This window comes from Phytophthora ramorum (assembly GCF_020800215.1).
Source record: "Phytophthora ramorum isolate Pr-102 chromosome Unknown Phyram_PR-102_s0010, whole genome shotgun sequence".
Lineage (NCBI taxonomy): Eukaryota > Oomycota > Peronosporomycetes > Peronosporales > Peronosporaceae > Phytophthora > Phytophthora ramorum.
Genome location: NW_027150656.1, coordinates 100344 through 330312, shown reverse-complemented (window position 1 = coordinate 330312; position 229969 = coordinate 100344). Strand labels below are relative to the sequence as shown.

Here is a 229969-nt window from a genome sequence, read left to right as displayed (position 1 = left end):
CGCAAAAGCGTACCGTTGAATTACGATCGCTTGATGGTCAACATCCATTCGAGTTCGAGCGGAAACCTCCGTACACTTCGTGAATTCTGCGAAACGCTTGAGGCTGGGGCCTATATCGTGAGTGTTGCTGATGATGGACTTGGACATTGCTTCGTTGTGACCACACATGGGCCTGGTAAGCGACTGGTTGTGCTTGATGACTTGGTTGTGCTTGATGACTACGACACCTGTCACGATTCACCGATGCTTGTTCTCCCTCTCAGTTACCAGCAATGGATTGGACACGTGAAGTGGATGTCTCTCGTCGAACTTCAGCTTGGGTACAAGTGTCGTCATGGGAGACCCAAGACGAAAGCTCAACGCAAGCGGGAGAAACGTCTGAGAGAGCAGCAACAGTAGCAGCAGGGGATGTAGTTCGGGAATACATGTAGGCTTTGACCCCCCCCCCCCCCCCGTCTCTTCGTGACTGTTCAACGTCTGCTTCGCTTATTCTTCCAGGTTGCTTCAAAATCTGCAATGAGATCCGGCATTTGTGAAAGATTCTCCACTGGTTCCCATGTTGGCTTCTCTTCACCCATCCACTCCACAAGGAATTGTGTACGTTGTTTCCGGTGACGCTTTCCTCGAAGACGCTTGGCTATCTGGCCGACACTGCCGTCTGCCAGAATCACATTACCTGGTCGGGATAGTCGAGTCGAATCCTTGTACGGCTTCAATGATCCAGCATTGAAAACAGAGTGGAGCTTGTTTCTGGTCTGGATGTTGAGCTCGTAAGCGTGGTTGTATACCTTCCGCTTGATCGTGTTCGGGCCAATCCACTTCGGTCCAAACTTCGTGAAATTCGGTAGGCCTGAGTGCTTTGCGTCGATGTGCTTCGTGCTAAGTACACTCGGTACCCAATATCGAAAACTTGTTCCTTACGGTCCCAATTGTAAACATCGCGCATTCCCTTTTGGGCTTTGGCTAGTGCATCACTACAGCGTAGTAGAATAGCTGCTTGACGTTCATGGAAGTCAGCGCCCTGGCGACTCTTGGGTATACGTGCAAGGGTTTCCGCCGTTAGTTGAATCGGGTTCAATTGGATATAACCCAGATCCGCTTCGAACGGCGCAAGTTTCGTGCTGAAGATTACCGTCGAGTTAATGGTAAACTCGGTGTTGGCCAAGTGAACGTCCCAATCATCCTCCAGTGGGCCAACAAAGCAGCGGAGGTACTCCTCCAGCGTACGCTTCATTCGGTCTGTTTGGCCATCACGTTGTGCTCGGTGTGCCACGGTCATGCTCGGTTTCGTCCCGATAGACTTGAAGACGTGTTGCCAGAAGTTGGACACAAACTTCCTATCGCGATCGGACACAATGTTGGATGGCATGCCGTGTAGCTTCCAGACGTCGTTGATGAAGAGTCGGACAACACCTTCAGCTGTCACCGTCTTAGTCGTGGGTACGAAGTGACAACGGTTGGTCAACCGATCGACGACGACCCAGATGGAGTCGACGTCGCGCTTCGTTCGTGGTAGGTCCGTGATAAAATCCATAGAGATGGATCGCCACCTCTCGTCCGGGATGATCAGCGGCTCGAGCAGTTCTGGAGGCTTCGTCAATCGTGGCTTGTTCCGCACACGGCTCGCAATCCGTGATGGATCGCTTGATGGACTTGAGCATTTTGGACCAGTGCCAACGGCGTGCCAGTGTCAAGTACGTTCGTTCGGCGCCAGGATGTCCGCCGTAGTTGGTGTCATGGCACTCGCTAATGATCGTCTGCCACAACTTTAAATCGTTGGGCACGACAATGCGAGGTACGCTACCAGCAGGTGTCTGGTATCACAGCAACCACTTCACCTCGTTATAGCACCGTGGTGCTGGGTATAGCGGGGCTACACAGTTGGTTCACCTCCTACCTTAGTGCAACACGCACTAATGGATACATTCAGGTTGACCGCACCACAAGGTGGTCTATATTCATAGCAAAGACATATGACTGGTAGAAACCAACATCTTTCTACCAATGAGAGTCATTCATTAGATAGGGATTCTGCCAGCCATCCAATGGCAGAACCTCTCATTAGAAATATCAGTTTTAGGAGGAAACCCCGTTTACAATCAATACAGTTCTCATTTGGCACCAAAGCTATCGTTCGGTTCATTTATCAAAGTTTAAGTATACTTGTGGATACAAGTTTACTGAACTTAAGTTAAATACTCCTACGCTTCCTCCTACACGTGCGCACACGTGTAAGCAAAAGTAGTGGGTTTAAGGAGACCCATTACACTGAGATACACACTTGGGTATTACACCAGCTGTACGTCGCTCGATCGCCGTAAAGGTTGCTTGGATCTCATGGTCCTGCTTGTACGCATTCATGATGCTGTTGATTACAGACAACGACTAATAAAGCCGGCAACGCAAAACTCGGCATGCAACAGTGGCACGTCTTCATCTTCTATACTATTGTTTTTTATTATTTTAGCCAATAGATTCCAGGAATTTTCTTTTTAAATACCAATCACAAAACTTCCGCTAATGAGTGGCTCAGACAAAACGATCGTAAAGCTGCATTAAAACACTGCATTTCAAAACATGCCTCGACGCAAGCAAAATAGCTACACAGTGAAGGAGAAACAGGGCTGCGTCCTGCTTGCACGGGATGTAGGGGTTGAGGAGGCGGCACGCGTCCTCGGGTATCCCCGAGGCTCCGTTTTCACCTGGAACAAGCAAGCCGAGAGCCTTCTGGACTTCCGTGGCCCGAAGACCTCGAAGACTCTCAAGGGCCAGGGACGCAAGGAGATATTTCCTAGCGTCTCTGCCGTTGTCACCTTCATGAAGGACGTAAGGCGCGACGAAAAGGTAATATTTATTAGTTTTATTCTGGCAATTCTTCCACTTTAACGTTTGTGTTTATATTTGGGTTTACAATATTGTTCTATAGGTTCTATCAACAAATGCTATTATAGACCGGATGTGCGCGGAGGACCCCGAATGGGTTACGGAGTACATTGCTAGCAGGAAATGTGGTGTCCTTGCCCTAGAGCGCCTCTGCCAGCGCCTCGCAAATCGGTAAGTCATTTGGTTTTATTATTATCCATAAAGAATTGATTTTTAGAGTTGTTTATATAATTTTTAGACACGGGTTTTCATCACAGAAGCCCCAAAGCGCCAAGAAATCGCTGGAGGAGCTCCAGATGGTTCGGGCCGAGTTTGCCCTTTCGTTTTGGTCACGGGACACTGAGTATCAGAGTGGTGGTACACTCAATGTTGATGAGACCGGCATCAACTTTGATATGCCACCACTCCGCGCCTGGGCTTTAAAGGGCCGTAAAGACCCCGCCCACATCATCGGCCTCAAGAAGCACACGGGAAGGATGACTGCCGTACTCACGACTCGCGCAGACGGTAAGTTTTGTTTTTTAAACTGCTGATATGTTTTATTTTGTTTCGTAATATTCGTTTTTATTAATTTAACTTGTTGATTGTAGGTGCAAAACTTCCTATTCTCTTCATTGTGCGCGGTAAACCCGGGGGTCGTATTGAGAAGAAGGAGATCCCTGTAATGGGTCTGCTTAGACCCACTACTTAAGCTTACACGTGTGCGCACGTGTATGAGGAAGCGTAGGAGTAATTTACTTAAGTTTAGTATACTTGTATCCGCAAGTATACTGAAACCTAGATAAAGGAACCGAACGATAGCTTTGGTGCCAAATGAGAACTGTATTGATTGTAAACGGGGTTTCCTCCTAAAACTGATATTTCTAATGAGAGGTTCTGCCATTGGATGGCTGGCAGAATCCCTATCTAATGAATGACTCTCATTGGTAGAAAGATGTTGGTTTCTACCAGTCATATGTCTTTGCTATGAATATAGACCACCTTGTGGTGCGGTCAACCTGAATGTATCCATTAGTGCGTGTTGCACTAAGGTAGGAGGTGAACCGAATGTGTAGCCCCGCTACACCATCCCCCCGTTAGGATTTGACGTGCCGGTCTCGACACGTCAATCCGTATTTTCTTCGGGAGAACACGTGCTCATTCCCAATGAGCACGCCGACGACGTCTTCGTCCAAGACGCCGGCCGCTTCGGCAACAGCAAGTGCTGTCGTCGCCTCCAAGGCGACGACGGCCGCTGCCTCAGCCACGACCGCTACTGGTATCGCCTCGACGGCGATGCCGACAAGCGCGGCAACAGAGAGTCGCCTCTCTGTTGCTGGATACCACTCGAGATGGCATGAGAAACATGCCATCCGAAACAAGACAGGCAAGATCATTGCTGTCGAAACCGGAGTGGGCATCTACTCTCCGGGTGGAGAGGGAGTTCCCCTCGACTACGGAAGCGAAGTCGAGGAGGGGGAACTCGAAGGAGACAAGGACACCTTGTCTCCGGGACACACTGACCCCAATGTGGGTCTACGTCGTCCACGCGAGGACGACTCGAACGCTTCGAGCTCGATGCGTTCGCGCAGCGGCAGTGGAACACCGCTCGCTGCCGCTGGAGTCTTGACGACTCCGCGGGATGGAGATGACTCCGCTCCATCCGCTGTTGTTGCGGCCTCGCACACTGAGCCAGTGCGCGAGCCGTGGATGCCGTCTCAGTCTGAGATCGGCAGCCGATTCGGTGCGACCGCGCCACCGAATCTATACGCGCTGTATTCGTGCAACGCCATCGTTGACGATGACGTCGCGAAGCGAGTACACTTTGATCCGTTAACGAATCAAAGGCGCGACTACTACATCGGGCTCTTCCATGAGCTCCGATGGTTTGCGAGCAAGAAGACTTCTCGCAGAAGCAAAGTGCCCGAGTGGCAGGCACTTTGTCAAAGTTGGAGTGCCTTTGTTGAAAACTTCAACAAGAACCCCGCTGGCTATCGCGACCGGATTAGCCAGGCGCGGGAGCGCTACGAGAAGTTCTCGAAGCGTGGTAAACTTGAACGACTGCACCATGGTGCAGTCGGTATTGGACTTCCTTGCGCAGTGCCTTATGACACTGCTTGTGAGTACTGCTACCCTGGAGCAGTACGCATCACCGAGCGGGACGTCAACGGGTACACGTCCATGTGTGTACCTGACGACCTCAAGACCCTGCGTGCCAGTTTTCAGGCGCAGGCGTCTTCTAGTGCTGCGGATATTCGCAGCACTTATCCGAGTGCTGTAGGCGACTACAGCGCTCGCCCAAGTTTTACGCCCTTCGGCGGAGGTGGCGGTGGCGGCCTTCGTACGCCGTCACCATTTCCGGAATGTCCTCCATCAGGACATTCCGTGATTCCCACGTATCCTGTTGGGGAGGAAATCCTCTCCAACGAATACGAAAATGAACCGGACCTCGGGTCTGGTTCCGATGACCAACAATTCGCTGGACGATCCAGCGAGTTGCCCCGCGTGCGTCTCGCAACGGGGGTGGGGGGGGGGGGGGGCGGGAAGACGCCCCGGGTTTGGTCAACCAAACCTTGAGTCTCGTTTGGAGGCCGTTGAGCGTCTCCAAGCGTCGCAGTTCGCTGCTCTGCGTCAGGAGCTGAGCTTGTTAAAGGCTCAGCTCGCGGAGGTTGCGCAGACGACCTCGAACGTAAAGGTCGAGGTCGGGACGAGGCTCTCTGGCGCCTTGAAGCGCGTCGCCGCGCTCGAGAGCGCTTTGGCGAGTCACCAGACGTAGGTGACTCGTGCTGCACGTACGGCTTCAGTCGCCCAACGTAAAACGTTGGGTGCAAGCGTATGCTGGACGGTATGTCCAGTGTGTACGCGTTGCCATGCTTCGCCAACACGGTGAATGGCCCAATGAAGCGCGGAGCAAGCTTGCTTGCTCCGAAATCGGAAACTGCATGTTTAGCTAGGTTCTGCGTAGCTAACAGAACTAATGAACCAATTTTAAATTCATTTGTGTTTCCTCTGCCGGTGTTATCGGCATTCAGCTTCTGTCGATCGACAGAAGCTGCTATTGCATCTTGGACAAACCGAATTACGGCTTGTCGACGCTGGACAAAGTCCATTGCATCCGAGGTGAACCCCTGGTTCAGTTCGTGCTCCTTGTTCGCAGCAGGCCCGGCCTGCGCGTGATGTTCGTTGTCGTTTAAAGTGTCTACGCCCGTCGTAGACACTGTCTTGTCGTCGCCATGACTGCGCGCAGTACGTGCGCGAGTCGTCACAGCTGATACATTGCTTGTATCAGCGTGCTTATCCGGTTGTTTTGAAGTAGCCGGATATCCTCCCCCACTTAAGGAAGGAGCTACCGCACCGAGTACGCTCGGTACGCGTGGGTGCCTCATGGCATTCACGTAGAACGGTGTGTGTCCTGTCGAGACATGCACCGAGTTGTTGATGGCGAACTCCGCCATCGGCAAGCAGTCGCTCCATTGATGGAACGAGTGCGCGTAGCTCTTCATGGTGTCAACCAGCACGCGGTTGACACGCTCTGTTTGTCCGTCGGTCTGCGGGTGATCCGCAGTCGACATGGACAACTGCGTCCCAAGAAGTGTAAACACTTCTTGCCAGAATCGCGCTGTAAAGCGCGGATCCCGATCCGACACGATGTCGAGTGGCATACCATGGTGTCTAAACACCATGTCGACAAACAGACATGCCGTCTGTTTGGCTGTCACCTCGGCTGGTACTGCAGCAAGATGCACCATCTTGCTGAAGCGGTCAACAAAGACCACAATACCAGTCCTCCGCTTGTTGTCTTGCGGAAGACCAAAAACAAAGTCCATTGAAATGGACTGCCAGCACTCCGACGGAGTCGGTAGTGATTGAAGCGGAGCCTGCGAGTTGGGCGCAGGCTTCACACGCTGGCATACCTCGCAAGCACGAACGTACTTGCGTACCCACTTGTACTGGTGACTCCAATAGAAGTCACGCGTGAGAAGTAAATATGTCTTCTCACGGCCAGGATGTCCCGATGTCGGGGCATCGTGGTACTCATACGTGATCTTGAGCTTCAGCTCATGATCATCCGGCACGACAATGCGATCTGCGTTGTCGTTGACTGCGCTGTAAAGCAACAGACCATTGTGTACACGATAACGGTGTACACGGGCACGAAGGTGTTTGGCCAGCTTCTGACGAGACTTGTCAGAAGGTGTGGAGAAGTACTCCAACAATTGCTTCGCATCCGCATCATGTGCGTATGCGGCCTTCACTTCGTCCAGCAAGGACGACGAGGGTGTAGTCGTCCTGACGACGCCAACTGCGTTGGCGTCGGCCTCTTGCACCGCATAATCTGGTCGACGCGAAAGCGCGTCGGCCACGACATTCAACCTTCCAGGTTTGTACTCAACCTGGAAGTTGTATTCAGCAAAGAATGACAGCCACCGTGCCATTCTTTGTGATATGTGCGGCGACTTGATCGCCGTACGCAACGATGCGTGGTCGGTGTAGACCACGAATGGTCTACTCCCAAGTAGATACACTCGAAACTTTGCGAGTGCATACTTCATGGCAAGGAGTTCCTTGTCATGTACCGGGTAATTGCGCTCAGCTGGCTTCAGCTGACGCGATTGGTAGTAAACCACACGATCACGACCTTCGTGATCGAGTTGCATCAGTGCGCATCCGATCGCGAAATCGGATGCATCGCACACAACGTGGAATGGGCGATCTTGGTCGGCCACCGCCAAGATCGGCGCCTCAGTCAAGCCCTGCTTGACTGCTTCGAAGGCCTGCTGACAATCAGCAGTCCATTCCCATGCAGCCTCTTTCTTTAAGAGCTGCGACAGCGGGCGAATCTTGCCCGCGTAGTTGCTCACGTACTTGCACAAGTACGTGGCGAGTCCAAGGAACTGCCGCAGTTCCTTTACGTTTGAAGGCGTAGGCCATTCATTGATCACTCTGACCTTTCCTGGGTCAGGGCGTACGCCGTTCTTCCCCACGAGACACCCAAGTACGGGTATCTCGGTCGCCCCGAAGATACACTTCTTCAGGTTCGCGTAGAGCTTGTGCTTTCGCATGAGCTCAAGCAACTTTCGGAGATGCTCTGTATGCATCTCCACATCCGATCTCCCATTCACAGCCCGGCTGTGAATGAACACGTCGTCGAAATAGCTCGGTGCGAAGTCGCGCACCGAGCGCAACAAGTGCGTGACGCACCTGTTGAACGTCGCTGGGGCGTTCTTCAGCCCCTGCGGCATCACGAGCCACTCCCAGAGCATGCCGCTCGGAGTGCTTACCGCCGTGAGAGGGATATCACTCTCACGCATGAGGATCTGATAGAACCCGTCTCTCAGATCCAGAGTACTGAAGATAGTACTCGAGGTCATCGAATCGATGATCACATCTTTTCGAGGTATCGGCGTCTGCGCCGGTACCGTCGCATCGTTCAGCTTGTTGTACGCATGAACGATGCGCCACCCGCCCTGTGGTTTCTTCACACAGAACGTAGGCGCGCTGTGCGGGGACTTTGATTCCCGCACTTGTCCTGCATTGCGACGACTTTCAAAGAAGTCGTCGATTGCCTTGACTTGCTCACGCGGCAGTGGCCACTGTCGCGTGACGCAGTACTTCGTTCCCGGCACGAGATCAATCTCGTGCTGAACACCCTTATCCTGCGGTAACTCCGCAGGAATGTCGTCCGGGAGTACATCCTTGTACTCACGCAAGACCTTGTAAAAGGGGCTCGCCTTGAGCGAGTCCCAGCCTTGCTCGTCGAAGCGTTCCTTCTTCGACTTCGCGCTGAGGGCGTCCGAGCCCTCAGAGATGAGCTGCTTTAGCTCTTCTGTTTCAGACGTCACCCTCTCGACATCCGAGAGGATGCAGATCTGCTCGATGCGTCCATCGTGCAGGTCGCGAGCGAAACGCTTCCAGCTTGTGACTGGGAGCGACATCAACTCCGACGCTAACGTCGGAGGATTATCCAGCCTCATCTTCTTGTATTGGAGACCAATACTCGTACGCGTCAAGACACTCAATGTCTCGACGGTCGTCTCCAACTCCTGTGTCTGCCCGGCAGACACTACTTGTAGCGTCTCGGTCCCTGACCGAGACTTGCGCAGCTTTGATCGCTTGCGCCGTTCACTTCTCGTGCGGAGCCCGGCTCCGCGAGTTTCCTCTTGTCCAGGCCCGGCCGTGGACAGTTGTTCCTTGTATTCGCCGGCGGGTTCTACCCGCGGGCGCACGCGTTCAAGCCCGGCTTGATCGCGCACCGCTTCGTCGAGCCGCCCGGCTGCACGCGAGCTCGCAAGCATTTCCGGTGCGGGACGTTTGCAACCGTCCGCACTGCTTGCAGCGTCGGCTCTGGGAGCCGACGCGTCTTCTTTACCTCTACGCCTAACGGCGGAGTGTCTTTCGACAAATTGTGTGTCGACATTATCTATCGACACGACCGCGTCGCCCCGGACGCTTCGAGACCCTCTCGAATCCGATTGAATCAGGCCCTGCTGATTCGTTTCACATCTTCTTCCAACGACTCTCGCAGTCGTTGGCGTTCGCTTGGAGTGATCGGAGACAGCCGCATTCCGCGCTGTCTCTAGTGGAGGGCCGCATGCACCACGCGATGCATGTGCTGCGCCGACAGGGCCATCGCTCTCTGTCGCGCTGCTGCTGCTCCCGAAGCGCACGATCGTGCGCTTCGTCCAGTCGATTACCGGATCATGCCGCGCAAGCCACGGCATGCCCAACACCATATCGAACTTATCGTCCAGTTCCAGGACGATAAGCTCGTCGACGAACTCCTTCTCTTGATAAGAGAAGCGTACGCGTACGATACGCTTCTCGGTTCTAACAACGACACCCGTTGCTAGCCTCACTTCCAATAGACTTCGAGGTGTTTTCAGCTCCTCGAAGTCAAGCCTTGGAAGGCTCTGCAGTCGAACAAAGTTGTTCGACGCACCACAGTCCACTAGAGCACGAAGAGACTTCTCTCTCTTCGAGCTTACCTTCAGGATGACAAGGTTCGGCTTGTCATCTTGCTTCTTGCAGTGAGATTGACTCTCACTGGGGGCAGCGATCTTCATTGCAGCGTGTCCGATGTCGACACGCTCGATCGCATCACCAGCAGGGCGCCCCGCGCCTGCTGGTCCCTTTAGTTTTTTGATTGCCCGTGACGATACCCAGTATCGCCACGACGGCTCCTCGCCGCGTGCACAGGTGCTGTGCACTCGCGGGCATAGTGACCGATGTTTCCGCAGCGGAAACAACGCACATTCGTTGATACACGACGCTGCTGGGAACCAGCAGCGGTCGCACTCGAGAGGTCCATTGGTTCGGGACCTCCCGACGGCCTTGCCACCGGTCGTGGCATTAGCCGTGGGGCGTTCACATGCAGTTTAGCCTGCCGCAGGCTAAACTCTTCTTGCATTGCAAGTGCAATTGCAGCCTCGAGAGTATTTGGATACTCTCGGAAGAGATAGGTCTTCACAGGCCCATCTCTAAGGCCCTTCATGAACGTGACGACCTTTGTCGCCTCGTCAATCGGGTTGGTCACGATGTTCGAGACCAAGTACCGTGCCCTTTGGGCGTAAGCATGCACGTCATGTTTGCCCTGTTGCAGATCGAGGAACTCCGCCCTCGATCGGAACTCGTTTTGCGGGGGCTCAAACGCTAGTTTGAGCTCCTCCTTGAACTCTTCGTACGTGCTAAAGCACGTAGGATCTGTGAGTCGGCGTCCGTACGCCCAATTCCTCGCTCGTCCGCCAAGACATGACATGGCGAACGCAACCTTCGACAACGGGTCGACGATACGTCGAGCCGTAATGGCAGTGTCGACCTCGACAAGCCAACGGAGGAGAGGCTCCCCCTCTCTTCCAACGTAGCTGCTTACGTGGAGTTTCAATGACTCCACGTGCAGTGTGGCCGATGGCGACACCGAAGTTCGAGCAGCGGTTTCACGCTGTTCCTTCACGATGAAACCCAGAGCAACACCGTGTTGCTCCGTCGGTGATAGCGTTCGCAACATCGTTGCTACCGCCGCTTCCCCAATGACTGTTGACAGTCGTTGGAGGGTCTCCCACTTTGGTTCCGACAGGTGGGGGTAGTCTGCACGCGCAACATGCGTTGCAGATGTGTTTGGGCTACCCACGGACATGTTACTGTCCGAGGGCAGGTTCTCAGCCCCGCGTTCGTATTCCATACGAACGTGTTAGTCGGTCGATGGACGGACTACAAAGTGCTACCAGGTGTAATGGGTCTGCTTAGACCCACTACTTAAGCTTACACGTGTGCGCACGTGTATGAGGAAGCGTAGGAGTAATTTACTTAAGTTCAGTATACTTGTATCCACAAGTATACTTAAACCTAGATAAATGAACCAAACGAAAGCTTTGGTGGTAAATGAGAACTGTATTGATTGTAAATGGGGTTTCCTCCTAAAACTGATATTTCTAATGAGAGGTTCTGCCATTGGATGGCTGGCAGAACCCCTATCTATTGAATGACTCTCATTGGTAGAAAGGTGTTACTTTCTACCAGTCATACGCCTTTTGCTATGAATGTGGACCACCCTGTGGTGGTCACCTGAATGTATGCCTTAGTGCATGTTGCACTAAGGTAGGAGGTGAACCGAATGTGTAGCCCCGCTACAATCCCAAAGTACCCAGATGACCACTTCTACATCGTGCAGGAGAACGCATGGATGGATGATTTAGGCTGGAAATTTTATGTAGAAAAGCTTTTAAAATATGAAATTACAGAGCCTTCCGTCCTCCTCCTGGACAACTTTGAGTCCCACGTTTCGAAGGAGGGACAGCGACTTGTCGCTGAGGTTGCTAACGCTACAACGGTCCCATTACCGCCCAACAGTACGTCGGTATGCCAACCACTTGATGTTGGCGTAATGGGACCGCTGAAGGCGGCCATTCGTGGTGGCTTCCGAGGCATCAATAAAGGCAAGCCGGAAGAGAGGCGTATGCGTGTGATAAAGGCAACAATTGCTGCCTGGGAGAAGTTAGATAAGGAGGTGGTAAAACGTAGCTTCGAGAAGGCTATTCCTCGCCACCCAGAGATAATGATCTAACAAGTCAGCCTTTTCTTTGAATTCTTGGACTTTTTATTGTATTTTTTTTTCACAAGCATGTACTGTTTTATCCAATCAAAACACTTAATTTTTTGTGCCGAGTTTTTCAGTCGGATGCAGTATTTGTACGATAGTATGGCGGATGGCGTTCAGCAGCGCCGGCTTTTTTAGTCGTTGTCTGTAACTCAGAGTTGGTAGTCATCTCACTGATCGCTAAGTTAAGTGATGCCTCATCAAAGCTTGTCACGCTCAAGTCATGTAAAATCTTCGTTTCGGGTTCTACGACTCAGAGTGTCCACGATATCGTTCTTCGCACCAGGCATATATGATAAAGCCAGCTGGTACTCCGCAAGGATGTCGTACCAGCGAGCTAGCCGTCGGTTGGCCATCTGCTGCGTGAACAGGCTTTCAAGGCTTTTATGATCGGTCTCGAGAATCGGAGGTATGCCCAAGCAGTAGATTCTGGATGCGGCTAGAGTGTGAACGATCACAAGGTGTTCCTGCTGCTGGGTTGGGTAGTTCAGCTCCGCTGGCTTCATTTTCCTGTTGGTGTACGCAATGGGTCGCTCAACACCATCGATAACTTGGAACAGGACTCCCCCTACGGCAAACTTGCTAGCGCCCGTACCCAGATACATGGGTAAGCTGAGGTTCGGCAGGTGTAGTACTGGTGGTTTGCACAGCCGTCTCTTCAGTTCCTTGAAGTTCTTAAACTGATAATTATTGAGGTAGATCTTGGCGTTGCGCTTGGTTCTCTTCTTGAGAAGATTGAACACGCTTGCGGTTAATTCTCCATAATTTGGGCAGAAACGCTGGACGGAACCAGTCAGACCAAGGAAGCTGTGAAGTTCCTCTAGAGTTCTCGGGACCGGACAGTCCTTGATAGTCTGAACTGCCCGGATGCATTCGCACACTAGTTCGTCCGACGAAATCTCCGAGACATGGAATCTCGTTCGCACAGAAGACACACGTGGAGAGTTTCACATATAGTTTGTTATCACGCAAGATGTGCAACGTCTTCCGTAGTGTTTCCAAGTGATTTTCAATCTTGTACGGCTTCGTAAAAATGTAGATGTCTTCGTAGAAGGACTTCGTGTCCCCAAGATCGCGGAACAATTTCGACGTCAACCGATGCATCGTAGCTGGTGCGTTGCAAACTCCCATCGGTAGCACAAGATATTCCCACAGTTCGTTTGGTGGTAAACTTGATGTCTTCTTCACGCAGACGAACATGGTAGTACACTGACATCATATCCATTGTGGAAAATGTGGTGAAGTGGATGTTGGAAATTTCGTGATGGACCAACGATGGGCTAGGATCGGACGGGACCGGACGTACGATCGGAGGTTGATGAAGGCAGACTTTGGAGGGATTAAATTGGACCTGAGGGGTAGGGGTATGGAGACCCAATGGGTACAATGGCGCCATCAGTCATCGGTATGCGGTATGGTGCGATCATTTCGATATGCGATCGGGGCCACCACTGCGATCGCGATCCCGATCACAAATGGCGATCGTGACGTACCACTTTGGTGACACACCCGCAATCATTCCGGAGTAAAAGATCTGTGGAAGGTACCTCGGGAGATGGGTGAAAGAATCCAGTAAAGGGGGAGGATAGGAAGCTGAGGTCATTGCTTGTTTTGGTTTGCCTTCGCTTAATAAGAGAAGAAGAAGCTTTCCCTTGCAACACAAGTGGCGTTCGTTTATTCCAGGCTGGGAAGTATATTGGCCCTCCTGACGACTTCGGACTCACCTCGTCGCGCAAGGTAATCACCCGGGAGCCCCTGGATCGCTTGGCCAGGTGCGCAACCACTTAACCCCCCCCCCCCCCCCCCCCCCAGAAGACCCCGCCATAGGAGGCGGCAAGCACGTAAAGGAACACACCCAAGGACACCCCCCACGCCGATCAAGCCCCACCAGGCCCCGATCGGCAGACCACCGACGTCCGCGTGAAGAATACCCGCGTAGACGTCACCCTCCAGTTCCCCGGAAGGAGCCGTCCAGCTCCCCACCCCATCCTGGTAACCACCGACGCCTTCAGTGAACACTGGAAGAGCGTAACCCGCCCCGCCGTCGGGTACACAAGGTGAATACAAGGTTCCGATCGCGCCAGATCAACGGAGTACCCCCTCCGATAGTCGGCAGTCCGGGCGTACCGCTGGTAAGCCGGAGATCACGACAGCAATTTTCGTGATCCCGCTTCGCCACAATGGTGCGCGTGCCCGGATCTTCTGGTGATTCACAGGGATTTCACCGTGAGTCCACAGAAGAAGACGTCAAAATCAAGATGGAACCAGGGAACGAGTCGTCGACGGAAGAAGGATCGCCGCCGACGGCGCTGAAAGCGCCAGGATCCACTGATCGTGAGAGTGCCGGGAGGAGCTCTGACGATGTGAAAGAGGATGGTTCAGCGATGGACCTAGAAGAAAAGCCTCAAACCCCTCCCCAGGTCCCCTCGGGGACCCCCGCGGATCGCGATACGAATCGTGATCCGCCGGACGAAGGTCCGACGGTGAAAACCGAAGGACCTTCATCCAAAACCACTCCTCCAGTTCCGCACGCAACCTCGAAGAAGAAGAAGTCGAAGCCCTCACGCAAGAAGCTGAAGGCACCGGAGTCTGAAGCCGAAGACCAGGAGGATTGCAACACGTGGACGGACGAGCAACTGGAGTCTGCCTTCTTCTACAAGGACCTTTACAAGCTCCTGCACGAAGACCCTGTAATGAAGATCGTGCGCCCGAAGCCAATTGGGGAACTGCAAGGTCCAGTGAAGGCACCGAAGGAAGTAACCAGCCAACTCGAGGCGGTGAAACTGCTGATGCGCATGCTGAAAGAAGCGGGAATCGTGCTCGGCTCCTTCGACGCGAACGAGCTATTCGACTTGGAATTGCCAATCATCAGGGAATCAACGCTGAGCCTGTTCGCGAAGCTGACGCCCCTTGTCGGTAGTGTCGTCCCGGTTCAACGTGAAAGACCAACACCGACTCGCAGCCAAACCGGATCGTCGCAATATGCCTCAGCCACATCCGAAGCGGGATCGGACAGCTCGATCGAGCTGCAGCGGATGACACTTGGGCCGGCCGGAGCAGCCATGCTACAGTCGCGAAAGGAGAGATCGGAAACCAAGCCGACAGTGATCGCGACGAGCGATCCAGCCCAAGCTCCCCCTGAACGCATGCAATCGTTCTTCAATGCAGCAATGGAGCGTTTCCTGAAGGAACAGCAAGCGGTCTCGACCACGCCAGTCGTCAACCAAACCAAGCCACCTGGAGCTCAAGACGTTGACATGGAGTCCGTGGAGTCGAATCGCCGGGACCATTCGCACCCGAGCGAATACGATCCGGATGACCTGGGTGTCGACGCTACCCCTCGTGCCGCAGTCGCATCTGCTGGGACTACAGGCGGCGGAACACTCTCAGCCACAAGGATCCGAGTCTCCGCGATCTCAGAACTGAAGGAATTTTCGGGGAAGGACAACGACGAAGATCGTGCCAGAAGCTGGTTCGGCAAACTGAAGTCTGCCTTTGTCCGCGATCAAGCTCCTGACGGCGAGAAGTGTCTGGTGTTTGGAGATCTGCTCACTGGACCCGCACGTAACTGGTACCGACAGCTGAGTCGAACGACGCGCGGCAACTGGAAGAGCTTGTCTAAGAACTTCCAGACTCAATACTGCGGACGTGGCGTGTCTGTCGCGAGACAATACTACCATGCGCGAAAGCGATCGGATGAATCGCCGCTGGAATATCTGCACCGTCTGAATGTCGCTGGTTTGCGAGCTCAGCTCTCGATCAAGGATGAATCGATTGAGGTCCGCCGTGAACATGTCGATCACTTCATCGAAACACTCGACGATCGCGATCTAGCCAGCCAACTGGCACTGCTAAGAATTCCGAACGCAGACACTCTCGAAGAGACACTGCGATCCCGACAACGTGCGAAGGCGAGACAAGGAAAGACGGTGTATGGGTCCATCAAACCCAAGCAGAAATCACCCACGGGAATCACCCCATCCGCGAATGCCCGCGCAGTCCGCGCAATCCGCGCAGCAGTCAACTCGAGCGACTCCGAATTGGAAACCAGCGGATCGGAGGGTGAGGGAGACCTACGCAAGGTGTACTTCGCGGCAACGCCCGATCAGCCGACCAGATCGCATTCGGATCAGGAGCAACGCCGTCCTAGTCGAGACTCCAACGACCGTCGCCTCGATCGTCCAGCCGGATCTCTCGAGGGAGAAGCCCCGCGGAAGCCATGTTCCCACTGTGGATCGTCGAAGCACACCGATCTTGGTTGCTGGAAGCGTCTGACGTGCGAGAAATGTGGCAAGAAGGGCCACCCGACCGATCGCTGCCTCTTCGTCTGCAAGGCCTGCGGCGAGATTCACGGAGCCGGAGAGTGCCCGATGGAAGAGTTCTACAACTTGATCCGTCAATGGTACAACCCCACCAAGCACGGTGGAATGCTCCCGCAAGCGGCAGAAAAGATGTTAAACCAGAACGCTCGCCGGGTTTGAATCCGGTACGAGACGAGCGTTCTCAGTTCTGCATCTATGCATATGTCGAAAAACAGTCGAAGTCAGAGGTGAGTAAGCTGATTCGGCCGACGGACAATACATGTGACCTTCCTGACAAACGTACCATGGCGATCTCCAGCCTCCACCAAGTCGACGAGTATTCGCGATCAGAAGTGACGATGGCTCTGGATCTCCTGCACGGAGAGTCGCGAGGATATTGGAAGTACCATGTGCCAGACAAGAAATTCCGGCAGGCGAAAGCCATGGGGAAGATCAACAACGAAAGAGCCACATTGCTGTTTGACAGCGGCGCCGAGGTGTCCATTCTGGATGCCGCCTTTGCTCGTAAGGTTGGGTGCTACATAGACAACAGTCAAGAGTTGGAATGTGAAGGAGTTGGTAAGAATCCCTATATGGCGGATGGGCGTACCAGAATCAAGATCACGCTCGCTGGATCACTGGTGTACTACTTCGACGCGTGGGTTGGTCCGCCCACAGGCGGCCAAGACCTGATCCTGGGGATGGACTTCATGGTGCCAGCTGGCATTCGCCTCGATCTGGCTGATGGATCAATAAATCTTCCAGACGAAGTGCGTATTCAGCTAGCCGGCCGACGTCAACTCTACGGAGAGAAGGTCACGCAGGTCAAGCTCGGAGAACATTGCCAGTTGGAAGTCGGAGAGTCGATCGAGATTCGGAAGGGTTTCATCTTGTCGAGCCACCGGAAACTGTGGGTTACTCGAGGAGATAAATGGGTACCGAGTCTGGTGACAGGGTTGGGGAAAACTCGCTATCTGAAGATCACGAATATCAGCGATCAGAAGTTAGTATTGCAAGACAACACCCATGTCGGCATGTGGCTTGAAGGAGGACGCGTACCTCGCACTCCCGGTTTCGTGTTACTTGGATCGCGCAGGTATGCCGAGTGGCAGAATCTAGCTTTCCAGTCTACTACAGACCATGTGGAGGTAGAAGAGCATGAACTCGCTCCTACCGGACCCATGGTAGATCGACCTCAGTACGACACACCGATGAAAATCCTGCGTCGTGACCGCGGAACCTCGAGATCGGTCGTCGCACAACTAACCGTGCCTCGACCCGCCGAGATGAAACCAGAAGCTGAGGGGTCTCCAAGGGATCAGGAAGGTGGCACCGGCGATCAGGACGCGAGAGAATCTCCGCCAATGGAGCACGCCACACGAAACAAGATGACTGCGAACCAGAGGGAGTCTGTGCCCCGGGCCGAAACGCCTCTGATCGTTAATCCGGAACCGCTGGATGACGAAGAAGTATGTTACCACGAAGGTGGCGACCTGTTCGCGGAAGATGTGGAGAGACAGATGGCAATCTTGCCGGAAGTAGTGACCACCACCGATGAAGTCACGATCGAGGATATCCAGGTGGGCGATCCTGAGTCAAACACCCCGGAAGAAATCGATCGCCTGCGACAGATAATTTGGAGGCGGAAACATCTCCTGATCGGGAAGGGGAACGCGTTACCACCAGCTGCCGTTGGCGCAGTCTGCGACATCGATGTGGGAGGAGCAGCTCCTGTTGCACAACGTGTCTGAAAAGTCGCTCCACCGTTCCGTGAGAAGCTGTCGGATCTGATCAAAAGCCTGTTATCGGCGAAGATGATCACGCCGTCGACTTCACCGTGGGCCTCTCCGATCGTAATCATCATCAAGAAGAACGGCGTTGACATCCGGCTCTGTATCGACTACAGGCTGGTGAATAGTTTGACGAGACTGATGGTGTACCCCATGCCGCTGATTAGCGATCTCTTGGAAGACTTGGACAAAGTGCTCTGGTATTGCTCACTCGATATGGCAAGTGGCTTCTGGGTAGTCTCCATGACAGAACGCGCACGGAAGATCTCTGCGTTCATCACACCGTTCGGGTTGTTCGAGTGGACGCGTATGCCTTTCGGGTTAAAGAATGCGCCACAGATCTACCAGCGATTGATTGATAACGCGCTGTATGGACACTTCCGAATCCGCGCCGGTCACGATCCGTCGAAACCGATCGACGTGTTCGATTCAGGCGAGCCAGAACCAGAGCCGAGACCGTCAGTGTTGGGAAGGCGATCGTACATCGATGATATTCTGGTGACTGCGATCACTTGGGACATGCTGTGTGAGAAGGTTGAAGCACTGCTCGATGCTTGCGAACGATGGAATTTGTCCATCAGTGTGGTCAAAAGTTTCTGGGGCCGACGAAAAGTAGACTACTTGGGACACCGAGTGTCCGTCGACGGTTTGGAAGCCCATCCGAAAGATCTTGAAGTGTTAGGCAACCTTCCCTTCCCGCAGACTCTGCGATCGATGCAGTCCTTCCTTGGAAGTTTGAACTACTACAGTCGTTTCATCGAAGACTTCGCGGTCTACGCCGCTGTCCTGTACGAGCTGCGCGAAGCGGATTTCCACGAGATAGTTCAGCAGAACAGGTCCATCCCCGGCGAACAAGTAGCTGGGGGCGTTGTCACGCGAGCAGAAGATGCTGACCGTTGGGCCCGAGCGAAAATCGCATTCACGATGCTGAAGGCCAAGATCGTGTCCACCCCGGTACTGAAACATTTCGATCCAGATCGCACCCCGGTGATCGTAGTCTATGCGAGCCAGTGGGCGATCTCCGCGGCACTCGTACAAGAGCATGATGGCGTGTACTGGCCAGTAACCTTCACCAGTCGTACTCTGAAGCCCAACGAGATCAACTACGGGATGGTCGACAAGGAAGCCTTGGCACTCCTGCGGATGCTAGACGTGAATTACACACTGTTGGCGACGAGGTCGATCTTGGTGCTGTCCAGACATTCGACGCTGGCGTGGCTGGTCAACTCGGCTGGTTTCCAGGGGAGACTGGATAATTGGGCAGCTTTGTTGTCAGAATGGACGTTAGAGATCAGGAAGTGCACGAAAGGGGAGGATGAGATTCTGGGAGCGATCGCAGCAAGCATCACACCTCGCGCAGAAATAGACGAGGCGTTGATCGCGATTGCCCCAGTGAAGCAGCCCCGGCTGACGATCACCATGCCACCCCCTACGGTCGAAGCGGATGAAACCTTGCTGGTCGCGAGTTTCGACGGATCAGCGCGTGTCAAACGCGGTGGTGGCGCTTATAGCGCGATCGTGTGGAAGCTGCCGGGATGGACGATCGTCACGGCCGCATCGGAGTACATGCCTGATCTGACGGTGAACGAAGCTGAATATCGCGGACTGTTGTTGTGCTTCGATCTCCTGTCCACTATGGACAGGGGGCGGGTCGTGATCTGCGGAGACTCCAATTTAGTGATCCGGCAAATGCGTGGTGAGATCGCATGCAAGGCCCCTGGCCTGTTGTTATTGCGCGAGAAAGCGATGGATCGACTCCGATCGTGGCCAAGACACGAGTTCTTACATATGAAACGAGATTGGAACCAGAGTGCGGACAAGTTAGCTAGCGAAGCTCTTCAACGAGGCGAAGGAACCGTAGTTACCTCGGAAGCTGATCGACAGGACTTGATCACACTCAATCGGCTGGACGAGCTCCTGAAGCCGAAGGATAATAACGCTGTAGCTCGTGTATCAGCGGTAACGCGATCGGCACGACGGTCGAGACGAGTGCCGAGAGTTCTGCAAGAAGCGATCGTGCAACGCATCAGAAGTGAACGGATCACGCAAGCCCAAGACAAAGAGCAGTGGATCGCGAATATGAAATCGTACCTGCGGGGCGAGGTGACCGACCTGTCGTCGAATGATGCTAAGTCCTGCGCCAAGACCGCTTGCGATTACGAGCTGGACGAGAGCGGACTCCTGCTATACTGCCCGACAAAACCGCAATCGGACGAAGACCGAGACTCCCTCGCGCGGCTGGTCATCCCGGAGACGCTACAACAAGACGTCCTGCATCATTACCACGCTAGCCTGGAAGGCGGGCACCAAGGGATCGGGAGGACTTACCAGCGTGTCAAGGCGCACTTCCACTGGAGAGGGCTGTTCAGGAGTGTTCAGCGGTTCGTGGGAGAATGTGTGGATTGTGAAACTGGGAAAGTGCGCCCCCTCATTCAGGGAGAATCGCCAGGGAATGTACAAACTACGTACCCATTCCAAATGATCGCCATGGACCACATTCCGTCTCTACCGAAGTCGTACAAAGGAAACACAGAGCTGTTAATCTGGGTTGACCTTTTCACCGGATACGTGATCGCGAAGGCTAGCGCCTCTCGCACTGCCCAAACGATTGCCGAGAATTACGAAGAATGCGTCTTTCGACGTTTCGGCGCCAGTGAGGTCATCCGCCATGATCGAGAGCCCGGTTTTATGTCAGATTTCTTCCGTGCTTTTAGCCGGATAGTGGGTCAGAAACAGAGAGCTACGATGGCGTACCGGCCGCAAGCCAACGGAACTGCCGAACGAATGGTGCAGACTCTGACGCGATCGCTGAAGATGTACGTGTCAGACGTGAACCAGAGAGACTGGGACGAGTACGCGGAGCGACTCACGTTCGCTCTAAACACGGCCCAGGATCGAGTTCGTGGCGACACGCCTTTCTACCTGGCCCATGGGTGGGACCCGCGATCGACACTGGAGGCAGCGCTACCGTTAGGCAGCACGCGCAGACGCGATCAGGAGCCCCGTCGATGGAGGTACCACGTACAAGAACACTACCAGCGAGCGCGGGAACAGGTTCGTGAGCGACTGCGCGAGGCGATCAGAGGCAGAGCCAACCGACACAACGAAGATCTGCGACCCCACGACATCGCGGTGGGCGCTCAGGTATGGCTACACCTCGATCGAGTCAAGGAGGGGTATGCACGGAAGCTCGCACACCTGTGGCATGGACCTTTTCGTGTCGCCGAGATGATCGACGATCACGCCGCACGTCTTGAGATCGCGGGTTCGGAGTATAGGATCTTCCCGATCGTGCATGTGTCCAAATTGAAGTTGGTCCGGAGGTTTCCCGATCGTCCTGACGCGCCGTTGCTTGTGGCCGAGAGCGATCGCCTGGATTTCGATGAGGCCCTCCTGCCGGAGGACAGCTGGGAGACCCCACTCGACGAAGGCGAGTTTGAAGTGGAGAAGATCGCGGGTGTAAGAACCGGCCGCCGGACGCGCTACGGACGAGTCCACCGAGATTTTCTGGTGTTCTGGAAGGGTTACGACGATCCAACTTGGGTCGATGAGGCGGACCTTAATTGCGGCGCTATGTTGCGCGACTTTGAACGAGGACTGGCCAGCCGGAACAGATTTGAGGTGATGCAGTCCCATGAAGGGGAAGCGGAAGACCCCCTGCAGTAACAGGCACTGTAGGGGAGGAGGAGAATGAAGGATGTGCGGGATGGCCGCACATCGGAGGAAGGGGTAATTTGTGATTTGTGAGTTTGCGATCGGGGAAGGAAGAGGCCGATCGGGGTCGGGTGACCCAATAAAGAGGGAAAGAGAGGAGAAAGAATGTATTGCAGAAGCTTATCAAGACCTTGGAGAGGGTTACTTCACTCAGAATCGACGATGGACCGAAACTTACCGTCTAGGCGTGCGATGCGGGACCCGGGATGGTCGCTCAGTTGTGTGCGATATTGGTTGCGCCACGGGTCGGCAGAATCGGCGGTAGGGAGAGCGTTGATTAAGTCAGGAGGCGCCCGCGTGGCTCCAAAACCGGGGTACCAAAAGCACCGTTCGTTTTGGCGCGGAAAATGAAGGAAGAAGGGATCCAGAAGCAGGTCGAGATCGCAGTGTCCAGCGATCATCCCAGCCAGTAGATGCTTGAGGATGGTCTGCCACCGGGGACCAGCGCGAGATCGACGCTGTTTGCACCCGAGCCAAAACTTAGCCAGAAAAGGGTTGGCCAACTTCATGGCCTTGGTGATCGGTAGCTTGTGGGTAGACTCCCAGAATGCTTGACGAAACTCCTCTTCAAATGCCGCGTACAACTGTACGAACTCCGCGAACCATCCTGTCGCATCAAACGATCGCGGCGGAACTTCCCGACCCAACACAATCCATGGTCGCAGTTTATACAACGCCAAGATATTAGCCTGGGTGATCAAGTCGGGATTCCAGGTGCCAGCAGAAGGAGTGCGGGTCCGACGCGGGAATAGCCAAGATGGCGGACGACTCCACTGACGAAATAACGTAGCGACCGTCAAATGGCGGACGCTGAGTTGACGAACCGGAGAAAGAGGCCAAGGGTCTACGTCCGTACCCACGAACCTTACAGGACTCCGGTACCCTGGGATCCAACGGTCCCGAGAGATGGTGGTGGGATCGAGCTGATCGAGCTCGGCATCGGACAAGACAGAGTTCGCTGAATCACTGCTGTCGGAATCGCCCGAGTGGTGGTCGCCGGCGGAGCTGCCTCCGGACGAGTCACCGCCATCACCACCGCCATCACCGCCGCCGTCACCGCCGCCGTCATCGTCGCCGTCATCGTCGTTGTCGCCCTCGTGGTCGCTGTCTTTGTTATCGCCGTCGTTACTGTCATCATTGCGGTAGCCGTCGTTATCGTCGTCATCGCCGTCGTTATCGTCATCATTGCGGTCGCCGTCGCCATCGTCGTTATCGCGGTCATCGTCACCGGCGTTACCGCCATCGTCGTTATTGCCGTCGTCGCTGGCTTGGCCATCCGATCCACGATCGCTAGAAGAGTCGACGTTGATCGGCTTGCTGGGGGTACCTGCTGCGCGACGCTTCGATCGGGACAAATGCGATCGTCTACCAGAAGAACGCGATCGAGCGAGACCGGCGTTCAGAGCGTCATCATCGTCGCTGTCGCCGGATGAAGGAGATCGGCGACGTCGAGACTTGTGAGGCCGCTTGCGACGAGACGACGGACTTGATGGAGAGCGACGGGAAGGAGAGCGGCTGGCGAGACGTTTCCGTGATGGAATCTTTTTCAGCAGGGAGGGATCGCTGGCTGGAGTGGGAACAGGAGTCGCCGGAGGAACGATCGAGCCAGGTTGAAGTATGCTGGTGATGTCCGAAAGGCGCCGCAAAGCACCGTCTCGCTCTGTGATCAGCTGATCACGCACGCTCTCCAGATCTTGTTGGGATTGACGGGCGGTCGCGAGGTCAGCACGCAACACGGCATTAGTGCTGCTCAGCTGGTGGTTGGCGGCTACCGAAGACTGGAGGCTGCTTGCTCGCTGCTCCAGCCGAGCTATGGATAGGCGGGCGGATGTGACTTGGTTACCTGCAAGAAAGAGAAACGGGATTAGATCAACGGACGCTGAAGGATCGACACGATTACGTACGTGCTTGTGAAAGCTCGTTCCGAGCGCGATCACGTTCTTGGGTCACCCGTTGTAGTTTCGCCGCTTGATCGCTTAGATCTTGGTCGGACTTGTCCAGTAGGTCCTGCAGCCGTTGTCGTTCCTGAAGACTCTGGTCGAGGGCACGCCGGGAACCGTGTCGGGTTTGCGCCAACTGGTCGCGCAATTCGGACGCACGACGCTCGAGTAGCGCCACCTGTTGCCGGAGGATCTGCGCCGATCCCTCGAGAGCCTTCTGGGAGGTCTCGAGATCGCGAATTGAGTCGCGGGCCTGATCCAGATCGCGGTTCGCTAGACCTTGGGCTGCGATCGCCACGTTCAGCTGGGATTGGAGTTGAAGGGTGGTCGGGTTGACCCCAGACGGAGACAGAGCTGTGCCACCAGAAGACGTGCTGGCAACTGCCAATGCGGCCGTTAGACGCCGCTCCAAATCATCGATTTCCCTTTGGAAGTCAGCGACGGCTTCCGCGTGTACGTGATCTTGGAGGCGCATACGATCACGGAGGTTGGTGAGCTCGGTTGCATTGTCGAGTCTCCGGGCCAGAGCTTCTCGGGTTTCCGCTAAGTCCAGGATAGACTGCGCGAGACGATGGGACAGCTGATCGTACTTCTGTTGGACGAAGCAGACGAATGGGGACGCCGACTGAGCTGCTGAACGAATTGTGTGCTCCAGGTCTGCCACACGTTGTCGCAAGGCGAAGTAGGACTGCAACAAGTCGTTGTAGCTGCGCTGGAGTGCCTGAAACTCACTCTCGCGATCCAGAGCGGCTTCAACTGCAGCCAACGATCTCCGGATGGTGATCTGGTCTAAGGGCGGCAACGAGGAACCAGCTTGAGGCAACGACTCGGTTGAGAGATCGCCAGGTTGACCCTCAATTCGGCGTACATGTTCGGAGAAAGCTGCAGGGGTTGTGACGGTGGCATCGGAAGCCACAGGAACAGCGGCGGACGGATTCGAGGTCGTAGCCCTCTGCTGCGACGAAGGAGACCGGGAGGAAGCTGACGTGGGCGAGTGCGAAGAAGGATCGCTCAGGGAATGCCCCTGACCCGGCGAAGAGTTGTCTGACATGGTGCTGTGGAGGTGTGGTGGCGAGGAGCGATAAGAAGAAGTGACGAGTGTGCACGCCAAGACTGTTATGCAGCCCCGGCATGTACAGGGGGCGATTGTGGAGAAGTGGATGTTGGAAATTTCGTGATGGACCAACGATGGGCTAGGATCGGACGGGACCGGACGTACGATCGGAGGTTGATGAAGGCAGACTTTGGAGGGATTAAATTGGACCTGAGGGGTAGGGGTATGGAGACCCAATGGGTACAATGGCGCCATCAGTCATCGGTATGCGGTATGGTGCGATCATTTCGATATGCGATCGGGGCCACCACTGCGATCGCGATCCCGATCACAAATGGCGATCGTGACGTACCACTTTGGTGGCACACCCGCAATCATTCCGGAGTAAAAGATCTGTGGAAGGTACCTCGGGAGATGGGTGAAAGAATCCAGTAAAGGGGGAGGATAGGAAGCTGAGGTCATTGCTTGTTTTGGTTTGCCTTCGCTTAATAAGAGAAGAAGAAGCTTTCCCTTGCAACACAAGTGGCGTTCGTTTATTCCAGGCTGGGAAGTATATTGGCCCTCCTGACGACTTCGGACTCACCTCGTCGCGCAAGGTAATCACCCGGGAGCCCCTGGATCGCTTGGCCAGGTGCGCAACCACTTAACCCCCCCCCCCAGAAGACCCCGCCATAGGAGGCGGCAAGCACGTAAAGGAACACACCCAAGGACACCCCCCACGCCGATCAAGCCCCACCAGGCCCCGATCGGCAGACCACCGACGTCCGCGTGAAGAATACCCGCGTAGACGTCACCCTCCAGTTCCCCGGAAGGAGCCGTCCAGCTCCCCACCCCATCCTGGTAACCACCGACGCCTTCAGTGAACACCGGAAGAGCGCAACCCGCCCCGCCGTCGGGTACACAAGGTGAATACAAGGTTCCGATCGCGCCAGATCAACGGAGTACCCCCTCCGATAGTCGGCAGTCCGGGCGTACCGCTGGTAAGCCGGAGATCACGACAGCAATTTTCGTGATCCCGCTTCGCCACAAAAACCAGTACGCTCCCGCCATTGAGTCTAAGATGTCTTCCTTCTGTGTCATTGGAACGCTCTGCCGAATCGTGTTGGTGTTCAGGTATCGAAATCGTGTACGATTCGCCAGCCAACTGGTTTCCTGACGCAGAATGTTGGAGCAGCATGTGGGCTGATCTCGGTCAGACGATCTACTTCTTCACCATATCTTCGACCCAAAGTACGATTTCGCGTTGCTGTTCCGGTGACTGTTGCCACTGGTGTCGGTACATCGTGAGGCTCGGATCCTTCACATCAATTCGATGCTCTATCTCGCGCTTCTCGGGTAACCCTTCGGGTAGCTCAGGACGGAACACAGTATCCTTGTAACTCTTGAGTAATTCGAATGCTGGGTTGGTCTGGAAGCTGTCCCAGTCGGTTTCCAGATACTGTTGTGCCTTCGCACTTCCGACAATATCGGGTTTATCTCGCCGTTGCTTGATCATCTCGTTCGACAGAACCAGCACGTAGTCTGGCTCGTCAATCGTTTTGGTCTTCAATCTCAGGAACTCCACAGCATCTTTCGCGTGATGTACTTCGTCTGCACACCCATTTCATCGACAACCCCCATCTTGAACATCTTCTCCACGACGCTGTCTTTGCCCCGGTCACTAGTATCTCATACTTCTCTAGTGCCTACGATTAAAGATGACCTCTTACCATCTCCATCTACCGCTGATTCACAAACCAACGACTCTTTCGGTTGTCCGTAGACAACGCGTAGCTTTCCTCTGCTCTCCAGTTCGAATTGGATTAACCGCAGACCTCACATCCGTTTCCAGCGCGGCGCCTCCACAGGAATCAGGTCTTTCGACGATAGGCCTTTCGCCCCGACATATCTCGGAAGCTCGGAGGCAATCACCGGTCCGCCTTCCTCGATTGATCCACAGGTCTCATCTGCTCGTTTCCAGCGCAAAGTCCTTGTTCGCATTCCTTCCACTAGTCGACCCCCCCAGCCAATATGCAGGTGCTTGTCTACCCACGGCCTGGACACGTAGATCGTGGTAGCGCCACAGTCCAGCAAAATTCGCGATATCATGCTCTTGTCCGCCACATCGATCTCTCCTTCGACGGTGGACAGCGTGCGTGGCTTGTAAACTAGAGGGTTTTCGCACAGATCATTGAGACTAATATTCTGAAACTTTAACGTTTTGGCTACACCATCGACCACGTCACGGTCCTCCTTCACTGACGCCGTTGTTCGTTTTCCTGCTTGGCATATTCTTTCTTCCACGAGAATCAATCGGCCTTGATGTGACCAGGCTTCTTGGAGAAGTAGCAGGTGCGTCCTTCGGCACGCTTTGTATTCGAGCTTGACTTGAAGCGACCTTTTCCACGGAAACATTTCCTTTTGACGAGTTCCCGTTTCCGTGGGTCGATTCCCATGAAAGATTCAGCTTGTCAGGACGAACTGGGTGTTCGCGTGCTTCCTCCACGAAGTGGGCCACTTCGTACTTGACGGCCAAATTCATGGCTTCGCTCAGCGTCTCTGGGTTCTCGAGTTTGACATAGCTCTGAGTCCGCGGCTTGAGACCGTTGCGTAGTTAAGCACTTGGTCGAGCATGATCATGCCTTCAACACGAAATATCAGTACTGAGTATTCGTTATTGTCCGTCTCGATGTCTGTCGTCGGCTTGAGACGCTGGTGCGTTTCGCGTAGGACGGCCTGGTAATTCAATGTTTCGAAGTGTTGGACTGAAAATCCCCCACGTGTGCTCCTCGACTCTCGTCGTCGAAGACCAATGCAGGAACCACCCCGAAGCCGGCTTCTCCATAGCCGACCTGGCGATCCCTGGTAGGAGCAGCCCTTGCGTCTTCAATCGGGATGCCGTTGATACGGCAGGCGTGTTTGCTCTGGAACAACCATTCGCACACGTCTTCTCCTCTCTTGCCGGTGAACTTAGATAGATTGATGGGCACACGCGTGCCTCCAGCCATGGCTTGATTCAGCCGATGTATATCGGCGCTTAGTTGGGCGTTCGTCGGCATGGTCTCCTTATGGGCAGGTTGCTGGGACCAACAAGTGCTATCAGTTTATCTTAAGCAAATAGTTTTGAGGGGGGAAGGCGTGCTAAAAGAGAAGTGCCACCCCCCGCAGTTCGGGCAGATGGAAGCTTAAAATACAGCGTCCACAGCTGCCGTACGTCTGACTACTTGTATTCACGTAAGTTCACTGTACCATACTAAACCTCAATGTCAGCACTACTGTTTCTAATTGGCCAACACAGACCGTCTGGCGGCGGACGGGCGGGGGGGGGGGGGGGGGGGCTGCCAGATTTTTAATTTGGTCGAGGGTCCGGCGCTGCGCAGTACTTGCATATTAATAAGTGCTGGCAGCACTTGGCTACGACACTTTCAAGAATACTGAGGAGGAGGAACACAACAACCACGAGATCGTTAAGACGCTGTAGCACTTGCATGAAAACGATGTGGTGTCGGTAGATGAGTTCGTTAATCCTCACGATGAAACACCATTGTGGAGGAGCCCCCGACGATAGCGTAAATGAACCAGAACATGTTGCGGATGGGAGTGAGGCTGGTTCAATTCCACTAGAAGAGAATGATGCGGAACGGGATACTGAGGAGGCCGTTACCATCAAGGAACATCTGATGTGGGTTGGTACTGTAAGCTGCTCGTTCGTGCGAATGCTACCGGGCGTCGATGATCGAGATGCAGCGTACATTCCGCTAATTGTTGAATAGTGTAATGGGGAGTTGGGATGAAAGTCGTCTCACACAACTCTACAGTTGGGGGAGCCCCTGGATGAGACGGTAGAGCCATCCCAGTTGCTAATAATACTCCCCCACAGTGCTGGTAGGACCTATGTGCTAGGAGAAGCGAGTTTTATTGAAAATACACTCGGTATAATCGTTCAGGGAGTGCCAACTCTCCCAGAGTGTCTTCTAGCGAGACCTTCTACAAATAGGAAGCACGACCACAAAGCAGCAGAAGTCTTAGCTAGACTTCGTTGGACGTCCTGTGCTATTGTGATTTTTCAATAGTTAAGCTCAACCGGACTGCTTGTCGATTTCGTATTCCTTCGACCGCTGAGCGGTGAGAGGGAATACTTACTTGAGTTTGTAAAATGACGATCGTTTTCATATTCTTGTTGAGCGAGTATTCCAGGCCTGAGGGTCACCACCGAGGGGTTTGACCATGCTGGGACGAAATGTTGTATAGTAAAATGCTGGATGAGACTGGCTTGCTATCGCTCGTATACCAAAAGTGCATTGACCTCGATCGAGTAGCTTCACCCACCGTCGATTCACTCCTGTTATGCTGAAAGCGCTTCTGCATCCAGCATTTACCTCAGTGGGGTGAGATGGTCTTGCTCCAGCCTAATGCGATGGGAGGAGCCTGGTGTGCCAAGATGGCACGTGAGGCTGAGTGCAGCGCACGCATGTGTTCCAAGCACCGCATGCCGAGAAGCAGAGCGCCGCCGCCACAGCTCTTGAAAGCGGCCGGTGTTTTGCCGAGCCAAGCGTTGAAGTTGCACGTCATTCAACTGTACTGGCTCGTCTTCCCATTCGTCGACTAACCGAAGCCAACATGTAAATGACCGGAAGTCAGCGTCTGCACCAAGCAGCAATAGCGCCACATGAAGCAACAATCACAGCGTCAGCATGTATCACAAAGGTAAACGCCGCCGCCGCGCAAAAGACGTTGGGCGCTCAATTTTGCTACTAGCTGCTCATACGAAACAGCAGCAGAGACTCAAATAGTACTAGAGGAGAGTTGCACTGTGGTCCACCAGCGGGGTATGGAGACACCCACACAGCACCGGTTCACAACGCCATGAAGAAGCGCGGCGTGCATCCTGCCTCCAAAGCGCCGAGCACGGCGGCGGCCTCGAGCATCTGGATGGCGTCCAACCTGCCACGAATGGCGCGGCATGTTGTCCTGTGTGGTTCAGAGCGAGACTGGCCACCTGGCAAGCGCCCAACGCGTGTCAATCTTCGCTGGTAATCGACCCAGCCACCACGACGCCAGCAGCAGCGATGAGGGCGAGCGCGCCATGTGGCAGCGCGACGAAAGTCTGACGGCAAGTTGACTCGACGACAGGGCGGCAGGCGTGCGGCAGTACAATACCGTGCACGAGACTCTCTTGGTTATTACCGCGGTGTCGTGTCACGCTGCCCGATCGCCGATCGGGGCGAGGATACCGCAAGCAGCAGCGCTAAAAGGTCCGCCTCCGTTTAGGTGGAGCGGTAGAGGTCGCCTGCAGTCTGGCTGCGGAGACCTATACCATTTCGCCCGGCGTTGCGCCGGGAAAGCCTGAGGAAGTCGCCTTTTGGCCAATTATAGCTCAGCGTCGCTTCGCGCTCTCGACGATACGACCGATAGTCCGAGACCGGCTCCTTTTCCTGCTGCTGCGATGCCGAACAAGTGGCGCGTGAGTAGCGCTCCCTCTTCATTCCCAAACGGAAGGCTAACCGACCGGAAACAACTAATTTCCTCGGTATCTGCGCGGCGGCAAGAGGCAGCAAGCGAGTGAACGAGCGAGGGATCCCCCAGCGACGACAGCGAACAGTGAACAGACGCGTGCGTGACGGACGGACGCGTACGAGGCGAAAAGCGATCGAAACAGGAAACTACAGGCAGCTCATGTGGACGAAACTCGCCGTGGCGAGCGCGCTGCTGCTGATACAGGGGACTGCGGCGCAGGGTACGTCCAGCTCGATGTAGAGAGGCGTAGATGGTTTTCTGACTTGCGCTGGGTGTTGTGCATTCGTGTAGACTGCGCGTACACTGTCAGTGTGCTGGATGTGGCGGGCGTGCAGTGCGTAACCTCGACGCCCTGCTCGGGGACGTACTACGCGTCGGGTCTGTCCCAGGGGGTGGGCGCCTGCCCCACCGGCACGGCCTGCGCGCTGCTGCCGCTGACGCCCATCATGGGCTGCGCCGCGTCTGGCCGCACGGACCTCACTTACGTGAACGCGGACGGCACGCTGACCAAGGATGGCAAGTCGGTGACGCTCTCGGGCGCGTCGTCTACGTCCTCGGACACGACCACGACGGCCCCTACCACGAGCAGCACGAGCTCTACGACCAGCTCAAGCACGAGTTCAACGACCAGCTCGTCGACCAGCTCATCGACGAGCAGTGGCAACGGAAGCAACGCGGGCTCCGGCTCCGGATCAGCCACCAGCAGCACCAATGGTAATGCCTTTTCTGCCACCAGTACCAATTCTGTAGATATTAATCCTGGCTCTGTCATTGTAGGGAGCTCAGACGCCAGCAGCAAAGCGACTGCCGACAACAGCACCAGCAACTCGGCGTCCATTTCCGCCTCGTCGGCGGCCTCCAACGCCAACAGCTCGACGTCCAACTCGTGGAATTCCGAGTCGGGATCCGGCAGCTACACCATCTCACCCGGCAGCAGCTCAGCAAATCAACAGGCTGAGTTCAACCCCGGGTCCATCCTGAGCGACGGCTCCAACTCATCCACGTCTTCGTCGGGCGACGGCCTCGGTCTTGGCTCTATCATCGCCATCGTCGTGGGCTGCTTAGCGGTTGTAGCTATCGCGGCCGGCGCGCGGCTGCTGAAGAAGGGCAAGGAGACCGATGGCGAGCTGGAGACGCCTGCGGGAGCGCTCGAGGACTATAACAACGGAGGTGGCGGCAGCGGTATGACTCCCAAGGAGAACGTGTTGCTGCTCTAAGTTATGGCCAGCGGCAGATGATGTTTTTGAGAGGAATACAGTGACTGTGCAAACTTTGTGAACACGAGAAAGCGCGTTCATTGCGTGAACCTGGTGAATACAAGTACATGGCGCGGTGCATTCAAGAAGGAAGCAGAGCGAGGGAAGTGGTGGCGTTGGGTGTTCGGTGTTGTCGTGGATAAATGCATGGAGCTGTGGGCGTTGGAAGGTGGGGAGAGTTGGTAGCACGTGTGAATAGTAGCTCTCTGCTCTCCCACTCAGATCTCTACGATCACTTATATACGTGCGTCGACGCGCAACGTCGTCTAGTTTACTGCGCAGCTCGGACCCAGCGAAAGGCTGTCCTTGCATCGTCTTTCATCTCTTCCGTTGCTAAATTTTGCTCATTTATCCCGAGCCTGTCCGTGACTTCTGTAGAAACTACGAGACAGACACATGAACAAAATACATGAACTCTTGCGTGTTGGACAGATGGATGGATGGATGCCTTGCGAGCCTCATCCGTCAGTTTGGTGCGCTGACGATGTCAGCGACCCCCACGCGAAACCGCGTGCGCTAGTGATGCCGCGTTCTTGTCGAAGGACCATTTGTTATTACTCTCAATGAAACCTCCGATGTTGCTACGTGCCGCTTAGGTGGCCTTGGTCTTGGTCGCCGCCTCGGACGCCGCCTTGGCCTCCTTGAGCGTGAAGAGCTTGGCGTCCGGGTCCACGACGCCGTAGTTGGCGTACAGTCGGCCGACGCGCCAGAAGGCCTTGAGGATCGGCTCGTCGCTCTTGCGCACGAGCTCGGGGAAGGCCTGGTGGAATGCCGCCGTAGCGCGGTTGAGCTTGTAGTGCGGGATGATGGGGAAGAGGTGGTGGATCTGGTGCGTGCCGATGTTGTGGCTCAGGTTGTCGATGAACGCGCCGTAGGACCGGTCCACGGACGACAGGTTGCCCTTGACGTAGGTCCAGTCGGAGTCTCCGTACCATGGGGTCTCCTCGTCATTGTGATGCAGGAAGGTGGTGATCACAAGCATGCTGCCGAACACGAAGACGGGGCCGTAGTAGTAGAGCGCCATGGTCTTGAGACCGAACTGGAAGCTCAGATACACGGACAGCGCCAACACGGCGAAGTGCGCGGAGAGCGAGATGACGACGGCGGCCACCTGGCGCACAAACAGCGGCTCGAATGGGTTGAAGTGGTTGACCTTGCGGGGCGGGAAGCCCTCGACCAGGTAGGCGAACCACGCGGCGCCGAGCGCCAGCACGAGGTTGCGCGACAGCGGGTGGTCGTCGGCCTTGCGCTGCGGGTAGAAGATCTCGTCGCGGTCAATGTTGCCCGTGTTCTTGTGGTGGTGGCGGTGCGTGAGCTTCCACGACTCGAAGGGCGTGAGGATGAGCGAGTGGATGAAGGTGCCCACCACGAAGTTGAGCAGGTGGTAACGCGAGAAGGCGCCGTGGCCGGCGTCATGGCCCACCGTGAAGAAGCCCCAGAACACGATGCCCTGCAGCAGCACGTAACCGCAGCAGAGCGCAGCGTCCAGCGCCCACAAGCTCTCGACCACGGGCAGCGCGCGCGCGTAGTTGAGGCCGAACGCCAGCGCCACGGCGATGGCCACGATGCGCACCGTGTAGTAGAGCGACAGCGGCACCGAGGCCTCAAAGCACTCGCTGGGCAGCGACCGCTTGATCTCCGTCAGGGTCGGGAACTGGTACGGCTGCTTAGTCGCCATGGCGGTGGAGACGTCGGTGTCTGATGCGCCGCACGTCCTGGAATGAGCTCTGCGGACGTGTGGCTGCGAAACCACCGTGGAGTCATAGATACCCTTCGCCATAGTTCGGGCAAGTCGAAGTTGGATGGTGAACAAGGCACCGCCGGGATTCACGATGACATCACGCGCGTACCGTCTAGGACGCACACGCCATTCAGCAAAGCCGTCCCGCACGCGTCCCGCATTATCGGCGCTGCTCAACGCAATGTGTATTTTATTGTTTTATCATGCAAGTAGTGTACCGACGTGCAGACTTTGGTGGGGTTGAAAACTTGGTTTTAGCGGAAGGGCAGCACCACCTCGTGCTGCAGGATGTCTTCGGCGAGAGGCCGCTGCAACGCGTCCGGGTGCAGCATGCTGGCGATCAGGTGCTGCAGCGAGTTGGAGTATTGTCTGCAGTGAACAAGTGAGCAAGCTTGTCAGCAAAAGAAACGAGGCCGCGGGGTGGCAACAGAGTATCACGTTCGTACCGGAACATCACGAGGTCTCCGTCGCGGATCTTCTGCCATTCTTCGCCGCCACTCGCCAGCGTCGTTCCAAGCGCGAGCTCATAGATTGTGGCCCCCAGCGCGAAGATGTCGCCGGCGCGCAAGTTATTCCGGTTGCCTTCTAGCAATTCGCTGCAACGAACAAGGAAGTGACACGTTAACTAAACAGCCCCTTGCCTCGGCAAGTAGCTAGGGTAGAAAGCACGTACCGACTAAGATACCGATTGTCGCCCTCTGTGATCTCCATGCTGCCGTCAAGGTGAGCGACGGTTCCCAGGTCACCCAACTGCACGCATCAAATGTGAGCTCCAAAACCTAGACATTTCGGCAGCATTCGAGAGCAGCTTACCTTGTAAACCTCTTCCGGGCCGACCAGCACATTTTGTAGCTTGACGTCCATATGGACCATTTTCTTGCTGTGCATGTCGTAAAGAGCCTACATAAATCAAAGACATTGTTAGTTCCGGTCAAGAACAGGAATCTAGAAGACAAAAAGATCTACCTGAGCAATATGGCACAGCAGCTTGCACAGCGTCTCTTCCGGGATCTTGTGCGGTGCGTACTTATTGGCAAAGCCAGCCAACGAGCACCCCTCCAGGTTTTCAAGCTGGATGTAGAGCAAATCGTCTTCTATCCAGGCGTCGAAATAGCGGACAACGTGGTTGCTGCTACTCAGCGCTGCCAGCGCCTGCACTTCTCGAAGAGCTCGCTCGCTGTGGTGCAAGCACAACAACAAACGTAAGTGCCTATTTACGCAAAGCACCAGCAAACAATGCACAGCTCTGCGTACGTGTCTGCCTTCCCGCGAAAATGGCGCTTGCTCTTTTTCACCGCGTACACCCAGCCATCAATCTTTTTCATGCACTTGTACACTTTCGAGAACGAGCCCGAGCCGATTAACTGCCAAGGAGAACACCACAATTCAGTACTGTGCACTGATGGCAAACGGCAATAGATAGACAGCATACCCCAAGCTCGGAGAAATCCGACAGATACTTGGAAACGGGCGATCCACTCTGTCCTCCCACCCACGCAGAAGGGAACGACCGTCGTTTGCGCCTGGAAATCTTTTTCTTCCCCGAGTCGGTCTCCGGCGCGAACGGGTTCACATAACTCTCGTCGGACAAGAACGACACCGCTCGCTCTCTGCAAAAAAACCAACAACCACATGAAAAAATAGAGCACACACTAGTGAGCAGCACGAAGACACGCTCTCACCACTACAATCACTCACCCGTTGGGTCGTGGTCTCTTGGCATTATTCACCACCACGTTCACCCTCTTCTTCAGCGGCGACCCCGTGTCCATTGATGATTGGCTCGAGAAAGACGGAGGCCCCTTCCTCGCGTGCCGAACGTCCATGTGGGTCATATCCTGCGTGAGGTTCTGTACTTGTTCCTCCTGTACCACATCCGCTCCGCTATTGAGTCTCGGTCTCTTCTTCAATGGGGAGGGAGTCGTCGGGTTGGACAGCGGGATGACGGGCTGGTCTCTGGGCGTAAGGAAGTCCATGTCGTCCTGGCTGAACTGGTGCATCTGGGGCGTGTAGCAGCCCTGGCTCGTGGGCGGCAAGCCGAAGCGCACGGGCGTGTGGGTGGGCTCCCAGTCGGGCTCGCTGCGCTGGCTAGAGAAGTCGCTCTTCTTAGGCCTGTCGCTGCTCTGGGAGGCCGCGAGTATGGGTTCCTCGCTGCTCTCGTCGTCCATGATGTCGTAGTCGATGCGTTTCTGCACGGGCTCGTCGTCGTGCTCGTCCATGGCGGCGCTGCTGAAGCTATTGCCCTTGGCGGAGGCTTCGAGAGACCGTCGCGCCTTGCGCAGTTTGCCTCCGCGCTGGCGACTGGACTGGGAGAAAAAGTCGTGGATCGAGCGCTGCTTTTTGGCTCCGCTGCTGCCGCTGGAAGGGCCCGAAGTCTGCGACGAGCCGCTGCCGCGCGCCTTACTTCGCAACGCATTTAGCAGCATAACGGCAGAGGTGGACAATTCAACAATGACCCGGATCGACGTTTCCCGCCTTTTCGTATGCTGTCTGAGAGGTGCTAGGTTATGATATAAGATAGGTAGTGGTGAAAGAGAAAAACTATGAGCTTCAACGTGGAATGGCTACACTTTCTTCTTGTTGAGCAAGTTGAGCCCTTGGAAGGTCTTCACCAAGCGACTTTGTTTCTTGGTGCGTTCCTGCTCTTCTAGTCGTTGCCGCTCGGCTTCGAGCTCCGCTGCTTCTTGAGCTGTTTGGGCGCGCTGGGCGGCTTCTTGCTCTTGCCGACCTCGCTCCTGCTGCTCGGCTTCCAATGTGCCCTCATCCAGAGCGACCTGAACGAGTTCCTAGAAAGGAGAGACTCGGTTAGTGCAGGGAGTTGCGTTGGGATTGTTGCAACACATACCTTGAGCCCCATGCGATCACCGACGAGCCGGAGTGGAAGCGCTTTCTGCTCACCGCTGGCAATCGCGCGCCGACTGTACTTGGCGGAAGCGTAGAATTCGCAGATCTCACAATCGTGAAAAACGCGACAGAGACGACAGGCGTCATCGAGTGTTTCTGCAGTACCACGACCAAACTTGCGGAACGATCGCTCGTACGCGTCATATTGGCGCAGAATGGAGGCGTGGTCGGCATCTGCTTGGATCGCACGGAGGTAGTAATCGTCAAGGACGCTGTATTTAGCGGCAGCAGTATCGAGAAATGTTATACACTGTTCAAGTCGTTTGGCAATGCTATGTTGACGTACCTTTGGGTAGGAATGGGAGGCATGACCACTAGCGTGGCGTCCGCGCTGCACTGGACCGTACCGACACGACCTACATACTTGAATGCCGAGTAGACGCCAAACACCTCGACCTCTGCGAAATGGAGGAAATTCCTGTTTTGTAGTTGAACTCGGACGAACTGACCCACAGTGTTAGCTGTAGGGAGCACCCACTCCGTCATTCGTTTGTTGGTTCGGAAGAGCTCGAACGCGCTCGACTGAACTTTAGCGGCCCGCAAGCTACATCGACGCAAGGATTACCAGAGATGGTTTCGTAAGCACTTTTGAACGTGGTAATGTGAAATTACTCTCGAGCTCACCCTTCTTTGCCTTCCACGTCTTTAAACGCAAATTCACTCACGAAGATCCAGCACGGGAAAAGACGACCGCTGTACTCACTCCTGCTTTTTGATGGGTTCAACGGCTCGTCCGTTCGATTCCACAACTGAAAGAGTACAGGTTAGTTTCGCGCAAGAAATGTATCCAATTGGCCTGCTGCATACCCGAATTTTTTCTATGACGGCAGGCTGGCCAAGATCCACCTCCCACCACGGCTTGTCTTCATGCTACAAAGCAATTATGCCCAAAACCAGTGAGTATGGTAATAGCGAGAGAGTAAAAACCCTCAGCCTTACATGAGTGTGGATGCAAGTCGTTAAAGCACCCCCAGTTTCCCCGTTGACAGCCAGGTGCGGTCCTTGTTCGTTGTAGACGGTAATCTGACGACATGGCTTGTGAAATGCAAGGTTGTAAGGTTCAACGTGCAGGCACTTGAGTAGCTCTGGTTTTTCCAGAAACGCGCGCTGTGCTCAAGACACACAAACCGATCGGGGTTAGTATGTTAACATCCTTACTACTATCAACAAATATATATACGTACGCTGGCATCGTGACCTGTACATCCATGATTATTGCGACCCCAGGTGTAAAGTTCTCCGTATGAGGATACAGCGGCTGTATGGCTTCCTCCACACGCCACCTGACGAATTCCAACCTCATCAAGCTCTGGGATACGCTCCCACGACAAAACGTACCGACTAAGTGCAGTAGCACCCCCACAGATATACACCTGACCACCACGTAGCTTCTTGCTTCCTCTATTGTATTCTGACGTGACCTCGGTGCAAATTGCGGAGTGTGCTGTTCCGCATGAGACCTGCCATACCGACACTTTCTTGTTCACAAGATCTCTTACCAGCGTTGGAACAACGATCGTATCGACCACGTGAGGCCCAAGCCCAAGGCGGCCACCATTTGCGGATCCCCACATGAACAATTCCCCTGCCGTTGAGACTGCTCCGCTGTGCGAGGCTCCGCAGGACACGGATCGTATTCTTCGTTTACCAGGGAATTTGACCAGCAGTGGCGTCAAAGAGTACTGCTTGTACTCGTCCTCAACAATTCCGACACCCAGTTTTCCATTGCATGCCGACCCCCAAGTGTATAGCGATCCGTCCGAGTCAATTGCTGCACTGTGCGAGAAGGAGCAAGATACCTGACGCAGGCTCACATCCTAAAAGCACGTGGAAGATGCATTAGTTTACAGATTGTCAGCGTACAGACATACGTTCGCACATTGAAAGCTTCGACGCGCTGGGGGTGGTTTGTGTCAAAACAGATAGCTCCTCGCTCGTTCGGCTGAAGACCCAGGCGTCCACTTGCACCAATTCCACATGTGTAAAGGGATCTAAAAACGCAGGTGAGTGTGGGTTGCCAATGCCAACAAATTCAAGAATCCGTCCGTACCCATCTTGCATAAGCAATGCCACGTGGGACCCCCCTGCAGAAATATTTGCTACGGCCTGCAAAAACAAATCAGCACCCGTCTTCACTTTTTATAGTATATACTTACCACAGCTCCTCTGGGTGAGTGAAGCGGTGGTCCTCTTCGGGTACCAACAAAATACAAAGATCAGATCGAGGCACTTGCACACTACCGGTACGTTATTTTCCTGTCTTACCTTGAAGTAACTCCGCTCATATCAATCCGGGAATTTTCACCTCGAGCTGTAAACTCAGGGATTGTATCTTCCAACTGAACAACCCTCCGAGCAGCCCTGGACTCGTATGCTCGATCCTACACCAAGGTTGTCCACAAGGACTTAGCCGAAGGGGCCTAGTAAAATGATCCGTCGCTTTACTCACCGCGCGGTCAACTTTTTCGATGATTTTGGCTTTTGCATCCTCTTCACGTTTGGCATGTCGGTTGTCGCGCGATATTTTGACATCTGCCCACTGCAAGGAAACAAGTTAAGTTTACTCCATCAGAAAACGCTCCATTGATGATTAAGATGAGGCATCACATACTCCTTGTAGTAGTTTCTCTTTTTCCTAGCACAGAAACACAAAAGGGCCATGAGTTATGACAGCTAAGCCAACTCTGGACAGGCAAAAATGTACCACTTGGAGGAAATTAATCTGTTTGTCTTGAGTGCGCTTTTTGTCTGCACTGTATTCCTGTTCATGCACATGTACGTTTTGTGATTGCGAGGGTTGTAGAGAATCACATTTTTATCTTTGTACCTTGATCATATTTTCCGATTCTTTGAATGCGGTGTGACCCTCTTCACCTTTTACCTCGACTTCAAGCTCGAAGCATTCCCCCAGCGTGAGTGACAAATCCATTTTGGTCAGATGATCGAGCTTAAGCCCACGCAGTTGGCCAGACGTAACCAGCTGCTCATATTCAATCTTGGGTAGGAGCACTTGCTCCATGAACAGCAGCCGCGTCGCATTACTGGGAGGTGGTTCCCAAACGTCGTAATACGTGACAACTCGTTTCAACCTTCAAAGAAGCAAGTTATCGAATTGAAATCACGCCAGTCCGTTTATATGGGTATCCACCTACCTTTCATAGTGTTGATTCTCTTCGTTTTGTCGAGCTTCATGCTCCAGCTGTTCTTCTTCTCTCGCTTCCACACCAGGATCATGTAGCCCTTCTAGCTGTAGTCAAAGGCATCAGACAAGTTTTGACTATTGCTGTATTGTTGAAGGCCATACCTGTGCGGGGGTACACATCTTCTGAAACGCTGACCGAGGGGTACTCTTCGACTGTACGCCATTATCCGATTGTTTCTCTTTTCTTTTCTTCGTGTTGGTACCTTCGAGATCATCATCTGAGTCGCTGTCAAATCCAGTTAGGCGCCGAGCTGATGCCTCCCACGTATTATTTCTCCCTCCCCAGCTATAAACACTTCCCGAACTTGTCACGGCAAAAGCGACACTATCGCTGATTGCACCATGCACGACACTTCTACCCCACAAAGGCCCCGTATTTGTCATCAAAGATGTTGATCGAAATCTTAAGCTCCGAACAAATTCCCGGTTTTCAAAGAAGAGCTTGGCAAGTTCTTCCTCGCCTTGATTGCTCTCGTCACGGGTGAACTCTTCAATTTCGGATGTTTCTGTAGGTGCGTTTGAGTCAACATGTTGATCTCCCTCGTTACGTTCATTCGGCACCTCTCTCTCACGAGACATTGCTCGGATATGCATTTTCGTCTGGGAAATTGTCTGTTTGTTCAATTTCGGTGGACTCTGGAACTTCCAGCGTTTATTTTCTAATCTTCGACGAACGTATTTGGATGCCGAAACACTGAGCTCGTTACCTGCTCGAGGCGGAAGAGCATTCTTTGGCTTTGGCAGGACTTCACTTATTTCCGGCATTGGGTCCACTGCTTTCTTTTGTTTGTTTACCTTTGCTGCTGCGCGTGACTTGTTTTCCTGGGCTTGATCAGTTGGATTTACCCGATAAGACCAAATCTCGCTCACAGCCTTAAACCCTGGGAACAGATCTTCGTCTCTAGTGACAGGATTTCCTGCAAACTGATCGTACTTCCCACTTCCCATAACGTACACCTGCCCCGCTGCATCAAGCGCGGCTGCTAGCTCGTCTTCAGCTCGAATAAGTGCTTTGCGACTCGACATTTCTCGAAACTCTTTGTCTCGCTGGCGGTCCAGAAATCTTTTCGCTGCCTCCAGCGCAACAGCCTCGCGAGCCTCCTCTTCGTCTAAAATCGTCTCTAGCATTTGCTGCATCTTCCATAGCCGTATATGCTTCGGTACTTCTATCCCACGGTTCGTAAGCTCTTCACGTACATCTACGAGACGAACCCACATCGAGCGAAACTCCTTGTAATCAATGTATCCGCTCTTGTCCTTGTCATATTTCTTGAAAATCTTCTCCTGCTTTTCATCGCTCACGTCCATGCCAAAGTACTCCAGCACATCCTATTTACACATCCCTCATCAGTCAAAACCACGAGTAGGGTTTCGCCCCACATCACTTTGACCAAGCTCGTACCGCAAACTCTAATGCATCAATCTGACCCGTCCCGTCCTCATCAAACAACTCGAAAGCGTCCCTAGGACCCAGCAAAGCCGACGGAGAGAACCCCAGGGTGTTACCTGACACAGGATCTACAGCAAACATGGCCATCTTGAACTCGGCGAGGTCAATTTCGCCTCCGCCGTCAGTATCACATCTACGAAAAATCCGCAGGGCTTTTGCCCCCGAGATGGAAATACCCAGATCCGGTAGCTACACAGCAGCAAGCACAAAAAAGTCAACAATAACACATTTTTCAATGGTACATTTTGAATCCTCCGTACCATTGCCAGAAACTCGGATGCAGATATGTTTCCCGACCCATCCGTGTCGTATTTCTTGAACAGCTCCTCTGGCGATAACTACGTGGCACGCGGCAGTTAGCACCTATTTCCCTCCTCTACCTGACTTGAATGAGTCACCCTCACCTTCGAGTTCAGCACTGCAACTTTCCTCTTCTCAGCCTCGGCTGCTTCCGCCTCGTTCAAACTCTCGTCCCCCCCGTCCTTCGCGTATCGCTCGATGGTCGCCTCGTCGTCGCTCTCGTCGCTGTCGGCTCCGAACAAGTCCAAGTCCCCATTCTTGCCCTTCGCAGACGAAGCTGCCGTAGAAGGAGACGGTGCAGCCAGAGATCCTCCTCCTCCTTCCGCTACGCGGCTGCTAGTGCGCTGCCGCTCCTTGCGTCCGAAGAGCCCCATAGCACGAGCCACGTTGAAGTGGCGATTCAAAACAGCCAATCATCGTTAAGTGATGTGGTTCACTTAACCTGGGTACACTTTTGAATCCATTCTGTACCCACTGTTGAAGACGAACATGCATCAGTCTCACTTCCGCATTTGCGATCGCGAGCACAAGTGGAGCAGGAGTGATGGTCTCGTCGGACTGGGAGGCGCAACTGACCAGAGAAGGCGCCTCGGGTAGTGCAGAGAGCCAACTGGTGTTCCAAGAGGAGTTCGCGCTGGCGGAGAGCGTGGCGGCCAAGGCGCAGCTGGTGCATCGGAGCTTTGTGCCTGGCTCGCCAGACTTTTTGTACTACGGGGCGCTATGTGAGCTGCTGGAGGTGCAGAGGCTAGTGGAGAAGGAGGAGCACGGGAAGGCCTGGCAGAGACTGACTGAGGTGAAGACCCAGCTAGGGATGGCAGAGAGACAGCTTCAGACCAAGAGCTGCAGTAAACGCGCACAGAGGATCCTTAGTCGCCAACTGCTGCTGGAGCTCGACCTGCAGACTAAGCTCAGCAAGCCGGAAGAGGAGATTGCGGTGAGTGGGGTGAAGTGGAGGATACATAAAGGGAAACTAATTTGGTTTTTGTGGTTGTGTAGGTGACAACACAGCGTATCTCGACGTCGCTGCAGGTGAGCTTCTCGGACCCGGAACCTGCTGGTATATCAACAGAGGCCAGGAAGGAGACGTATCCGACAGTGTTGAGGTGGGTGAGGTGCTATGTGGGGAGGTTCTGTGTGTGAATGCGGAGATCTCATCGTGTACTTGACTGCGATTTGTATATATATTATAGTAATGAGTTGCTGGACCTTGATGTATGGATTCAAACGAAGCTGGATTCCCTGTCGTTTCGCACTGCAAAAGATACGGCGTTAATGGAGATATTGCATGACCTCGATGTCTTCGGGCGCGAAAAGACTTTCCAAAAAATATGTGCTTGGGAAGGATCTGATTATGATCGCTGGGTGATGCTCGACGTGTTCTTGGACACCTACGCGTTTGAATACGCGGACATTCCGGGGTACGTTGCTTCTGTACAGGAAACCATACTCATGAGTTGACCATTTTCCTAGCAACTGACTTTTATTAAAACATTCCTTGATCTAGATATGTGGATGTGATCGTCAAGGATGTTGAGCGTAAGAAGGATACGTACAAGGGCTACAGCTTTAACTTCCGTTCAGCGCATCGCAACTTGTCCTTTTTGCAACTATTGGAATGTGCAAAGCGATCGCCAGAGATATTTCGTAGCAACAGCGAGTTTGCAGTTCGCGGGATGCAACTACTTCAGGCTGCTGCAGAGGTGGACAGTGCTCACAGCTTGGACCTCCGAAGTGAAGCTCGGAACGAGAAAGAGCTGCAGCATATCGAGACCTATCTAGAGTTTTTGCGTGATTTTACGCCGACTGCAGTATATGGACTTCGGATGAAAACTCTGTACCGGAAGCTGGAACTTTTGAATATGGCGAGCTGGGGAAGCTCTGGAGCCTTGGTGGGACTATTGAACGCATTGGTGGAGTACCTGAAGATCGCTGGTGGTCACATTGTAGGTCTTAATAACGTTAGCGGGTATGGTTTCGCGAGCGTTTCTCAGATGAGCCACGATGAGATCCTCCAAAAGAGTTTGAGAACACTATGGTCATCCCAATTGGATGATGAAGTCGTTCTCAATACGATACGTCCTCGCTTGAATAACGACTTCGTGGAAATTCAGTATGCGTTGGTCATGATCAAATTGGGGAAGGGCGAATTCTCCCATTGGACAGCAAAGCTCCCGGATGAGGGTCAAGCGCTATCGAGCCAAACGAGCTCGTCGGAGGTGATTTTCTGTGAGTCAAACCCAACTTATTTTTTACCCGAGGACCCACTGCGGGTTTACGTGCAGGCTCGCAATGTTAAGTCACTGACCGCCCATCTGTATGAGATCAAAACCATGGAGTACTATTCACGATTGCGCCGTGAAATCAAGGGTGATATATGTCTCGATGGATTGCTACCGACGGAAGAGCAGGTTATTGATTTAAGCCATCTCACTGCTTGGCAAGAAGTCCGTGTTCCAATCGAGTTTCTTGCTAAAAGAAATCCCCAGCGTGGTGTTTTTGTGGTAGAAGTGTTCGAAAAAGGGGTTACGTGCAGGGCTATCTTGCGTAAAGGTTTTCTCCGCCACGTGGAGCGAATCACGACGCAAGGGCACGAGTTCGCCGTGCTCGATGAACGTGGAAATCTTCTCCGTGATGCTCGTGCGCTTGTGATCAATGTGAAGTCTGGCAACAGTAGGTCCCAGGTCGGTCGCGAGTATGCAGCGGACGAGGAAGGGGGCATATCTATTCCATTTCGGCACAGCGACGTGCATTCGAGAGATAAGTTCGCCATCGTATTCTGCCACGGGTCATTTGGGAATTTCCATGGATCATTCAGCTATTTACCAGAATCATTTGCCGTGGACGTTGACATACACATCGATTCCGAGCAGTTGGTTCCTGGCTCTGTTGCCCAGCTTGCTACTCGCCCACGTCTGCTGGTTGCTGGTATTGCGACCGGCGAATCACTTGAGCTGCTTGTTGATGTGAAGTTGACGATTGAGTTCGATCTTGTCAACACGAGCAATGTTGGCTCCAGCTCTCACAAGGAAGTCCTGTCATTTTCGTCCATGCAGTCGATCGTGAATCACCCTCCTTGCTTTGAGATTCCGATGGATGCCAGAGGCTTCAATGTCATGGTTAGTGCTTGTGTTTCTCCACCCAACGTGACAGGCTCCGTTAAATCGACTGAACTGCCAAAAGTGAGCGACGCAAAACGATTTAACGTTCAGCGAGTGAACAACTTTGACAGCACATACACCGCTCATTTGGTTCGAAGGTCGCTTGAGTCGGGGAACCCGTACAGTTCAAGCGAGTTCCGGGTATTAGTGCTCGGTCATAATGGAGAACCGGTTCCGAGTGTGCGTGCGTTGTTCACTTGTAAGCACGTGCACTCCAAAAACGATATCAAGGTGACACTTCAATCAGATGCCACAGGTGAGATCAAACTGGGCCAACTTCAAGACGTTGAGCGCCTTACGGTTCAATTTGAAGCTGGTGGTAACCATACTGATTCATATAGTTGGGAGTTGCCCAACTTGCGTTCATATCGACCTCAAATTGTGAATTGCTCGGTGGATGAAATCGTGGAGATTCCTATCCCGTTCGCGTATTCAGGTAAAGTGGAGACTTGGGTCAAGGATAAACTGGTATCAGTGTGTGAAATCGTTGATACAGTACTACAAAATGCACTACATTGCTCGGAAGTGACGGTGGTAAAGAGTAATCTGAATTGCCCTGTCGGCATTGCTGTTCAAATAAGACGAGCTGGTACATACGTGGTCTACCTCCGGTCGTTGAATCTCAAGTATCCCATCACCGTGTGCGAGAAAAAATCCATGCATACATCGCTACCGCTTGGTTTGATCGTGCAGCCGACGCAAATCCTTCTCGCTACCCAAACTCTGCCTTTAGTGATTTGTTCTCAACAGCTAAAGGTGGAAGATAAACAGAAGACAGTACTGGAGATTCAATTGCGGAACGCTTCCAGAAATTCAACTCAAGTATTGGTGTTTCTGAAGCACTTTTTGGACACTCGAACCAGCAAAATAAGCGAGGTATTTGTTGGAGATGGTCTGAAGCCTGCTTCCAGTTCTGGAACCCGATCACCAAGACTGTCATTTCCCTCCACCCCACTCGAAAACGACTTTTTGAAAATGCGCAAGATCAGCGATGAATATGCTTACATACTTCAGCGACGCGCGCTGGTGTCCGCTAATCAAAACTCTCTGAGTTTTTTGGGGACCTCATCGATACCAAAACCATCGCTACTTCAAAATCCCCACGTTCAAAGTGAAACAGATATGGAGGTGGTAAATGTTGAGGCTGGTGAGAAAGTAACTGGATTCAAGTCTGTGGCCGCAAATGATATCCAATCGGGAGGAACTTCTCGGAAAAATATGTTGCAGAAGAAGATACATCGAGGATACGGAGGATCTACAGCAGGTCGTGGTGGTGGGATGGTACCAAGTATTTCGTTCCTTGGGCAGCAATCGCAACTCGTAGCTTCGTGTATTGTAGATGAGAATGATCTTGTCCGCATCGAGCTAAGCGGTCTCCCTTTCTTTTCCGACGGAATGAGATCTTTTGAAGTTTGCACGGTTGCATTTGACTGCTCAAGTGGATACATGTGCACGCAGGAGGTGCCAATGAGTCTTCCTGCTGTGGAAGATAAAGTGGTGATACCGAAGCGCGACATCCGTCTATCAGTTGAGGAGGCTCTTTCGCCATCCGACCATTTTCATCAGGTTGACAGCCACAAGTGCGTGCATAGTGGCGAAATGAAAAACCTACCGCGTTCATTTTCCAGCAAGTATGCGTTGTATGAAAGTCTTGAAAGCGCTATGAACTTGTGGCCAACGCTTGCCTCTGAGGGTAATGTCGAAGAGCTAGCGAGCAAACTGAAAGAATGGTGGGGTCTGAGCACCTTGGAGAAGGAACATTTCTACTATTCAAATGCGTGTGATGATCTTCACTTTTTCCTTTCGCGCAAAGACCCAGCCTTCTTCAAGCAGTATGCTGAGCCGTTAATCGCTGCGAAGATTTGCAAGTCCTTGGTGGACTATCACGTGCTTGATGATGAAGCTAGTTTGCGGAGCTTCTACCTTGGCCCTGCTGTATTTCAGCACTTAAATTGCATCGAGAAGTTACTGGTGGCGGAAAGGATGACGAATATGGAGGAGAAAACGCGCATCTGCCGTGCTGTCATCAGCGAGATCGAATCTATCTATCCCTCGGGCTGCTCGAGTGTACTGGCACGCGTGTTTAACACTGTGTTGTCCCTAGGTCAAGTTGAGCCGTCTGACGTCCCAGCTCCACCACCTTACGCAGCATTCGGTGCACGTCCAGCGATGTCTGGGTACCAAGGTGGAGTACAAATGCTTCAGCACGCCTACGCTCCTGCTAGTGAAGTCTGTTATAGCCCCACATCACCAATGGGTGCTCCATGTGGATCAGCAATCGATCTTTCTTCCAGTGCGCTACGTTTTGGGGAGGCTTGTGGTGCTACATGTATAGAAACTACCGAGATTGCTTCTTTCCTGGAATCTGATGATGACTTTGGTGTAAGAAGCCTGGGCAGCGAGAGTGACGAGAGCGAGAATACAGATGATGACGATGACGACCCTCAAGAAGAAAGCAAAAGGAAAAGGAAGCCTAAGCAAGAGGCTCAGTATATCCCACCTGGCAAGGTTCGCAAAGTGCAAGAAAAGCGCTATTTCTCTGGCCAACGTCCACCTCTGACAGGATGCAACATGTTCTGGAAAGAGTACGCAGAGCACATGTTGCGCCGCCTAGAAGATGGTGGTCGGAGACGCTTTGTGTCATCATATTTCCCGGAGGCACTAGCCTCCATCTCTGAAGGGCTATTCGCGCTAGCAGTGCTGGACCTCGACAAGGACGCAACACCCAGTCAAGTGCAACTGGCCTCCTCAATTTCGCCAGCTAGTGAAGCTGTCCTCTATCATCGCAGCATTGGCCCTGCTGAGAGCTCGCCCACAGCCAACACAATGTTGATTTTGAAGCAACGCATTCGAGACGAAAATGGGGACTGCAGCACAGAGCTACTGGTCAACAAGGTTTACACCACGAGCGTCACTTTGAGCAACATTGGCTCGGACCACCTTACCAATGTCAATTTATTGCTGCAAATACCTCAAGGTGCTCTTCCAATGGGGCCGAGTGGGTTTTACACGATAAACGAGATCGGAAGCGTGGCGCCTAACCATACAAATGAGTTCGTGTTTTCGTACTACTTCCCAGAAGAAGGGCTATTCTCACAATATCCTGCGCGTGCGTCAATTGAAGGTGTTGTGGTTGCTTGGGCAAAACTTGAAGAGAACACGACGACCTGCAAGGTGGCTCGCAGTGCGACGTGTGTGAATCTAGCTTCTTGGGCAGATGTCAGTGCTCGGGGCTCGCTGGAAGAGATCGTACAGTTCATGGAGTCTGCAAAACCTGGTGTGAAGACTGACTTCCAGAAGTTGTTCTGGCGGTGCCATGATGAGTTATTTTTCCGCCGGCTGGTGAATTATCTTAGAAATAAGATGCTCTTTGTGTCGGGGATTTGGAAATACGGGCTTCTTCATCGTGATCAACAAACAATGAAGGAGTTCTTCGCAAGCTCGAATGATTTGTCCCAGTCGGTGGGGAGTGGCTTCTGCTCCTCGTATGTGGACGAGACACGATTGTATCGTAGCGAGCGGTTTGGATCGATGTTTGATCAGTTCGATCACTGTGAGTTTGGACCTTTCCTTACAAGGCGCACGCATCCGGTAGCAGGCAGAGTGGATACACAAATTTCGTGGGGGTCTGGCGAGACAGGTCAAACGTCAGGCAAGCGTATACTGAATGCTGAAGCTCGAAAATACTATGGGGAACTTTGCCAGCGTCTTGGAACGCACACACGGATGAATGCGCAGCACTTGCTGGTGATGGCGTACTATATGATTCTGTTTGATCGTATCGAGGATGCAGTCAAGACTTTTGCTCGGTTGGAAAATCTTGACACGCCAAGGAAGTTGGAGCTTGAGAATACGGTTCAGTATGCATACCTCTCTGCTTTCCTCGACTTTTTCCGTAGCAACGGCGAGCATGGCCGAGCATTTGGCGTCGCTCGTCGTATTATTTCGCGTTATGCTGCGCATCCACAACCTCGCTGGCAACGTCGGTTCCACAAAATGGAGGAGTTTCTGGAAGAGTTTGACGCCTTCGAGGCACAAAGCTTAGGCCGCCTTGAGGACATGGAAGTGGTCGATACTCCTATGGAGACTGAACGAGAGAGCCCTTTCAATCAAGATACAGCCCATGGAAACCAAGTTAAGCTAGAAGCAAGTGTGGACAATGGCCTGGTTACACTGTTGTCACGGTCTCTAGGAGCGTGTGAGCTCGCGTTCTATCCGATTGATGTGGAGCTTATGTTTTCGACCGAGCCTTTCAACACATTTTCTGACTCCGCAGCATCTGCATCAAGTCTTCTCTTGGTCGAGCCTCGGCGACAATTGTCTGTCGATCTTGGTACTCTACCAAACGATGTAAACCTGTCAAAGACATCGGTGCCAATTCCTCAAGAGCTTCGTGCTACGCAAATGATGATTAGAATCCAAGAAGTTTCGTCGTCGCGCACTGTCAGTAGTGTGGCTCCGCCTATCGACATGATTCAGCCATACTTCAATTCGAGTTTAACTGTCGAGATCATGACTCAGTGTGGTGTACTCCAAGTTTTCCACGACGGATTGCCAGTTCGCTCCTGTTACGTGAAAGCGTACGCCAAGCTATCGTCTGGAAGCTCAACCCACCACACCAAGACTGAGTTTTTCAAGGACGGCTACACCGACTTGCTCGGCAAATTTGACTATGTGGGCATCAACGGAGACCTCATTTCGAATGTCGAGAAATTCTCTATCCTGATCTCTCACGACAAGTTTGGTGCGAGCGTGGAACAAGCTGACCCACCCGTGCTTGCAGCTACCGTTGGCGATTTCACCAGCCAGCCGGAGCGCAAGCTGCTTCTCTACTAGGGCGCTCGAACTGCTGAGCACGGTGAAGCAGAAAAAAAAGTACTTTGACGCAGGGAGTGCAGTTGAATCGATATTCATTTTCCTGTCTGACTTTGTTGATCACGTTTTCGCAGCCGACTAACATCTTCATAGCACAGACTCAAGCATATAGGGCTTCTCACCTCCAGACAGCAGAGGAGTCTCAATAGTAGCTACAGCCGCACGTCTTCCACTTCCTGCCGCACAGGAAACAAAACTCATGGCCGTTCAAGCACGCCATGCGGTTGCACCCCATCGACTTCTGCACCCCCACTCCACAACCAGGACACTGCACCCCCTGGTGTAGCTGCACCACACGCGTGTATTCACGATCCGACTGAAGGTCCAGCGCGCGCCAAGGTTTGTCCTGGAGAAAGCGTTCATAAGTTACGAATTCGGCAACATTCAACGCCTCGCGCACGTAGTCGGAGGGGAACTCTCTCTTGCAGCAGTGTGCCGGTACCATGGAGCGATCGCGGACACCCATACGACAACGAGTCGCAACACACTTGGTGCAGTACAGATGACCACACGACAAAATGCGACGGATACCCTCGTCTTCCAGGGGCAACAGACAGCATGCGCAGCTTGGAGGTGGTTTGGACTCGCCATCCACCAAGCCGGAGACGTCTACCACAGCCAACGTCTCGTCCGCACTGTCCGCTTCCTGATCAGCCTCCGCGGGATGGAGTAACTTGTGTTCCTCCTTGGCGTAGAAGCTAAGAGCAACCGCTTCATCAAGTACAAGTTGCTCTGCACGACGGATCTCTTCGCTGTACACCTCCAACGCGTACGCTTCCGCCAGTTGGGCTTCAACAGCAGCTTCCTCGCGACCGGCAACTTCATCGACAAAGTCATTTGTGTCGGAGTTTAGGTAGACCACGTGTTCGAAGTGACCATCAGCAGCAGGCTCTTCCAGCTCCCTCAACGTCGGAAGAACTTCCATGGCGTCACTTAAGAGCCCAAGTCGCTTATGCTCCAACAGGGAAATTGGAAAGTGACATCACCACCAACACGAGTTTCCACTACAACAACAATAAGAAGAACTTCTTCGCCAGTTAGAGTCACCCCTTCCCAGCCTGCCGTTGAGTCTTGACGATGGCGTGCAGACAGCAACATATCAATCAATTACATCAAGACGAGAGAGAACTGCTAGTTCTCGAAATGCATGATTAGTAGATTAGTTAGTTACCAATTCAACACTATCCAAATCTGCAGATTGCACGTGCACATTGACTGGAGTCAGTCTTACTGATAGATCTTTCCGCAAGTACACTGCACGTGCAGACAGTTCCAACAGAAAACGTGGCCGAGGGTGCACTGCATAGCATTGCACCCCGAGATCTTAACAACTCCGATCCCGCACACAGGACACTGCTTTCCCTTAACTTGACGCACCACCTTCGCGTAGTCCTGGTCGGACTGAAGCGTTGATGAACGTGGGTCACGCTCGGCAAGAAAGCGCTCGTATTGAGCGAACTGGACCTTGGCCAGTACCAGTTTGACGTAGTCCATAGGAAGCTCTTTCGAGCAGCAACGAATCGGAACTTGTTCACGATTCGCAAGACTCGTCTTCGCCATCTTCGTCAAGCAGGATCGGCAGTAGCCGTGGCCACACGGGCCCACCAGCCACTTGGCACGTGGTGACACAGTCGACAAGCAGGAACTACATTTACGCTCGCTCAGCTGCTTCTGGTTGTTTACCTTCTCCACCTTTTTGGTAGGCCGGAGCTGCTTCACGGATGAAGCACGCGCTTTCCCTTTTGCGGGCGCTGCGGCCAGCACGGTCTCGGGATCTGCCTTGCGCTTGGTTCCCCGTGTGTTTGCAGTGGTGGTGGTGGTCGTTGCGCCGGTGTATTTAAGCATGAGCTTGGCATATCTTGTGAGCTCGCCGCGTGGAATAACGCGATTCACCAGATGCAGTGGCAGCACTTGATCACAACAGCTAACTGGTGCCCCACTATTGGGAGCATTTAGATAGCTGCGGACGCCAGTTTCAACGCAATGGTGACAAAGCGCGTGACCACAGTGCGCTTTAATTTGTGAAGTGGACATCCCGATGCCACACATATGGCACGGTTGACTGGATAACGCCACCGATTGTTTTCCGGGCGCTGGAGGCACGGTGTTCCCACTCTGCTTCGAGTTCTGCACCTGAACACGTCGAACCTTAGAGCCGCGAGTGAAGTATCTGCGCTGAGGCGGTTGGGGTGGTGAGTTATCAGCTCGGTCATCAAGAAATGAAGATAGCGCAGCCGACGCTGTCGTGGTGACGTTGTCCTGCACCAACTTCGCCGGTTGTTTCATCTCGGTGTCATCACTCACGACAGGAAGGGCGGGAAGAGGTAGCGCAGGTGTACTCTTAACGTTCATTCGGGTAGCAGGCGGCTTACCACTCCCAGCTTCGTCGCGAGGTTGTTTCATCAGGAATGAGTAGTAAATATCTTCTTGGCACGCGAGTACCATACGAATGAAGTCGTGCGGAACCACTTTTTGGCAGCACCGCAAGGGCGCGATCCTGCGTGACAATGCCTCCCGAGCTTGCCGTCCCAGACATGCTCGGCATAAAACGTCTCCACACAACAGCGGGAATAGTTGCTGCGTCGACTCCACCCCCGACCACGAGAACTCTCCTGCACACCCAGAACATTGAGCAGAGGGCGCCATCTCAACGTGCTCTTCGGATCTTTTGCCAGAATGCAAAGTGTGAGTGCTTGATCAAACCGCGTAGGATCTGGGACGCGGCACTCGCTTTCTCTTTGGCCAAAAGCGTTGGATTCCATAGGACGGACCAAGTCGAGACGCATCAACGCCATACAGTCGTGCAATTACAGGAAATACAACGTTGAATGCAACAGCTCCTATTAACCGACACCAAGCCGAAGATCACTCGCCAAGAATTGCTCGCAGTTCATCCTCTGGGATCAGCGGGCAGTTGCAGGAGCCCCAGCGCTGCAGGCAGGTGTAGCAAAACTGATGCCCATTAGGGCATGACATGTGCACGCAACCGAAGGCACGCTGCACGCCGATACCACAACCCGGGCACTGCTTCGCTCCGAAGGCTTTGACGGTTGCCGAGTACTCGGCATCAGACACGAGGTCCGATATTTTCCAGTCTTTCTCCATCACGATCTTCTGGTACTTTGCGTAGTCCTCGGGCCCAGTCAACGCTTCACGCACGTAGTCATCAGGCAGTTCTTTCTTGCAGCACCGCAGTGGCGCCAGTGCGCGGTCACCCAGCGCTAGACGGCACATGCGCAGAAGACACGGCGGGCAATAGTAGTGGCCGCAAGGCGCAATTCTTAGCTCCTCCGTCGCTTTCCAAACACAACAGCTCACACAATTTGTACGTGTCGGGGTTTTCTCACGCTGCCTCATGTACAACGCGAATTCTGACCGGCTCAGCACAACCTCCACTTGATCCAGAGCTAATTCGTGTCTGCACTTCCAGCACGTTGCCGGAGTACCGTTCTTGAGAGCCTTCGAGCACGCCTTCGAAAGACACGTAAAGCAGACGCGATGAGGGCAACGGGAAAGCTTAACAACCCGGGTTGCCTTGTTGCTGCAGCACGAAACAGTCTTCTTCTTTGCCGACCGTCCACGTGCAGCGAACTTGACAGTTGATGGCATGCCCAAGCTGCTATTTGCGCAGGTCTCTCTCCTTCAAATATGCGCCCATGATCGCTACCAATCGCTTCTTCGCCTCGTCCCAGCGTTTGTCAATCGTGTTCAACGCACCGTCTCGCAGCAGAAGAAACGAGTGACCACCTTGGCTACTCGCGTCGTTCCATGGAGCAGCGCCAACGCCACCAACAGCGACCCAAACGCCGTTGTGTACACCGCAAACGGATGCTGCGCTGTCATTGCATCCAAATGAACCGGAACGCGGCTGTCTCCAATCAAGAAGCCAAGCACACCAAGCACCAGCACCACCGCCAGCATCTGGCCAGCGCCAATCAACAACTTGAAGCACCCAAAGTACACCCCTGCAAGCACCGTTCTGGGCGACGACGTGCCCAACGACCTCTCGAATCTTGGACACGGCTCAAAAGCCTGTCCTTGTCTCCCTGCAATTGGCGGAGGCACTCGTATCGGCAGCAGCGGGTGTAATTCAGTGCTAGAACTTGAGACCCCCCACTCGGCCAAGTCCATGTCAATGCAATCCGCTGCCGTTGCAGCCAGTGCATTGTAAATAAAAGCGTCTATGCAGCACAAGTAGAAGACCGTGTGCAGCAGCGCGTGAAAGACCGCGACGCCGCAGCCACAGAGGGGCATCGTCACGACCGCCAGCGCTGCCCCCACCCACACTAACAATGCAGCGACAATACTCAGCACTGCACTGCACCCGTTGAAGAGCAGCATCCTCGTCACCTGACTGGCCAAAGTGCAGGGCCGTACCAAGTTGCAGCCTCGCGGTTGGCGCAACACGCTCACGCGATGGCGTTCCGGCCGATAGGCGGGCGGCGACGAAGGCCACGCGAGGCGTTGGCGGGGCTGCGAAGCTGTATACAGTGGGGTGAAGTCTGCCACGGCCTGGTACATGTGCTGCGACGGCGGTAGCGTCTCCGTGGCGCGGTACGAAGCGACGAACGGACTGCGCGGCGGCGACGACAAGGGCATCATGGCCGGCCAGAAATCTTCGATTTGGTCCGATTTTTTGGTCCAATTTGGTCCAAATTTGAGCTGATGCGAATAGAGGGGATCCCCTCCTCTGTTGCATAGCAGACAATTCCGGCCACAAGTTGATAATCATCATGGGAGACTCGCAGAACTGGTCGTCGTTCGAGCCTGAGGCGCCCAAGCCTGCCAAGCAGCCACAGACGACGGAGAGCGACGACATCAAGAGTAGCAAGGGACTGGGCGCGCTGACAGAGCCCGTGGCGGTGCGCAACCTGCGCAATCGCCTCATCTTCGGCAGTTTGGTGGGTTTCGTCACAGGCGCCACCTTCGGAGGCAGTACGTACAGTTAACGTCGCTGCAATATGTTGCAATAGCTTCTGCATTGCTGACTTGTATGACTGGTAGTTGACGCGGCCAAGACGTACCACAAGACGCACGGGAAGCTGGCGCCTGCAGCTCTGAGCTCCGTCGCGCGTGGCGCTGCAGTGACGGGAGGAGCCTTTTCAGGGTGAGGAATTGCAGCGACGATGCGTGTGTTGAGCGCGTTGCTGACGGTGTTTTGTGTGGCTTTTGGTGCAGTTTCTTCTTCATGTACTGCGGGATCAAGACGGTGCTGGCGACCCAGCGAGAGGACGATCTCGTGGGTGCGGGCATTGCCACAGTGGCGGCGGGTCTGCCGTTCATCCGCTCGACGGTCATGAAGCAAAACTTGCCGTACGCACTCATGCTGGTGGCGCTCGACCACTTCCACGAGGAGCTCAGCGAATACCGTAAATAGAGGATCGATAGGGTCTTGCTTTTCCGTTGCGTTAATGGTGTTGTAGTGGATGAAGCAGGTTTGCAGTTGTGTGCAGCTCGATCATTGACGGTGGCTTACCAAAATGACGCAGGATTGTGTCCCATGATGAACTTAATTTGTGTTTCTGTGCATTACGCTTTGCGTGTGCAATATAGGTCTGGCTAGCGCCAAGTTTCTTCCTGACGCCATGGAGACGATTTAACTTCACGCCTACAGCCTGGCGCCGACCTCCTTGGACTGCGCAAAGAGCTGCTGCATCTCGACGAGGCTTTCCTCGAGCAGGTGGCCCATGCGGGCGCCCCAACTGCCGTGCTGGCGGCACGCGATGTTGAACTGGATCGACTCGTTCTTGACGCTGTAGGCGATACCAAGACCCTCGGGCACGACCTCACCCCAGCCCCAGCCGTCAAAGAGCTCGTTGGTCAGGTGACTCGTGGAAATGAGCCAACGACTGGCCCTAGCCATCACCGGGTCCTCGAAGAACGGCACGCGCTCGCCAGGCTGCACCAGCAGCTTCAAGCCGAGAATGTGGCGGTCCACACCACGACCAGCGCCAGCCTTGCGCATGTACGCAACGTGGGCATTGGCTGCAGCTAGCAGCAGCTTCCTCTTCTCTTCCACAGTGACGGCACCGGATACGTCTTCCATGGCGTCGGTAAACTTCGCGCTGGCCGTGGAGCAACTGCGCGTCGTCTCGGTGCGTCCGTGTAGGAAGATGCGAGTCTGCGATGCCTCATACGTGGCCACGTTCTTCTTGAACAGCTTCTTATAGGCAAGTTGGATCGCAAGCTGCACAAACGCGTCGGGGCTGCAGCGGAATCCCTTGATGGAGCGTGCGCCGTACCCGTAGAAGGCCTGCACGAACACCTCGTGGTCGATCACGGTCTGATCAAACGCCTTCTCGGCTTCAACAATGTTGCGAAGCGTCTGAGTCGTGAATCGGAACGTGAGTTGCTTCGGAGCAACGAGCGAGCGCTCAAGCTGTGCCGTCGTCTGACCACGCGGGCCCAGGTCGGTCTGGCTGTGGTGAAGACGCGACAGCAGCGAGTCCGTGTAGCGAGCCATGGGCATGCCGTCCAGCATCGAGTGTTCACCGAGCAGTCCGGCCTTGCCGTTCTCGAACACGACAATCTGCACGCATTTGTCGAAGAAGCGGTTGCGGCCGTTGCCATGCCACAATCCGCGTGCGACCTCGGTACGGGACACAGGCGCTTCATCATCCATATTAACCACTAGCAACGAGCTCTCAATGGCACGCAGCGATTCCTCGTTCTTCGGGGACGCCCGGATCAGCTCCTCACGAGCATCCGCCCAGGAGTCGCGATCTTGGGACGTGAGCGCCCCCACAGCTGACTCCTTGGCTCCCGCAGCTTCCAGGATCCTGGCCAGCTGGAAGCACAGCGCTTCAAAGCCCAGCGGCTCCTGAGTGCGCGGATCCAGCAGCTCCAGCTGGAAGAACTTGTTGTGCCGCATGACCACGGCGTGCTGGTGCATCTTGGGGTCGTAGATCCGGTACGAGTCCTGCTCGCGCCGCGGGATCCGACACGCGTTGAACATGTACTTGTAGGCTGTGGCACACACGGGCGTCTTGTTCTTGCCGAGTTGCTCGGGCTCGAGCGATCCGTCCGCCACCTGGCGCGCGAACAGCACCGAGCCCCTCAGCAGCGCGGCGGCCCGTCCAATGTTGGAGCGCTGGGCCGGGTGCACGCTGTCTGCGAAATGGAAGAAGTAGCTGACGTTGAACACCACGGGGTCGCGCACCTGCAGGTAGCCGAGCGTGTTCCACCACTCGGCCAGGAAGCTCGAGTCGCCGCGCTCCTTGGCTCTGGCCAGCAGGCGGTTCTGCAGCTCGTCACCCACGCCCCCGGGTTGCAGGAAGGTGGCGGCCAGTTCTTTGGCGCGTGCCAACTCGGTGGGCGTCACGAGCGGCCGCAGCGTCTCCAGGTACAGCGCCACCGTGTCACCCAGCGCGGGCACAGGCAGCCGCGGCAGCGCGCGCTGGAAGCGGTAGAGCGGACGCGCGGGGTCCTCCAGGTCCGCCTCGGCGCGGTAGTCGCCCCAGCACTCGCGGAAGCCCTGCGGGCCGAAGCTGCCGTGTGGAATGAGAGCCATGGCGGGGGAGATGGTCGTGTGTCTTTCGCGGTAGATCGGAGACTGAGGCTGAAAGGGCACAGGTTCAACGTCAACGTATGCAATATTTCCAAACGAAGCGCAATATTTCCAAATGAAGCGCAATATTGTGGGTTTGAAAAGCGAGCAGTGACGACAGCGACGGACCTTAGCTTAACTGGAAGATGAGCGGTTCCTCGCTGGTGCCTGTGGCCGTGACGGCGGCGGTGGGCGGCTTGGCGCTCTATGGGCTTCTGCGTATTGCTCGCGCCCGCATCTACGACGCGACGATCGTGAAATTGACCACTGGATGGTACGAGGAGGTGCTGGAGCGGCTCCCCGAGGGCAGCAAGTTCCTGGACGTGGGCATTGGCACGGGACTGGCGCTGATCAACAATGGGGCGCAACTGAAGCGCAAGAATATCACAGTAGACGGCGTGGACTATGACGAGGACTATGTGACGCGATGTCAGGCGCTGCTGGAGCAAAAGCAGCTGACGACGCACGTTCAGGCGCACCACGCGTCCATCTACGACTTCGCGGGCGGCCCCTACGACGCCGCGTACTTCAGTTCGTCGCTCATGCTCATGCCCGACGCGGTGAAGGCTCTACAGCACTGTGTGGCGATGCTAAAACCCGGAGAGGGCAAGATCTACGTGACCCAGACCATCCAGACGCGCCACTCGAAGCTCGTGGAGATCGGCAAACCGCTGCTCAAGTTCCTCACGACCATCGACTTTGGCAGCGTCACGTACGAGGAGGAGCTGCTGAGCACGTTCAAGAAGGCGGGACTCACGCTGCGGGAGCATGTGCCGATCTCTGGCTCGACGATGACGTCCACGCGGTCCTTCAGACTCTTCGTCCTGGAACCGTGAAGCGGGAGTGAGACCTGCTATATGGGAACCGCTATGACTTTCGAACAGCGTGGCCAATAGCCAAACAATGAAGCTTTGTACATCCTTGTGCAGTTCAATAACACGCTTCGGGCTTCTTTCTACTTTTGTGCGATCTTGAACCGACACCACTCACTGATTTACGGCGGGGGACTCAAAGGGGGGGAAATCGAGAGATCTTGGATAGGAATGACTCGCTCGAGATGGAGCAATGTGCTCCCTTTAGTGGCGACGGGTATTTGCCTCTTGCTTGCGCTAGGTTTCGGTCAAGGGGTGGAAGCGTCGGTTGCTAACTTGAAGAGGAACGCGGAGCCTCATGACCCGGTGGCCGCCACTCGAGGTCTCATTCACCGACGACTGGGAGACAAATACAATGACCAGGTTCGTCATCTCTACTCCCGGCCTTGTTGTAATTGTTAACCTTGTGTTGTACACCAGATCGCACTTCGTGTACTGCCATCAGATGCCGATCAGCTGGACGTGTTTGAACTTGGAAGTGACGGTGACAAGCTCGAACTCGCCGCGAACTCGGCCACCGCCATGGCGTACGGGCTGCAATGGTACTTCAAAACAGTACTACGCACTCAAACAGATTGGGACAACCACAAGCTGCAACTTCCAGACAAACTACCGAAAGTGGATGAACGAGTGCGCCAAAAGCGAAGCTCGAAATTCTCGTATTACCAGAACGTGGACACGGGTAGCTATTCACTGTGGGCCTGGAGGTGGCCGCAGTGGGAAAAGCATATTGACTGGATGGCGATGAACGGTGTGTGCTCATATCAATCTATTGAAGTTGTGTAATACTGATTGCATATTTACTATCCAGGTATTAATATGCCATTGGCATTCACTGGGCAGGAGAAGGTGTGGCAAAATACTTTTCACAAGTACTACAACGTGAGCTATGAGGGCCTCGGGAAGTTTTTCGCTGGCTCAGCCTTCTTGTCCTGGGGGCGAATGGGAAACCTGCGTGGAAGCTGGGTGAAAGGACCTCTACCCCAAGCCTTCATCGACAACCAACATGAGCTCCAGCTACGTATTCTGAAGCGTATGCGTGAGTTCGGCATGATTCCAGCTTTACCAGCGTTCGCTGGACACGTTCCCGAAGATTTGAAGCTCACATTGCCAAACGCGAACTTCACACGGTCGCCAAACTGGGGCAACTTCTCAGACGACCATTGCTGTGTCTACATGATTGAGCCAACCGATCCGTTGTATCGCGAGATTGGCAAGATCTTCCTCGAAGAACAGCGCAAGTTGTACAACTACACGTCATCACTGTACCAGTGTGATACCTACATGGAGATGGCGCCAGAGTTTTCTAATCTGGACGAACTGAAGGGTGCAGCTCGCGCTGTGATCGACGGCATGTCAGCGGCAGACCCCGATGCCGTTTGGCTAATGCAGGGCTGGCCATTTGTGGACGATCCAAATTATTGGACCAGGCCACGCGTGAAGGCGTATCTCGATGGTGTGCCTACAGAAAAGCTGATCATCCTCGACTTCTACAGTGAATCCGTGCCTATATGGAACAAGATGGACAACTACTTCGGCAAGAGCTGGATTTACTGCGTGCTGCACAACTTCGGCGGAAATACTGGAATGCGGGGAGATTTGCCGACGCTGGGCACGGCGCCTGTGCTAGCCAACCGTGCCAGCAATGGCACTTTGGTTGGTGTCGGCTTGACTATGGAGGGCATTTTCCAGAACTATGTGGTGTACGACCTTACGTTGCAAATGGCTTGGGTGGATAATCCTCTTGATATGCAGAATTGGGTGCCAAAATTTGCCGCGCAGCGGTACCATTCTCGAAATGAGCATGTCGAACGGGCTTGGAACTATCTCTCGCGGTCGGTTTACAATCGCACACTTGCATATGGCGGTGTGACCAAGAACGTGGTTTGCTTGATTCCACACTGGAGACTTTTGTACGACAGGTTTCAGCCTACCCTCATCAAGTACGACCCGAAAGATGTCGTGCTTGCCTGGAAGGAGCTTCTTCTCGTTGGAGAAGAGTTGCATGGTGTAGACACCTACCGACACGATCTAGTGGATGTCACGAAGCAATTCCTGAGCAACAAACTCTTGGAGCAGTATGTTCGCTTGAAGGATCTCTACAGCGCGAAAGTCGTGCCATCTCATGAAGTGTGTGGGTTAACCATGGCCATGCTCACTACAATCGAGCGCCTAGAGGAAATCCTCGCCACAAACGAAGACTTCCTGCTTGGAAATTGGATCGCTGATGCACTAGCACTTGCTGGCGACTTAAATGTTGGAGACGACAGGTTGACGAAAACCAAACTGCGAGAATACTACGAATATGAAGCTCGCAACCAGGTGACGCGCTGGGGCGATGACAACAACGAGGCTATTCACGACTATGCTGGCAAGGAATGGGCAGGTCTCGTGAAAGGATACTACTTGCCTCGCTGGACCATGTGGCTCAACGAGGTCTGCGAGGCGTATACTGAAAAACGTGACATGGCCGTGAAGGCGTTGAAGAAAAAGCGTATCGCATTCGAGTTGCAATGGCAGCTCAGCCACGAGGTGTATCCAACCACTACAGTCGGCGATCCGCTTGCAGTGTCCAAGCGCATATACAGCGAGTATATCGACAGCTATGCCGTGGTTCCTTGGGATTTCTTTGGGATCAACACAGCGACATCGTAGTGAGCTTACACGATAAGCTTGAAGGAGAGCAACGGTCTGTACGGCCAGCGAGCGTAACTTGCATGTTTAGCATTGTTTTGCATTTCATCGTACTCTTGAATACTGCTTGAACTCCATGGTACTTCGAAGTATTACTTAGCCTTGGCATTGTCATTAGTCTTGTTGATATACTGCTGAAAGATTACAGTAAAGCTCAGTAAGCGTTTGGTTCGTTAAGCTTGTTTTGGTACCCCCATTTAACCAACTGAAGGATAAACTGTAGTCGTTTCCTGCACCATAGTTTTGTCAGACTAATTCTGGTAACTTCAATATTCCTTGGTCAACACGCTTACCACTATGCTCGAGTGCGTTTTCCACTGTGAAAAAGATCCAGAAAACAAATTTGGCTGAACCATTCGCTAGCCCCGATCGAGCACAAATGAAAGCAGGCGTAGCATGAAGATTCCAAGTTTCCTTTGGATCGTTTATCGATTTATCATGAAATATAGTAATTCTAATACCGCGTAGGTGAGGACACCACCGACCTAGATGGCAAGACCTTCTTTATCAAGCTTCTTTAATACATTCGGTTGGGAAGATAAAAGTCGGCGACTTCGGTGTATTCCACGAGAATCACGGAATTCCGTCGTGAAAAGAACTTGAGCCGTTTTGTGGACGAAAACGCTTCGTTCTCTCGAAGTATAAAGATTCTACATGTAGATTCCTCGAGAGACTTTTTTTCGCGAGGATTAATCTTCCTGTGCACTGTGTATTTGACATGGGCACGAGCAACACTCGCTTGACGTGTTTTTTGCAGCTGTGTCGTCGACAGCGCCGGATGAGTTTAAGCTACCCTCGCTAACATCATTGTGTTTCGGAACGGCTAGTGCGGAGCTGTACCGAAGGCGAACGTCAAGGTTTGACTTCGTTTGGAAGTCTTCCTTGATGAGCTGTAGTAGTGCAACATCAATGATGCAAGCTGATCTTAACGGGCGGCTGGCCGGAATTCGGCGTCATAGTACAGCGATGCTCTTCATCAAGTGGCTGGTATCCAGCATCGACACCAACGCTTGAATTGAATCATCGCTATCCATGCCTTGAGGATTTTCGCACAAAATGCAATTTTCAGACTAACATTTCTTGGCAACAGCAATGGAACTCTTCATGGGCTAGAAAATGATGAGTTTCAGTTCGGTATGCGAGAGTTTGATGAACAATAACTCAAGTAGACCAAGAGAGCCCCCTCGTAGACGTGCTAACAATACCAATAATGTTCACTCTACCAGCAAGTAGACGTGCTTGCGTCACTCTGTTTTCATTTTTGGTAATGATTTCCCGCTTTTACAAATAAATTATTTCTAAGGAATGTATCGTCATTACGAAAATGTTCACAGTGGAGGTAAGAAAAGTCTGCTCCAAGAATGAGTCAAGCGTACAAATAAGGCGCTGCTAAATGCAGCTGTGTGCGTAGTACGAGCCTTGAGCGGAGACAATACAGCGATGCGCAGCCCTCCAAGTGGAACTGCGCGGACAGACCGCGGAAGCCATCAACTATGCAGCAATGCACAAAAATTCGAGTGTAGCCAAAAGTCGAAAATCAGGAGGGCGGGTGTCCCTCCAGCCTCTGCATAACGTCTCCATTCTCCATCGATCTCTCGAGACGCGCGAGGTGTCGAGGTGCTGTCTCTCGCATTCTTTTTTGAGTCGGGGACTAAAACTCTTGCGTCTCCACTTGCGCTGGCCTCTTTTCCTCACTGACCACCGGCTCCGTCCTCATAATTGGAAAACGATGGCGCCGTCCGAGTGGCTGGCGGCCTGGCGCGCCGTGCACTGGACGTGCCTCGGAGTCGCGGGCGCGAGCGCGCTCTTCCTGCTGCTGCACTCGGCCGCGTTCCACCGACTCAAGCGGCGCATGGCCGACTTGCTGCTGAGCGGCATCGCGCTGGCCGACGCGGGCTTCGTGGTCATGGAGGCGCTTAAGCAGCTGCTGCACGCGAGCTACTTGGCTCGCTACGGAGAGGGACACGACGGACAACGCGGCTACACCACAGGGGACTTTGTGCTCACGCTGCTGGGGCGCTTCAGCTTCTTCATGTCCTTGTACTGGATCGCCAACCTGTCGCTGCTCATGCGGCTGGGCAATATCGAGGCGCTGCACGTCAAACGCAGCCTGCTGCTGTCGTCGCTGGCCTCGCTGGTCTACGGCTGCATGCATGCTGTCCTGCCGACGTTGAGCGACGCACAGGCGGGGGCGTCGTATACAGCGACGGCTGTGCTACTGATGATGATGCAGGCTACGCCGCTGCTACTCATCATGACGAACCTCCGCGCCGTGAGACGGTCGAGACTCAACTCGTCCATGCAGGGGCGTAATGTTATCAGGAGGTTGACGGGGTACTGCGTGTGCGCGGCCGTGTTCACGCTGCCGTACGCGCTGGTGCTCATCGTGTCGCAAGATTTGGTCGGGATCGGCGCCGTCACGGAGACGTGCAACTACTTTGTGCCCATTGCCAACGCGCTGCTGTTCGGCACAAGTTTGAGCTGCTGTTGCTGTTGTGCTACAGCGACAGACACGGCGGCAGGACCGCCACAAGACGGGAAACGGTGTGACGATGATACCCCGTCGTCGTCGATAGATATTTCGGCTGGTGGGCTTACAGACGGCAGCGCTACTCCTGGGAGTACGGGTTGTTCAGGGGGTGGCGTGTTAGGCGTCCGAGACGGACTGCTGGCGGGGGGGCCTATTGCTGAAATGGTGACGGAAGGACCAGCGGTGAAGATCGGCGAGGGATCGAGCGCTGAGGTGTACAGAGCCCAGTGGCTGGGCATCACAGTCGCGCTCAAGTGCCTGCGCTTCCATGCTGGTGCTAGTTCCGAAGCAGATCTGTACATGACGCACCTGGCCGAGCTGCGTACCGAGTTCCTGGATGAAGCAGTGCTGGCCGCCCAGCTGCGTCACCCGAACATCACGCTGTTTATCAAAATGGGCACCTACAGGGGCAGCTTGTGCCTCGTCAAGTACGTGCTGGCTATGAAGTGTATAGGACTTGGACCGAGAGATCTGACGTTTGTTGTGCCTTTTGTTCGTGTTACCAGCGAGTATTGTGCGCGTGGATCCATGAGAGATGTGCTTCGTGCGAATCCGCTGATGGAGTGGAGCACTAAAGTTCGACTAGCTTTCGAGACCGCAAAAGGACTGGCCTTCATGCACAACCGTGAGCCCATCTACCTGCACCGCGACCTCAAGGCCTCCAACATCCTCGTCACCGCAGACTGGACGGCCAAAATCGCGGACTTCGGCATCGCTCGGGTTGCGACGGATTTTACTGTGAGGAAGCAGCACATCTCGCACAAGTTCTCCGCGCAGTCGCTTCAGTCGTTGCAGTCAATTGGTGAGAGCGATGTCATCGTGGACAACGCAGCATCGGAGCTGATGACGACTTTTGCGGGCACGTGGCGCTGGAACGCCCCTGAAATCATGATGAACCCCAACGAGTGCCGCTTCAACCGCGAAACAGACATGTACAGCTTTGGTGTGTCGCTGTGGGAGATTCTGACCAACGGAGCAGTGCCGTTCGGTAATGTGGACTTTGATCATCAGGTGCGGCAGCTCGTTGCAGTTGGCGAGCGCCCAACGCTTCCCCCTGCTTATATGCGGCGCGCGCCGCCCGAGTTCGTCGAGGTCATGTGTGCCTGCTGGCACCAGCGGCCAGAGAAGCGACCCAGCGCTCAAGATGTGATGCTGCGACTTGGATCCTTGTCGTACTCGCTGTCGAGCGGCTCGGAGTTTTACATGTCGTCGCAGGGAACAGCGCGCTACATCTTCAGCGACAACTACTACCAGGCCATGGACTCTGGCCAGAGTTGCCCAGGACTGTGGTGAGGACTTGGAACGGCATGGAGTGGCGTCTGTAATTTAAGAGAAGTCTGCACTAAGATTCGCAGAGCAGCAAATATACTGAGCAACGTAGATAAATTACGTATCAACACTGTCACAACCTTGGTGCAGTTTACCACGCACCACCATCGGCCTCCACCATCCCATGTGTCACTCCGGAATCATCCTTCTCACTGCTGCTGGTCGTGGCTGTTGCTTCCTCGGACGCTGCCAGGACTCGAGACCGGCAGAATCCGGTCGATCTCCTCGTCACTAATTCCCTGGTCCCTCAACTGGTTCCGAGACAGCGCAAGGACAACCTTGGCCTCGTACTCGTGCTTTTCCGCCAACAACTTCTCCTTCCTCGCCTGAGCCTCTAAAATCTCCAAGTTGAGTCGTTCTCGGCGCTGTTCCCGTTGGTCTCTCTTGATCTCCAGCTGCAGTCGTTTCTCCTCGATCTCCAGTCTCCGCTTGTTGAACGCAGAGGTCGTTGCCGCTTGCGCCGTGGTCGCAGGTCCTTCTACGATGGAATTGAGCCACAAATCGTCCTCGTTGAGTGCAGCGGCGGCACTGGTGGCCGTCGTGCTCCACCGCGGTCGATCGCGCGTCCTGGCGGGCGATTGGCGCTGTTTCTTGGCCGGTGGCGCGTTGCTTTCGGCCGAATTTGCGCCAGTCGTCGTTGCCGTCTCAGTGCACATGCTGTCGGCCTCTATGGCGTGATCAGCGAGCTCTGAGGGCGTCGGAATCGCGTCGGACAGCGAGCTGTGGCCCAAGTCGGTTGACGGCTGCTGTGCTTCGCCCAATGAAGAGCGCGCGGGACACACACGCAGATGCGACTGCAGGCGGTTGACGGCAGCCGACACTTGCTTTTGACAGGCCTTGCAGTCCACCCTGTCGACCTTGGCGCCGGCCACCCGGTATCTGTGCCCGAAGAGTTCCCATTCCTTATTGAGCGGCCTGACCATTTTCGAGGAAGTCGTTGGTTATTATTTGCATGAAATTAACCGGTCAATGAAAAGGAATTTGCTCGACGGTGATTGAACGAGAGAAGAATAAAAACCGGGGATTGGTGGAAAAGAGTAGCTTCAACCTGGGTGCGAATCACTTTCATCACCTTCTCAGCGATCCATCCTGCGTTGGATGTGCAACGTGCGGCAGCGACGGCTGCAGGAAGCGCAAACTTAAGTTGAGACTCTCAACCAGAGGCTCTGACTCAGTCTGGCTGACTGTCACTGTTGCACGCAGGTGATCTGGTATGAACAAGACAGTGAAGTGACTCTCTTCACATGCTCTCGGACCCGAGTCGGGCTGCTGCCATTCCTCCTTTTCCCACCAAACGCTCACAAGCTCCGGCCGCCGGTAAAGAAGAAAATGTCTCGCGTGGAGTGCAACCTCAAAGTCCTCCCTCACGTCTTCATGGTCGACAACAACAACGTCGTCTGCCAGGCGGCTCAAAGCCCCGACGACCACACGGTCATCATTCTCGTCACTCCGCAGGACGCGTGGGTCAAGAAAATGCTCATTAGCGCCACCAACGTGTTCGGGTACGAGCTCCAGTGCGGCGACAAGGCTGGCGAGCCCATGCAGGGGCTCAACGCCAACATGAAGTTCAGCAAAGTGGACCTCGGCAAGGGCTGCGGAGACGTCGCCATCCAGTTCCTCAAGCCAAAGTTCCTCGGTGTCTATACCGACTACGGGACGCTGACAATCCCCAACTCGCTGCGAGGCTATACGATCGCCTTCTTCTGGCCGAACGACGCCGATGGAGACCACTGGAACATCTTTCTCGAGAACTTAACCCAAACCCAGCGCGCTGTCGGTGGGATTGGCGGCGTCGCGACGGAGGTCGTCAAAATCGGCCAAGGCGCGGTCGACTTCAGAGCTCTGTTTGCCTAATTCCAGTGCAGCGAAAGAAGGATTCGGCCTGGTTGTGTCCTGTACAGACAGGGGTCGAACTTGCTCCTAAATGACCAAATGAAGGTTTCAAGATATGCTTGTCTTGGGTACTCGGATTCTCGTTGCACTTATTTCCAACCGGAGGTAACGTTAGTACGCTGATGACAGCATTGCCTCAATGTCGACCCCAACAGTGATGACAGCCATGGTAATGATGCTAAGCTAAGGTTAACGATGTTGAAGTCAGCCGGTTCGTTCTTGCCTATGGGTCTCTTGTTTTTTGTGTAGTTGGTGGCTTAGGTAGGTACGCCAATTTCAAAACTGCGCTGTTCGCCCGAGTCAAACCTTTGCCATTGAGCACAGGTGCACGATAAACGATGGAAGAGAGACACAGTTAATTCTGATGAAGGTGACAAAGTTCTCGAGCGAACAATGATGGCATTACTGGAGGCATTACTGGAGCTGCCCATGTAGATAGCTGGTGGTCGTATTCAAGTACCGGGCCATGCACGCGTTCACTGGTATGCTGCCGAACTTGGTCGTTGAAATTGCTTTCCTGAACGAGACGTTTTGATGCGACGGCGAGTTATCGTGCAAGTGTAGCACCAAAGTAATCGTACTGAGATCGAGTTCAAGGTTCAAAGCGAGTACGCTGCACTGAGGCGTAGACATCCCTGACCAGCATGTTCTTGAGAACTGGTTCTTGATGAGATGTCAGGTTAAGCAATGCAAATCGTCCTTATGTCCTTGAGCGCTAAAGATAACGGATCGAAACGACACTAACTTTTAGTGTCAGCGTTCGACTCGACGCTAGGTAGTGCGGGGCGGGGGGAAATGGAAAGCGGGCCACCGATGTTGGACGCGTTAGCCAAGTTGGAGCTCGCGATGCGCCCGCAATCGGTTCCGTCATGGCTCAGTAGCGATACCAACCACGCTCCCAAGGTCACCGCTCTCGGTCCAAGGACGTCCAGCGTCGAGTTGGTCGATAACGCAACGGTGCATGGAGCTGTGGAAGCTGCGATCGGTCGTAGCAATGACAGCCCCCACGGAATTTCTCTACACAAAGACAAAACTGGTCCCATGGCCCCCAGTTCTTCAGCCGTTCGACCTCGAGCTCCGATTGGGATGCACAAGGATGCGGTTAGTGCTGCAGACAAGGAATTTCTGTCGAAAGGGTCAGAACACCCGTCTCCGAAGAGATCGAGGCAGCGTGTGCGACAACAAGCAACCGAGTCAAAAAGCAGGTGGGTACTGATGTCTTGCAGTGCATTATACCTGGCGATTGGCACGAGCTCACTCGTGCGTTGTAGGCGGGTCAAGCAGTCGCTTGTAGAATCGCTGCGGTCGCTGGAGTTCTTTGACAAGACGAACCGAAGCCGCGAACTCACGACTAAAATCTCTGTCATGCGCACTCATGCAGACCCTGGAGGTTAGTATTAAATGTTCCCTGGGTGAAGGTGCTGTTGCTGATCTTTGGCTCTTGTGGTGCTCTCTACAGACAATGTGCATTTCGTCAATATCGACGATAGCTTGGAAGACAGTGAAGATGACAAAGCGCTAGCCGACAATGCAGAGTTCACTTTGTACGACAATGGTCGCCATACTAACCACGAGGCCGTGGAAAACCGAGCATCGAAGTATCTCGCAAAGCCACTGGGGTCGAAGCCGTCGCCAGACCCACCGCAAGTTTTCCAAATTCCCGAGCTGCCGCATGGACAAAACCTTGTCATCAACATCCTCTCAACATGGGGAGATCCGTTCTACGTAGGGCTTATGGGTATCGAGATATTTGACCACACAGGCCATGCCGTGTACCTCTCTGACGTCGACAAGCAGCTTTCAGCAGATCCACCTGACCTCAATATCCAAGATCACGATCGCCTCGACCCTCGGACGGTCGATAAGCTCGTGGACAAACACTATTTTACGTGCGATGAACTGCGTTCGTGGCTTGCGCCGTTCTCACGCGGCCAAAATCATTTTATTTACATGGACTTCGACTATCCGTTGTCCATTTCGATGCTGCGTATCTGGAATTACAACACAACTCGCATTCACTCGTACCGCGGTGCACGGTACGTGGAGATTTCGCTCGGCGGGAAGTTTATCTTCAAAGGAGAAATCTGCCGCGCTCCTGGAAGTGTCATCGAAGACATCGACGACTGTAACGAGTGCATCCTGTTTACCATGAACCAATCGATTTTACAGTTGATTGAAAAATACGAAAAGCGAAACGAGACACCCATTGATCGTGATTGTGCAGGAGAAGCAATACCATCAACAAATACAGGGCACCTGCCTTCCGTAGAGGGTCAAAGCAGTACCAGCGCCACAATTGGCGCCCCCATCGGCTCGGATCCACGTCTACTTGAGAGACCAAAGACAGGAAACAAGACATCTCGTACTGCTGCCAGAGGGAACATCATCTGCTCTCCTGACACGAGTGACGCAGCGTTCCCTATTAATCCTGTGTTCACTCCCGTTGCTCCGCTGCCTAAAGGGATGAGTTACCAAACGTCGGCGAAGGCAGCTCAAGCTTCTCGTCCCTGCACAGCTCCAGTCGTGGGAGGGCCGATGACAGAGCGTCCACTGAGCTGCAAAACGATAGAACTGATATTGGAGGCGAACTGGGGAGATCCGTATGAGATTGGGCTTGCAGGTCTACAATTCTTAGACGCCAACTACGTACCCTTGGCAATTTGCTTGGATAGCGTTATGGTCTCCGCTCCGGTCGCTGCTGACAAGATGCAAAAGCTCATCGTGACTCATGGCGCCCGCCACCTCTCCACTAATCCTGAAGACATGTGGAGTGCCCCGCTACAGGATGTCCTCACACTTCCCCCCGAGCGCCGTGCAGTCACCGTAGATTTTCCCGAGAAAGTAAGCATTCGAGCGCTGAAAGTTTGGAACTACAACACAACTTTGGAGGACTCCTTCAAAGGCACCAAGCAGATGTCAGTGCGAATAGATGGCGTCCATCATACACGTGTATCGCTGCGGAAGGCTCCAGGGAATCTCATGGACTTCGACTTTGGCCAGTTCCTGTATCTACGCAGCAGCTCATCGTTGCATGGTACAGCTGCGATCACTGCTACTTTTGAGGCATTTCCAACTAGCAAAGAAGGTGACCCGCTCGCCTCGACTGCAGAAGAAGTCGAAAGCACAAGGTCATCGTCACCTGCGGCGAGTATGGGAGCGCCACGTACCGACGCCTCGAGTGGATTCGCCGAGGGATCTGCGTTCTGCAACGCGACTTTCTCGCTGTCGCAGTCATCTCCATTGGTACGAAAGAAGATCGCCATGAAGCCCATTTCGGAGGTTTTCCAGCAGTACCAGACGCCACTGTTCCCGACCGGGTACATCATCAAGTTCGTGTTCACGTCCACCTGGGGCGACACGTTCTACCTGGGTCTCAACGGTGTCGAGCTCTACGACCGCAACAACCAGCTCATCCCTCTCTGCAGTGAGATCGTCGACGCCCAACCACGCGATATTAACATCCTGAAAGAACCAGGCGCAACACACGACGTTCGAACGCTGGACAAGCTCTACGACGGCGTCAACAACACGTACGATGACCGACACATGTGGCTAGCTCCGCACGCACCGTCGCACCCGAACAAACTCGTGGTTTTCTTCAATGAGCCGGTGGCCATCTCCAAGATCCGGCTATGGAACTACAGCAAGACACCTGCACGCGGCGTCCGCGAGTTCGAGGTGTTTCTAGACGACGTGCTGATCTACCACGGGATCCTGAAGCAGGCGCCGCCTCTGAATCTGCCGAGTCTTGACGGAACGTCCGACGAGTCTGCACTTGACGCGTACGGACACTCGTCTATGGAGAACCGCCGAATGCGCAAAAAGTGGCACGAACAAGCTGAAGTCGCTGCCAACGCGGTCAACATGACGCAGACGCTGCTGTTCACGGATGACCTGGAGGTGATCGAGGCCGAGGCCAACAACATTTTCATGCCCCAGGACGAGCTCGAAGACAGCGTCACGTTCTACGACAACAGTCAAGTGCTGTCCCTCTCCGACCTGCCCGGGCACGAGACCATCATGCGCCCTACAACCAGCGCAGGCTGGTAGAAGCGCTGCTGGCAGCAACATACTATAAACTTCAACCTACACCCTTTTAAATCGATATAGATACGTATTTCTAACTTGATATTTAATTCCCGGGGTTTTAGCCAATGAAGTGACGGAATCTGCTGCGCATCGTAGCATGCGACTGCCATGAGCAGCAGCGGTCTCCACGTGCGCACGGGCGAAAGCCCCGGCGCGGGCGGACGCAGCGCCGGGTCCACAATGCGAAGCAGCCAACAGTCACGCCCTAGCAGCAGCCGCAGCAGTATGGCGTCCAGTCGCGGGGGCAGGAAGCTCGAGGAGCAAGTGCGCCTCGTGGGCACGCACTACGTATGTCTTAAGCAAGTCCAGGACCGGTTATTGCGCGGTACCTCACAGTTGCTATGATATGTCTTATCCTGTGTATGACCGCATAGCAATTGGGGGCGGAGATCGGGCGCGGAGGCTTTGGTATCGTGTATGGGGCGCTGGATCTACGTAATGGACGCTCCGTCGCCATTAAACAAGTGTCGCTGCGGGATATCGACAAGGACGAGCTGCTGTCGATTGAGGTACAAGCTGAGGTGGTGTGTTAGCGCTGTGCTGTTGTGTGTGACGGCTCTATCCTGTATTATTCAACATACCAGACCGAGATCAGTCTGCTGCGCAAATTGAAGCACGAGAACATTGTCAAGTACCACGACACGATCAAGACGCAGGGGAACCTGTACATTGTGCTCGAGTACATGGAGAACGGCTCGCTCGCCCAGTTTATCAAAAAGTTCGGCTCACTATCGGAGACGCTCGTGGCCATGTATATCACGCAGGTGTTGAGGGGACTTGCGTACCTGCACGAGCAAGGTGTGCTGCATCGAGATGTGAAGGGGGCCAACATCCTCACGACCAAGGACGGACTGGTGAAGCTGGCCGACTTCGGCGTGGCGATCAAGCTGAACGAGACGCAGAAGGCAAATTCAGTTGTGGGGTCGCCCTACTGGAGTGCGTTGCTGCTAAATGGAACTTTGTGTAGCACCGTGCTAATAAAGTGTGCTGTTGTAGTGGCGCCGGAGGTGATTGAGATGGCTGGCTGGTCGTCTGCTTCGGATATCTGGAGCGTGGGCTGCACAATTATTGAGCTACTTACGATGAAGCCACCGTACTTCGACCTAGCGCCCATGGCTGCACTATTTCGAATCGTACAAGAAGACCACCCACCGCTTCCTCAGCGCATGTCACCGGTAGAGACACTTTGACTTATTATTGCAAACTGTGTGTTGCTGACTTGTTGTTTGTTGCTGCAGGCCTTGCACGATTTCATCATGAAGTGCTTCATGAAAGAGCCGCGACTGCGAGCATCTGCAGAGGAACTCCTCGCACATCCGTGGATCGCACAGATTCCGAAAAACAAGGTGGAGCAAAGTACGCAGCTCGTTGCAGAGAGCGTAACCTCTTCCAACGATCGTGACGCTGTGCTGAATACTATTAAACTATACGAGAAAAGCTCGTCTACAACGGACATCCCACCGCCAACTTCAGGCAAAAGCTACCGATCTCTCAGTGTCGCAAATGAGCAGTCCGACGAGGATGCCGAGGATTGGGACGATGAGTTCGGTGTGGATTCTAACCCCACGCCGTTCGTGCTTAGAGCTGACGAGAACAAGAACGATAGCATTTCAAAAGCATCGGTGGAAGCTGCGCCGAGCAAGTCAAAGTTCCAGTTATCAAAAGAAGATGCGAACGCACTATTTGACGACGATGTGTGGGATGACGAGGGGTCTGAAGCAAGAGTTTTATCGGAGGACTCAGCCATCCTGGATGCTAGTCACGGTGGTAGCGGTGTCAACATGAATCAGAGTAAGGGCGAAAAGTCATCGATGAACTCGTGGGATCGATCATCGCTTATTCCTGCTCAAAACCGCATCGCAAAGCTACAGCAGTTTGTCGAGGATCCGGAAGAAGACCTCACATTTGATGATATTGACGAGAAGCAACTTTTGCAAGCAGCTGCAAAGCAACAACGTGCTATGGAGTCAGATCCTATCGGTGCTACAGTAGTTCCAGCCAAGAAACGGCTCAGTGACTTCAAGGAGGACGCTGATATCGACGGTGACTTCGACTTTGAAGAGCAACCGGGGAGTTTGGTGTTACGTGTTGGTGGCAACCGTGATAGTAATGTGGGGTCATCTTCTGGGGGAAGTGCGCAGGAGAATCTCTTTGACGATGAGTTGGACTTCGATTATTCGACTGCTCGTGACACTAACCAAAAGGCAACAGCTCGAGTGGTAGAGCTACTTTCGTTACTGGATCCAAGCATGGAAGACCAGGTCATCCTTGATGCTTGCAATAATTTGGTACGTTACGTTGAAATAACCTGCACTACGCCCATCGTCGATGGAGGAGGGGGTTTGATACCGTGTGCTCACTATAATTGCGTGCCATTATACAGGAAGAAATATTTGATCAGAACGTAACTCTGAGGCGGGACTTGATGTCTCAGCCTGGTGTGGTGCCCAACATCATGGAGGCGCTGGAAATGAAGAAGATGGACGTGCTGCATGCCGTACTAAGGGTTATCAATATCGTAAGATCTGTTTGTTTGCTGTGCTGTGTTTGGAATAGTGCGACTTACTCTGAATGCTATTGCTTGCATCCGCAGATTGTCGAGGGTAACAAAAAGTTCCAGGAGAACTTGGCACTGGTTGGACTAGTGCCGGTGATTATCAAGCTCACGAAGCAGCACAACCCATACTACTTGCCGGGTGAAAGCGGCAGAGGATTCCGGATGGATAACCCAGAGGACAACGAGTTCTCAATCGCGGTGCGGATGGAAGCCGCTAAGTTTGTACGGCAGTGCTGCAAAACAAGCTCGCTCACTTTACAAATGTTCATCGCGTGTGGCGGATTACCCGTATTGGTGGACTTTTTGACCCTGGAAGATAAACCATCCAATCTTAATGACGACGTGGACACGCTTCGGGTCGCTCTGGATGGAATCTTCAGCGTGTTCAGCATCCAGACCATCCCGAAGAACGATATATGCCGTCTTTTTGTGAAGGCGGGTCTGTTGAAAAAGTTTGTCGTCGTCTTTTCGGAGATTGTTGCGTCAGTGTCAGCGAGCGATACGCGTTCCCCGAAATGCGATGAAAGTGTGCCGAAATTATTGAAAACAAACGTAGAACCGACCAAATCCAGGCGTGGATCAGTGGCACAGTGGACAATGAAGGAGCTTCACAAGACTTGTGATGTCTTCGTGCTATTTTCTCAAGGAGATGCTGTGGTGAAAGAGCATATGTGCGATGGTGCTGTATTGGAAGGCCTACTGGAAGCTATCCATCCTTTGCCGCTTTTTAACTCAGGCGAGGAACAAAACAAGGGGTCGCTGCCGTTGATACGGCATTCGGACGAATTTGTTTCCGCCATGCTGAAGGTTCTCAAGTGTATTCGTAATCTGAGCATGGAGCCCTTGACACTCGAGAAACTCGACCGAGCCGGAGCAATCCCGACACTTGTGCGTCTATTAAACGAACAAGAGACAGAAGGCCCCTCTATCTCAGACGCGAAGCGGAAAGAGGTCGAAAACATTGTGCTCCAATCGATGTATTATCTCTGTCGGATTAATCGCAACCGCCAGACTCATGCCGCACAGGCTGGTGTGATTCCATCGCTTATTAAGGTGGTCCGGAATTCCAGTCCGCTCAAGCAGTTTGCGCTTCCGATCCTGTGTGATCTGGCGCATGCCTCGCCTACAGCACGAGCTCACCTTTGGACGTACGACAGCGTGTCCCTTTTTCTGGAGTTGCTGGAGGATAAATACTGGCAAATTGATGCCATTAAGTCCATTAGCGTTTGGCTTGTGCACGACACGGTGAAGATGGAGAATGTCTTGCTCGTTCCAGAAAATCTGATGAAAATTACGGTGTACTTCCACAACGCTTTGGACACCGAGTTAGAGAACCTACTGGAGCCGCTGTTGGAGATTATGAGTCGCTCGGTGAGGCTTAACCAGGCACTCGGACGAAGCGGCATGTTTGTGACGGAGATCCTAAAGCGACTGCGTCTCATTCCGAAGGCGATTGTGCGCAAGAACTTGCTGAAGATGCTCAAGAGTCTTTTCGAGTCTCATACATCGCCCATCCAGTTCCTTGTGGAGTACAACCTCCGCCCAATCGTGTATGCGCTCGCACAAGACGAGAACAGCATGATTCTTGTCAAGGAAATTGCGTCGCAGCTCCTCCAAGCCATTCTGGTGGCTGCGGGGGTGTTTTAGATGGAGTGTACGTGTCAGTCCTAGTGAGGACATAACTGCACTGGACAAGGCTCACAAAAAAGTGGTCAACGCCAGCAACAAGCGCGCCGCTCGAGGGGTAAGCGGCGAGTGGAGCAGTATGCTTTATTTATTGGAAATGGACGTCACCTGTGCTTGTTTGTATGCTTGTCATTTGTGTGCGTGCTTCTGCTGTTGCAGCGACGACAGAAGAAGTTCCCTCTTGAATGCTTCTAGGTTGCGGTGGTTGGAGGCATTGAAGGTTGCCAGAGACGATGGTGGCATTTTCTGCGCACGAGACTTGGCGAGTTCTTGGTGGACTTCTTCCCGAACGACATGTTGGATCATGGCCTTTGTTGGTGGCAACTCACCTTGGCATGAAATGCACTTGGCTCCTACAAGCGGTGCCGATTTCTGAACTGCATCTTCGATGGTAGGGCTGGCTTCGCCCCTCAGCAGATTTGAGCTGGAATCCGTCCGCCCAGGTTGGCCTTGCAGTAGCGCCTTCAGTTGGCTTTTATCTAACTTGCGGCGCAATCTTCGGTGGATATCAACGAGATCGTGCTCATCGAGTGACGCGTTGGCAACATTCTGCACCTGACGTTCGAGTACCTCTTGGGTCCAAAGCAATTCGTCCTTGTCCAATTTTTTGCTGACGCGTGCGATAAGCTGGTTCATCTCCTCTCCTAGCAGTCCGTCGCGCTCCAGTGTCTCGCTCCGCGTGTTCTCAAGACTCGTTGTGAGCAACTCCCTCATCTCGTTGTTGGAGGTCATCAGCTCCTCAATGGACTTCTTGACGTCCTCCTCCTTAGCATATGCAAACGAGAGCTCCATGAAGGTATCGAGGCGTGAGTTCATCAGCTTGACCAGCGCAATGGTCGAGTCGAGGTGACCAAGCGCGAAACCGTGTTCCTCGATCTTGCTTTGAACGAGAGTCTGCGTGGAGCGGAGATCTTCCACCTGGTGACGCGAGTTCATCGCTTCTGAGTGCAGCAGAAGCAGAAAGAGAACGGACCGTACTTGAACCACTACGTCGTGCATGAAGAGGGTCAACTCCGGGATCTGGTTGCCTTCTCGGTGAGCTTCTCGTGTGATGAGAGCCCCTTCCAATTCTTTCAGCTTGGTGGTCGTCATGAACACAAGATGGTCGTCAAAGCTTGAATGTTGGTTAGAGGTTGCGGTGCCACCGCCATAGGCGTCATTGTTTCCGCCTGTGTCAAGAGCAAGTGAATGAGCAGCCGCTTTGGCCATAGCTGCTTGGCCCTTGAGCTTATCGAGTTGCTGCTGGAAGTCCAACGATGTCTCCACCAAGAAGTCTATCTCGGACGCAGCTTCTTGGGAGAGAAGCGTGTTGCAGTTTTCTATGAAGTGCGTGAAGATTCCTCGCAGTAGCTCAATGCCAACATCAAGCGCTGTTCGCGTAGAGCTCTTTGTGGACTGCTCAATTTTGCCAAGCTCAACCGACTGGAGCATCGCTCCGCTCATTCCGAGCAGCGTGTGGTAGATGCGGTTGCAAAACTCGGTGATGCGAAGAAGCACGTTTCCATCTGAAGTTCGTTGCGAGGTCTGGATCTGGTCCACTATTTTCTGAAGTGCCAGCGCAGCCTCGGTGGTTCGCTGCTCGGCTTCTTGTCGTAGCGTGTACAGCGAAAGTTCCAACTTCTCGTGGAGAGCAGGAATTTCTGCCTCGCTCACCTGCGTCAACAGTTTCTCCGAGGCCTCAAAGGCAGTAACTTGGTGATTGAACTTGGAGGATACTTCCTGTAGCTGCACTGATATGGCGCTCGTCACTGCGCTTGTCACGCTCGAAGTTACTGAGCTAGTGCGGCGAGCAGAAGTTCGCAGCCGCTGGATCTCCACATCAATCTCCTGTAACTTTTCCTCTACATCGACGATGGTGCGAGCCTGTGTCTTCTGCGTGCGCTCAAGCTTTTGGACTCTGTCCACAACAGGCTGGAGCTCCATGATACTCTCATCCAGAGCATTGATGGCCGAGCTGTTATCCTGAACGTGCCGCTCGAGGTACTCCAGCGATCCATCTAGGCGTGCGGTGTTTTCCTCTAGTCGCTTCACACGCGAACCCATGGACATTTGCTGTCGACGAAAGAGCGCTTTCTCAGCATTGATGCCGTTCAATTGTCGGAGCCGCTGCAAGCGTACAAGCTTGGCCAGTAAGATAAACCAAAGCTCTTTGACTCTCTCTTTGGTGACTGGTGGGCGTGGCTCAACAACGACGGGTGTTTCCGGTCTTGGAAGTGGCAATGAACGCGACACCAGCTCGTTCCCGGGGGAAAATTCACGTGATGTGACGTCTATATCCTTACGGTTGGTGGTTGAGCGACGCTGGCGCCGTGCTCGAACGACTGACGTAAGCACGTTTGGACGTGAGCCGGAAGATGACGAGGACCGGAATAGTGCCACCTGATCATCCCTTTCCTTTTGCTGCGTGGCCAACTGGGAACGATACTGCCGTGGTAACTCCTCTCGTGTGACTTCTTGCTCTTCTTCTTTGGCGGTACTTTCACTCGCCGCTACGTCTTCCTGCTTTTCTTCTTCTTTGCTGTCTTCAACGACTGCAACCGGTTCGGGGGTGATAGGAGTGCTGCTAGGAACTTGCTCAACGACAACAGTCTCCGTAGTGCGTTCACCCTCCGACTGCTGACGGGAAGACTCTGGTACTTGTTCTGGCAGAGCTGTATCTAGGACATCAATGGGTTGTTCAACAACCACTTCTGGGATTGGTGGATCGACCAAGTCACTTGATACCACTGGGGTGGCTGGTTCGGTAGCGTGGTGACGTCTTCGTAATGAACGCCTTACGAACTTGGACACCAAGACGGTGGCTTTCGCTCTAAGTGGAGGGCCTGAGGGTGATAGTGGATGTTGCGTAGCTGGAACGTCCGTCGCGCTGTCTTGCTCGGATACATCAGGGTGGGCAGGCACCACCTCGACATCTTGCTGCTGCGGTAATGGTTCTTCGGTCGGAGTTTCTCTCGCCTCAGCGGTGACATCGAGCTGGGAATTCTCTGACCGAAACACTGGGACGAAGTGGAGAGCTGCTTTTCTAGCAACAGGCTTGGCTATCTCCTCTTCATCTGCTGGCGCCTCTTCTTCCTCTGCAGATCCATCGCCCTCCTCGCTGGTTTCAGAGTCGACGTCGTCGCTACCCAGCGACTTGGCCAGCATTTCGATCCCAACGCGCATGTCCTCGATGCCTTGTTCTTGTCGGTCGGATCGACGCATCAGCTCCTTCACCTCCATCTTCATTCTCGACAAGTAATCAAAGCGCTTTTCGAGCTGCTCGAGCTGCGTCTGGACCGCTTCTTCCGTTTGTCTTGTTTTCTCCGCCAAACTGTCCGTCGCCTCGCTTCGCAGCTTCCCAATCTCAAGACTAACCTTCTGGTCCAGAGCTCGAAGCGTCTCCTCCAGCAAGGCCCTCGCTGGTCCGTCATCAACCACTTGCGAACTCTGTAGAGCCACGAGCGCCTGCTGCATCTGCTCGTTAACCTGCTGCTGCACATTCTGCTGCAGCTGCTCCATCTTGGTCGTCAGCGTGGTCAAAGCGTCCAGCACCGACGTGTCGGGCAGCGCCGGCTCCAACGAGGGTACCTCAACTACCACAGGAGTCGGCGCCGGAGCGTTCTGCAGCTCCCTGACGGCGAGTCGCATCGAGAGCTGCGTGGACTCGAGCTGCGCCATCCGCTGCGCCTGCCGCTCGTTCGCCGCTGCCAAATGCTGCAGTTGCGTGGTCAGTGTGGTGATCACAGACGTTAGCGCGCCTTCCTGTGCGGCCAGAACGTCGCCCATGCCAGGCATGAACTCATCCAGCAAGTCCATGGGCCTTCAAGATGCAAAAAAGGCATCTGAGCTTTTGGAGGAGCGGCCAATAGCGTAACGGTTTTCGCGCCACTTCAACATGCACGTGATTGGCTGATTCGGTCCTGTATACTATAGGTTTTCTGTGCAAAGAAAAAGGTCTACGATACAGGAAGTCATGGCGTCGTGGCAGCACTACCCGGGCTCGTGGACACCCGAAGAGGAGGCGGCTCGACTTGGAGGACGCACAGCGGCGAATGCACCGCCTATGCGCTTCGAAGACGCCGAAGAAACGAAGATGGACCCGTTTCCAGGTCGGAATGGACGTGCGCAACGTCCTCCCTCGTCTCAGTACTATGCTGTCAATACTATGGCGCCGCAGCCTCCAATTCAACAGGAAGAGACTCGTCGCCAGCAATTCCACGCCCAGCAGCTCCCAGAATACTCGCATCCACAAGGTTACGCAAGGTACCCAGTTGTCCAAGAACATTACGCTCCGATGTCTTATCGAGACCAGTGGACGTACCAAGCTCCAGCTCCCCGTCCGCAATCGACGTCAGTGCGGGGCCAGTGGGTGACGGTGGACGAGCAACAGACTCGTCGTGGGGGTTGGATGGAAGGCCCCGAAGCTCCAGGAGCATTGCAGATGCGACCTGTTGCATCGTCGACTCGACGCAGGACGTCAGGGTTTCTGACGACTACGCTGCTACTTTGTGCGTTCCATGTGGCCAACGTCTTCTTCGCCTTGGTGGCGTGCGGCGTGCTGTGTGCGGGCATCTGCTCGGCGGTTTCGATGATCCCCGTGTGCTGCATTGGACTGCTCATCTTCCAGGTGCTCGTGTACATTGGATTTGCGCTAGCACAATGGGATATCACGCTCGGGAACTACATCGCGCCGGCGCATCAGTGCGCGTACTCGAACTTGCTGCCACCCGGCAGGTTCGTGGGCAGGGAGGGGCTCTCGGTCTACCGTATTTCTCCAAATTTGGCGTTCTTTTCGCCGCTGTCGCTCATGGCGATGCTGTACTTCGTGCTGGTGAAGCCCGTGATCGGCGCTCTGAGCTTCCTGTCGGTGGTGCTGGTTGTTGCGCCGACGGTGTCGTTCATCACATCGCTGACGTCGCAATACCATGATAACTACGACTCCATCCAGATCTACGGCGTTGGCCCCACGTCACTGAGTCGCTATCCAGGGCTGTCGTTGGTGGGGGCCATTTGCGTGACGCTCGTGGGCGTGGCGCTAATGCAGCTCGTGGCCAAGATCTCGCTGGGGGCCACACGGTTTTTCTGCTGCGAGAAGCTCGCCGTGGCGACCAGGCATTTCCAATACCAACCACTTGCGAGCAATGGGTACGGAACAGCTTCAACGAGGAGCTAACCAGCCTGGTTGCCAGGGGAGTACCGTTACCGGTATCCTTTCGTGTGGCCAGAAAAAGGCAACATATTCACAATCATTCCACTCAAAATGTATGCTGCGCCACGAATGCCTCTATGGCACAACACTTTCCAACTTGCTCCAACCCACGCAGCGACAGCGATCAAGGTCTCCAAACATGGTCGAGTCGTCACGCTTCAGCACCCGCCTGTACCCCGACATCGAGGCTCCAGTCGACCCGAGATACGGCGCAGCGTACCCTGCAGCCAACTCTCCTCCGATGACAGCGGCCGAGTCGGAGCGCTGGCCGCTGACAGCTGCAGTGCCATCGTACACCCAGCAACAGCAAGAGCCGTACAACGCCTACTATGTGCCCCCGTCCTACGGAGCGCCGCCTGCTGAGAATCGCCACTGCCATCGCCACCACCAGAACGACCGCCACCACCGCAGCTACCACGTGCAAGCTGACTGCAACCACGAAGTCTTCGTCCTCTTGACCCTGAAACTCGGGCTTTTCCACTCGCTCAACGCGCTGCTGGGGCTTGTCGCTTTCGTTGCGGTCGTCACTGGTGTGCACGTCGCTGTCGGGCTGATCCCGCTGTGCTGCCTCGGCCTTCTGGTGTTCCGCGGCGTGGTGGCTTTGGTGCGATGGCTTGCAACGCTAGATGTCAAGCTGAGCAACTACGTCGCATCGCCTGGGGAAGAACGTATTCTCATTGCGGATGCGGACCAACCGCTGGGAGCCTTCGTGGGGCTGCGACTGTCTCCAGAGCTGTCGTACTTCTCGCCCGTGTCGCTGCTGGGCGCTCTGTATTTCTCGACGGTGAAGTTTGTACTGAGCATCGTCAGTTTGATCGTCGTTTCCCTGTTTGTTGCGTTGCCCATGGCGCTGCTCGCTTTCAGCAGCGACGACGACACCGAGTGGACTATCAAGGTGCACCACCACAAGCGAGTGGATATGCGTGAGCACCCGTTTGCCTTCTACGTTGTGTGGGGCTGCCTCTACATTCTCACCATCGTGGCCATGCACGTCGTAGCGTGGCTATCACGGGCTATGACCAAGTTCTTCTGCTGCGAGCGGGTGTCCGCGTCCGAGTACACAATCCCAATCGTCCACTACCCAGACGCCGCCACAATGTACGGCTCCAGCCGAAGCAACTTGTAACAGAACACGCAGTAAATTGACCATGCCTAGTAAATACATGTAGCAACACAATGAAAAAGAACGCAGTAATATCAAGTGCAGAAGGCAGTAGAACGTCGCGACAACCAATACATGCATTGTCTTGCATTGTCCCTATATCCTAAGCTGTAACGCAGTGACACCGCACGCTTAGGATATATCCCCATACGGTACTGGTGTACAGTGTCGAGGTGTCGCATTTCACAACTGGAGCGTCATGGTGGACGCGCAGGCCGTCGTGATACAGGCTCTTCGGGTGCTCGTGTTCCTGGTGCTCAACTATGTGCTCGCGTCCACGGGCTTCATGGTCATTGTGTTTGGCGTCGCATTCTCGCTCGGGTCGATCGCGCTCTGCTGCTTGGGCGTCGTGGTGTTCCACGGTCTCCTGTACCTGGCGCCGCTGCTCGCGCGGCTGGACGTGGCGCTGCACAACTTCGTGGAGCCCGTGGAAAACAAACTGTACGGCCAGATCCCGCGCTACGGGGAGAACGGGGAGTACATGGCTCGGCCGTCGCTGGCCGTGCTGCTGTACTTCAGCACGGCCAAGCTGGGCGTCGGCGTGCTCAGCGCCATGGTGGTGGTCATCCCGTTCTCCATGCCCATCCACGCGCTCACGTCGCCGCCGTTTCGAGCCGAGTACTTTGCCGACGGATGGTTCAACCTCTCGGCCTTCATTGTGGTCGCCACTGCGCTGCTGGTGAGCGGGCTCGTCGCCATGCCGCACGTGGCCAAACTCTCGTGCGTCACCACGCGTCTGCTGTGTCGTGAGGTCTTCTCCACCATCTACACGCGCGACTTCGTGCTGTCCATCTCGGAAGCGCCTCCAGCGTCCTACGGCACCAAGCAGCAAGTCTGAATGAACAAAGTGAACGACAATTAACTGAGACCTCAGCACTAGAAGACCAAAATTGTACTACAACCGTTGCCTGATAAATCAATTCCAGCTCTGGTGCCGCACCAGAATTTTTGCCTGCACCAGAAATTGGGTATGTCGGGACTTGATGGCTGGAGCCACATAAATACGTCCACCGAAATAAGTCACTCTTTCGGGAAGCTTCATCGCACTATAGTCACTCTTCGCAAACTGCACATATCATACTTTTTTCGCGCATCACCCTTGCACTTTTCAACTTGCACTTGCCAGCAGAGCTCCTCGCAAATGCCACGAGCCAAAGACGCCCACGTGACCTTCCAGTCGCCCTCCAAGAGCCCAGCGTCGCCCACCTACATGTTCCATTCCAAACCGCCGCCGCGTCACTGCTGCCCCGAGCCGCCCGCAGTCGACGCCGAGGGCCTCGTTCACGCGTTGCTGCGCGTCACGCTCAAGCTCGTGGTCTTCCACTGGAGCAACTCGATGCTGGGGGGCGCCGCCTTTGTGGTGGTGGGCTGCGGCGCGCTGCTGTCGTTCGTACTGACGCCACTCTGCGGTCTCGGCCTCGTGCTCTTCCGTCTCGTGCTGTGCCTCGTAGCGCTGTTGTCGGAGCTGGACGTGGTGCTCGCCAACTTCGTATCGCTGCCAGAGGAGCACATCTCCATTAAGAGGCTGAGCAGCGGAAGCCACGCCAGCCCGCGCGCGTGCGGTGAGACGAGCGTCGAGCGACTCGTGCCAGAACTCGACACGTTCTCGCCCCAGGCGCTGCGTGCTACGCTCTACTTTGTGTCGGTTAAGGCGCTGATTGGGACGCTCAGTAGCCTCGTGCTGTCCATTGCCTTCTCACTGCCGGTGGGTGCAATTTCTCGAGGCAGTTTAGGGGACAATTTCCATGGAGTTGTGGGCCTGCTCGTGTTCTTGCTCGCGACGACCTTGCTGCTGGGCATCGGCATCCCGCTCATGCAGTATGGCGCGAGACTGTCGCGAGCAGCGACGGTCTACTTTTGCTGCGAGAAGTGTGCGCCCGAGCACCATCACCACGGAGAACAGGGTCATTCGGCTACGTACGGCTCTACGGACATGTACGCAGCAGCGTGAGGCAGCAACAACACGAATGCGGCAGTGCTCAGGTCTCCAGAACTTTGACGTCTGTGTACTACATGTTTTGATGGCGATGTGGAATGGTTACCATGCGTGCCGATTAATGTAAGACCACGAAGTTCTCAAACATTTTCCGTGTTATTACCACTTCGATCGTGGCTTACGTTACACTGTACTATGCGCAGCAACTCGACCAACATACAACGAGCGGGTTGACGCCTCTCAACAAAAACGACTGGGGTGTCTGGGACCTTTCACAACTTACAGCACAAGACGACACAGCAGCACACTCCAGTCGAAGCTCTTCCCAAAACACCAATTGTTTATCATCACCTCTTCACTCGCCAGCTTACTGCTGGGCGCCGAAGTCCTGCGTCCAGTAGGTGTCATACTCGCTGCAGGCGCTGTTGGTGACCAGAGCAAATCCGACGTTCACCACGTCGTCCTTGAGGATGTTGGCGCGGTGGCCCGCAGAGTTCCACCAGGACGTCATGACGGCCGAGACGCTCGTTTGGCCGGCAGCCACGTTCTCCGCCGCCACGCTCCAGTCGTATCCCTGCGCCTCGATGCGGTCCCAGGGCTCCGAGCCGTCCGTGCCCTCGTGGGTCATGGTGCAGTGCGTGGCCTGGTCCTGCGAGTGGACATTGGCCGCGGCCACAAGTTGCACGTCGATGGTCAACGCGGACAGTCCGTTGTCCGCGCGGTACGAGTTGATGCGCGCCAGCATCTCCGCCGACTCGGCGCTTGTCAGCCCGTTGTCGTACGTCGTGGACCCGGACGTCTGGGAGGAAGTTGAGTCCGAGTTCTGATCGGTTTGCGATGCCTGGCTGGTCTGGTCGTTCTGAGCAACCTGGTCGCCCTTTTGGCCGGCGTTCTGTCCAGCGCTTTGGTCGGCCGAGTCGGAGAAGCGGTCGATGACGTATCCGCAGCCAGCGCCCCAGTAGGCCGAGGCGGTGGCCGTCTCGCCGCTCTTGAGCCAGCAGGTGCCGCCGTTGAAATAGGTCCACGTCCAGTGCGTGCACTTGGCGTCGTCCGCGCACAGGTCTCCGCAGACGTCCGGGATGCCCAGCACCGAAGACGTGTCGTCACCGTAGAAGTCGCAGTTATTCTGCCACATGACGCGGCCCTGGCTGCCGACTTGGAACGCGGAGGACGAGCCCAGCGCCATCGCAGCGACGGCGGCGGACAGTGTGAGCACTTGGGAGCGGCACATGCTTGCGGGATGTCTATAGAGCAGGGAGAGAGGATTGTTTGGTGCCCGATGAATTGAAAAGTGAGAGACCGAGCACCGGCGTCGGACTCAAGGTGAAAGGCAAAGGATAGACTGCAGGCAGAGCTTCCTCCGCGCTGGTGAACATCTGGCGGCCAGTTGACGAGTACACGCTGCCAATATCGTTGAGGCGCTGTCAACTTGGCGCTAATATCGTTGAGGCTGTCAAATTGGTGTTTTGCGGTGGACGTGCCGTAGTAGCGAGTACCAGCGAGCCTGAGAGCGTCGGTGGCCTGCTGGTGGCTGTGCGCTCCAGGACTCTACATGGCGTGTTCCAAACTTTGGAATACGCTGGCACTCTCATCGGGCTTGGTGGTGGAAAGGCGGAAGTCGGAGCGCATGCACAAACGTGAGCACGTCATGTTGCTAAGGCAGCGAAGCACGAAAGAATGGAGCTCGACTTGCGAGAGCTGAATGCGTTCACAGCGTTGGTTGTCGTGGATGGCACAGCGTGTTGCTTGGCGACCAAGTAGTGCAGAGTCCCTGTGCTGCCGGCTTCTACGACTCACCCACCGAACGATCCGGCTCACTCGGTCTCCGTTGCTGCTGAGCTTTTCCGCAGCACCACTATTATATCTATACAGCAGTGGCAAGGATAATGGAGACCAGCCGTTCCCGTCCCGGTACTTGCGTTGAAGCGGTTGTTGAAGCCACATGGCATCTTCATCGTCGCGATCTTTACCAGGTGGTGAGTCAACACACACTGGGATAGCGTGCATGCTAAAGGCGAGCGGCTCCAATAAGACTAACCCGCCAGCGGATCCAGTTGTTGCTGTTGTAAGTGGGCGTTGTGCTTCAGCTTGATGTGTAAAAGTTCTCCTCAACGGTCGTCAACTCTACAGGGGGTAAAAATCTCCAGGGCAAGGCTAGAAGAGCGATGGCACATACGGAGCTCTCTCAACCCTGGCGTTTGTGCGGCAAATTCTACCGATGGCCAGCTTCCAGCGAAAACGGATATGCTGTTGTGCGTTTGTAGTTTTGTTGAACACTTGACGTCGTTGACAATTACTACGGCATGTTATAATACTCACTGCTACACATATTACACGCTACGCTTACGCACTAGAGTACATCGAGATCGTTGACATGAATTGGCTTTCCACTGAGCCATTTACTGCTGCATATCGCTTCAGCCCTGGCGGCCGAAGTCCTGCGTCCAGTAGGTGTCGTAGCTGTCGCACCCGCCGTTGATCACCTTGGCAAAGCCAACGTTCGTCGCGTCCTTGGCGAGGATGTTGGCGCGGTGGCCGGGCGAGTTCCACCACGAGGTCATGACCTGCTCTACCGACGTCTGGCCGGCAGCCACGTTCTCGGCAGCCATTGCGAAGCTGTAGCCCTGTGCCTTGATGCGGTCACCAAGTCGGGAGCCGTCCGAGCCCGTGTGCGTCATCTCGCAGTGGCTCGCCTGGTCTTGGGAGTGCAGCGCGGCCGCCACTGTCAAGCGGTTGTCCATGGTGAGTGCGCCGAGGCCATTCTGGACCCGGTAGTTGTTGATCCGGCTTAGCATCTCACTCATTTCCGAGCTCGAGAGACCGCTGCTGGAGGCGACGATAGCTGAGGCTTGAATCCCCTGCGTTTGAACGCGCACGTTGCGAGACGTCACGTAGCCGCAGTTGGTGGCCCACTTCGACACCTTGGCGGAGCGGGCGCCCTTCTTAAGCCAGCAAGTTCCGCTGTTGTAGTTGGTCCACGACCAGTGAGTGCAAGTCGAGTCGTCCGCGCACACGTCACCACACATAGCTGGGATCCCGCGCAGTGAGCGGTAGTCGTTGCCGGTGAAGTCGCAGTTGTTCTCCCACATGACGCGGCCTCCGCTGCCGAGCTGGAAGCCGGTGGTGGTTGGTGCGAACGAACTGCAGGTTATGGCAGACGCAGCCAGCAGAGCGAGACCAGTGAAGCGCGGCATTGTTTTCCGAGGTGTTGTTGATCGGTCCAAATGGAAAATGAATTCCAGGGCCTCGAACTCGCGCACTCCTGGATTGCAGAGCAATGGGCCCTATGTGCACATCTATTCGAATGATTCAGTGAATACCAACAGATGAGTGTCCGCCTCCCGCCGCGATGGAAAAGGTTGGAGCAAACATCGGTTGTGGATCCTGATGTTCATCCTGATGTTGGGTCCATGCCACGTCGATCGTTAAGCAGGAATCGCCATCTCGGTGGCTAAAGTTAAAGGAGCTATGCAGGGATGGGGAATAAGGGCGACTCTGTTTGTCCGTACATTTTAGGTAGACGTTTTGATACCACATGCATGCATGGGGGCCCATACGAGCCCTGTCCATCTTTACGGGCGTGCAGGCAAGGCGTTTTCGCTGTGCAGACCCAATATCTACATGTACTGGACGAGTGCAGCAATGCGTTTGTTGTCCACTTTTCTGTTAGAAAGTCTAACTTGACGGCGTTGCCAACTTCAAGATCCCAAGATGTGTAGTACTGCCACTCGCATTACTCAGAGCAATAGTTGATAACGTTGCTCGAGCTGTATCTCGTAACGTTTCCACTTGATATCCTGGTCAACGTTCATGCGTGCGCTCAACATTTACAGCACCTGCTGCTATTTGCTCTATTCAACGAATAATTGGTGGCGGCTTGACGGCCTGCTGTGCATCGTAGAATCCTGAGGCTGTCGTGCTGTTCACGCTGGGGTGCAGTCGCTCGCATAAAATACTTCTTTACCAAAAGCCACTGGCTTTGCTGTACATCTGTGCTTCAACACATGCTCTCCGCTTTTGGCTCGCAACGAAGCAACGCAGATGGCACTCGCAATAGTCTACAACTATACATGTAATACACCACCATGACGACTATTCCTCATATGTCAATCGCACGCAAACCCGGATCTTCAAAGGTATGGGTACTCTACTGCAAGTTAAGCAAGTGGATTGGTTCATATTTAATATTGATCTTGATAGTAGTCTACATGGACTAAGTAGCTGCGTTCAATACAGAGGACGCCCGAAATCCTGCGTCCAATAGGTCCGGTAGTCGCTGCAGCCTCCGTTCGTGGCCAAGGCAAAGCCGACTTGAACCACATTCTTGTTGAGGATATTGGCACGGTGGCCGGGGGAGTTCAACCACGAGTTCATGACATCAGCCACAGTGGCTTGTCCGGCTGCAACGTTCTCCGCGGCTGTGCCATAGGTGTAGCCCTGCGCCTTGATCCGATCTCCGAAGTTAGGAATTGTCGTTCCTGTGTGCGTCATCACGCAGTGACTCGCTTGGTCTTGGGAGTGAAGCAACGCAGCCTTCACGAGCCGGTAGTCAATGGTGAGTGCGCCGAGGCCATTTTCCGCACGAACCGAGTTGATCCGGCCCAGCATGTCGGCCGTGTCAGCGATAGATAGACCGCTGGTGCTGGTAGAAGTCGCGGTGCGTGACACAACGTAGCCGCAGATAGCACCACTGCTCGTTGCCATGGTGAAGCGTGTGTTCGTTTTGAACCAGCAAGTACCGCCATTGTAGTTGTTCCAGCTCCAGTGAGTGCACGTCAAGTCGGCCGCGCAGAGGTCCCCGCAGATTTCGGAGGACCCTTTCAGTGCCCGGTAGTCGTTGCCAGGGAAGTCGCAATTGCTGTCCCACATGACGCGTCCGCTGCTGCCAGGCTGGAAGTCAGCAGCGACCGGCGCAAGAGAAATGGAAGCGATGAAAGATGCTGCGGCAATCGTGAAGCTGGTTAGCCGAAGCATTTTTACTTGAGAGGGGGAGTTGGCTGGAACGAGGAGAATGTAAAGTGATTTCTCTACTACAAGCAAGATCCGTGCTATGGCGGTCGTTGCCCCCTGATCACATGGATGGAGTGCAAATAGATGCTGCTAGATGGACATCCTCAAGCCATTGAAAAGGACGCGAAGAAGCTTCGATGGCGGATCCTGATGCCCTTTTCACTGCGAGTATTTGCATGGCGTTTTCTGGGGGCTGCGCACAACGCAGGGCTGGGGAATAAGACCCCGATAAATACTGTACATCGTTATTATAGAGTGAGGACGATATATAAATGCGTCGTCGCCTTGAGGCGTGGAAGTTCAACTTCAGCGGAACTGCACTCCGACAACAGGTACACGCAGCTTCAAGCATGGGACAACTGAACCAAAACAACTAACCCAAAATCTGTGAATGATCAGCACGAGAAAGACACGAGCGTCTCTCACGTAAAATCCAAAGTAGCCTCAAGATCCACATTGACAGGATGCAGGCTATTAACGCACGCCTGGATGTGCAGCGTGCGTCGATCTGTAGACGAAAAAGACAACAACTTTGTGTAGCCATTTCCTCCCCCGCTCCCATTGGTAGAAACTGCGTCACTGACGTGTCAGACGTAACGTCCCATCGAAATGCAAATGATACCCAGTTTACAAAGCGTCTGAGTATGGAGCAGGTCTACGCGGGCCAGAGCCTCTTCGTCACGGGCGGCACGGGCTTCCTGGCCAAGGTGTGTCTCTGCACTGCTTGTCCTTCGTCTTCTGCGGCTGCTAACCCCTTTCCCTCCCTCAGACGCTCATCGAGAAGCTGCTGCGATGCACTCCAGACGTCGAAAAGGTGCCATTTGCTCCACATTCCCTCTAAATCCGCTGTAAATTGGCTGAAAATTGCTGTCACTTTGGCAGATCTTCGTCCTAATTCGTCCTCGCAAGGGCGTGGCCCCTGCCGAGCGCCTACAGAAAGAGATCGTCGAGAGTCGCGTCTTCGATCGACTGCGGGCCGAGCGTCCACGGGATTTTGAGGCGTTTGCGGCCTCCAAGCTGCACGCAATCGCCGGAGACATCACGACGCCAGACTTGGGACTCAGTGCAGAAGACGCACAACTTTTGAGAGCCTGCGTGCAGATTTCTATCCATTCAGCGGCTACTGTGCAGTTCAATGAGCCGCTGGAGGTGGCGGTGGAAATGAACTGTCTGGGCACTCTGCACGTTGCAAGATTCGTGCAGAGCTGTCCGAGGAACCGCTGCCATTTGCATGTATCGACGGCTTATGTGAATAGCAACCGACGTGATACGAGGATCTCGGAGGAGCTGTATCCGCTGGACTTTGACGCACATGATGCACTGAAGGCTGTGACGACGGCGTCGCCGAGTGAATTGGAACGACTGAGGGTGAACCTCATGGGCACGTATCCTAACACGTATACGCTTACCAAGTCCATGACGGAGCACCTTTTGGTGAGAGAGGTCGCGCCGGACTTCCCGCTGGTTATTTACCGCCCGACGATCATTGGGGCGAGTTGGAAGGAACCCATGCCAGGCTGGACGGACCAGATCGCTGCAGCAGGTGCTATCTTTCTGGCTGCAGGGATGGGTGTTTTGACCATGCTGCCTGGTGATCCACGAAATGTTGCAGATATTGTCCCCGTGGATCTCGCTGTCAACAGCATCTTGCTGTCGATCTGCGCAAAGATTCACCAGCAAGAGAGGCTGAGCTTATCGCAGGAGCCACCTTGCCCACTGATCAAGGGAGTGTCGGTGAACAAGCCTATGGTGGTTCATTGTGGTACCTCAGATCCTCGACAGAACCCTTTGCGCTGGCGTGTGCCGTGCATGCTGGTGCCTGAATACTTCCGCAAGAACCCGCCAGTCCGTGGACTCTTCCCGTCCAAATTCTCTATGATTCCAACTCACCAGAGCTTCCAGATACAATGGTTCCTGACGTATGCGCTGCCGTCGTCCGTGTACTCGACAGTTGCCAACAAGAGCGGGCATCCTGGTCACATCAAGAATGCAGCCAGGCTGTGGCAGCTTACTTGGCGTGCACGCAATTTGGTAGAGCTGTTCAAGCCGTTCACGGAGAATCAATGGATTTTCGCCGCTGATGCTGCAGAGAAGACGCTGAAGCCTTGGGCAACGAAAGACTTTTGGATTGATTCGCATGAAATTGCGTGGGAGCGGTATGTGGTCAACTACTGTGTCGGGTTGAAAAAGTATATGCTGCACGAGGATGTAATTGACGTGGACATCGAGGGCGTCAACCAAACCAAGCTCGCGCTGAGCACGGGGCGCATTCTGGACTGGGACCCTGATCACCACGCTATCTCGTTTCCTGGACTACTGTCCGATGTGGCCTGGGCGTACACGTCCAGTCGCAAGCCTGGGTACACCAAATCCGGACTGCTGGGTCGCGTGATGGGGATTACTGGGTGGAAGGAAGGCATGAATCACGAGGCATCGCACGTCCCCAGGCCTCATGTTGAGTCGATCGGCGGCCTTCGGAACAGCGTTCTTGAATCGGAAGCTGTCCGCGCGGCCATCGAAGAACGCGCTGTGGCACAGGGAATGGATCTGGACGACGTGGAGCGTCAGGCCGCCAGCATGCTGAGCACCATGGCTGCGCAGATGGACTACAAGGCAGTGCGTAAAATCGGCTGGCTGCTGCGAAAGGTGTGCCGCAACATGTACGACCAAATTCACGTTGACGAGTCTGGTCTCACTCGTATTCGCGACTTGCTGGCTGATCGACGTGGGAGTGTCGTGCTTGTGCCCACGCACCGGTCTTATGTCGACTTCCTGCTGATGAGCTACGTGTTTTTCGCCTACAACATCCCCGTTCCTTACGTTGCAGCCGGCGAAGACTTCCTTAACATGGGCAGTCTCACCAAGCTTCTGCGTGAGTCGGGTGCGTACTTCATCCGCCGATCTTTCTCGGATGATCCGCTCTACTCTGCTGTCTTCCGCGCCTACACACAGTACTTGGTCTCCCAAGGCCACACGATCGAGTTCTTCATCGAAGGCTCTCGCAGTCGTAGCGGCAAGCAGCTGCACCCGAAATTCGGCATCCTCAACACAGTCGTCGACTGTTACCTCTCCGAGAAAGTCAAGAACGTAAGTACCTTCAGCTCCCAGCACAGGCTGCAATTCGATATCGGCGAGATGCATGACTGATTGTGGTATGGATTTGTCCTCCCAGCTCTACATTGTGCCCGTCACGATCGACTACGAGAAGCCGTTAGAAGTGCTGCTCCACCAGAACGAGCTCCTGGGCGAGGGCAAGATTCGTGAGGTAAGAGATCTCTGTGTCATCTTTCATTGCTGCGTACTCATAACGCGCTGGTGGTTATGGTTTCTAGTCGATCAGCGCTCTGGTGAAGGCCATGCCCGTTGTGCGCAAGAAATTCGGCTCCATCTCGGTCAAGTTCGGCGTGCCTCTGGATATAAAACAGCACGTAGACGCAACGCTTGCGCGCGCTGAAGAGCAGGAGGTGTTTGTTCCTACCTCGGCCATCGTCGAAGACCTCGGCTACGCTATTACCGACGCATTGATCACGAATGCTACATGTGCCATGTCACACGTGGTGGCTACCATCCTGTTGGTGTACCGTCAAGGAATCTCCAAGCAAGAACTTGTGCGCCAGGCAGACTGGTTACGGTTGGAGATTTTACGCCGTGGTGGCCAAGTCGTTGGCACTCAGGGTCGATCACCTACTGTCGTCGTGGACCGCGCACTCGAGCTGCTACACGAACTTGTTACCATGCGGCGCAAGGATCTTGTTGAGCCTGCCATTACCAGCGTAAGTTGTCGTTGACGTGACGTTCATGCTGCTAATCGAGTGTAATCTTACCTTCGTTGTGAATGCTGGGCTGCAGCGCGAGCAATACCCCAACATGATTGGCCTCGGCTACTACCGCAACAATCTGCTGCACTGGTTCAACCGTGAGGGCGTGCTGGCGTGTGCCTACCATGCGTTGGACGCTTTCAACTTGCCGGCTGGGGCCAGCAGCACACGCTCAACGTCAAGCAACTCGGAAGACGCAGGTGTCGACCGCCAGGAGCTGCTCGATGGCGCGCTGTTCCTGCACGAGATGCTTATGATGGAGTTTGTTCGCAAGGACGACTCTGAGGCCGACCGGGCTCATCTCGCGGAGGCCCTCGCGCAGCTCGAGACGCGTAACGTGCTCGTCCCCGTGTCCGCTTCATCGTCCTCAGCGCCGCGAGTGGAGGCGGCGGACGGCGCGATGCTGTCGCTGCTCAACACGCTTGTGTGGCCTTACATCGACAGCTACTGGGTCGCTGTCACGAGTCTATTCGCACTGCGCCCACACGGCGAAGTGACGACGGAGGACTTGCTCAAGCGCCTTCAGTGGCTCGCCGAGACCATGTACCACGAGAAGCTCATCAGCTTCTACGAGTCTTGCTCGCGCGAGACGCTGCAGAACGCTTTGGCTCTGCTGGAACGCTGGGGCGTCCTTTCCAGTCGTCGCCGCCCCAGCAAGCGCAGCACGAACAAGCCCGCTGTGCAGCTCCTGAGCCTCACCCCGCAGTTCGCAAAGGATGGCGAGCTCGAACAGCTCGCTCTGCGCGTCTCCAAGTTCCGCAAACTGCCTCCTGGAGTGCAACCTGCAACAGCCAGCGAGACTGAAGTGCTCGCTCGACTGCCTGCACTCTCTCGCATGTAGATAACAAACCACGTTAAGGCAAAAGTTAAAAAGACAAGCTGGCATTCCGATCATATCAAACTCACGAGGCCTGCAAATGGCAGCGTTGTGGAGCCGCACAGATACTATCGTGCTCCTCCGACGCACCCGCTGCTAACAGCGAGAAGCGAGCAAGCTGCTTACAGGTTGCCACGGATGCGCTCCTGCACGTCGCCGATGCTGTGGTGGGCAGCAGACCAGGCGCAGTGGAACAGACCCTCGCGGTCCGTGCGTTCGTAGGTGTGGCCGCCGAAGAAGTCGCGCTGAGCCTGGGTCAGGTTGGCCGGCAGACGCTCGCGACGGAACGTGTCGTAGTAGTTGAGCGAGCCCGAGAACGAGGGTGCGGGGATGCCGCTGGCCACAGCGAGCGACACGACGCGACGCCACGAGTACTGGCGAGCCTGCAGCTCGGCGGCGAAGTCCGGGTCCACGAGCAGCGAAATGAGGGACGCGTCCTTGGTGTAGGCCGACTTGATGCGGTCGAGGAACTTGGCGCGGATGATGCAGCCGCCCTTCCAGATGCGGGCGCACTCGCCCAGGTCGACGTTCCAGCCCATCTGCACACCCGCCTCACGGATGAGGTTCAGGCCCTGCGCGTACGAACAGATCTTGGACGCGTACAGCGCCTGGCGCACGTCGTCGATCAGCTGCTGCTTGTCGACGGCGGGGATCTCGGACGGGCCCGAGAGGATCTTGGACGCGAACACGCGCTCCTCCTTGCGCGCGCTCAGGTAGCGCGCGTCCAGCGACGCGGTAATGGTGGGGGCGGCGATGGATCGCTCGGCGGCCTCCTGCACGGTCCAGCGGCCCGTGCCCTTCATGCCGGTCTTGTCGAGGATCTTGTCCAGCACGTAGCCGTCGGCCTCCAGGTCGTCCTTCTTGGCGAAGATCTGGGCCGTGATCTCGATGAGGAACGACTCGAGCTCGCTCTTGTTCCACTCGTCGAAGACGCTCGCGAGCTCTTCGTTCGTGAGGCCGCCCGCGATCTTGAGGATATCGTAGGCCTCGGCGATCAGCTGCATGTCGCCGTACTCGATGCCGTTGTGCACCATCTTGACGTAGTTGCCCGAGCCGATGGGGCCCAGGTACGTCGTGCACGCGCCGTCGTCCACCTGGGCGGCGCACTTGGTGATGATGGGCTCGAGCGCGTCGTAGGCTTCCCTGGGGCCACCAGGCATGAGCGACGGCCCGTTGCGGGCGCCCTCCTCACCGCCAGACACGCCCATGCCCACGAAGTGGATGCCCTTGGGCTCCAGCTCGCTGGCGCGACGCACGCTGTTGGGGAACCACTCGTTGCCGCCGTCCACGATGATGTCGCCCGGCTCCATGAACTCGGACAGCGCGGCGATCGTCAGATCCACGGGCTTGCCGGCCACCACGAGGATGATGACCTTGCGGGGACGAGCCAGGGACGCCACAAAGTCCTTCATGTCCTTGTGGCCCACGAGCGGCAGGTTACCCTCGTCCTTGGCGCGCTGCACCGTGGCGTCCACCTTGTCGGGCGAGCGGTTGCACACCGACACCTTGAAGCCGTGCGACGCCATGTTGAGCGCGAAGTTCTGGCCCATGACGGCCAGGCCGTAGAGTCCGACGTCCGAGAGGTCAGCCATTGTACTGGAAGGAGGCGGGGGAGTGATGGTCTGGGAGCTGCTGAAGTGCCGAGCTCTGCTGCGCAAATTGCGGAATGACTTGCTCGGGGGGAAGATCCTCCTTGCCCCACGCTGAGCTGCCCGCATGCGTACAAGAAAACCGGTAAATGACGCGGTTCGAAACGATGACGTAGGCGCCCAAGAGACATGAAAGACTCAGCAAGGGACCTGCGTGAGGCGCTTGCAATGAGGACATGTTGCCCGCGGGAGCAAGCGCAAGGCATAGCCGTCGAGCATTGTTCAACCACAGCAACCGGCCGTCAACGCGCCGGGTGCGAGTCCGCCCAGTTGGCGAAATGATGAAGGGCGTCCACTGTCGAAGTACTGGGATGCAACGCAGCGGTTTCGGCTGTACAGTACAGTACGGTAATTCGGTATATATAGTGACACATTCCCTCGACACATTAGTGTCGAGAGGAATGCCAAAGGATTAAGCACTACATAACGTAGAGGTTGCTGCTGCTGCAGCTCCGTTGCCATGGTTGCCATCGCGGATTTTGAAGTTCGAGCTGAGTGAGGTGTATCTTTAACATGAGGCGTATTGGCTTTTCTCGTTGCATGCTTACTTCGCGACTCGAGAAACGGGCGGTGAAAAGCGTCGATACCTATCAGCGGAGCGTCGGCACGCCTGAGCAACAACGGCGGCAACTTAATCGTCACGAGCATCATGGCGCCAGGATTCGTGGAGCTGTTGTCGTCAATGCGGCTTCGTAATGCCGCCTGCGTGGCCGCAGATGATTTCGCGGGGTCCTCGTTTACGTCATGATCTACATGTAGCACACCAAGCACCAATATTACGGGGAAAGGCTACATCAAAGTGCTATGACGTAAAATAGGCTGAGTGGAAATAGTGAAGACCAAAAAAAAAGCGGAGCATGGTTTAACAAGATTATATGCTACAAACGAGTTTATGCCGGCTCGACAAGTGCCAATCCTCAATGCACCAGCACGACAGCTGCCAGTTCTCCTCACCTGCTTAAGCTGGTACTTGCCCTGCATACTCACCGCGAAGCAGCCAGTTGCGCAGAACTTGACTTTTGTATGGTTTTCATGGCCAGCATGGTATTTATATAGCGATTATCCCTTCTTGTGACAATACAGTCGACAATATCGACTGTCGCAGTTCACCTGCTTAAGCAGATTGGCCCCACAAACATCGGAAATGGTTGTGCGACAACGTAAGCTCTGGTAAACCAGCTTGGCGCGTCAACTTCCCCGCGGGATTCAAGCCAGCGACAGCGCTGATTCCCGGCTGCCTTTGGCTCGTGTCCGTCGTCGGCAACTTGCCCTCGACACGCGCTGAACTGCCAACAATGTAGGCAGTGCCTACTAGGCACCACTCTAAACTCTGTAGTTTACACGTACACTAAGCTTGCTTGGTTTGGGAGCGCTCAGACATCCAAGGAAAATTGGAGCCTCAAGCAGCAAGTCAGGTGGCAACCCGACCGCCATCAGCAAAACACTGCGAATGTTTAAGGGATATGTTTCTTCATCAACGCGCTCCACAGGTTTAATCACAATACAAATACACAGCCATCCGTACGAGACGGCAGCAAGAAGAAAAGTGAGCACTATCGTAGTAGCTCCTGCCAGCAAAAGTGCAGCCTTGTCTTCGCGTCCATCGGTTTTGGCAAGCCGGTTCTGGAATCTTCCACTGCAATTTGATTCGCCAAAACCCATTCTTTGAACGGGTTTTGACGAATGAGCCGCCGTTGCTGACGACTGGTGCGCAGTGCGTCTTGCACCGCCGCGCCTTCCTTCAAGCTTAGAACACGATTTAGAATTGCGAAGTCAAGTGGGCCCCTCTCGGGGGGCGGCTTGGGGAAATTCCCCGGACACCAGGGCAGAGAGTGCCAGCGTCCAAGCGCAGACTCCCTCAGCGATGAAGCTTGGCGGAGAGGGCCCGTCTCGGCGGGTCGGAGTCATCGGCGGATTCGCGAGGACTGATGGTCATACTAACAGTTATGCAATTGGCTCAGCGGCATATGGCGGACGTCGTGCCGTCGCCGCTTGGAGCTAACCCGACGGGGATTACTCATGTTGTGTTCTCCACGACACCCAACGACGAAGAAATTGCCACGGGAGGCGGTCAGGCTTGTGTTTGTCAACGCAGATGACCTTTGCATATCTGGATATTGTGTACTGTATATGCTGTATATCTGAGCGCGTTGATGAAGAAACATATCCCTTAAACATTCGCAGTGTTTTGCTGATAGCGGTCGGGTTGCCACCTGACTTGCTGCTTGAGGCTCCAATTTTCCTTGGATGTCTGAGCGCTCATAGTTTTTTATTGTATGTTTGTTTACTGTGGAGTACAAGGATTAAATTTGACATGCGCGTCGTTTGAAGTCTGTGCTGTAGTGGCCTCTCTAATGAAACGACAACCTAGTAATCCATTTCTAATGAGTACTCCCAGTTCACCATTGATGTAGTCATAGGTTCCTGTAGATTGAAAGAGGTAACCACTCCAACATGATCCTTTTGCAACCTATTTGTCCATCAAGTCTTCTTGCTTCTTCTTGAGTTCGTCTTCATTTGCTGTTTACCCGTGGATGCACATGATGCCCCGACTGAGCGCTCGAGTGCACCCCCAGAGCTCTCATAAGGTGCAGACACCGTCGTCGAACTTTGAAGAGAAAGTTGCAAGTTATACCTGCTTGCCGTCGCCGTCTGCACCTTTTGAAGATACTGTGCCACCATCGGCTCGTGGAGTGTGCGGGCTAGATCGTCGTCGCACTGAGTGGCTGTACAACTATCCGCGCCTCAGCTTCGTGGTCCTCTTTATTGTCTGCACGTACATTGGAGGCATCTACATCTCCACGGAAGTCACGTCGTGGGCACTGGATGCACTGGGTGTTCATAGCGAGCTTTCGGCCGCGAGGCAAGTGTATTTGGCAACGGCTCACGCGTTGAACTCCATGTCAGAGTGCGTGGACCGGAGCTCGCTGCAGTATCTTGCAGGTGCTAAGCTTCAGTTTGAGGCCGATAGCAAGCGCGTTCAAAAGATAATCGATGCCAACGACGAGGTTCTTGCCGCCCAGAGGAACGCTACGATGACGTGTGAGTTCCATCTTGATGCTTTTGCTCCTTTGGACGATCACTCACACGTTTCTTGTGCCAGGCTCGAGCACCTTCTTGAAGACTCTGCAGAAGCAGGTGAAGACAGCAGCATTGGGTGATGCAAACTCGACGTTGAGTTGTTTCTCCGACAACTTTTACGCGAATGTCCCCGACACGGGTACTCTTTCGTCCTCCCGGGCACTGGTGCTTGCTGTCCGTGCAATGCTGACGACTCAAGCTGTATCGGAAGCGCACGACAACGTGTCCGAACAGCAAAAACAATTTGAAACCCAGCTCTTTGGTATGTGGTCAGCCGTCGACACGGTCAAGACATCCATCGAGAAAACCCTTGGAGCCACAAACACGTTGGCTTCGAAACAGTTGAGCTCACTAGCGCCCATCTTGTCAGACAACGACGGCAGTGGTCACACGCAACAATCTGCTTCCCGCCTTGGACGGTTAAGCAAAGGAGTATCGTCTAAACTGTCGGGCCCACTGACCTCGACATCCAAGACTGGTCTGGAGACCATACGAAAGGCTGGTAGAACGCTTCACAAAGCCCTCCAAGTTCTTTCAGGCTTGCACGACGGGTTTTCGGATGTCATGGACACCGTAGACGAAACTTGGGAGTTGTTGGAGAAGCAGCTGAATGCCACCGTCCAGCAAGCCGCACAACTTCAAAAGGAGCTCGCTTACGCTGCAGAGTCAACAGCACAGCAGATCAACCGCACGAGTACCGCTATCGCAACGAGTTTCGAACAGGCTCAAGACGAAGTAACCGCATCCTTCAGCATCTTGCAACAACAGTGGCAGAATGCAGCCAAAAAGCTGGTGCTGGCAGGTTTCACGCCGTGGCAACGCCTTGGAGATCAGCTAGTAGCCGAGCTCACTGCTAATCAGCGTCAAAGTACCAGAACTGAGAACGCCATTCAGCGCAGATACATTTTGCCGGACAGAACGACAAACTCGACCTTGGGGCAAGAAAAAGAAAGACTGGCCATTGCTGCTCGTGACGGTCTTTCAGCAAACACAACGTCTTCATCTGACAGCGGCGACGAGTTCGACATTGACACGGCCGTGCTGCGCGCATCGCTGGTGGACGTCGGTGCTTTCATCACGCAATTGATCTTCTACGTCGATATTGGCCGCCTCACTATGATGGTTGCGGATCTCGCTGTCGGATTGATCACCGAGTCGTATTCGGACATGCCGATGCTCGACATACGGGGAATCACCACCGCCGACACAATTGGGAGTATCTGCGAGGTCTTCCTCTGCAAGCACAGCATATCGGCTGTCTGCTACACACTCGTGACAAAATCTTCGGAGCTGCTGCGCGTTCTGGTGACGTTCCTCTTACTATTTTTCGTGGCCTCAATCGTCACGGCAGGGTTGTTCGTGTGGAAACAAGATCACATCGCGCATTGCGGAAGTGCGGGTGTTTCGCGGTTGAATTCCTCCCAGACAGCATTTCAAAGTATCACTCGTGCATTCTTCGAGAACAGTGGCAATACCAGTAACAGAGTCGTCGATCCACTCGATGAGATCCAGAAGTACACCACCATTATCAACGACTCCATCCGAAATGACTACGCAGCACTGACGTTGGACTCTGCTGCCGTGTGGAAGAATCAGTCGACAGCATTCGAAGACTTCAGTGACTGCACGACAACTACAAGCAGCTTGGTTCGGGTGTTTCAAGACTGCACTGAGCGCGGTAGCAGCGGGGAATTGGGTCTTGCTAACGATGCTTCTCTTTCAAGTCAGTGCTTGACGAGTAGCCTACGCAGCCCCTCAGAGCTGGTGACCCCAGTGACTTCTGCAGAGCAAATGAGCAGCGATGCGCCGTTCCTCGTGCCATCCTCTGCCTTTGCATCGTGCTTTCCACAAGAAGAGTTGGCGCATTTGGGCCGGGAAGAAGCTGTTGGTAAGCTGCAGCACAGTCTGGCCTGTGCGACCGAAAAGGCCGTGTATCTCTCGTGTGCATCGTGGTGGCTACTGATTGTCGTTTTTGTCGCGAACCGCTTTACGGTGAGGATGGTCATCAAGGCCGCGGGTATCTACTGGTGGCGCTTCTTGAGTGCTGACCGACTGCAATTCGTGGCGTTCTGCAGAGAGGACGGAGATATCGTGGCGACCGACAAACTTCAAGGTGCTATCCAAGAACAATTGCGCGAAGCCAAATGGAGAATCGCGGGTCGTTTCCTTGGCATTGTATTCTCCATCACATGTGCTATTACCGTGATCCTCATCATTTTTCAAGGAATTCTGTAGAGAAACACCGGAAACTACGTGTAGCGTTCGTAACTCAATATATTTCCAACACCAGGTCAAACCAGGTCGCCGTGATCCCGCACGCTCATTACACTTGCTTCATTGCATTACGTGCTCTATCCGATCGATGATGCCCTTCCACTTTCTTACTCAATCGCGATCATCTCCGCCAAGTCTTGCAGCGCGTAGCCGAACGAATCGCCCTCCTCGTCCCAGCTATCAACGTCGGTACCGTCAGCCTCAACCAAGTCAGAGTCGTCCTCGACCACGGTAGCACCAACTTCCTCCTCTTCACCCTTGCCAAAGCACACGCGGAACGCACGCACCTCGATCGCCTGCAACGTCACAGACGTGCCTTTCACAGGCAAAGACCGAGGCGACCAGTCGTACGCTTCGTCCGTCGTCTTCCACTCCAGTCCGCCGATCTCCTCCACCGACAGCTCCTTCGTGCCAGTCAAAGTCAGCTCCGTCACCTCCGACACCACCGAGTTCTTCACCGAGAACAACGACGAGAAGTCCACCGTCGCCGGCTGCGACAGCGTCGAGTGCTCCTCCACTGCGTACAAGTGCGACAGACGCACCAGCAGACACTGCTTCGACAGCTCCTGCAGCGTCGTGAGACCCACGTTCGGAGGGAACTCACCCACTGCTAGCCACGGCACCTTCGCCTCCACTCCAGATGCCACGGGTTTGCGGAACACCGCCAGAGGACGGAAGAACTGCGACTCCATCTTCGACCGCAGACTGCGCATGCCGTCCTCCGCAGAGTCCACGTTGACGAAGAAGTTGCCGCGCACCGCCAGACCCTTCGTCACCAGCTTCTTGTTCGCCGAGTCGTACACGGCCTCCGTCTCGTTCAGGTGCTCGCCCACGCCCTTGTCGTCATCCGCCAGCAAACGTCGGTGCACCATCACCTCCACCTGACCGTCAACCAGACTCGCCGCACCCTGCGCACGGTCCGTCACCACGTTCAGCTGCCGCTTCGCGTCCTTAATGTACGCTCCCGTCGTGATGGGGAAGTAGTTGGCCGCCACCGTCTCCTGATTGTCGTGCAGCGTCAGGTTCCACGTGTCGCGGTGGTTGCGCACGCGCTTCATGAACTCCAGACCGTTCGAGTCCGTGTACAGCGTGCTGTCGGACGCGATGCTGTTGCCCGCGTCGAAGCGTACGATGACCTCCTTGCCCTTCTTATCGTCGATGGGAACCGGTCCAACGGTCCACTCGATCTCCAGGAACTCGTCATCGTCGTTCACACGGTACTCCAGTGTGACCCACTTGCCGATTTTGAACGCCACGCGTGGCACGCTACCCAGGCGGTTACTACCAGAAACACCACTCGTCTGCAGCTCCACCATCGTCACGTCCGGCACCGCAGACGCTGCCGTGCCGCTACCGCCAATCACGGGGTACGTCTGGTTCGAGTCGGGACGGAACACGTACGCGCCAGACTTGTGTCCGTCGCCTTGGAATGCCTGGTAGTACGCCACGTCCAGCGATAGCGGGATCTGGATGTTCTTCTTCTTGTTGGCCAACTTCGTGATGGACCCCGTCTTCTTGCTCACCTCGGCGCGCAGCAGGTGGTTCTCCAGCACAACAACGTCCTCATCGTCGCTGTACTTGTCGTCGTCGAGACTACCAGCACCCTCGTTTCCACGCTCATATTCGACACCTTCTCGAACGTTGCTGTCGTCGCTGGCATCCTTCTGCTTCACCAGGAATCGAGCCGTGCTCAACGGCTTCAGCTCCACACTGAATACGAACGAGTTCGGAGCCACAGACGTCTCCGGGTGCACTGGCACAGCCACGTACACGTTCTGCTCGCGGAGTCTCGCATCCCCCGACAAAAGCTGCGCCTCCGCCGACCTGTGCGTGATCGGAACTGACAGCGTTTGCACACTGGTACGCGCCAAGGCGTTGTGCACCAGCACCTCAAAGTCAGTGTTCTGCGTGGACACATCACAGACGCTCGTGTTGGCCAACAGACAGAAGTGGTATGGCTCCTTCTCGCCGATCACGAAGAGCACCTCGTTCAGTTCCTTCTCCGCCTGAATGATGCCGTCGTTCAGCCGCAGCGCGTAGTCGTCGGCAACGCTTTGTTTCTCCGTGCCGGAGAGACCATCGTGGTGCTGCACGAGACCAACAGCCCGTTGTAGTGCCACCAACTCGCTCGAGTGGTGGCTTTGGTACACGGCGTCCAATTGACGCACCTGCTGCAGGAGAGTGTTGGCAACGCGAGCGAACCGCTTCAAGGTTGGCCGACTCGTGAAGAATCCCGACCAGTAGTCATCTTGGTCGGACGCGTACGGCATGAAGTCGTCCGTCTTGACGCTCCAAGTTAAACCTTCTGCATGCTTCACGTCCGTGTAGTACGACAGGTTCGAGTAGAGCACGTTGACTCGCGCGTCCTGGTTGACGTAGTGGATGAGTTTGTCCATATTCTTGAACCAGTGTCTCGAGTTGTCATACTGGAAGTCACAGCCCATGGGGATGAAGACATGGTTGCCCTTGGACGCGCCACCACGCATCTTGGCGTTATTGACGAACTGCTCCACTTCATCGCAGACATCATAGTCGTGCAGGTCTGCATCATCTTGGATCTCATTGCCATTATTGCCGAAGTCGAATTTGCCAGGAGGGCAGTAGTGGTCAATGATCTCACCCGTGAACACCTGCGACTCCTTACCGCGAGACTTGCTCGGACGCCAAATGAACTCCAGATCCTTGTTCTTCTTCCTCAGACCGTAGTCCTGGTAGTCCATGCGCGCGAAGTACAGAGCATCAAAGCCCACGCCCTGCGACAACAACGAGCCCTGTGTGGCAGAGTGGCCGAACGGATCGATCTGCCACCCGATGCGCGGACTGATGCCGAACTCATCCATGAGCAGCTGGTGGCCGTACGCCGTCTGGTCCACCATGGCGATGTAGTGCGGCGTGGCCTCGTCGTGCATGCACCAGCCGCCGTTGACCGTGAGGTCCAGCCGTCCCTCCTTCACGAGCTGCTTGACGACGCCTTGCACCTCGGAGCCCTGCTCGTGCCACCAGCGCTGGAAGAAGGACTGCTCCACGAACATGAACTGGCGGTCTGGGTTGCGCACGAGTTCCTCCACGGCCGTGTCCAGGATGTACTGCACCTTCTCCATGTAGTACTGGTCCACCCCCATCAGCCAGCCCCTAACAGCAACAGAGTCAACATGTTAGTATAGATAATATAGTTTTGCAATATGCTGGTGTGGGCGTACGGGTCGTCGTGGGAGTGCGCGATGAGGTGCACATTGAGTTTGTTGGGGTCGATTTGGCTGGAGGTGTTGTACACGCCGTCGCTGGGTGGCGTCCACTTGCTCGGGTCGCAGGCTGCGTGGGCGGCGGAGGTGGCGAGCGCGGCCAACGTCACCAGAGTTCCTAGCACGCGCATGAGGGATCCTGTATCTTCGTGCGTCGATGCCAAAGTGTAAATGGGGAAATCAGATCTTGCGCTTCAACTCATGTTGGATACGATTCATTTTTTGAATTGGTTGTCGATTCATATGGATTATGTTTGAAGTCGTTGCACTTGATGTACTGTGCTTTTGATTAGCACTAACACTTACACTGAGAACACTTAGCCCATCGCAATCATCTCCGCCAAGTCTTGCAGCGCGTAGCCGAACGAATCGCCCTCCTCATCCCAGCTATCAACGTCGGTACCGTCAGCCTCAACCAAGTCAGAGTCGTCCTCGACCACGGTAGCACCAACTTCCTCCTCTTCACCCTTGCCAAAGCACACGCGGAACGCACGCACCTCGATCGCCTGCAACGTCACAGACGTGCCTTTCACAGGCAAAGACCGAGGCGACCAGCCGTACGCTTCGTCCGTCGTCTTCCACTCCAGTCCGCCGATCTCCTCACCCTCCACCGACAGCTCCTTCGTGCCAGTCAAAGTCAGCTCCGTCACCTCCGACACCACCGAGTTCTTCACCGAGAACAACGACGAGAAGTCCACCGTCGCCGGCTGCGACAGCGTCGAGTGCTCCTCCACTGCGTACAAGTGCGACAGACGCACCAGCAGACACTGCTTCGACAGCTCCTGCAGCGTCGTGAGACCCACGTTCGGAGGGAACTCACCCACTGCTAGCCACGGCACCTTCGCCTCCACTCCAGATGCCACGGGTTTGCGGAACACCGCCAGAGGACGGAAGAACTGCGACTCCATCTTTGACCGCAGACTGCGCATGCCGTCCTCCGCAGAGTCCACGTTGACGAAGAAGTTGCCGCGCACCGCCAGACCCTTCGTCACCAGCTTCTTGTTCGCCGAGTCGTACACGGCCTCCGTCTCGTTCAGGTGCTCGCCCACGCCCTTGTCGTCATCCGCCAGCAAACGTCGGTGCACCATCACCTCCACCTGACCGTCAACCAGACTCGCCGCACCCTGCGCACGGTCCGTCACCACGTTCAGCTGCCGCTTCGCGTCCTTAATGTACGCTCCCGTCGTGATGGGGAAGTAGTTGGCCGCCACCGTCTCCTGATTGTCGTGCAGCGTCAGGTTCCACGTGTCGCGGTGGTTGCGCACGCGCTTCATGAACTCCAGACCGTTCGAGTCCGTGTACAGCGTGCTGTCGGACGCGATGCTGTTGCCCGCGTCGAAGCGTACGATGACCTCCTTGCCCTTCTTATCGTCGATGGGAACCGGTCCAACGGTCCACTCGATCTCCAGGAACTCGTCATCGTCGTTCACACGGTACTCCAGTGTGACCCACTTGCCGATTTTGAACGCCACGCGTGGCACGCTACTCAGGCGGTTACTACCAGAAACACCACTCGTCTGCAGCTCCACCATCGTCACGTCCGGCACCGCAGACGCTGCCGTGCCGCTACCGCCAGTCACGGGGTACGTCTGGTTCGAGTCGGGACGGAACACGTACGCGCCAGACTTGTGTCCGTCGCCTTGGAATGCCTGGTAGTACGCCACGTCCAGCGATAGCGGGATCTGGATGTTCTTCTTCTTGTTGGCCAACTTCGTGATGGACCCCGTCTTCTTGCTCACCTCGGCGCGCAGCAGGTGGTTCTCCAGCACAACAACGTCCTCATCGTCGCTGTACTTGTCGTCGTCGAGACTACCAGCACCCTCGTTTCCACGCTCATATTCGACACCTCCTCGAACGTTGCTGTCGTCGCTGGCATCCTTCTGCTTCACCAGGAATCGAGCCGTGCTCAACGGCTTCAGCTCCACACTGAATACGAACGAGTTCGGAGCCACAGACGTCTCCGGGTGCACTGGCACAGCCACGTACACGTTCTGCTCGCGGAGTCTCGCATCCCCCGACAAAAGCTGCGCCTCCGCCGACCTGTGCGTGATCGGAACTGACAGCGTTTGCACACTGGTACGCGCCAAGGCGTTGTGCACCAGCACCTCAAAGTCAGTGTTCTGCGTGGACACATCACAGACGCTCGTGTTGGCCAACAGACAGAAGTGGTATGGCTCCTTCTCGCCGATCACGAAGAGCACCTCGTTCAGTTCCTTCTCCGCCTGAATGATGCCGTCGTTCAGCCGCAGCGCGTAGTCGTCGGCAACGCTTTGTTTCTCCGTGCCGGAGAGACCATCGTGGTGCTGCACGAGACCAACAGCCCGTTGTAGTGCCACCAACTCGCTCGAGTGGTGGCTTTGGTACACGGCGTCCAATTGACGCACCTGCTGCAGGAGAGTGTTGGCAACGCGAGCGAACCGCTTCAAGGTTGGCCGACTCGTGAAGAATCCCGACCAGTAGTCATCTTGGTCGGACGCGTACGGCATGAAGTCGTCCGTCTTGACGCTCCAAGTTAAACCTTCTGCATGCTTCACGTCCGTGTAGTACGACAGGTTCGAGTAGAGCACGTTGACTCGCGCGTCCTGGTTGACGTAGTGGATGAGTTTGTCCATATTCTTGAACCAGTGTCTCGAGTTGTCATACTGGAAGTCACAGCCCATGGGGATGAAGACATGGTTGCCCTTGGACGCGCCACCACGCATCTTGGCGTTATTGACGAACTGCTCCACTTCATCGCAGACATCATAGTCGTGCAGGTCTGCATCATCCTGAATCTCATTGCCATTATTGCCGTACTCGAATTTGCCAGGAGGGCAATACGTGTCGATGATCTCACCCGTGAACACCTGCGACTCCTTACCGCGAGACTTGCTCGGACGCCAAATGAACTCCAGATCCTTGTTCTTCTTCCTCAGACCGTAGTCCTGGTAGTCCATGCGCGCGAAGTACAGAGCATCAAAGCCCACGCCCTGCGACAACAACGAGCCTTGTGTGGCCGAGTGGCCGAACGGATCGATCTGCCACCCGATGCGCGGACTGATGCCGAACTCATCCATGAGCAGCTGGTGGCCGTACGCCGTCTGGTCCACCATGGCGATGTAGTGCGGCGTGGCCTCGTCGTGCATGCACCAGCCGCCGTTGACCGTGAGGTCCAGCCGTCCTTCCTTCACAAGCTGCTTGACGACACCTTGCACCTCGGAGCCCTGCTCGTGCCACCAGCGCTGGAAGAAGGACTGCTCCACGAACATGAACTGGCGGTCTGGGTTGCGCACGAGTTCCTCCACGGCCGTGTCCAGGATGTACTGCACCTTCTCCATGTAGTACTGGTCCACCCCCATCAGCCAGCCCCTAGCGGCAACAGAGTCAACATGTTAGTATAGATAATATAGTTTTGCAATATGCTGGTGTGGGCGTACGGGTCGTCGTGGGAGTGCGCGATGAGGTGCACATTGAGTTTGTTGGGGTCGATTTGGCTGGAAGTGTTGTACACGCCGTCGCTGGGTGGCGTCCACTTGCTCGGGTCGCAGGCTGCGTGGGCGGCAGACGCTAGCAGTGCCACCGCAGCCATAGCTTGCACGCGTGCCATCGTTCTCTTCCGCCTTCTTCGTTCGCGCAACTCGATGGGGAAAATTCTGATCAACGTTTTGCCAGAAAGATCGCGTAGGTGGCGATTCAAATTTGAATCGCAAACGTGCGTGGTTGAAGTGGTTCGACCAATGAGAGTGGTCCGACGGAGCAGCTCGATTAAGTGCGAATGGGCCGGTTCCTGTGCTCTGAGTCGCACCGTCGTCAGTGCACGGCCGGAGCCCCTCGCCAGCGTTGACTCCATGCAGGGCATTGCAGGCACGCGGGCTTTGCAGCGAGCTCACCACGCCGCCAGGGCCACAACTCGCCGCGTGCGATCGCAGGAAATATCCACCCGGGGGGGTTGGATCGTTTAGCTGGTCGAGGCGCCGGATTGATGGGGGGGGGGGGGTAAATATAGAAGGAAACGTCACTTGCCGCAGCAATGACCGGATGAATCAAGCAGCGGTGCTGGAAAAACGGCGTTGCCGGCAGCGCTCGGGGCCCGAGTCAGGCCGAGGACCAACAACAAGTGCATAGCTCTGGCGAGCTCAAGCAAATGGCGCGCAGAGCGCGGCGGACATCGCCAATTCGTCGAACCGCCTCCATCAACTTGCGCGAGACCCAACGCAGCTGGGCCTTGGCGCTCAGCTGGAAATGCTTCGCAGGCTGAAGTGTTGCCGCCACTATAATGGACTCGCCGTCAGCATGGGGCTTTCGCAGCAGCCAGCAGCTTGAGACGCACGCCAAGCGCCAAATGGCTCGGACTTTTCTACAGCCAAGTTGAAAAACGCCAACCATGAAGCCAGCGCTATGTCCACCTCATTCCCCTTTCCCTACTAAAAGTTTCCCCATCGGTTCGACTCGCTCACTTCGCGATTTTCCTCCGACGTCGGTAGCAGGTTGATCAGGACTCGAAATGCCGCTCCTCTTGCGGCCAACGGCGCCCAGCCCCTCCATCGACGAGCTCGCGTTCGCGGTGCCGCTCTCGTCGCAGCGCTCCGTGTCCTCGGCCGTGTCGGAACTGCCGCGCTGCGCCACGCACGGACGACTGTCGCTGCCCCGCCGCCGCCGCAGCACGGCCGGCACCGAGACCGAGTTCGCGGGCTGCACGGACGAAACGTGCACGGACCCGGAGCGCCACCGCCAGCAGAGTTTGCGCGTCCTCAAGCCCAAGGACGCGCCGGAAGTGGACGCGGACTTCCGCGACTCAAAGCGCTCGTCGCGCGAGACGCAACCCGACGACGACCACCTGTCCAGCGACGGCAGCTACCAGTCCGAGGCCGAGCGCGTGTCCAGCGTGCTCAGCTGCGGCTGCTCGTGCGCGGACGCCAACGAGCTGGCCATCACGTCCTCAGCCGTCGTGATTGAGGACCGCCAGCTCGCCGTCGTGGACAAAGAACTGCGCGACTTCCGAAAGACCTTCGTGCGCAAATTGTACTCGCGCTTCACCAAAATCTCCGGCCTCGCACGGAGGAAGTCTGCTACCAAACCCGTCTTCTGAGCTCGTGCGTCTGCAAGGACATTGGGAATCCTGTAGGTGCAACAAGTTAGGACACTCTGCCGTCGGGCAGGCGGAGTGGCCAGAAGATGATAGATTGTGCTTGGGCAGCACAGCCAACGTCGCTAATATTTATAAAGAGTTGTTGTGTCATCCGTACGCCATGCACCTTCAACAATCGTGCTCACAGGGAAACACTCTTCAAAGCAACGCGTGCAACACCAGCAGGTTGTGCGGAAGCAAACGGGCAAGTCCAGTTGTAGTCTATGAGTCATTATTTTCCAAAAGAGCAGTATCAACAGCTACCGTCAACGGCTTCTTCCACCGCTAAACTACAGCGGTAGCGAACGAACTTGCACTGAATCAGTCGAACGGCTTGCGGTTGGAACGGCGGACGTGCGCCTGGTACATCATGGAGAACACGAGCGCCAGGACGAACACGAGCGCCACCACGAACGCAACCATCTGCGACTGCATTATCTGCCGCAGGAACAAGAAGCACAAGGTGGAGCAACCCACAGCGTCAGCGCAATTGAGTCACGAACGGTAGGCCTAACGCTACAGACGGCGAACGTACCCGCTTCGCGCTGGCGTCGGCCACCTCGGACGGTTTCTTGTGCTGGCGCTTGAGCCGCTCGCTCATCTTGGTGTAGCGCTCGCCGCTGTAGATGGTGGGCCCCAGCGTCACGTCGAGGCCGCTCGCGCCCTGCTTCGAGGCGCCAGTGGCGCGGTTCCGCAACTCCATGGTCGAAGGCAAGGTGACGTCGCGTCCTACTCACGGAAGTGCGGGTCAAAACCCGTGAACCCGATGCTGGATTTCAGCGAATCCGCGAATTTACAGCTCTTTTCAGCGAACCACAGCAGCTGAAAAGCAGACCCGCGGGAATGGCGTGATAGGTCAGGCTCCCATTGGTTAATACTCGGTCTCGCCAAATGTCGCGAAGGGGTCACCTCGAGCATTGTGCAGCTTCCTCGCGGCAGTTCTTCACTAGCGACTGCGTCGGTGGCGACCCTCGTAGAGTCCGTCTCCTCCTCCCTCCCTCCCTCCCCGTATCTAAGCAAGCTACCATCATGAGCGAGTGGTGGGCGACCATCGGCCAGCCCTTCGCGGATGTGCGTGGCGTTTCTTTGCGTTCCCTGCGTATCAGAGCCAGACTGAACGTGATGCTGTTGTAGGCGCTGCTGAGTCTGGATACCGTCAAGATCAAGGCGGCGTTCGCGAATGCCCCGAGCTCTTACTACGAGTACATCCGCTCCATCTACGAGCGCAGCCCCGAGCACGTGATTATCGAGACGTTCCTGATTGTGTTCGTAATCTACATCACGTTCGTCAAGCGTGACAAGCCCAAGGGAACGGCCTCCAAGCTCTCGGAGCGCGAGATCGACGACTTGTGCGAGGAGTGGACCCCCGAGCCCATCATCCCGCCTGAAGCCGTCGTGGACGTCAACAAGTCCAAGCCCATTGGCATCGTGGAGGACACGCCCGGCACGCATCTCAAGCTGCAGGGCTATGCCAACCCGCTGCTGAACTTGGCCACGTTTGACTTCCTCGGATTGGGATCGCGACCCGAGCTCAAGGAGGTCGCCGTCAAGACGCTCACCAAGTACGGCTGCGGTTCCTGCGGACCCCGCGGCTTCTACGGAACCATCGACACGCACGAGATCCTGGAGAAGGACATTGCGCACATGATGGGCACGACAGACTCGATCACGTTCTCGGACACGGAGGCCACGTCGTCCTCGGTGCTGCCGGCGTTTGCTAAACGCGGTGACCTCATTGTTATGGACGAGGGCTGCAACGACTCGATCCTGGTAGGTGCCACCCTGGCGCGTTGCACGGTGCTCTACTACAAGCACAACGACGTGGAGGATCTGGAGCGCGTTCTGCAGCGCGTGCGCGACGAAGACAAGAGGAAGAACCGTGGCTCGGACTGCCAGCGCCGTTATGTTGTGACGGAGGCTCTTTTCCGCAACCACGGCGACATGATCGAACTGCCCAAGGTGGTGGAGCTGTGCAACAAGTTCTTCTTCCGTCTTTTCCTGGATGAGAGCTTTTCATTCGGTGTGCTGGGTAAGTCTGGCCGTGGACTCACGGAGCACTTCGGCATGGACGTCTCGGAAGTTGCTATTATTTGCAGCTCGCTTGCTGGATCTACCGCCAGCGTGGGTGGCTTCAGCACGGGTTCGCAGGAAGTCGTCGATTACCAACGTATTAACAGTGCTGGCTACGTGTTCTCGGCCTCGGCGCCGCCCTTCACGTCGGCTTGCTGCTCGGAGGCCATCCGCATTATGAAGGACGAGCCGCAGCTCTTCACCAAGCTCCGCGACAACGCCAAGCTCGCGCACGACGCTCTGTCCGCTGGCGTCAACGGCGTGTTCGCTATCTCCAAGGCTGAATGCTCGCCCATCTTACACCTGCGTCTGCTTCCCGAGGTCGTGGCCCGCGTCGGCAGCGACGAGAACCAGCGTGCTCTGCAGCGTAAGGTGTGCGACACCGTCATGCAGAAGTGTCTCGCCAAGGGCGTGGCGATCTGCTCGCCACGGTACAAGACTGACCAGACGCTGGAGCCGCTGCCTAGTCTGCGTGTGTCGGTGACTGCCATCCACTCGCCTAAGGATCTGGAAAAGGCCTGCAAGACCATCGCAACGGAGGCCATGGCTACGGCCAAACAGGTGCTCGCCACTTTCCCTGTGGACGATGCTCCTGCTAGCGGATTGCGACAGCGGAAGCATTAAATCGTTAGAGTTTCCAAACTCCGTCGAGAGAGAGGCCGCCACTTTTCCTAATGAACTGCTTGACGCTTACTCTGTATCAATGCGTTGCCAGTAGATAGTCTTCAACGGTAGTGATGCATTGGCTTTAGGCTGTCGATCGTCTACATAGCCTGCTTGTCCTCCTCCAGCATCTCCTTCTCGCGCCTCTGGCGGTAGATCTCGAACTGCTCTGCATTCGTGTACTGGTGCAGACAGGCGTTGAGTTCCCTGTTGTTCTCGCGGCACTTGAAGACGACCATGAGGCCGTTGGCCTTGGCGCACTCGGCGAACTTCTCGGAGACGTTGCGGCACTTGGCGATGGCGATGTCGCTCAGCTCTTGTCGCAGTTTCTGCAGACACGTCAAACCAAAACAGTTAGCCAATGGGGTAACGGCAGTCTCAAGCGGCGGGAGGACGCACGTGCTCGGCCTGGTTGCTCCACGACAGCCGCGACGAGCGGAACTTGTTCTTGGCTGTCTCCTTGTCCACGGGCTGCTCCATGATGTCCTCGGTCTCAATTAAGGGTATGCGGTGGGCATGACTCCGCGTTTCCAATCGCAATGTGGTGTGCACCACTTCAGTAATGCTATCATTTCGATACGGTGTATCAAAGCAACTTCAACTTGTCTTTTTGCTTCGGAGCAGACCTAGACACACAATGGATCACTCTACCGCCGTCTGAAAGGCGTCTCGCGCTAGTTTTGATGCCCAGGGCCATTGTACGGTGTTTAGAGCGGCAAACTCGTCGAAAATGCGCTTCGAAACGGCAAGCGTGTCGCCCGTCGGCATGGTTGGGTACGACTCGTGGCTGAGTTGCCATTTGAGCTCGAACGCGATGCGAGCTTTCTTCAAGACGTCCTCATTGATTTTTCGTCCTTGGGTGTATGATTGACATACCTCTCCTAGCCACATGCGCCAGCGAGGCAAGTAGTAGCTCTTTACGAGGCCAGCCCACTCCTTGCCTGCGTAATCATGAATGGATTCGGAGTTGTTGTCGCCCCAGCGTGTCACTTGATTCCGAGCTTCGTACTCGTAGTAATCCTGAAGATTGTCCACAGTGGCAATATCACCTTCGTCGACAAGGCCCCGTGCGTCGGCGATCCAGTTGCCGAGCAGGAAGTCATCGCTCGTCGCTAGAATCTCGTCCAGGCGCTCGATCGTGATAAGCATGCGATCCGTCCAAGCACACAATTGGTCTGCTGGCACTCCCTTTCCTGTGTACATATCCTTCAAATGGAGGTACTGCGCCATGAAATGGTCACTAAGGAACTGCCGCGTGACATCGACCAGGTCATGGCGATACGTGTCGACAGCATGCAGCTCTGTCCCCGCAAACAGTAGCTCCTTCCAAGCGCGAGCAATGTCCATAGGGTCGTAAGTGATCAAAGTCGGCATAAAGCCATCACGGACGAGTTTCCAGTGTGGTATCAAGCACACCAAGCTTTTAGTAACACCACCGTAACCCAGCGTACGATTGTATACCGACTGCAGCAAGAAGCCCCAAGCCCGTTCCGTGTGCGCGTCTTGTGAGTGATAACGTTGCACTGCAAAGCTTGGGACCCACTCGTCCATGTCTAGTGGAGCATCCACCCATGCCATCTGCAAGGTGAGATCGTACACCACATAGTTCTGGAAAATGCCTTCCATGGTCAGACCCACACCTGCCATCGTCCCATTGCTGGCCTGGTTGGCCAACACGGGTGCTGTGCCGAGCGTCGGTAAGTCTCCACGCATCCCAGTGTTGCCACCAAAGTTGTGCAGCACGCAATAGATCCAGCTCTTGCCAAAGTAGTTGTCCATCTTGTTCCACACTGGGCTTACCTCGCTGTAGAGATCCAGAATTATCATTTTGTCGTTGGGCACGCCGTCCAGGTATGTCTTCACACGTTCCTTGGTCCAATAGTCTGGACTGTTGACAAAGAGCCAACCTTGGATGAGCCAAACTGCATTAGGATCCGTAGCCGTCATGCTATCGATGACAGCGCGCGATGCAGCCTGCAGCCGCACCGGATCAGTAAATTCTGGGTCCATCTCGTTGTAGGTATCACACTGGTACAGCGAAGACGTGTAGTCGTAGAGAGCACGCTGCTCCTCAAGGAAAGTCTTGCCGATTTCATGGTAGAGCGGGTCTGCGGGGTCCAGCATGTATACACAGCAGAACTCATCTGAAAAGTCTCCCCAGTTAGGCGAGCGAGTGAACTTTGCTTTTGGAAACAGCGACTTCATCTCTTCTGGCACATGGCCAGCGAAGGCTGGCAAGGCAGGAATCATACCGAATTCCCTCATGCGCGTCAGGATCTTCAACTGCAACTTGAACTGGCCATCAATAAAGGCTTGCGGAAGTGGGCCCTCCACCCAACTGCCACGGAGGTTGCCCATGCGACCCCACGCCAGAAACGCTGATCCGGCGAAGAACTTGTTCAAACCAGCAGCGCTAACGTTATAGTGTTTCTGGAACGTGTTCTGCCACACCCTCTCTTGCCCAGTGAACGCAAGCGGCATATTGATACCTGAGCAGCAGTGGACACACGAGTGTCAGTACTAAGCCCTAAGTCTCATCTTGCATCTGAAATATATATAAAAGATACGCACCGTTGAGCGCCATCCAGTCAATATGGTTCTCCCACTTCTTCCACCCCCACGTCCACGAGGAGTAGCTCACCGTGCACACGTTCTGGTAGTACGAGAACTTGCTGCTACGTTTGTGCCGCACGCGCTGGTCCACCTTTGGTAGCACGTAGGGCAGCTGCAGCTTGTGGTCGTCCCAGTCTGTCTGCGTGTGCAGTGCCGTCTTCAAGTACCATTGCAGGCCGTACGCCATGGCGGTGGCCGAGTTGGCGGCGATCTCGAGTTTGTCGCCGTCGTTACCCAGCTCAAACACGTCCAGATTATCGGCCTCGGAAGGCAGCACTCGGAGCGTTATCTAGTATCAATGCATTGTTAGTTTCCCATTGCGATCTCCTACGTGTAAGTGATCGTAGACAGCAGAACCTGGTCGTTGAAGCGTGCACCCAGTCGGCGGTGGATGAGCCCGCGCGTCGTCGCCACGACGTCGTGCGCCCCCGCGCTCTTCTTCAGCTGGTCGATGGAGGCCGCCGCGAGCAGCGGCAGCAGCAGGAGCGTCACCAAGATTCGCTTCATCGAATCTGTTGTTTTGAGCTCTTCAACCACGTAATTAGTTGCGTAATTAAACGACGAATTAATAAAACTGAAGTAAATCGCTGCGTGTCATGACGTAACGAAGCAGCGCGAGGTAATGTCCTCGATTAATTGAAAAACACCATATTCTGCGTCGTACGCACTCAAATAATCACCTTTATCAACCAATAAGATAACATCTGAACGCTTATTGGTCGTAATGGCCGACTCATTGAGGGTTTTAACAAAGAATTGGGCAGCTCATTTAGCCTCAAACAAGGGTGCTGTCCTCGCTGACGTACACTTCCCCCACGCAGACAAGGCATAAACGCTGTCCGAGCGCGCAGAGCACAAGTAGGCAAGCAGAAGACACAGCAGAACGATGGCCTTGCGTAAACGCCGCTCGAGTCCTGAGGGGAGCCCCAAGCACGCGCAGAATGCGTCGCCACCCGCGGTCAAGCCCGCAGGAAGACTGACCAAGTTCATGACGCGCGTCGTTGTGGGCTTCGCCATGATCGGCGGCTTCATCGCCATCCTGTACGGCGGCCACATGTACGCGTGGGGGCTCGTGGTACTGCTGCAGACGCTGCTCTTCCGCGAGCTCGTGAACGTGCGCTACCGGGCGGCGGCCGAAAAGAATATCCCGTGGTTCCGCTCCGTGCAGGTGCGTGCAGCTGCAAATGGAGAGGGGGAGGAGGAGGGAAGGTATAGACTAATGCTGACTCTTGTGGTTGCAGTGGATGTGGTTCGTGGTGGCGCTGTTCTACAACTACGGCGACTCGTTCGGCGCCTTCATCGAGAGCAGCAAGATTCGCTTCGTGCCGCCTGCCATCGTGCACTACCTGCGGTACCACACGTGGGTGTCGTTCACCATGTACGCTATGCTCTTCGTCATGTCGGTGCTGAGTCTCAAGAAAGGTGCGTGACTGTAGATTTGATGTTGAGCTCGTTGTGCTGTCGTACGGTTGCTTCAACGACTGACGCTGTGCCGACGAACATTTTGGTGTCAACGATGTGGTTTTATTGACTGGGTAGGTTACTACAAGTACCAGATGGGTAAGTTGGCAGGAATCTCGTTTTGAGTTTGCAGACATTCTAACTTGTGAATTTCTCGCTTGCAGGGCAATACACGTGGACCATTGTCACGCTGGGTTTGATCGTCTTCCAGATGAAATACGTCCTCACGAATATCTTCAACGGTACGAATGTAACAAATATCCTGACCTTGTCACAAGTTGCTAACGGGATTCATATGCTTGTTCACCCCTCTAGGTCTCTTCTGGTTCTTGTTCCCCGTGTCGCTCGTGATCTGCAACGACTGCTTTGCGTTCTTCTGCGGCAAGCTTTTTGGTCGCAAGTTCATTAAGACGCCGTTCTTGCGATTGTCCCCGAACAAGACGTGGGAGGGCTTCATTGGTGCTTTCGTTTGCACCGTGATTTATGCCTTTTTTTCCAGTGCCTTCATCTCGCAGGTACGAAGCAAACACGGTACCGTTTCGCGTATTTTGTTTATTGATTGTGTTGTCTTTTGTTCGTTTTAGTTTTCTTGGTTGACCTGCCCCGTGGAGAGCTTCGAGGTGAGAGCACAGTGTTTAATGCTGCAAAGCACTGGTCTTCATGCAGCATACGTGCTTATGGTAACACTGATGTCTTTATTTTGCTACAGTTCAAGCTGATTCCCGACCCGCTCACGTGCACACCTCGTGACGTGTTCCTCCCTCATTCCTACGGCGTACCGGTCTACCTGGCGGGTCTAATTGGTCGAAGCCAGATCCAGCTTCTCCCGATTCAGGTTTGATGTTGTGGCTGGCTAGATCGATGTATGGCGATTGCTGACGAGCTGTCTGGTTGTGTTCGTGAATGCAGTTTCACTCTATCTGGTTCGCGATCTTCGCCTCCGTGGTGTCACCCTTCGGAGGTTTCTACGCTTCGGCAATCAAGCGTACGTACAACCTGAAGGACTTCGACTCGGTCATTCCTGGCCACGGTGGTGTCATGGACCGAATGGACTGTCAGCTGATCACAAACTGCTTCACGACGGTCTACTTCAATACCTTCATTCGGTATGTCGTTCCTCTAGTGTTCACACGGCCCGCTACATCGTGTTGCTAACAGTTGTTGTGCTTTGTGTGTTGCTCCCTCTATTGCAGTTCGTCGACACCGTCCGTGGCGCTGATTCTGAACCTCGTGGCGCAGTTGACACTCGACCAGAAACAGGAGGTGCTGCGAGCCATCCAAGAGATGCTCCAAGGCTGAGACCATCTCAGCATTAGCACAACCATCTGACTGCTTAGAAGGAGGACAGAAAGAGAAACCATTGCCAACGGTAACAGAGACCATTTGCCACTCCCGTTCATTTTTTCTGAAGTCGTGGAGAACAACCTAACAGCGTGATCTCATCACCCCCTGCAAACAGCGATGTGAAGTAGTGCATGAAGAAGGCAAGCACAAACTATTCGCCGGGTATCTTGGGTGAGTACGGTGGTCAGTCCTTTAGTATTGGGTATTGTATGGCATTTGTTGCACAAGTAGAAATCGCATTACCATAACCTGGAAATAACCCGCCAGTACAATAATTACTTTTAGCTCATTACCGTAATTCGCTAAATGTTAGAGGTGAGCGACAGGATCAAACGCAGGATGCTCTACGAAATTTTGCAGGACCAAATTTCGGGTGCAAGATGCCTGCATAAAATTCTTCCCAGCTGGTGACGGATCCTTAGCGTTGACTGCCCAGAACCATAACATTGCAGCACATGTTTGACCTAAAAACGATCTGGCAGAGATTGAAGAGCATACATCAAGTCGACAACCTGCTTCTAGCACATCGTAGAACGAATAGAATTTTTTTTTATCCTTTTCCTCGCGAACAATTCTTGAGTCTGCGTTGTCCTCTTCACCTCCCGTGTCTTCTCTGAACGTCGTCCTAATAAACGCACGACGTAAGTGATCCACTTCCGGGGGTAGGAAACCTTGGACCCGCCTCTCTGAGAGCAGTGATAGCCCAATTCCTTGTGATGCGGACTTCTATCGACTTCTATCACACATGGAAGTGTGAAATTGCGAATTTTTCCACCTTGAACAGAAAAATCGGTACTCCATTTCGCTATCCGAAAAGTTGTAGAGCAATCTCCCCAGCTTTAACAAATCCATCTTTTCCAGCTAGAAAATAGGCAGAAGTAGACGCCAACCAACTCTTGTGGCGACAAGTTTGCTTCCTATGACGTCAATCCTTTCGTGTGAACAGTTCACTTTTTCATCGCCAATCACGGGCTTCAATACATTCTTCGAGACAAACGTTTCATTTTGTTCGTACCATATAAAATAAACAATTTCCAATTTCCAAATGGTAGTAAACGCACCGGCAGACGAGCGCTTCTGCCTGCGCATACGGAACCTCCCGGCCGTGCTGTCCACCGAGGCGATCACGTCCTTAATCTCCCACTACGGGTCTACTCGCGTCCGCGTATTACAGCGCCGGGTACGTAATGACCAGCTCTGCATGAAGGGATACTTTCATGTATCAATGGCCAATGTTTTTCTGATATTTTGAGCAGAATGCAGCGTCGAGCGGCAAGGAACCTGGTGCAGCACCATCCAAGCAGCTGCAAAAGGCTGTTGCTATATTTGCAACGCGGGAAGCACAGCAGAACGCGCGGCGACGTCTGCATTCCCTGGTATTGGCTGGTCAGCACCTGCAGGTGGAAGTGGTTGGCGACGAAGCTGCAACCGCCTCGACAGAGACGCGACCGCAGCCTGTGCAGACTGGGGATGAGTTGCCGCTGAAAGGACAACCGCCACTGCCGAAGGGTTTGCCTCCACCGCTGCCACCGACACCGACTCCCATGCAGAATCTTCTCTACGCACCAGCACCATTGGCTCCGCATCTTGGGTAAGTTGATACACTATTGAGCTGAAAATTATCAGTACTCATGCTGGATGGGGTTTATTTCGATTGTAGTCTGCATTACGCACCGTCGCCACTGCTGGAGTACAAGTACCCCAAAGCAACTGAAGGAATCGTACGCAATATTGCAAATGGTTTGTGGTGCTGTGATGATGATTTGTTGGAGTCAAAGAGTTGGATGGATGTTCCTAACTCGAAAGATATGTTGTTGTGGTTGTTTTCAGCTCTTATTGCGTTGCCTCGATTTTATATTCAAGTGCTGCATCTTATGAACAAGATGAATTTACCGCCGCCGTTTGATGAAGATGCGATCCCAGGAAGATTTTCCACTCACCGAGATGTTACACCACACTACTGTGAAAGTGAGGGTATACGTAAGCGAACTCTAAAGCGCCGCAGAAGCAACGAAAGCTCGAATGAGCAAATTGTTGAAGAGGACGAAGAAGATGATAGCGAGGAAGGTGGGAATGATGCAGTAAAAAGCATGGATCACAACAACACCCTTGGCACTGAAGAAGTGCATTTACCGTCATCACGGCTACAAAGTGGGCGTGTCACGGAAGATTCAAAGTCTGTTCAAAAATCTTCTGAGGCCTCGATCCAACCTGAAGCTAATTCTTCACGGCCCGTGCTTCTCGGTATGCCCTTTTCGAAACAGAATAGAGGCCCAGAAACGAAGAAGAGTGCGGCGCTCAATGTGGCGTTTCAACTTGGAACTGATACTGGAAACACTCCGAGATCACGCCGATTGACGCGTCCGGGCGTGATTTCAGAGAACGAGGTGAAGCGGCAGCGACTCGCACAAGGGGGTACGTCGTGCTTCAGTGGGACTGCTCGTAAGTATTGGTCTCACACGCTGACACCGTTGCGTGCAAACAGATTTCCAGAAGGAACCTCTCATGGCAACGTACTCGCGTGGATCACCATCGGCCGTTGTTGTGGTGGAAAATATCGCCCAAACAGTGGATGAGAAAGACTTGCGCTACGTATTCGGCTACGTTCTGCCGCTGGAGGAGGCTTTAACGTAAGTGTTGCTGCTATTTCGTTGCGGACTCGGGTGCCAGGAACGCGTTCTTATGTTTACCATTCTGTGGTTAGCTCGCTGAAGATCAGGCTCAGGCCAGGAAAGGGTTCTGCAGTAATAACCTACCCTGATGAAGCGGTAGCAGTAGCAGCAGTTGATGAACTGCATGGTGTACAACTGGAAGGGAAAGCGTTGCTTGTGGTACGGTATCGATTTTCTACCCCATCGCATAATTTGCGATATTGATGCTCAATTCCGATCGCATAATTTGCTTTTTGTGAAATACAGAGTTTCCAGAGCACCTCTGGTGTGTCCGAAGTGATGCCGAGTGTACGGCATTGGACTATAGAGGAACTGGCAAGCAACCGCCTACACGAATCGCAACTTGCTCTGGAGAAGAGCACAAAGACGTACCAGCGAGGCGAGCCTTCCGACACGCTCTATGTAAAGAACCTTGCCAAGGCAGTGGAGCTGGCAGACCTCTGCGCTGTCTTTGGTGCAGTGCTGCCTCCCGAATCTGGACCTGAGTACGGCACAACAGCGCATTTCAGCCATATTTTGATCGTGCTGACACTAACCACCTTGCGGTATTCTTGAACGGTGCAGCACGCTGAATATTCGCCATTTCACAACTGGTCGAATGAAATGCCAGGCTTTTGTGAAATACTCAACGGTTGAACTCGCTTCCAGTGCGCTAAACCAAGTCCATGGTGTCGTTCTCAAAGATAAGCCGATGATCGTGGTACGTAAACACTTTTTTCCTCATGGTGTGTGTGTGTGCTCATTCGATTCACATCGCATTACTTTTTGCAGTGCTTTCGTAAACCCCAAACAAACTAAACACGAAGTTGCTATCGCAGTCCACACCTTCACGTCTAATGCCCCTCTCTTAAATAACGATAGGGAAGATTCTTCACAACTTCAGGGCAGCATTCAGGGAAGCTCACGCAGTTTCGCCTCGCTGATGCTGTTGATCACCCAAAGATAATTCACAATGATCGCTGCAGACACCGCTTTCACCTGCGACTTCGCTTTCAGATGCCTTGTTTGCTGGCGCAATGCGTTCGGATTGAGCTTGTCGGAGACAATGATGAGCTTCCGTGTACGGTTTTCGCGCTTGTGCATTTCGTCGGGAATGTCATCCATGAATGGAATCAACTTTCCACCCCCCATGCAGATCAACGAGTTTAGCTCCGTGACCGGTGGCATAGGTGGAAGAAACTCCCCGATCAAGTGGAAACAGAAATCTGCAAACAGCATCGTACCAACGTTCGAGCGATCGACCTGTGTTGGCGCGTACAAAAAACATTATAAGCACGAGTTAGTGTGCATGCAGTGCCGCGGCTGAGCAACAACGATTCAAGATGAGATCGTACGTTTAGAGAAGTCAGCTGGAGCAACTTGTCACGTGTTGCCCGTGACCGTTTGACTGCGTCATGGATCCTTCTTCCCTTCCAGTGACCATCGGCTTCATAATTTACTTCACTCACATAGCCGCCATGGTCTGCGCAAACTGGAAGGTAGACGCATAATAAAGAAGGTGACACCCCGCCCATAGTGACGCCGTCAGTATCGTAAATAATGACCTTATACAGAACCATGATTGCCGTACCTTGAAGCCACTCATCGCTCACGATCCACCGACCGGCAACCAATGCCTTCAGATACTTCAAGGACCGGATCTTGACCCATCTGCCGGGCTTCGGGTCACTGAACAATTTCCGCTTACCATCCTTACGCGCCTGGGGAGGAGACTTTGAATCCGATTCATCCATCGAACGCTCCTCATCCTTGACTTCTTCGGCGCTAACACATTTCACAATCAAATGTGTCACGTGGTTGGACCAGTACTGGACAACTTCAGCACCAAGCAGCTCGGCCCATTCGTCTATCTGTTGCATTCGGTTTTCCTTAAATCCTGAGCACAGGAACACCATGCCTGAATGCGTTGTCAACGCCTTCGTTTTAGGCTTGACCTTGTTTTCCGAATGGGGCGAGGGCCTTGTTTTCGGAGCTCCAGCATTCGGCGAAGCCATGATCTCAGATGGTCGTCGACGTTGGCGCTTTCTTGCAGAATGGCTTGGGGTCGAGTCCGAGGCTATATCCTCGGCAGGTCTGCGAATAAAAGCCCCGGGCACGCGTCTATCCATTCCAGTGCCAATCAGAAACTTAACGCCGTAAAAGCCGTCTCCGTGAACCGTGATGATACGCGCCGCGCCCCCACGTTTATTGATTCCACTCCACTGCCGCTCAATTACGTCCACCAAGGCGCCGACTTGGAAAGTTTCGATTTCAAGCGGAAGCTGCGTTTGGCCATCAAAAACCGAGGATGGGTTTGCCGCTAGTCCGTTGGTAGGAGCTATTTTTCCATTGGATTGATATGTTCGCTCAGATGCCCCCGTTTGCGCAGTGTCGTCGAATCCGTTTGTTTCAGATCGTCGCCTTTTGAGCGGTGTCAGCTGCTGCTTCGCTTCAATAGCCCCCATCTGTGGTTCTTTGGCGACTTCAACTGTAGCTGATTGTGAACGCAGCGTCGCCTGGTGTTGTGATTGCGCTTGTACCACATGAGTTTTCTCTTGGGCTGCATCTGTAGCTGACTTCCGCCGCCGTGGCTCCAGAGCTTGCTGCTCCGTTCGATTTTGCTGAAATCCATCAGAAATGTCAACTGTAGCTGACCGTCGACGTTCTCGCAATGTCAGTGTCCGTGGCTTCGGCTCTACAGCTTCCACCCGCGCTTCATCTGTGGCTGCATCGGTAGTAGACCGCCGCCGTCTTGTAGATACAGTTTGTTGCTGCAAGTCTTGCAGTTGTGTTTCGCCTGCGGCTTTATCTGAAACAAGTGGATTTCGGGAAGACCGCCGCCGGTGCGGTGAAGATGATGCTCGCTGCACCTCTTCTGGCTGCATTTCGGATTCAATTTCGTCTATAAGGATTGCATTTCTTGAAGACCGCCGCCGCCGTGGAGTTATAGCCTGTTGCATCGGTTCTTCTACCGGTGTTGATGCTTCATCCATGGCTTCATCTGTGATTATATCTGATTGCTGACGTCGCGGAGATAATGTGTGCTGCTGCTTGGCTTTTACCACTTCCAGTTGTGTTTCATCCACGTCTGCGTTCGGAGCCGTAATTTCCAAGGTACACTGTGGAGATAATGCCTTAGCCTCCAGTTGTGTTTCATCCGCTCCTGCTGCATCCGCACCCGACCACCGCTGCTCATCCACATTGTCAATCTGCGTCATTGTATCCTCACAATGAAGTCTCTCCGCACTAGAACCTGCAATCGCTTCTGCCACTTGCGTCTTCGCTGCTCTCGGCGCTGAAATCTCAAACAGCGCTGGGGACATGGGCGACGCCATCTCGGAGTACAAGTCCCGTCGACGCGGCGACGCTCTCCTCACTGGCGTCGTTTGCTTCTCCGTCTTCATCTTGACCAATTGAGGCCGAAGCGACGTGCTGCCGCCAGTGATCCAAGCGTCCATCAGCGTCTGCGTCTGCGATCCTGGGGAGTTTTTCGTCTGCGCTCTCCGTCGCGGAGGTGACCTCCTCTCGGGCGTAGTAGCAGCAACTTTAACAGGCTTGGCTGCTGCAATTTTAACGTCGCTCGGGGCTGTCGTCACCTGCTTCTCCGTCGTCTGCTTGGTCGTCTTCATCTCGATTGACTGCGGCTGCTTTTCCGCTGCAGCATCCTCGGGCGCAGCGCAGAGCATCTCCGTGGCGCATAGTAGCTCCTGCACTGTCGTATCGTAGCGCAGCCGTCGCTTCTTGGCCGGCGCCTTGCAGATGGGGCACAGCGTCTTGAGCTCCAACGCACGGTGGATGCACTCCTCGCAGAAGCAGTGGTTGCACGGCAGCGACACGGGGTTGTCGTACGCACACAGGCAGATAGCGCACTGCAGTTGCGCCGAGAAGGTCTCCACGGCGCGCTCCAGCCGCTTGAGCGTCCACGGCGGCATCTCCGCCAGGCGAAATTGGGTCGTGTGCTCAAACTTTGACGTTTTGGTCGGATCAATTTTCAGCATTTTTGGTCCGAAGTTTTGGTCCGAGGTTTTATTACAGTATCTCAAAGCAGGAAGCGATTGCAGCAACGAGGATGTCTCTGGATGAGTCGTCCATCCTGATGGACCGCGCGCTGGTGACCATGTGCCCGGACCTGCCCGAGTCGCTGGGGCTGTACAACACGGCCAAAGACCAGTTCTCGCTAGCAGCCATGCGCACCGTGCCGCTGCTGGAGCACGTGGAGCCGGACTCGCGCAAGCTGGCGCTACTCCGCGATTGGATGCGCGCGTACGAGCCGGCGGAGGACCAGCCGCTGACGGCGGAGATCAGCATGGACTCGCTACGAGTGACGGCCAAGCGCGAGCGCAAGGAGCGCGAGCGGCAGCTGCAGGAGGAGAAGCACGCGCAGCGCACAAGCGAGAGCATAGCCGAGAGCGACGACAAGAAGCGCAAGAAACGCCAGCGCAGGAAGGAGAAGCACGCAGCCAGGGACAAGGAGAGCGGTCGAGGCAAGGGCAAGGACAAGGCCAAACCCAAGAAGAAGAGCGCAGGTAAGGAGAAGAAGAACAGCAGGACCAGGGCAGCAGGCCGCAAACGTCATGTGAAGCTCGACAGCGACGACGACGTCCTGTCAATTGAGGAATCGAGCAGCTCCAGTGATGAATCGTCGTCTTCGTCCAGCGAGTCGGACGACAGCAGAGCGAAGAAGCGCAAGAAGTCGTCGGGGAACCTGCCGCCCAAGGAGGTCGTGCTGTCCTCGGACGAGGATGACGAAGAGCCCAATGACATGTTCGACACGGACGACCCGGACGTGTACGAGGTGGAGACTATCATCCGGAAGAAGACGGGCGAGAGCTACGGCGACCCGGACTTGTACGAAGTCAAGTGGGAAGGGTACGATGAGACCACGTGGGAGCCGGCCGCCAACATCTCGAAGGACATGATCGACGAGTTCGAGGGCCAGCCGGTGCGGGAAGACGTGTACACGGTGGAGGAAATTGTTGATCGCCGCAGCAAGCGCGAGCCCTCCACGAAGCTCAAGACGCACCAGTACAAGGTCAAGTGGGTTGGCTACGACGAGCTCACGTGGGAACCCGCCGACAACCTCCCGCACAACCTACGACGAAAGTTCGACCAGAAGTATGAGAGTCGGAAGCGCCGACGGTCGTGAGAAGTGGCCAGCCGTAAAGAACGAAGTCTGAGACCGAAGATGGTCAAATACCAAGTGCAAAGTGCAACGAGCCACTACACTTTTCTAGTATGATGGCTACATTATGTATTCCACGCTATGTATTCCCTCTACAAGAACAGATCAGCTCATATCCCTCTAGAAGAGTGTTGCTGTCAGGGGGACTTCCCTCAAAGAGAACTTGGCTCGCAAAGGTCAAAAAGCTGCGGCGATCGTTGCGCGAGGACGGCTCTATCTGCTCGGGCACGTTACGTACAGCGCATCAACACGGCGCATCAGGATCCCCACTCTTCCGCGCGTCTTCTGGTACCTTCCACGCGCCAATCTGCAACGTAGGTCATGAGCGGCGTGGAGAGTTTGCTACTCGAGAGCGATGATGAAGACCTGGGGGAGCTGGATCTGTCCGCCATCACGCTAGAGGAGATCCTACGTGAGGAGGAACAGGCCACGAAGGGCACGCAGGCCCAGGGCGGCGGCGCGCAAGACGGAGACGAGCTCTTCTTCTCGCCCGCGACCTTCACATTGAGCATCGAGCCAGGCCCGGGCATGGACGTGGTCCCCGCGCCCAAGGCGGCGCCTGTAGCCGCGTCCAAGACGGAGACGCACTTCCGCTCGTCGCTGGAGATCGCAGAGGCTCGGGAGAAGCAGCTGCTGAGCTGCGTGGGCGTGGAGCTCATCTCCCCGCTGCAGGTGAAGCGTCGACTGCGCGCCCACGCGCGGTCCAAAGCCCTCAAATCCCGACGAGAGGGACTCGTGGCCATGAAGAAGAACCAACGGAAGAAGCAAATCGCAGAGGGCGCGGGTGCCACTGCTGTGGCTGTGGCTACGGAGAAGAAGTCCACGGGCGTGGTCAAGGTGGAGCCTATGGAGGCTATTAGTCGCCAGCTAAGGAAGAACATTGAGTTCAAGGAGTACGGCCCCGGGTCCCCCACGGTGGTGGCGATCCACTCTAAGTTCATTGCAATTGGAACGTCCAAGGGGCTCGTGATCATCTTCGACCACTTCCAGAATATCCGACAGGTGCTGGGGAACACGAACGACGCAGACGGAGATGGACCCGTTACGGCTGTGGACGTGTCGCCAGGCAGTGACTATTTGGTGTGCGGCTACCAGAGCGGACGCATTGTGCTCTGGGATATGATTAAGGGTACGTCCCTCAAGGCCGTGTCGGATGCACACGAGAACCCTGTTGTGAGTCTGCGCTTCCTCAAGGACCAGAAGCCCGTGCTCGTCTCGGTGGACACCAATGGGCTTGTGAACAAGCTGAATTTCTCCAAAATGATGGGCATGGTGTACGTTGTGGATGTGGATCCGCTGTATGACGGCTCCGCGGGGAAGATCTTGTCCATTTCGGTGCTTCCACAGTCTGCGGGAAATGCCAAGATCTCATACCTCACGGATCAGTATTGTCTCGCTGCACTGAGCACCGAAACCGTTACGTTTATCATTGCCATCGAACCAGAGGTCCGTGTGATCTACCGCTGGGCGCGACCTGATGACATTGCGCCGGATGACCCGGTGCTCCCGTCGCTGGCCTTCGCGTGGATTTCATTTCCAGGAAGCTCACGTGCTCTAGCGCCAGTGCTTGCTCGTGGCTGGGGTAACCGCGTTCAGTTCTTGGAGGTGGTTTTCCCGGGTGGCAAGAACCACTCGCATGGGCGCCATGGCTTCCCTACTTTCGACGAGCACGACCAAATCGAGTCCTCGAGCGCTGTTATGGCTGTGCAGTGGCTAGGCGACCAAGTGGTGGTGTATCTCAACTCGCACGATGAAATCTGTGTGTACGATGTGATGTCTCGCCAGGAGCTGGAAATCGTGGACGTTTCGTCCCTGGAGTTGGTGTTTGCGTCTTATCGTGGCAAGAACGCTCGCAGTTTCTCAAACAGTTTCCGTGGTTGTTACAACATTTTGTACCTGCTGGGTCTTAAGGAATTGCAGACAGCTCGTGTGCTGCCGTGGACCCAGCGCATCGATTTGCTGGTGGATGATGGCGAGTGGCTGGAGGCTCTCGCACTTGCGCTGGATCACTACGAGGGACTTAAGATCGCTGCGGCGGACCGTGCGGCCAGAGATCGATTCCCGCCTGTGTTCTTCCGTGACAAGCAGAATGATCAGTGCCTTGTTGATATCTTACATATGTGCCAGACTAACCAGCGTACTGGCGAGAAAGAGGATGTGTTTCGGCATGAAGAGAGTGCGGACGAGGTGCGTTGGGTCTGTGGTGAGGTGCCATACCCGCCTGACATTGCCAAAAAGCTAGAGGAGACACTCCAAAAAGCACGTAGCGGTGAGGTGACGAAGAACTTCGTGCCTATTAGTGTGGCTGAGCGCGTAGCAGATCTGCTGATGGAATACGTCCGTCTTGCCATCGCTAACGCGCCGGGTTCTACAGCTGCCGCTGGAGGCGAGCTGAGCCTGAACAAGATCGGAATGAAGCTCGACTTGGCGAAGAGCCACTACCAGATGCTGGCTGGTGTTTGCATTGAGTACTGTGCTCTCATCGGTCGAACAGACCTTCTCTTTGGAGAGATCTACACGCGATTCAAGGATGCCAACAAGCTCAGTGTATTCGTGGAGTTGCTGGAACCATATATTCTATCCGAGAAGCTGCGTAACCTGTCGCCGGTGGCCATGGAAGAGTTCGTCAAGCACTTTAGTGATCAGGGCAAGCTTGCCCAAGTGGAGCAGTGTTTGCTCCACCTGAATGTGGCAGAGCTGGACCTGGATACCATCCTCAAGCTTTGTCACGACCACGAACTATACTCAGCTCTCATCTACATTTACAACGAAGGAATGGATGATTACACGACACCTATCGATGTGTTGCTGGAAGCCTGCTCCGACGCAAAGGCGTCGAAGTCAAAGCCTGCACCAGAGCCGGCTCCTCGAGCTACTCGTGCACCTTCTGGTAGCAAAGTGAGCAGTTTGGCATCTGCGTTCGGGGGTACTACCCGCACGGCTGGCTCAAAGGTCTCAATTGCGAAGCCTGCTGGGTTGTCAGCACGCGAAAAAGCTGAAGAGGAAGCGCTCAGTGGTCCTCGACGCCGACGGTTGTATGGGTACAAACTGCTGTTGTACATTTCGTACGCGTTGAGCGGTCGCTCGTTCCCGAAGCATGAACCGATCTCGGCCCAAAAGCTAGGAAAGGTGCGCTCGCAGATCTGCTACCATTTGTTCGAACAGGCAGTGGCGGGGTCATCAAACCCGCGACCATACCCGCGACTCGAGACGCTTATTGATCTTGACGCACGTGAGCTGTTCAACATCATGGGACGTATGTTTGACACACCCAGCGTTGAGTTTGAAGGCGAAAAGAAGGACGGTTCGGGCCGTCCAACGAGCCGATACGACTCGGCTCGCAATGCTGAAATGACCAAGTGCCCTAGCCGTCTGTCGATTGTGCTTTCGCTTGCCGAGGTAATCTTCGGCCCGAAGAGCCCCTTCAGCTCTGTGGAGCACGCACACTTCTTTATGTTTGAGGCTCGTCTTCTCAGTGGCGGCTCCATCGAACCACAGGAATACGCTGATGCACGTGCCGAGGCCATTGGTGACGCCGGCTCCGCTAACAGTGGCGAATCTATGATGGATTCGCTGATGAACTTCCTGGCGCTTGGTCCTGCGTCACTTCTTTCGAAGGGCTCATCTGCAGTCACGCCTGCTACCTCTCAGGAGGAGGGCTTCGACAAGGCTGGACGTGAAGCTATGCTTGTGCGACTACTGACAAAGCTGAGCAAAGCCACGTACAACCACGAGGCTTTGTTGGCGAGTGTCATCCGAGAGAAGATGAACCGCGCAGCTGTGTTGTTATACAAGGATAAGGGTGACTTTACTCAGGCGATTGCCTCGTATCTGGCTGATGAAGACCACGAGTACCAGGTGAATGCTTTCAGCTACATCCGCGTGGAGACCGACAAGGCAGTGGATGGTGAAGAGATGGAGATGCGCGACAGTAATGGAGCTGAGCCTACCCGTCGCCGCCGGAAGACCATTGAAGAGGCTGTGCTTGCCCATGCACCGGCTCTGATGAAGACGGACGGCTACGCGTTCGTGACGTTGATTCTGGGCCAGTTCCCGAACTTGAACAACAAGATAATCCAAAAATTCCTGTCAATGGGCAAGGAGGGTGCGGAGCTCGAGTTCCTTTACCTCAAGCAGGTGCTTATGGCCTCATCGACCACGAGCGGCGGCAGCCCAAGCGACGAGGCCGATGTCGTGAAAGACCTGCTGGATCGTTCGAAGTTGCGTATCGCCGACGACCCCGCTGTCCAGGAGCGTTTCGTTCGCCTTCTGTGCGAGTTCGAACCCGCCGGTGTGTTCCCGTACCTTGAATCCCACGACAGCTACAAGGTGGATGCGTGCCTGCGGCTCTGCAAGGAGTTCGCAATCACAGACGCTGAAGCCTATCTGCTCGAACGCACAGGCGATGTCACCGGTGCTCTTACGCTTATCCTGCAAAGTCTGGAGCAAAAGCTCAAGATTCTCAAGCCGGCACTACGTGGATACAACGTCTCCGCTGTGTCTTCGTCGTCGACAGGAGCTTCGGACATGCTAGTAAGCACTGGTGGTGGCACTGGTGGCGCTGGTGGATCTAGTGGGTTGACTTCGACGTCAAGACACCAATCGTCTGACCGCATCATTGACAGCGTTCAGGAGGGCAAGGACGCAACGAAGACGCTGGAAGTGGCCTTGACCATGTGTCAGCGTAACTCGCTGCGTAACCGAGATGAGCAAGCAGAAAAGCTTTGGTTCACGCTGCTGGACAAGCTGCTGCGTATCCAGAACTCTGTGAAGCGTAGCCTCAGCTCCAAGACCTCATCTCGCAACGTTCCTGTCACTCGGACTCACAGCAGTGGCGGTAACAGTGGACATGGTGCTATGACTGCCTTCCAGGTGGCGTTGAACGAAATGATTCGTTTCATTCTTGAACGCATGGCTTCCTCAGTGTCGCTGAAGTCGATCCTTTTCAAGATCACAAACGAGCATGGTCGTGGTGCTTTTGGTGACTTCCGGCCCACTATATTCGGTATGCTGGACACGTACATCTACGAGCAGAACATTTACCAGACAGCGAACGCGCTCATCAGTGTGGATCTGTTCGACCAGATTACGACGCTGAAGCGAGCCAAGTCTCGCTGCTACGCCCCACCGTCGAATGTGTGCGGCTACTGTCACGTCACGTTGTCCAAGCCTCCTTTTGGTATGGGTCAATCTGGCGCTCCTGGCACGGAGAAGTGGCATTTGCACACGTCCATGGTGCTCGTTACGTCGGGTCAAACCTTCCACGAGTCGTGTGGCAAGGCTTGGCAGCAGGGTGTGGATACCAAGACTCCGGCAGCGCGCGGAGCTCCTCAGAGCAAGCTCTCGCGCCACCACAGCTCGATCAGTAGCATGGCCAGCGATGGACTGGCCGGAGAAGATGAAGCAGGCAGCCGTCTCCAGCGTAAGCAGCCGAGCACAAGACGCTACTTGACACGACTAAAGACGCAGCGCCGCGCATCCCGACGACAGGTGTCGCCTCACGTTGTGCTCGAAAGCCTCATCCGCGAGGACAACGGGCGCAACAAGTACCTCAAGAGCTCGCGCGCAGTTTTCTCGCTGCGCCCGGACCCGGAGGTGGCTGCCAGCAAGGTGAAGAAGCGCCTGGGGACGCGCAAGCCTGGTTCGCTCCCCGTGGCGCCCATCCAGAAGGGCGGCATCTAAGGCAGCAAATTGTTGAAATGAGGGAGCTGGCGGAAATGTGTCCAAACATCGTTGTGCATGTTTTAGGGGGGTAAGCAAGAATCAAATGGACCCGCGGACTGCGGGTCAAGTGTGTTTAGACGTTGTGTGTTGGCAGGTGCTGTGGGGGGCCGCAGCTTGGATCTATTTTGCTTTGTGCGCTTGCAGCCTGGGGTCGGTTGCGCTGGAGAGCATGAGCGAAGGCAAACCTGCAGCCAAAGCGACAGGAAGCGCGATCTACAGCGTTGGTTCCTGGCGACTCGGCGATGATGGATCCATCCACCGGCGCGGTCGATTGAAGTACTCAACCGGTGACGTGTACGACGGCGAGTGGGTGGATGGCAAGCGACACGGCCAAGGTGTGCTCACCTTTGGTGCAGGTGGCAGCTACACAGGGGAGTTCGCAAACGGCCTGTTCGAAGGCTTTGGCGTGCTTCGTGTGCCCAAGACGCAGCACCCGTTGACCAAGCAGTGGCTGCGTGGAGAGAAGTACGAAGGCGAATTCTTGCGTGGACTCAAGCATGGCCGCGGCACGTGGCAGACTCGTAGCGGGGATCAGTACGATGGCGAGCTGAAGCAGGGGCTTTATGACGGCCGAGGTGTGTGCGTCTATGCAGCATCGGGGGATGTGTACGACGGGGAGTTCGTTCGCGGTCTGCGCCATGGGCGCGGTGAGCTGCGGTTTCGTAATGGCTCAACACACAGTGGTGACTTCCGTCTTGACTACTTTCATGGCTTTGGTCGGGTGTCGTACGGGCCTGGAGGCATTCATGGTTCCTACGTTGGAGAATTTGCCGATGGCAAGCGGCACGGGCGAGGAGTTCGCATATACGGCAACGACGAAGCCAATAGAACGAACAGGAGACGTTATGAGGGTGCGTGGGAGGATGACGAACCTCAGGGCACTGGTGTGCTTGAGCGTGATAGCTGCACTGCTGTGGGGATGTTTGAACGTGGTCTTCAGAAGGGTCCTGGAGCAATGCGGTTTGCAAATGGCGATACGTACGATGGGAACTTCGAGAAGGGAGATTTTCATGGAGAAGGACGCATTGTCTACCGTGATGGCGGCGCGTTCGAAGGCACATTCCTGCGCTCTAAACGCCATGGTAAAGGCACCAGAGTGTTTTCCAATGGAGATCGATACGTAGGCGACTGGGCTGACGACTTGATGCACGGCCGAGGAGTGCACACGAGCACAATCGATTTTACGCCTCGCGGTAAGACCAAGAAGGGTGGAGGAAGTGGCAAACTGGTTTACGATGGGGAGTACTTCAACGGACACCAGACTGGAGAGGCTACCATTGTCTACGTGTTCATACCGTATATGCCTGACACCGAAGAACGGCCTGAAACGGAGCTTGCATCCAAGACGCAGGAGGATTCAGCAAACCAGCCTCAGAAGCAGTGGCCGAACTGGGAATGGAACGGAGAGTTCGAGTTTCCGGAGGGCTCTGGTTGCTGGCATCGTGGGCGCGGGAAAACGACGTATCAAGGTGGTGTCCTGCGTGGTCGCTTCCATGGGCAGGGCGCACTGCGCTCGCCTGATGGGAAATTGTGGCGCGGTGAGTGGGCCCACGGGCAGCTTCAAGGGCGTGGCGAACGCGTTTACCTTCCTTTAGAGTTTGACACTCTGACGACAAAGAACACGCTGGAAAAGGACGTCCCGACCATCACGTTGGCGGATAGTCGGCTGGGGCTTTATGGCGTGGTGCATTACGTTGGTGAGTTCGTGAAGAACGTGCGGCATGGCGAAGGTGAACTGCTGTACACGAACGGATATCGACTTCGTGGTCGTTTTGCAAACGGCTTCGTCGAGGGCGTAGCGTGCTATGGCGTTGGCAGACTTGGAGGAGATGCTCGATGGAGATACGGTGAGTTTGTTCGCGGTGAGCGCAAGCGATGGCTCAGCGAGGAAGAGGAGGCAGTGATTCTGAAGCAGAAGCAAGACGAGCAAGCTGCTGAAACACGCAAGCAAAGCCTGCTACGAACGCTGATGCCGAGGTGACGTGCTCAAAGACCTGACAACTAAAACATCAACGCGAACATAGTTCTATTCTATCATTTGACAAGCTAGAGTTCTTCGTGGCGTTCAGGTTTACTACCTGCCTCTACCTTTGCGCCTTGCTGTTGCAGTTCCTTGGGGAATTGTTTCACTTGAGCGATTTCGCCCACCAATGTGTCTTCTTCCACTGCCTCGCAAGCAGCAGGCGTCTCGAAGCGAATCTCGTACTCGCACATTTCGCGCTCTTCGACGGAGACGACGCGGTTGGCAACACCGCACGAGAACTCGACGCGTGTCTGACGCTCCTTCCCATCGGCACACGGCTCGCCGTGGTTGTACTCTTGGACACGCGCGAAACGAGCCGAATCTTCATCGCTGGTCAGCCACTGATTCCAGATACCCAGACCAATGGGACGGGGAACATCTTCCTCTTCATTGTCATCCGCAGCGGTAGCCCCGACCTTGGTTTGGCGTTCTGCCTTGGTCCACTTCGGGTAGCCTGGCTCAGTTTGGGAGACATTCTGGAACGGACACAGCACCATGACGTATTCGCGCGGGATAACGTTGGGCGTCCCACCTTTCAGCTGCTTCTCGTCCACCGTGTGCGGGAAGCACTGACCCACAAGCTCGACGAACGCTGGTTTCCAGCTCGCGTCCGAAAAGGTGCTCCGATCAACTACGCGACTCTGAACATACGTGACATACTGCACTGTCCGCAGCACATTGTACGACTGCTCCAATTGTCCCTGCAGCTCCGGGTTGTGCTGCACTCGCTGCTGCAAGTCCTCAAATGCTCGTTGCCCTGCCTGGTACGCTTCTGCAAGTCGGTCAAAGTCGGCATTCAGCTGCTTCACCTTGTCCACTGCCTCCGTCAAGTAACCTTTACGAACTCTCATGCCTTTTTGCACCGCACCCAGCCTCATCTTGAGCGCCTTCAGTCTCTTTTGCCATTGGATCTCACACGTGTCAACACACACGCCCTCCCTCTCGTCGCTGCCGTCACAACAGTCACACACTCCATCGCCCACGAAAGCCAGCGACACCAACCTGTCGTCTGCTTTGCAGCCAAACTTGCGATCAATTGGCATCCTTCTGGAGCTCAACAGCACGCGGGAACAAGCCGAAGTGTTCGGCTCGTCGCTTCCGTCTTCGCAGTCGCAATAGTCGTCGTCCACGCGATCGACCGGCAAGGCATCGACGCAGAATCCGCTCTGCGCCTCTAGATATGCGGTATTTGCATTGGTGTGGTGCCCTGCGAGCCCCAGAATTGCGTCGTCGTCCATGAAATCCCAGTCGTCGTCTTCTTCGTCCTCATCCTCGTCGAAAGCTTCGCCGATCCCGAAGCGTTTGAAGTCACCGGAGCTGGCAGAAGCCGCGGCGACACTCGGCACTTGGATGGCCAGCACCAGCATGCACGCGATGGCCACAATCACGGCCAGGAAGAACGCCAGCAGCGAGCGGCGCACGGTACGCGGCGCCATACTCGGCGATTGGTGCAATGGCACGAGCAGCTACGAAGACATTGATTGGTGGAAAATCTGCTTTAGTTACCTTTGACATCAATGATGTCAACCTTCTTGTCTGAGTTTCACCGCTCATAAAAGCGTTGTGGTCGTGCTGGCGGTGGAGACTTGGTGGGGCATGGAGACAGGACGGATGTGTTTCACTGGACGAAGAGCGGCGATTAGACTGGGTCTCTCTTCTCCGTCGCTCAACTCGATCAACTCGTCTTCAGTAGTCGACTCTGAGGCTTCGCGGCTTCTTTTGCCGTTCTCATCCAGCAGGTTTCGTCCTCCAGTCTCCCACTTGTCCTCTTCTTCCGCCACGGACACCCAATCGTCTGCGAGGTTCTTTTGCTCTGCGTTATCGATACTTTCGGTCCCCAGCAACTGCTGCTCCCCATTCGGTAGGTCGATTCGAGACACCCCTGGTAAATGGCGACTCATGTCAACGAGGCGTGCGGCCCCCATTCGCAGCAGCTTCACCACCATCCGACCCACAAACACCATCAACGTGAAGAACTTAGCCATAACACCCATGGCAAACAGCGGACTGGGGAGACTTGGGACCAGGTGTCGTCAAGAAGAATCCCTCAACTTCAACGTCCAATCCCATAGTGACGTCAGTTTCTTGGGCCGAAAGGACACGGTGTCAGCACTTCATTAGTTGCTGGCACGAACATGACACGAAGCCGCTACAACAGGGGTGGGCAAGGCGCTGGACACTACTCTAGTAGCAGTGAAAGCAGCTTCGGCAGCGAAAGTGATGTCGAAAGTAGCTGTGCTAGTGACGCTTCAAGTGATGGTCTAGAGCTCGGACTGAGCGGGAAGGGCGAGGCGGAGCAGAAGTTCAAGCGGTTGCGCCGCATTTTCCTTAATCGCCCGACGAAGGTAAAGAAAAGGGAGAGCAACCAACAGCGACGGCGGAGTCCCAGCAGTAGAAGATCTGGACTGGAGCGAAGACCACTCAAGGTTTTGGCGACAGAACGATCACGGTCACAACGTCCAAGGGACAGCGTCTCAAGTAACAGCAGCAGCACAAGCGATGAAAGGACGTTGGAAAGACCATGCAAACCAGTGAACTCAGCGCGGCCACTCCAAGCGGCGATTGATCAACATATGCATTCGCTGTGGGAACAGATGAAGCGGCATTCTGCGCAGCGCGACTCCAGTACGTCACGTGGCTCCCCATCTTGTCAATGCTACATCAATTTCTAACACCAGTGCTTGTTAGCTGCTGGCCAGGTTCAGAGTATGCTCGAGCAGGCCGTGGATGAGGTTCAATTTCTAAAGAAGCAAGAAGAGCGCGCATTAGAAAGCCAAGTGAGGCTTATCCGAGAGGTGAGCGCGAGTACACTCAAATTGTAACCATGTATTTTCTCATCAGTCTTCGTGGTTTTGATACAGAGCTACGCTTTGCGACTGGAGGTCTTCCAGCAGCAGTACCTGAGCAAAGTAGCCGAAATTGAAGATGAAATGTACGCTTCAATCCAAAAGCGGCAAGAAGAATGCGATGCAACTGTCCTAGCTGCAGTCAAAAAGCTCCAAGATCAGACCCAACACGCGTTATTGAAGGATTTGGCTACGATGAATAGCGAACCGATGGAGGAACAGTTCGACTCAAGCTCATTCTCAACCGGCAGCAGTTCAGCGAGTCAGTCAAAAGTGCGTCGACACCAAAGCGGACCGCTTCGCCATGACCCACTCAGCTGCAATTCTTCTCACGTACCGCCAATGGTGAAGCACGTATCTCCAGTTTCGAAGCAGCGACAGAAATTGCAAGCACTCGAAGAGAAGCTTGCAGCATTTTCACCTGATTCGCTAATTCGTGTCAAGAACGAATTGGCCACATCAGTCCGTGCTGAGCGGACCGCAGCGAAGCCTAAACGAGAATCCGTACCGAGACGCAGGCACTCGCAACGCAAACACGAAGATCAAGACACATTTGCTGACGAATGGCAAGTCTCGCCGCTATCACCGCTTCGAAATGGACCATCATACTGGAAAAATGGCATTTCACTTGAAGCACGAGATGTACGAGAAGTAGACAATGCTGGCAACCCGGGCAAGCATGAGCAAGCAGCTTCTGCAACAGTGAAAAGACGAGCACCTGCATCTTTCTTAAGCCGGCGGTTCCTTAGACCGGAAGAGGAGGAAGAGCTGCGCCATCTCCGAACGAGCATTGGCCTCGCAAAAGACTGGATGGCGATCAATAGTCAGGCGTGAGCGAGCAGAGAGGCATTCACGCAGTCAATAAAGGAGACACGAGCACGGCAAGGTCAGACGCGAGCGCTAAATATTCTAATTACACGTTGATCATTGCCGAGATGCTGGCCAACGCGGCCTTGTGCTTTTCGCGCTCGAGCAGCATCACAACCGTGGTCTTGCTGCTCTTGTCCACACGCTCGCGCTCGGTCAACGGAGTGTCGAACGAGAAGCTGAGCTCCGCCTCCTGCTCGAGGAACTCGTCCTCAAAGTTGTGGAAGAACTTGGCTGTCTGCTCGTACGCCGTCTTGGTCTTCTTCCCCTTTTTGGCGCCACTTGCGCCGCCGCTCTTCTCCTCCGTGCAGGTGGCCAGAATCAAAAAGTAGTCCATCTTGAAGCTGTTGCGCAGCTCCTCCGTGTCTTCGTTCTCGATTGCCCACTCAATGTCTTCGTGCAGCGCCGAGTGTAGCGCTGGTACGAGCTGGTACGGCAGGTTCACCATGCGCTCATTGAGCACAAGTCCGACGTTCTTGGTGCTGAGGATCTGCTGCAGCTTGGACTGGTCAGCGCTCGGACACTTCTTGGCCACGTACTGCAAGATCTGCTGCACGCTGGTCTCGTTGGCGAAGCTCTTGAGGTTCATTGCCGTGATGAAGCCGTATACGTCGTCCTCCCCTTCCACGCAGACCATAGTACCGGCCGTGACTTGGCCCACGACGGCGTTGGCCAGGCCAGACACGTCGAAGGGTTGCGACGGCGGCAGGTAGGCCAGCAGGAACTGCTTGACACTGTGGAAATGAGCCTCGCGCGGGTCCGAGAAGAGAAAGTCAACGCTCACGTTGCCACCAGCAGCTGCAGCGGCCTCTCCGCCGTCCATGTCGTCGTCCGAGTCCTCGTCGTCATCGGCTCCAGCGGGCGCCGCAGCGAACGTGAGATCGTCCTCACTGTCGCTTTCGCTGTCCGAGTCGTCCTCCATCATCTCCACCTCATGGTCCTCTGCGCTAGGGGCCTTCGGGTCCAGCGGTGCCTTGCCGGCGTTGCGGGTGCGCTTATTCTGGGGCGGCATGAACGTAGCTACGAGCTTGATTAGCAATGGAGCTGCTGGTTGGCCAGCGTCGACTTTTTGAGCCAACAATTGAAACCGGTACAAAACCGGTTGTTCCGTTGTTGACAATGGACGGACCTTCCTTCATCCCGCCGCCATTCCCGTTCCCAGAGGCGTGGCCGCGAGTCTTCGCGGAGCAACAGCAGCGACAGGAGCAGCGGTGGCTCACTCCTACCGCACTTCCTCTAGTGCAATGGCCGGCAGCACAATATTATCCCTACCCTGCTGACCAACCGATTCCAGCTCAAGTGCCACCGACTGTGACGGTTGACGCGCAAGACGAAGACGGAGAGGACGACGGAGAGGACGAGTACGAATACGGATACGTCCTGAGCGACGAGTGGCGAGAGCGGTTCCAGTCGTCGGTTCAATTGCAGCAACCACAGCCAAAGCGCAGCAAGGGCAAAAAGAAGAAGAAAACACCGCTAAAGAAGACCAAATCGCAGCGGCAGACAGTCAATGCAGAAGCTGTTGCCGCTGCCAGTGCGAGCCGGTCCGGCCACTTGCAGCGCGAGATTCAAGCAGCAAAAACGCGCGAACTGGCCCGGAAGTGGAAGCGGCGAGGCGGCACCACCGCTGCAACTACTGACCCGCAGGCTGCAGCACTGGAGACGTCGCTGAACATGCTGTTCGACGAGTTCTGCGACGCGTTCCAGCCAGTCGTGTGGCCGCACGATCCGCTCCAACGATAAGAAGTGCACCACCTACCGGTAGCGTTGTCGGGCAGAAATTGTGACTACTTGCTAATTGCATCGGTAACCCATCATTCCTCCAGGGGCGTCCTATAGGTACGAAGCCTACAGAGTCCAAAAACGTATCGGATTTCCGACTTGTCGTACCCTCTGACATCCGTGAATAACATCGTTAAATGTGACCCTCTGCAAAGTGATCATCGGTAATTTGAGTGTGGATTCTCACTTTTTGTCGGGAAAAAGGGGGCAAAAAACATAAAGAAATTTGAGCTGTACATGCGCCACCCGGACATCTCGCAATGAACCTCGGGCAGATGAAGAACGACCCCTCCAACGGCTCGGCGCAGAGCATCCCGTCCCTTAAGCGCACGCTGAGCGGCGGCGCGGCCAGCAACGTGGGCGGCCACGGGCTGGGCAGCCACCTGGGCGTGGGCATGAACAACATGAACTCCATCCCGTCCGTGCTGCACGCGACGCCCAACACGAACCCGCCGCAGATGCTGCGTGCCGTGACATCCTCGGGTGTGTACAACCGCCCGTCGGCCAACCAGGCCTTCCCGGGCCGCAGCGGAGGCCTCTCGGCCGTGGGCGGCGGCTCCTCAGCCAGCACCAACGTCACCGCCACGACGGCCACGCGCAGCGTCTCCCAGTCCTCCACCATGCAGGACTGGAGGATGTACCTGACCATTGAGGAGCGCCAGGCTGTGCGCTCCAAGATCCGCGACGCTTACACCAGTCGCTGCTCCACCTACGAAGACCTGCTGCAAGTGGTGAGGCCCCGGCAGACAACTAGAGGGGTTGCAGTGCTGTGTTGATGTTCTAATGTGGTGTTTTTTTGTTGTTGCTATTGTTGCAGGCCTGCGCTATTGAAGAGGAGCTGCTACACATTTCGGCGCCGTCTCGTCTGGACTACTTCAAGAGCGGCTTCGAGTTCGAGAACCGCGTGAAACTCAAGAAGGACCAGTTGCAGGGCCAACTGGCGGCCTTGGACGCCAAGCGGCGGTCGCCCAGCGGGCAACAGCAGCAGGGAAGCTCAAGCAGTGGCAACAGTGGCAGCAAACAGGTAGGATCGGCCAAGAAGCAGAGGAATTAGGACGTCCTAGTGGCGCCTTGCACTATTCAGCGGCGCTTCTGCCCCTATCAAGAGGCTCAGCGGTGACGACCGGAGGCCCGGGCTACGTGTGGGAAGCGATAAGCTTTCGTGTATATCTTGAGCCCAGACGAGGAGCGACAGGGAACCAGACATTAGGAGAGCGCTCCTTGCTGAGCTCCTCATCAATCGAGTAATTTTCGGGATCAGCGGTAGAAGCTCCAGCAAACGAGTCAAGACACCGAAGTGATGTGCATCGTTTAGTGTATTTGGTTGCTCTTGCTGCGGTTGTGCAGGTCTACAGGTCTAGTATTTGCTCAAGAAGAAATGCTTCAACACCTCCAAGTGCAGTTGTAGCATGCTACTTTGCTGTAGCTCTGGGGCGAAGGCGTTGAAGTTAGCTGCTTCCAGCTCTTTCAGGTACAAAGAGGAGCTCACGAGCGGCAGGAACGCACGGCGTGACTCACGTGGTAGATCATTCCGGAGCGAGCGAGCTTGGTGGAGGTGCTCCATTGCACGACAGGCGACATCAAACACTACAGGCGCCACCTTCTCTCCGAGCTTGGGATCCTCCACCGCAGCGACCAGATCATCCACGGTGACGCCATGCTGTACAGGTACAACCAACACCACAAGCCAACGCTTAGCATAAGGATTCCGGGAACCAAATCCAAGCCGAGATCATCGATCCGTACCTTGTTCATGAGGTCCTCGGGCAAGTAAGACTGCTGTCGTGAGCTGTGAAACGCTGTTCCTCGAAGCAGCGTCGCCAACCCGATAGCCACACCGGCGTGTCCGGCTACGCGGTCTGCCGTGTCGTCGCGAACACCGAGACACTCCAGCGTGAGGTACAGCAGCGACGAGGCCGTCTGCTCCGCGTAGACCTCCAGCTCCCGCAGACTCAGCACGTCCTCCCGGTCCAGATCCTGGTCGCGCGCGTCCAGCAGCCGCTCGAACCACCTCCGTGTCAAGTCGTGTTCCTGAATGCCCTGGTCCAGTGCCCGCAGCAGCGCTGTCGACTGCTGCGGTCGCCCCGCACCCGCCGAGGCTGACACTTCATACAAATTGTAGATACGCTCCCGCCACCATTGCATGCGGATCTTGCCCGTGATTTGGTTGCTGTGCGCAGAGTCCTTGATGGTCGCGATCTCAGCGTTCAGCGCGCGCTGTACAACGCAATATCAGCCTTTGCTCCAGCAATCCACCCGCAACTAATCAAGACCAGGGACGTACGATGGCGAAGAAGGACGGGCGAGTCTTTACCGGTAGCAGCAGACCGCACAGATACCCGTCGTAGTCCAATTTCCTGATGGGCATTGCAATATTAGATATTTCACATATTTGCAGCCGTTGTAGCGCCTTTTAAAGCCATCATCTTACCGGACTGACTCACGAAGCTCCAGGCCTTCCTTGTTGTGTTGCCCACGCGCCGCACTGAACGCTCTGCGCTGCAGCAGCGTCGCCGGACGTCGTAAGGAGCTCGACATCATACTTCAGGAGACCGCAGCGTAACCGCCGCTCGTTTTTCGGCTACCACCACCGAAACGACCGGTTTCTACCGGTATATCGTAGCCATTTCTAAATGGAGGTACACCACACAATCGCATTGATGGCTACCTGTGTGTACACCACATAATACGCGGCCTGCCAGTCAATTATGGCCAATCGCGTCTGCTGGCCACCATTGGCCCGCTGCCTGTCATTCGGCGCGTATCGCTACCGAAGACACCGCCTCGCTCGCATTGCCCACCGGAAGGTGCTGACTTCCATCTACCAGAGCCATGAGCCAGCTGAAGAAGCGCGCGGCTGCCGAGTTTTCGGGTGACCTGAAGCGCCACACGGCGCACGGCCAGACCAATGGCGAGGAGGACCTGGTGTTCGAGGACCCGTTCGGAGACGACATGGAGGACGAGGAGATGGTCGAGAGCGACGAGGAGGTCGTGGACGGTGAGGCTGCCACCGACAAGGACGTAGATATGGACGGCGATGAGCAGGCTGATACGCAAGTGAAGAAGGTGTTCATGCCGGGCGTGGACAAGCTGGAGGACGACGAGGTGCTGGACTACGACAGCAGCGCCTACGACATGTACTACGCCATGACAGCCGAGTGGCCCTCGCTCAGCATCGACGTGGTGCGCGACAACCTCGGAGCTGTGCGTTCGCGTTTCCCGATGACTGTGTTCATGGTGGCGGGCACGCAAGCGACCAACCCGGACGACAACCAGATCACGGTTATGAAAATGTCGGAGCTGCACAAGACTAAGCACCACAATGATTCGGACTCAGAGGATGAAGAGTCGGAGGATGAGGATGAGACGGAGGGCGACCCGGTGCTCGAGTCGCGTTCCATCCCGCACCCGGGCGGTGTCAACCGCATTCGCTGCATGCCGCAGTCGTCTAACATCGTGGCCACCTGGTCCGACCGCAAGAAGGTGCATCTCTGGGACATTGCCAAGCAGCTCGAGTCGCTGGACGGCAAGGCCGGCGCCCCACTGCCGGCCAAGCAGGCCCCCGTGTACACGTTCTCGGGACACGCAGACGAAGGTTTTGCCATGGACTGGTCTCCGGTGCAAGCTGGCAGTCTTGTGACGGGCGATTGCAGCAAGTTTATCTACGTTTGGGCCAACTCGGAGGGCGCGTGGAGCGTGGACAAGGTGCCCTTCACGGGCCACAAGAGCTCAGTGGAGGACCTGCAGTGGAGCCCCACCGAGGCGTCCGTGTTCGCTTCGTGCTCGTCTGACCGCACTGTGCGCATTTGGGACACCCGGCGGAAGGCGGGCAGCATGCTGGACGTTGCTGCCCACGACGACGATGTGAACGTGATCTCGTGGAACCGCAACGTCGCCTACCTGCTGGCGTCCGGCTCGGACGATGGCTCGTTCAAGATTTGGGACCTGCGCAACTTTAAGGCGGACAACCCGGTGGCGCACTTCCGGTACCACACGGCGCCGGTCACGTCGATCGAGTGGCACCCGACCGACGAGTCTGTGCTTGCAGTGTCAGGCGCCGACAACCAGATCTCAGTCTGGGATATGTCCGTCGAAGAGGACGCCGAGGCCGCCGTGCCCGTCCAGGGAGAGAGCGGCGAGGCGAAGGTGGACCTGCCGCCGCAGCTGCTGTTCATCCACCAGGGCCAGACCGACATCAAGGAGCTGCACTTCCATCCGCAGTGCCCAGGTGTGCTCATGAGCACGGCTGGCGACGGCTTCAACGTCTTCAAGCCCGCTAATATTTCGTAATAAGACCTGCTATCGTTTGTGTCAAGCCCAATACAGTAGACTTTTCAAACGTCGAGTTGTAATTGTGTATTGTACACCACCCGTAGCTTTATTTCTTCGAAGGGCGGACCACAACGTTCCCAGGCGACTAACGAATCGGCCGCAACGCTAATCGTTCCGTACACGATACTCAGGCCACTCGTCTGCAGCATGACACCGCTCACAGTTTCCAGAGCGTCGTGCCTTCTCTTCCTGCTCTCTCTGGTCGCCGTCCAAGCAGAGCCTCTGGCCATGTACGGCTACGGGGGCTACGGTGGGGACCACATGCGCCACCAGGGTATGGAGTACTACGCCCCGGCAGACCGCGGCTGTGCCATGTGCCGCAACGGAGAGAACTGCTCCGTGGCTGTGCACAACCAATCGGCCGGCGTGTTCTGTGGCGACGTCTTGTCCACCTTTCAGCCGTGTTGCTGCGCCTTCCGCAACGAGTGCATGACCACCATCTTCTCGGACGAGTGCGAGTGCTTCGACGGCGCACGCGAGGAGCAGATCATGACCACGAGGTTCTACCTGTTCGTGGGTCTGTCCGTGATAGCGTGGGCTCTACTGGCCTACGACAAGATGTGCGCAGGGCCGTACAAGGTGATGAACAGCAATAGCAATCACCAGCTACTGGCCAGTTCGCCGTCTGCGGCCCGGGCGAGAGGAGAAGACAGTGTTGTGGACACGGTGGACAGTGACTCGGAGGATGAGGAAACAGCAAGGGGCCAGGATGCTGCTACTGGTTCAGCTACTGCTGCAGTCGCGACTGTGAGTGTTGAAGTTGCAGAGGATGAAGCTGACGTTGACGATGATACAGCCCCGTTGCGTCCAGAGTCATCTTCACCGAGTGTTGACGTTGAAGCTGTGATCGACGAGCCGCAGACCCACAGCGGAAGGCAAGAGCAAGATGGTTCTTCGATTCAAACCGTCTAGTTGGTATCTGTCTCGGATGTTGCTGGGGATTTTACTGGTGGGAAGGTGAGGGGGTTATTGTGAAATGTAGTTTGATATTATGGTACACACGATACTCTGAGGACGACGAGGACGGAGAACTTCACTCTAACGAGATTTCTTGAAGCTCTGCCAGAGATTCCGGCAGACTAGTACTAACTTCTTGCACAGCATCAACAGGAACAGTGACAACTACGACTTCCTCTGGCAACGGTTCCTTCTGTTCGTCGGCCACAGGAATATCTGCGACCTCGGCTTCTGGGACATTGGCGAAAGTGAACGCAGGCGACGAGGTTGGTGCTGGAGACTGCAACACCAGCAGCGGTAGATTGTCGTCAGCGTCTGTATCCACTTCAGAGTCTCGCCGCCGCTTGCCGAACCGTTGGCGGAACCGAAGCATCTTCATGTCGACGGCCTCGCCGTACGCCACCATTCGGTTCCGTCGGAAGTCGCTGAAACACTCCACCCAGTGGTCCACGTACGCGGCGAACACAAAGAGCGCAAGATACGCCGACAAATGGATCAGAATCTCTGTGGTCACGGACATTTGGCTGTCCTTCAGATGGGCCTCGGAAGCTGCGAAGCTGTCTTGCACCTGCTGGACTTCTGGTTCGTTCGCTGCTTCGGTGACTGAAAGCCTCTCGTGGCGTTGGGCTTCTAGTTGCGCGGACCACGCCCCGCCGCACTCGCATGTAAGCGACTTGCTGGTTACACGGCACTCGGTGTAGTACGGACAGCAGCACGGCTGCGTGTTAGCTTCAGCATGCAGATCTCCGCAAAATACTCCGGACGCTGAATCGTTCGTGGCCACGGAGCAGTTCCCGCTGTCCCGACACAGCGAGCAGCCCGCAGCGACGCTACCAACGCTGGAAGAAACCACGCGTACGGGGCTGAGTGGCACTGCGTTCTGTCCCTGTGCGGACACCTTCGCGGCGACGTGAGGTACACTACAGACTGCGCCGAGCAACAGCAACGCGACGGAGCGCCTCAGCAATGACTCCATGGCGAGGTGCAATTGTAGAATGCAACGTGGACACGGACACGCCGCAATTCGTCAGGAGCTCCTAGGATGGGGTCAAATATCAACGCTCGGCAAAGGCGCCGTGTGTACCGGCGTGCGTTTCCACGAGTGCCATCGTGCACGATTGCCAGGTGGGCAACCGCACTGCACGTCTACACATGGTGCCACTGTCCGCGATTTCACCCAATGCGCGTCGGGCAAATGTAGTCGGTGCAAATACTGAACATGGGTCAAGGTGACACTGTCAACCACCGAGACACTAATTTTGCTCCTGGCGATGATTGCCAAGGCTGACCTGCATATGGAGCTACAGTACATGTACAATTTTGATGGCCATACTAGTGCATACATTGTAAACTCACGCGAAGGAGTTATGGCGCTTTAATCCTTCAGTGATACACACTTTGCGATCACCGCAAAACTGTTAGCAACGCAGGCAACAAGGCCGCTGAAGTGAAACCCGATCGCGACGCAGCAGACGAAGATGTCAACTCTGCCATCATGGCTATCATGACAGTTCCAATGCCAGCACTCAATGTCAGACGACGGGCTCCTATCCGCCAGCAATGCCATCTTGTATACATGTATACACAATTATACATCGAATCAGTCGTGTATACACTCCATTCCCCATTCACCTTGACGATGGCGTCGACAGCTCGGCAGGTGACGCTGTTACTGCTCCTGACGGCGCAGGTGGGTGTACAACCCGTGCTCATGGGCTGGTACGCAAGCGAGGCGCGCGACGTGCGTCTGCGCGTGGGGGTTGTGGAGTTCCTTAAGCTGCTGCTGGCGCTGGTGCCGTTGAGCCTCACGCGTGGCGAGGGCGGGCTGCTGAACCAGCTCAAGACGTGGAAGCTGCGCGCCGCCATGGCCACGACGGTGCTCCCGGCGCTCATCTACGTGCTGCAGAACCTGCTGAACCATGCAGCGGTCGTGGCGCTGGACGGCGTCACGTTCAACGTGCTGAACCAGACCAAGATCATCTGGACGGCTCTGCTCGTGTACCTGCTGCTGGGCACGCGCCAGTCTCCGCTGCAGGTCGTGTCTCTGGGCCTTCTTTGTGTGGCTGCGGTGCTCATGACGTCGTCGTCGGACGCAGAGCCAACAAGTGCAGAGTCGACAGACGCCGTAGCCTTCACAGGCATGTACCAAGCACTACTGGGCGCGGTGCTCTCAGCGCTGGCTGGGAGTATCATCCAGAGAGCCTTGCAACGCGAAAACCGTAATCAGTATATGGTGACGGTGGAGCTCAGTGTGCTGGGCGAGATGACGCTCCTGGCTCTGGCAATTGTGCAGGGCGGACTGAAGGCTGCGACGGCGGACGCAGACTCGCAGGACAGCATGTGGGAGGGCTGGAGTTTGCTCACACTGGCGGCTCTGTTGTGTCAAGCACTGGGAGGAGTTCTGGTGGGTTTTGTGATCCGAGACTGCGGCAATGTGGAGAAGAGCTTCGCTGTCGTGGGAGGAATGGGCCTTACGGCTCTGTTGGAGACTCACTTCAACGGAAAACCCTTCGGTCACAACGCGCTGCTGGCTATGGCGCTCGTGGCTATTAGTACGGCGTTGTACACTCTCAACCCACCTGCAGTTGTGTCATCTGACGAGAAACCACTCGCATCGCTTATGCCAGCTGAAGTTGGCGTTGCTCCTGTGCCAGTGGTTGGGCCTTCATCGAACGTGCGGCATTCGAAGAAGAAGATGAGCGCTGACACGAGGGAGCTGGAGCCGTTCCTGGTGCCTCCAACGGTTGTCACAGTCAGTAGCAATAGTGTACACACAAGCAGCACTTCTCGACAGGACATGCGGCGGTCTGTAAGGCAGTTGCAGTCTGCAGAGATGCCAAGTACTCAACGGGTAGTGGAGGCGATCGTGTGAGCGACTACCACTTCGATGTACCAACAAAATTTACTCTAATTCTCAAATCGATGAGATCCCGTCGAGTTCTGCTCTGCGTTTGCGGTAATGTCTTAGCTGAGCTGAACGGCACGCTGCAGTGACTGCGCTAAAGCGGCACTAGAAAATTTGTCAAGCTCATCGGTCTTCCATAATGCCCCAACGTGGCCGTCTGGGCGCACGAGAGCAGCAGCCTTGGTCTCCGTAAAGCTAGTCCATGCCTTGTTGTTGGCCTTATCGCTGTCGTCTTTGACAACATTCCATGAGAGCACGGAGCTGAAGGTCGCCGATTTCTGGGCCTCAGCGATAGCAGCATCAACCATCGCAGAACCACCATCAGAACCCGATCGCAGCACAACCAGGGATACATGTCTCGACACTGTCGGTGAAGCAGACGTTGAACATGAACTGATCACACGCGCAGCATCGCGTCCGGTGACGACCAGAACGAACTGCACGCTGCCGGCATTCTCCATAGGCTTTTCACTTTGAACAGCAAGACGCATCATATCGTGAGTGGACACCTTCGCAGCACATGGACTCTCGCTAGTGCACCAAAAGTGCGGAAAGCGCTCGCCAACGCGGTAAGTCGGAGAAAAGATGATGCTGTCTCCATCTCCAACCTCGGTGCGGAATTCCACGGACTGGTCCAACGCTGGGTCTTGCATGAGCTTCTTGGCGCGAGACGCCCACGAAGGTGCGTCGTACGAAAAACCGATATCAAAGTGGTAGAACATCATGCCGAGCGTTTTACGGCGTGTCACGATATCTTGTACGTTGGCACGCATACGATTGCCCAAGGCGCTGCCTGCACCACCTGCATCCTCAGCCTCATCAAGCAGTCCAAGAGGCAATTTACCGACACGCATGATCCGCTGCGCAATTTCACGCTGCGCGCGCAGCGGGAGCAACTGCATCGGTGCCGAGTTGATCATTTTCGCGAGTGTCTGGGCGTTGTCGTGGGACACATTGAGCGCACGCGGAATTTTCATGGTTCGAGCAACATTGCTCAGACTGAACTGCGTGTTTGTCTTCGCAATAAGCTGGCGCTCACGGCCGTACGAACGCAACAATGCTTGAGTGTCGACGTCGTTGTCAGTAGCTTGGCTTTCAGCATCCATCTGAATCGCAAGTGCGAGCTTCCAGGCCAGGTTGTGCGTGTCCTGCAGTCCCGTATTCATGCCAAATCCTCCTGCCGGGGGAAACTGGTGCGCGGCATCGCCCACAAGGAACACTCGTTCCTTGCCGGAGTCATAGTGTTTGGCCACACGCGCCCCCATTTTCCATTGGCCAGCTGACAAGATATTGATGTCGTCGTCGTTGACTTTAACGTCGTTAGGCAGGATGTGGCGGACAATTTCCGTGCACTGGGCAACCGAGAAATCCCAGGGGATCGACTCTTGAGGAGGAAAGAAGGGAATCTGGAAGACCCATTCGCCCTTATTCAGGTCGTGAGCGATCAGAATGCCAACAACCTCCTTATTGAACTACGGACACGCAAATAGCAGCGTTGGGTTAGCTACAGTCATATGTGTCATGTCGGGGGAAGAAATTGCGCTTACCACGAAGTACAACATAGCAGGGTTCTCGCGCGCCGCCTCCGACAACGCCTTGCTGGTGAAGTGCACGTTCGCGATACTCTGCAGGTTACTCGTTCCAGCCATGTCAATACCGCAGAGACTGCGCACCAGACTGTGCGCACCATCGGCTCCAATAACGTAGTCATAGGACGCTTGCTCGACCGTGTTAGTATCCCTGATAAACACTCAAACGCAAACGGCGCAACCTGCCATCAGTCCATGCCCCGAGGCAAACTCCCACACTCAACCCCACTACAACTCACAAATGGCGCAGTGTGACTTCTGGCTGTTGCATTGCAGAACCTTCCGACTGCAACTTCAGGCCCTCCAGCTCAACTCCTCGCTCGACACGCAGGTCGTTTTCAGTCAGGAACTCGTCTAACAGCGACTCGAAACGATTCTGAGGGAAGTGCAGAAACTGCGTCGGCGACAACGCCGCCAATGACTTCCTAAGACTGTCACCATTAGCTGCCGCCTGCTCAATCGTATCACGCGGGATGCCTGCACAAACAGCGAACGTCAGTCTCACGTCGATGGCAGTTGCCAGTTGCAATCATTTCACCTACAAGGACCAAACTGGTCGATACGCGCGATCTCCCGAGCTTTGCCCACTCCCGTGCAGTAAACGTAGTCACGCCACTGCAACAAATGCATCCAAAACTGAGCCGTCACTCATTGACACATGCTCCACTTGCAGGTACTACTCACGAGCACGCTGGGCGCCGCCTGAGCGAGCAGCCGGTCGTGGAACTCCGGCATCGTAGCGTATAGCACCTCCATCGTGCGAAGGTTGATGAAATGCGCCTGCGGGTGCGACGTGGGGCTGCGCTGACGCTCCACCACGCGAGTAGGGACGTTATAGAGCTTCTCAAGCATGAAAGCGGTGGCCAGCCCCACGGGACCGCCGCCCACCACCAGAACGCGCGGCTTCTGTGCCTGCAACAATTGCGACGCCAGCGTCATGAATCAAGAAGCGCTGCAAGCCACGAGTAGCAGGGAATGCAGACAGCGCAATGCTACGGCGCGTTGATACGCGCCGTTCACATGGCACACTTGCCCTCTCGAATAGAGGTCCTTCGTGTGGACCACGTTGGATGAGACTCGTTAAAGTACGAAGATAGTTTTTTGCGGAGTGATTGTCACTTCAACGTCATGGACCTGTTCCCCGCTCTACCGCTGCCTTCTACGGGAGATGAAGCGAACAAGCGGTTGTTGCAGGTGATGAGAGCATTTGAGGACCACTTCGGACGGCTGCCGACGGGCGTTACGCGCGCTCCTGGACGCGTGAACCTCATCGGAGAGCACGTGGACTACGAAGGCTACGCGGTGCTTCCCATGGCCATTGAGCAGAGTGTCTACGTGGCTTTCGACGTCGTCCAAACGGAAGAAAGCAGTGCCAATAGTGCAGGGGTGAGGACGTTAAGTGTGGCAAACGCTAAGTCATCATACAAAAGCATTTCGTTTTCTATGGAGGAGAAAGAGCAGGAAAACATGCAGACACTGGAGAAAGAGGGAGCGGCCTGGGCCAAGTACGTGCTGTGTGGGGTGCTGGGGGTTCAAGATGAGCGCCCGGGGCTGTTTGGCGGGGAGCGGAGGGAGCTGCAGATGCTGGTGGACGGAGACATCCCTGTTGGTTGTGGTCTCTCAAGCTCTAGTGCGTTGGTTGTAGCATCCGCGTTGGCGACGAGCAGCGCGTTGCAGACAACAGGGATAACACCTTTCAGCAGAATGGAGATGGCAGAGCTCTGCCGACGAGCGGAACATCGTGTGGGCACTATGGGGGGCGGGATGGACCAAGCGGTGGCGTGCCTGGCGCAACGTGGTGTCGCCTTGCACCTCGATTTCTCGAGCGTTCCTGCAGCCAGCGATCTCGTGAGTGTACCAGATGATGCAGCTGGGGTGACCTTCGTTGTTGCGAACAGTCTAGTGGTGGCAGAAAAAGCAGTTGATGCAGCCACTCGCTTTAACAAGCGGGTCGTGGAATGCGCGCTTGCTGCAAAAATGATAGCAAAACGGGCTGGTATCGAGAAGTGGAAAAGCGTACGTCTTTGTGTATCCTGCGTAGATATTCGGGCGCTAATGATGTGGACGTTTGGTGAACAGATTAATCGCCTCGTTGATGTCCAGCTAGCATTGAACAATGCTCGCGGTGAAAGCATTAGCTATACTGAGTTGCAGGAGTTGGCTTCGACTGCTTGCTCTCTGAGAGAGTACAATGTTCATGAGCTCGAAGACGAATTCGGTGTACCAGTCATTGAACTTTTCAGCAGTTCTTCACTTGAGGCAGCTAGCAAGGTTTGGATGTGGATGTGCGTACTTCTTCTCTGATGGTATCACTCACTCTGTAACGTGACACAGGAAGTTCTCATCACAGCGACACCACTTAAACTGCAGCAGCGAGCTCTCCACGTCTGGAGTGAAGCCAAACGTGTGGAGGAGTTCCGAGAAATCTGTGTCTCACTCGCGAATAATGTGCAGCAGTCGTCAGATCAGTCGCCTTTCACGCAGAAGCAAGTTGTACAACTCGGAGAGGTCATGAATGCAAGTCACAACAGTTGCAAGACGTTGTACGAGTGCAGTTGCCCGGAGCTAGACGCTCTGGTTGATGCTGCTATATCTGCTGGTGCTTTGGGAGCACGTCTTACTGGTGCTGGATGGGGTGGTTGCATTGTGACGCTCGTCAAAAAGGATGAGGTATCCAACTTCATGAAAAGAATCCGCTCCAGTTACTACCATGATCGAGGAAGAGCAGCAACAAACACTTTGGACGCAATGTTTGAGTCCGCTCCGGCACCTGGAGCGGAGATTTTCTCGCCACAGCTATTGTAGTTTGTACTGTCAGTAATTGTTTGATTATTCTCACGGAGTTAGCAACGAGCGGAGTTTCTCTAAATACACATCCTTTGCCTGTACTTCGACCTCAATAAGCGCAAGCTATCACACAGAAATGTAAAAAAGTCGGTTAGTCAACGAAATAACAACTGTAATAATGTTGTACGGCCGCACCTCAGCCTTACGCTGGGCTTTCTCTGCTGGTGTCATTGAAAACTGAAGAAATGCGAAATCACGTTTCAGATTGGACAAGGTTTCCCGTCGCTGCGCTATCTCCTGCTCGTACTGCTCAATCTCTTTCCGCATCTGGAGCAGGTTAATACCCATTATTGTATCAGTTATTAGGGAAAACGTACGTGAGCAATAAACGCGTACCTCAACGTTGGCAGCAAAGCGATCGAGATCTAATATGACCCTGAAATACGTATCACTCCTCTGCAGTAGGGTAGCAACAATACAGTAAGGTCAAAACGAGAAGCAGACCGCAAGCAGCACAGAGCGACTCACATGTATCTTCTCAAAGGCCTTTTTGACAGCAGGTCGTGTCTGAACCCAGCATGAAGAAACAAGCGCGGCATTCTTGCACGGAATCACGCCAATCTCGACAACATCCTGCATTGCACAGTAACTGTGAGTACTGCCTACGAAAGATATCTTGTGTTTGGCCGAAGCGCACCTTTGGCCGAAGAAACAGTACTTGCTGATCAATCAGATTCAAGAATTTCTGCTCGCCTTCCTCGCGATGGTTAAATGGCAGCAGCGCCTCTACAGGGTCGACGCAGTTAAGTGGTGTCTTGTCTTTCTGGTTCAGTAGCTGTTGTGGCGATCCAATCAGAGCATTACCGCCTGTTACTGGGCTCACATCAGCCAGCGTTTCAAGGCATTTCCACGTTTCCAACGCGTTGAAAACTTGTGCAACATCGGTAGGATTCGATGCCCTACTGGAGACTTCCATCGATAAGTCTGGATGATTGCTTGCAGCGGATTTAGCAAGGGGCTGCAGACTTCCGTCTAAGTGCAATACTTCAAGCAGTCCAACCTCGGTATCTTGCACAAAGGTATTGCACACTTCTTGAATAACGGCGAATCGCTCTCCGTGAGACGCCACGTCATTCAGATTACTGTCCATTAGTCGGCGACAAATCTCGTCGATATCGCTCCACCAATTCCCCACAGTTTCCAAAATTACTCCAACTTCTGCTGCACGCTTGCTGTTTTGCGCGGGGTCTGCATCATCTTGGCTGTCCGAAAGCTTGCTGCGCGTTTGCTCTGGCTCAGATAACAGCTTCAGGCCGTGCAGCTCCTGGAAATCAACAACCGATCAAACAAGGAAAAATAATCATTGTCAACTTCAGCTTAGTCGAACAACCAGGGTCAACACATACCGATATCTCACGTAGTTTTTCCTCAGCCGAGGTCAAATCTACTAGTCCATTTGCAGGGCGCAGCATAATAGCAACAAAGTCCTGGGCGACGTCGGAATTCGTAGCATCGAGCCCACTCTGATGGCGTGCTTCTAGCCACTGCACTTTGGATGGTGTCACTGTTGAGGTGGTTAGCAGAACCACGTGAGCCAACCCCTCACTCGAGAGTTGATGCGTCCAATGGAGCCATCTCTCAGCGTCTTGATCGCCGAGTGTGTCAAAATCCCGATGCAAGAAGACGGGAAGCGTAGTTACTTGAGCTTGATGACTATCCAAACTTGTCGGTGCATCTGTTTGGCTCTCTTCATCAGTTCTCTCACTGTACTGCTCGTTGTACTGAAGGTCACGAAGCGCATCTAGCAATGCGTCCATCATCGATTCCTCTGCTGAAACTTTCAATCCGACGCGCGGGTCAAAATTCTCGGGTACTTCTCCATGCAGCGCCTTCTTCAGTTCCGAATACCACATTGCAATCGTATGTACTGCAATCTCCAGCGTCAAAGTTGGTGCAGTCAGTCGCTCCAAAGTTTCGTGTGTTGGTTCTTCGTAGGACCCAAGAACCTTTGCGCCGCCAAGAAGGCTGCTCACACAGACACCAACACCAATTCGTGAGTGACACAGTCCACCAATTCTGAACAGTGACTAGCCAAACCACGTACGTGTTCGTAACAAACGCCGGATTGTCACCGGCAGAAATTGACAGCAAATACGGGAATTTGGGCGGCGCACTGCCCAGCCAGGCGGATGCACCGGTCATTTTGGGCGGTTTAGCCGTCGATTCCGAGATGTTTGCCTCATTTTCGGAAGATCTACGCCACCTCAGGAGATGCTGCTTTGCGTACACGACCTTGTTGCTGTCGTCGTATTGTTGCGCTGCTTCACCGATTGCTAAAGCTGCTAGGGGCGTCAGCACCGCCACAGTCACGCCGATAGATCGAGCCTTGCGCAGCATTTTGCCGTGTCAATTTTGTATTAGATGTAGCAGGTGATGAAGGGCCTGTTGAGGGAGCGATATAAAAGGGTATATGTGATAGAAGGTTTTGGGATGGGTGGACCGCACTGCACCGCTTTGGATTGCATGCTGCTGACAGTTCAGTTCTCATTTTGCATTCGTTCGCAGCAATTGCTCTCTCAGCTGTTGTCAGTGCTTTAGAAGTAGTGTGCATTTATCATCGGAGTGGCGTGTGATGTCTTTCATGCTGGGGAGGTTTCGGCCTGCCCAGAGTGAATTCCTCGTTTCTGACGAATCCGCTGAACAAGCGGCCTCAATGAGACCAACCTAAGACTAAACGACTGATGCTCTCCATCAAATTCATTCTGTCGTGCAGTCAAATGCAATGCAGTCTCTCTAAGAAGTGCCTCCAGAAAGAAAGTTGTGGATGCTGGATAGAACAATCAGCTCGACCACGTCATGCTTAATTAAGCGAGCACCACGATAAGACCAAGTGGTTTGGAAGCTGAATACTTTAGCTTTGCTACGTACAGTACCTACTTGTACGAGGTCTTCTCCAACACCTCCGTAATGTCGAGTTGCTCTGCGCGATTTACTCGCTACCACTCTCGCTTGTGGCTAATAAATACCAGCGGATTCGCCCGCTTATCACTCGCAGCTTGCAGTTCTCCTAGTACTGGAAGTGGCGTATCTTGCCATTGGCGCCTAACGCGAACTCATCGCCATCTCCGCTTGGTCGGGGATCTTCACTTGGTCGAACTTCTTCACGCCTGCCATTTGTCTTGTTTGCCTGACGGAACGGCGGCAGCATCGAGGAACTGCTCTCTGAGGGGCTTCGGTCGTAGGTCGTGGACATGTCCGACGGACTGCCCTCATCCATCTCGAAGTCGTACTCGTCCAGCGACGAAAGTCGTCCTCCAACCAGGCCCCCACCACGGCGGCTGCCACTAGGCAAGCCTACGATCGGTAAATTCGACGAATCAACGTTTGCTGGGATCAACTCCACTGCGGCACTGCCTCGAGCGCTCAGCATGCTGATGGTGTCCGTGGTACCTGCATACGGGGATGCGAACTTGTAGAATTGCTCGTTGTCCTGGTGATCATGGTATTCCTCGCTCATCCCGCTGCTGGTGCTGCTACGAGCGGAGAACCGACCTCGGAAGAAGTTCGTAATGCGCTGACCCAGGATAGAGCTCGGCCGATGCTCCAGATCCGAAGTACCGTCACCATTTCGCAGCGAAGAGAAGATGCTGTTCGTGTACTCGGAACCTGACACTGACGCCATCGTGGTAAAATCGTTCGAGTTCTTCGACATGTTGTCCAGAATTGTTTCGAGTATTTCCGCAGCCAGAGGCGCTGACGGGCGGACTGAAGGGTTCTGCGCCCAGCACTCCTCGATAAGCTGAGCGAAGCGCAGAGGGCAACGTTGTCCAGGGTTAATCGGTGGTCGTTGCTCCACAAGCACCTTCTCGCGGACCTCGAAGTCAAACTTGGTGTCGCTAAAGGGGACCGCGCCATCCGAAGCAATTTCCCACAAAACCATACCAAACGAGTACATGTCCGTTCCACGACTGTATCGGCAGTTGTGCGGGTCCTGCAAAATCTCGGGGGCGTTCCATCGCCAGGTGCCAGCAAACGAAGTGAGTTCATCCGACACGCTAGGGTTTTGCTGCTCAGCCAAGCTGACAGTACGCTCGCTGTATCGCACACGGTTGACGAAATTCGATACCTTGGAAATACCGAAGTCTGCAAGTTTTGCTTGCCATGTTTCAGTGACTAAAATGTTGGAAGCCTTGAGATCGCGATGGATGTAAGTCGGGTTGCGCGCATGCAAGTAAGTTAGACCCTTCGAAATATGAAGCGCCAACGCCACTTTGCGCCGCCAACTCAGTGGGAAATGGCGCTTGAGCACGTCCTTGAGACTACCCCGTGAGCAGTACTCGGTCAAAATGCCCAGCTTACCCTCGAAGTATCCGGCACGCATGAACAGCGTGATGTTCGGATGCCGCAGTCGTGAGCAAAGTCTTGCCTCCTCGATGAAAGCTTCTTCTGAGTTCTGAATAATAGTGCGGTACAACTCCGCATCCGCGACATCGCCTGCGCCTCCGTTGGGAAGCTTGATGACCTTCATTGCCACTTCAATCCCCAGCCACTGAGCTTTGTATACACTGCCCGCTGCTCCTTCAGCGAGGAAGGCCAAATTTGTAAGTCCATTCAGCTCCTCTAGAGTCACCATCTCGTTGCCAACATACGTGCTCTTCATCGACTCTTTTCCAGTGTTGCTACTGGCTCCACTGCTTCCGAAAACGGTTCGGTACGACGAGGCTAAAACGTTGGCAACGCCGTTGTTGCTGCTGCCGGTCAGGAGACCCGTCCCCATTCGATCTCGCTGCCGTTCACCATGGCGTGAGCTGTTACTGCTTGACTGCAACATCGTCTGGTTGTTACGCAGATCGTTTTCGTCCTGGGGAAATCTCGCTTCTCCTAAATGCCTCCAGCCGAACACGATAGCGTTGAACAGCGGTACGCTGAACAGCAAACAATCTGCCACTTCGTATGTGGAGTAGCTCACCACATCATGACCTAGAACGTAGCACAGCATCATTGGAAACTGCAGCACCTGAACCACGAGGAAGTAGTGCATAAGCTTCTCATGAGCCAGTCGCAGCGCCAATTGAGCCTGAATCTCCCACGTTTTCGTAGACGCCAGCGCTGCATGGTCCGCGCTGTTTCCAAGTGACGGCTCTGTCATGGCTGTAGCATTGGGGGCCAGATCGCCCGCTCTGCTCAACCGACGTCGCTGGATCAACAGCACCGCGTTGGCGGCAACCACGCAGCCTGCCGACAGCGCGTACACTGCCACAAACAAGTAGCGCAGGCAGTTGGTGAGTACTATCGTGGACTTACTATCTGTGATGACCGCCTGAGTTCTCGCCGTTGATAGCAGTCCGCTTGCGAGTCCCACCGTCCAGATAATCAACCAACTTGCTCGCACTGGGAAGCGTCTCATGGGAGGACTGGTCCCTTGGTGTCCCCTTGCCCAGCGATGTGTGCGCAGGACGAAAATTGCAAGCACGACACCCCACAGCAGCGAGACCATGAAGCTCACGTGGAAGACGGAGGCGACGCTGGCGCCAATGACTGTGCGCACTTTGACGCCTGGCCCCATGACCATGTCCATGGACTGGCTCACGGCGCCCGTGACGGAGAACAACCAGTCGGTCATGACCACCGAATAGAAGAGCGCAGGTCCCGTCGCGTGGGGCGGCGGCAGCGGCGGCTTCCTGCTGCGACTGCGTCCCCGTCTCCTCCTGGAGCTATAGCCTGGGTCCGGTATCCTCCGGAAGAGAACCACCGCCACGACGGACGAGATCACGGCCGCGGTGGAGATGATGACGAGCCGCGCCGTCTCCAGCGCGTCCTCGGTCGCCGTCATTTACAGTCTGCGCGGGCACTGGTGTCTTCTCGTTAGCGCAGACTTGATATACAGGGACTCCGTGTTGCGCTGCGAATGAACCTGCCGCCGCCCAGTGCAGGAAGAAGCATCGCCAGCTGGTCCCATTGCTCCGCCTCTACTCTTTGACCGGGTCTCTTCCGCTAGGAGCATGCTGCAGTGTGGGATTACCTAACATACAGCATGTGCTGACTTCTTGACCCGCGTGACCCATCTCCCTTTTGGACCAATTGTGACTAAACGACACAAATTTTGTGTCGGAGTGTACTTCACGCCGTTTGATTAGATGCACTTCAACTCAGCATCTTGTATGGCTGGAGCTCGTCATTCTCCAAGTCGCTGAGCCAAGATCAAGACTATGGACGCCGTCGCGTGGGGCCCGTACATCGAGACGCTGCGCTCAGGCGCGCAGAGCGTGGACCAGGTGGTGGAGAAGCTCTGCCGGGACAACGGATTGAGCGCCGACGCCGCCTCCTCGTCACAGACGACGGCGCAAATTGTGACACTCGTGCTGCAGGCGCTGGCCCAACAGGCTGCCGGTCACTACGTAGCGCCGTCGCTGGAGCAGCAGCAGAGGGAAGACTCCGCTGTCGCCTTTGACCATCACCAGCAACGCTGCGCCGCCGTCACGCGTGTCGTGGAGGCGGCCGTGAGCCAGAAGCTGCTGCACGACGAGAGCCCGCTGACCAACCTCTTCAGCTGGGACGCCTTCCAGAAGCGCCTCGCCAACCTGCACGCCGCCTTCCCCGAGCCAGAGTTCAACCACGCGCTGGCAGTTAAAACGAATCCCACCCGCGGCTTGCTGCGAGGCGCTCGGGCCAAGGGGTTCGGCGCAGAGTGCGCGTCTATTGCGGAGGCCAAACACGCGCTATCGCTCGGGTTTGAACCGCGTAAAGTCGTATATGACTCGCCGTGCAAGACACTGGGCGAGCTGCGCGAGATGCTACTGGCTGGAGTGTACATTAACCTGGACAACGAGGAGGAGATCCGCAAGGTGAACGAGATCTTCGCGGAGTTGGGACTCTCGGAGGAAACGAAAAGGAAGCACGCGGCGCAGATCGGACTGCGGATTAACCCCGTGGTGGGCGGCGGAACAATTGACGCTACTAGCACGGCGACGGTCACGAGTAAGTTTGGCCTCCCACTCACGGCGGAGACGAAACCCCGACTTTTTGCGATCTTCAAGCAGAATTCGTGGCTGCAGGGCGTGCACGTGCACGTCGGTTCTCAGGGCTGTCCTCTTGACCTACTGGCGGCAGGAGCCAAGAAAGCAGTGGCGTTTGCACTTGAGGTTAACGCTCATGTTGGTAACAAGCAGGTTTCCGTGCTGGACATCGGTGGTGGCATGCCTACCGTGTACGACGGTGGAGAGCGTGAGGCATACGATTTCCAAGAATACGCTGATGCAGTGCGCGAACAAGTGCCCGAGCTCTTTACGAGTGGGTTCTCGTCCATTATCACAGAGTTCGGACGCAGTATTTTTGTGAAGCCTGGCATCACCGTGTCTAAGGTGGAAGCCGTGAAGGATTGGGCAGGCCAGCACATCGCGGTGATCCATGTCGGAGCAGACCAGTTTCCGCGTACAGCCTATTTGCCGGAGTTGTGGTCACACTGTATCTCCGTTCTCGATGGCCACGGCCGCCCGAAGACGCATCCTAGCGGCTCCTACGTCCGCCAGGACATCGCTGGTCCGCTCTGCTTTTCAGGCGACTTCCTCGCCAAGCAACTACTTCTGCCTCCAATTGAAGTCGGAGATTTTGTGGTGATCCATGATAGTGGCGGCTACACCATGTCGATGCACTCCAAGTATAACAGCCGCCAAGTTTCGTCGAACTTTGCGTATTCGAGCTCTGCCAGCGACGTGAATTTTTCTTTGCTGAAGGAACGTGAGACGACTGAGGAGACACTAGCTTGCTGGGGCCTCGACCGTGACGTGGAGCTGTAGCTTTACACAGGTTAGCTTTCCGTCCCAACATTGTGCTAGCTTTGACGAGTGCAAGGACGGGGTTTCTCTATTTTCCATGTCGATTTCATGCTTATTCGTCTCGGTAGATACACAGCGAAATGCGGCAATGAGTTGCATTTCAAGCCTTAAGGTTCCGCGGCGTATTCCATCAGAGTTGAGTGATTTAAAGGCACAACTAGTAGCCGCTCTCGAGCATGCTGCGAATATAGATCACCTGGCCGAACGCAATACCCACGAGCACGACGTTGGTGATCATAGACATCCACTTCACACGCGAGTTGGTGCTCTCGGCAGCTGCAAGTAACACAAAGCAGCACGAGTTCCCTCATCAGTGTTTCGCTACGAACAAGAAGCAACAGCAGCAACAGCAGTGCCCGTACCATCGCGACTCAGCCGTTCCCGGTGCTTGACAAAGGAAATGTCGCCACGCAAGGTGAACACTGACTCCTTGAAGAATGCCACCTCGTGCATCAGTTCCAGTCCAAGATCTAAATGATACAATCCACAAGTTTGTTAGTCCAAGCAATATCAATCCCCACCAGTCACAGCGATGGCAAACGAACCTTCCACGACGATCTGCGGGAAGTAGTCCTCCGCGACGTGGTGGATGCCGAAAACAACGGCATCGCTGTTCTCGTGAGCATGAATCGAGAAGGCGACCGTTTCCGTCTTGCCGTCGAGTTTGCGCTCGAAGATCTCCGTGATGTCGAAGCCAACGTGACTGCCAAGCTCCGTCACGGCATTATCAATCACGTGATCGCGGTAGCCGCCGGTCGCGTAGCCGTTCAGCGTCTCCCAAGTGACAGGATATTGCATGCGCTCGGGCAGCAGCGCCAGAGCGATGTCCACCTGCTGTCCGTCCGTAATGCTGTCCACCGTCAGCAGCAGCTTCACGCGCGTGTTGCCGCGGATAATGCTACGCGAGACACCGACCAGGTCGAATTCCAGGATGCCCATCTTTGTGGCCTGGCCGTTCGTCGTCGTCACCGCCATCTGAGTGTAGGCTGGTACCGTCGGGGCGTCCTTGCTCACCGTGGCAGCCACATTGGGCACGAGCGTTAAGCTGCGAGCGCCTGTCGAGATGAAGTCGAAGGAATAGAAGAGCGTCATGGTGGACGACGCGCCCTTGAGCTTGCGGAAGCACAAGTGGTAGAGTCCGCTTTCGCGCACCGTGGCCGTGCCAAAGTTGTTTTGCTCCGCCTTCCACGTGAGCACCTCTCGCTGGGATGGGTTCCTCACCTGCATTAACGCAACGAAGTGAGGACCAACAGGCCGCGGAACCGATGCAGTACCACGAAACGTACCACGACGTCGACGAGATCGTAGCTCTTGGGCTCCAGGACTCCGAAGCGGAGGAGCACCTTGTTGTCGGACGCGCGGGCGTTCACCTCCTCCATGAAGCATTCCTGCGCAACAGAGTTAGCGGTGGATTGAGGAGACCGTGGGGTTGGGTGGGGGGCCGAACCTCCGACCGAGACGTCAGCGTGAACTGGAAGCGGGACGCGTGTGAACTCGGCAGTAGGCACACGCACAACAGCAGTGCCAGTGAGAGGAAGCTGCGCATAGTCGAGTGTGTGGTGGCGATGTGGAGCAAGGAGACGTCGCTTTGGCACGATGGAGGAGGATATTGGCTCGCAAAAGTGTCCGATTGTTGCAGCAACATAAGTTGGTTGGAGCAACTTTATGTGGGCTCAAGTCAGCTTTCTCGATGCGCGATGCAGCATCGTCGATGCTTGCAGTGCGGTGAGGAGAGGAGTCCATTCGGTCTGGCCCGGACTAGGGGGGCTCGCTGCCAACGCTGGAGAGGATTTTCATCGTTTGTGGTTGTCTTCGCTCGCATTTGTAAGTTGAATGAGCTCGTCTACAAATTGCAAGCAGAGGACAGCATTTGTCCGGCGCATGACTACGATATTGTCACGAGGAGCTTACCGCCGATAGTATTGCTATTCGCTTATCAAAAACGACCACGAAAACGCGGTAAGCTGTCTAATGACTGGCACTTCGGGCTTTTTCATCCGTTGCAAGCGCATTGCTGATAGAGAGTCACGGCCGATTTGGTGAGCAGCTCTGCAGTCATTGGTATTGCCGTCTCCAGCTCCACACCTTCCAGCACTTCTTCCCCGTCTCAGGTTGCACTAACCTCGGCATCGTCGTGTTGCCAGGAGTTCGTCGTGTTTGCCAATATTCGCTTCTGAAACAGGGTGGAGAGGAACGGCTGCGCGAGGAGAGCGAGGCGTGCGTGGCGAAATGTGCTCAGAGCGATCTCGTGGTCAAGATTCAGTGGGCGATCACGCAGCGGCAGCACTTCAAGCGGTATCTGGGTGCAGGACTTTTGGATTCCGCCATGACTTATGCTATAAATACATGTATTATACTTCTTGCTACTGTGGCGGTGGAGCTGCACCGAGCTTGCTGGCGTTCAGCCATCGTGCAGCCAAGCACACCTGGTGACTTGCGCACGGCAACTTACCAGGCTGTGGCGCTGCGACCGGCTGCGATCCCAGCAGCATCGGTGAGGACGCACTCACTCGTAGGCACCGCTACGTGTCAATCCTTCTCGTCCTCGAGGTCCGATCGGGCGTGCGTGTCCTACGGGGTGTTGAAGCCCGCGCCGACTTGATTCGACGCCCAAAGCCAGAGATTTCAGACCTACCCCAGGAAATGCCTTAGGATAGGTCGGTTCACACGGCGTTTGTATAGGTGCGCGTCGACACTCGTGAGGCCCGATCGCAGGCTGAACTGTCTTTCTCGCCGTTGCGGCATTGTAGCCTACCGGCATACGTGTCGGCCCCAGTCTCTGCAAGGCAAAGTGTGCACACGCTTCCAGTATCCTCAAGCCCTGGCGGTTGTCGCTCACTTCCCATTTCGCCTTGCCATCGGTTGAGCACCTCGCCTATCAATAGTGAGGACAGAACCCCTTCCCAGTGGGAGATAACGACGTAAAACCCCCGCTACAACACACGATGGTCAAGTTCTTCAGTCCGCTGGCGCTGTCGCTCGCCGCCTCTGCCGCTGCGGCCGCCGCTTTCGCCACTCACTTGCGCTTCCGCCCGCAGCCGCCCAAGCAGACCCCGTCCGAGCCCGCCACGATGGCCCCGCGCACGGCCCACCAGCGCAACATCGACGAGATCAACCACCTCGCCGGCTACGATGTCATCATCGTGTGCACGTCCACGCCGCACCAGGCGCGCTACTGGCAGGACCGCCTCATGGCCACGCGCGGCTCCATCTCCCCCAAGGATGCCAAGGTCATCGCCGTGTACGAGGACTGGGACGGCGGCGCCGGCAACGGACTCGGCACGCTCTACGCCTACACTAAGGCGGTCGCTGCCGGCAAGGAGCTCTATGGCATCGACATCTCGTCGCTGCTCGCCTCGGGCAGCGTCAGCGTCGCACTGTACCACACAGCCGGCAAGGGCACGCGTCTCGCGCCGCTGCCTGGCAGTGAAAACAACAACAAGTCTGGCGTCAAGCTGCCGGCCATGGTGGAGGTGAATGACAAGTTCGTCCCCATGACCATCCTTGAGGCTGTGGTGAAGCAGACGGGCGTGTACGCTTCCAGCCGCCGTGGACGCCTCTCGGTCTTCTGGGGCGATCAGGTGTTCATCCCGTCGGCGGAGGTCAAGTACGTGGCCAAGCATCACATCGACATCCTAGCTGCGCTGGCCCCGATGCCCTCGGAGAAGGAGTGGAAGGAGAAGGGCCTTGAGAAGTACGGCCTGATTGTCGTCAACCAGCAGGACAATGCAGCGCAGGTGGACAAGGTCACTCACGAGACCGCGATCCGTCTGTTGTCCTCCTTCGGTGAGATGAAGTCGGTCGGCACGAGTCTCGGGTCGTTCAGCGTGGACGCCGACATGTTGCGTGCGCTCCTGAGCGAGTTCTCGAAGGAACTGGACGCCAAGTCCGGCAAGCTTGACAGCGACCCGCACTTCTGGATGCCGCTCACACTTGAGCTCGATGCGTACACGGAGGTGATGGCGCAGAAGGGAGTGGAGAAGGCAGAGTCCACCACGCACTACCAGCGTATGCAGAAGATGATGGCCAACTTCGAGGAGACCCGGACGAAGGAGCTTGGACTGTTTGGCTGTGTCGACGTCGGCAGCGATGTGTACTGGTGGGACTACGGCCAGCTGAAGCTGTACCTGAAGAACAACCGCCTGGTGACCAAGCCGGGTGTGGAGGCAGATTGCCTGCGCTCGTTCCTCGGCATCAGCAACAGCCTGCAGCACAGCAACGTCGGCGTGGACGCGACCATCGAGGATGCTACGGTCCTGAACAGCGAGATTGGTCACGGCGACATTAAGCGCAGCGTGTTGAGCGGCGTGTGCGCGAAGGAGGTGAACGCGCACGGTTCAATCCTCATCAACGTGACTGCGCGCTCCATCACAGCGCCCAACTGCGTGGTGTACAACGTCACCTCTGATGAGGCCGAGGGTCTGTGCCTTGAGGAGGGCAGTGTGGTCGTGGGCGTGCTGCTGCCCGATGGCAAGAAGGTCGTCATGCGCTCGAGCATGGATGTGTGCGGCGGCAAGGCATGGAAGACCGTGCTGGAAGAGAACCAGCACTCTTTCGAGAAGATCTATGAGCTGAACGCGGATGCGAACGTGTCAAAGCTGGAGCAGCTGATCCAGGCTGAGCACTTGAAGATGCGCGAGGTGGTCATGTCCTAAGCATGGCCTGAGCTAGTAGTAACGTAGATAATTCCCCCCCCACCCACCGCTCGCCGGTAGAAACTCCTAAATGCATTTGATTTCTTACCCTGAACGCACGCGAACCAAAGCTTCAAGCCGCAGCAGGGCTTCAATTGTGGTCAAGTTCCATGCCGTGTAGCCACCGTGACGCAGGCCTCGTGGCAGACCTTGTTGCTGCAGTTTGATTGCAAATGGCGCTGCACTTGCTCTTCGCTGGTCGTCGGAGATTTTCACAACCCCGCGATGCCACGTCAGAACGCTTTTATTCGGAGTGGACTCGGAGTTTTTGTACTCGTACTTAGTCCACCCTTTGAACCACACCAGCGTGACACAAGTGACATTCGTCATCCTGATAATCGCTAGTCGACCGCCACACGTTCCGGAGATGCCAGCGGACGCGAAGCTTCAGCTGCTCGTAGCGGCCCTGGGCGCGATCGCCCTGCAGCAATTCATCTCTCGCCGCCAGCGCCAAGCTGTGCAAATGGAGAAGGTGAAGCAGCAGCAGAAGCAGGTCCAGAGTGCCGCCGCGGCCGACGAAGACGAGGCGTTTGTAGTGGAGATCGAGTACTGCACCGGATGCCGCTGGATGCTGCGCGCCGCGTGGATGGCACAGGAGCTTCTCACCACATTCCAGCAGGATGAGAGCAGTCGCCTTCGATCCGTGACGCTCACGCCCAATTCGCGCCAGGGAGGTGTGTTCAATGTGTACCTACGCGAGGTTGGCCCCAACGCCGACCCCGAAGCCGAGCCAGACATGCTGTGGTCGCGTAAGATCGCTCGCCGCTTCCCGGAGTCCAAGGAGCTCAAGCAGCTCGTGCGCGACATTGTGTGTCCAGAGAGAGGCCTCGGCCACTCGGACAAGAAGTAATAAGGCAGGAAATAGGATGGAAAGGAATCTTCTATTCTCTACTGAGGCGCTCGGAATCCAGCCATGACGCTTGGAAGTGATGAACGGGTCGACCCTCCGGGAAACACTGCACTAGGCCTGTTTGAACGACACCATCGTCAGCCACGAGAGAGATTGCAGCAGCAAATGAATGAACCAAACTCACCGTGCAAAAAGACTTCGCATGCTCTTGCCGATAGACGCAACACCTGCCAGACTCTTTGGCATGTTGGAGAACGATGTTCGCCGGCCGTCAGGATGGGTCACGCACTTGATAGCAGATACTTGGAATTCTCGCCATGCCCACGGGTGCGCCTTCAGACAAGACCGTACAGCAAACATTAGCTTGGAGTTGCTAGCGTTCATGCTACCGAATGAAATGAAATCATACTCGGATCTGTTGACTCGTGAAACGCTGCTTGGCGTCCTTGTCGAGAATCTGCCAGCGTTAGAAGTGATGTGAGAAATGCATCGACGAAGCTTAAACAAGAGGAATTACAGTCTACGCACGTGTTTCAAGAGATCGATAAGCTCACTTTCCACCACACGATCGCCAACGCTGTCCGGGTACTCAATGGTGTCGTTCTATGCGAGGTTAGCCCAGCAATTAGTACTGTGCTGCATTGTAACAACGCTGGCAGTTTTACATACCTGAATCCTGCCGTACAACTCCGTCATCGTTTTAGCGACAAAGGGCGGATGTCCATAGATAAACATGTACAAGGTGACTCCGCAAGCCCAAATATCAACGGGCTTCCCTTGAAAATTTTCTCCTGTCAGCATCTCCGGCGCTAGAGAAAGATACATTTACTTAGCACTTCTGAAAACAGTATGCCAACACGGTCTACACACGTACCCATGAAGATAGCAGTTCCGGCAGTTTGCCTCATATCCTCATTGTCATTTGCCATTTCCTGGATACAACGTCAACGGTGAAAGTTAGGCAATATTCACGATGGCTTTCGCACTTCCGTATCATCTTACGTGAGAAACCCCGAAGTCGGCAATCTTGAGGATAACCTCATTTTCGTCGATAGTTTTCAGCAGCAAATTCCCCGGTTTTATATCGCGATGAATTATCTAGCGACAGCACATCCGTATTAGAAGTGCTGAACGAATGTCCACCCTTGAGGTTAACAAGCGTACCTTGTTCTCATGTAGGAAATCAATACCTTCAATCTAAAGAGGAAGGAAGCGATTAGAAGGCAAAGTTGTTGCGCTGTGTTGACGCAACACGGTCTTACCAGGTGTGTGAAATACGTCTTTGTAAGTTCCGCGTTTAGTGGAGTACACTCTCTGAGACACAAAGTGAAATGATGTCAGTGATGGTAGCAATTTACTGCAACGGTAGGGCGATAAATTCGTACATGTCATCATCCAGTACGGGTCCACCATCTACAAGCTCGCTGATCATGAAGAGCTCTTCGCTGTCTACAGTCAAATTTAAATGAGTTTCAAGTCTGCAAGTATCACTTTGGCGCGCGTGCGTACCGTCCGTATCGATGACTTCACGCAGCACTACGATATGCCGGTGTTTGAATCGCTTCCAGATATTGAGCTCTTTCTTGACGGATTGCAGTGCATTACCAAAACGCCCAACGCGAATTCGCTTGAGAGCCTTCTTATCTACACACTTTGCTGCGAAAATCTCTTTTGTGTCGTTGCATTCCACCTTGAAGACAATACCGTAAGCTCCTTTGCCTAGCTGGTCCATGAACGTGCTGTAAAAATGAAACCACGTCATATGTAGAAAAGTAAGCACAGCGCAATGCCCAGGAGAAGCAAGCAAAATCGCCCTCACGTACTACTGGTTCAGTTGCCGCCGACCGTCAGCATCTACGGTGCTAACCATTCTCTTGGTTTCTCGGAAGGACTGGCCTCGCTTCCGTAGTGGCACGATTGGTTTCATTCCTGTCAACTGTTTATCGCCTCCACTGCCTTGCATGCTCATCGAAGCTCGACTGAGAGCGACGATAGGCTTTACAACTACCAAAGCAGGAGGGTCCGGCGATGGACCTGGTTCGACTTTTTCTTCAGCAATCGGATCTGGATCGGGACTGAGAGCGACGATAGGCTTTACAACTACCAAAGCAGGAGGATCCGGCGATGGACCTGGCTCGACTTTTTCTTCAGCAATCGGATCTGGATCGGGACTGAGAGCGACGATAGGCTTTACAACTACCAAAGCAGGAGGATCCGGCGATGGACCTGGCTCGACTTTTTCTTCAGCAATCGGATCTGGATCGGGACTGAGAGCGACGATAGGCTTTACAACTACCAAAGCAGGAGGGTCCGGCGATAGACCTGGCTCGACTTTTTCTTCAGCAATCGGATCTGGATCGGGACTGAGAGCAATGATAGGCTTCATGACAACCGGGTCCGGCGATGGACTTGGCTCGACTTTTTCTTCAGCTACTGGGTCGGGATCGGGACTGAGAGCGAAGATAGGCTTTAGGATAACCAAACCATGAGGCTTCGGCGTTGGACCTGGTTCAACTTTTCCGTCAGCTACGGGGACGGGACCAGGAACAACAGCACTGATAGTTATTTCGTCGATAGCATTATTGGGTGGGGATACTGGAGCTTCAGCTGCAGCCTCGGACGATCCAGAAAGGCCTCCCACCTCAGTGACGCGTTGCAGCGGGTCTAGCCTGGCTGCAGGTCCATGCCTGTTGTTGGGCTCCAGGCCAGTCGACGACGCTTTTTCCATCGGGAATACGCTCACCAGCGGTGGCTGTATTTGATAAAGCTGGGCAGCTGGCACCAGAGCAGCTTTGCTAAATACAACCACTACACAAAAGTGTTTCGCGCAGACAAAGATAGCGGCATCATTCATGTATCACACAGGAATACTTACGTATATATATTTTTTGCTAGAAGTGGTGGACTTTTATACACATGGACGCCATACACCTCCGGCGCCCCCACCCCACAACAATCCGGGTTGACTGAAGTCTAGTAGTAATCATAATACAGGTCTTGGCAGTCGAGCAACGCTTTGACATTGTCACGAACGTGTACCAGCCACGAGATCTGTTCGTCGAGGTGGACCAGCATTTCCTCCAGCTGCGGGATCGGCACGGAGACACGAGCGTACTCCACAATCTCGACCTTTTGGCCACGGAAGGCGCTGCAAAATGACAATGCGTGATAGAGGGTTAGAAAACTAAAGTCAGCAATTACCACCAAACCATGGCACCATACCAGACGCAGCCGATGAACTCTTTCCGTGACGCACAGCCCTCCGGGATGTTTGTGATCGGCTTCTGCGTAGCCATCAAACTAAAGGCTTCAACCAGCTATTGAAAATATGAACAGCGCGCACATGTTAGTTCAACGTCTCCAGTACTATGGAGCTTGACGCATTCACACACCAGTTCGCCACGGTGAATCGAGAAATCCACAATAACTTCGGACGGCAGTGCCGGCTTGAAGCTCTGCACAAACCAATGACGCTGTTCGTCAGTATCTCTCACCCCCGACACCTTCTCTGCTGAAAACCAACGTACGTGGTCGACGTGAGAGCAGTAAGGGAACCGACGACGGCTGGGCAGCCGCAGGACGTTGGCGGCGTTGCGCAGCTCCTGACAGATGCGGCCCAGGCTCTGGAAAGTGCGCTGCACGATCTCCACGTACACCTCGACGTCATCATTGCTGGGCTCGTCGTGTATGAGCTCCTGCCGCTGGACGTGCATGAATTCCTTGAGCGCCGCGAGCCTCCCCACTTGGCTCTGCACGATGCCGTGGAACTCGAGGATCTGGTTCAGCACGCAGTACTGCTGCAGTCTGTGGGCGTCATGCAGACATGGACACCTGGTTATAATCTGCAGAGGAAGCTGCATCCAGTACTACTACTCGTACGTGCTAACGATGGGCGCATTGCGCTGGGCCTTGGTCAGCTTGAGCTCCACCTTGGTGAACACCACGAGGTGGCCCTGTCATTAGGCGACGCGTATGTAACACAGCACATGCCAATGCCGTCAGTATCCATCCTAAATCAGTATGCGTTCGAATCTGAACCTACTTCCACGCGGATGTCGGCCTTGATCGCGGGCGACGCCGCGCCACGGTCCGAGCGGATGCGTCCCCAGATGAAGTCGATGCGCTCCAACTCATGCGCCGCGTAGTCGATGGCCGAGTTCACGTCTTTGAGCAGGTAGTAGCGCGTCTCGCGCTTCTGCTCGGCAGGTGGCACGAACGTAAGCATGTGTACTGTACTAGGTTAGACGAAGTAGCCCTACCCACCCATGCGCTGAGCTCGTCGTCGGCTTCCTGGAGTGCCACGGGCGCCGCTGCGTGCTGCGTGAGGCTGCTGGACATGGCTGCGATCGGACTGCTCGTGCTCTGGAGTGGCGGATAGAAGGAAGAATGGCAGGCGTCTGCGCTCACTCGCGTGCGCCTCGTGTGGTGTCGTCCATGTTGAACCGCACGGAAAGGACACTCTGCGGACAGCCACGATTCAGATTTGAATTGTGCGTGTCTGCGACACGCTACCTTTTTGTTCACTACAGCGATATCCCTGTGATACACGATGGATTCACTTACATTTCCAAGTCCTCCCACTCTCTGAAAGCGAGTATTGCAGGACTGTCACCAGATAATCTCATGATTTGGCTCAGGCTTGCTGCAACGTTTCCTCGCCACAATTTTGATCGCCGTGGCCAATTTCTCCCGAGCGTGTCACAGCCAGCACCAGCTGGCGCGATCGAAAGCCTAACTTGAGGCCCTCGACTCGAGCGTAGCAAGTGATGGCTGTGCATGCGCATTGGTATCCGCCGAAAAGTTCTCGAGAAGTTCTCGGGCCAGTCGCACCTAAAGATACTTTTTAAGCCCTCTACGGTATTTATATCGCTTGAAATGGCTACAGTTCTTGCTTCAACATCCGAGCTACGAGCAGCATGGCGACCACGGAGGCGGTAGCGCTGGCCATGGCCATCGAGGAAGGCAAGACGCGCGACCTGTACAACGCGCTGCGGACGGGCGAGCTCGGCGTCAGGTGGGCAGCCGAAAACTGAAGCGTTTTAATCGATTGACGCGCGTGAGACGGTCCGTTCTGATTGTTTTGCTGTTGGTGCTGTTGCAGCCTCGAGGCGCTGATGCAGGCGCTGTACTTCCTGCAGCACGCCGAGTTCACGCTCTTCGATGTGAAGGACGCCTTCCGTTCCTCGATTGGTGAGAAGTGCAGACTTTCCACCATATTGCCGCCTTGTCATTAACAGCGCTGATCTGACGCTGCACAGGGGCGAGCCAACGCTTCCTGGCCTACCGCGAGTTCCAAATCGCGCTAGGAAAGATCGCCCGTGTCAAGTATTACGGCAATTGCGGCGGGGCTGACGAGTCGGTTGGGACTTCTTGGGATGGAGGAGCTCCCTCGCCAAAGCAGCGCCCACGACCTACGGAGCTGGGGCTCATGTGCTCGCTTGTGGATCAGCTGAACAGCCATCGCCACCAGCTTGACACGTTACGGAGCCACATGACCCGTCCCAGTACTCTTGACACGCTCGAGCACAATTTGCCATTGCTTGTCCAGAGCTTCCAGCTCTACGGCACGCAGAACCGCCTCTCAACGAACACCGCGCTATCAATGCTGGCAACCATAACGCTGGACGGGTTCGTCGACTTTCTCAATGCGTACTTCGAGTATGAGGAGTTCTTCTCGTTCATCGATCTTGCACGTGTGAGTATCAGCCACACAACCAGGTTGTTTGGCGAGGTTACTGATATTCGCTCTTGTTCGTGGATCTGTTGCAGATGTCAACCGAAGTGCTTTCTGGCTTCACTAGCGCTAGCGCTAGCGCAGGTGCAAAAGCCGACTCAAAAGATAGCAAGGACCAGCTCCTCAAGGGGGAGCTGAACTTTGCGCAGTTTCTGGAGTTGTTTTGCCGTGTGGCATCTGCGTTTCACCACAAGCTGCTAGTAAAAGAGGGTGCGCAGCTTCGACGGGCTGTGGAGTCTTGCCGTCTTGAGTTCAGCCTTGAGGTGCTGTTGGATCACATGCATATCACGCTTATTTCGAATGGTGGCTCGAGATCGACAAGTGCCTCTACTCCGCAACAGCAAGAGGTTTCGACCATCACCTCCAGTATGAAAGCTCTCACGACAGAATCACCCCAGTCCTCTCGTGGTGATGAACTTCCAGCGCTGATTGCAATCGTTCAGAATATTCGAGATGTGCTTCGGCTCGATGCTGCTGACCATGCTATATCTAAGAAGCCTAAATATCGTGTGAAGCGCGAGGGTAGCTTGGTAATGCAAGGTCAGCTGTCCAGAAGGCCTAGTAGCAACCCCCCCGAGCAGGAATTGTCAGGTAGAAGCCCCCCAAGTGTGCATTCGACCAGAACGCAACGCCAGGCAAAAGTAGAGGAAAGCCCGAGGCCGCTTCCGCAGGTGGCTATGATACGAGAAGTTGTGATGCCACCAGCACTTCCTGCAGACGTGATCCAGCAGCTCGAAAGTGCCCTAAAATTCCAGAACTTGGGCCAGTACAACGTATGTTGCTCAACTATTTATCGGATATCTATTGTACCGGTGACGCTAGTTTTACTTACGTACATTGTGTATGCAACGCAGATGGCTCTGAGTGCTCTGGATTCCTGTGAGCAACGCTATCAAAAGCAAATCTTGCAGCCCATCGACGATGTTAGCGGCATACTCGACCCGATTCAAACCGAAGTCCATCTCTTTTTTGCTCTCCAAGCCGCAAGCATACACGATAGCGCCCACCGCGACTCACACGCTCTGATAAAATACTATGAGGCAATGAAGTTGTCGCGCCAACTTCCAGCATCGCATCCAGGTCGATTGCTCGTCAAAAGCTGCCTGGGTGTCACTCTATTTTACGCTGGAGAGCTACCGCTAGCACAACAGTGCCACCAACTCGTTTTGGATGCACGAAAAGCTACAAAGGTCAGTGGAGCTGATGCCCGCCACCTTCCAGACAAAAGAGCAGCGTCCAAGACTGATAACAACTCGAACCGTGTTCTCGTCGACACTGCTTCGGCAATGAACAACCTCGCCTGCTGCTTATCCCAAGACCAGAGTGATTCGGCCTCGAAATCTTCGGACAGCGCGTATCTTTTGTTCAAACACGCTCGGCAGGTCTACGTGGATGCTTTTGGGCCCGCGCACCCTCGTGTGGGACTGATTTCGCGAAACTTGGATCGCGTACGTGCTTGTCAAAATGGTGTTGTGAGTGATGCGGCTGATGCCCTAGCACGTGGTGAATACGCACATGTAATTCCTGGCAGCACATTCCAGATTCAAGCGTTTGAGTTCGTAGCGAAGCCTGTGAAGAGCAGCAGTAGCAAAAGCAGTAAATCCGGAGGCAAGAAGAAGAAAAAAGGAGCTAAGTAGGTTGTTGCAACGTAAATCCAACCATTGTTTTCTTTCAGCGGAGATTCCGATGTCTTCGACTTCAAGAAGAGAAAATGGAAATGACTTCAAGCAACAAGTACGACAAAGTGGAGGAAAAAAATTATGCACAGAATAATGCAAGTCTATTCGTGAGTTGGTACGACTTAGTTTGTCTTCGACTTGACAGGCGACGTGAGCAGCAGGCCAAGAAGTTCTCCCAGCGGCTTCTTCCAGTACTTGTCCAATGCGAACCAAGCCACGCAGAAGTATAGCACGCGAGCTTCCAAGATTCGTTCCTCCTTCGAAACGAAATGGTTAGCAACGTGAGCCACGACGCCAATGATACCGCTGGTCGCAACAATCTGTAGGATGAATCCAAAGGCGCCTATGGATAATTCCACCACACGGTGCGTCTGGCCGTAGTTCGTCAAGTAGCGGAGCACCATACCGCTAGCGTACAAGTTGGCAGTAGAAATCGCAAGGAACCCGAGTGGGTGTGCATTTGTATTCGTCTGCCATTCCATCACCAGCTTAGGGATCGTGACAGCCTTCAACCAGCTAACACTGAGCCCAACGACTGCTTTCAGCAGAGGAATCGGGATACGGAGGCCGTCGACCACTACCTCAACAAGGAAGTAAATGGGCACCACGAGTCTCACGGTCTCTTCAATCTGCGGCGCAGCGCCGAACACAGGGCGAATGATGGTCGTTCCCAGTAAATTGGCAGTGACGGCAGCGAACAGCGCGCGAGCGTGGCGAATCATCGCCTTTCGCAGCGACGGCGGACGACGTGCCAGCTCGGGGGGAGTCACAAAGTCCGTGAGTTGGGTGCGCACAGCCAAGCAGACCCAGACGATGAACGAACGCTTGAGGAACGACTGGAGCTCTGGGGACTGCACGTAGATGACTCCTGTCGTGAACTCGAACCAAACACCGGCGAGGGCCACGGTGATCACCAGCAAATTCGGCAAAAAGCTGAAGCATATGGACAACCACAATGGGGACGAACCAGCAACGCCATTGCGTTTGCTTGGGGTGGTCTGGGGGGGAGATGGAGTCTTGGCGACAGCACGGCGCTTGGCCATGTCGATTGAGGGATGCAATGCAACGGAGACTGAAGGTCGGAACTTCGAGTCGGACAGTTGACGCGACGACACGTTGCAGAATCGGGAAACGGAGGAAACTATATATAGCAGGTTTTTGTAATAGACATTGCGTGGAGTTGTGTTTTCGTGACGGTTCAGTATAAACTATGAAAGGCTTTATGGATCCTACGACGCGACGAGCATGTGTCAAAATGGAAATCAGTGTGCTTGCCACGCCATACCTTGGCTTCCTTTGTACATTTCACCGTCGTTGTCTGTAGTACCAAGTGGTAAAACTGTGCAATCGCCAACCACGCGAAGATCGGTTGCTCTGGGCACCGAAAGTGGAAAAGAAGGCAATACATACAACATCTATTACAATAACTCCACTGCGTTTCACTACCAAGTCACAGTTTTCTTTTTGATAGACTCGATGAGCTGCGCTGGCAGCAATTCGCGACTGAAGAAGGAAAGCGTCCCGAATTCCTCTATCACTTGCGAGCTGTACATGTACGCCACCCACTCCCACAAGCACCCACCAACTTGGGCCGCATGGAACAGAGACTCGGCTTCTTCCTGCAACGCTGATTTCGGGAGCGGTGGCGCACACTCAGCCGCCTCTGACAGCAACTCGTAAAACTCTGCGGAGAGTTGAGTCCTCATCATGCTCGGCAGGAGACTCACGTATTCGTCGAACGTGCGCAGCGTGAAGGTACTATCGAACTTAGGCTCGTCCTGACCGCGATTGCGATGCTTGTCGGTCGCTTTCGAAGTCTTCATGTATGCAAAGCGCTCTTTCTCGCTGCAGCTAGTAATCCATTCGCGACCTTCCGTCTCGATACGCTCGGCGAACAGATCATATTTCTGCTTCAGCTCTTCAAATACAGTTGTGAATGGAGATTGCCACTCCCAGTCTTTCTTCATCTTCGGCCACTCACGGTCAATGCGGGTGTGATATGTCGAAAGGTACGTGAACAAAGATTCCTTGACGTCCCAGATAGCCAAGAAGGGATTGCACAGCCCCAGACCACCAAGGTTCAACGGCCAATAAATCCACGCTGCTGGCATCGCTGGACCTGGACTCTGACGCCTCCTCATGATCTGCTCACGCAGGTAACCTAGCGCATCGCCGTCAGTCTTCGGAAATACGAGCTTGTGAACGCGGCGGAGTGTAGATAACGCCTCGTCGATGTGACTTAACCCGAAAATTGGGGACGGGTTCCCAAAGTTGCGCAGGAAGAAGAACATGTACTTGTTGTACACGTTAATCCACGCGAATGCTGAGGTTGCAGCAGCCAAACGGTCTGCCATTTCGGTTGCGAACGCCTCCACCTCATCTTGACGGATATCCACTGACCCATTTGACCGCAGATCAAGCAGACCCCACCTAATTGGAGTCGCTGGCAGCGGGGCTGGACCCACCTTTGCTTCCGTGGTGTTGGATCCAGCGTTCAAGCAGATTGACCCACTTTTCTCTTCATTGAATTTCAGACCGACGCACCGGGCATAGCGCTGCATTTCCTTCCAGGCTCGTAGCACCTTCGCCTCATCGGCATCAAAGAAGCAAATATCGTCATGCGACCGGTACAAGAAAATATCCGACGACGCAAGCACGAGATAATCCATCACAAACAACTCCACCTCAGCGAGCAGCATAGTCATCATTCGGCTGACAGGGAGCCCTCGCTGCATACTCTTGGGTTTCGTGAAACCAGGGAAAATCAGCGGAATTTGTGTGTATCGCCGGAACACGCTCAACATATCATCATGCACGCCCAAAAAGCGAAGGCACGCAAAGACAGCTTCGCGCGCGACAGACGGCCCGAAGAACTCGAGGTCTGTCATAACGGCCACGAGAGGTGACGGCTCCTTGCCCTCGCTGGCTAGAATTTTCTGCAGGTGCGCTTCCGCTAGCACACGACGAATGATATCCTGTTTGTCTGATTTCTGGTCCTCGTCGTCGCCGTCGTCGGATGCCGAGTCATCTTCATCGTACGGACCGCGCCCTCCATCTTTCATAGACTCCGGAAGAGCAAACAACTGAAATCGTCGCATCATGTCGGCACGAACAGACTCCACGGATGTCAACCCGCTCATCCGTGGGTCATCACTCAGTGAGTCGAGTAGTGCTCGAAGTACCGCCTTAATTTCGATGCTCCACTTGAGGCCGATGTACTGGAAGAGCAGCAGCGTAATTCCATCTTCCTGTAGCAGACAGCGGAAGCGGCCGTTCATGCCACGTTGGATGTCGACGTGAACTCCTTCTTCAGGCCATCGCCACTCACTCACATTGCTCAACTCAATCGTAAGCACTTGGGACAGCTCTTTCATAACCTGCTTGTTGCGCTGGGCATCGGTGAAAAGCGCCGTAACATCAGGATTCAGGAAATCCTTGTTACGTAGCAGCGCAGCCACACAGCACTTGACGTCTTCTTCGGTGATAGGGATTTCCCCACGCAGCATGCTGTCGCCAAACTGGCCCAAACGACTGCGCGCCTGGTGCAGCGCATCTTGCTGGCGCTGCGTCTTGGCCCGGGAGAATTCTTCGCGCTCCTGGAACACCTCGGTCGTTAAAAACGCGTACACTTCGTCCTCTGACACGCCGCTACTCTGGAAAAAGTAGAACTCCAGTCGCTGCTGTGTTTCTTCCCTCGACAGCTTTGCAAGTGGTTCATTGTCGGCAGCCCCTCCACCGACAGCAGACGACTTCGGTTCACCGCCTTGTGGGCGGTCCGCCTCTCTGTCTTTTTGGTCGTGTTCCGTCTCCTCCAGCGACTCCATGAGCAGTTCGCCCAGCAGCTTGTTGTGCTGCCAGAGACTGCGACGCTGCCGAACTTCTCGCAGGAGCTGCTGCTTGCGCTGTTCGACCACCGTGTCGGTGCTCCAGGGGTCGGCGGCTGCGAACTCGACCAGCTCCCCGGTGTTTTCCAACCCCTCGTGCACCTTGGTCTGCACGACCTGCAGGTCCTTTACACCCTCGTACAGCCCTCCCAGTTGTTCTCGGCCGGTCGAAGCTGCGCCAGTCTTGGCCAATAGCGCTTTGTAGTGCGTCTCGAGCTTGCGCTCGTGTTTGGTGAGTTCTCCCAACTTGATCTGCGTCGACAGCTTGAGCAGCTGGAAATGCGCTGTCGCGGGCTTCTGTGAGGTCGCCATTGCAATGAGAGAAGAAAACACCTGAGCAGTAGGTTGCAAAATGAAGAGTAAGGACTCCCTATGAAGATCCGCTTTTGAATTTTGTACCCACACATTTTACCATCACTCACGTATATTGTACAAAAAGGCAACTTCAACGCTGTGATCATTTTTATCGCTGCTACACAGATAATTCGTGCTGAGGTTAGCGATGACCTCGGCACATTATCTCCAGGATCTGCTCGCTGCGGCCTGCTTTCAGAATTTTCATTGGAAAGTCGTTTCCTGATGGAGTCGTAATGTCCACCTGAATCGAACGTTGTTGTACTGGGATCGGGTAGGGGGGACCTGGGGCGCGACAAGCAACGCTGGTGAAGATTGCTGCTGAAGTCGTCGCTTGCGGCAGCTCGTGTATATGCTGATACCCAGCACGACCGCCATCCCAGCGATGCGTGCAGCGATCCAGTCTAGCTCAGAGCGTTGCTTGGCGCCATTCCACTTGAGCTGCTTCGTGCGCTACTGGAGCTCCTGCCTGAGGGATAGTTGCCAACGACTCTCCCAGCGGAGGTTAAGGACCCTGCAAGGGTTATGGGGGGGAAGCTGCTCTGACGCTGAAAAGCCAGGAGCGTCCACAGCACTATTACAGCTCTTCATCTCAGCGCCATGCTGCTAACGTTCACAGTTTCGGGCGGTGTCGCATGCTGGAGTGCAAGTTTTCGTGCGTGTCGAGCTCCCCGGGACGTGGACCCTGCCATGACTACGACACTACGGCCCGCCTTTACTTCGCCTTTTCACGAGGCAAGTAATGCCATGACTTGTCTACTTGGAAAATCGAGCTGAACGGAGACCGAAGCTATCTACTGCTCGTAGGAGTGAATAGAATCTAAGCCAACAGAATAGAACACGAGAGCGAATAGAAGAAGTATCATTCTTCGCTGACGCTTTCGTCGGCCTAGAAGTCTCCTGCAAACTCGCCACCACCGAAATCACCGCCGCCACCGCCACCTGCATCGCCCAGAGCTTCACCAATGAGCAGCCCACCCAGCAAGCCTCCAGCAGCGCCCATTGCCACGGCACCGCCCATTCCTCGATTTCCGCCACGTCGGTAGTCGCCTCCATAGCCTCCATGGCCATAACCTGGTTGGCCGTAACCTGGCTGGACGTAGGTAGGCTGAGCATAGCCCCCCTGGGCGTACACCGGCTGCGCATAGGTCCCAGGAGCGTATCCCTGTTGGGGGTAGCCACCCTGGGCGTAAACTGATTGCTGGGCATAGGTCACGCCCGCTTCAGGTGGGTAGTCACCGTGCCGCTGTTGCATGCGCCGCTTGCGGATGGCCATCAAGGCGCCACCGCCTATCAAGGCGCCAACGACAAAGACGCCGAGGCCGATCCAGATCCAGTAGGACGGACGCTTGTTGCTCTTCTGGCACGTGCACTCGTACGTGTTATCCGAGGAGCAGACATCACTGGCGGGGCAGCAGCAGGCACGTCGGTTGTTGGACGAGTCCAGCCACGAGTTGCAGAACTTGCCGGCGGCTCCGTTGTAGGCCTCGGAGCAGTCGCCCGAGTCGCGGCAGATTTCGCACTGTGACTTGGACGAGGACCCGGATGCGGATGAGTTGGACGCGACGATGGTGGCAGCCGTCGAGCCGCTGGCCGACTGTGCCGTCGCGACAGACACGAGCGCCACCACCACCAGCAGCTGCACTGCCAGAATGCGCAGGACACTACGGCGCATAACGAACTTGACGAGGAGGTTCTTCCAGCGGTGTGTGTCGAGAAATGGACAAAGTTTGTCTAATAAAAGAGGTGTGCTGAACGGTTTTGACAGGATATGCGTAAGTACCCCGCTCGCGGCGACATGGAGTCCACCTACAATGGATACCCGGCTTCGTCCAGAATATCCATCCGCGGGGGGAATCACACGTGATGCGGCATCATGTCCGACATGTTGGTAGCGGATTTGTGCTAGGGCACCTTGCTGTCGAAGGTGTCATTAAGGTGTTGAAAATAGCGAAACCCCTTAATTTCAGATAGCGCGCAATATGGCGATCGCTTGGGGCCGGCGCGTGCTGACGGCGCTCGTGGGGATCCCGACGGCGCTGCACCTGCTGAGCTCGGACGCCGGCATGCTGTGCCTCGCCACGACGCTCTGCTGCCTGTCGCTCGTGGAGTTCAGCGCCACTATCTGCCCGCAGATCGTGCCGCAGCCCAAGGCGACGACGGAGAGGATGGCGCATCGCCTGCTAGTGGTCGCGTCGGGCGCGCTGCTGTGCTTGGGCGCGTGGACCGGAACCAAAGTCGTGCATGGTGAGGAGATTGCAGTTGCTGTTACTATGAATATGGAGGCTGATGGAAGTTGTGCTGCTCTTCTGTTGCAGACGCCTTGATGCTCGGAGTGACGCTGACAATCTCCGCCTTTCACATTGCGACCGCCAAGACGATGGACCAAACAGGTTAAGTCCTGCAGGTATTGCAGGTTGTAGCCTATACTAATGGGTGGTCGTGCGTTGTGCGTTTTCGTGTTGCAGCGCTGACCAAGTTGCTGCTGGACCTGTTCGCGCTGCTATATATCGTGAGCGGTTTCAGTCACGCTATTCTGCTGCGGTACAGCTCCGGCAAATATGGTCTTGGACTGCAGATCCTGGGGCTCTGCTGCGCCTGGGTCTGCGACAGTGGCGCTCTTGTGGCAGGCTCCTTCATGGGTCATGCGAAGCTGGCACCTGTAGTTAGTCCAGGCAAGACTCTAGTGGGAGCGATAGCTGGAGTCACCTCGAGCATCGCGACGGTGCTGGTGATGTTTGTTCTCCCGCAGCTTTCCAGCGCGCTGCCAGTTTTCGGGCAATGGACACACGACCTGCTGCCTCCTCTAGAAGTGGTGTCTCGTACGCACCAGGTAGTACTTGGGTTGGTGCTTGGAGTGTTGTGCATCGTTGGCGACCTGGTCGAGTCGTACGTGAAACGCGTCGCCGGTGTGAAAGACTCGGGAGCTTTTTTCCCCGGCCATGGTGGCTGTCTCGATCGCATGGACAGCTTCCTGTTTGTCGCGCCGTGTCTGTACTTCTACAGTCAATTTGCACTCCCCTAAGCCCAACAATTAGGCCAGAGCTGCTGCTTCGCATCAATAGAGACTCAAAAGACTCCCAAGCTTACTGTAATTTGCGATTACAATGTGGCGTCCACAGCCTCCTCCACGATGGATTCGACGGGCGCTTTCTTCTTGCCCTTGCCACTCTTCTTGATCTCGGGTTTCGATGGTTCGCTTGTTGGTAGAGCCTTTGCAGCTTCTGCTGCTGCCACCTGTGCGGGATCGTTAATGTCGATTGTATCCACCGCCTTCGTCTTCGAGTTCCTCCGCAGGAACTTCTGTCGGTCCTTCCGGGACCCGCCCAACTTGCTCGAGTACTGGCGGATACGGTCCCTGCACGCCGATCCACAATATAAAACATTTAAGTATACTGCAAGCCAAACATAGCAGTATGTTATCCCTCATTGCACACGTACGTGATGACGGCTGTGTCGGGTTCGCTGAGCTTGAAGGACGTCCTGCGCATGGCCATGCTGAAGTCGGTGACTTGTCCATCACCGACGCCGTGCAGCGCGTCCAGTTTGGCAGCGGCTTCGGCTTGCTGGCGGGCAATGTCGTCGTACACGCACTTTTCATTCTCCTTGGTGCGCCAGTAGTAGATGCCCACGCAGAGCAGCAGCAGGATGGACATGTTGGACCCGAAGGCAGACTACAGCGAGAAGCAACGCAAGAAAGAGGTCAGCAAAACAGAGATACCGGGATTGACGCTGCTTGACGCACCTTGACCATCCCCTTCGCGATGATGCCGAACACGAAGAGCAGCAGCAGGTACTGCGTCCGGAGCTCCATGATGCTGCCTGCCTTGCCACGTCGTTTCTTGCGCTGTCTTGGGCTTGAATCGGACTTAGTAAGAGGCTGTTATCATTTCGACACAGTTCGTGTACAAAACACCAAGCTGCAGAGCTCTTCGTCTTGCAAGTGGTTCAGGTCGCACGGAGCTCTACCGCAAGTCTCATGCCTCTACGTTGCGACAATGCTCGAGCTTTTCGGTGGTGCTGCGATTACTGGTCGCCAACCACGGAAGTTAGCAAAATCGCAAACATTTTCAACGTGCATTAGTAAGTTATGCTCCATGGCGCGCCTTATACATACAAGGTAGGTGAGGCTGTTGGAACGCCAGCCTCTTCTACTGGCTCGGCGGAGATCTCTGGCGCTACAGGTTTCGGATGCTCCTGCGAATCGGATAGTCCGTTCACGGCTCGTCGAAGCCCAGGAACTCCCATACCAAGTGCATTACGTTCTCGTCTAGCGGCTCGCCCAGCGAAAACCTCTCGAACACGCGTAGCACGGCCAGGCGCTCGAACAGGTAGTTTTCATGCCATGTAGCACAGTCGCCCGTGAACTCAAAGTCTCCGAGTTCCGGAGGGAACTCGTTGCCGTACTCGATGGCTAAGTGCTCCAAATGCACGTTGTACTGCAGGGCCTCCAGCAGCGCACGCGTGCCGATAGCGTCGATGTCGTTGAACAGCAGGCTGAGATCTGTGAGCCAAGAGTCGAGAGGGGACTGACTGTCGCTGATCAGCAGCATGGCAAGATCGAACGCGCCGCGGAAACCAAGCATGTTCGAGTCCAGATTGAGACTCCGGATGCGGCAGCGGCCCTTCTTGTACGCCTCCAGCAACGGGGTGATGTTCATGAGTTGGCAGTCGGACAGGTTCAGCGTCGTTAAATATGGCGAGAAATAGATAATCCGGTGCAGGATCTCCGTGGCTGGGATGCCGAACTGGTCGGGGCTGCCGATGCGGTTCTCGCTCAGATTGATGTCCTCCAGTCGGTCGCTGATACCCGTCATCTGGAAGAAGAGCGTGATCAGTGGCACCACCATGCCCTCAGCGTCGGAGGCCTCGATCATGTTCCAGAACGATACTGAGCGCATGAGCGTCGCCGGCGAGCAAATCCGAGGCGACATGCCGATCTCCGTCATCTCAATGGCGCTTTGGCGCGGCACCCATCCGAGTCCGAAGCCAGGAACAACAACACACAACCACTTGCGCAGAATACAGAACACCTCTAGCAGCTCCTTCTCCACAAGAAGGTCGCTGTATACTTCGTGCTGTGACAGCTTGGACGTCGGCAGCGGACGCACCGTGGTGCCCTTCTTGATAAGGGCGAACACACGACGGTGCGGAATGCCCTTGAGCAGCGCGCGCTTCACGTCCTCGCGCAGGATCTTATCGCGGTTGCTCTTGCTGTAACGCTGCAAGGCTGCTGCGTACTCGGGGATCAGCAGAATCAGCGCCGGGTGGCCCCCAGCCATGATCCCTTCCACGACACGGATGTCCTTCATCCGCATCATGTTGCGCGATAGGTCCAGCTTTTCAATTCGGGCGGTCGAGTTCGGGTGGAACAGGCCGAACACCAGCCAGCCCCAGCACAGGTGCAGGTCCTCCTCCTTCACTTGGGCGGGGTCCATCAGTTCCTGCAAGTCGATGTTCTGCACGGTGTTCGAGTAGTGCATCGCCGAGCCGATGCTGGCGAAGAAAGTGTTGTCCATGGGACACTCACGCACGGCGATCTCCTTCACAAGGCCGCGCTGCTCCTCGGGCAGCTCGGCAGCCATCGAGTTGTACTTGATCACGGGATGCACGGCAAAGATGGCGGTGCAGAACCGGCGGAAGGCCACACGATGCTGGTAGATGAAGTTGGCGTCCAGCGTGTCGATGAGGTGGATCTGTCGGACGTGCGCCATCTTGTCGGTGATGAGGCGCGAGAGCGAATTGAGCTGCACCTCGTTCATCTGGAAGTGGCGAAGCGTGAGAAACTCGATGACCTTGCCCACCTGCGTGCCCTGGTACACGTAGCGGCGCACCTCCTGCTCCTGGATGGTGCGCAGCAGGTGCTTGAGGTCCACGAAGTCGTGCGCGAGCTCGAAGCTCAGGCCGTGGTGCTCGTCGCGGTGGTACTCGCAGCGCACGAAGTAGTCTTCGTCGCAAGAGCAGAACGGGAGCGGCTCCGGCTCGCTCTCCGTCTCCGAATAGGTGCCTGTGGAGTCGTGGTATTTGCGCCCGGAACCACCCGGGGGCGAGCTCGTGGGGCCGTAGTACGCTGTCTTGCCGCTCACCATGTCGAGGCGCGGCGTGGTCTGCGGCTGCGGGTAGCGCGGGTTGGTCTGTGGGAAGGGCTGCATCCAGCGGCGGACGCGGCACTGGCGGCTAGCAACAGCGCGAGCGTGGGGGAGAATCGAAGTGACCGCCACGAGGCCAGCCGCGCGTCTCGCTTCCTGTCACTGCGTGCGCGTGCAGCAGCAATTGAAGCTGGCCGTATCGTTGCGGCTTTTTTGCGGCCTCTCTTTTGATTGGATCAGAGCGGAGATGCCAGTTTGGTTCGAAAGTGACGTAAACCTCAAATTAAAGATCTGTTTGAGGTGTTTTCGACGGTGCGTGTACGCGTGAGACTTTGTGCTAGATTTTAATGCTGCAAGGGAGGCTTTGGATGCTGGCCGTGTGGATCCTGCCTATGCCGTGGTGCTCGACCGTGTGCACGACCCCCACAGACTTACAATCGCAACTGATTGTATCCGCTGCAGTGACACACATCTATGCAAAACAATAGTTTTGAAGAAAAATGGCAGGTTGAGGCAGCAATACCTCCCAGCGGCGGCTCTATTTGAGTGCAGTACCCTCAAATAGATGCAATACGCTGCTTTGCAAGGCTTTACAATGCCATGGCGTTACGCACGCAGTGACCGGGCGAATGCTATTGCCGCCGTACCTATCATCCGACGGCAAGCGATGGAGCCACCGCGGCGGCGTGGCACAGGCATCGCAACGCTGCCAGCCAGCCAGCCATGTCCAACCAAACCATGCCAGCTTCGAGTCCAGCGTCCATCACTGCGAGCCTCGCTGCTGGCGGTGGTGGCGTGCTTCCTGCACTGCAAGCAAGTCAAAATGACTCGGAGGCACGCGTGTCTCTTGCGCCCCATTAAGTGCGACCGCTCGATATGTCGGCGATCTTCGGCGGTCGCGACTGGAGATGTCGCCTCGTCGCCGGGTTCAAGCCCTGCCGCTGCGAATGAACGCTGGCCGCGACCACCGCGCGCTCCTGGTTATGCCCCAGCGTGGTGGCAGCGCACTCGGCTGTACGTCGCCACACCTACGCTCGAAGAGGGCGGGCGGCGAGCACCGTCGGAACGATTGCAACGGACGCTTCAATGGTGGAACATGAGGATAGCTAATAGGCGAGGGTGCTGCTGGTCGATCGCCTGCCGGAAGCATAACTTGCCTGTCCAGTGAATTGTACAGCGTGCCGGAGCCAAGCTCTAGCACTTTTCTAGAACTGCTTGCCCGCGGTTGGTGGCCTCTTCGAAGCATTGCGACGCCGAATTCACTGTCGCCCTCCCGAGGGTCTCATATCCGCCACGTAGTGGTCTAGACGGCAACGCCGTTTACTTAAGGCAGACACCAACCACCGCACAAAGGATACACGCGCCACACTTCACTGCCTTCTCGTCTACTCGAACCATTGTTCTCGCATTGCTCGATCCCACGTACCCTCAGGCGGCCTCGCGGTGACGTTGCAGCGCCGACCCTCTGCTGCCGTTCGTCACTTGCGTCGTCGATCACCAAAGTCTGCCCTTTTCGCCGACGTCTACCACGATCGCTTTACGACGGTTTCCTCTTGTTCCCTGCGGTGATGTATAACGAGTGAAGGCACTCGGACAATAAGGCAGCGCTGTCGGGGTCCCCGACTCGGGGGGTCACGGTCAAGCAAGAATGAGCTCTTTGCAGCTGAAGGTTTGCCAGGACGATGGGTAGCTTCAAGCAGAGAAATCAGGCAGTTTTTCGCGTCTCCACGCAATCCCTACCGCTGCGGCGCTGAGTTGCCAGCGATCCCTGCACGCCCTGCAATGCTCGCCCAAGCTGTGCAGTGATTCACTGCCACTAGCAGACTGCCAGTGGTTAAGTGACTGCCCCTTGTGCTGTGCAGCAATGTTACACTGCTACGTTTTCAGACAATTTGCCTGAGACAAATACACTGATATTTGCAAGAAAAAACTTCAAGGAGCATCCCTACCCCTTCCATGATGTTCAAATTGAGGCGGCTCCACTCTTAAATGAGGGTATGTGTGGGTGGGTATTTTCCCTATCCGTACCGGACATATTTCGGACCGGACATATTTCAGACCACTTGCCGCAAATACAAATTCAAGCCAATAGGCAAAAAGCACCACTTCAGCGATCGTCGCGAACTGCCACCAATAATAGTCTCTGGGCGCTGAAAATCGTGCACAAAGTAAGAGGAGAAAGCCAGCTTTCGAAAAAAAACACACACGCTTTCCTCAGATCCATTTTGACGTTACGACAGCTCCCCAAAACTCCCCCAATGACCAAGGTCGTGGGAGGCTGCCATTGCCGCTGTCGCTGGCGGCTTGAGTGAGCGCAAGGCCACCAAGGCTTACGGCGTCTCTCGTGGGCCTCTTCACCAGCGCATCGACGGACGTGTACCGCTTGAAGCTCGCACAGGGCCTCAGCTGGACTACATTGCTGAAGGCGCTGACCGAGGCATCGTCGAGATGGTGGGCTACCGCGCGCTGCATAGAATGTGCGTGGAGTTTGAAGAGCTGCGCGGCATGCTCCGAGTACATCGGGGATGCGGCCTTTGACTAATGACTTTCCTAACGACAAATTCATTCAGCGTTGGCTTGCCAAACACTACCTCGCACTACTCAGCTTTTGGACATTGACCGTGCTTCAGCTTCCACAGCTGATGTCGTCTCGCACTACTTCAATAACCCCCAGCGCGTCATGAAGAAGCTGGATCTGTCGGACAAGCCCAATCGCGTCTGGAACTGCGATGAGACTCCTCTTTCCAATTTGCTGCAAGTTACTGAGCGTCAAAACCGGGTGCTGCGAGAACTGGATCTGAATGTGAACGCGCTCAATGTCGTGAATCTGCTTCGAGCACGGCGGTAGCACCACAAGCTCAAAAGCGGAAACTGGGTTGACGAAAATTACTCTGGAGGGCAGCTGCTGAGCTACGAGATGATGGTTGTTGCGGCTGCTGCAAAAACAGCATCAATAGCCCAAAAAAAGCGAACAAGGAGTCTGCTCCGAAGGAAAAACGTGCCCGGGATGCGATGAACCTGCACGACAAAGCCGACCACCAAACAGACAGGTCGAAGAAGACACTCGAAAAGTGGGAACGTGCTGCCGTGAAACGGGAGCGAAAAACAGAACGAGCTGCAGCACAACGTGCGAAGGCAATGCGAATAACTGCCGAGCGCGCGCAGCGACTGAACCAGGAGAAGGTGGGGGAGCAAGCGACCGATGGTTGTATGCTCTTGGTAGTTGTGTGAGCAGACTGGCATACAAAACTCAATAGTAAAGCTGGGTGGTCCGAAATCTGTCCAGGGGTGTATCGACAGATATACAAAAATAGCATAATTCGCTAAGTGGTCCGTAATATGTCCAGCACGGATACAGTACTTTCACAATAGACTACAACTGTAGACATGCCAACGTTGGAGGCGTGCGAAATCTACTGTGGGAACATAACGGCCCTCTTCAGTTGTTGTTCTCGACGTCGGGTGTATCCGCGGTTTTACACCTCGGACGTCCACGGCCACAAACGACATCGCAGTTACTCCCCGTCGGCACCCGCCGTTTAGTCACTCTTTCGAATTAAGAAATGACCACTTGACTCCACATTTGCGGCTTTACCCTCCACCTTCACTGAGTAGCTGCCACGCGCAGTGCGGGGTGAACGGCAACCGCAACGCTCGCAACAACAGTAAAGTCTCACCACAAAACCCTGACGTATTAAGTACCAGCAAGGACCAGCACAACTTCCCCAAGTCACACTTGTGAAGCAGATGGATAGGTTATACTTGGATTAATGTTACACCGTTGACAATGACTTAGATCTGCGTTGAAGTTTAAAATGATCGCTGCAGGGAGCTGTGCGCTGGTCAAGATACCGCTGGATGTACAAGTTCTAGAACGACGCTGAGGGGTAACGAGCAGTGCTGCGACGTATATGTGGCGTTGGGTTTGGTGCCGAACTGTCACGGTCTGGCGGACGTTGCACCTTTCAGTGAACGGCGACAGAGTGTCTTGATTGGCGGGTCTCATTTCCCGCGCTATAGTGACCTAGGAACAATAGTGACCGAGGTCTCGGCTGGGTCTAATAAAAACCCCGGCCGAGGTTAAAAGCCTCATTTGTACCCATTTCGTGTCGTACCCTCGGCTGTGTAGAGCCGGCTATACGATTTCCCACAGAGATCTGTTTACACTCGATATTTGTATAGATATATAGGACTAGCCAAATGATGACCTACAGAGGCTCCCAGAGCTGAAGGATAAGAGAAATAAATTAGCAGTCTTCCCCACAAGCCACCAAGGGTCAAGTCCGTCTTCAATAAGTCTAGCTAGCTTGTCTTAGGGTCTGGATACGCTCGGCTGCGTGGGATGCCTGTCAGCGAGCTTGAGGTACATTGAACCGAGAGTTTGTTGCTGGTCAGTCCAAGAGATAGGAGTGGCCGAGAGTTAGGGGCGACAAGGAGTGTCGGTCCCTATATATTGGTGGAACCCGAGAGTTCCCAAGTGTATTTCACTACCCGCCGAGGTTACCCTCGGCAAACCCGTATTAGGCGTGACAGCCGGTACCCTTAGTTCTGAGGGACTGCGGGGGTTCGCGCAAAAGCGCAATATTGCATTCTAGCCCTCGCTCGTGGCTAGTAGTGCAGGTTTTAAGGTTGACCGAACTCAACCTTGGTATACAGAGGCGCTTACAACCAACCCGGTGTAAGGGATCGTTCCTGGTCTTCAGGTGTTGATCCAACGTTCGCTGACCTTTCGCGAGGGAAGCGTGTGTTGTTGGTGGGACTCATACCGTTCGGTAGTGAGATTTTCTGCGTGTTCCTACACGACATATACGTTTTAGCACGACTAGCTCCCTACGCCGTAAACATTAAAGCTGGCATGTTTACCGAAAATATCGGGAAGAACAGAGGTTTGTCTGCACGTGGTAGGATAAATGCCGTGTGCATTACGCTGGTGGATCATCAGAATGCACACAGCATCGGATTTGATGGAGCACCACCGCGTCAACGGGTTGCAGCTCGATCAAGTTCAGGGACGGCGATGACAGTGACCGCACGTTCACCTTAAGCGGAACAGTGCGAGTTTAGTGTTTGCGGCTCTGAACGCTATATTGGTGAAGTGGGCATCTAACTGCAAGAGATTTGGCCAGAACGCGTCGGGCCCCACAAGTATCTATGAAAGCTCAGCGAGTACCATTCACACGAAACTTGGACCTGCAATAATGTGAGGTAGAAGGGTAAATACTGAAGGCGTCGAGCAACGTCAAAACTCGTGTATTATTGTACCAGTGGTCTTAACTATGACAACAGTGATAGCCTGTAAAAGGAGTATACAAAATTTAGCGCCAAGCTCCCCCTATAGCCTTATGCTGGCGCATTTTCAACAATAAAGAGGATATCCCTGACCGTATCAGCCTTGAGGGCACCACGTCGTTTAATAACCGTATTACCGGCCGTGGAAAATGCGCGCTCCGAAGGCACTAACTTGGCGATACAATCCAACCACTTACGAACAAGAGGAGCAATAGTAGCAAAATTTGAATGGTTCTGTTTCCACCACGACAAAGCCGGCGGATATTGTTTTGCTGTATAGTAACAACTGCCTCACATGAATTTCCTATATAGTTTGAGAACACCAGGCCACAATCTGCAAATACCTTCTCATCTGTCACCCCGACCTGTTTTTTTTAATATTTTATGCGTACAACAGCTTTAGTAAGTTTTGGTTGAATCTGTCTCTTGGGTTGTTCAGCATTTCCTCCGAGAGCGAAGAACTTGGTATATCACAGCCAAAAGGGATAACTTTATTTTTTAGAATCAAGAACATTTGGCGAATAAAGACAATTTTCGCCTTCTCAAATGTGTCGTCAGTGAAAATCTGGGCGTTAGTCATGTAGAGATGGAGCAGCGAAATCCAGAGAAGGTCACTCTCTTTCTCCTTATAGATATGCTTCGTTAGTAGTGCTAAAAAGCTCTGACGAACGGAATGCAACGTTCGGAGTATTCGTGGAGCGAAGGACGCTTCATTCACGCTTGTGTATAGCACGTCAAACATACACTTGTTATCCAACATTATTTTGAGCAACTCAACGACGAGGTGAAGTGATATCAAAGTTGGATAAGTTTCACCATCAAGGTTTTTTGTCGTGACGCTAAATGGCGCCAATAGCTCAATGAGGCACTGAATGGTGAACCACTGTTCAGCACTAGTGAAGCTTTTTTTTCTCGATGCGGCATCATCAAATTCCTTCAACCCTTTTACCGACACCAGGTAGGTAAAACAAATCTTTCACCGCCGAATGGAGCTTGATGAACCGCTGGAGCATATCCAAAGAGCTATTCCATCTGGTTGGGCCATCAATCTTCACTTTTAGGGGTTCCTTCGGCTCGATTGGAGTTCATCCAGTCGGTTGCGTCCTTTTTGAGAGCGGTGAAAATACTCAGTAAATTTGTGAAAATTGTGAACAGATTTGCGAGTCGACTCCATATCGCTGAAATTGACTTCCGTGTCACCAACGCTCGCAACATCCGCTACAAACTGTGCAACTTGTGCGAAAAGAGATCAATGTCAGCAGCGCTAACTAAATTATCTAGTTCACCATAGGCTTGCATGCCGTTTTCCAGAATTTCCAACCGATCATCTACTCAATTTGATTTTTTGAAACAGATTGCGAATGGGGACCAATATCTAAGACACTTTTAATTGTTTTGCCACTGTTAACTCCAGCTTGATTCCCATTATTAATAACAGTACCATCCGCATCTACCGTCACATTGTTTGTCATATCTTCACTTTACATCAAAAGCGCAGCTACAACTACCAAATGCAGGGAATGAGCAGTACAAAATCTGTGCGTAAGACCAAGTTTTGAGCATGCACTCGTAATATTTGATGCTCCATCTCTTAAAAAGCGCACGCAGGTTTTGGGGTCAAGACGCCACCACGTAAAACAATGAGATAGCGTACTTGCAATTGAGTCCCCATCGTGCTTTCCCGGAATGAGTCGTACTTCGAGAGTTCATGATTTCATGTTGAACAACGCATCCACATAATGAAGCGTAAAGCTGATGTAGCTTTCACATTTTACTGATGTCCAGATGCTTGATGAAACAGAGAAAAAAGCGCACTCCTCGTCACTTGACAGCATATGTCTGAGTGTCAACCTTGAGTCAGAGGCTTGGGAATGGATCCGATCCGTAACTGTTTGGCGAGATGGAACGGCAAGAATCTCCTGTACACTGTTGGTGAATTAACCAGTCTTGATGAATTCACGATCACCAACAGCCTCCTCATGTCACGACTGACCCATTTCACCAATATATTCTCGAAACAACGCTGGTCGGATTCTTCTGCTGATTCAGACCTGTTTCTCAGGCTTTGACCTCTTCCTCTCGCCGAATATTTTCCTCAAACATTCTCAGGGCATCAATATGAAGCTTCCTCATGTGGGGACGAACCTTATTTTTATATTTTATGAATGGCACTCCCTCATTGCAGCTCAATCAAAAAAAGCACCGGGCCTGGTCGCGACTGAGCTTTCTCTTTTCACGCCTGCTTGCTGCTCACTCGCCACACATACCATGAATTGATACTACACCTTCTCCCTTTGGCTTGGCACTGGATATGTTCGTCCGGTGGGACATTGCTGCACATTTCTGAGGACTGGATATCTTCTGCTAGCCTGAGCGTGCCAAGCCCGCTTGTGTAGTAAGAGGTAAAATGCGAACTGAGATTGATCCTGGCTTAGCAACCTAACACGTAGTGCTCTGAAGGAGGCCGCCCTTGGGAGTCTGTGTACCTATGTACCCTCCGAGCTTCACTAGACTTCTGATTTGCACCTAAGTCATCCTTGCGCCATTGAAGGCAGGCGCAGGTGACGATGGGTGCGAAGAGAGATGTCATTCTCCCCGTATGCCAGGATAATGATGGAGCCGACTTCAGCAGGGGAAGATCCTGCGGATATTCGTCAGGTACTCTGCAGCTCCGGTGTCAAGCATGACTGTACCGTTATCATGAACGGCCTTGACGACAAAGGGTCCTTTTGAGACTGGATCGGTCTTTTTGCGTTCTCGAGCAGGAACTCGCAGCATCACGTTGTCGCCGACACGGTAGAAATGCTGCACGCGTTTTAGATTTTCTCGTTCGTTGTCCTGTAGAATCGCCATGAATCTTTGCTTCGACAAATAGTTCCAATTCGCGAAGTGCAATTGGCGGGTCAGCATGTCCTCGCCGAACAGCAGTTGAGCTGGAGACGCTCGCAAGACAGGGTGGTAACTTGCTCGTATAGCATAGGCGGCGTAGTCGAGTGCGGTTTCGAGCTGATCTTGCAGATCTGGGCGAACACGGAGAATATTCATCAATTCCAGGTGCACGCGCTCGCAGATAGCGTTAGACTGCGGATTTTTTTGCTGTGATTGGTTTGTCTTTGATCGCCATTGACTTCAGAAGCGCTTGGAACTCGTCGCCCGTGAACTCCGGACCACGATCATGAACGACTTGCTTAGGTCGAGGATAACGACACAGCCAGACCCGCTCGAAGCTGATTGCGGTGGCTGCAGATCCCTTGCCCCGCTGCACGATCACCTCTAACCAGCGAAATTGTAGCTCAATCGCTGTCAGGCAGTAAAAATCGCCGACTATCGGCCCGAGCAGATCAACGTGAACCACGTCAAAAGGTCGATCAGTATTTGAGACGGGTATCGGTGGAAGATGGCCGTACTTCTGCTTACCACCATGTAACTTTGCACGTTTGCAGTCACGGCACGCCTTGACAAAGTCTGTCACGTCCTTCTCCATGCCGGGCCACCAAAAGGTGGACATTGTGTGGTATTGCTTGTCAGCACCGGGGTGAAGCAAATAGGAGTGATACAATTCCACCAAGTCTTGTCGTTGCGATTCTGGCACCACGATTCTCTTGTGATGATGCAGCAAGACGACTCCAAGTGCAGGACGAAGCGCGTAGTCTGGGTCAGCCTGCTTGCTCTCAAGATGCTGAATGATAGTTTTGCAGGTATCATCTTCCAGTTGGTGCTTCTTGACGACTGGACCATCGATGGCGACTTCTTCTTCTTCGACTGCACAGAGTTCTTCTTCACTGGCTTGCTTCACGAAATCGTAGCGCAGCCTCGAAAAAGCATCGGCGCCTACATTCTGGGATCCAGCAATGTATTGCAATTCCAGGCGGTATTCCTCGAGAAGCAGCTTCCAGCGCGTAGTGAAGTTTCACGTGGATACAATAAATTCTTGTGGTCGGTGTGAATGACCACTGGAAATCCCAACAGCATTGTGCGATATTCTTTGAGGATCTCGATCACAGAAAGCAACTCCCACTCCATTGTAGAGTACTTCCGCTGCATCTCCGTCATGGAACGCGAGAAACATGCAATGATCCTCTTGCCTTGTACAATGACGCCTCCGATTTGGTGTCCGCTGGCATCTGCAAACACGTGAAAGCGGCGACTGTAGTCTGGGAAGGCGAGCCACACGCTTTGAGCCAGGGCAGTCTTGATGCTGTTGAAGGCTGCTGAATCTTCAGGAGTCCATGTAAACGGACAATTCTTCGATGTCAGACGATTAAGTCGAGCTGTCAAAGTCGACTTGTTCGGCACCATGTCGCGATAATAAGAGATCATCCCCAAGAATCTGCGCAGCTCTCGCTTGTTGCGAGGTTCCGCGATCTGCTGTATCGCTTCAACCTTCTTCTTCTGCGGCTGGATTCCTTCCGGAGTAAGCGTGAAACCGAGATAGTCTACTTAATCGCGCAGAATGTGGCACTTCTTGCCGTTAAGAGCCACATCATACTGACGCAGTCGGTCAAATACGATCCGAAGGTGCTCCAAATGCTCCACAGGATTCTGCGAAAACACTAGGATGTCATCCAAGTACACAATGACGAAGTCGAGGTCACCAAGAATCCTTTCCATACAGGACTGGTACTCATCCGGGGCTGTCGAAATCCCCATGGGCAGGCGTTTAAACTGGAATTTGCCGAACGGAAGGCAAAACGCTGTTGCAGCACGGCTTTGGAGGGCGACACGTCGCGCAAAGTAGCCCATGTTAGCATCGAGAGTTGTCATACACTTGGCTTTGCCGAGTCGGAGCAGGATTTCACGGATTTTCGGCACGTAGTAAGGCGAGCGGCGCAAGTACCGGTTGAGCTGACGAAAGTCGACTAGGAGTCGAAGCGATCCATTAGGTTTGACCAGGAAAAAGGCTGGCGCTGCCGCTTCCGAGCCGTAAATCTGGTCAACGACGTCTAGTTCCAGGAGTCTTTGTATTTCTCGGCGCGCTGCATCTTCTTGACTGCGAGGGACACTGTAAGGCTTTGCATGCGACGGCGTGTAGTCGACACGCAGAGGAAGTATGTAGTCATCCAGGCGGATTCTGCCGAGACGCCCATTATACAGATCCACGTACTCTTGTAGGAGCTTCAAGTAACAATGCTGCAGAGCAGCTTCCAGGTGTTCCGGCAATAATTCCTCAGGGGTTACAGCACAATCCTCTCCGGCATACATTTCGTCACTGGCATTGAGTGTGACCTCGTCTTCTGCTGTTTCCTGCGCTGCGGAACCGCTCTCTGTGGTGCGAACAGTCAACTCGCTTCCATCCCAAGTGACACGACCGTTCTTGAAATCAATGGCAAGTCCGAGAGCACTCATTAAATCACGGCCGATGGTCATATGATCCGGAAGCGAAGACAATACTTCAAATTCATGAATGATAATCGAGTCTCGCTTCAGCTTGGGAATCCGAAAGCGCACCATCATTGAGCCTTCACTTTTTGTGTTTCCCTTGACCAACTTGAAGGAAACTGCGGAGCCTTTGAGCTGGGCTCCCTGCTGCTGCAATTGCTGCATGAACGCACTGCTGATCACGCTGCGCGAACAGCCACTGTCCAGGAGGGCTTGGTAGCGCTCTTTGCCCGATTCCAACTTGATCATGGCTCTCATTGGTGGTGTTGTAGCAGTCGGTGGCGCGTTGAGCCCGACGAACATGTACTCTTCGTCGCTAGAGCTCCCAGCTCCCTGCTGTCGGTGCTCTACTCGCGTTTGCTGTCGTTGTTGGCGCGGTTGGCCTGTGCGAGACCCACGTCTCTGATCAGCTTGCTGGTGTTCTTCTTGATGGTTGTCGTGGCGAAGGGCGCGACAGTCTGCTGTGTTGTGAGTGGTCGTTCGGTGAAAGGTGCAGTACTTGTTGCTGGTAGTGTGGTTGCTATTGGCGTTGTTGTTGCCTCGGCCAGCATGAGCACCTCTGTTGGGCGGCTGACGACCACGGCTGCTGTTATTGTTGCCACCACGATTACGATAATTGTTGCTGCTGCGATGTCCCTGACCTCGCGAGCTTTCGTGGTTGTTGTTCTTCTTGTCTTGACGATGAAGGCGCTGCTCTCCCTGTTCAATCCGCTCGAAAAAGGGCACAAGGGCAGCCACGGTGGAGTAGACTTGGCCGCTGGCGTCATACTTGTTCTGCCACTCGTAGGGTAGTCCGCGCTTGTAAAGTCGACACAGCGCGTCCTCGCACATCGGTGAGTTCTCGTTGAGACGGGCCAGTGTGTTCTCCATGCGCACTAACGCCCGGAACCGCTTGCTGTATTCGGTGAACGACTCACTGCGAGCCTTCCTGATCTCCCAGAGTTCTTCTTGTATTTTCTCGCTGTAGTCCGCGGGCAGGACCACGATCGACGCCTTGCGGAGCGAGCGTGTGAATTCTTCGTCCATGCGAGTGTCATCATCTGTGAGAGAGGCGTCAACGAAGGCCTCATGCAGGTCGCCTTCCAGCAAGATGGTGGTGTTCAGAAACTTGTCCTCGACATTCCAGGACTTGAGCGTGGCGAGTTGGTTGAAATGATACACCCATTCCAAGAAGTCCTTTGGTCCTCCGTCGATGAACTTTGGCATTTTCTTCGTCACCACTTCTTCTTCGATCCCTTGTTCCTTGTTCGCTGCACGTACGGTGATCGAATACGTGAGGTAGCGTTCCTTGTCATCCTTGAGCGCGGGGCGGCTCATTGTTGAGGGTTGGCGGCCGACGGGTGTTCCAGGTCGATGATGCTGATTTAAAATATTTCAAAGTGCCAAGCCCGCTTGTGTAGTAAGAGGTAAAATGCGAACTGAGATTGATCCTGGCTTAGCAACCTAACACGTAGTGCTCTGAAGGAGGCCGCCCTTGGGAGTCTGTGTACCTATGTACCCTCCGAGCTTCACTAGACTTCTGATTTGCACCTAAGTCATCCTTGCGCCATTGAAGGCAGGCGCAGGTGACGATGGGTGCGAAGAGAGATGTCAAGCGAGTGACTCCGACGCAAGAGTTGCTGGTGGTGATGCTCGCAACGATTTTGGTCTTAATGGGGGTACTTCCGCGTCGCTCGCGAAGGCACTCTTGAAGGAGTTGTCCCTGATGGTGTCATTCGATATGATTTGGTCGAGCGTGTCCTTGGTCGTGATGTTGCTCCAGACTTTTTTTGACGGTGTCGTGTGTACCTGCGTTGCTGACGACGTATCTCCTGCACGTTTTGATTTCTTGCTTGATGGTTGGGAGTGTGGATTGGTTCTGCTTCTTCTTGAGGGAGTCGTAGAACAGCTCGCATCTGCTACGGTCTGATCATCCATGGCGGCCGTGTGTCCAGCCTGATCGATGGGAGGTCTGATCAGAGAATGAGCCAGCTACCACTGAGTGAAGCTCTCGAAGCAAAGATTTCGAAGAAGGATTGGTATGGGCACGAAACTTGCGAATCTTTCTGCCCAAAGCTACCGCGAAGCGCAGTCGGTCTTGTTTGCCGACTCCTTCGAAGGCTTTCAATATAACAGCTGATGTGGCATCCAACATGGAACTGCTTTGATTAGCTACCTTAAAGACTTTTTGCCAATTAAACGACTACAATAGCCGGGGTGTCGGCTGTGTGTATCCGCGACGTCGTTTGCAAAGCTGGACGTCCAGCCCGTCAACGTCCAGATCGACGTCAAAGGTCGGGACGTCGACAGCATTCCTCTTCAGTGATGGCCTCAGACACCGCCGCTTGTTGCGGTTGCTGTGTCTGTCCTCGCTGAATTTCAGAATGAGGGGCTATGTACGTTTTCGTGGCACCTCCGAAATGGGCTACATACCCATATTATTGGGAAACAGTGTCCAAGCTTTCATAGTAACCCCAGCATTTCGCCTGTTTTGAAGGCGTTGCTTGACACCGACCTGCTTGCCTGCACCAAACTGCGGGAACGACGCCGGAACTTCGTCACCACGACGGCCCGTCAGTTTTGGGGTCCGAAGGGGGATACATGGAGGACGGGAGCCCTGCCTGGCAAAAATGGCCAAAATGGGCACTGCGCTCCGTCTACGAACCCATTTCTGAAAGATTTCTGGAAAAACCAACCGACACTTGCTCAATCTCTCTGCCACTATTCAGCCTGCCCCGAGACTGCGCATTGATCACGTCGAGCTGCTCACGCCGCACGCCGCCACACCGCAGGTGCTCGCCTCCATCTTTGTGCCTTTCTTCGCGTGCCAGTTTCGAGTGCCACATCGCCGATCGTTCGCCGCTCTCCCGTCCAGTCTACGCATTCGGTTGGCCGCCAGCTGAAAGCAGCGGCAACAGCTCTCCTCTCTTCCTCTCGCGCACAGTTCCGCCTGCCGCGCCGCCGAGAAGAAGAGCGAGCGAAACGCAGCGACTGAGCAGCACCATTGGCCAGGCCTTCTTCTGCCTGCAGACGCGGCCGCAGCCGGTGGCCCCGTTCGCGAGCGGGACAGTGCTGAGCTTCCACGCGCCTGGCGAACCCGACGCCGTGCGCGAACGCCTCGCGCGTCTACTGAGCCTCTCTGCAGCCATGATGGCCGAACCCGACGTGCTGACCAAAGCCGATAGCGACGGCGATGCCAGCGAGACCGCCGATGCCTTCCGCCCCGCGGACGACGACCTGCAGCAACTCACGGTGCAGTCGCTCCCCTACGTCAAGTGCCGCGAGAGCGTGAGCGCCGTGTTCAGCTTCGACTCGGCGGCGCGTCGCCGTGTTTCGCTGGCGTCCAACGCGACGTCCGACACGGCCAATTCGTCGCCTGAACACGCCGACAAGTTCCCCACGTCGCTCTCGTACTCAGTCCCGTCCACCGCGATAGTGACCAACACGCCGCGCGGCCGGCCCGCCGTGGACGTGATCGCTACGTACATGAACACGTGTGACCAGCGCACGGTGAAATCGGAGCTCATGCGTGCCCACGCGCACTTTGCCTCACCTCGAGGTACGGACATGCTCTTTTGCTCTTGCCTGCTGTGGTTGAAGTTGAAGGCCATTGCGGCGCAGACGAAAGAACTGACTGTAGTGATTTGGTGTTTTGTCGTTGACACGTTTGTGTTGCGTTGTTTGTTGCTGCTGTTGGTGAAGGTGGCCCGCCGTCGCGCATCCGTTCGTCTTCCATTATGAGCAAGGAGGGCAGTGCTGAATGGGGCTGGTTCGCCGACATCGACTCGAGTAGCGAAAGCTGGGGTGGCGATGGTTCCATCCACTCGCTGCGGCGCCGACTAAGCGCTGACTTGGGACTCATCGACGTGGGCAACGTCCACGTCCTGGGTGATGAACAGACCAACACACGCATCACAGCAGCGCACAAGACGTTTACAATAGTCACGGAAGGCAACAGCAAGGTGGTCTCAGCTACAGTGTCCATTCCCAAGTTCCGCATTGTGCAGTCACGCTCCGGCGCCGACCGCCACGCGCAGTATTTAATCACCCTCATGCTCGGCAAGGAGCTGTACGCAGACTGGCGTCGGTACTCGGAGTTTGGTGAACTAGTGAAGACGCTGGATGAAAAGCGCTACACGCGGACACAAGATGCCTGGGCAGGAATCGAGACGCGCTGGTTCAATCGGCTAGAACCGTCGTATTTGCACCAGAAATGCATCACACTCGAGAACTTCATGCGCGAGCTCATGTACGAGTCGAACGAGCCGAATGTGCTGATCAACTTCCTCGGCGGCTATCTGGGCAAGGTTAACGCGCGGCCTACGGACCCCGTGGCATATCGCCCAGCAGCTCAACTCCCGAAGGAGCTTCGTCCACCACAGCCGCAACACGAGCGAGAGCTGTTCGAGAAGATGTGGGCTGAGAACTTTAAACGGTCACATGTGGAGTACTCGACAAGTGGGCCGGCGACCCAGGCGGCTAGCTAGACAGTGAGCTGGCTGGAGGAGTGATGAAGGCGTAAAGGCTCCGTCTGATGCCCGTTATTTGATTATTCGTTTAAGAGGTTGCCTCTGCGCCCTTTTCTAGTGGACTCTTTCTCATTTAGTCGTTGGCAGAGCTATTGACAGAGCTACAGGAACCTGCTTTTGAAGGCAGCAGCGGCGTCCGAATAGCAGAGCTCGTGTTGATAGACAATTAGGTCGGGGATATGGGAGATGTCACGCAAGTAGAAGAACTGGGCGAGTCGTGTTTGGGAAACGAGCGGGAACAACCACGGAGAGACCTGTGTGCAGCAGCAACACCACAACATAAGCATCACGTCGAAGCATACCAGGCCGACTAACATGTAAACGAACCGTCGAAATCAGCACATGCCAGGCAAAGCCGACGATCACGCCAACAAATGCACCAACAGCCACTTGGTCCTTGGTGTGATAGCCCAAGCGCACTCGCGAGTAGCAGGTCGCCGCTGCCAGCAAAATGCAGCCGACAATCGTGATCCACTGCTCGATGTAGCGGTGCGAGTTCAACCTGCAATGGAGACATTCGTCAGTTTTCCTGTGATCCACGGCATCTCAGCGTGACGGACCTCGAACACGTGTAGGCGACAGCATTCGAAGCGAAGTACGAGATGAATTGCGAGTGAGCCGAGGGCATTCCCGACCCGCTCATGCGTGCGCCGTCAGGCCGTTGCTGGTTGATTGTCTTCTTGAGCACCTTGTTAATCACTTCGCTCACCACCTGCCACCACCAAATTGAGCGTTAGTTCGGTAGGAATTGGCTGGCAACGCATTGATTGAGATACCTGGCCGAAAAACATGCTGATGCTGTCCAAGTCGCGCTGGGAGGCGACCAGCGTCACGTGCATGAGGGTCACGAACCTACGAGAGCGTTTTCGCGTTAGTTGGCTAGAGAGCATGATATTGACGGCGGAAGTGGATCGTACACTGGCGAGAGCGTGAAGAGCGCCATGATGAGGCCAAACCGGTCGGTCGGGTCATACATGACCCACGTAAGCTCGAAGGCCTTGAGCGCCTTGCCCTTGGACTCCGCAACCCTGGTCATGGCGTCGTGCGGTGGTCGCTTTCTGAAGTTGTTGGGGAGAGTTCGTGCTACCGGATGGTCCTCCACGATTTGCACTGAGCATTGCAGTGCCTGGTCTCGTGGTTGCTATTGATATTGCTTCGCCAACATTATCGGCCGTGACTTTGGTCGGATGGAGCGTGCCTGAATTCGACAATGGCCCTCGATGAAGAAGGAAAACCATTGCTGCACTTTCATTACAATTGATTCTGAGTAAACAAAGCACAACTTCTAGGGGTGTCCACGTAACAAGTTACTGAGACTTCTTGCTAGGAGAAGCAACAGGGGCCTTGGAGCGGCAGATTTCGTGTTGGTAGACGGTCAGGTCCGAGATGTGTGATATGTCGCGGATGTAAAAGAACTTCGCGAGGCTCGACTCGGCCACGCGTGGGAACAGCCACGGAGAAACCTATTCAACCAAAACCACAGCAACATCAGCTACTCTCACATTTGCAGTCACCGGAAAAGTCAAAACAGAGCCTTCTCGTACCGAGGAGACCAACATATACCACACAACTCCAGTGAGCACACCAAACACCGCGCCAACTACTACTTGGTCGGTGGAGTGGTAGTTTAGGTGAATACGCGAGTAGCACGTCAGCACCGCCATCATGATGACACTGAAGATCGTGAACCACTGCTCCAGTCGTCGACGCGAGTTCATCCTGATACACGACAGCAAAGGTCACATCATCGCAACTCAATCAACTTAAGGGCTACAGTCCGCGCACCTCTTCCACGTGTAAATCACGACGTATGCTGCAAAGAATCCCATGAACTGAGAGTGCGCGGAGGGCATCCCCGGTCCGGTCATGTACGCGCCTTCCGGTCGCGGCTGGTTGATGAATTTCTTGAGCACCTTGTTGAACACGACGCTAACCAGCTACCGAGCCACGTTACCAGCGTCAGCGACTGCATCAATCAAGCAATATATTGCAATAACAATTGATATTTACCTGCCCCACGAGCATACTTATGCTGTCCAAGTCTCGCTGCGAGGCGACGATCGTGAGGTACGTGATGACCAGGAAGCTATATGTACAACAGGGGGTCAGCATAGGCAACCCAGTCGCATCGATGGCAGTAAACACACATGGGAGACAGAGTAAAGAGCGCTAGGACAACGCCCAGCGGGTCCGTCGGGTCGTACACGACCCACGTGAGCTCGAACTCCTGCACGCGCTTGACCGCATCCATCGTCGACGTCACGTTTGCTATTCACCCCCAAGTACGCAAACCGGATGTAGCCATGTCACTTTTACGAGTGCAGTTGTAGTGACCGTCAGAGCAATCATGACTTCGCAGGCCACGAGACTCGAGAGCCTCTTCCTGCTCGTGCGAGGTACACAACAGTCAACAGACCGAACTTCTACTTGCAGCAGCTGCCTGTGTGCTTCCTCTATCTAATGCGGTGCATTTCGTGTTGTTTGGACAGACGGAAGCAGCGCGCAGATCCGCGAGAACGCGGCCGAGAAGCTGGGCGAAGTGGCTGCGCGCTCTCCGGAGTTCTGCGCCTCGATTCTGCAGCAGCTGCGCCCACTGATAGTGCACTCGGAATGGGACATCCGTGTGGCTGCATCCAAGTGTCTCGATGTGGTGGCCAGATCCCTACATCGTGAGGACGGGAACGTCGCGGATCTCTTCGCGTTGGTCTCCCGTACGTGAACGGCGTAGAAATGATGCAATAGAGTCGACGCATTAACTTGTTATTTATATTGCAGTTGGCAGTCACGAAGCTTCCAGTGTGGCGCTGAATCTCCAGACGGTGGATATCAAGAAGGTGGTGCATGAAGGCGCGCCGTTGCTGCGGAGTGGAGGAGAGGTGAGTTAACTGCTGCCTTTAAACAGGTGATTGAAACTAACTGAGAACGTGTTGTTCTACGTAGGAATACCAATACGCGACGAATCTGACGGAGGAAGAACGACGTGTTCATGCGGCGAGGCAGCGACGTCTATTGTTGCGGCGTCTTAGTGGAGCGGGAGGACCTATTTGGAAAACCCGAGAGGACTCACTTACCAAGCAGCTGCTTCCCAGACTCAACAGAGATCGTACGTGTTGGAGTGGAGGTCTTTTGTGCGTGTTTACTGATTGGTAGCGATGACTGCCGTACGGGTGTGGTTACCTGCAGATGCACAGGAAATCGCTGATGACATTGAGGCGAGCGAAGAGCAACCCAACGTTGGTGAGAACCCTGCCAAAGGTATCAATCGGAAGCAAGCGAGTGAAATGTTATCGATTTCAACAAGATCAAAACGTCAGCTAGCTGATGGTGCAGCTGAGTTAGGGAGCAAAGACAAACGGGCAAAAGTAGATCACAACGGCGATGCAAATGATGCGGACATGAACTTACCAGTTGGGACGAGCTCTGACGAGCAATTGGACGAGTCGGAATCACAGACCAAGGGTTCGATTGTCGCAAGCTTGGTCTCGGATCTTTTTGAGAGCATGTTTGATTCCAAGTGGGAAGTTCGGCATGGTGCACTCTTGTCGTTGCGGGAAATGTTATTAGCTGCCCATTTCACCGCTGCAGTTGAAGCAGTCCGACCCGCGACGGACGAGAGCATGCAGCGAGGCTTCGTGGACAAGTGGCTGGAAGAATGCCTAATACGGTGTATGTGTGTACTTGCTTTGGATCAATTTGTGGATTACTCGGCGGACGGGTCGATCTCTCCCGTTCGCGAGGTTTGCTCGCAGGTTTTCGGCATTTTGCTTGGAAGTCTTTCCAGCCAAGATACACTTGTCGGGTATTTACAAGTGGTGCGTACACTGTTTAATGGATCGACATGGCAGGCTTGCCATGGTGGCCTGCTTGGACTGAAATATCTTGTTCGAGCTCATAGCAGTCACGCCCAAGCGCTAATTCCTCTTTTCTTTAACGATATCGTGGCAGCATTCTCTCAGCTCGATTCGGAGGAGGATGTTCTAGTTCTGGCCGCAGAAATGTTCACAGATTTTGTCCTATACTTGGATCAGGTTGAAAGCATAAACATCACGAAGGCTGCGCTGTTGTTGTGGGGATCTCTGAAGTTTAACGAAAAGGCTGGCCTGGTTACTGCCAGTATAGTCCAAGCACTAAATGCCTGGTACAATCATTCTCCAGTCGCAGAGCTCTTGCAAAGTGACAGTGCAGTCAGGTCAGCGCTTTGGGAGAATTTGTCGTACACAATCCCGATGCTCCATCACCACTCGCAATCTGTTCGAGCGTCCAGTGCAACATGTGTAGCGGCCATCTTTTTAGGGGAGTCTTTATTCTTGAGGGAAAACTCGGTTAGCTTTGCTCATTTTTTTCTGCCGCATTTGCTGCTTCAAATAATTCTGGAAATGAACGAGTCCGTCCAGCAAAGCTTGCTTGCTGCCTGGAAAAAGGTAGTGAGCAGTCTGTCTACCAACGAGCTGCTGATGACTGTAATTGCTGGAAAAATTCCATTGTGGATGAAACTGTTGTGGTCTACGGACGAAATCTATTGTCTAAATGTTGAAATGGTGAACTCTGACGGCACTGTATCCGGTAGTGTCGTTAGCGATCCTGCCGGCCGGATAATACGAGACAATATGTCTTCTCGTGTGGCTTTCGGAGAGGCGATCGGTTTTGCTATTTCCCATGTGCCTCTTTCCAGCGCGTGTATGACTGAATTAGTAGAGCTTGTCTGCGAGGGTCTGTGTGGTAGCTCCGGTGAACAGCAGTGCGGAGTTCTCGTAGCCCTGTCAAGATGGGGTTTCTTTGAAAAACAACTGAGACAGGAAAGTCCAGAGGAACAAGCCCGGCGAGCTCGGCACTTGCAAGATACAATTGGGCCCTTTCTGAGCTCGTTCGCTGGAAATCATTGGAGGACACTTCAGCCTGATGCCCTGAGCGAAGAAAAATTAGTGCTCTATAGCGAGCAAGCTGGATCGCTGAAACGTGTTATGCAGATGGAAGCTCGAATTATTGAGATATTCTCCTCTGTGGGTATTGCGCTCCAGCCCTCAGAAAGATCGGGCTCGTCATCTACAGCGGAAATTTCACGCCAGATCGCTGAGCACATTGCTCTTTTTCCCTACGAGAAGTTGCAAGACCATCCGAACGAATACGAATTGGCTCATTTCAAGCGGCAAGACCTCTTTCTTGCTGACGATCTCGTGCAGCAAAGTTTCTCTCGCTTTTATCACCGAATACAAGGTCTTGGTAGCAGTGCACTCTGCGAAATACTGCCAATCCCCAAAAAGAGTGGGTTTCTAGTCAAAGCACTCATGAGTTCGATCAAAGAAGAAGATGATTCAGCATTCCGCACGATTTCATCACAAACGGTTGCAGCCTTTGTGGTCGATCAAGCACAAGCCCAAAAGAAGTGCGTCGCGAAAATCATTTCGAACCTCTGCAACAGCGCGGCGGCGTTGGTAGGCGTATCGGGTGGCCCTTTGGATAACATTATTGGATTCAGTAGTTCGCCGGAGAACCCGAGTGATTCTGTTTCTCCTGGTGTTTTCAAAAAGACAAAGATCCGAGCTGATGGGGCTGAGGCTGTGCTGCGCAAAATCTGCAACTACGCAGGAGATTCTCTTTTCGATGTCTGTCACGCATTGGAGGATGCCATTTCTAAGGCTTGGAACCAACCAAACGTAGACGAGCCGACAATTCAACGGTGCATGTATTTGATCGTCTTAGTGGCACCGCATGTGAAGAGCAGCGCAATGACAACATGTTTGTCATGGCTTTGTCAACTTGCACAACTGACACAGAAGCCATTTGTTGAAAATCAAACGCGAGGCGTCGTGGCTCATGCCATTGCTATTATTTGCAAGTATGCTCAAGGACATCATCGCAAAAACGCGATGCTCGTCGTGTATGAATCCATCTTCGTGATATTTTCAAACACTGGTGGCGCTGACGTCTTAAAATCGGAAGCTCTAGAAGGCGCTGTGATGGTGCTCGACCGCATTGTCCGCTCGCTTGGAGCGGAGTTGACACCGTATGTTCCCAGCTTGGTACACTATGCGATGAAAACCATGAGCTCGCAATTCAAACTTGTTCGAACGTTTGCTGCCGGGGTGTTTGCGGACTTGGTCCCGTTGATTCCACTTCAAATGGATCTTGAGCTTCATAAATCTGACCAGCTACTTCCAGTCTCGCTGAGGACGATTGTGAATCAGAATGCTGTTTCACGTAGCTTCCTGGAGAGCTTCACGGAAGGGAAGGCTGTTCAGCATACCAATGTGAAGCCCTGGCTTGCTCCAGAGACCTCTTTGCGCGTATACCAGCAGCATGGCGTAGACTGGCTATGCTTCATGGCCAGGAACAATCTTCATGGGATCCTCGCCGATGATATGGGCCTCGGAAAGACACTCCAAACGCTTTCTGCCATGGCTGCAACACTAGCAATGACATCTACAGCCCAAAGCAAACGTCCAGCGAGGCCTTGTCTCGTTGTATGCCCACCGATTATCGTGCATCACTGGATCCAAGAAGCCAAGAAATACATTCCAGGATACTTCGCATCTGTCATCGACTACTCAGTCCCAGCAAGTGACCGAAAAGTTTTGGGTCACGGCAAAAATATCGTGATATCTGATCACGGCACGACTTTGATCGTGACTACATACTCGATCCTGCGGACAGACATCAACCGCTTGGGAGATATTGACTACTCTTTTGTGGTGTTGGACGAAGCACATTTGATTCGGAATCCATCGACAGCGTTATTCCGTGCTGTATCGAACCTTCACGCATCACATCGTGTGGCCTTGAGTGGAACGCCGCTGCAGAATAACGTCACAGACCTGTGGGCTCTGTTCGAGTTCCTAATGCCTGGATACTTAGGCGACTTTACTTTATTCCGTCGCGAGTTTGTCCTTCCAATCACAAAGTCAAAAGAGCGCAATGCAACGTCAAAGCAAAAGGAGCTCGCAGCGATTGCCATCACAAAACTGCACCAAAAGGTTCTGCCATTTATACTGCGACGAACGAAAGACCAGGTGCTGGAAGAGCTTCCACCGAAAATCATCTCGAACGTGCTACTGCCGTTAACTTCGCTGCAGAAACGTTTGTACTCGCTGGCGTCGTCATCTGAGAGCGATCCCACAAGCTCTGTGGCATCTTCTCGGTCTACGAAGGTGGCCGAGCCGAAACCATTGACGAACGTGCTAACAAATCTTCAATTACTGCGCAAGATTTGTGTACATCCAGCGCTCGTTGCTGACAACGCAATCTCTTTGGGGCTTAATACGAAGGAAACGGGGGCCCTGCTTGACTGGAAAAGCTCAGGAAAGATGACTGGATTGCGCGATCTATTGGTTGAGTGCTGCGATATTGCAGCATGGACTCAGGAAGGTCGCCAAGGACCTGCAACTGAAGGTGATGACGATAGCAATTTTTCTCCTCATCGATGCCTGGTGTTTGCCCACCTGCAGAAGACGCTCGATCTCACCGAGGAAATGATGCGGGACGCATTACCTGGCGTAACTTATCGACGCCTCGATGGACAAACACCTCACGCCAAGCGTGCAGACATTGTACAGCACTTCAATGCCGATCCGTCAATTGACGTCTTGCTGCTGACTACGTCAGTGGGCGGTTTAGGACTCACCCTTACTGGCGCGGACACGGTGATCTTCATCGAGCACTCGTGGAACCCCTTTGTTGATCTGCAGGCGATGGATCGTGCGCATCGCATTGGACAAAAGCGAACCGTGCGGGTATTCCGACTAATCATGGAGAAGTCACTTGAGGAACATATTCTGAATCTGCAAGAGTTCAAAGAACAAGTAGCTGCTACGGTTGTGCAGAAGAGTGATGCTCAGAGCAGCATGAATACGAACACGAAAGGAGTCCTCAACTTGCTGCAGACGTCCTCATCAGCGGTGGCTGCCAAGGAGCTTCGCGCGTCAGTTACAGCAAAAACGGCAGGTCAAGATGATCCAAGTGTAGCAGCAGCCCTTCCACAGGGAGCCCAAGAGCTGCTAGACCAGATTGGTGAGCTATGGGATGAGTCCCAATACGACTCGTTAGCGTTTCCTGAGCCCATCCACGAGTAACCATGCGCATAACGATTCAGACTCAATGATGGCTCTACAAAAATATCTCCTATGTATTGGATCATCGCTGGGATCTCCAGAATCTGGAGTCCAGGTGAGCAGACCACGCCGAGTTGGTTTACTGGGCATCAATAAGGCTTTCGACGTCGAGCTGGATTATATCCGCGTCACAGTCCTATGGCAGAAAAGCAAGGAGGGGAGACAACGTGAGCGAACCTTTACGCGTAGTAGCACTTGCACAGCTGTACAACATACCAAAATTGACGCGACGTTGGGGTTGGTCCGACCACGGTCACCGTGCACGAACTCTTTAACGTAGGTTCCTGCGGATGTGGTGAGGCGCAACATCATGTAATGCTTGTTCAGCACCTCACACTTGGCAGCATGGATAATTTTCGGCCTCGTCATCAGGGTTCGGCGATGCAGCACGCGAATAGGAGTTTGCTGCTGAATGGTGAGGTCTTGAATTGCATCAATCTTCGCAACGGACTCGGGGGTCAATTCACCTTCCGACCACACAACGCAGCTGATAATGGAAGCAAATGCGAGTTTGTCAGTCTAACCTGAGGTAGTAGTTTGTCCCAAGGTAAAACACTCACCAGTAGGTTTTCTTCTTTGAGTCTGCTCCTGCCTGCAGCCCAGCGAAATAGTCCTTCGTCGAGCTCTTAACCTGGACAATCTCGACAGCACCATTGTTTGCGGCATTCACAGCCTTCTGAATTCCATCGTACTCTGATTGATTCAGGTACGCTTTCTTGGCGTCTGCAGGCAAAACAAATACGGTTGAGATAGGCCAAGTCTAATACCGCTACATAAACGTAAAGTTGCAGCTTACCCAAAATCTCCAAGATGAAAGGCCTTCCGTTTCCTAGCATGCGCACGTCGACATCTTCACGACCTGCTGTGTGAAACTTGTAGCCTGCACCCTTGAAGAATGGCAGGGCGATGTCACCGATGCACTCTTCCACGGAGGATTCGCCCATTCGCTCGCCGTCAAGAACCCACGGGGTCTGGCTGAGTCCACGCTGGAACTTCAGATATCTTCCCTGCATGTACACCGGATCGCGTTCAAACGTGGCAACAGCGTGCGGGGCAGTAGTGATCCGAGTCGGTGGACTCTTAATAGTCTCGGGCATGGACGAAAGCGTCCCCAACGCGCGGGAAACTGCACCGAAACCATCAAAGACCGGGGGAGGGCCACGACCGCGCTTCTTCGTTTCTAATTGTTTCTGCCGAAGAGGAAGCAGCGAACACACGTGAGTTATTGCACCCAAGCACCAGACAACGTGCTCACCATACCCTGATCGACGGAATCTGGCGCACGTCGTCGGCAGATTCGTCATGGTTGATGTCGATCAGCACTGCAAACTCGCTGCCGTTCGCGCACTCAGCCTGGTTGAGCATCTTCGCGATAAAAGGCGCCAACAAAGACTATTCACGACATTCCCAACCGCAATAGACGTAAGTTCATACCATCGATCGCAAACGCCCGTAGTTGTTTGTACCTTGAGCACATCTTTCATATCGAACGGCGTTTTGCGCGGGAAGTCCACCACATCCGAGCGCAAGAAGTGCAGCAGCGAGTACTCGCGCAGAAGCACCACACTGGGCAACTTGATGTTGAGTGCGAAGGCCTTGACGTCGTAGTCGCTTTTCTCTGCCATTTGCTTCAGGTCTTCTAGGATCTTCGAATGGAACGCCCCGTTCAAGACGCCCACGCAGCATGTACAGCCTAGAGAAATAACACACAAATTCAATTGCAAATGGTGAATAAATTGCAACAAAACCCACAACAGCCTCATTTACACATGCTAACGAACCGGAAACTTCCTGCGGCTCGAAACCCGAGACGCCACTCTCCTTGGCAAGCTCATGCACCGCATCCACCAGCTTCTGCTCCGAGCATCTGCAGCGGCAAACATCATCAAAGAAGCGCGCAGGGTCAGTCAGTCGTGTGTCACTGTGCAGCTGGGCACATCATGGTGATCTCCGGCCCCACACGCACGTGTAAATGTCCAAGTCTTCGACGTAGGCGAAGCGCAGGCAGCAGCGCACACAGACGCCGAGCTCTCTCGCGCGCAAAAGTCCCGTGGCGGACAGCAGGCCGCCACGCAGCGCACCCGAGACGTCCATGGCGATGCTGCTCCAGTCAAGTGTTGATGTTGATCGTCAACAGAGAGCAGGGACTTTCGACCAATTGGCGACGTGGTATCGACCCGTTTTCGACCAATTGTGAAGGTGAGCTCGCCACGTTTACGACGCATACAAATCGCAAGTGTGACTCACGCGCTCCCGCTCTCGGTCACAGTCGCCGATCGCCGTAGCGGCATCGCAAGGGGGGAAAGCCCAGTCGCAGTCAGTCTCGGACGTGGCGGACAGAAGAAAGCAATCGCAGCCATGCCGAGCTTCTGCCCCAAGTGAGTTCGTCTGCCTCTAGTCTGCAGTTATATGCCAATGGGAGCTAACGAACGCGCTGTGCCGTGACCAGATGCGGGGACTTTGTGGAAGCGGACGCTTGCGAGAAGTGCGGCGAGAAGGCGGTGCGTGACGTTGGTTTAGGCGCGGTTTTAGGCGCAGGTGCTGACGTTGTAGCTGCAGGTGACGACCCAAGAGAATCCGTGGAGGGCGGCGTCCAAGGTTCCCGGCGGAGAGCCCATGAGCGTTCCCGCGGTGCCCACGGCCTTCACCGCCGCCGCGCGTATCAAAATGATGGGGTGCGTCCTCATTAGCAGTCTTAGAGACTTTTGACTGCTATCAGTGCAGCGACTGACGCCGTGTGTTTGATTCCCTCGCGTCGTGCCTATGTGTGTGCGTGCAGGGTGCAGCCCCTGCCGGAGCCCGCGCGCAAGGAGCAGGCGGAGGCACGCTTCAACTTCGTGCCGCAAGATCCAAGCACGCAGCTGGCGCTGGCCAAGGGCGATGAGGTGGATGTCGTGCGCAAGGACAGCGACGGCTGGTGGTTCGTCATCAAGGACGGCGAGAAGGGCCTCGTGCCGGGCTCGTACCTGCACATCGAGAACCCCATTATCCCCGTCACGGATGCGGCGATCCTCGCGGCACGTGAGACCTCCAATCAGCGGTTCATGGAGATGCAGCAAAGCTCGGGAGCAACTGGACAGGGTGCCGAGCCGGGAGTGGAATACCAGTCGCCGCTGGGACTCGAAGCGCTCGCGATCGCAGACTCGTGCGCGCCCAAGCCGCCCAATGGACCTGCCCGCGCTGATGCCAAGTCTGGCGGCACCGAGTTTAAGCCGGGCGAAGTGCGCAAGTTGAGAAAATGCTACGCCTGCAAGGAGACGATTCTGGGCCGCACGAAAGTGTGCAAGGACCAGATATTCCACGAAATCGTAAGTGGCAGTGGTCGGCTTGCTTAAAACACAGTGTGTATGCTGATTGCGATGGTGTTTATACAGTGTCTGCTGTGCAAAGGCTGCCGCGAGTCGATCGAAGAGGGCGAGGACTTCACCCTCATCAAGAAAAAGGTTCACTGCAAGCACTTTCTAGGGAATGCTACTGGCTGAGCGCTGACCATTGTGTTGGAACTGTAGGCCTACCACGCTGAATGCGCTAAAGACGTCAACCACTGCATGGTTTGCGATAAGGTATTGCTCGCTGCTGCAAGCGTTTCGGTGTTTTGCGAAAAGTTCTCACGTTGATGCATGATGTAGGAAATCTTGGGCCGAGTGTACCGAGCTGGCGATGGCGCATTCCACAAGCTTTGCATGGTTTGTTCAGTTTGCAACAAACAAGCTAAAGAAGGTAAGCAACGCCGTTAAACTGGAACTGAAGGATGGTGGAGTGTGCAAGCGGATGAAACTCAAATTTTGATGTTCACTTACCGTTTGACGTGACAGCTGGATCGAAGTTGGAAAACGACCTCCTCATTTGCGGTGAATGCGTCGCGGAGAAGGGTAAGCGCATCTTACGGTGCAATGGCGAGTCGAACAATAATGCTAACAACTACAATGTGGCATGCTTGCAGAGAGAAAAGAGAGGGAGGAGAGAGAAGCCGCCCTCGAACGTGAGCGGGCTGCTGCCAAAGCGAAGGCTGAAAAGGAGGCTGCTCTTGCTGCAGCACGCGCGTTGGAAGAAAAGAAGGAGCGTGAAGCACGCGAAGCACAGAAGGCTGTCGAAGACGCTGCGCGCGCAAAGGTTGAGGCAGAAGCCGCTGCGGCTGCGGCTGCTCGTGCCCAGGCTGAGAAGGAGGCAGCAGAGGCGGAAGCGTTGCAAAAGGCTGCTGCAGCTGCTGTGGCAAACGGCAACGGGCGGTCTGGAACCGACAGTCTGCGATCCAGCACATCAAATCTTGATGAGTTTGATTTGGAAGCTACACCCATCGACATGTCGGGTCAGAATAATCGTATCTCGGAAGTATCGGATCTGGACTCGATTCTTAGCGACGGCGATTACGCTGGATACATGGGAAGTGGCCAACGGGAGTCGCTGCGCTTGTCAGAGGTTCTAGACCTCGAGTCGTATGATGACCGTTTGTCCGACTTGAGCGGCATTTCAGAGGGAGGTGCTGGTAGACCACGACGCTCCACAATTGAAAGGACCGTGAACGAAAACGCAGAGGCCTTCTCGGAAGATGAAGACGATCGTGAGCTGTGTGGTGGTTGCGGACTTGTCCTGGAAGGAGAAGCCGTTGGTGCATTGAATCAGTACTTCCACTATGAGGTACGTGTTTGCACACTGTGGAGTTCATCATCTTAGAAATCGTTTGACGAACAACCTATGCTGCTTGTGCTGAACAGTGCTTCAAATGCAGTCACTGCAGTCGTGTTATTGCGGAAGATGATGGTTATGCAGAGAAAGACAACCAGGTACTCTTCTTCTTGAATTTGGTACCATACCCTGCCCTGGAAACTCATCTCACATCTTGCTTTTTGCAGGCTTTCCACCAAGCATGCTACCAGGCTCGATTCGGAAAGAAGTGCCATCGGTGCAGCAAGGTTCTCAAGGGAAAAGTCGTCAAGGCCCTCGATCATCTCTACCACCCGGATTGCTTTGTGTGCTTCAATTGTAGTGCTTCTCTTTCAGGTACATACCATAATAGCCCGCTGGATCGTATGTGTGAACTACTCAATACTAACACAGGGCGTGTGTGATGTTTTATCGTCCAGCAGAGAGTTTCTTCGAGCACGAAGGTCAAGCCGTTTGCGCTAAATGCAAACACGAAGCAATTGCTTTGGACGAACCAAGCCTCCCGTATGTCGTGTGCTTTCTGCTTTAACTAGCACTGCCTACCAACTAAATTTGTGTCATATGTTTTGCTCTGCAGAGAGAACGTGGCACCAGTGTCTAAAGGCATTGCTGGTTATCGGTTCGACGCCCAGGATGACACACAATTGACTATTTATCCGGGCGACGAAGTCACTATCCTTCAGAAGGTTTGTTCATTTAGAAGGCGGCTCTTGCTGTAAACGCTTCCTAACGTTGGCATCTTGCATTGTGTGCGACAGGACGACGATGGCTGGTGGCTTGTGGATTTGCGAAACAAGCGTGGTTACGTGCCAGGCTCCTACTTGATCGAGCGCCCAATTGAAGAGCCAAAGCCCCAGCCGAAGAAGAAGAAGAGTGCCTTCAAGAGTAAGCCCAAACGTACACCGGGTCTTTGCAGCTCGTGCTCGACGCAAAACCCGGCGGAGGCACGCTTCTGCCGAAGCTGTGGCAACAACCTGAAGGCCTAACTGGCGGATGGGTAAGAATGAGAAAGTAACATGCAACAAGCGACAGTTTGTTTAGAGTACGCGGGCGGACGAGACCAACCGGCCTTATGAGCCGTGCGATGGGGTTTCTTTTGCGCGGCAGTGGCTGTTAGATGCTTCGTGTTTGCTCTTGTGACAAGAGAATGTCGCTCTCGTCCCCTGTGTTCTTCATCATGTAGGTGTTTGCGCTAAGGAAATTAACTGTCACTTCAGCGTCCCAGTTTTCGTGATGTTGTCTTCACTTGAGTATTTTCCAACGAGACCACCGAGCATATCGAGGCTGGAGGCGATCATGTGGAGTAAAGTGACGAACCGCTCTTCTGCAGCTTTCCTATTGGCGAGCGCGGAATGCAGTCTCGGCGCACCGTTCGCATCTGGGATCGGGTGCAGCCATCCCTCTGGCATCCCTTGGCATCGTTGGAGCAGTCGCTTATGGATGTGGAAGTGATGGCTCGTCGAGTGTTCTCACCTCACTTTCCGACGTTTGCGCCGTTTGCGTCCAACGCGATGGCGGAAGTGTATGACAGTGACGACGAGTTTTTCAAGGACCTGCCAATCAAGAGACCGGAGCAACAGACAAAAGCAGTGTTAGAGGCTGCAACGCCGCGTTTCTCTTAAGAGCTACTACAGCGCTCAACGCCAAGATGCAGTGCAGACAACGCAGCAATGAAAGAGGAAGCTGCTGCGACACCTTCGACTGGTGAAGGCACCGCTGCGCCAAGCCCATCGTACAGTGCCGTACTCATACAGCTACTTCGAGTGTAGTGGCCACCGTATCGGCACTGCTCGTCGACGCTATGAAGACTCGACGGCGAGGCTGAAGGCGACGCACGAGCGCGAGATCGACGGCAAGAAGGTCAAGATGTTGTGGCAGCGGTCCAATACGCAGGACGAGGGCGGGCACGAGACGATTTGCTCGAGTGGCAGTCCGGAGGAGTTCGAGAAGGAATGGACCGACACGCCGCTCGGCCGCGCGGAGGACGAGGAGCTGGCCAAGTGGATGGAGGAGCGAGAGCGCAGCGTGTACGTGGCCTTCGGCATCGAGTACAAGCCAGTGATGGAGCCCAAGGTGAAGCAAAATGACACGACCCCAGAGGAGCGCAAGGTGGTGGAAGAGGGCGGGAAGGAGACGATCCAGGAAATATCCAAGAGGAGACGACGCCCCCGCAGTTCTTGTCGTGAAGCAGCCGACCAGGCATGAAGAGAGTGCCGCTCCCTCATCTTGAACGATCGGGATCATGTTGAAGTCTCAAGATTTGAGCGCTGAAAACAAGAGTAAAGCTTCACAAAAGGCAGCTTCGGTATGTTACAAATTAATTGGTGTCTGCTCTCGTTCGCGTCTTCTCCTCCGCTTCGCTTGTCTCCCCCGTCTCGCTCCTCTCCTTGGCTCTTTTCCTATTTCTCCGTTTGTGCGAGCTTGGATTTTGTGATACTTCCGCTTCCGCATCAAGCTGTGGGTCCCCGTAGTATCGAAATGCAAATTGTTCATGTTCATTCTGAACGAGATCTGCAAGGCATCGCCCAGTCCAGACGTCGACAGGATACTATTTGTGCAGCGAGGGACTACATCCTTGCCACGATCCACGGACGCGAGTGTCAGCGCATGAAGACGATAGCTTCGCTGATTAAGAAGTCCAAGACGGAGTGCGAGAGCCTCACGTACGTTGGTTCCTCTCTTTCGCTGGTCCCTATCGTGGTTAATTCACGGTGTCTTGTTGTGGTTTGTAGTGTCTGTCATTGCTCAAAAGGTTGTCCACGGGCTGGAGAAAGTTGTACGTTCAGACTGAAGTCCGTCTTGCTCGGTCGTCCGCCTCATTTGGAGTGATTTCTGTGCTGCTGCAGGAAATGTGTTCGGGTTGCCAAGATGCGATGCGCCGTCCAAAGCTGGTGGCGTTGGCCGACGCCGACAGCAGGCGACGCGGTTCCCTTGGTGCGTGTTGGTGTCAGATGGGAGACTACATGTAAGCTTATAGCCATCTGACCGTTGTTCGTGGTCTCCATCAGCCCCGAGCTCGAACCAACTGCGCGAGGAGCAAAAGATCCTCGAGATCGACGTCAAGCCCGGCTGGAAGGACGACACCAAGGTGACTTTTGAAGGTCAGGACGACGCGCTGCCCGGTCGACCAGCTCAAGACATCGTGTTCGTCATCAAGCAGAAGCCGCACAATAAGTTCACGCGTGATGGCGACAACCTGCTGTACCGCGCCTAGCTGTCGCTGCGAGACGCACTGCTGGGCAGCGGCACGTTGACCATCAAGACGCTGGACGGACGCGAGGTGCCCGTTCCTCTGGGAGGCGTCGTCGCTCCCGGTACGCGGATGGTGATCGCGGGCGAGGGCATGCCGCTGCAGAAGAGACCCTCGCAGCGAGGTAACCTCGTGGTGGAGTTCGACGTGCAGTTCCCCACCAAACTCACAGAGGCGCAGAAGAGCATGGAGCGCCAGGTATTGTAAGCTTACCAGTTTTGTCAGGCGCGGTTCCGAAGCCCCAGGCCGCGCCGCAAGATCATACGCCAGCGCCAGCTGAGTGCGACGTGCTTCGGTGTGCGAGCGTCATCCGTTTAGAAGCACCAAGATGAACAACAAGGACGTTGCTTTTGTCCAAATACGTACACGCTGGCACATTTCACAAATGCTTACGATGCACCCCACCCTTTTAAGCGCGTGGCGGCGACGCACCACTACCACCACAGTGCAGCAACAGCAGCAGCCTAGTCGCGCATCGAACACGGACAGCAGCAGCTCGCGCAGATTGTTGCCGAACTTCTTCTTGTACACGGGCTTGATGTCGCGCAGCACGATGTGGTAGCGCACCACGGCCCTCACGCATCATAGCAATGCCTTCGTTGACTTCGCTCATCGGCATCTGTTGAACGAGTTCAACCACATCCTACACATAAACAACGTGATGCTTGGATTCGTACTTTACAATCTCAAAATTGTATTTTAGCTACCCATCATCCGAGCTGTGCCTCCAGTCATTCCCCCTTCCAACGTCATGGACGAGCAGCAGGACGAGCCCATGCTCAAGCCCTGCGGCGGCGGCGCCTCAGACGCCAGCGCTGCGCCTTCGCCATACCAGCTTAACGGCTTCGGCGTGGACGCGGCTACGGGCGAGTCCAAGCGCTGGCTGCAGAGCCTGGAGAAATGCATCCGCGCCATCGTGAGCATCCGCCTGCTGAGCGTGCGCGCCTTCGACGGCAACGGCGCCAGCTTCAGCGTGGCCACGGGATTCGTGGTGGACATGGAGAGGGGCATCATCCTCACGAACCGCCACGTGGTGACGCCCGGACCGGTCGTGGCCGACGCCATTTTCCTCAATAAGGAGGAGGTGGATCTTGTGCCCGTCTACAGGTGATGACTCACCCTGACCCCATGAACAGAGGGGAGATGGGCTCATTGCTTTTTTCTTTGCTGTTTGGCCGTAGGGACCCCGTGCACGACTTTGGCTTCTTCCACTTCGACCCCAAGAAGGTCAAGTTCCTGCAGCTCCACGAGATCCCGCTGCGACCTGAAGAGGCCAAGAGTGGGTGACGATTAACGCACGAGTTTCTGCATTTTAAGGGGACGTATTGACGGGTTTTGGTGCTTGTTGCTGTGACTTTCTTAGTCGGTGCGGAGATTCGTGTGGTGGGCAACGACGCTGGCGAGAAGTTGTCCATCTTGCCGGGTATTTTGGCCAAGTTGGACCGCGACGCGCCGTCCTACGGCTCCAGCACGTACAACGACTTCAACACGTTTTACTTTGCAGCGGCGAGCAGCACTAGCGGAGGATCGAGCGGCTCGCCGGTGCTAAACATCGATGGGTGCGCTATCGCGCTCAATGCGGGTGGAGCGAAGAAGGCGGCGTCGTCTTTTTACCTGCCTCTGGACCGAGTTGTGCGAGTTCTTGGACTTATTCAGCAGGGCGTGCCCGTGCCGCGCGGCACAATTCAGACTATTTTCCGTCACACGGCATTTGATGAAGTGCGTCGACTGGGTCTTTCCGGCGAAACAGAGGCGCTGGTGCGGCAACAATTTCCGCAGGAGACAGGGATGCTAGTGATAGACCAGGTCATCCAGGGAGGACCGGCGCATGATCAGCTGCGGACAGGTGACGTGCTGATCAAGTTTGCCGATCAGTACGGGGCAACGTTTCTAAACATTGAAGAGTTCCTGGATTCTCATGTTGGAGAGACCGTCGAAGCTCAGTTTCAGCGCGGAGAAGAACAGTATACAGCCACCCTGAGCGTCCAAGATTTACATTCTATTACGCCAGACAGATATTTGGAAATTGGAGGTGGCATCGTGCATGCACTTTCCTACCAGCAAGCTCGCAACGCTTCACTACCTGTCGGTGGCGTGTATCTGGCCCAAGCAGGTCACATGTTCATGAAAGCACATTTGGCCCAGCCCTGCATCATCACATCCGTGGCGGGGCAACCCACTCCGACATTAGATGACTTTGCGCGCGTGATGGCCTCACTGCCCAACGGATTTCGTACGGTATTGCGCTACTTCATGATTCGCGATCGCCATCGTGTCCGCACAGCCTTCATCATGATGGATCGTCTTTGGTTCCCAATGCAGATGTGTACGCGCAACGACGAGGACGGGCTGTGGTATTCCAAGTCATATATTCAGGATGATACGTCATCACTTGTGGCAGCTACAGACTCCAATCCGACATTTGCCCCAGCGCCATTAAGCTTTCCGGGAGGCAATGCACTGGGCAAGAAAACGTTGCTGTCCCTTGTAATGGTGTCATTTGACATTCCTTATATGATTGATGGTATTTCGAGCTCAAGCTACCACGGAATGGGAGTCGTGGTCGATGCTGAGCGAGGCTTTGTGCTTGTGGACCAGAATACCGTCCCCATCGCGTTAGGCGATGTGTTGATTACGATTGCTGCTACCGTTGAGATTCCTGCCAAAGTGGTTTTTGTGCACCCAGTCCACAACTTTTCGATCGTCCAGTACGACCCAATGGCACTTGGTGCTGTAGCCAGCCACATCAAAAACGTAGTGCTGGCGGATAAGCCGTTGGAGGTGGGCGAGACAGCCGATTACATCGGCCTCAGTAGTAACTGGACTGTGGTTACCATGAAGTCTGTGGTTACTAAACTAGACCGTCTTGTGCTGCGCGATTTCCAGCCGCCGCGCTACAAGGCGTGCAACATCGAAGTCCTGCATTTCGATCGTATCACGAAGTCTGTAGGCGGTGTTTTCATTGACGACCAAGGCGCTGTCAACGCACTCTGGCTTTCATTTAGCTACCAGGACAGTGCCGGCCGCAAGGAAGTCTTTCGTGGCCTGCCAGTTGAGATTGTTCGGCCCATCATTGACGAGCTTCAGACGTCTCGTATCCCGGCATCAATCAACATCCTACCGGCGCAGTTGTTGACGTACTCGCTCTCGAAGGCGCGTTCTGGTCTTGGACTCTCGGACACATGGATTCAAAAACTCGAGGCCTGTTACGAAGACAAGCGGCAGGTGCTCGGAATCAAAAGATGTGCTGCTGGTACGGACTGTGCCAGTAAGCTTGAGAGCGGCGACTTGCTTCTAGCTGTCGATGGGCAGGCTGTGGTGCGCGATGCAGATGTAGAGCGCGCGGTTGATGGTAAAACAGAGCTGAAGGCTTTGGTGGTGCGTGATCAGAAGGAAATGATAGTTACTGTAAGCACATCTCAGCTCTCAGCGATGGGCACAGATCGTGTAATTGTCTGGTGCGGTCTCGTCATTCAGAGTCCGCACTACGCTGTCGCAAGCCTGGGCTATATTCCGGAAGAAGGCGGCGGTGTGTACTGTTCGCGGTGGTGCTATGGATCCCCAGCGCATAAGTACGGATTGCGAGCAACCATTTGGCTTGTGGAAGTCAACGGTGAACCTACACGCACGTTAGACGATTTCTTGCGTGTGGTAGAACGCCTGGAAAACCGAGAATCGGTGCGTCTGAAAACGATTTCCATCAACACGAAGCCTAAGGTATTCACGCTCAAAACGGACTATCACTACTGGCCTACGATCGAGCTGCACAGAGAGGAATGGGACTGGAAGTATGTGGAGCACCCTGTGGTCACATAAGTGTTGTCCTGAGTGCAGTGAAGACCACCGCATTCAATATTCTTCATCAAGCCCCCAACCCAGAAATCAAGAAATGAGAAGACCCCGAAGAATAATACATAGAGCACACTACACAGAGTGCGACCGCACCGCCATCGCTTTGAAATATACACAGGTGCGTGTTTGCCTCACATCCCGATGACTATTATTAGGAAACCAGCTTGGACTCTTACTTCCAACGTCGTGTTGCACAGCTCAAAAGCAGATGGGGACGGTGGGTGTTCAAATTGAAGATTTAAGCGTGCGTTGTCTACCGGCAAGGACAGAAGACTGCTCCGAGAGTGAAGGTACTGTGTACATTGTCCAACAGGAGCAGCAGCGATCCAACACTTCAGCTCAAGACGACGAGAAGCTCGATGTTATCCAAACAAAGATGTTCAAGCGACGACGACTTGCAACTGCTGTCCTCGATGGTGACCCGGGACGTGCCCTCCCACCAAAGTGTTGCAAGCGCTGCAAGAGCGATTTGAACGGAAAACTTATGGTGCGGTGCGCTACGTGCCCATTCCGGTGTCACTTGTATTGCTTCTCACCTCCACTCAAGCAGCACCCTGGGTTCCTGATCCGGCGGCAACAACAGCAAATTGGTGGCCAAAATGATGATACTTCGCCAATTTGGAAGTGTGAAAAGTGTGAAGGCACGTCGGTTGTATTTAATGTCAACCCCAGACCTTCGTCAGTGACGACATCATCGACACGTAGAAGCTCCCTCGTGAAGCGCAAAAACGACACACAAGCGCAGTCAACCACTACTACGACAATTACGGAAGAAAAGGACGCAGGATGGATCCAACCGCAGTGGATAAAAAATGCCGACGTTGTGTTTGATTGGCATCGCTTTCGAGCAGAAAAGGCCAATGTACTTCGCCACCACGAGACTGACGCTGATCAAAAGCGTAGTGGTGTTGACGAACTGGTTTTTTATTCGAAATCCTATGCGCTGATGAAAAAAGTTGCAGCAATTTGGCGCGGACTTGTATTAAAGCGACGATATCGACACCAGCAAGAACTCGAAGCGAAAGCCATGAATTATCCAGGTGTGAAGCGCAAGGTAATGTGTGTGCGAATATCAACCGAGAAAGACACATCAGACTTTAGCAAGGAGGAGTTGTGTGCAGAAGAGGAAGACGTGAATCTGGTTGAGGACATGAACCGGTACAGACCATACTCTCGGAGACCTCCACGGCTTCCAATTCTGTGGGAAGGAGAACCTCCAAGCGCATTAATGTGTTGGACTACGGGTGAGAGATCCGACGTTGCTGATGTCTTGGCTGAGATCGAAGAGCGGGTGTGCTTAGCGTTTGAGGATGCTGATGCACCTCCCACGAAAGAAACGATAATTGCTACCCTCGAAGATGTTACTGACACAAACTCAGCGGGATGCACCGTTGCTAACGTCAAAGGTGTTAACATTCGCACAGCTGCAGCGATTATTCAGAGGATATTCGCTCGCCATTGTATTTGGCGTCGAAGAACTGATCGAGCCAATCGACAACGACGCGTGATCGAAGAAGCGAAACGCAAAGCGAAGGCGCGGTCATCGGTTGCTCTCTTACGGACGTGCATCCAGTTTATTGTTCTGCTTGTCAGAATGCTTAGTCAGGCTCAAAAGAAGAAAGCAATGCTGTTGGTGCTACGCGATGCAGCCGAAGAAACCCAAGTAAAGAATAGCACGTTGACGAAGGAGCAGGATGGAAACCAAGATGCAGCACGTTTAGCTCGAGAGCGTACACAGAAAATGTCTGTTGTGCAAATTCGTCGTTTTTTCATTCGGCGAGTCCACCCGTACGTGAAGCTGAAGAAAACTGTGATGGCACGGCGAATACAGCGTTGGTGGAAACACAAAACATACCTGTGCAAGTGGCGGGAGACTGCAATTACGATTCGACTTTCTCATAGAAGTCAGTCATGCACCCGAATCCAGCGGTTTTACAGGCAGACCCGGGCTCGAGCTCAATTTCGCGTTTTGATCGAAAAACACGCACTGAAGAAACTACGGCGAGCCCTAACAGGCTGGTTGATTTTACGTCTTGCTAGAAAGGAAGCTAAACGTAGTGCTGCGTACGAAGCTGCACAGCTCACATTGACAGAAGAGAGCTCCATACCGCAAGACGCGCCTCTGGATGAAATCCTTGAGAAGCGAGGATTGGACCTCTACGAACAGGGCGATTTCTGGAATGCTGCATCGATACTTGAGCGACTTTGTGAGATGAGAACAGGGAAGTTAACCCGAGCATTGCAACAAGCACTTGCATATTCACACCACAGGGCATGGTACACATCTTACGACCAGTTTAACCTGCATCGAGCGTATGAGTTGTACTGCGACTCACTTGAGGGCTCACCAAATGGTGACCCACGTGTAGATCCTTCCGTACTACATGACCTTGCGATCGTAATGATGCACATGGAACACTTTGGCGACTCCTTGCGCTTGCTAGCCAAGCTGATCGAGTACTTCGCACGACAACCTCAGTTTTCACTTTGGCTGCTACTTGCCGCTGTACAATTACAGCAACGCGGCGAGTGGGAACAAAGTGTCGGGTATCTGACGTATCTTCACGACTTCCCCCCCACTCCGTATTTGGAGCGAGATATACTGGCATTGTGTGCAATCGGATACGAACAATTAGGAATTGCAGCGGCTAAATCGTCTGAGGGACGCAATTCAAACTCCAATTTTGCTCAAGAGGCATGGCGTGCTGCTTTACGACAATGGAATCTCGAGAAAGTTACTGCTGGAGAAGCTGACGGAACCGCGCGAAGTCGAGGAAATGGGCGTACGTTGACGTTACGACAAAAGTGGGAACTGCTAACAAACCTGGGGCAACGAGCTCTAGAGCAGGGTCATTATCTTTTGGCTTGCAGGGTTTACATCTATGCCTTAGAACGTGAATCACCGGCTTCTGACCTCACTTCACCTTCTCCGTACGCCAGCTACTACAAACAAGAAAAACATACAGCCTGGTGGAATCTTGCCGATGCGTTTCGCCACCTTGGGCACCTCGATTTGTATTTAACCGCTGCACAGCGCAGCCAGACTGGCAGCTCAGCTGAAGAAGTCGACGAAAACCTGCAAGAAAGCTGGCGAGAGCTTGCGAGCCAACAGGCATCCAGTTTCGAGACCGAACTAAGGACACTGACAGTGCTTGAAAAACTGCGACAACTAGCTGGTATCGCTAAGTCATGTGCAAAATGAAATGTGTATTACGGAGATGTAGATAGAATTTAATCGTCAGTTGAATGTTGCCGGACGTTCACGTCGTCTGTATCTTCAATTGTAGATGTCAACTCTGCCATGAGATGTTCATCGTGCCTGTGATGTCCTCCTGCATTTGTAGATGCGGTCATTCGCCTGCGTTGAGACTTCCGCCTGCGTGGAACGGCATCTTCGTTTGATGGCTGCGCCTGAATGAAGGTACTTTGACGTTGTGGCGAATTACTTTTGCGCTCAGATCCTCGTCGCTGAATATCTTGTAAAGCTGCGAGTGCATCGCGTTCTTTAGCTCGCATCGCTAGACCACGGGCGCCAGCCAGCGCACGATTAAAATGCAGCGGATTTTGTGTCATAGTCGCAACCATCTCGAGCTCGTCGTCGTCGTCATCGTCACTGTCATCATCTCCACGCTTTCCACCCTGCTCTTTATCTTTTTGGTTGCGATGCCAGTGACTAAAAACTTTCTGCACCCGAGTAATACGTTTGTAGTAGTCGGGTCGAAGCGCTACAACAAGCTCTGTTATCAGAACTAGTGCAAAGTACACACAACTTGCGGCTACAAGAAGTGTGGTGGCAACGGCCAGCATTTGTGCCGAAGTACTCGTGAATCCAGTATCGTTACTTCCAAGCCGACCGCTTTCAAACATTACGCCGGCCAGTAACACGAGAGAAGCGCTGAACAGGAGACACGCCTCCACTGTGTTGTGATCCCAGAGATATCCGACCACGTTCTGCGGTTCTTGTGATGCGAGGATGGCTTCATTAGCTCCACGAAGTCCTGAAGTGGGCGGAGCAGAACTACCAGTCACACCATTACCCCCATGGTCACCATGGCCGCTCTTCCAGGCAGTTACCGTCGAAGCGTGCATTTCAAGACGCAGGTGAGCTGGTTGAATGAATGCCTCTCCCTTGGCTTTTGCACGCCGAGTTTCCAACAGGACTCGTTTGGCATAGTCCGCTAAGACCCGCTGTGTCTCATAGACACTCATGTATGGGCGGCAGCGTACTTGTAGCGCGTAGTTCACAAACAATACAAAGGTCGCTGTTGCCAGTTGGAACACTGGGTCTTGACGGAACAGAAGCCCGATACCTGCGAGTAGGAACTTCCTCAGGATAATGAGCACCATCCAGTACCAGTAGCCCGGCTTGAATTGATAATACAATTTTGAAAACTTCTTGCGGAACACCCAGCAGTTTGGATTGGTTCGGCGACTTGTTCCTCTCTGCATAGCCCGTAGAAGCTGATCTTCCATGACCAACGCTCGATTACGAGACAACGTCAGAAGTACAAAGAGTGGATAGCCCAGCGAATATACCACAAATGCCAGCACTGCGTACGGGAAGAGCTGCATGTGCAACCCGCCTGGTTTGAAGCACTGAGTATAAATGGCCACCATGTACAGCTTTCCGTCCGACGGGATCGATCCGACGCAGTTGAAGATATCCAATGTCGTTCGTGTGAGATACAAGAAAAGATAATACATCATCACAAGCGTTGATCCGAAAAGCTGCGGCAGGTGCGATGTTAGACGTGTGCGTCGTTTCTTTATAAAGCGTTTGTAAGCGTAAAGAGCTACAAAGACCCCGAGCGCCGTGGCCGCCATGACAAGTGGGAACACCTCGATGATGAACCACTTATTCACAAACGAGACCTGGAGTGAAAAACACTCGGGTGCAATCAGCTCCAAATTGAGGTTGAATGCAGACAGAGTCGCGAATAAATTAATCAACGACGTTGGCCACGAAATACGAGCGTTGCCGAAGATGGAGAGTGTCTGGAAGTAATCGATACCGATAGATAGTAGACCAAGGCTCACTCCTTTTCGAGTAAGAAGATAACTCACGATGGATGCAACACTAATACAGACGACCACAATTGCGACCGACCCCCACTTGTTCTCCGGGCACACGTTGCACTCTGAATTGAGCTTGTGGTAGTTTGTCTCGCATTCGCCGCACCTTATGTCAGTATAACCCTCCGCGCATTTGTTGGCACCTAGGCACGCATACATGGGATCGCATGCGAGGACAACCTCACCTTCACGCCAGTAGCCAGGTTTGGCTAACGGCATCTCGTCCCCACCAGCACAAGTAGCCCCCTCTGGACACTCGTCGCAGAATTCCGTCGAAGTTCGGTAGTAACCTGGACTGCATTGAAACTTCAGCTGTGTTTGACTGGTAGCAGACATCACGTTGCCACCTACCGACAGAATAATGCTCGTAACACCAGCCTTCGTTTTGGGTGGATACCATACCAATTCTGAGGCACTCGTCCAGACTACGGTCCCGGTTGAGTTCTCTGTTGATACGTTTGTGGAGGCAATTGAACTGTCGGACACTAACTGCCGATGAGACGTGTCTTCAAAAATACTCGAGATACTTGGCAAGTAGGAGATGCCTGGGGAACTCAATTTGCGGGATATTGACTGTACTGTATCTGACGTATCGTCCGAGCCAGCAAAATAAATGGTAATTGCATCATTGGGGAAACAACCAAAGTCGGTACCCTTGATCGTGATAGCGTTGGCTCCATTTGCATCGGGCTGATTTGGCATCTGAGCAGTGATGACGGGCTGATTGTACGAAAATGTTAAGGCGTTACTGGATTGGTTGTCAACTATAACGTAGACCAAAACGTCAGCACCATACCCAGCAGGCACACTTGTCACAATTACAAAGTCAGAGTGGCTTGTGAAATCTTCAGACACATCGGGTGCAGGATCTGTTGTCTCACACATCATTTGAGCCCCTGTAGTGTCGTTACAGACCTCAAGGAAACCAAACGTAGGGCTCACGACGTACAGCGATGGATAGCAGACAAACGTATCAGTATCAATACAGGGACCGCTGGTCGAGTATTCACATGTGTCGGATCCACAAGCCCTCGGGTGAGAACTTTGGCTATCAACGCGTGCATCCCGGCCACCAATAAGCACTTTAGCACGAGTTGATCCGAAATTTTTACCGTAAAGAGAGATGGTGTAACCTCCGCAAGTCGACAAGTTGGTCGTATTGGTTTCGTAGCCGATCAGCTCAGGGCTCTGATAGCCGAATGCGATTGATTTGTTCGCAAGCTGAAGCCCTGATACAGTCATATTGACAATACGTGAGATGCCTTGTCCTGGTGGCAAGTTGAATTTGATGTTTGAATGGCTGAAGTACACGATGTCATCGCTCGTAATATTCACCGATTCCATCACGCTATCGGTGCTGGCCAGCTCGAGGTGCCAATCAAACGTCTGGACACCAAAGTTTTTGCCGGCAAGTGTGATAGCTACTCTCTCGCACAGCTCCGTTTCTGCAGGACAGGCACGTGAGGCTGCCTTTGAGCAAGTGCCCGGGTTGACTTTCATAGCCACCGCACTAACGGGTGGATCCACCATCACATTGAGCCAACCTGCAGGTGTTGGGTTCACTGTCGCGGTACTAGCACGATAAATACGTTCATCACTTTGTAACAATTGCCAAACCCCACCGGTGAATAGCAGCTGTACATTTGTCGCTACATCACTCATGTACACTGGCTTGTTGCTGGAGTACACATCTGCCTCTGCAGTGACTGTTACTTTTTGCAACACCCCATTTAGCAGTGTTTCCACGCAATAGCTACCAAGCTCGGTGGTAGTTGAGCTTGCTTCGAGGAAATTGCACTCAAACGGTGCCAAAAGCGTTGCGCAGGGACGGTCTGGATCAGTGCAGCTGCAGGAATACCCAGAGGTCGGGCCATTGCTTTTACTAATGCTGTAGACGAGCGGGGGGTCATAGCTGAAAGTCACATTCTTGTCAGCATTAACTTGACCACTGACAGTGACTACGATTGTATGGCCACTTCCTTGGCCCTCGCTTGTCATGCAAGTAATCACTGCATGCTTAACACTGTTGATTGTGCATGAAAAAATATCACCAATTAAAACGGTATGAGCGCCTGATAGCTCGCTTGTCCCGAAATTCTCGCCTTGGATCGTCATCAAGGAACCACCTTCGGTGGTAGCGTCAACCACTTCGACATTATAAATCACAGGGGCGTTGTAGGAAAACACCGTTGCAGTTTCTTGGTTCCCCGCGGTCAACTTTATTGTGTAGTTCTGCCCTTCCCCAGGAGGAATAGTGACTGTAGCACGCGAGTGATCATACGACGTGATTTCAAGTGAAACAGTTCTGTTGGAATTCCCAGTCATCGAAATGACTGGCGTGGTACCGAAGTTTGATCCAACGAGAGAAACAACCTTTCCGGTTGTAGAAGCAGAAGTGGCAGAGCTTCCGTCCCAATCCACGTTTGGCGGAATATAACTCAAATACCGTGGACTACTTAGAGTTATACCTCGTGTTACAAGAAGTGGAAGCATGACGCCTTGACCGCTCGGCATTGTGCACGAAATCAGGCGGATATTGCTCACCCCTGTGACCCCCCCAGACAGAAGTATGCTGGAAGGGATGACCGGAGTGCTCACCGCGACATTGGTACAATTGTTTCCACCCACTGTTACCCGGGGACTACGGCCAACATACTTCGTGTATAGACTTAGTGTAGCTCCACCACTAGTTGCTGATTGGTAGCTAAACACCCCCGACATAACGGGAGTAGTTGCTACTGTTCGGAATAAGCTCGTGTTGCCATCCAATCGGTGACTCGTTGTACAATCCAGTACCCCGCAGGTCGAGCTAAGTGTGTACCAGTCGAGAATGGACGGATCATCCCAGCTGAACGGCGCAGAATTACTCAGCAGCTTCTCTCTGCCAATCACAATGGTCACGTATCCTAGACGGCCTACGTACTGCGGGATTATGATGGTGTTATGAGACCAAGACAAAACCTCAACTGAAGATTCATAGCTAGCACCTTCTAGGTTGCTTGCGGTGATAAGGTACTTTGACACTATCACGCGCCCCGAGGTATAGAAATTGTTTCCAGTAATAGTAAGTCGGATGCAAGAAGGTAGACACTCAGTGGGGCCTTCGTCCGTAGATACCGAGTCAATCAACGGAGGCCCATAGCTAATTGGCTGTGGTGCACTTCTTTGAACACTCGACGTACCGACCAACACTTGCAGCGATCCACCATAGCCATAACCCACCGGTACACGAATCACAATGTACTCGCTGCTGTTGCTGTCACTAAAATCTCCAAACCCAATTATAGGAATGCGATAACTTGACAAACTTGCTTGCGGTGGAGTGAACTCAACGCGTGCTGCTGCGAAAGGCACGTTCGCCCCAAGATTTTCTCCGATAACAGTAATCTCCGTAGTCCCATCAGTTGATGCAACGGAAGGGTACAATGAGTAAACCACAGGCGGTGCATATGAGCTCGTGGCAGTCGACAATCTTGATTCTTGATCACCGACTGACACCATCCAGGATAGATTCGCCCCTACACCAGGAACAGATGTGCAAATGATTGTGGAATCATTGTGCTCGAGCACTTCCTTCACATGATAGTCTCTTCCTGAATTTCCATACGAAATTCCATCGATGACTACAGTATCGGGCCCAAAATTGCCTCCTCGAAGAACGACTGCCTGCCCACCGCGAACTAGAGCGTTGGTTGCCCCATTACCCTCAATCGAAGTGATAAATGGTCTTGAATAACTAATCGTGGGCGTTGCGCTGGTTAAACCATCGATTGTGACTATCCAAGCAAGGCGATTGCCCACACCAGGTGCGGTCGTACAGAGGATCCGTTCGTGGTCGACCACGATGGCACAATCCTCAGCCGTGAACTCGTCACCATTGACGCCATATGTCACACTCGAAATGGTGGATGCATTGATGGTGCCAAAGTTCTTGCCCGTGATAACAACTTGCTGATCCCCACTTGTCTTGATTTCGGTTTCTCCATCCGGGCGAAACACTTTTGTCACAATCGGTCCTGCATACGATGAGTTGTGTGCAGTCCACAGGGATGCTTGGCCTTCGATGGTGACACGCCACGAGTGGAACGAGCCACTACCAGCCACAGACACACACTGTATCAAATTATGATTGGTCGGATCGTTGTATTTTCGTTTGCAGTTGACACTGCGAAGGATCGTAACATTGTCGAAAGAGTACTCGACAATGGGGTCCGTATAGACAGCACCGTCAGGTCCGAAGTTTTCCCCGCGGAGTTCAAAGACCGTTCCTCCCGCGGTAGGAACATCTTTGAAGCCCATGACTTCAAAGAGTTCGGGGGCCTTATAAGAAGTTGTGATTGTAGTAGTCGAGTAACTCTTCTGATCATCCACGGAAACCTGCCATCGGAATAATCCTCCAGCTCCGGGTTGAGATAAACAGGATAACTGCACGTGATCAATGACAACCTTACAGTCATCAAGCTCAAACGAGTGAACGTTGTTACTATACCACACAGTGACTTTGCCACATCCCTGACACCCGTATCCAGCTCCGTTCACCATTACGATGTCACCTCCGGTGGTCAACATTCCGGCAGCCACAGTTACATCAGAAATAGTCGGAAACGCATAGTGACAGCTAGATGCGAAAGCGGTGCTGGCCTGACCGCGAACTACCACAACGAATGCGAGATCAGCGCCTGTACCAACAACACTGCGACACGCGATATAATGACCTGTTGCATCTTCGCGTACCTCACAGCTTTGGGCTTCGAATTCGGAGCCATATACAACGACAAGATATGCATCTGCGCTTGTTATCTGCGTTGACCCCAGGTTTTCACCATAAATCCTAATATTGTTTGTGTTGCTACCATCGGTCGGTAGCGCACTGTTGCAGACAACAGAGCCTATAACCGGAACACCATAGGATGCCAGGGGAACCGAGGAGGATGCTTGGAATACGGTTTCTCCAATAGTTGGGACCTCCATTACCAAAGTAACGTTCCAGTATAGATTTGCGCCAACACCTGGCGTTGACGTGCATGCAATTCCGGTGTTCCCATTAACGAGCCCACAGCTTGTAGCGCGGTATAGTGCAGTGGCTCCATACGCCCCATATTCCACGATGAGCTGCTTGATTACAACTGAGTTATCAGCTCGTTGCTTGAACCCAATGTTTGAACCAGTGAGTAAGAACCTTTCACCCCCCTTCGTATCGAGGTCTGAGGAGCTGGTATCCATAAGTCTGAACGTATCAATAGTAGTATCTAGAACGTCAACCACTTCGACCGCGACCTGCTTTACAATCGTAAACGCATTGAAACCACTAGAATCACGAGCTTCAACGCTCACTGTATAGGCTTGAACAGCCTCGTAGTCTATCAGCCCATCTACTATCAAATCACCGCTTGCAGCATCAATGCGGAATACATTCAGTCCTGGTGGATACACATCGATCGCGTACCGAATTGTCTTGAATTCGTCAGAGTAAATATCTGGGTCTGCCGTCTTGATTTGAAGCAAGACCGAGTTAATTGCCGTATTTTCGAAAACAGAATATGTCGCTGGAACCCCAATAAATGAATGAATCTCATTTACATCCTCCACTTCAACTGTGATACCAGCCACCGCAGTCAGCTTACCAGCATCCTGAGCAATCAAAGTGAAGCTGTAGACTTGTCGTACCTCGAAGTTAAAGCTTTGTTTGACCACAATCCTAGCACACAGCTCGTGGCTATAGTCCTCTTCAACTTGTACCGCGAAAAGAGAGCAATCAGCTGTATTTGCACACGAAATCGTGTAAGCAAGTGAATAACCATCGCCTTCGTCAGGATCAGCCGCACTGATACAACGCGGAAGGGCTAGATTCACCGCTTCATTCTCTTTTATCTGGAACGCGTAAGACTGGTCACTGAATACAGGTGCCTCGTTGACATTTATGACCTGAACAGTGACGTCTTGTGTACTGCACATGTGTGCTGGATCACATGCCGCTACTGTGCATACGAATGCGCGTTTCTTCTCGAAATCCAAAGTGCGTCCTGCACGAAGCGTCAGAGCGCCATTTGCCAATCCAAGGATAAACATGTCTGAACAGTATGTGTCGGCTTTCGACTGCAATGTAAACTGAATTGGGTCGCTGTCTGGATCACTGACAAAATGAGATAGGGAGGCCCCCGCTTGCATTCCTGCCCCTGAATTTTCAGCTATCACGAGTGACGACGGCAACGTGCTTAACCAGACAGGTGCAAAGTTTGACTTTGTCGTTAGAACTTGAATGAGTCCGTTACCCGAACAGTGATCATAGCTGGTGTCGGTAACAGCAACTTTCACATAGTATTGAGCCGGGTATACCAGCTCGGCGTTTAAAGGGTTCCGACCAAGTCTAAGTTGACCTGTCAGCACGTCTATTAGAATCAAACCCGCTGAAGCATTTGTCTCCAAGATGCTGTACGTGAGAGTATCGGAAACATCTTGGTCTTTACCCGGAAGTGGATAGCCAATTTGAGTGGTGACAGAGGATCGCTCTCTCACCGTGAATGTTAAAGAAGCCAGCACGGGGCAGTCATTTGCGTTGAGAACAGTCACAGTTATACGACTCTCAGTATATAGAGACGTTGTTTTCACTGTCTTGTCTGAAATTCGAACTGTAAGCACATATTGAGACTGAGTTTCGTAATCTGGCAGGGATGATCCTTTCCAAACTAAGCCCACTTGACCGTTGATGCATACAGTCGATTCAAGAACCCCTGCGGAGACTAATCCATTTACTGTCGTGTCATCCACCAACTGGAATTGTGCGCTAGTCCCGATAATTTGATAGAACGAGCACGATGCACTGTCTGGATCAGTAGCGCTAAACGTGCACGCGGCTGTGCCTTGTTCGTTCAAAATAGTCGGGGTATTCTCCACTATTACACAAGTAACATCACTCATCAAAGGCATCTCGGGGACATCAGTAACCGTTACTGTGACGTAGCCACTTCCACATAAACTTGTCTGCGCTGCATCGCAAACTCTTATGTTAAGATTGAAGCGAGTAGGGTCCTTCTCAAAGTCTAGAGAGCGTGTTGTCTTCAAAGACCCCGTCTGTGGATCAATTTGGAACGGTGCAAAGCTATCCACAAGGGCAAAAATATTGTCTGAGCTGCGATCAGGATCAACATACCTTGCTACTAAAACACTAGTACTAGCAGCCATATTCTCTGGGACAGACCCATTGATGCCAGTAACAACCTCAGGAGGCTCGTTTTCGTCGAGTACGGTGACTGTAACGTTTAGATAGGACCAATACTCACCGTCAGAATACGCTACTTTCAGCTCATACTGAGCTTTGCTCTCAAAATTCAAAGACACAAGTGTTTGCAGCTGACCATCACTTCGAATCGAAAACTCTGATTCGTTTCCACTGGAAATACCTTCTTTTATCAAAAACCCATAACTGCTCCCCACAACTCCATCAACGTCCACGATTTGAATAGGTCTTCCAACTAAGGACCCTGGAGAGAGATTTTCTTTTATGACGAACATATCTGCCAGCAGAGTGGGGGGTTCGTTGACATTTTGGACCGATAAAGTAATAATAGTAGATGTAATAATTGGCCCACACTGAGACTCCTCCAGTAGCATGTGGCATCCCACTCCATTGTCTTCGACTGTAATTTCAATATAGAGTACTGGCATTGTTTCATAGTCAAAAGGAGCCATCGAATACAGCCCACCGTTCCCGGAAACGCGAATATAATCACTAGCATTCGTTCGAAAGAACAGCTCAGAATTCTTATCAGGATCAGTGGCCACTACAGTCCCGATAAACGTTCCATTAGGTTCGTTTTCTAGTATACTTTGAGAACTAGAGTGAGCGAATTGAGGAGCCTCATTTACATCAAGTATCGTGACCTCCACGATTGCTTGCGACTCCAGAGCAACAGGATATCCTGAATCAATAACACGGACGCCAAAGGAATAGCGATTGGTACTTTCGTAGTCTAGATTATCCCACTGTACTACCAGTTGCCCAGAGCAACTTTCGAGCCGAAATGGCAAACCGCCAGCATTTCGATTCACCAGCTCATATCGTAAATTCTCGGTCTGACCACGATCCGGATCAATAGCACGCATGGGCGTTCCAAATGGTAGCCCCGATATGGAATTTTCAGGTACGCTGAATGAATAGTATGCTTGCTGGAAAATTGGAGGTTCGTTAACATCCAAGACTTTGATCTGAATTTCGCGGTCACTGTACAGACCAGCTATATCAGAAACCTGGATGCGAACCATGACCAATGAATTCTTCTCGAAATCAAAACTTGAACTATTGCGTACAGACACATGTCCAGCCGGCGTCAATAAAACGTCTGGTGATGGAAATGCTAGTTGAAATGCTATCCGATCGTTGAAGTCGGGATCACTACCAACAAGCTCACCAACCATGGTACCAACAGCGGGATTCTCTTGAATCTCGAAATAACTATCAGAAAGGATGGGTGCCTCATTCACATCATCAACAAAAACAAATAATGTGGCCTCTCCCAGTAACCCCTCGCTATCGACACCAATCACAACGACTTGCAATGGCTGGTCGCGGGAATCAATGTCTTCGTAATTGAGCGTCGGGTTAGTGAGAACCAGCTCTCCAGATGCCGTGACACCAAACCAATCGCTCTTTGAACCATGGAGAAAAAAATCTAAAGAAGCCGGATACGCACCAAAAATGCACAGCATGCTCGTTGATGTTGTGTCAGGTATCTCAAACACCCCGAGGACGTTTTTTCTGATATATATATCGAAAATAAGCGCACTTGCACTACTTTGTGCTATTGCAGTTTGACCGCCACTCTTTATGAATGAGTTCTTCGATACCCACTCTGGAACAAGGTCAGCATCCTGCTCGACCAAAACAAACAAACTGCCTCGGCTCGCTAAAAACAGCGCGGTACTCGACAAAGACACTGCTGTAGGTGTGGATATCACGAAGGCATTTGCCAGCTGAGGTGGAATGTCTATCCATTCGAAATCAGAAGAACCAGAGAATACAGATCCTTTTTCTTTCAGACTTGACACTATAGCATTGCCTCCAGCTGGTTCGGTCAACGTCAAATAGTATTCATCGTCGTGCTCTGGATCGGAAACATTAATATAGCCTAAGCTAGTTCCAATTACTGCGTTTTCATACACGCGGTACGCTTTACCAGTGAGAACAGGTGCTTCGTTGATATTCAAAATGAATATCCAGACGGTGGTAATCGCAGTTGCTTGGCCATCTGAGCACTGA

The 229969-nt window shown here is 54.2% G+C and overlaps 79 protein-coding genes across 81 annotated transcripts; 40 read left to right on the top strand and 39 right to left on the bottom strand.

Annotated features, from left to right (window-relative positions):
- Nucleotides 1-30410: 30410 nt before the first annotated feature.
- On the top strand, nt 30411-31468 carry KRP23_10490 (uncharacterized protein; the record flags this gene model as incomplete). Its single annotated transcript, XM_067880947.1, has 3 exons — nt 30411-30471; nt 30543-30965; nt 31029-31468. The coding sequence occupies 3 exons, from the start codon at nt 30411-30413 to the stop codon at nt 31466-31468; spliced, it is 924 nt and encodes a 307-aa protein (XP_067741238.1).
- A 631-nt stretch (nt 31469-32099) lies between these two features.
- KRP23_10489 (Omega-6 fatty acid desaturase, endoplasmic reticulum isozyme 2) lies at nt 32100-33185 on the bottom strand (the record flags this gene model as incomplete). The annotated part of the gene is made up of 1 exon (XM_067880946.1): nt 32100-33185. One exon carries the CDS (start codon nt 33183-33185, stop codon nt 32100-32102), a length of 1086 nt encoding a protein of 361 aa, XP_067741237.1.
- Nucleotides 33186-33502: 317 nt separating this feature from the next.
- Nucleotides 33503-35674, bottom strand: KRP23_10488 (Wee1-like protein kinase; the record flags this gene model as incomplete). The annotated part of the gene is made up of 8 exons (XM_067880945.1): nt 33503-33617; nt 33695-33844; nt 33922-33998; nt 34062-34148; nt 34215-34425; nt 34503-34612; nt 34681-34858; nt 34947-35674. 8 exons carry the CDS (start codon nt 35672-35674, stop codon nt 33503-33505), a joined length of 1656 nt encoding a protein of 551 aa, XP_067741236.1.
- Nucleotides 35675-35812: 138 nt separating this feature from the next.
- On the bottom strand, nt 35813-41478 carry KRP23_10487 (Calmodulin-like protein; the record flags this gene model as incomplete). The annotated part of the gene is made up of 22 exons (XM_067880944.1): nt 35813-36034; nt 36094-36364; nt 36439-36696; nt 36777-36901; nt 36960-37022; nt 37092-37259; nt 37337-37350; nt 37801-37969; nt 38032-38143; nt 38203-38258; nt 38309-38342; nt 38418-38533; nt 38602-38691; nt 38764-38787; nt 38860-38913; nt 38980-39241; nt 39305-39399; nt 39457-39507; nt 40201-40683; nt 40757-40993; nt 41065-41142; nt 41209-41478. 22 exons carry the CDS (start codon nt 41476-41478, stop codon nt 35813-35815), a joined length of 3252 nt encoding a protein of 1083 aa, XP_067741235.1.
- Nucleotides 41479-41648: 170 nt separating this feature from the next.
- On the top strand, nt 41649-49098 carry KRP23_10486 (Actin-binding protein F; the record flags this gene model as incomplete). Its single annotated transcript, XM_067880942.1, has 5 exons — nt 41649-42038; nt 42101-42207; nt 42295-42522; nt 42609-44757; nt 45721-49098. The coding sequence occupies 5 exons, from the start codon at nt 41649-41651 to the stop codon at nt 49096-49098; spliced, it is 6252 nt and encodes a 2083-aa protein (XP_067741234.1).
- A 181-nt stretch (nt 49099-49279) lies between these two features.
- KRP23_10485 (uncharacterized protein) lies at nt 49280-50062 on the bottom strand (the record flags this gene model as incomplete). Its single annotated transcript, XM_067880941.1, has 1 exon — nt 49280-50062. The coding sequence occupies one exon, from the start codon at nt 50060-50062 to the stop codon at nt 49280-49282; it is 783 nt and encodes a 260-aa protein (XP_067741233.1).
- Nucleotides 50063-50364: 302 nt separating this feature from the next.
- Nucleotides 50365-50982, bottom strand: KRP23_10484 (uncharacterized protein; the record flags this gene model as incomplete). The annotated part of the gene is made up of 1 exon (XM_067880940.1): nt 50365-50982. The coding sequence occupies one exon, from the start codon at nt 50980-50982 to the stop codon at nt 50365-50367; it is 618 nt and encodes a 205-aa protein (XP_067741232.1).
- A 1020-nt stretch (nt 50983-52002) lies between these two features.
- KRP23_10483 (uncharacterized protein) lies at nt 52003-52371 on the bottom strand (the record flags this gene model as incomplete). Its single annotated transcript, XM_067880939.1, has 1 exon — nt 52003-52371. One exon carries the CDS (start codon nt 52369-52371, stop codon nt 52003-52005), a length of 369 nt encoding a protein of 122 aa, XP_067741231.1.
- A 474-nt stretch (nt 52372-52845) lies between these two features.
- On the bottom strand, nt 52846-53739 carry KRP23_10482 (uncharacterized protein; the record flags this gene model as incomplete). Its single annotated transcript, XM_067880938.1, has 1 exon — nt 52846-53739. One exon carries the CDS (start codon nt 53737-53739, stop codon nt 52846-52848), a length of 894 nt encoding a protein of 297 aa, XP_067741230.1.
- A 131-nt stretch (nt 53740-53870) lies between these two features.
- On the top strand, nt 53871-54514 carry KRP23_10481 (uncharacterized protein; the record flags this gene model as incomplete). Its single annotated transcript, XM_067880937.1, has 3 exons — nt 53871-54072; nt 54142-54244; nt 54316-54514. 3 exons carry the CDS (start codon nt 53871-53873, stop codon nt 54512-54514), a joined length of 504 nt encoding a protein of 167 aa, XP_067741229.1.
- Nucleotides 54515-54745: 231 nt separating this feature from the next.
- Nucleotides 54746-56647, bottom strand: KRP23_10480 (Carnitine O-acetyltransferase, mitochondrial; the record flags this gene model as incomplete). The annotated part of the gene is made up of 1 exon (XM_067880936.1): nt 54746-56647. One exon carries the CDS (start codon nt 56645-56647, stop codon nt 54746-54748), a length of 1902 nt encoding a protein of 633 aa, XP_067741228.1.
- A 182-nt stretch (nt 56648-56829) lies between these two features.
- KRP23_10479 (uncharacterized protein) lies at nt 56830-57519 on the top strand (the record flags this gene model as incomplete). The annotated part of the gene is made up of 1 exon (XM_067880935.1): nt 56830-57519. One exon carries the CDS (start codon nt 56830-56832, stop codon nt 57517-57519), a length of 690 nt encoding a protein of 229 aa, XP_067741227.1.
- Nucleotides 57520-57726: 207 nt separating this feature from the next.
- On the top strand, nt 57727-60210 carry KRP23_10478 (Alpha-N-acetylglucosaminidase; the record flags this gene model as incomplete). The annotated part of the gene is made up of 3 exons (XM_067880934.1): nt 57727-57918; nt 57976-58306; nt 58367-60210. The coding sequence occupies 3 exons, from the start codon at nt 57727-57729 to the stop codon at nt 60208-60210; spliced, it is 2367 nt and encodes a 788-aa protein (XP_067741226.1).
- Nucleotides 60211-61978: 1768 nt separating this feature from the next.
- KRP23_10477 (putative serine/threonine-protein kinase/receptor R818) lies at nt 61979-64072 on the top strand (the record flags this gene model as incomplete). Its single annotated transcript, XM_067880933.1, has 2 exons — nt 61979-63207; nt 63286-64072. 2 exons carry the CDS (start codon nt 61979-61981, stop codon nt 64070-64072), a joined length of 2016 nt encoding a protein of 671 aa, XP_067741225.1.
- Nucleotides 64073-64257: 185 nt separating this feature from the next.
- KRP23_10476 (uncharacterized protein) lies at nt 64258-65031 on the bottom strand (the record flags this gene model as incomplete). Its single annotated transcript, XM_067880931.1, has 1 exon — nt 64258-65031. One exon carries the CDS (start codon nt 65029-65031, stop codon nt 64258-64260), a length of 774 nt encoding a protein of 257 aa, XP_067741224.1.
- Nucleotides 65032-65482: 451 nt separating this feature from the next.
- KRP23_10475 (uncharacterized protein) lies at nt 65483-65962 on the top strand (the record flags this gene model as incomplete). The annotated part of the gene is made up of 1 exon (XM_067880930.1): nt 65483-65962. One exon carries the CDS (start codon nt 65483-65485, stop codon nt 65960-65962), a length of 480 nt encoding a protein of 159 aa, XP_067741223.1.
- Nucleotides 65963-66814: 852 nt separating this feature from the next.
- Nucleotides 66815-70051, top strand: KRP23_10474 (Katanin-interacting protein; the record flags this gene model as incomplete). Its single annotated transcript, XM_067880929.1, has 3 exons — nt 66815-67206; nt 67273-67391; nt 67461-70051. The coding sequence occupies 3 exons, from the start codon at nt 66815-66817 to the stop codon at nt 70049-70051; spliced, it is 3102 nt and encodes a 1033-aa protein (XP_067741222.1).
- A 147-nt stretch (nt 70052-70198) lies between these two features.
- KRP23_10473 (MAP3K epsilon protein kinase 1) lies at nt 70199-74294 on the top strand (the record flags this gene model as incomplete). The annotated part of the gene is made up of 8 exons (XM_067880928.1): nt 70199-70378; nt 70465-70599; nt 70675-71026; nt 71087-71265; nt 71329-72378; nt 72474-72608; nt 72684-73266; nt 73342-74294. 8 exons carry the CDS (start codon nt 70199-70201, stop codon nt 74292-74294), a joined length of 3567 nt encoding a protein of 1188 aa, XP_067741221.1.
- A 168-nt stretch (nt 74295-74462) lies between these two features.
- KRP23_10472 (uncharacterized protein) lies at nt 74463-78128 on the bottom strand (the record flags this gene model as incomplete). Its single annotated transcript, XM_067880927.1, has 1 exon — nt 74463-78128. The coding sequence occupies one exon, from the start codon at nt 78126-78128 to the stop codon at nt 74463-74465; it is 3666 nt and encodes a 1221-aa protein (XP_067741220.1).
- Nucleotides 78129-78285: 157 nt separating this feature from the next.
- Nucleotides 78286-79485, top strand: KRP23_10471 (uncharacterized protein; the record flags this gene model as incomplete). Its single annotated transcript, XM_067880926.1, has 1 exon — nt 78286-79485. One exon carries the CDS (start codon nt 78286-78288, stop codon nt 79483-79485), a length of 1200 nt encoding a protein of 399 aa, XP_067741219.1.
- Nucleotides 79486-79660: 175 nt separating this feature from the next.
- Nucleotides 79661-80647, top strand: KRP23_10470 (uncharacterized protein; the record flags this gene model as incomplete). The annotated part of the gene is made up of 1 exon (XM_067880925.1): nt 79661-80647. One exon carries the CDS (start codon nt 79661-79663, stop codon nt 80645-80647), a length of 987 nt encoding a protein of 328 aa, XP_067741218.1.
- A 235-nt stretch (nt 80648-80882) lies between these two features.
- On the top strand, nt 80883-81521 carry KRP23_10469 (uncharacterized protein; the record flags this gene model as incomplete). Its single annotated transcript, XM_067880924.1, has 1 exon — nt 80883-81521. One exon carries the CDS (start codon nt 80883-80885, stop codon nt 81519-81521), a length of 639 nt encoding a protein of 212 aa, XP_067741217.1.
- A 303-nt stretch (nt 81522-81824) lies between these two features.
- KRP23_10468 (uncharacterized protein) lies at nt 81825-82634 on the top strand (the record flags this gene model as incomplete). Its single annotated transcript, XM_067880923.1, has 1 exon — nt 81825-82634. One exon carries the CDS (start codon nt 81825-81827, stop codon nt 82632-82634), a length of 810 nt encoding a protein of 269 aa, XP_067741216.1.
- Nucleotides 82635-82986: 352 nt separating this feature from the next.
- On the bottom strand, nt 82987-83850 carry KRP23_10467 (uncharacterized protein; the record flags this gene model as incomplete). The annotated part of the gene is made up of 1 exon (XM_067880922.1): nt 82987-83850. One exon carries the CDS (start codon nt 83848-83850, stop codon nt 82987-82989), a length of 864 nt encoding a protein of 287 aa, XP_067741215.1.
- Nucleotides 83851-85036: 1186 nt separating this feature from the next.
- Nucleotides 85037-85813, bottom strand: KRP23_10466 (uncharacterized protein; the record flags this gene model as incomplete). The annotated part of the gene is made up of 1 exon (XM_067880920.1): nt 85037-85813. One exon carries the CDS (start codon nt 85811-85813, stop codon nt 85037-85039), a length of 777 nt encoding a protein of 258 aa, XP_067741214.1.
- A 1033-nt stretch (nt 85814-86846) lies between these two features.
- On the bottom strand, nt 86847-87593 carry KRP23_10465 (uncharacterized protein; the record flags this gene model as incomplete). The annotated part of the gene is made up of 1 exon (XM_067880919.1): nt 86847-87593. One exon carries the CDS (start codon nt 87591-87593, stop codon nt 86847-86849), a length of 747 nt encoding a protein of 248 aa, XP_067741213.1.
- A 680-nt stretch (nt 87594-88273) lies between these two features.
- Nucleotides 88274-92288, top strand: KRP23_10464 (Fatty acyl-CoA reductase 1; the record flags this gene model as incomplete). The annotated part of the gene is made up of 6 exons (XM_067880918.1): nt 88274-88336; nt 88399-88443; nt 88512-90716; nt 90802-90894; nt 90962-91402; nt 91479-92288. The coding sequence occupies 6 exons, from the start codon at nt 88274-88276 to the stop codon at nt 92286-92288; spliced, it is 3657 nt and encodes a 1218-aa protein (XP_067741212.1).
- A 158-nt stretch (nt 92289-92446) lies between these two features.
- KRP23_10463 (6-phosphogluconate dehydrogenase, decarboxylating 2, chloroplastic) lies at nt 92447-93916 on the bottom strand (the record flags this gene model as incomplete). Its single annotated transcript, XM_067880917.1, has 1 exon — nt 92447-93916. The coding sequence occupies one exon, from the start codon at nt 93914-93916 to the stop codon at nt 92447-92449; it is 1470 nt and encodes a 489-aa protein (XP_067741211.1).
- A 2591-nt stretch (nt 93917-96507) lies between these two features.
- KRP23_10462 (uncharacterized protein) lies at nt 96508-99289 on the top strand (the record flags this gene model as incomplete). Its single annotated transcript, XM_067880916.1, has 2 exons — nt 96508-97015; nt 97077-99289. The coding sequence occupies 2 exons, from the start codon at nt 96508-96510 to the stop codon at nt 99287-99289; spliced, it is 2721 nt and encodes a 906-aa protein (XP_067741210.1).
- Nucleotides 99290-99435: 146 nt separating this feature from the next.
- Nucleotides 99436-102701, bottom strand: KRP23_10461 (putative alpha-mannosidase; the record flags this gene model as incomplete). The annotated part of the gene is made up of 2 exons (XM_067880915.1): nt 99436-102460; nt 102529-102701. The coding sequence occupies 2 exons, from the start codon at nt 102699-102701 to the stop codon at nt 99436-99438; spliced, it is 3198 nt and encodes a 1065-aa protein (XP_067741209.1).
- A 186-nt stretch (nt 102702-102887) lies between these two features.
- KRP23_10460 (putative alpha-mannosidase) lies at nt 102888-106156 on the bottom strand (the record flags this gene model as incomplete). Its single annotated transcript, XM_067880914.1, has 2 exons — nt 102888-105918; nt 105987-106156. The coding sequence occupies 2 exons, from the start codon at nt 106154-106156 to the stop codon at nt 102888-102890; spliced, it is 3201 nt and encodes a 1066-aa protein (XP_067741208.1).
- Nucleotides 106157-107053: 897 nt separating this feature from the next.
- On the top strand, nt 107054-107638 carry KRP23_10459 (uncharacterized protein; the record flags this gene model as incomplete). The annotated part of the gene is made up of 1 exon (XM_067880913.1): nt 107054-107638. The coding sequence occupies one exon, from the start codon at nt 107054-107056 to the stop codon at nt 107636-107638; it is 585 nt and encodes a 194-aa protein (XP_067741207.1).
- A 360-nt stretch (nt 107639-107998) lies between these two features.
- On the bottom strand, nt 107999-108380 carry KRP23_10458 (uncharacterized protein; the record flags this gene model as incomplete). Its single annotated transcript, XM_067880912.1, has 2 exons — nt 107999-108115; nt 108213-108380. 2 exons carry the CDS (start codon nt 108378-108380, stop codon nt 107999-108001), a joined length of 285 nt encoding a protein of 94 aa, XP_067741206.1.
- Nucleotides 108381-108706: 326 nt separating this feature from the next.
- KRP23_10457 (Serine palmitoyltransferase 1) lies at nt 108707-110371 on the top strand (the record flags this gene model as incomplete). The annotated part of the gene is made up of 2 exons (XM_067880911.1): nt 108707-108748; nt 108812-110371. The coding sequence occupies 2 exons, from the start codon at nt 108707-108709 to the stop codon at nt 110369-110371; spliced, it is 1602 nt and encodes a 533-aa protein (XP_067741205.1).
- A 140-nt stretch (nt 110372-110511) lies between these two features.
- Nucleotides 110512-110890, bottom strand: KRP23_10456 (uncharacterized protein; the record flags this gene model as incomplete). The annotated part of the gene is made up of 2 exons (XM_067880909.1): nt 110512-110739; nt 110810-110890. 2 exons carry the CDS (start codon nt 110888-110890, stop codon nt 110512-110514), a joined length of 309 nt encoding a protein of 102 aa, XP_067741204.1.
- Nucleotides 110891-111052: 162 nt separating this feature from the next.
- Nucleotides 111053-113530, bottom strand: KRP23_10455 (Alpha-N-acetylglucosaminidase; the record flags this gene model as incomplete). The annotated part of the gene is made up of 3 exons (XM_067880908.1): nt 111053-112899; nt 112982-113312; nt 113381-113530. 3 exons carry the CDS (start codon nt 113528-113530, stop codon nt 111053-111055), a joined length of 2328 nt encoding a protein of 775 aa, XP_067741203.1.
- A 379-nt stretch (nt 113531-113909) lies between these two features.
- On the top strand, nt 113910-115783 carry KRP23_10454 (Phosphatidate cytidylyltransferase 2; the record flags this gene model as incomplete). Its single annotated transcript, XM_067880907.1, has 9 exons — nt 113910-114191; nt 114265-114445; nt 114563-114583; nt 114649-114726; nt 114800-114999; nt 115069-115104; nt 115194-115319; nt 115394-115590; nt 115678-115783. 9 exons carry the CDS (start codon nt 113910-113912, stop codon nt 115781-115783), a joined length of 1227 nt encoding a protein of 408 aa, XP_067741202.1.
- Nucleotides 115784-116873: 1090 nt separating this feature from the next.
- Nucleotides 116874-119298, top strand: KRP23_10453 (RNA-binding region-containing protein 3; the record flags this gene model as incomplete). Its single annotated transcript, XM_067880906.1, has 9 exons — nt 116874-117008; nt 117085-117419; nt 117489-117568; nt 117659-118243; nt 118314-118458; nt 118533-118659; nt 118747-118985; nt 119065-119200; nt 119272-119298. 9 exons carry the CDS (start codon nt 116874-116876, stop codon nt 119296-119298), a joined length of 1809 nt encoding a protein of 602 aa, XP_067741201.1.
- A 93-nt stretch (nt 119299-119391) lies between these two features.
- On the bottom strand, nt 119392-122477 carry KRP23_10452 (Protein BREAST CANCER SUSCEPTIBILITY 1-like protein; the record flags this gene model as incomplete). Its single annotated transcript, XM_067880905.1, has 3 exons — nt 119392-119742; nt 119835-119971; nt 120071-122477. The coding sequence occupies 3 exons, from the start codon at nt 122475-122477 to the stop codon at nt 119392-119394; spliced, it is 2895 nt and encodes a 964-aa protein (XP_067741200.1).
- A 71-nt stretch (nt 122478-122548) lies between these two features.
- KRP23_10451 (uncharacterized protein) lies at nt 122549-123625 on the top strand (the record flags this gene model as incomplete). The annotated part of the gene is made up of 1 exon (XM_067880904.1): nt 122549-123625. The coding sequence occupies one exon, from the start codon at nt 122549-122551 to the stop codon at nt 123623-123625; it is 1077 nt and encodes a 358-aa protein (XP_067741199.1).
- Nucleotides 123626-123982: 357 nt separating this feature from the next.
- On the top strand, nt 123983-129343 carry KRP23_10450 (Vacuolar protein sorting-associated protein 8-like protein; the record flags this gene model as incomplete). The annotated part of the gene is made up of 1 exon (XM_067880903.1): nt 123983-129343. One exon carries the CDS (start codon nt 123983-123985, stop codon nt 129341-129343), a length of 5361 nt encoding a protein of 1786 aa, XP_067741198.1.
- Nucleotides 129344-129554: 211 nt separating this feature from the next.
- Nucleotides 129555-131366, top strand: KRP23_10449 (Radial spoke head 10-like protein B; the record flags this gene model as incomplete). The annotated part of the gene is made up of 1 exon (XM_067880902.1): nt 129555-131366. One exon carries the CDS (start codon nt 129555-129557, stop codon nt 131364-131366), a length of 1812 nt encoding a protein of 603 aa, XP_067741197.1.
- A 65-nt stretch (nt 131367-131431) lies between these two features.
- Nucleotides 131432-132844, bottom strand: KRP23_10448 (Glucosidase 2 subunit beta; the record flags this gene model as incomplete). Its single annotated transcript, XM_067880901.1, has 1 exon — nt 131432-132844. The coding sequence occupies one exon, from the start codon at nt 132842-132844 to the stop codon at nt 131432-131434; it is 1413 nt and encodes a 470-aa protein (XP_067741196.1).
- A 114-nt stretch (nt 132845-132958) lies between these two features.
- KRP23_10447 (uncharacterized protein) lies at nt 132959-133402 on the bottom strand (the record flags this gene model as incomplete). The annotated part of the gene is made up of 1 exon (XM_067880900.1): nt 132959-133402. The coding sequence occupies one exon, from the start codon at nt 133400-133402 to the stop codon at nt 132959-132961; it is 444 nt and encodes a 147-aa protein (XP_067741195.1).
- Nucleotides 133403-133981: 579 nt separating this feature from the next.
- Nucleotides 133982-134909, top strand: KRP23_10446 (uncharacterized protein; the record flags this gene model as incomplete). Its single annotated transcript, XM_067880898.1, has 4 exons — nt 133982-134033; nt 134097-134203; nt 134270-134527; nt 134718-134909. The coding sequence occupies 4 exons, from the start codon at nt 133982-133984 to the stop codon at nt 134907-134909; spliced, it is 609 nt and encodes a 202-aa protein (XP_067741194.1).
- Nucleotides 134910-135167: 258 nt separating this feature from the next.
- KRP23_10445 (Protein bcp1) lies at nt 135168-136133 on the bottom strand (the record flags this gene model as incomplete). The annotated part of the gene is made up of 1 exon (XM_067880897.1): nt 135168-136133. The coding sequence occupies one exon, from the start codon at nt 136131-136133 to the stop codon at nt 135168-135170; it is 966 nt and encodes a 321-aa protein (XP_067741193.1).
- A 107-nt stretch (nt 136134-136240) lies between these two features.
- On the top strand, nt 136241-136864 carry KRP23_10444 (uncharacterized protein; the record flags this gene model as incomplete). The annotated part of the gene is made up of 1 exon (XM_067880896.1): nt 136241-136864. The coding sequence occupies one exon, from the start codon at nt 136241-136243 to the stop codon at nt 136862-136864; it is 624 nt and encodes a 207-aa protein (XP_067741192.1).
- Nucleotides 136865-137163: 299 nt separating this feature from the next.
- KRP23_10443 (uncharacterized protein) lies at nt 137164-137957 on the top strand (the record flags this gene model as incomplete). Its single annotated transcript, XM_067880895.1, has 2 exons — nt 137164-137634; nt 137721-137957. 2 exons carry the CDS (start codon nt 137164-137166, stop codon nt 137955-137957), a joined length of 708 nt encoding a protein of 235 aa, XP_067741191.1.
- Nucleotides 137958-138260: 303 nt separating this feature from the next.
- On the bottom strand, nt 138261-139441 carry KRP23_10442 (NADH dehydrogenase (ubiquinone) complex I, assembly factor 6; the record flags this gene model as incomplete). The annotated part of the gene is made up of 4 exons (XM_067880894.1): nt 138261-138563; nt 138650-139120; nt 139188-139260; nt 139335-139441. 4 exons carry the CDS (start codon nt 139439-139441, stop codon nt 138261-138263), a joined length of 954 nt encoding a protein of 317 aa, XP_067741190.1.
- A 294-nt stretch (nt 139442-139735) lies between these two features.
- KRP23_10441 (Glutamate-rich WD repeat-containing protein 1) lies at nt 139736-141193 on the top strand (the record flags this gene model as incomplete). Its single annotated transcript, XM_067880893.1, has 1 exon — nt 139736-141193. One exon carries the CDS (start codon nt 139736-139738, stop codon nt 141191-141193), a length of 1458 nt encoding a protein of 485 aa, XP_067741189.1.
- Nucleotides 141194-141382: 189 nt separating this feature from the next.
- On the top strand, nt 141383-142147 carry KRP23_10440 (uncharacterized protein; the record flags this gene model as incomplete). Its single annotated transcript, XM_067880892.1, has 1 exon — nt 141383-142147. One exon carries the CDS (start codon nt 141383-141385, stop codon nt 142145-142147), a length of 765 nt encoding a protein of 254 aa, XP_067741188.1.
- Nucleotides 142148-142268: 121 nt separating this feature from the next.
- KRP23_10439 (uncharacterized protein) lies at nt 142269-143168 on the bottom strand (the record flags this gene model as incomplete). The annotated part of the gene is made up of 1 exon (XM_067880891.1): nt 142269-143168. The coding sequence occupies one exon, from the start codon at nt 143166-143168 to the stop codon at nt 142269-142271; it is 900 nt and encodes a 299-aa protein (XP_067741187.1).
- A 663-nt stretch (nt 143169-143831) lies between these two features.
- KRP23_10438 (UDP-N-acetylglucosamine transporter ROCK1) lies at nt 143832-145064 on the top strand (the record flags this gene model as incomplete). The annotated part of the gene is made up of 1 exon (XM_067880890.1): nt 143832-145064. One exon carries the CDS (start codon nt 143832-143834, stop codon nt 145062-145064), a length of 1233 nt encoding a protein of 410 aa, XP_067741186.1.
- Nucleotides 145065-145156: 92 nt separating this feature from the next.
- KRP23_10437 (putative polyketide hydroxylase) lies at nt 145157-147625 on the bottom strand (the record flags this gene model as incomplete). Its single annotated transcript, XM_067880889.1, has 5 exons — nt 145157-146569; nt 146645-146837; nt 146926-147163; nt 147229-147301; nt 147371-147625. 5 exons carry the CDS (start codon nt 147623-147625, stop codon nt 145157-145159), a joined length of 2172 nt encoding a protein of 723 aa, XP_067741185.1.
- Nucleotides 147626-147814: 189 nt separating this feature from the next.
- Nucleotides 147815-149491, top strand: KRP23_10436 (N-acetylgalactosamine kinase; the record flags this gene model as incomplete). Its single annotated transcript, XM_067880886.1, has 3 exons — nt 147815-148702; nt 148766-148957; nt 149021-149491. The coding sequence occupies 3 exons, from the start codon at nt 147815-147817 to the stop codon at nt 149489-149491; spliced, it is 1551 nt and encodes a 516-aa protein (XP_067741184.1).
- A 30-nt stretch (nt 149492-149521) lies between these two features.
- On the bottom strand, nt 149522-151870 carry KRP23_10435 (uncharacterized protein; the record flags this gene model as incomplete). The annotated part of the gene is made up of 7 exons (XM_067880885.1): nt 149522-149596; nt 149669-149800; nt 149870-149929; nt 150002-150106; nt 150171-150797; nt 150880-151498; nt 151578-151870. The coding sequence occupies 7 exons, from the start codon at nt 151868-151870 to the stop codon at nt 149522-149524; spliced, it is 1911 nt and encodes a 636-aa protein (XP_067741183.1).
- Nucleotides 151871-152540: 670 nt separating this feature from the next.
- Nucleotides 152541-155306, bottom strand: KRP23_10434 (putative serine/threonine-protein kinase drkD; the record flags this gene model as incomplete). Its single annotated transcript, XM_067880884.1, has 1 exon — nt 152541-155306. One exon carries the CDS (start codon nt 155304-155306, stop codon nt 152541-152543), a length of 2766 nt encoding a protein of 921 aa, XP_067741182.1.
- Nucleotides 155307-155682: 376 nt separating this feature from the next.
- Nucleotides 155683-157269, top strand: KRP23_10433 (Diaminopimelate decarboxylase; the record flags this gene model as incomplete). Of its 2 annotated transcripts, none has more annotated exons than XM_067880883.1 (1): nt 155683-157269. In XM_067880883.1, the coding sequence occupies one exon, from the start codon at nt 155683-155685 to the stop codon at nt 157267-157269; it is 1587 nt and encodes a 528-aa protein (XP_067741181.1). The 2 variants fall into 2 exon arrangements, with proteins under 2 accessions (XP_067741181.1, XP_067741180.1); XM_067880882.1 differs by having other exon boundaries at nt 156265-157269.
- Nucleotides 157270-157465: 196 nt separating this feature from the next.
- KRP23_10432 (Endosomal protein P24B) lies at nt 157466-158854 on the bottom strand (the record flags this gene model as incomplete). Its single annotated transcript, XM_067880881.1, has 5 exons — nt 157466-157584; nt 157671-157778; nt 157854-158529; nt 158595-158696; nt 158756-158854. The coding sequence occupies 5 exons, from the start codon at nt 158852-158854 to the stop codon at nt 157466-157468; spliced, it is 1104 nt and encodes a 367-aa protein (XP_067741179.1).
- A 1525-nt stretch (nt 158855-160379) lies between these two features.
- KRP23_10431 (uncharacterized protein) lies at nt 160380-161963 on the top strand (the record flags this gene model as incomplete). The annotated part of the gene is made up of 1 exon (XM_067880880.1): nt 160380-161963. One exon carries the CDS (start codon nt 160380-160382, stop codon nt 161961-161963), a length of 1584 nt encoding a protein of 527 aa, XP_067741178.1.
- Nucleotides 161964-162369: 406 nt separating this feature from the next.
- KRP23_10430 (uncharacterized protein) lies at nt 162370-162852 on the top strand (the record flags this gene model as incomplete). The annotated part of the gene is made up of 1 exon (XM_067880879.1): nt 162370-162852. The coding sequence occupies one exon, from the start codon at nt 162370-162372 to the stop codon at nt 162850-162852; it is 483 nt and encodes a 160-aa protein (XP_067741177.1).
- Nucleotides 162853-162890: 38 nt separating this feature from the next.
- On the bottom strand, nt 162891-165580 carry KRP23_10429 (Calcium/calmodulin-dependent protein kinase kinase 2; the record flags this gene model as incomplete). The annotated part of the gene is made up of 12 exons (XM_067880878.1): nt 162891-162969; nt 163037-163185; nt 163262-163309; nt 163381-163455; nt 163522-163661; nt 163727-163784; nt 163855-163950; nt 164017-164049; nt 164115-164166; nt 164238-164301; nt 164362-164591; nt 164676-165580. 12 exons carry the CDS (start codon nt 165578-165580, stop codon nt 162891-162893), a joined length of 1929 nt encoding a protein of 642 aa, XP_067741176.1.
- Nucleotides 165581-165825: 245 nt separating this feature from the next.
- On the bottom strand, nt 165826-167190 carry KRP23_10428 (uncharacterized protein; the record flags this gene model as incomplete). Its single annotated transcript, XM_067880877.1, has 7 exons — nt 165826-166000; nt 166075-166169; nt 166245-166307; nt 166380-166656; nt 166732-166805; nt 166895-167047; nt 167116-167190. 7 exons carry the CDS (start codon nt 167188-167190, stop codon nt 165826-165828), a joined length of 912 nt encoding a protein of 303 aa, XP_067741175.1.
- Nucleotides 167191-167768: 578 nt separating this feature from the next.
- Nucleotides 167769-170223, top strand: KRP23_10427 (uncharacterized protein; the record flags this gene model as incomplete). The annotated part of the gene is made up of 5 exons (XM_067880876.1): nt 167769-167866; nt 167954-168042; nt 168111-168547; nt 168622-169126; nt 170084-170223. The coding sequence occupies 5 exons, from the start codon at nt 167769-167771 to the stop codon at nt 170221-170223; spliced, it is 1269 nt and encodes a 422-aa protein (XP_067741174.1).
- Nucleotides 170224-170387: 164 nt separating this feature from the next.
- Nucleotides 170388-171308, bottom strand: KRP23_10426 (uncharacterized protein; the record flags this gene model as incomplete). The annotated part of the gene is made up of 1 exon (XM_067880874.1): nt 170388-171308. One exon carries the CDS (start codon nt 171306-171308, stop codon nt 170388-170390), a length of 921 nt encoding a protein of 306 aa, XP_067741173.1.
- Nucleotides 171309-171707: 399 nt separating this feature from the next.
- Nucleotides 171708-174461, bottom strand: KRP23_10425 (uncharacterized protein; the record flags this gene model as incomplete). Its single annotated transcript, XM_067880873.1, has 1 exon — nt 171708-174461. The coding sequence occupies one exon, from the start codon at nt 174459-174461 to the stop codon at nt 171708-171710; it is 2754 nt and encodes a 917-aa protein (XP_067741172.1).
- A 931-nt stretch (nt 174462-175392) lies between these two features.
- On the bottom strand, nt 175393-176178 carry KRP23_10424 (uncharacterized protein; the record flags this gene model as incomplete). Its single annotated transcript, XM_067880872.1, has 1 exon — nt 175393-176178. One exon carries the CDS (start codon nt 176176-176178, stop codon nt 175393-175395), a length of 786 nt encoding a protein of 261 aa, XP_067741171.1.
- A 307-nt stretch (nt 176179-176485) lies between these two features.
- Nucleotides 176486-177528, top strand: KRP23_10423 (Phosphatidate cytidylyltransferase; the record flags this gene model as incomplete). Its single annotated transcript, XM_067880871.1, has 3 exons — nt 176486-176750; nt 176822-176896; nt 176972-177528. The coding sequence occupies 3 exons, from the start codon at nt 176486-176488 to the stop codon at nt 177526-177528; spliced, it is 897 nt and encodes a 298-aa protein (XP_067741170.1).
- Nucleotides 177529-177605: 77 nt separating this feature from the next.
- Nucleotides 177606-178317, bottom strand: KRP23_10422 (uncharacterized protein; the record flags this gene model as incomplete). The annotated part of the gene is made up of 3 exons (XM_067880870.1): nt 177606-177861; nt 177945-178177; nt 178249-178317. The coding sequence occupies 3 exons, from the start codon at nt 178315-178317 to the stop codon at nt 177606-177608; spliced, it is 558 nt and encodes a 185-aa protein (XP_067741169.1).
- A 403-nt stretch (nt 178318-178720) lies between these two features.
- On the bottom strand, nt 178721-180655 carry KRP23_10421 (uncharacterized protein; the record flags this gene model as incomplete). The annotated part of the gene is made up of 1 exon (XM_067880869.1): nt 178721-180655. The coding sequence occupies one exon, from the start codon at nt 180653-180655 to the stop codon at nt 178721-178723; it is 1935 nt and encodes a 644-aa protein (XP_067741168.1).
- Nucleotides 180656-193840: 13185 nt separating this feature from the next.
- KRP23_10420 (uncharacterized protein) lies at nt 193841-195726 on the top strand (the record flags this gene model as incomplete). The annotated part of the gene is made up of 2 exons (XM_067880868.1): nt 193841-194798; nt 194942-195726. The coding sequence occupies 2 exons, from the start codon at nt 193841-193843 to the stop codon at nt 195724-195726; spliced, it is 1743 nt and encodes a 580-aa protein (XP_067741167.1).
- A 143-nt stretch (nt 195727-195869) lies between these two features.
- On the bottom strand, nt 195870-196804 carry KRP23_10419 (Dolichyldiphosphatase 1; the record flags this gene model as incomplete). Its single annotated transcript, XM_067880867.1, has 5 exons — nt 195870-196022; nt 196096-196270; nt 196329-196480; nt 196545-196620; nt 196686-196804. The coding sequence occupies 5 exons, from the start codon at nt 196802-196804 to the stop codon at nt 195870-195872; spliced, it is 675 nt and encodes a 224-aa protein (XP_067741166.1).
- A 271-nt stretch (nt 196805-197075) lies between these two features.
- Nucleotides 197076-198019, bottom strand: KRP23_10418 (Dolichyldiphosphatase 1; the record flags this gene model as incomplete). Its single annotated transcript, XM_067880866.1, has 5 exons — nt 197076-197231; nt 197313-197487; nt 197554-197705; nt 197779-197854; nt 197916-198019. 5 exons carry the CDS (start codon nt 198017-198019, stop codon nt 197076-197078), a joined length of 663 nt encoding a protein of 220 aa, XP_067741165.1.
- Nucleotides 198020-198115: 96 nt separating this feature from the next.
- Nucleotides 198116-203834, top strand: KRP23_10417 (TATA-binding protein-associated factor mot1; the record flags this gene model as incomplete). The annotated part of the gene is made up of 7 exons (XM_067880865.1): nt 198116-198164; nt 198258-198479; nt 198544-198644; nt 198709-198871; nt 198952-199023; nt 199714-199796; nt 200787-203834. 7 exons carry the CDS (start codon nt 198116-198118, stop codon nt 203832-203834), a joined length of 3738 nt encoding a protein of 1245 aa, XP_067741164.1.
- A 118-nt stretch (nt 203835-203952) lies between these two features.
- Nucleotides 203953-205967, bottom strand: KRP23_10416 (tRNA pseudouridine synthase Pus10; the record flags this gene model as incomplete). Its single annotated transcript, XM_067880863.1, has 8 exons — nt 203953-204009; nt 204090-204360; nt 204434-204596; nt 204670-205063; nt 205134-205265; nt 205340-205566; nt 205655-205740; nt 205840-205967. 8 exons carry the CDS (start codon nt 205965-205967, stop codon nt 203953-203955), a joined length of 1458 nt encoding a protein of 485 aa, XP_067741163.1.
- A 264-nt stretch (nt 205968-206231) lies between these two features.
- KRP23_10415 (Paxillin-like protein 1) lies at nt 206232-209524 on the top strand (the record flags this gene model as incomplete). 2 transcript variants are annotated; one of them, XM_067880861.1, is made up of 14 exons in its annotated part: nt 206232-206251; nt 206323-206374; nt 206433-206548; nt 206653-207181; nt 207248-207316; nt 207383-207436; nt 207503-207593; nt 207689-207745; nt 207817-208511; nt 208589-208657; nt 208727-208874; nt 208961-209042; nt 209116-209224; nt 209297-209524. In XM_067880861.1, 14 exons carry the CDS (start codon nt 206232-206234, stop codon nt 209522-209524), a joined length of 2319 nt encoding a protein of 772 aa, XP_067741161.1. The 2 variants fall into 2 exon arrangements, with proteins under 2 accessions (XP_067741161.1, XP_067741162.1); XM_067880862.1 differs by having other exon boundaries at nt 208958-209042.
- A 366-nt stretch (nt 209525-209890) lies between these two features.
- On the top strand, nt 209891-210743 carry KRP23_10414 (uncharacterized protein; the record flags this gene model as incomplete). Its single annotated transcript, XM_067880860.1, has 2 exons — nt 209891-210129; nt 210308-210743. The coding sequence occupies 2 exons, from the start codon at nt 209891-209893 to the stop codon at nt 210741-210743; spliced, it is 675 nt and encodes a 224-aa protein (XP_067741160.1).
- A 273-nt stretch (nt 210744-211016) lies between these two features.
- Nucleotides 211017-211995, top strand: KRP23_10413 (DnaJ-like protein subfamily B member 5; the record flags this gene model as incomplete). Its single annotated transcript, XM_067880859.1, has 5 exons — nt 211017-211209; nt 211271-211314; nt 211385-211472; nt 211547-211712; nt 211782-211995. 5 exons carry the CDS (start codon nt 211017-211019, stop codon nt 211993-211995), a joined length of 705 nt encoding a protein of 234 aa, XP_067741159.1.
- Nucleotides 211996-212539: 544 nt separating this feature from the next.
- Nucleotides 212540-215604, top strand: KRP23_10412 (Pro-apoptotic serine protease; the record flags this gene model as incomplete). Its single annotated transcript, XM_067880858.1, has 3 exons — nt 212540-212895; nt 212970-213067; nt 213152-215604. 3 exons carry the CDS (start codon nt 212540-212542, stop codon nt 215602-215604), a joined length of 2907 nt encoding a protein of 968 aa, XP_067741158.1.
- Between the last annotated feature and the right edge of the window lie 14365 nt (nt 215605-229969).